The 288,358-nt window shown below is 39.9% G+C and overlaps 6 protein-coding genes and 2 non-coding genes across 21 annotated transcripts in view; 3 read left to right on the top strand and 5 right to left on the bottom strand.

The window, feature by feature from the left end:
- The window catches only part of SCG3 (secretogranin III), a 32,966-nt gene extending 10,627 nt beyond the window's left edge, over positions 1-22,339 (top strand). Inside the window, exons 8-12 of the mRNA XM_042940496.1 lie at positions 2,468-2,584; positions 4,968-5,051; positions 7,212-7,343; positions 17,000-17,080; positions 22,081-22,339. Of these exons, the coding sequence (XP_042796430.1) occupies positions 2,468-2,584; positions 4,968-5,051; positions 7,212-7,343; positions 17,000-17,080; positions 22,081-22,199 (533 nt within the window). The 3' untranslated portion in view covers positions 22,200-22,339. The remainder of the gene's footprint in view (positions 1-2,467; positions 2,585-4,967; positions 5,052-7,211; positions 7,344-16,999; positions 17,081-22,080) is intronic.
- Positions 22,340-25,672: 3,333 nt separating this feature from the next.
- On the bottom strand, positions 25,673-41,067 carry LYSMD2 (LysM domain containing 2). Of its 6 annotated transcripts, none has more exons than XM_042942016.1 (4): positions 40,783-40,858; positions 28,400-28,577; positions 27,489-27,820; positions 25,673-26,202 (listed from the first exon to the last, which is right to left on the bottom strand). In XM_042942016.1, exons 3-4 carry the CDS (start codon positions 27,818-27,820, stop codon positions 26,160-26,162), a joined length of 375 nt encoding a protein of 124 aa, XP_042797950.1. In that variant the 5' UTR covers positions 28,400-28,577; positions 40,783-40,858; the 3' UTR covers positions 25,673-26,159. The 6 variants fall into 6 exon arrangements, with proteins under 6 accessions (XP_042797950.1, XP_042797951.1, XP_042797953.1 ...); XM_042942017.1 differs by lacking the exon at positions 40,783-40,858 and adding an exon at positions 40,261-40,278; XM_042942019.1 differs by lacking the exon at positions 40,783-40,858 and adding an exon at positions 29,918-30,289.
- Positions 41,068-41,357: 290 nt separating this feature from the next.
- On the top strand, positions 41,358-107,315 carry TMOD2 (tropomodulin 2). 3 transcript variants are annotated; one of them, XM_042942011.1, is made up of 12 exons: positions 41,358-41,722; positions 58,959-59,005; positions 73,477-73,574; positions 74,569-74,763; positions 76,386-76,542; positions 81,586-81,708; positions 86,020-86,106; positions 89,309-89,439; positions 91,513-91,620; positions 98,286-98,429; positions 104,897-105,041; positions 106,997-107,315. In XM_042942011.1, the coding sequence occupies exons 4-12, from the start codon at positions 74,638-74,640 to the stop codon at positions 107,029-107,031; spliced, it is 1,056 nt and encodes a 351-aa protein (XP_042797945.1). In that variant the 5' UTR covers positions 41,358-41,722; positions 58,959-59,005; positions 73,477-73,574; positions 74,569-74,637; the 3' UTR covers positions 107,032-107,315. The 3 variants fall into 3 exon arrangements, with proteins under 3 accessions (XP_042797945.1, XP_042797944.1, XP_042797947.1); XM_042942010.1 differs by lacking the exon at positions 73,477-73,574; XM_042942013.1 differs by lacking the exons at positions 58,959-59,005; positions 73,477-73,574.
- A 16,441-nt stretch (positions 107,316-123,756) lies between these two features.
- On the top strand, positions 123,757-204,600 carry TMOD3 (tropomodulin 3). 2 transcript variants are annotated; one of them, XM_042942003.1, is made up of 10 exons: positions 123,757-123,941; positions 157,661-157,862; positions 163,924-164,080; positions 181,472-181,594; positions 183,044-183,133; positions 194,092-194,222; positions 195,855-195,962; positions 198,504-198,647; positions 199,596-199,740; positions 203,603-204,600. In XM_042942003.1, exons 2-10 carry the CDS (start codon positions 157,737-157,739, stop codon positions 203,635-203,637), a joined length of 1,059 nt encoding a protein of 352 aa, XP_042797937.1. In that variant the 5' UTR covers positions 123,757-123,941; positions 157,661-157,736; the 3' UTR covers positions 203,638-204,600. The 2 variants fall into 2 exon arrangements, with proteins under 2 accessions (XP_042797937.1, XP_042797938.1); XM_042942004.1 differs by lacking the exon at positions 123,757-123,941 and having other exon boundaries at positions 157,760-157,862; positions 163,924-164,079; positions 181,470-181,594.
- TRNAK-CUU lies at positions 153,211-153,283 on the bottom strand. The gene has a single exon. It is a non-coding gene; the product is annotated as a tRNA-Lys (tRNA).
- On the bottom strand, positions 189,533-189,639 carry LOC122223259. Its single transcript, XR_006204145.1, has one exon. It is a non-coding gene; the product is annotated as a U6 spliceosomal RNA (small nuclear RNA).
- A 5,319-nt stretch (positions 204,601-209,919) lies between the features above and the next one.
- On the bottom strand, positions 209,920-227,137 carry LOC122222032 (RNA polymerase-associated protein LEO1-like). 4 transcript variants are annotated; one of them, XM_042942006.1, is made up of 10 exons: positions 226,089-227,137; positions 225,231-225,412; positions 222,990-223,083; positions 221,653-221,798; positions 220,962-221,046; positions 219,312-219,406; positions 218,430-218,564; positions 216,413-216,551; positions 215,356-215,515; positions 209,920-210,353 (listed from the first exon to the last, which is right to left on the bottom strand). In XM_042942006.1, exons 3-9 carry the CDS (start codon positions 223,068-223,070, stop codon positions 215,357-215,359), a joined length of 840 nt encoding a protein of 279 aa, XP_042797940.1. In that variant the 5' UTR covers positions 223,071-223,083; positions 225,231-225,412; positions 226,089-227,137; the 3' UTR covers positions 209,920-210,353; position 215,356. The 4 variants fall into 4 exon arrangements, with proteins under 4 accessions (XP_042797940.1, XP_042797939.1, XP_042797941.1 ...); XM_042942005.1 differs by lacking the exon at positions 226,089-227,137 and having other exon boundaries at positions 225,231-225,579; XM_042942007.1 differs by lacking the exon at positions 226,089-227,137 and having other exon boundaries at positions 216,413-216,548; positions 225,231-225,579.
- Positions 227,138-227,338: 201 nt separating this feature from the next.
- LEO1 (LEO1 homolog, Paf1/RNA polymerase II complex component) lies at positions 227,339-267,016 on the bottom strand. 3 transcript variants are annotated; one of them, XM_042941999.1, is made up of 12 exons: positions 266,909-267,016; positions 257,281-258,036; positions 254,403-254,507; positions 251,476-251,570; positions 250,107-250,252; positions 248,998-249,082; positions 242,388-242,482; positions 241,693-241,827; positions 240,440-240,575; positions 237,813-237,999; positions 235,834-235,931; positions 227,339-227,506 (listed from the first exon to the last, which is right to left on the bottom strand). In XM_042941999.1, exons 1-12 carry the CDS (start codon positions 266,964-266,966, stop codon positions 227,402-227,404), a joined length of 2,001 nt encoding a protein of 666 aa, XP_042797933.1. In that variant the 5' UTR covers positions 266,967-267,016; the 3' UTR covers positions 227,339-227,401. The 3 variants fall into 3 exon arrangements, with proteins under 3 accessions (XP_042797933.1, XP_042797934.1, XP_042797936.1); XM_042942000.1 differs by lacking the exon at positions 266,909-267,016 and adding an exon at positions 260,134-260,162; XM_042942002.1 differs by lacking the exon at positions 266,909-267,016 and adding an exon at positions 259,643-259,681.
- Between the last annotated feature and the right edge of the window lie 21,342 nt (positions 267,017-288,358).

Here is a 288,358-nt window from a genome sequence, read left to right as displayed (position 1 = left end):
TATCTTATTGTAAATCTTTAAAAAACAAAAAAAGGCTACATTTATTTTCCTCTATTAGTGGGAACAGTGTGTATAACATAATTTATCCTTTTATTTTATTTTTTTTATTATTTTTTTATGTTTATTTATTTTTGAGAGAGACAGAGACAGAGTGTGAACAGGGGAGGGGCAGAGAAAGGGAGACACAGAATCCGAAACAGGCTCCAGAATCTGAGCTATCAGCCCAGAGCCCGACGCGGGGCCCGAACCCACAAGCCATGAGATCGTGATCTGAGCCGAAGTCGGACATTTAGCCAACAGAGCCACCCAGGTGCCCCCATAATTTGTCCTTTTAAAAACAATTCAGATTTTTGCTTTTTAGACACTTTCAGCTTCAGTCTTGAAATGACTTAAAGTAAACTAAGCATTGGACCACAGCAGACAGGGGCCCAAAACACACTTAGAAACGGATATGTTTTTTTAAAAAACTAAGTCCTTATTTTGCCTTGTTCCTTTCTCTTACCTGTACACCAAAATAAGTTAACTGAAGATTTCATTTCATCTCTAATTTTGATTAATCTTCAAGGAAGATAATAATGGGCAAATTTTCTATGGTTGTTATTGTCCAGACAGATGTTCTGCACTGCCTTCTGGTTTTTCCTCTTCCTTTTCAAAGATTCAGCCCCAGAAGGAAAATTTGTAATAAGTATTTCCCCAAGAAGTGACTTTAGAGTGTGCTTTCATTTCTGGAGAACACCCATTTGTCCTTCAATTCCAGACATTGGCCAGATGGCATCAGCCCCTCTGCTGGTGTCTGAAGGGCTTGTATATCTTGAGGGTCCATTTTGAGCCATCTTGCCCCACTGGATGGCAAATGCCCAGCTCAGAACTTTTGTCATCTTGGTGAGTCACTTCTTGTCAGTGTCAGCATGACACTGAACACCTATACAGACGTGACCTTGAGGAAATAATGTGATGGCTGAAGTTATTTACTAGTGCTTTTCCAGGATCTCTTCCCTATCTCCTTTCTCATCTTTCTTCTCTCCCAACCTTGAGGATTTCATGATATTTGAAAAAGTCCACTGTATGGAATATTTTTTTATTTGTTTTATTTATTTTATTTTGTCTTTCAGTTTCCTTGACCTCATACTTTATTTCTTTTATATTTATAGGGTTTTAATTTAAATACTTACACTAAGGTACTTGATAGTACCCATCCCTCTCACCCAAGGTCTGAACCAATGGAGAAAAAATAAAACAGCTCGAAATCCAAAATATTTCTGATACTGGTAAAGACTGGGTTGTAAGGGTTGTAGAACACAGCATAGTGTGAGAGCCAAAATGGGCTTGCTCACTCCCTATCCTCAGTCTAATTGTTGGAACAGCCAATCCTTAGGATAGTTTGATTTATAGAACAGGCACTTTTCTCAAGTCCCTGACTTCTACTGTTCCAGGGGAACAAAAAAAAAAGAAAGATTCCAAATCCCTATCAGTCAAGAAATGTAGACTAATGCCCATTGCCTACCAACTTCATCTGTGGGAAGGATGAAAAGATGGAGGGAAAGGCTAGGAGTATTTAGAAGAAATCCTTCATGGCCACTCAAAGAATAGGGAAAATGGGCTCTCCTCTAGCACCTTTCTTCAAAAATGGAAATTTTTTTTTTAATTTTAGAATTTATATATATATATGTATATATATGTATATATATGTATATACATATATATACATATATATGTAGATGTATATAATAAATATACATAGTTATATATTCTGAACAACTATGGAATGATCAGCCATTTTCTATCAAGATGCAGAACAGTATGTCAAATATGAAGAGTTCCCAAGAAACAGTTAATAGTGGTTACCTGCAGGGAGTAGGAGTTGGGGGATAGGAAGAAAATGTTATTTTCACTATTATTTACTTCTATACTGTTGGAATATTTTTAGTACATGCATATATTCTTTCAAACGAAATAAAGTCTAGAAAGCAATATATACTGCTATTAAAAAATCAACCTCACATTAAAAAAATAAAGATACATGTATATTTTTATTTTCAAATATTAAGTTTGATTAATGAAAACAGGCCATTCTGGCCCTCAAAAGCATACAGGCTGAGTAAAGAAAAATTGGTGGGTCACCAATCTTACAATTTTCTTTTTGAGTTCATATTACCTCAGGTTGCAAACTGTCTCTTTATCATCTACTCTATTAGTAAAATATTTTAGATTAAAGTAAATCTTTTTAGAAAAGTTATAATTGCCCATTTCTGAAGAAGTTCAGTACATCTATACATTATCCTATATTCCCAATTCCAACTCCCAATGTTCAAGTCTTATTATACTTTTTATAAATTAAATATATGTGGTTTCAGCTATAAATGTAGGGAGAAATATTTCAATCAGATGCTGTACTTCATAAATTGACACTGAAAGAGGAAGCTATACTCCACTAGTTTTTTAAAAATTATTTTGTCCTTTTATATAGAAAAAGAGGCAAAAGAGAAGGAAACACTGATTACGATCATGAAAACCTTGATTGACTTTGTGAAGATGATGGTAAAGTATGGCACAATATCTCCAGAAGAAGGTGTTTCCTACCTTGGTGAGAGTCCAATCTGTTTTGTTTTTACTATGATAGTTTTCACTGTCCAAAGTCAATTAGGGATTTGGCAATAACTACCTCACAAATTTTATCATTCATGCCAAAACAGTCTGAATCGTCTGAGTAACCAGAATTGCCCAGCTTGATAATGCATACAAATAAAATTAACCAGGAGTTTTCAATTCTTTATAGAAGCAGCTTGAGTATAAACATTTCATTTTGTCTTATTAACATTTTCTAATATCTCCATGGAGACCATTTTATTAAAATTTGACCTCTTTTTTTTTCAATTGTGTTTGGATAGTTAGGACTAAAAGAGTTCATTTTAGCCAGTGAGGTCTGGATTAGGCTGCAGAAGTTGTGCCTCCTGGTCCAGTTCTGCCACAGACCAGTTTTGTCCCATGGGGCAAGACACTCACCCAGCTGGGCCTCAGTTTCTACATTTGTAAAATAAAGGATGTTGTGAACTATAATGGGGCTGGTAAACTACTGCCCATGAATCAAATCTGGCCCATTGCCTATTTTTCTATAGCACACCAGCTAAGAATTACTTTTACGTTTTTAAATGGTTGAAAAAAATATAAAAAAAGAATAGTAGTTCATGACACTAGGAAACTATATAAAGGGGCACCTGGCTGGCTCAGTCAGTAGAGTGTGAGACTCTTGATCTTGGGGTTGTGTGTTCGAGCCCCACATAGGGTGTAAAGATTACTTAAACAAATACAGTATTTTTTTAATTAAAAAAAGAGAAAACTATATAAAATTCACACTTTAGTGTCCATAAATGAAGTTTTATTGGCACACAGCCACATTCCTTTGTTTCAGTGTTGTCTATGGCTGCTTTTGTGCTACAATGGCAGAGTTGAATAGTTGCAACAGAGACCATATAGCCCACAAAGCCAGAAATATTTACCATCTGGCCCTTTGGAGAAAAAGTTTGCTGACCTTTGATTCTTTGAGCTTTGTGCATAAGCTTGGATGTTCTTTGTGCATGCAGGTTGTTTTGTTTTGTTTTAAAGCCTTTGGTTTTCCTGCTTGGTCTAGTTAATCAATAAGTACCATTTATCTCTGATGTCCTTTGGGGAAGGTGACCTCACAGCCCCTTACTCTGATCTCTGATAGAAGAGGAAGATTAAACAGAAGAGAAAATCTCATAGGACAAAATAATTCAGAACTACTCTCTATGAACTCAATTTTTTTTCCACATGAAGATAGTTTTACTGTTTTTTTTCTCATTATAAAAGAACATATTCATTTAAAAAAATCAGTCAGTGCAAAATTATGTTAAAAAACAAGTAAAAAAAAGTCACTCATGATACCAGCACCCAGGTGACAGTCTATTTGTACCTGTTCAGATGTTTTTCTGTGTGTGTATGTGTGTGTATGTGCACCCATGTACCTTTGTCATTTCTTTCTTTGTTTTATCTTGTTTTAAAAAAATGGGCTCATGTTATACATAGTACTTTGTGGCCTATTTAATTCAACAGTAGATCAAAGACATTGTTTCAGATCAATCATTGCTTCATACCAATACCCTGTAACTCAGAAATTCCATACTTAAGTCATTTATCCTATGGAAATAGATTAGAAATGCCACAAGGCTTAGGTACAAGGTAGATATTTCCACTACTACTTATAGCTGTGCTTTCCAGTATGGCAGTGGGAAGGGAATTCATTGCCTCAAGTAACTGAGGAGTCCAAGGATGGGGATAGTCTGACTTTGGGTTTGTAAAGTCCACCAACAGTGTTAGGAATCTATCCTTCCCCATCTCCAAGCACTGACTTTCCATATGTTGATTCATTCTAGACAAGCTGCTCTCCTATGAAAAAAAAAAGATGGTTGGCAATCTCCATCCTCACAGTACAGCAATCCTGGCAGGAAAAGGGCTTCTTTCTCCCAGTGGTCCTAGCATTGAATCTCATTGGCCTGGCTTGTATCACATGCTCCTTTTTGAACCAATCACTCAGCCCAGGGTGGGTGTAGACCCTGAGGAACCAGGCCTGGGTTATTACTCCCCACTTGAGGCAAATATGTCGAGAATGGGAATGGTTTGCGTTCTCTAAAGGAAAACCAAGGTATAGTTACAGAAAGTGTTGAGGAGGCCCAGACCACAGGTGTCCATTAAAGGCTTCAACACTGGACATGTTCTAGCAGTGGCCACAGAGATGTGGAAGAGGCTTCTGCAATTAACTGAATAGGATGCTGAATTAAGGATCCCAAATAGTATGGAATAGTAGATTCCTAGAAATAAAATCCATATCAAAGTATCTTAATTGCAGTGTTAATATTGTGGAATTACGTTGTGATATTTCTGGTAAGGATTAAACAGTTGATATCATCCTTCAGAAAATAAAATTACATTTTTTCTCTTCCTCACTCCAGAAAACTTGGATGAAACTATTGCTCTTCAGACCAAGAACAAGCTAGAAAAAAATGTTACTGACAATAAGAGCAAACTTTTTCCAGGTATGATTTATTTAACTATTTTTCTACCTTTGAGCACAATAACCCTTTGAGTGGTAAATAATGGCTTTAATAAACATTGATAAATAATTAGAGATTTCAAAAGTTTTAAAATCTGAAATCCTACCATAGGATTAAGCAGCTATAACCTTGGCTATTTTGTGGCTAGTCTCAGCATAGAAATCTGACCCCAAGAAGCATTGAAAAGAAATGTAGGTCTTTCCTGAAGATTCTTAGGAGGTGGCTCATGGAAAAGGAGGAGGCTACATCATGAAATTTTCTACATACATGAAATTTTCCTTTCAGTATTTTTTTCTCTCCCAAGAGCACAGTTTCTCCAGACCACTATCCCTGGTCACCTGTCTACTCCACTGGCTCTCCCCTCCCAAGTCTTTTCTCTCCTCTGAGATAGTCTATGCCCCTATGTTGTGTGATTCCCCCTCTTGGTTTCTTCACTTCTGCATTTCCACCCAATACAACACAGAACCAAGCTGTGCAAAGGAGCCTGCTTTGAGGGGGGGAGGGAGGAACAAAAAATAGGAAGGATCACAAGTTCTTAAGCATGATTTTGTGTCCCTTTCACAGCAGTTATGTACATATATTTGATGGAATACTATATAGCCTTTTAAAATGATGTTTTCAAGTAGTTTTCAATAACCTGGAAACATCCTTCTGTGATGATGTTAATGACAAAAGAAAGTGACAAAATTATACTGCAACTATGGAGAAAAATTACGCATCAAAAAATATAGAGAGGGGCGCCTGGGTGGCTCAGTCGGTTGAGCGTCTGACATCAGCTCAGGTCATGATCTCACAGTTTGTGAGTTTGAGCCCCGCATCAGGCTTGCTGCTGTCAGCACAGAGCCTGTTTCAGATCTTCTGTTCCCCTCTCTCTCTTGGTCTCTCCCCCACTCACACTCTGATGCTCAAAAATAAATAAAATATTTTAAAAAATTTTTTTAATACAGAGAGATCATAGCACTAGTGGAGGTTTTCATAATGAGAGTAACTGACTCATTTCTTTTTTTCTTTTTTTTCTATAGTAATAATGTTTTTTTTTAATTTTTTTTAACGTTTATTTATTTTTAGACAGAGAGAGACAGAGCATGAATGGGGGAGGGGCAGAGAGAGAGGGAGACACAGAATCAGAAGCAGGCTACAGGCTCTGAGCCATCAGCCCAGAGCCCGACGCGGGGCTCGAACTCATCACGAACCATGAGATCGTGACCTGAGCTGAAGTCGGACGCTCAACCGACTGAGCCACCCAGGCGCCCCTATAGTAATGTTTTTACTGAAAAAAAAAAAAAAAAAACAAAAACAAAAACAAAAAAACAAAAACAAAAAAAAAACAAAGCTTTTTGTTAGACTGCTTGATGTTTCCTATTTTATTTACAACAGGGATACATTGCAATTGTTTTCAAGTGGTTAGCTACTTTAAGGTTTATGACTTTTTAAAATTCAATAGAAGATAGCCAGAAGGAAATATAGTTTTTTTCAACTCTTGTCCCCTCACTTTTTTTTTTTTTGAAGTATAATTGGTATGGAAATTAGTTATTTTTAAGTGTCAAGTGAGCAAAGATTATCCCATCTTGACAGCAAGGGTCCAACTCTCCTCTTTGCATTAGGGTGACCAGGGATAAGGGAATGTGAAGAAAGAGGCAGAAGGAAAGAAGTCCTGCGATAGCCCCAAATTCTTAGGTGCTACTCTCAGTCATAGAATGTTGTTCAAAAATACAACATCATGGAGAGGTTGAACAACAACCAAGTTATTTTACTTCGAAATGAAGACTCAAACTTACTTTGGGAACTGACATATGCCACTTCATTGCCTACCTTGATTATAGTAAGGAAAATAATCTATGTTCTAATGACACAGTAGCAGAAGGGAAAGAACACTAAACCAAAATCTGGAAAGTCGGTGCTTTGGCCCAGCTCTTTTGCTAACTCAGTGCATATCTCTCCCATTCTGGGCCTCAGTTTCCTCGTCTGTGAAATGGGGGAAGGAAGTTGGACAATCACTAGATTAGACAATCACTAAGATCCCTTTCAGCTTGAAAAATTATCCGACCTTATGCTACCCTTTCAACAAATTTATTTCTACATTACAAATTGGTTAATGGATAGGAAATAGGGTTCTAACAACAGTGCTCAATCTGATTACAGCACCATCAGAAAAGAGTCATGAAGAAACAGATAGTACTAAGGAAGAAGCAGCTAAGATGGAAAAGGAATATGGAGCCTTGAAAGATTCCACAAAAGCTGATAACCCAAGAGGAAAGACGGATGAGCCAAAAGGTACGGAATTAACAGCTCTAAGTTGGCAATGAAAGTGGGGGAAGCAAAAAATTTCACCACACAGGTTGATCAAAAATGCACACCCCACCAAATCTGCGAAATCAGCACCATCTGTAGAGAAGAGATTCAGCACATGGTATCTTTATCTGAATAGCAATCTTTTTTAATGGCCTTGAGTCTCTGAGAATGGCAAATTGGTTTTATCTTCTGATGGGCTTAACTGTCCAATGGACTTTTGTGCTTGGAGAGGAATGCTTATGACCATTGTGCATTGTTTAGTGTCTAATCTGATTTATTAACTTATTAAGCAATATTTCTTTAAACATAATTAACATTCCTCTAAATGTTACTTATTTAACAAAGTAATCAAAATTTACACATTTAACAGAGCATATTTCCCTAATCATTTACAATGATAGAAATGTGACACTCTTAAGGACCTGATTAAAAATCATAAATCCAATATATCAAATTTCCTTAAATAACCTAAATGTCTTTAAAAGCAAAAAGCACACATTAAATGAGCCCAATAATTACAAAACTTATGTTTTTATTGTTATTCTTACACATTCCTGAGGTCCAATTTTTTTCTGCCTTAGCAAGTTTATGTGATACAAAATTTACTTCTTCCCAGGATTTTAGAGAATTTACTACACCCTTAAAGAAAAAGATCCTGGGCAGGGGAAGGGGCACAGAGGGCGGAGAAAGAAAGAAAAAGAAAAAGACCTTATGAGGATGCAAGGTCTAAGTTGTTAACCCTTTGATTTCAGATCAGGATGAGGATCTGGTTGTATAGGCCAGTGGTTCAAGCCCCTTTTACTATGAAGTGTGCTAGTTATACCATGGAAAATATATCTATCTTCTGAAACTGTCTATACCCGAAGTTATGAACAGATGACTTAAACCTATTTTTATGTCATTATGATATATTGACCTCTTTGGTATAATTGGAATGTTACATATGTCTGTCCTATCAGTGTCTCATTAGCAGGGTCATCTAGAGGTTTTATTCCCTAGGAACTGAGGGAGTGGGTCCACGCTGTCTCTCGAGGGCAGGGGAGGTGTGACATTCAGCTAATTTATCATCTGAAGATACACCGTTGGGCTCTCCTTTCATTATTTATTATGTATAATCATTAGTGGCAATGAACTGATGGACTTTGCTCATTCCTTTCTGGATGCTATGAGACCACAAAAGCTGGTCATGTTCATAGTATAGCTCTTAATTTTGAAGGGACTACTTGGCCTATTTACAGGTTCCTAGTCTTTGCCGCTCATATAGATAGAAACAAGTTCACATTCATGTTTGATAATAGATCCTGTTTAATAGTATCTGTATATTAAGTTAAAAAAAACTAGCTATGTATTTAATACCTTGTAACTTACTAACAGCAAAAAATTACCAACAACTTCCCCTTTATATCACAACTACCTTTGTTGACACTTAATATCAATCTTTTCCATTTATGTAAGATGATGATGACAATGATGATGATGATGGTGGTGGTAGTGATTTTATGCTCCAATTGGTATCGCTTGGGCTGTAGGAGTTCCTCTGTCCCTCCTTTATCCTTTTAGCACTATGCCCGGTATTTTTAAAGTATCTTTGCTCTCTGGCAACAACAGGGTATTCTAGACCCACTGAATTTTCTCATCCCAAGATTAAAACAAATTCCTCTTCAAAGATTTTTAGTTACTTTTTGTAGAAAATATAGAGACCTGAAACTGAGTTATACAGGTTCAAATGAGTAGTAATGTGGGCCCAGAGAACTGCTTCTGTTCCAGTTACTGGGACTTTTTTGAGACAGAGGAAAAATATATTTTTTCTTAATATATCAAGTTCATGTTGATTTTTCCTATCTAACAAGGCTTTATATTATTGTATTTTTTTTCTCTAGTGCAGATTTCATAGACCGTCACAATTCTCTCCTACATCAACATAGCTGATGTATCAATTCTAATCGTTGGGTGTAGTAGCCTGTGTTGAGAAAGGTTATGATGTTTCCTCTGGGCTCAGGAGGAAAGAACTTGGGAATAATTAATTAATAATGTTTGTCACGGGCATAAGAAGGGGGAATTGGTAATATACATGCCATGTTAACCGACTCTTAGACCAGTCACACTGCCTTGATACTTCCCTAGGTCTACTTTGGATGAATGGTAAACTTTTTTAAATGTCTTTTAAAAAAATTATAGCAAAATACACATAACAAAAGTGGTCATACTCACCATTTTTAAGTGTATAATTTAGTGGCATTCAGTACATTCATATTATTGTGTTACTATCACTACCATCCATTTCCAGAACTCTTCTCATCTGCAAAACTGAAATTCTATACATGTCAAATAAAACTTCTGATTCCCCTCCCTCTTCAGCCCTTGGCAACCACCATTCTACATTCTGTCTCTGTGAATCTGACTATTGTAGGTACTTCATATGAGTGGAATTATATAGTATGTGTGCTTGTGTGACTAGCTTATTTCACTTAACATAATGTCCTTAATGATCATCTCTGTTGTAGCATATGTTAGAATTTCTTTCCTTTTTAGAGCTGCATAATATTCCATTGTATGTATATACATACCACATTTTGTTTATCTACCCATTTGTCTATGGATGCTTAGGTTGCTTCCACCTTGTGGCTGCCATCAGTATGGCTGTACAAATATCTCCTCAAGACCCTGCACTCAGTTTTGGGGGAATATTCCCTGAAGTGGAATTGCTATACCATATGTTAATTCTACTTTTAATTTTTTGAGGAGACACCATACTGTTTTCCATAGCAGCTGTACATTTTTACATCCCCCCCCCCCGACAAAGAGTGTGCAAGGGTTCCAATTTCTCTAAATCCTCATCAGTGCTAATGGATGTGAGGTGGAAGGTGAGTGGTAAACTTTTGATAGATAGCTAACCAAGAAAAGAGTGGTCCTGTAGCCTGAGAAAGAAAGCCAGGAACTGGGCCGCACAGAGCACTGCAGTTCAGCCCCACAGAAAACCAGCATGCCTAGGTCATCTCCTCCAGGAGTAACCCATGTGTAATGACTATATTTCCTGAAGACAGTAAGCCATCATCTAAGTCCTTTGACTGGCAGAGGCGGCATGCTCAGTGCTTAAGACAACACCTTCTATCACTATGCAAATATCCCTGGGAATGGATGCTGACAGGTATCTTTGCTTGTTTTGGGAAAACATTGTGTAAAAAAAGAAATCTGAAAGAGTTGATTCTTGGTAGTCTCCTATTCCTATGTAGGATGTGAGTGTTTAAAGGCTAATGATGAGGTTAGATTTCTTTTCTCATTAGGAATTCCATCAGTTACTAAGGGGGAGAGAAAAGAGTAAAACTCCATCCATTTAGTGTTGCTGTTTGTCATGGCCCTCCTGAAACATTAGGAAGAGGGTAGGGATTGGGGCTAAAATTAGTCCCCTCTCCATTATTTGGAGATTCAATTTATTCATACTACCCCTGACCCCTGTTACTCTGAGATAAGGAAAACTGATTTCAGTACAATTTAGAAAACACCAACCTGAGCTTAAACCAAGGGCCAACATTTCTTGAAAACAGATTGAATCCCCAAAGGGCATGTTATGACTCATACCTTTGTATTGACAATTGCTTTGCTGGCACTTTTCTCAAGGATATTTTGTTTCTGTTATAGAACCACTGAGACAACACCTATTGCCCCTGGGCAGAAAAATAAAGGCATCCATGTGGGTAAAAGCAGGACTTACTGGGTTTTCTGAGACATTTATTCAGCTATAAATACACATGTATTCTGATGGCATGCCTGGCATCATGCTCAGGAAGTAGACCTATTGAAGTAATATAAGAACAAATGCTGACCTCTGAGGACTCAAGCAAGCTTTGAAATGATTTGAGAATGTTCTTAACCCATATGTAGGCAAGCCTAACACAAGCTACATACATGCACATGTATCTCCCTTATTGATGAGTCAGGAGCATGCAGAAGAGAGAGAAAGTTGGAAGACATTACAGGGCAGAGCAAGGGATGAGGTAATGATCCAGATAAAACCACTTCAAACAATAATTATAAGCAGAACACATTGTCAGAAAAGTCTGTAAAGAATCTGTTTTGGTCTTGCAATGTGGGGCGATGGCCCCATCGAACCACAGCAAATATTTATTAATCATGCCAAGCATATGCTGGACCCTGTGAGGAATAGGAATAATAGTGGAAATGGGAATAATAATACCCTCAGTTTATCTCAGGCTTCAATTTACACAGCATGTTTCCATGCCTCTTGTTTTAGGTTTAATGTAAAAAAAAGTCCAATTTAATTACCAATAATGAAAAGTGGCACATCCACCTTTGAATATAATTGAGTTAGACTATTGAAAGTCCTGTATTCTACAGGGATTCACATTAAGAATAATCTTTTAGGGGAGCTCCTGGGTGTCTCAGTAAGTTGAGTGTCCAACTTCGGCTCAGGTCATGATCTCACAGTTCATAATATTGAGCCCCACATCAGGCTTTCTGCTCTCAGTGCAGAGCCTGCTTCAGATCCTGTGTCTCCCTCTCCCTACCCCTCCCCGGCTTGCACACGCACTCTCTCTCTTTCTTAAAAATAAATAGACATTAAAAAAAAGAATAATCTTTTGTGGTGCCTGGGTGGCTCAGTTAAGTGGCTGAATCTTGATTTCAGCTTGGGTCATGATCTTACAGTTTGTGAGATCGAGCCCCAAGTTGGGCTCCATGCTTGGGATTCTCTCTCTCTCTCTCTCTCTCTCTCTGCCTCTCCCCCACACTCACGCTCATTCTCTCTTTCTCTCTCTTTCTCTCAAAATAAATAAATAAACAAAAAAAGAATAATCTTTTAAAATACTGATTTCTAATTGGTACAGTCATTTGAATGATTCCATAATTATTCCTAAATTTAGGGGTATGCCAATGAAATCATATTTATTTTAATTTCAACCATATTTATAAAATTACCTAATTTTTCAAGTAAATTGCTCTCTGGAGACTAAAGAAAAGTACTTTAAAACTTTATTCCATGATCTAAGTATGGATCTATTTGCCAATTTGATGTTTACTCATTCACTTCTGCTCTATGAGTCACTGGAAATCTTTTTTAAAAAACCATCCAAAGGATAAGATAAGTATTAACATACTCAAAAAGTCATTCCATTGCTATCATTTGTCAAGTTTATGGCCAGATTATGGAAATAGGTGAAAAAAGTGATCTCTATGATAGCTTTCACCTAAATATTCTATTATTCCCATATCTTCCTTACAGAAACCAGAAAAGGTAGCCTATTTAATTAATAAATGGCTAACTCATGTGGATGCTGTTATTTTTAAAGCAACATAAGAGGAAACAATTTGTGCCTTTTATTCAAGCCCCAAGCCATTCTGCTAACAATGTCCAAAAATAGTAAGTACAGTCTTCCCCCTGTGAGTCAGGAAGGATGCCAGGAGCTAAGTCCAGGCACAGGAGACCTACCATCAACACAGGTTTTTTGAGGATAGCAAAGGAGTGTTTCTTCCCATATATAGAAACCATGAACCTTCTTTTTAGAATTCACCCCTAAATTATAAATAAATAAACCAAGGCTCAGAAGATGAAGTGATTCACCCATGATCCATAGCCAAAGAGTGTCAGAGCCAGGCCTTGAACCCTTGTCCCTTGACTCCTATCCAGTACTCAGTCTGAGTATTTTCTTTGGGGCATGTAAAATGTCATCAATGTACAGAAATTCTTACACTGAATGGCTCTGAGGCCCATGTTGGCATCCATGATACCATTATCACTTACTTTGTTTTATACCATTCAAAACTGTAATCATTTAATCTTTACAGAACTTTAAGCATATCAAACTTAATTTTTATAAGCACTCTTTAGAAGATCTACTATCTTTAGTATGTCCAGAATTCAATAGGTTAATTCTATTGATTTCTACAATGTTTTGTTGTTGTTGTTTTCTAATGGGGCTTTGGGGGTGGGCAGATCAGGTCAACATATCACAGTAAGGACAAATTCGTGTATAAAAAAGGGTATTTCTTTGCAGTGCTGAAAACCAGAACAGCCAGAAAAGGAGGGCTGCGTCTTGATTCTGGCCCTCTTCCCATATGCTTCAGCATATGTTTTAAAGCTTGTGCCATATTACCTCAGCCATGAGCTATTTTTCCCAAAGGAAACTGAAATATATTTGAAAAAAATAGCCCAGCTTTCCAAAGTGGACTCTCATGGGCTTTTACTGCACACTGTGTAAATAAAAGGTTTGCTTTACAGCTCCTGACAGGAGGAAATGTAAATAGGAACCAGCTGCTTCTCTCCAAGAGCAGAAGAACACCTGATTTTATTCACCTTGTTACCAATGCTCCAGTAAACTTGTGGAGATCTCAGTACTGATGGCAGTGGTTCCCAAACTTTGCGCCACATTGGAATCACCTCAGGACCATTTTTTAAAAATGATGCTCGGTCCCTGCCTCAGGATATTCTAATTTGATTCATATGAGGAGTAGCCTTGGCATCAGGATTTTTTTTAATGTTTTTAAAAGTTTATTTATTAATTTTGAGAGAGAGAGAGAGAGAGAGCAAGCATAAGCAGGGAAGGGGCAGAGAGAGGGAGAGAGAGAGAGAATCCCAAGCAGGATTTGTGCTGTCAGTGCAGAACCGAATGCAGGGCTTGATCCCAGGAACTGTGAGATCATGACCGGCATCAGGATTTTTTAATGATTCCCTAAATGATTCTCCTGTGCAGCCAAGTTTGAGAACCACTGCCTTTCTGCCCAGTTTGGTAACAACAGGCACTAAATCATTCTAGTCTAAAAGGTGAATCTCACCCAGCTACACTCAGTAGAGGCTCTGGATTCATTTTGGTTCAAGACCAGGCTCTGACCGTTACTCAGCTGTGTCCCCCTGGGCATGTCACTTAATTTCCCTGAGCCTTAGTTCCTTCATGAGTAAAATTGGAACTAATAACGCTTCTTTCATAGAGCTCTGTGAAGATTAAATAACATTACAGAAACTGTCATAATCATATGTCATGATCTACAAGATAGTTTAGTTTTTAAATAAATTGCAGTATAGTTTTCTTCAAGCTGCAGTAAACTCATTCTCTGTTATGGGTTGGTAATATCAATATAGTGGATAAAATTGCTTCTTGTGCATTTCATACTTTTAAAAATTTAATATTTTTATAGAAAATTAGTTCCTGAGCAAAAGGCAACCTAACAAGATGATGCCGAGTCCCCTTTTCCAAACTGCCTTAGGCTGGGTTCCTTCTGAATCAGACCCTGAGAGAAGGAGTTGTGGTCCAATTTAATCGGGAGATGACCACTGGGGGCATAGATACATGAGACAGGGAAAGGAGAGAAGCCCATAGAAAGTGGTTTCACTAGTGGGCTTCAGCTGTGGGCGACTGGGGCTTCCCACTGAGGATCTCTGGGAGGCTGTATGGAATGTTCCTGAGATATAAGGAATATATCATATAAGGAGTATAAGGACATAAGGATATATCATATAGGGATATAAGGAATATATAGCATATCTGGAATAAGGGAGACATGGGGTGGGGAAGCAACAATGTCTGCTACACTATGGCAAAAACCCCGTATTTATTCTTCATTCTCCTAATTCAGAATTTTTAACACGATATTTACACAGAGACTAAGCTCAGGTTATCCTTTTCTCAAATAAGCTTCCCATATTATGATGTTATCATAAATAATATTGTGGGACGAATGCTTAACATTATTTAAAGAACAAGACTATTTTCAAACATTCGTAAAAGTTTCAGAAGCCCTAATTACTTAATATGCTAATGACAAATTATCTATTTGTTAAAGCCCTATGAGACCCACTACTTTGATTTAAACACTTCAGTTGCATTCTCTAGAAATAGTCTACACTAAGATTTCTTTGTTCAAAATGCCTTTTCTAACTGAATTAATTTGAAACAGAGAACATTGTTTTTATGTTACCAAATGCAATTGACCTTCTCAACAAACAGGCAACAGACAATGAATATTCCTATATTCGTTGTACTAAAATGTTATAACATCAGCTAGGAGGACATTGGTCTTCCATGTGCTCTAACATTCTTAAAAACAAAGCACTGAAATCAAGACTTTTTTTTATACAGTTGACTGAAGTGAATAGGGGCTGAAAATTGTAGATCTCTTCTCTTGTCCACTTAACCCTTTTGCAAAAGATCTTCTCTGTGCTTCTTGGGGTCCACATAACATGGAGCCCCACTGGTGAGGCAAGAGTAGGCTTACAAGATCAGGAAGAAGGATGCTCAGGAGGTCACTTAGGTAAATGCAGTAGTGGAAATTGGAACATCAGCAAATCCTAAGGCAGTGTTATTGTTCATGGACTGTAGTCAAATGCACCCAGGTTCAACCCTGGCTCCACAACTTACTAGCCATATGACCTTCAGCATATTACTTTATCTCTCTATGTCTTGGTTTCTTCATCTGTAAAATGGGGGTGAAATGGGACTGCCTTTAAAAGGTTGTTGTGAAGAGTAAAAGAGATACTGCATTTTGGAGCACAAAGCACAGCCCTTGGCACATCATAAGAACACAGGTAACTCAACCAAAAAGTCTGGGGAATAGACTAGAGGTAACAGGGCTCAAAGGGGGCTCAGAATGGGTGGTTACCACACAGAGCTTTGGCAGCCATTGATTCTTGCAGAGCCCCTGGACTTCGAAGGCTTCCTTTCTTAGGCCACCCAGAATTCTCCAGACTACCTGGTCCCTTGGTGCAGACACTCTGGGCACTAGGGACCTCACCTGGTTTCAGAGATGGCTGATTTCCTTGAGACAGAACAAGGCTACATCAGTGTCTGTGACTGAAGATAGACTTTGCTTTCAGATAGTGCAGGTAGCAGAAGTTTGGGAAGACTAGAGTCCAAATTCTACTTCTGTTATTTCCTGTGTGGCCCCAGACAAGTCGCTTAGCCTCTCTGGGTGTTAGTTTCCTCATCTCTCAGTGGATGGTAATGCCCACCTGCAGACAACAATGTACGTGAAGGGCACACAGAGCAGGCACTTCTCTCACAACACTCAAGGCTCATGGGAGAATGTTTATATCCAGGGGAGTTTTACTAGAATGAGTTCTAAGGTTCATACCCAAACCTTGAAATGAGGCCCAGGTCATCTCTTCATCTCAGTTGTCACACGCTCCCTGCCAGATTGGGCAGAAGACTTGTATAGCAGCCTACACTAAGCCACAGATTTGGACTTCCTTAACATGACTTATTTGGTGATGGAGTCTTTTCAGGATCTGCCACTCTGATTTAATTCTTGACCTGAGAATATTCCTAACCAGTTGGAAGAACTGGAAGAACCATTCCTAACCAGAAATGATGCAGTCTAAGAACTGTTCACCTATCCAGTGAACTGAATCAAAATTCTTCTCTGCCAAGACATGAGACTGCAGTTATGTGTGTGTGAATAATGGCTCCTTGACACTTACTAGCCTGCCTGGTCCTGTGTCCTGGAATCTCATCTCTACCCTTTCTCCTCAACATCCCCCACCCAAATATGCACACTATTTTGTTACGGATACCACCTCACAAGTGCCTGATGAGTCCAGCATTTATGGTTCTGAACAAGAGTGTGGTCTTTAAAAAGAGATGCAGTGATATTTTATGAGTATTTGCTATGAGTTTTTTTCCCTTTTCCAGGGAAAACGGAAGCCTATTTGGAAGCCATCAGAAAAAATATTGAGTGGCTGAAGAAACACGACAAAAAAGGAAATAAAGAAGGTAAGGATTTAGTATGGTTGCAAACTGCCAACCTCACCCATTTGTCAGGGGTTCTTGTTAAATAAAGTTTCCCACAGTCAAACGCGGCTAAAGTCTCCTGTCAGAGTCCAAAAACACTCCAGGATACAGGAATAGAATCTCCATTTCTCTTATTTTTCAAAGCCACCTCTTGGGCAAAGGCCTTTTCTTTTACATTTTATTATGAAATGTATCAAACAAAAGTAGAGAGAATAGTATAATGAATCCCCATGTATCCACCAACCACCTTCAATAATTATCAATATTTTGCCCTTTTCTTGGAGTATGTATTTTCATAAGTTTTTTAAGTTTATTTATTTTGAGAGAGAGAAACAGCATGAGTGGCAGAGAGAGGAAAAGGGAGAATTCCAAGCAGGTTCCACACTGTCAACATGGAACCTGCTTGGAAATCCAAAGAAATCCAAGCAATTCCAAGCAATTCCAACCCCAACACGGGGCTCGAACTCACAAACTGTGAGATCATGACCTGATCTGAGATCAAGAGTCAGACGCTCAACCAACTGAGACACCCAGGGCCCCCTTGGAGTATTTTCTAAAAAGGGAATTTTTTGACCACATATTAGATGGACCCTGCAATTACAAAAGCAGTCACTCACTTAAAACACAGAACAAGACTCTTCTGTTCTGAGTACCAGAGATATGCAAATGTAAGATGCAGCCTCCCCTTGCCCTCCCTGACCCCCAAGGAGCTCCCAGCACCACTAAAGCTACCACTAAAGCCGCTCCCAGCACCACTAAAGCCTGCTCAGTGCTATCATAGACAGGTGCAGTGCTACAAAGGTGGGGGGCACATCTCCTTACAAGGATGCATAGCACTGGGAGAAAGGATTGCAGGAAAGCCTTTGTTGGAAAGCTGAGTGACAAGAGGTGGATGCAGAGGAAACACTGGGCCCAAGACATAAAAGGATGAAAGAGAGTCATGTGTTCTGGGAACTGAAGCCACCCAGTTTCCCAGGAACACTGGGTATCTGTGGGAAGGATCAGCAGCCAGAGGTGGGAGGTGGATAGCAGCCAGATCAGGAAGGTGCTTGTGTGTCCTGCAAAGGAGGTAAGTTTTAGCCAGGGGAACCTAAATTAGGACTTAATTAGGTTAAGAACTGAGAAATCTCTCTGGCAGCAGTGTGGCTATAGATCGAAGAAATAGGACCCCAGGGGATTGGACAGAGATTGAAGGCAAAGATCTGGAGCAGAAATTATGGGGCTTAAACCAAGGCAAGGCAGAGGAAATAAAGAAGGGAGAAACTTGACAGCAATGGATACAGATGAGTCCAGTATGACTCCCAGGTGTCTGGCTGAGCAGCTGCCAAAGGATGCTTTTAAAATGAGACAAGGGGTGTTTTCCAACTTGAAAGTGCATTCAAATCACCTGCAGAGCTCTTACATGTCCTGACGTCCAGGTCGCATCTCAGGACCACTACAGCAGAAACTCAAAGAAAAGGATGCAGGCATCAGTATTTTTAACCCCCTCCCCATGATTCCACTGTGTAGCTAAGTTTGAGGACCACTGATATAGAGAGCACAATGGGAGAAAGAGGTATTTTCAGTTCCTCTTTAGCCTATGGTCTTGTTAAATTCAGTGAAATGGAAATAATTATCAGCTTTTCACACATAGTTTATTTGACTCAAAATAATGTGAATTTCCAGGCTATCCGTTCCATTAAAATTCACATGAACCATATTACATCAAATCTGTCACTGATTGATGAATGAACCATTGTTTCATGTACCACTAAGGAAGAAAAGTTATAACATGCCATCAGTGACTGTAAAGACTTTTAAAAAATGGGGCACCTGGGGGGCTCAGATGGTTAAGTGTCTGACTTTGGCTCAGGTCATGATCTCACAGTTCATGAGTTTGAGCCCTGCTTCAGGCTCTGTGCTGACAACTCAGAGCCTGGAGGCTGCTTTAGATCCTGTGTCTCCCTCTCTCTCTGCCCCTTCCCTGCTCATGCTGTCTCTCTCAAAAATAAACATAAAAAAATTTTTAAAAATATACAATAAAAAATGTTTATCTTAGAATGAGTGTAATACAGAAAGTACCAAAATGCATTCTGAAACCAATGTTAATTTGATGGTCCAACAATTTAGAATACTTATGTTATTTCTTTCACTGATTAACATGAATCACACTCCCGGTCATAACCCGCAACATCCTGCAATATAATCTTCAACTTCCAGAAATGATCAACCTAGTCAAGCATGGAACCCTGGTGCTTGCATCTCCAAGGCTCTGTGAGCAAATTTCAAAATGACGGTATTGAGTTTGATGCTCCCTTCTGCCCTCAGGAAGTGAGGGTGATGTGCAGTATACCCCCCTGAAGACAGAAGCAGACAGCTTTTCCTCCATTGCCTTCATATGTGCTCTGCTTGACCTAGGTCATCTCTTAAAGCGGGTGGATCTCGTTCCTAGGGTCACACAGTGGCTGCAGCTGTGTGAGCAGGAAGTCCAGTAGCTCTGTTAGTTCTGACCTTCCTTAACCTCTGCTCATGCCCTTTGCTGGGCAGGGGTCTGGGTAACCTGCCTCTCCTTCCCAGAGCCAGGAAAGGGAGGTCCATGTGATGTGATGCTGAGAAGGATGATAAAACTTTATGCACCCTTAAAAAAAAAAAGTCTGTGCTTTTAAAAAAATGAATCACAGCCCTTTTTTCTTTTGAGCCTAACAACCTTAAAACATATTTTTAAGATTAGCAACGTGACTACTGACTTGTGTAATCTAACAGCCAGCTAGTTTTCCTACGGCGGCGCACAGTGAGAGCTGTCTTAACGATACAGTTTTTCCATTTCAAAGGAAAGCAAAATACTTTCCTGTTTGTCCATTCGAATCACCCAGACCTCTTCACATCTGCCCTTGAGCTGTCTTTCGTCCCACTAAAGACGTTGACCCTGCAGCCAACTCAGAAAAGCCAGTATTAATTTGAGCTGGTGATAATTAAGAGGCGCCTCTTTGTGCCCTATGAGACTGGAATCAGCTTGTGAGGAATCAGCACACAAATCATATGTGCAGCTTGATTCTGTTTTGTCCTGACAGGGAAAATAAAAGCCAACAACAAAACCCAAGCACTTACTGAACATTTGTTCTACACCTGTTAGTGGCTTCACGTTCATTACTTCAAGGCCACAGGGTGGTTCAGGGCAGTGACAGACAGACCTGGGTTCAGAACCTGACTCTACCATGACCCAAGCATGTGACTTCCCTCCTCTATCCCGTTTCTTCATCTCTGAAATGGGGACTAATGCTTACCTCATGGAGTTTTGCGAGCAGCGTATCAGATGATGGGTGTAAAGTGCCCCGGCTGGCAGTTATGTCTTTAATCTTCAAGGCGAAGCCCTAATGGGAGCAAATGCCTCTCTTGGTTGAGAGGAAACCGGCTTTATCTGACCCTCAGCTCATTTGATATGATAAACACCTGGCACTTATAGAGATGTTCTTTATAGTTTTCCTTCATGGGGTGCTCTGAGCTTCTGTTACCCCCTTTCTCCTTTTTTTTTTTTTTCCTTTACAAACTGACAGAAGGCGGGGCTCTCTTCTAGCAGCGGCTATAGCCAAGGTGAATGGCACTGTCCTCAAGGAACTCAGCTTCAGGCAACTCAGAATCTGGGGGGAATCTCCCCAGGTACGCTGTGATGTGGAAGACCCCCATGTCCAGCCCTGAGGGATGTGTGCCATAGATTTTGGTACCCTCCATAGGATGCATTGTACGTAGCCATTAAAAGTGGTGTTTCGGGAAAATATTGATGCTTACTGTGTAAAGTGAAAGAAGATTGTTAATAAGGTTGTGTATTATACTGTGATCTTAATTCTGTGTTTAGATATATTTGAAAAGCAAAATATACATACATATATTTTTCTTTTTTTTTTTTTGCTTATATATATAACAAAATACTAACTTTGGTTATTTATGATTAATAGAATTCAGGTTATTTAAATTTTTTGTGTTTATTTTTCATTTTTTAAAACAATGAGCATCAAGGAAGGATGTGGGTTTTAAGCTTTCAGAAAAATGCCACAGGTGTCCTCCTTACTTGAGGATCTCTTTGCTTTTGATGGGTGGTTTGATGGTTTACACGGATTTTTTGTTTAATTAGGACAGAACCACAAAGCAGTTTCTCTTTATAAAATAAAGAAGCTCTGTGCATTTTTCCTCCATGCATATAATTCAGATAGTGTGAAAATTGTCATTCTTTTTCTTTCTTTTTTTTTTTTTTTAGTATTTATTTTTGAGAGAGAGAGACAGAGCACAAGCAGGGGAGGGCAGAGAGAGAGGGAGACACAGAATCTGAAGCAGGCTTTTGGGGCTCAAACCCACAAACAGTGAGATCATGGCCTGAGCCAAAGTCGAACCCTCAACCGACCGAGCCACTCAGGTGCCCCAATGGTAATTCTTAATTTGGAAAAAAAAAAAATGGGTTGTCACATCAACAGGAACTTAACCTGTATAACAATTACAGAAAATCAAAACACTTGGTTCTATTTGTAACTCTTACTACCTGTGTGACCTTGAAGGTACTTAAGCTTTAGGATATTGTCTCCCCAAGTGTGATTCCCAAACCAGCAGCAGCAATATCTCCTGGGAGCGTATTTAAAATGCAGGATCTGGACCTCTGCCTCGGACCTACTGATACAAATCTGTAAGAGCCCCCAGGTGATTGGTATAAATATTAAGTTTTCAAAGCCATGGTCTATGGGCCTGTTCTCCCCATGCTCAAATGATGGTGATACTCCCTACCTGAACATCTTGCAGGTGCGATCATGGACAACAAATGAGACAATATACATAAACACGATCTTAAACTGTAAAGATTAAAAAAATGCCAACATCTAATATGTCTTCTGATGTGAAAGACTGCGATGGAATAGTAGTTGTGTTTTTGTATAAAACGCTTCTTAGCTCATGGCAATCACTATAAGGGGATGTCTCTTTCCTATCTCTGCTCATGACACTCTGACGATATTTTCCAGATTATGACCTTTCAAAGATGAGGGACTTCATCAACCAACAAGCTGATGCTTACGTGGAGAAGGGCATCCTTGATAAAGAAGAAGCTGATGCCATCAAGCGTATTTACAGCAGCCTGTAAAAATGGCAAAAGATTCAGGAGTCTTTAGACTGTTTCAGAAAACTTAGCTTCAAACACTTCTAATTCTGTGATTAAAGTAATTTGAGTCAAGGATTTTTAGAAAGTGATGAAAGTGCAGTAGTTAACCTTTTAGAAGTGGTCAAACATAGCTTTCTTGCCATAAAAACGATTTGAGAAGTAAAGTTGTATGTAAGCTGAGATTTTGTATATAGAATCCTTATTTCCTTATAGATTTACATTTTATAATCAGAGATATGCTGCTTTGGAAAGCCTGTAACAGACTGAATTTAAAACTGAAGCTTCTTCCCGCTGTGTCACATAGACACCCCCTGAAGAATTAGGGGGTTCTGTTTTCAAGGCATGCTGGGTATCAAAACACCTCATAGAATATGTCTGTTACAAGATGTCATTTCCATCACCAGTTCCCTTTTGGGAGTTAAAATAAATTAACATTTCCTCAAAGCCTATCTAGCATAAAGGATAGCTCTCTGCTTTTTGGCTGTTCCTGCTGGCTCTTTATCAGGCCCCACTGGTGCAGAAAGGAACCTGGAAAATGGGCATAGGAGTTGCTGGTTTCGTCAGTAATTTCCCCCGCTCTTAATATTTTCTATTAGTGAATTTTCAGACATCCAGGTTATTAATAGGGATAACTGTATGCTCCCCAAGAAGAAAAATGAGGTCATAAACACTACCAAAGCAAAGTAAAAATGTATGCCAGATCTGGGTTATCTAAGCTGAATTTAATCCAGGCCAACATTTCTCAATTGAGAGCAAGAAAGTCAGGCAGTAGAACAGAAACACAGAAAACAATCATTCCCTTCTTTGTGGACCAGAGCTGGTAAATGAACTTCCCTGAGGAAAAGGTTAATGAACTTGGGGTCCCTGCATCTCCTCTCCCTCAGCTACCATCACAAACACATCCCTGGAAACACACAGTGGCCCAAGGTCGTCCTGAAATGTTAATGGGCAATGTTCCCAAACCGAAGAATGCTTTGCAAATGCATTATTCAGCATAAAGTGATAACATATTTTTCTATATATTTCAGTTGGAAATCTGAATATGATGCTCTGTGTATTAGCTGTCCCTAATCCAGATGGCCTTCTGATACTTGTCTTGAATGCTCCTGCTTGGTGCCTACTTTTTGGTGAGGACGGAGGAACTTATAGGGAAATGTAAGAGGCTATTTTTCATGGGTAGGAAACCACTGCTGCTCCTCCCCCTCCTGAGTTGTAAAAATAAACAAAAACCAAAGCCTGACACACACAAAAACTAAACTCAGTATGTTCTAGACAAGCCAGTACTCACTGGTGAGCAGTAAGGGAGAGCTAAAAACAACCTATGCCCAAAATATCCTTGCCAAACACAATGAGTCAGAGCATTTTAATGTCATTTTTGATAACATGACTGCTACCTCACCTGTGTCCTATAGGGCTAAGTCCAAATGGGCAGTTTTACATCAGAAAAAAAAAGTCTGGCTGCAATTAAAGCATTTTATCCATTCACTTTTCTATAATTTATGCAGTATATTTTAAAATGAGACATTTACTTAGGGAATGTATTGCAGTTTTCCGACACAGTGACATTCATTAGCTCCCAGCAGTAACCAAGGCAAGCAGGGGATCATCAGCCTTGTTTTATAAATGAGGAAACTGGTTCACAAAAAGAACAAGGGCACAGCGTGTGCTCAAATTCTGATGGCCAAGAAGCAGTTAAAGCGTGGCCTCAAACCTGGTTCCTTGTGGCTCAGTCTACTCCTCCAAGGCAGTACTAAACTACTCTGGTTCAAGACAGGTCAGCTGTGGCCACAACAAATTCAGAATTTAATTTAATGAAGGAGAGAGATGTTTTGGCCAGAAAGTGCTAAGAGAGACCTTAGGCAACGATGAAATATTCAGAAAGAGTATTTCTAAGATTGTGCCCTTAATTTTAAATTTCTGCTTATATTACATCTTTTGGATAGCGTTTTCGGATTTATGTCTTTTGGATTTCTTTCAAATTTCAGTTTATGTTAAACAACATAACTTTACATTTTTTAAAATTCCTTTGCCTCCAGAGAGGCCTAGACCTTTTCTTACAGACGTGATGGTTTCCCTTCATTTTTTTTTTAAATTTTTAAAAAATATTTATTTTTGACAGAGAGAGAGAGACAGAGCATGAGCAGGGGAGGGGCAGAGAGAGAGGGAGACACAGAATCCGAAGCAGGCTCCACGCTCCGAGGCATCAGCACAGAGCCCAACGTGGGGCCCGAACTCACCAGCCATGAGATCATGACCTGAGCTGAAGTCGAACGCTCAACCGACTGAGCCACCCAGGCACCCCAATTTTTTTTTCTTCTTGTTTTCTCCTCTTCCAACTAACTCCTCATAGGTAGTAGCAAAGCATGATCAAGAGATCACCCTGGGGTGCCTCAGTGGCCCTGAGTGAGTCATTTGAGCATCTGACTCTTGATTTTGCCTCAGGTCATGGTTCGCACCCTGTGTTGGGCTCCGTGCAGACAGTGGACAGTGCAGAACCTGCTTGGGATAATCTCTCTCCCTCTCTCTTTGCCCCTCCCCCACACTCACACCCTCTCCCTCTCTCCCTCAAAATAAATAAACTTTAAAAGAAAAACATACCACCCTATATCAAAAATAATAATAGCATGAGAAAAAAAAAAAAAGAACACAAGGGATTATGTCTGTTTTGAACAAATTCCAGCCAAGGGCAGACAACTGCTGTTCCCATGCATGCACCTATACGTCACCCTCAAGGGCTGGACCTGTGCAGTTCTGCTTCTACCAGCTCTGCTGCATTGACACCTAAGGACACCTGTTTCCTGCTTAACGGAAGACCTGGAAGAGCAAGAAAGGGAAGAGAAAATGAGGGGAAAGTCCTGTTTGCCCCCCAGAAAGCAGATTCCTTTGGGGAAGTGGGGGACGGATAAATATGGGAAATTTTCGTGGAAGCTTAAGATTTATTTAACCTGATACTTGAATAAAAATTGAGACCAAAAAAACCCTTTAATTGTAAGTAATGTATTGCTTAAGTCTTACTGCTATAACCTGTACATATGATACAAATGAGGTAAATAAAAGCTTAATCCTCAACTCAAATGAGCACAGTGACTAAAAAACACTCTCCAAAGTGACTTCATGAAATCTAAACTAGAATTCACCAGTGTCTCAGAGCATGGTAGTTTTTATTTCTCCTTCTGATCATATTCTGTGTTTAAACTATACCTCAAACAAATCAGTTCAAATATTATGAAAATGCAAAGGCTACTAATACCCATAATTGATTTGCTTTTAGATTACTGAAACTTTTTAAAAAATTACTGAACTTTTTAAAAAATTCCAATTATAATAATAAAAGCAATTAAAATGGAGAAGCTGTCACCATTTCAAAAATAATTTAAAAATCAATTTTATTTCTATTTGTTGAAAAAAATTACAGACTCAAATATGAAAACATAGTTTATTTTCTCATTCAGGCTTTTGTAGTTTATTTTTACAAAATAGCAGACAAAATTTGGTTCTTTATATTAATACAGAATATGTAATACATATCGAAATATATATATATATAGCACTTAAATTATAAACACATAGCAAAATCAGCATCACTTAAACAGCAACCATATATTTCACATCATTAGGATTTTTCAGAAGATAAACACTGTTTTCAGCTTGAATATGTATATAGTCTTTGATGCTTTATGTTAACTAGTATTTACAAAAACTAGTCTAAAAACTACCATCACCCACAAAAGTGATGATCTTTAGGATACGATTTTGCTCTCATGCCATAATAAAGACTTAAAATCATAGAAAGCTGGAGGAAATAATCACGTCAGTGCAATTGCAGTAGGTGAAACTATTTGGTTGTGATTTAAGGATGTATATACTTTTGAATCTTTAGTTGTTGGTTTCTTCATGATCCAACCACCTTTTAATCCAGGTTAGATTATCGTCCCTGATCATCTAACTGTGATAGAGGGAAGCTGCATAAGGACTGTCTTCATCTCTGAAAAAAAGTGAAAATTCAGCATAAATCAGTGTTTTAAAATGATATTCGGATAACTAATACATATACTGTACTTATTATATAACTTAATATCCACTTGCCAAAGAAGTGCAGGAGTACATCAATGTATAATATTTTGCATGTCTTGGATGAAATGTAAATACTCATTAGGATAAATACTCATTAGATGCATTTTATTGGCATCTCAGTTACTGGAATAAAGAATGGTACTTGCTTTATATTTATATTTTCTATTACATTTAAACAAAATGTATTAAATTATAAAATTATTATATTCATATTTGTTTATAGTTTTTATATGCCACCTTTTTCTCCAAAGGGCTTGATGTGCCTACAACAAATACATATAATAAGATGAATTAGAAATAAAATATCAGGATTAAGGAAAGGAGAAGGATACAAATATATTACCCATATGAAATACTGTACTAGTTGAACTGAAAATCAGTTTTAGTTGCAAGCTTCCTGGTAGCCAGGGCAAAAAAAAGCAAACACAATAGCTTGTGCCATTTTTGGAATCATAAAGGAAGAAGAAAACCAATTCTATAGGAGAGAGAAAGATTTTCCCTAACAAAGAACAAAGAAAAAAGCTCACATGAAAATCACCTAGTAACAAATAATGGACAAGGTCTTTGACAAATTTATTGGGATCAGTATTTCACAAGTATTCCCTAGGGCATTGCTTCCTTTGAAGGAGTAAACTAGATGTTTCTGCTTGGCTGCCATCCAGGACTGCTAGCTGGACAGTTATGCTACTAAGGCAAAGAAACAAACTTTAAAAAAAAAAATTATTTTATTTATTTTTTTAGAGAGAAGGAGTTCAAGTGGGGGAGGGGGTGGAGGAGGGGGGGAGACACAGAGACAGAGACAGAGACAGACAGACAGATTGGTTCTTAAGCAGGCTCCACAATCAGGGTGGAGCCTGATGTGGGGCTCAATCTCACGACCCTAGGATCCTGACCTGAGCCAAAATCAAGAGTCAGACACTTAATCAACTGAGCCACCCCACCACCCCCAAACTTTTTATAACAAGTAACAGAGCTAAAAACAAGCACATTGCAATAGATAAAGCCCTATGCAGAATGCAATAGCTCTTTTTAGACCTCATATATTAAAAATGACTTTCTAGAATTAAAATACAGTTTTTAAAGCAAAAGAGAAAAAAGGAAACAGAAGCAGAGAGAAAACAAAACAAAACTCAGCAAAGCAAGGACATCGTAAGAGTAATTTATTCAGCTTCTGACATTTTACCAGCATATTTTTACCTGCTCTCTTCTTTTAGTTTCTTGGCTGCCTGTGTTGACAACTTAATCTGCAAGTCTAGTCTCTGCAGGAAATCTCTAGCTGACACTTCTTCAGGTTGTACAGGCTGAACATCAGATTCTTGAGGACTGGAAGGAGAAAGGTCTTCCCCCGCTGCTGCTGGCTCTTCTTCATGAGAAAAACTGCTATCAACAGTTTCATTTTCTGGAGAATCTATCGAGTTAAGTCCATTAAACAACAAAGGCTTCTCTGATATAACTGGGATGTTCAAAGTTTTCTTCAGAAATATACAATCATTCGTAAACAGTTTATTTGCCCTTTTAATCTGCTCCATCTAAAATATGAAAAAGGAAACAGAGTTTTATGTAAATAAATCCATTAGTAGGGTTTATTATACAAGCACCTAAAAATATCTGGGCTTGTTGTGCAATGCTTTCTCTGAATTTGAGATTCTTTTTTTTTTTTTAATGTTTTATTTACTTTTGAGAGAGAGCATGCGCGTGCAAGTGGGGGAGGGGCAGAGAGAGAGAGAGAGAGAGAGAGAGAGAGAGAGATAGAGGATCTGAAGCCAACAGTGAGATCATGACCTGAGCTCAAGTCAGACACCCAACCAACTGAGCCACCCAGGTGCCCCTGGATTTGAGACTGTTAATTTGGGTTTAGTTACCACCCCAGGTACCCCTAGTTACTTCAAGAGATGTCAGGAAATTGTTTCTCAACTTTAAAAAAGGAAAGCCTAATTTCCCCCCCCACTATTATATTCGCCCTACAAGGCAGCTTTTACCAAGCAGCCTTCAACCCCTGAAATTAAAAAATGTAGAATTTTTAGCACTTATTTTGTAAATTCCAGTCTTGTTTTAACATTTCTATTATTTGATTAAAAAAAAAAAACTAGTACTGTTATTTTACTTACAGGGTGCTTCCTATGTCTCTGGAATTGTGTTTGGTAAATATAATGGATACAGGAGCTGGTACAGGGACAAATACAATGAGAATTTGCAAGAATGGTGCAGACTGGGGTTGCAGTTGTTAAGAAAGGCCTCAAGGAGAAGGTGGAGTTCTGATTTTGATTCTTCTGACTTTAGATGGGCCTTGAAGAATGGGCAGAAGCAGTAGAGGTAAGGAAAGGAGGTGGGCAGCACTTTACATACAGTATCTCGTATTTCCTACCCCGGAGAAGGTATTTAAAGATTCACTTTACAAATAAAACAAACAAAACTCATAGAGATTATGTATCATGGAACCATCGTAAACTGGCAGATGAAGAAGCTGGCATTTAATACAGTTTCTAGAACCTCGAACTCTTTCACACCTGCGGAAGCTTCGTGCAGACCACAGAGATGGGAGCTGGGGGAGAAAGGGAGAACAGAATTTACACGGGTTGGGTAGTAATCGAGATACTATCATCTCCTTTTTGCAAAAGAAGAAAAGGACACTCCAGAGAGATAAGTGGGTGCTTCAGTCCACAATGCTGTGAGCGCAGGCAGGGCTGCACGTCTGTGGGCTCCCAGCAAACAGGAGAAATGCGTGCACTTGGCGTTCACCACACGGCATTAACAGCGTCCGGGGATGCCAGGCTCCTCCGCGCCCCACGCCATCGAATTTTCACCTCAGCTCCTTCTTGGGAGGCACAGAACCGAGACAGTTTGGTAAGATAACGAAGCACACAGGCTTAGGAATCTGACAGACCTGGTTTCAAATCCCAGCTCCTCCAACACCAAAGGTCTCAACACAAGCTTAGCTTGTTACTTCTTTCATTCAGCCTGTTTCCTGGTGTGTAAAATAGGTACCCTCTAGCCTTCACAGGGTTGTCGGGAAGATTAAATGAAAGATTATATACATGCTTGTTTAGAGGAGACAGATAGGTAGGTAAGTAGATAAAGAGACAGGATATATAAGAGAAAGAAAATATTTAGCAGCAGATGATACTACTCTCTTTTCCAATGAAGAAATTGAGATGACTGATTTGACCAAGTGCCTACAGTTCTTTAAATGTATGAGCTGGTATTTCTGTCTGACTCTGAAGTCAAGATAAAAGTGCATGACTAATGGGACCAAATTATGGGATCTTTTAATGCCAAATTGACTGTGAGTGAAAAAATTAGATTTCTATATCAAAGAGCCTGAAAAAACAATAGCCGACTAGTAAATGGACCCTCTATCTCCTGATTTCTTACTATAAGCTGAATCTACACAAATAGTACAGTGAAAGCTTTTTTTTCTTTTAAAGGTACTACATTAAAGCATCCTTTGTGTAGAGTGGGTTGGTCTTTTGTGTTCTAGTTTCTTGGTAAAGGAGAGAAGGTGAGGGTGGGAAAGAGAGGCATGAATAGGCAGGGGCATTTAGGAGACAAAATTAAAGTCTAAAAATCCTAAGTATCTCTGGTCTAGGTTAGGCTTCAATGTGAGTGATTTAAAATAATTCGAATACCTTATCCATAACAGGTTCAGGTATATCGACTCTGCCTTTAATATCCCCTTCGGGTTTTTTTTTCCTATTTATCAGCTAGCATCCACATCCTCCATCCTAGTATGTGGGCTTCCATTGGCACAGAACAACTGCCCCCTTCCCCACTCCAGGGTGAGCATATGACTCATTCTTGCCCTTTGCAGTGTCACAGTGTCCTCGCTTTCATGATAGGTCACAGTCCCATCTTGGAATGATTCAGAGATGCAAGGACACTTTTGCTGGGTCTGGGAGGGGAAAGGTCCTCCATTTTCTCTACCAGGAAGAGCAGCAATCTGTCCACTTCATGGAACCCGAAAACAAGGCCACCTTGGAGGAAAGCAATCAGACCTCTGAATCAAAGCCTAAAGCCAGAATACCCTAGGGCCTTTGTGTTCTTGAGCTAATAAATGCCATTGTTTGTTTGTTTGTTGTTGTTTTGCCTAAGCCAACTTGAGTTAGGTTTTCTGTCTCTTGTAAATGAAAGAGCCTTCACTGATACAGTGCTCTTTGAAATGCTTATTGGCAGGGGTCTACCATTTTCTGAGAATAATGAAGGAGGACAGAAATTGACAGGGAACACCAGATCTCATTGCTGAGGCAGAACTGAGAACACCAAGCATAAACTGTGAGTTCCTTAAGGACAAGCACTTTTATTTCTATAGCTTCCTTGAGGCTAACAAAGATCTTGTACAAACTAAGTGCTTAGGGTGGAAGGATAGATAGATAGATAGATAGATAGATAGATAGATGAATTAATTAAAACAGGTTAGAGGAACAGGCATAAAAGATTAACCCCAGGAGGTAACCAGAAAGGGACAGTAAGTCATCTGTTGTGTTACTCTCCCTTTAAATACACCCTCACCATCCAATCGATCCCCAACTCTTCTTGAGCCTGTTCCGAACTCCAAGAGGCTGACCTCTTAAGAACTGCATTACCTAAGCCATGTCGTTGGCATTCCAGTGGGAGTTCCAATGGAAGGCACCAGCAGAAAGACAGCACCGTGAATGACTCCAGTAGCTGCATTCCTCTATGGCAGAGTTCCTGCCAGGTAACCCCTCCCTCATCCCAGGCTCCAGCTCTCCCCGTGTGGGGTACACCACTTCTTCCCCTGGCCCTTTAAGCCTAGTGGTAATATCTTCCTGCTGTTGCTAGTCTCAGGTTGCTTCACCATCCCTTCTTGGTTCCCTCAACCCTGCTCCCATTCTATAAATGTCCCTTGACTAGGGGCGCCTGGGTGGCTCAGACGGTTAAGTGTCTGACCGGCTCAGGTCATGATCTCACGGTCTGTGAGTTCGAGCCCCGCATCGGGCTCTGTGCTGACAGCTCGGAGCCTGGAGTCTGCTTCAGATTCTATGTCTCCCTCTCTCTCTGACCCTCCCCCACTCACTCTCTCTCTCTGTCTCAAAAATAAATAAACATAAAAAAATTTTAAAAAAATAATAAAAATAAATGTCCCTTGACTAAATTCTCTTTGGCCACACCCCCTGAGCCCACTGTTTCTTGCCAGAACCCTGACCCATACATCTATCATTCAAAGCAAGACAGGCCATCACAGCCAGGCAAAGGGCCAGTGACAGGAATACAAGACAAGGTGACTGAATCAACAGCTGGGTACAGTTAAGGAGCACAGGGAGTAACAGGGTTGTCTAGGTTCTTGTGCATCATCCCACTGATTCACCCATAGAATTGCCTCTTGAATTAGTCTATAAGCTTCTGGAAGTTGGAGACTGTGCTATCTCCATCTCAGTATCATCAACAAGCATTTCAGGTATACATTCACTCTACGGTCTAGACTCTGAGATGATACACAGGATGCCAGCATCAAGGACACCAGAGAGATCCAGACACAGTTAGCATCAACGTGGGGAACAATCTAAGAACCGGCAGATTTGAGTCTGAAGGTGAAAACAGGTCAATGAGTTTAATACAGGTAGTAGTTGGAAACATGGGCTCCAGGGCCATACTTTCTGGGTTCAAACCCTGGCTTTGCCACTTTCTAATCATTAACGGTTCTGTTTTCTTTTCTGTAAAGTAGGGATAATAATAGTACCTCCCATGCAATATGATCATTATGAGGATTACACGAATCAACTCAGGTATTTAGAACAATGCATAGCCCCCAGGAAGCCCTCAAAAATAATGATAATAGTTGCTATCATATTATTAAATGTGGTTAAAAAGGAGAAAGTAACAGGCAAGGGCAGATCCTAACATGTATTCAGCAGATGAGAAGGAAGGAGGTAGGAATTTCTCACAATAAAAAATATTTCTCCTACAAAGTAAGAATACATAAAAAAATTTCATACAGACATGCCTGGATAATTAACATTATATGTTGTCAGTGCCCTGAGGTGTGTAAGCTTTATGTTTTTTTGCCCGAAGGTGATAAATTTGATCTTAACTTGTTCTCCTCTACAAGTAGTGGCTTGAACCAACTGCACAGGCTGCAAACTCTGTACCTGTAGTAAAGTTAAGGAATTAACCAGCCATGCAAAAAGCTAGGAGTGGGTGGGGAGGGGGGAGCATTCTGGGGAGAAAAAGCAGCTGCAATGCCCCAGCACAGTAAAAATGTAGTGTGGCTGAAGTGTAGGGAGTAATGAGCAAAACTCCAGGCTACATAGGACCTTGCATGCCAAGGGATAAAATTTAGGTGTTACTTTAAATGTGATGAGAAGCCACTGGAGGGTGAAGGGAGTGACACAATCTGATTACAGTTAAAGGGCACTCAGGCAGCTTTGTGGAAAATGGACTGGCAATAAAGAGGCATCAGTGGAAACAGGAAGCCTAGTCACGGAGGAAACCACAACAGCACAGACAAGAGACTAGGGATAATCCCAAACAGTGAAATGATGTTTTAGGAATGTTTTATACTTTTATCTGAACATAGATGGGTCTAATGTTCTGGGAATGTCACCTCACATAAAGCTAAGAAAAGTCATGATCCAACCCAAGGAAGAGCTGGAAAACTCTAGAGTTTTCCCAACCTGGCTCTGTTCAACATTTCCTAACACCCAAAATTTACTTTATTTATTTATTTTTCCAAGCACAGAGCAGCTCAGATGCTATCAGGTGAAAAGTTTGAAATTCCTCTGAACTTTTGTCTCCTAGGTTTAGAACTAGAAACCTTGTGTTGAAAGATCTTGTCAAAAGTTTAAGACTTTCAATATAAGGAAGAAGTCACTATAAGAGTTTTCCATGAATGAATGGACTCCCTGGAGAAATAAAGAGGAGCTTCTATTAAATCTCATCCAGGGCACACACACTTGTCAGGAGTGTTACAGAAATAAACACTGAAGCTCTGGAATATTCTAATCCTGGTAGTCCATGATTACCAGAGATAAATGATTATGTTAATAGTAAACAGTCCAGTGTATTCAAATTCTATTATGCTTAACTGCAACTGTAATAAAAAGCCATCAAGGTTTGCTGTTAAAAACATATATAGAGGGGCACCTGGGTGGCTCAGTCGGTTGAGTGTCTGACTTCGGCTCAGGTCATGATCTCACAGTTTGTGGGTTCGAGCCCCGCATCAGGCTCTGTGCTGACCGCTTGCTCAGAGCCTGGAGCCTTCTTCAGATTCTGTGTCTCCTACTCTCTCTGCCCCTCCCCCGTTCACGCTTTGTCTCACTCTGTTTCTCAAAAATAAATAAATGTAAAAAAAAAATTTAAAAAAAAAAAAAAAACCATATATAGAATAATGATAGCTGCCTCAAATTTTGGATATCACAAGGATTTGAATTGTCATACCCTTTGAAAATTGCGGTTTTCTGGCACTATCACAATGCAGATCTGGGTTGTGTTCGGAACACATAAAGCAAAGGACAGTAAATTAGGACTCTTAGAAGATATTATGATCCCTTTTCTCCACCCTCCCCAATATACAATATTTCCTCCACTCTACTGCTAGAGTTATCCTTCTTTTTTTTTTTTTATGTTTATTTATTTTTGAGACAATGAGAGAGACAGAGTGCAAGCAGCGGAGGGGTAGGCAGAAGGAGACACAGAATCTGAAGTGGGCTCCAGGCTCTGAGCTGTCAGCCCAGAGCCCGATGTGGGCCTCGAACTCACGAACCGTGAGATCATGACCTGAGCCAAAGTCGGATGCTTAACCGACTGTGCCACTCAGGCACCCCTAGAGTTATCCTTCTAAAACAAGATTGGATCATACCAGGCCTTGGGTGGATGGTGGAGAAGGAATTACCTTTGGGGAAGCCATGCTGCCTTCAATATAGAACCCAACTCCTTTGGCTTTAAAAGGAAAAAAAAAATTATTCAATTTATTTAAAAAATTTTTTATTGTCTATTTGCTTTTGAGAGAGAAAGACAGAGAGTGAGCATGAGAGGGGGAGGGACAGAGAGTGAGGGAGACACAGAACCTGAAGCAGACTCCAGGCTCCATGCTGTCAGCACAGACCCCGATGTGGGGCTTGAACTCATGAACTGTGAGCACCGAAGTTGACGCTCAACCGACTGAGCCACCCAGGCGCCCCTCAATTTATTTAAACTAAAAAAAAAAGTTCACCTATTTCTCCCACCCCTCTGTTCTCCACATTTCTTAAAACCCAATTAATGCTGAGAATAAAAAGTGTGACCTGTTCAGAGTGACAAAGAACTACCCTGTGTTTTTTGTGGGCAGATGAGTCAGGGATAGGGATAGCAATCAAATACTTTCATTTCAAAATTCTCTCCCATGCTCAGGATGGAACAGCATGACTCAATGAAATTGGTCACTAAGAAACAGATTACAGAAGAATTAAGTACAAGGTAACAAGGTGGCCACAAGATGACAACCATGGTGACATTAGGTAGAACAAGTGCTATCAATAATTTAAAAACTTCTTTAAAATGATTGCCCTGGGGCACCTGGGTAGCTCAGTCGGTTAAGCATAGGCCTTTAGCTCAGATCATGATCCCACAGTTCATGAGTTTGAGCTCCCCATGGGGCTCAGTGCTGACAGCTCAGAGCCTGGAGCCTGCTTTGGATTCTATGTCTCCCTCTCCCTCGGCCCCCCTCCCGCTCATGTTCTGTCTCTCTCTCAAAAAAAAATAAACATTTAAAAAATAATACTAATAATAATAAATAAAATAAAATGATTCCCCTGTAGGGGTGCCTGGGTGGCTCGGTCAGTTAAGCGCCTGACTTTGGCTCAGGTCATGATCTCGTTGTTCGTTTCTGTTTCTTCCTCTCCACTCCTTAAAAAAGACAAACCCTTCCAAAAACATTTCAGGATACATTCAGAACTAACATTTTTATAGCACTCTGTGGCTTAGAATATATGCATACATACATACAACTTTCATTTGATTATTATTATTTTACAGAAAAGACTTAATTAAAGAACTCTCTCCAGATCATTTTCTAGTAAGTGCTAGATTCACCCATCAGCCCACTGTCTCACACTCTTAAGTTCTAGGTGCTGGGGGCAATCAGACTCCTCCAGTGCCATGTGCTAATTAGGGGGAATAGGATTTACTTCCTTTCCACGCTATTTCAGAAGAACATAGGAGGCACCGTTTATATGAAATCCCCAGAAAAGGCCAATCTATAGATTAGAAAATATATTCGTGGTTGCCTAGGGCTAGAGAAGGAAACAGGAAGTAACGGGGATCTTTTCAGGGTGATGGCACGGTTCTAAAATTGGATTGTGGTGATGGTTGCACAACTCTGTAAATTCACTGAAAGTCCTTGAATACACTTAAAATGGGTTTATTTTGTGGTATGTAAATTATACCTCAATAAAGCTGTTTCTTAAAAAAGAATACATGAGAATCTATTAGACCTCAAACACTTCTGGTAGGGGAAGTGTTAAGAAGCGACTGGAGTTTAGCAGTTCACTGGAAGAAAGTGAGAAGACCCTGGGAATAAAACTGAACAGGAAGTGATTGAGGGCACTGAAGACAATGTGGCCTCTGGAGAGGGGAGCAGACAGGCGAGCTGCCAGGGGGAAAGCAAAGAGACAAAGAAAAAGTTTATGCAAATAATAAGTCCCCTCCCTGTCTCCTGCCCACTTTTAGTCTGTATACTGTTTTCTAGATGTTTTTCCAGGGTTTCCAAACAAAAAGCTCACAGTGGCTGGCTAGCATCAGTGAGTTTCCTCTAGATGCTTGCATCTGAGAGGAGCTAACAAGGTCACAAATGCCATAGCTAAATCTAGAACACGGGGTGAGGGAAAGGGCCTTAATGTCTCAGTAGAGATAAGCACAGCCAGGGAAATTCCAGCCCAAGCAAATTCACGTCTGAGATCTGAACTGCCCTTAATAGTTTCTCAACCCAGCCCAAGTAGTTTCAGTCTCCCAGACCACTTCCTCAAATGCGTCTTTAGTAGAGATGCTCAAATATAACCCTATGTTTAATTTGACGTAAAAACCCCCTGCTGGTGGAAGGGGAGAAAACCAGCACCATCCCAGTAGCAGCAACCTTTCCGTAGGCTGGACAGCGAGCCTCAAACCACACTTTGTAAAATAAGTCACTCAACCCCTACCCTGGCCTCCACCTTTCAGGGTCTGCTCCAGGGCCTACTGATTTCACAGTGGTCAGGCCTGTGGGTCAGGTCCATACATATGTGGAGGACCTGCCATGTGCCGGCCTCGGGCTAACACAGAATGTCCAGAGATGAGTTGGACAAGCAACATGGCTTCTCAAGTAGCTATAGGCTAGTGGAAAGCAGTAGTGGAAAAAGTCACCATGAATAAAAAGAGGAGTGCATGTATCATCTTGTAGCCCCAGCATGAGGCAAAAGGACTCAAACAAGCAAGGCTCAATAAAAACAGGTTAAAAAAAAAAAAAAGTTGGGGGCTCCTGGGTGGCTCAGTTGGTAAGGCAACTCTTGATTTCAGCTCAGGTCATGATCTCACTGTTTGTTTGTGGGATCCAGCCCTGCATCAGACTCTGTGCTGATGGCATGGGGCCTGCTTGGGATTCTGTCTCCCTCTCTCTCTGCCCTCTCCCCTGCTCTCTCCCCCTCTCAAATAAACATTAAAAAAACAGCCAAAAAATAATAAATGCCATTATTAATAATAATGACTTTAAAAGGAATGGTGGGAAGGGTCCTTAAGATATTTTCTAAGGCCATGGCAGAAGAACTGGGGTCCCTCAGGCTTCAGACGTGGCCAGATTCTTGAACATCCACATTCTTCTTTCCTATAGAGAAGCCTCCTGCATCCCTGGGCCCATCTGTAGGGCAGAGATACTCAAATAAAACAGTAAACAAGTAAGCAGAAAATATACAGCATATCAACAAATCATCTAGAACCCAACTACTTCCCACCACCTCCTTTTCTGCTGCTCTGGTCCAAGCTGCCATCCTCTCACCTGCATTTATTACAAAGCCTTCAACTGATCTGGTTTCCATGCCTTGGCACTCGCCCACTACAGCCTGTTCTCAAAGCAGCATCCAGAGTGATCCTTCTAGTGCCTAAGTCAGATCATGTCATTCTTCTACTTGAACTTCTCCAATGCTTCCCAACTCACTCAGAGAAAGAGCCAAAGTTCTTACAGTGGTCTTCAAGGTCCAAATACATGCCATTGCATTGTAAGCACCAGGTACACTACTCCTGGAACTTGCCAATTATACTTCCACCTCAGGGCCTTTGCACCACTGGCTGTTGCTGCTGCCTGGAATGTTCTTCACAGATATCTGCACCCCCCCACACACACACACACACATACAACTTGCCTCCTTCTCAGTGAGTTCTTTGTGGCTATCCCATTTTAAATTATAGCCACCCCCACTAGCCTTCATTATCTCCTTTCCCTGCTTAATTTTCCTTCATATTGTTTATCAATACCTGGCACAAAACATATTTCGTTTGCTTACTTACTGTCTCTACTGACTAAGATATAAGCTCCATGAGGGTATGGATTTCTATTTATTCGCTAATGTATCACCAAAAAGACAGAAGCTGGAAAAAAAGACAAAAAAGGAAAAGGAGATGAACAATAAATACTGTTGGGAAAACAAGGCAGGGAAGGGGAAAGCAGGTGTGAAGGAGGGCTATAATTTGACAGAAAGCAGTCAGGAAGGCTTCAGGGAGGAGACACGTAAGCAGTGAGGGAGCAAGTCGCACTGCCAAGGTCAGCTGCATAATTTGCAGGGCCCAGTGAAAAGTGAAAACGTGGGGCCCTTGTTCACAGAGTACTAAAAACTTCAAGATGGCAATAGTAAAGCATTACACCAAATGCGAGGCTCTTCTAAGCATGGGGCTCCGTGTGACTACCCAGGTCATACACCCATGAAACAAACCTTCCATGCAGTGATCAGGGACAGAGTGTTCCACATAGATGAAACAGCAAGTGCAAAGACCCCAGGAAGGACAGTGCTTTGGGAACAGGCCAAGATGCCATGCTTGTAAAACATGAAGATTGCTGTGCTCCTTCTCTGCATATTCTGATCCAGTAGGCTCAAGGTCAGTTAGGATTCTTTATTTTTAGTTTGCCCCAGGGCATTCCCTTACCCAGGCAAGTTTGAGGAACATATTTATTCCCATATCTTGGGATGTACCCTGCTGCCAGCCATCAAGCATCACTCAAGAAAACCAGTTTCTGTTTTGTTCCCCTGAAAACCAAGGGTTGACAAACAGATCTCCATCTTCACCCCTTGTCAGAGTCACTGTTCTGGTAACACGCTGGTACCTAAAATACTACTGGCTGTTACCAGTCTCTCCCTCTGAGGGACTGAATTCCTGCCTGGTTCCCAGCTGGGTGGCTGGAGAGCTGTCATCAGCAGACAGGCTTCCCTGAGAGTTCCTGCTCCTCTCAGTAACACAGAACCATGCCTGGCTATTGCCAGACAGGGGATATTAAAGTCGAATGTTTGCCTGGACTGACTCTTAATTTCCAGGTGACTGCCCTGGGTCTCTAAATCTCCAACATATCATCACCTATTCCTTTAAACAATTATTTAAATTATTCATAACCTTGGTAGTCAATATTTGAAACTTAACTCATTCAACTTCTTTCTGTTCAGTCACGGAAAGAAAAAAACCTTTCTGCCTTTTTAGCTTCCACCTAAAATCTCAACTTACAACGAGTAAATCCAACTAATATCTGTACATGTGAATTAAAGCAATAACTTCACTGTTACAGTAAGAATTATCACTTTCACTGGTTCTACACAACCAGTGGAAGAGTCTCTAAAAATTTCATCAACTATACTTCAGGGCCCAAAGGAAATGATACACATGTAATAAACCAGTGGTCCTCAATGAAGAGTGAGTTTCTTGCTGGGGAATATTTGGCAATGTCTGGATGGAGGCTGGGGGTCTTACTGGCATCTAATAGGCAGAGCTCAGAGATGCTGTTAAACATCCTACAATGCACGGCACAACCTACACAAACAAAGAATTATAAGGTCCAGAATATCAATAGTGTTGCAGTTGAGAGAGACTCTTTGAGGGTATAGATTACAGTTCCCAACTCATTATACTTAACATCTTAAAACCAAGTCTTCATGAAAGTAGTGAAGAATCTGGTTTACACTTTACCCGAAAGGGGTGATAAGGTTATGAGTAACAGGATCTATATTAAGCAAAAGCATAGATTAGAAAGCATTTGATGAAAAGTAGAGAACTGCAGTCAGCTGTTTCAGAGCTGTAAGTAACGCAAGTGCAGCTGTGTACTAATTCAAATTGCTCTCAGTGAATAAACATACTTAATATCCTTACCTTTCATCCATCTTCCCATCTGTAAACAGGTTAATTATACCTACCTCCAAGGCTCTTTAGGGAAATCAAACTGAGTAAGAACAAGATGGAACAGGACAAATGTAATATCTGGCACACAGCAGGCATTCAGCAGAAGGTAGTTGCTGATACTCCCCAACTCTGCTCTTCTCTGGCTCTGACCCAAACCAGGCTTTATTGATATACATAAGAATTGTAGTTCTATGTTCACATTTGCAAACTCCCAGGAGGACGGAAAGGGACTACCATAGCATAATAATATCAGTATATGCCTGCACAGCAAGATTCCTGGTCTCAAAATGATCTGCTAGGTAAACATATAGTTCCAACTTGAATGTGCAAAATAAATTACTCAGTCTCTGTCATTCTGTGAAGGGCCAGGAAGAGTTTCTCTTTAAGAGAAAGATACAGAGAAGATCGCCCTTCTTCCCATTGCTGTCTTAGGTGTTTCAGGAAAGAACATTGAAAACTGATACAGAACTCAGATGTAAAAAGGCCACCACATAGCTCAGAGTTAATTATAAGTAATTTTAATGAGACAATATGTTCCCTCAGGTTTCCATGTTATTCCCAGAAGTGTAATGCAATACGCCCAGGACACACACACTTATAAATTTATAATAAACACAGCTCTTCAGCTCACCTAGACCCCAGTTCTGGGCTGCTGCTTAGCGACAGGTGTCACATTCACAGTTGCCAGTGAGCCCAGGGGTGTAATTTCACTTCTAAATAAAGCAGCATAATCGATAGAACCAGAACCATCCGGGGGAGACAATCGTACCATCCCTGACATCACAGCGCTTGTTTACAGAGAAAACAAAATTCTCTGCCCCGAGTCAACACCTCAGTTCAGCTTTGAATACTGTGATCTGGCCTGAAAATCGGGTGAACTTAGCTCCCAGGTCCTCTTTGGCCTTCCTCACTGATCTGGGCGGTGTCTGGGCAGGACACCGGGAACTCGATGCACCTACCTGGGGAGGGAGCCTCGGAGGCCTGCCCTTCTGGCTACAGAACCACCTTTGGAGACCACTGCCGGGGTTCTCGGCGCGCGCTGGGAGAGAGCCTGGGGACAGATGGCTGCCTGCCCGACGCCCACTACTCCGTGTCCCGCCACGAGCCCCCGCCCGTGCCACCAGCCCCAGCCGCCGCGGCGCGCCCTGCTCACCGTGACTCCGTATTTGAGCGCGATGCCCTGTAGCGTGTCGCCGGCGCGGACCCGGTGCTCCACATGGCGCTCGATGACGCCGGCGCCCAACGGCGCCCGCACGCTGGCAGTGCTGCCGTACGAGCGGGTCTTGGTGCGGGCCAGGCTCAGCGACAGCTCGGCCTCCTCGGATTCCGAGCCTGAGCGCGAGCGCGCGGGCGGCGAAGGAGCCGAGGGCCGGGGGGCTCGGGGGCCGCCTTCCCGCAGGGACAGCGCGGGCGAGGAATCCGCCATGGGTCCTGCGGAGGCCGCCAGGTCGCGAAGCTCGCCAAGGGGGCGGTGCCTTCGCCGCTGCCGCCTCTTCCTCGGCCTCACAGGGGCTGCGGCAGGCCGTTCCGCGGGGGTGGCGGGCTGGAGGCCGCGGCGGGGAGCTGCGGTCCGGGCATGGCGGGCGCCCCCTCCTGCGCGTCCCACCTTCCCCGGGCGCACCTGCAAGCGGAAGAGCGAGACAAGCTCCCGCAGCTGCCCGGCAGACCGCCGCGGCTCCACCCTGCTCGCCGGTGCCGGGCAAGCCCTGCGGTGCCGGGAAGCGAGGCGCACTGAAGCCCGCGGCCGGGGGGGGCCGAGAGGGGCCCACCCTCAGGAGTCCTCGGCCCCGGGGGGGACCCTGCACCGAGCCCACAGAGCCTAGCGAGAGCCCTGTCCCGACCACTACAAAACACCAAAGCTTTGCTCTGCTTCCTGTATTGATTCCCCAGCACGCCAGCTTTCTCAGACCTCCAAGCTGAAGGGTACTTCCCTCCCCTCACCCGACCACCCTGATGACCTCAAAGTCCACGTCACAGAAAACATTAAGGCCACTGAACACACACAGATTCTCCAGGCCCATCTCAACATTTTGGGGGGGTCGAGGCCTTTCGGCATCATACCAGAAAGGATAGGCCTTTCAACTTTGAACCAGGTGGGTGACTTCAAACTAACCCTCCGGTTGTTTGGGTTTCACGCTTCCCTGCGCACCTGTGCCAATTTTAGTCCTGAGCTGCCAGGCACAAGTGATTAGTTACAGTCAATTCTCCTGGCTCACTAGCTGCATCCATTCTCGTGGCTCACTATTTAAAATACACTATATCTGCACCCATCTTTTTTCTTCTCAGTTCCCTCTTTAATAGGCTGCAATAATAGCTGCCCAAAGTATTATCATTAAATCCACCAATGACCTCTTGTCTGTATTCTTCATCTGAACACTCTTCAACATTCTGACTTCTAACAGTATTCTACATAGAGTGGGTATGCATTTAATCAGAGTCTGATGCCACGATTTCTGTTCTACTCTGGACAGCTCTACAAGAGGAGGTACCCTATAGGCAGGTCAGGAGACCGGAAGTTTAATTCATTGGCTGAAGTTTCTGTATGTAGCTGAGCTGGTCAGAGGCAAAGGAACTAGAGCTTAGGAGACACCACAAAGGAGAGGAGAGGAGCAAGTGGCCCTAACATCACCCTTCCACTCAAAAATTCTTCATTGGCTCCCTGTGGACAATGGCATTAACGTAACTCATACTGGCACCCAAAGTATTGTTTCCATTTTTATTATCCATGCTCTGGCCATATCCTATCTACAACTTATCCTATATACATCCTGCCAGAAAGAGCCACTTGAACTTGCCCCTTTCCTACCTTTCTGTTTACATATGCTATATGCCCCTGTAATGCCACTCTTCAAATGCTGTCCATATTTTTCAAAAATTTAAAGCCCATGCCAAATGATACATCCTCCAAGAAATCTTTTCTGATTCTTCCCATGTGTCTCCCTCCCCTACCTGTCCAATTGTTATTGTTTCTCCATTGAATCCCAAGGCAGTTTGTACCTCTTGTTTAGCATTTAACTTGTGTTTTGTGTCATGTACTATCTCCTCTACACATGCTCCAGTGAGGTGTAACTACATCTTACTCATCTTTTTAGCACCAGAAGTACCTATCTTAGAGCCTTGAATAAAGCACAAGTAGTTAAATTGAGGTGTAATAAAAAGATCCTGGAAGGTAAAATGGATTCTTTAGCAAGATTGTGCCATACATGAATTTTTGAGTAGTGTCCAGTGTGCCCATCTCAGGAACTATAAGAGAGGTGGAATGGCAGAGTTTCAATATATAACAAGGTCAGATAATACTTCAAGAAAAAGAAATAGTCCTCAAAGAATTTGTGGTCTAGTAGCAAGAGAGCATATAATGTATCTTCCACTAAGGAAAAGTTTATAAGCACTGGAAGTTTTTTTTTTTAATTGTTTTAATGTTTATTTATTTTTGAGAGAGAGAGAGAGAGAGAGAGAGAGAGAGAGAGACAGAGTACGAGCGGGGAAGGGGCAGAGAGAGAGAGGGAGACACAGAATCTAAACTGTCAGCAGAGAGCCCGATGCGGAGCTCAAACTCAAGAACCATGAGATCATGACCTAAGCAGAAGTCAGATGCTTAACTGAAAGAGCCACCCAGGTGCCCCAAGCACTGGAAGTTTTTATTTGAAGATTAATGAACTGGATTATATGAAGTGTCATTTGGAAAAAGTTAATTGATTAATTAGGGAAATACTACAAGCTGTATTTCCCTTTTGGAGATTCACAATGAACATTAGAATACTAAAGGCTCTAGAAGGCCTCCAGTGGTAAAGTAAGCTATTGGATTTGGCTTAACACTGTATTTCCCAAGCTTGTTTGACCATGGAAACCCTCCTTCTCATAAATTTAGCAGTTTGGGAAAGGCTAAATTAAAGGGGTGAAATACAGGCCTAGATAAGGAACCAGAAAGATGACCTTGACAAGTCAGAGATTACCGAAAGATAGAACAGTAGGTACGAAAATAAGGGGCAGAAAATGAGTCAAGCAGGAAAAAAGACTAAGTGATGATCTCTTAATTACTTTACAAAATGACCAAGGCCTCTGTAAAAGTGCAAGTAAACAAAAAAAGTACCCAAAAAATAGAGATTCAAAAGCCATCCCACTTCTCTCTCATAAAGGCAAATTTCTAAACTATCCCTAGTTATTTTCAATTTCACCAGCCCTAAGAAATCCTGGGTCATAAAACACCTCCAAATAAGTTATAAAATGCTCTGAAGTAAGTTCTATACAATCCTCAGAATTTTCTCCATGATTCCTTTTTGTGATCTTCACAAGAGTTTCCTGTAGATCTCAGTAATGAATCAGCTTGAATTCATACTTATTTGACATTTTATAATTAGGGTTCTTTGTGAGTTTTTTTTTTCCATAGACATTGGGACTGTTTGCAAATATTCAATCTTCCTGTAAGTTTTTTGATGATTTATCCATAATCCAAATGATAAAAGCTAATATCTACAATTTGTGGATTAGAGTGAATTTTATATATATTTATTTCTCCTTCATCAACCAGAATGTCAATATTGGTGTTCTGTGTATCTACCTACAACACAGAGCAAACTTCACAATTAATGGTGAAGTATTAGAAGCATTTCCTTTGAGGTCAAGAATAAGAAAAGGAATGCTTCTAAGAGACTCTTAAAAACTGAGAACAAACTGAGGGTTGGTGGGGGGTGGGAGGGTGGGTGATGGGTATTGAGGAGGGCACCTTTTGGGATGAGCACTGGGTGTTGTATGGAAACCAATTTGACAATAAATTTCATATATTGAAAAAAAATAAAAAATAAGTAAAACCAAAAAAAAAAAAAAAAAGAAAAGAAAAGGAATGCTTCTATTACTGTTTCTATTTAATTTTGTTCTGGAATCCCTAGTCAGTGCAGTAAGAAAAAGGAGAAAGGGAAAGGAAGACTGAAAAGAAATAAACTGTTGTTTATTGAAAATAGACAACACTAAAATGTTTACACGCAATACAAATAATGTCTACATCGGAACTATCCAAACTTCAAAGTTATAAAATAAAAGATCAATATGCAAATATCAATTGCATCAACCAATCAGAAAATATATTGTGGAAAAGATGACCTTAAATATTTAGGAATAAAGTTAAGAAAACGAGAGCCTGCTTTACCTGGAAAAACTATAAAATTCTACTGATAGATACAAAAGAAGATGCAAATAAAAGCAGAGATTTACCATGTTTATGGATGGGAAGATGCAAAATAATGAAAATATCATTTCCTTCCCAAACTAAAAATAAACTCGTTGAAATTCCAACCAAGGGGCGCCTGGGTGGCTCAGTCGGTTGAGCGTCCGACTTCTGTTCAGGTCATGATCTCACGGTTTGTGAGTTTGAGCCCTGTGTCAGGCTCTGTGCTGACAGCTTGGAGCTTGGAGCTTGGATCCTGCTTCGGATTCTGTGTCTCCCTCTCTCTCTCTCTGCCCCTACCCCACTTGCACTCTGTCTCTGTCTCTCAAAAATGGATAAACGTTAAAAAAAATTAAAAAAAAAATTCCAACCAAAATCCCTATAGGATTCTTCAAAGGACATGACAGGCCTGTCTTAAAATTCATATGGAAGATAAGAGCTAAGAAGAGAAGACGTTTCTGAAGAACTGAGGAAGAGGGACTTACCTTCACAGCCATCAAGACTTACAATGCAGCCATGAGAACTACACCATTGCGGTAGTGCTGCCAGAATAGACAAATATAACAAAGGGACAATGAAGAAAGCACAGAAACAGGCCCATCCATATCAGAGAAGTTAATCTATGACAATGAATGCTGTTGGCACAGTTAATCCTGTGGGAAAAAATCAAATTAAATATCTTCCATACCATGTATCAAAATCAGTTACAGATTGAAGATCTAATTGGAATCTTCTTTAACAAACTTTAACACTTTTAGAACAATATCTTTATAACCTTGAGATAGCAAAAGATCTCTTAAGCAGGATACCAAATTACAAACCACAAAGAATAAAAAAAGGCTGGTAAATTCTATATATCAACATTAAAATTTTCTCTGCCTTGAAAGGTACCTTAAAAGTTGAATAGATAGGTATAAAATGGAAAAATATATTTGAATACACATAACTGACAAAGTATTATTATCCAGAATATATTAAAATGACTATGAGTTATAAAAAGACAAACACTAAAAAAATTGATCAAAATTTTTCAGGAGATAAAACTCAAGTGGCCAACAAACCTAAGGAAATATAATGTTACCACTAAGCAAAGAAATTCAATTTAAAATTACAATTTCATAGGCATGAGATTAGCAAAAATTAAAGAACTGGACGGTTCTAAGTACTGGTGAAATTGTCAAACAAAAGGAAATCTCACATAGTGTTGGCAATATAAATTGGTGCAACTGCTTTAAAATGCTACGTGATAATATCTAGTAAAGTCAAAGAAGCACCTCTCTGGAGTTCTGGTTCTGGCAAGCTGGAAGGTCTCAACTAGTATGAAGTCCTCCTACTACAAATATTTTCAATTTAGATTAATTTTTCAAATAAAATTCATAACTAGGCTGGCAATTTAAAAAGGGACAGCTTTATATATCAAAACAAGAGGAATTTGAAAGCTAGAACAAGAAACAACTTGCCTAAACTAATATATGAAGACATAAAAAGTCTGAACAGTTGTTATAACCATTAAAGAAACTGGATCAGTACTAGAGTTAAAAATCTTGTTACCAAAAAAAAAAAAAAAAAAAAAAAATCAGCCTCCAGAAGATCTTGTTGGAAGATTCTATCAACCTTTCAAGGAAAACACCAGTCCAATCTTATATAAACTCTTTCAGAGAACAAAAGTAGCAGGAACAATGCCCAAATCAGTTCAGTGTATAACCACACACCCAATCCTATAACTATGACCCAAACGAGCTGAGAAAGGCATCCTACTCAGAAACATGGATCTAAGAATCTTAAGACATTGTGAAGCCAAATCAAGCAATGCTTACAAAAAATAATCCATCACGAACATGGACTTTATCCCAGAAATCCAAGGGTGCCTTAATATTAAAACATTAATAGATTAAATGACAGAATAGATGGAACTGAGGAATGAATCTAAGAAAGGATAAGACCTTTAAAAAGAAAAAAATTTTAAGTTTATTAAAATATATTAAAGAAGACTTAAATGAAAAAAAATACTATACTATGTTTATAGACAGGAAGACTCAAAATACAAATTGATCTGTATCTTCTGTGCAGCAGCAATTAATATCCCAATATAGGTTTGCAAGAAACATGACAAGCTAATTCTACAGGTGATATGGAAGAGCAAAGACCCACAGACAGCCAAGATACTTCCGAAGAATAAGCAAAGGGAAACTGCCTTACCAGCCATCAAGAATTATTATGGAGCAATATTTAGGACAGGATGTTATTCATGCTAGGAGACTAATGGATACCAATAGTGCATCCAGAAATAGAATCATAAATGTATGAGAACTTCATCTATGACACAGGTGGCAGTGTAGATCACTGGGAATGGCTATGAAATAGAAGACTTCAGGACAATTGGTCATCCCCATGCTAGATCTCCACTTCCTACCACATACAAAATTTAACTTATGATGGATTACAGACTTCAATATGAAAGATAAAACTTTTAAAACCTTCAGAAGAATATACAGAAAAATATCCTTATGATCTCAGGATAAGAAAATACTTCTTGGGGCACATGGGTGGCCCAGTGAGTTAAGCACCAACTTCATGATCTCATGGTTCATGAGTTGGAGCCCTGCTTTGGCCTCTGTGCTGACAGCTCAGAGTCTGGAGCCCGCTTCAGATTCTGTGTCTCCCTCTCTCTCTGTCCTTGCCCTGCTCGCACTCTGTCTCTGCCTCTCAAACATGAATAAACATTAAAAAAAAAGAAAATACTTATTTATCAAAACAAAAAAGCATTATTCATAAAAGATTGGTAAGCATGAGAACATTAAAATTAAGGACTTCTGCTAACAAAAAGATACCTTAAAGAAAAATTAAATTAGAAGCTAGAAGAAGATACAGATGTCCCAGGAAATGAAAACATTTGAATAAAATCTTTGAATTGTACTTTAGTATTCAAACCCTAGCTAACTCTTAATTTTTTTAATGTTTTTATTTATTTGGGGGGAGGGGGCAGAGAGAGAGAGCGGGGCAGAGGATCTGAAGCAGGTTTTGCTCTGACAGCAGTGAGCCTAATGTAGGATTCAACCTACCAACCAAGGTCATGACCTGATCCGAAGTTGGATGCTCAACCAACTGAGCCACCTTGTGCTCCAAACTCTAGCTAAGTTTTATATGAAAATCAGGAACGAAATAGATTCTGAAAATCTAGGTATTCTTCATTATTTGAACTTAGGCTATCTGAATTTAAAAAGTGCATAAATACTGATAACAAAGAATGTTTCATTTGTAACATATACAACCAACCAAAGGTTAATATCTAGAATATTTGAAAAGCTAACTCCTACATAACAAACAAAAAAACACAAATACCTCAATGGCATAACTAGAATTTTATAGAAGAAAAAAATCTTAGTGGTAAATAAACATGTGAAAAATGCTCAACCTCATTAATAATCAGAAAAATTCACCTTAAGGCCACAAAGAGTAACTATTTTATATTCATCAGATTGGCAAAAGTTTGGCAAGACCAGTTATTGGTGAAGGTAGGATTCTATGCAGTGCTAGGACAAGTACAATTGGTACAATCACCTTGAAAAGCACTCTACCATTATCTTGCAAAACTGTACATGTTCATTTCTACAAATCAGAAATTCCAAAACTAGAAACTGTATATGCCCTGTTGAAAACCTTGCACCTATACACCAGGAAACATGAGAATGTCCATTGTAGCAATGTTCAGAATAACAAAAAACAGACGAAACAATTACACATCAAAAGCAGAATAGAAAAGCAAATTGTGCTAAACTTATATAATTGCATGGTTGAACAGCTTTTTTGAGAAATAAGTCACATGCCATACAATTCATCCACTTAAAGTATGTGAGTCAATGGTTTTTTGCATATTCATATAACATTAGCTTTTTTTTAGTTGTGGTAAAATATATAAAACATAAAATTAATTACTTAAAAAATGTTTTTGATATTTATTTTTTGAGAGAGAGAGAGAGAAAAACAGAGCATGAGTGGGGTAGGGGCACAGAGAGAGGGAGACACAGAATCTGAAGCAGGCTCCAGGCTCTGAGCTGTCATGACAGCACAGCGCATAACGTGGGGCTTGAACTCATGGACCGGAAGATCATGACCTGAGCCGAAGTCAGATGCTTAACCAACTAAGACACCCAGGTACCCCTAAAACTAACTACTTTAGCCATTTTAAGAAAGATTTTAAGTAAGCTCTACACCCTGTGTGGGGGTTGAACTCATGACCCTGAGATCAAGACTCACATGCTTTACTAAGTGAGGCAGCCATATGTGCCCACTTTAACCATTTTTAAGTATACAGTTTGGTAGCATTAATTACATTCACAGTGTTGTGCAACCATCACCACTGTCTATTTCTAAAACCTTTCATCACTTCAAACAGAAACTGTAACAGCTAAGCAATAACTCCCCATTTTTGCCTTTCCCAGTCCCCAGTCACCTCTAATCTACTGTCTCTATGAATTTGCCTATTCTAGATATTTCATGTAAGTAGAAACTTAGAATATTTGTCCCTTTGTGTCTGGCTTATTTTATTTAGCATAACATCCTGAAGGCTCATCCATACTGTAATATGTATCTGAACTTCATTCAGATGAACCTAGAGGGTATTATAAGTAAAATAAGTCAGACTAAGAAAGACAAATACCATATAATTTCCCTTATATGTAGAATCTAGGAAAGAAAGAAAGAAAGAAAGAAAGAAAGAAAGAAAGAAAGAAAGAAAGAAAGAAAAAGAAAGGTAGGAAGGGAGGAAGGAGGCAAGGAAGGAAGGAAGGAAGGAAGGAAAACTCATAAATACAGAGAACAAACTGGTGGTTACTAGAAAGGTGGGCATGGGGGATGGATGAAATAGGTAAAGGGGATTAGGAGGTATAAATTTGCAGCTCTAAAGTAAACAAGTCACAGAAATGAAAACTAAAGTATAGGAAATAAAGCTAATAATACTGTATTAGGCTGTATGGTGACAGATGGTAACTACACTTACCGTGAACACTGGGTAAAGAATTGTTGAATCACTATGTTGTACACCTGAAACTAATATAACATTGTCAAATACATTTAAATAACAAAAATATTTTTAATAGAACTTCATTTCTTTTTATGGCTGAAAAATATTCCATTGTATGGATATATCACATTTTGTTTTTCCATTTATCTGTTGATGAACAATTGGGTTGTTTCCAACTTATGGCTATTGTAAATAATGCTGCAATGAACACTGATATATAAGTATCTGTTCAAGTGCTTTCTTTCAGTTTCTCTGGACAGATACTCCGGAGTGGAATTGCTGGGTCATATGATAATTCTATGTTTAGGTTTTTGAGGAACCACCTAACTGTTTTTTATAGCCCTTGTAGCATTTTACATTCCCACTGTTAACATGTGAGGGTTCCAACTTCCTCACATCTTTGCCAACAAATATTTTTTCCTCACTCTATGGCTTGCCTTTTCAATCTTTTGACAATGTCCTTCTGAGAGCAGAGGTTTTCAACTTTAATCAAGTGCAACTTACCAATTTTGTCTTTCATGGATCTACTGTTGGTGTTGTCTAAAAAGTCCTTGCCAATTTCAAAGTCACCTAGATTTTTTCCTATGTTATCTTCTAGAAGTTTCGTAGTTTTGTGTTTTGTATTTAGATCTCTCATCCATCTTGAGTTAATTTTTGTGAACAGGAAAAAGTCGGAACACTTTTGGGTGTTCAATTGGGTGTCCAATTGTTCCAGCACCATTTGTTGAAAAGACTATCCTTTTTTTTTTTTTTAATTTCTTTTAATGTTTACTTATTTTTGAGAGAGAGATACAGTGTAAGCAGGGAAGAGGGAAACAGAGGGAGACACAGAATCTGAAACTGGCTCCAGGCTTCAAGCTGTCAGCACAGAGCCCAATGTGGGGCTCGAACTCACAAGCCATGAGATCATGCCCTGAGCTGAAGTCAGACACTCAACCAACTGGGCTACCCAGGCGCACCAAGGCTATCCTTTCTTCATTAAATTTCCTTTGCTTCTTTTTCAAAGATGAGATAACCATATTTGTGTGAGTCTATTTCTGGGGTCTCTGTTCTGTTCCATTGATTCAATTGTGTTTCACCAATACCACATTATCTTGACTACAGTAGCTTTATAGTAATTCTTGAAGCTGAGTAGTGTAAGTCCTTTGACTTTGTTCTCCTTCAGTATTATATTGGCTATTCTGGATCTTCTGTCTTTCCATATAAATTTTGGATTATTTTTTTTTAAGTTTATTTATTTATTTTTAGGAGGGGAGGGGCAAAGAGAGTGGGAGAGACAGAATCCCAAGCAGGCTCTGTGCTCTGAGCACAGAGCCCAAAATGGGGCTCAATCTCACTAACCGTGAGATCATGACCTGAGCCAAAATCAAGAGTCAGATGCTTAACCAACTAAGCCATCCAGGCGCCCTTTTCCATATAAATTTTGGAATCAGTTTGTTGACATCTACAAAATAACCTGCTGGGATTTTGATTGCATTGCATTAAATCTACAGGTCAAACTGAGAAGAATGGACATCCTAACAATATTGAGTTTTTCTCTCCATGAACATGAAATATCTTGTCATTTATTTAGATCTTCTTTGATTTCTTTCATCAGAGTTTTGTTGTTTCCTCTCACATAGATATTATAAATATACCTAAGTATTTTTTCTTTCTTTGCTTTTTTGTGGGGAGGAGGGTACTAATGTAAATGGTGTTGCATTTTTAATTTCAACTTCCGATTATAGGAAAGCAATTGACTTCTGTATATTGACCTTGTATCTACAACCTTGTTATGACTTAGTAGTTCCAGGGTTAATTTGTTTGTTTTTTCGATGATTATTTGGGATTTCCTACATAAAAATTATGCATCTATAAACAAAGACAGTTTTACTTTTTCCTTCCCAATCTGTATATAACCTTCTCCCAACCCTTCTTCTCACATTGCATTAACTACGACTTCTAGTCAATGTGGAATAGAAATGGCAAGAGGAGGGACACCTCAGTGGCTCAGTCAGTTAAGCATCCAACTTTGGCTCAGGTCATGATCTTGAAGTTCTTGAGTTCGAACCCCAAGTCAGCCTCTGTGCTAACAGCTCAGAGCCTGGAGTCTGCTTCAGATTCTATGTCTCCCTCTCTCTCTGCCCCTTCCCCACTCACACACACTCTCTCTCTCTCTCTCTCTCTCTCAAAAAATAAACATAAAAAAAAAAAAGAATTGGCAAGAGGAGACAACCTTGCCTAGTTTCTGATCCTAGGGGAAAAGTATCTCACTTCTCATCATTAAGTATCATGCGATCTGTATTTTTTTTTTTTTTTTTAGCCGTTGTTTTTCATATAAAGGAAGTTCCCCTCTATTCCTAGTTTTCTGGGAGCTTTTTATCATGAATGAATGTTGAATTTTGTTCAATGCTTATTCTGTATCTATTGGTATGATTACATGATTGTTTTCTTTAGCCTGTTGATTTAACGGATTACATTAGTTTTTTTGAATGTTGAACCAGACCTGCATACCTAGAAAAAATCCCACTTGGTCATAATGGATCATTCTCCCTATACATTGTTAGATTCAATCTATTAATATTTTGTTGAAGACTTTTGCCTCTATTTTTATGAAAGATATCGGTCTGTAATTCTTTTCTTGTAATGTCTTTGGTTTTGTTATTAGGGTAATACTGGCCTAACAGAATGAATAAGGAAGTATTCTCTGTGCTTCCATTTTCTGGAAGACATACAGAGAATTGGTATCATTTCTTTCTCAAATGCTTGGTAGAATTCACAGGGAAACCATCTAGGCCATGATAAAACTAATAAAGACTATAGTAGAAATAAATGGAGACTAGAAAAACAATAGAGAAAAGGGGGAAAAAAGTTGGTTCTTTGAAAAGATCAACAAAATTGACAAATCTTTAGCTAGACTGACCAACAGAAAAAGAGAAAAGAGTCACATACTAAAATTAGGAGTACAAGAGGGGACATCACCATTGACTTTACAGAAATAAAAAAGATAATAAATACTATGAAGAATTATATGCCAATAAATTAGATAACTTAGATGAAATGGACAAATTCCTAGGAAGACATAAACTAATGAAACTGACTCAAGAAGATATACATATTCTTTTTTTTAAGGTTATTAATTTTGAGAGAGAGTGTGCATGCAAGCAGAGGAGGGGCAGAGAGAGAGTGAGAGAGGTTCTACACTCTCAGTGCACAACCCAATGTAGGGCTCAAACCCACGAAACACGAGACAATGACCTGAGCCAAAATCAAGAGCCAGACCCCCAACCAACTGAACCACCCAGGTGTCCCTACATATTCCGAATATATGTAGAAAAAGCAAAGAGACTGAATTAGTAATTTTGAAATTTCCAACAGAGAAAAGCCAAGGCCGAAAGGCTTCATGAGTTAATTCTACTTAACATTTAAAGAATTAATACCAATTCTTCACAAATACTTCCAAAAAATAAGAGGGAATACTTTCTAAGTCATTCTATAGGGCCAATATTACTCTGATACCAAAACTAATTAAAGACATCAAAAGAAAACTACAGACCAACATTTCTCATAAATATGGAGGTAAAAATTCTCTGCAAAATATTAGCAAATCAAATCCATCAACATGTAAAAAGGATTATATACCATGGCCAGATGGGATTTAACCTAAAAAAGTTCATTGAACATCTGAAATATCAATAGAATATACCATATTAATAAAACAAAGGGAAAACCCCACATGATCATCTTTATGGATACAGGAAAAAAATTTGGTGAAATCCAACACCCTTTCATGATAAAACTATCAAACAAAGTAGGAATAGGCAGAAACCTCAAACTGATAAAGGGTACTTATGAAAAGATACCATCAAGAAAGTGAAAAAAAAGAACAATCCACAGAATGGGAGAAAATATATGCAAATCACCTGTCTGATAAAAGATATATAACCAGAACATATTAAAAAAAAAACTTTTACAGATCAACAATGAGAAGACAACCCAATTAAAAAGAGACATTAAGAAAATAATCCCATTTACAACTGCATCATAAAGAATAGAATACCTAGAAATAAATTTAACCAAGGAGGTGAAAGGCCTGCACTCCGAAAACTATAACACACTGAAGGAAGAAGGTGAAGATGATACAAATAAATAGAAAGATATGTTATGCTCATGGATTGGAAGAAATAATATTTTTAAAACGTTTATACTGCCCAAAGTAATCTACAGATTTGATGTAATCTCTATCAAAATATTCATAGTATTTTGCACAGAACTAGAACAAAAAAATCCTAAAATATTTATGGAACCACAAAAGATTCCCAATAGCCAAAGCAATCTTGAGAAAGGCAAAGCTGGAGGGAGGTATCTATAATCCCAGATTTCAAACTGTACTACAAAGCTATTGTAATCAAAACAGTGCAGTATTGACACAAGAATAGACACATCGATCAATGGAATAGAATTGAAAGCCCAGAAATAAACCCATATTTATAAGGCCAACTAGTCTAGGACAAAGGAGGCAAGTACACTTGGAGAAAAAAAATCTCTTCAATAAATGGTGTTGGGAAAACCAGACAGCTACATGCAAAAGAATAAAACTGGGCCACTTTCTTACAGCATGCTCAAAAATAAACTCAAAATGGATTAAAGACCTAAATTTAAGACCTGAAACCATAAGACTCCTATAAGAAAAATAGGCAATAAACTCTCAGACATTAGCCTTAGCAATATTTTTCTGGATCCATCTCCTTAGGCAAGGCAAACAAAAGCAAAAACAAACAATTGAGACTACATCATACTAAAAAACTTTTGCACAGCAAACCATCAACAAAATGAAAACACAACTTTCTGAATGGGAGAAGATATTTGTAAATGCTATATCCAATAATGAGCTAGTATTCAAAGAACATATAGAACTTCTACAACTCAACACTAAAAAAACAATTCAATTTAAAAATGGGCAGAGGACCCAAAGAGACATTTTTCTAAAGAAGACATACAGGGGCGCCTGGGTGGCTCAGTCGGTTAAGCAGCCAACTTCGGCTCAGGTCATGATCTCGCGGTCCGTGAGTTCGAGCCCCGTGTCGGGCTCTGTGCTGACAGCTCAGGGCCTGGAGCCTGTTTCGGATTCTGTGTCTCTCTCTCTTTGACCCTCCCCCGTTCATGCTCTGTCTCTCTCTGTCTCAAAAATAAATAAACGTTAAAAAAAATAAAAAAAAAAAAAAGAAGACATATAGATGACCGACAGACACGTGGAAAGATGCTTAACATCACTAGTCATCAGGGAAAGACAAATCAAAACCACAAGGAGCACCTCACACTAGTCAGAATGGCTAGTATCAAAAAGACAAGAAAAAACAAGTGTTGCCAAGGATGTGGAGAAAAGGGAAAACTTATGCACTGTTGGTGGGAATATAAATTGGTGCAGCCTCTATGGAAAACAGTACATGGAGGTTCCTCAAAAAATTAAAAATAGAAATACCACAAAATCCAGTAATTCCACTACTAGGTATTTACTCAAAGGAAACAAAAATACTAGTTCAAAAATAATATTCACCCCTATGTTTATTGCAGCATTATCTACATGAGTCAAGATATGGAAGCAACCTAGGTATCCATCAATAGTGAATGGATAAAGGAGATGTGGTGTATATACACAATGGAATATTACTCAGCCATAAAAAGAATGAAATCTTGCCATTCACAATAACACGGGTAGACCTAGAGAGTAGTGTGACAAGTAAAATAAGTCAGAGAAAGAGAAATACTATATGATCTCACTCACATGTGAAATCTAAAACACAAAACAAACAGAAACAAACTCATAAATTCAAAGAACTGATGTTTGCCAGAGAAGAGAGGTGTCAGGGGATAGATGAAACAGGTAAAGAGAATTACAAGGTACAAGCATCTGGTTATAAAATAAGTAAGTCACAGGATGAAAGTACAACATAGGGAATATAGTCAATAATATTGTAATATCTTTGTATGGCAACAGATGATAACTAAATTTGTGGTGAACATTTCATAATGTATAGGATTGTCAAATCACTATTTTGTACACCTGGAAAAAAATGCAAAGGATTTGAATAGAAATATCTCCAAAGGAGATATAAAAATGGCCAATAAGCACATTAAAAAAATGCTTATTAGTCATTAGAGAAATGCACATCAAAATCACAATGGGCTACTACTTCACATTCACTGGAATGGCTATAATAAAAACAAAAAAGACAGACATTAGCAAGTGATGGCAAAGATATGGAGAAATTGGAACCCTCATACATTACTGGTAAAAATGTCAAATGGTTCAGCTGCTTTGGAAAACAGTTTGGCTGTTCCTCAAAATGCTAAAAATAAACTTACCACATGACCTACCAATTCTATACATACGTATATACCCAAGAGAAATGAAAACATGTCTATACAAAATGTACACAGATATGCATAGCAGCATTATCCATAATATCCAAAATGTGGAATCAACCTAAATGTCCATCAACTGACAAATAAAGAAAATGTGGCACATCCATAGAGTAGGATGTTATTTGGCCATAAAAAAAAATAAGGTACTGGTATATGTTACAACATGGATGAACCATGAAACCATTATGCTAAGTGAAAGAAGGAGTCACAAAACACCACATATCTCATTTATGTGAAAAGTCCAGAACAAGCAAATCCAGAGAAGGCAAAATAGACTAGCAGTTTCCAGGGTCTGGCATTATGGGGGGAGGGGGAATAATGTCAGCTAATGTGCATGGGGTTTTTGGGGGGATTTTGAAAATGTTCTAAAGTCAGATTGGGTGATAATTAACTCTGTGTATGTACTAAAAACCATCAAATTGTATACTTTAAAAAGGTGAATTTATCATAAATTAAATATATCTCAATGAAGCTGTTTTGAAAAATGTAGAGAGAATGGGTGCGTCACCCAGCTTCAATCATTATCAACTCATGGCCAATCTTGTTTCATCTATACCCTGATGCTGTCACCCTACTACCACTCCCACACTGGATTATTTTTAAAGTACCCAGATATTATTTCTTCTTCAAATATTCAGTATTTTTTCACTAATATCCAGTAGTATCTTTCCAAAAGATAAGGACTCTTTAAAAACAATATGGTACCATTATCACATCTAAAAAATTTAAAATATCTTAATATAATCAAATATCCTATATTCTAATGTCCCTCAGTTCTCTCATAAATGTGATGTTTTAGACAGCTGCTTTGTGCAAATCAAGATGTACCACGCATTGTATTTCATTATTTGTCTCTTATGTTTCTGTGTATCCATAAACTCTCCCTCTTTTATTTTTCTTGCAATTATTGAAGAAGTGGGTTGTCGTGTAGAGTTTCCCACATTCTGGATTTTGCTGATTGCATTCCTGTGATGCCATTTAACATGGTCACTATTATATAGTGATTCACTTCTAGATGCCTGCTGCCAGGTACACTATAAATGTGAATTAATTCATAGTGCATCAACATAGTTGCCACTCCTGCAGTGCTTACTAAGCACCATGTCCTTTGTAGCATCCTTGACACAAATTATCCTATTTAATCTGTATAACAACCTAGTGTGGTATGTATTATTGTCCCCAGTCTAGAGATAAAGAAAATGAAGCTTAGAGAGGTTTAAAAAAATTGATCACAGTCAACCAGGCAGTAAATATTTGGGTTCAAACCCAGGTCTGTCTGATGTTATAACCCATACTTCTATCCATTATGTGATAATATCCCCATCTTTTGCCTGCGGCTGTAGTTGTTGTTTGCTTTTATTAACTCTGAGAAGCAGACCTTCAGTCCATTCAAAGAATTCACTTTTACCTTTCATTTGTAACATGTAGGATGGTTTCAGCTTGAAGTAACAGAAAAATCCATCTCAAACTGACTCATCAATACGGATATTATCTCATATAACAAGAAATCTACAAGCGGGGCAGCACCAGTTCTGATTGATTTACTGGCTAAACAACAACATCACAGACCCAGGGTCATTCTGACTCTTTACTGTGCCATCATCGGTGTGCTGGCTTCCTAAAGGGCCACTTTCAGATAACACGGCCAGATGCAACAACATCAGTGGAGATGGTGGCATGTTTCCCTGTATGTCTCTGTTGAAGAGCAAGAAAATCTTTCCCAGAAGGCTTTCACAGACCTCTCCTCAGGTCTCACATACCAGAACTGGTTTGCATGTCCACCCCAACCTCTCACTGGCCAGTCAAAAGGATCTTGCCCATGATAGTTTAGGAGTGTACCTCTGAGATGGTAATAGGGTCACCTTCCCTAATAGGTAAACACACCTATACAGACTTCTGTAAAGAAGGAAGAGACGTGAATGGATGTTGAGTATCTGCTATATGTTCCTAATGAGGTATACTACATATTGCATTGTGAATAATGAAAATATTTCATTATAACTGCCACATTTTTTTACTTTGTGTCAAGTGACATTTACTGTTGATATATCAGCTTCCTCACCTACACAAAAACATTAGATAAGATTATATGTAAGGTCCCTTCCAGCTCTACCTGTTTCAATTTTACATTTGCATTTTCTAAAAAGCAAGTTGAAAGTTAAACCTACAAGATATGGTCCAAAAATGATGATGGGTTTCAGCTGATAAGTCATAGGTATGACTGACATCCATTTTTCCCTTAAAAAGTTTTAGATGTAGATATTAGATTTAAAGAACTAAACAAACTAGAACTGATCATATCTTTCCATTAAGTTTCAACATTAAAAATAGAAAGGTTCATTGTTGTACCTTTCTGCCCCATCCATTAACATCTACTAGCTTCTAGCCCTCATGGTACAGAGATTGATTAGAAGTTCTTTTTCACAACTTACTGTCTTTAATTTGGTGTCAGCATCCTCCTGGAGCTGGTGCATGGCTCTGGGACTGTCACAGAGCTCTAATATCTTTGCTTTGGCTGCCAACTATGACTTTAACTTAAGAAACCATTCCTATGCCTGCTTCCTGTCACAGTCGTCATCTGAAGTAATGCTCCATTCATTTTATCACACGCAGACGTTTTCCTTGTGGGGAACCACAAGAAACCAAAAGAGAAAGATGGTACATCACTGAGTATCTTTCATATATCGAACCTTTTCTACTGTTTCTTCCAATCTGAATAAAACTGTTTTATTATTTTCAGCTTATGCCTATCATCAACTTTCTCTGGGGAAACTGTTGGCTTGATCTGTAAGTAGTCCTGTTCTTATTTAACAGAGGCTATGACTTATGATAAATGCACAACATAAAAAAGTCAAAGATATCATGTCACATAGGATATGTGGAATAACAAATGACAAGAAAACTTGGGAACATGATTTCAGCTGATTTGGTCATGCCTCCATTTCATTTCACTCTTTCCAGATCAGATGTGTCATTCTGGTGAGGAGGCAGTCCATTAGTCCATTAGTTGATAGTGGAAATCCCACTGGTCTCTCAGTCAGTATCCCCTGTATGCCAATGTTCATCATGCTAGTTCCAAGAGCCTTAGAGAATTAACTTTGTTTTCTGATTCAGCCCACCTTCTGGAGGAAGGCATGGCCCTATTTTGAAATGTACAAAGGAAAGACAGGGCTAACCCTCTTCGGGGGCAGGGTGGAAGGAGAGAAGATAGGCTTAATGATCTACCAGGTGACCTTGAGTAAGTCATATCACTTCTCTGTGCCTCTAAGAAATCGGGGGAAAATCCTCATTCTGTATCTCACAGATTGTTGCCAAAATCAAGTAAGAACATTGAGTAGGGAAGTATTTTCACAAATGCAAAGTTGTGTTATTATTTTCAAATATGGAATTTCCTCTGTGGTTTTGTTTTTTGGTGGTTTGGTTTTGGGGTTTTTTGTTTTGGGGGGGGTTTTGGTTTTTTCTTTTTTCCACATGATAACTGCACAAGTCATGCTAGATCATGATGCTGTTTCACCTCGATTCACCCTTTGCCTATTTCAGGCAGATTACACCAGCAATGCTGCATCCATCCCTTTGGTTTATTTCCCTTCCACCACATCCCTAAGATGCAAATCTCATCATAATGTAAAATACTGCATAGCAGCCACTTACAAAACTCAACATACTTTTACAGTTGAGATAAACGCTATATACAAGAGTTGCAGTAGAAGTATGCAAAAAGCATTCAAAAAGGAGAGACAGCACATCTAAGTAGAGAAAGCTTCTGGAAGATAACCCCATTATGCCATATATTTGAGTAATTTCTGTCTTTGTCCTATGTCACCCCACCCCACCCGACTTTCATGCTTCAGAGACAAGACTGTATTTTCTCTATCTTTGTAGCGCCCGAGAACCTGGCAGACAGCACTTTTCAGTACGTTCCGGGAGGAAGTTAACGGGCTAAAAGGCTGACAATAACAAGCTGAGCGGGTTTTAACATTTACCCAGCCCAATGAGGCTCACCTGTTTTTAACTTAGTATTGTAGGTAGGACTTTCCAGGCAAGAAGTGTGCCCGGGAACCCCTGTAACCCCCAAGGAAGGGACCTTTATTACGGGTGTGTTAAGTGCCTAACAGAGGTGCTTTCGTACACGCACCTAATATGGGTTTAGTCCTCACAATACCTGTTTAGGTTTTAAGCCTATTTTACAGATGAGGTTGCCAAGACTCGATAGGCAGAGTTTCTAGTTTCACATCTAGTAAAAGCCACTGCGCCTGCATGGGCTCTCCAACAACCTAACCCCAAAACTTTAAATCAGCCTTGCTAAACCCCACCTGTCTTACCTTAAGCCGTCCCTGCAGGCATCTACCCTAGCTACTCCTCCTTCCCGGGTCCCCGCCCTAGGCCCCAGTAAAGCCTGTAAAAACTCATGCTTTCGCGTAAAGATGCTCACTCACCCAACTGCTCCTCACAGGCTTGAAAAGCCTTTGCCACCCACCCTATCCGTAGCCCCGAGCTTCTCAAAAGAGGCTGCACAGCTTTCTCCCAAGGCTTAGGTCCTCGGCGCCTGCGGAGCTGGGACGGGTTCCGGACGTAGATTCCGGGAGAGGACACCTGCAGGGGAGGACCCGGCAGGGGGTCCCGCCTCCGCGCGGCCGCGGCGCGCCGCCTCGAACTACGCTTCCCAGGCTGCTCCGCTGCCGCCGCGCGCCCCAGCGCTGCGCCCGGCCGGGAGCCGCCTGTTGATCGCCGCGCTCGCCCGGGCCACGGCGCCGCCCCTGCACGGTCGGCCCCGCTACCTCGGGGCAGACGGACTTACGGCCCGCACCGCCGGCTCCGGGATGGGCGCACGGAAGGGTGAGCGCGCTGCGGGGGTGAGAGCCGGCCGGGGCCAGGCGTGGTCTGCAGACCCCGGCCCACAGCGCGTGGGCGGCCGCGCCCTTCCCGCGGGGCTTGAGGATGCTCTGCTGCGTCCGCGCTCGGCTGGGCGGGCGCGCGGAACCCGGGCCGCTTCTAGCCTCCGCGGCCGGGCGGGTAGTGCGGGGCGGCGCGGGGCGGCGCGGGGCGGCGCGGGCCGGAGGCGCCCGCCTGGGTGTGGGTCCCACGCTCCGCACTGCGGCTCCGCAGCCTCGGCAGCCCGGCGGGCCGCTGCAGTGAGGGCGCGGTCTCCCGTCTTCGCGCTGCGGGGCTGGGTTTTTCCAAGCTGGGCTTTGTTCCCCACTTTCTTCTCTCCGGTGAACGTTAGACAAGCTCCTGGAGCGTTGTGCCTGTCACTGCATCGTTAAAGCGGGAGATGGGGAAGGGTGGATTCTAGCTGGCATCTTTTTTTAAGATCCCTGGAGCTGTCACCCGCCGGGCGTTTCAGCCTCCGAGAAAGCGGCAATCGGAGCGGCCTGATGCTGCAGGTCCTCAAGACCTTCATTTTTTTTTCCTGGTTAAAGTATTGATAGCATGTGCTCCCTGAGTCTTCCTAAATTTTCCCTGCTGATCTGCAGAAAGGAAGATTGATTTTAAAATAATAATATTAATAAAAGGCTTCTAATGGGAATTTTTACTTAAAGCATTCAAAGGTGGGAAGGTGATGCAGGCAAAATGCAAACTAGCAATGAAGGAGGCCGTGAATGCAGCGGCTTCATCTTACCCATTAAACGGCCGAATCACAAGGCACTTGGGAAGGGAATGAAAAAGAACATCGCAGGAGGTATTTTTTAATCTGGGTTCCTGTCCTAGCTGTACCATTAAGGAGCTGAGCAAGCCCCTTCACCTCTCTGAGTCTCTTTCTCCGTGTAAAATGGGGCGTTTGGGCCCATCATTTACAAACATCTGTTCTTCCTAGATGCTCCTATGAGGGAACTGAAGGGATGAGGTCGCTTCTGTTCAACACCATTACAAAAAGCCTGATTGTGACAGAACAAGTGACTTTACCCTAGTGAAGAGGAAAGATTTTTTTTCAGGGCTTAGGAATCCAATTTAAAAAAAATAATAAAACTGATTTCCTCTCTCTACTCTCTTCAGTCGAACCCAATAAATATGTATCACAGCCACTTTAATGTTTGTAAATTACTGTAAATTGGTAGGCAACTTGTGTTTCTTTGCTTTTGTTTTTAATTTGCTGAAGACGAAGTCATGAGATCTGCGGGTAAAGGGAGAAGGTCTTGCAAGGCTGGTTAAATGTGGTCAACAAGGAGGTGGGGGGGGGGGGGGAAGCCCCAGTAAGAAGTAACCAGAGAGCAAAAGCACTGAGGAAAGAGAGGACAAGGACTGATGGGTCATTGTTTGAATAATACACAACAAAGGGAATAAGAGAACCAGAAAACCAGCGCTGTGCAAACTCTTCCATAACTGATTCAGGCAAGGACTCCTCCAGGGGTTCAGAACCTTTGAGAGGTTGTTAGAGAATAGGATTATCTCACCACAAATTACCTAGAGAAACAGTGGCCATCCAATGGAAAAATGAGGTTACCACCTCAGCCTAGTGCTCAAGCACACCAGCACCTATTATGAGTCTCCTTTGGGGATGCAATAACGTCATGATTTCACCTATGCGGTGTTCCATAAAGACTGGAAAAGTGACTGTTGGGAGAACAGGGAGTATTGCAGATTACAATACTCAAGTGATGTAACAACCACTTGACATTTGTGAACTTTGGATCCTAGATCAGAAAAAAAAAAAAAAGCTATAAAAGATGACTTGGAGACAACTGGAAGAATTTTAACTTAACATGGGCTGCATATTAAATAATATTATGGAATTACTTTTCATTTTCTTAGGTGCAGTAGTGGTACTATGGTTATGTAAGACACTGTCCTTAGTTGTTTGAAGTACAGGTATCAGAGGAAATGTGCAACTTTGAGCTAATTCAAGGGCAAAAAGTGAAAAGTGTAAGGGTGAGGGAGGAAGCTCAGGAGTGTAGCAAAATGATGGCAGTGCATCTAAGAAAATGGTATCCTGGTATTTATTATACTGTTCTTTTATACTTTCTGTAAGTTTGAACTTTTTAAATTAAAAAAGTGAGAGAGATTAATAAATTTAGAAAGTCAATAAAGAGAAAGGATTGTGGGGAACTGTGCGGTTAGTGATACCTAGCCGCAGTGAATCCGTGGCTTTGAGTTTCCAAGATTAAAATCCTGTTGGAGGTGTGCGTAGGCTCAGGGGAAGTCCCCTTTTTTGGTTTTTCTTGGTTCCTATCAATCATTTATTCTGATGATACTACATCCCCTAACTCCAACCTCAAAGTATTGATAATTCCCAAACCTTTGAAATGCTAGCCCTACTCAAGAACCATCCTGAAAGCACCGTTCTTTCCTCTCTACATTCAAGATTTGTGTCCGTATAGAAGGAAGTTCCAGGGGTTGTTTTTATTTTGAGTTAGGGGAGTGTTGAGGAAAGAACAGATCCAGCCTTTTGATAGAACAGAAGTTGTTCTGTCAAATGAGAGGGTTTCCTCTCATTCCCTTTATTGGTAAATTACATACAACCAAATTGTTTCTTATAGACCATAAGTGAGTGGTTCAAAGAGGCTCATAGAAGGCATGTGCAGGAGAGACTTCCTGTCGTCCATGCAGGAAAACAGAATTAACTCTTAAGAAACAACACAATTTTATACAGAGCCTTTTGCTGCAAAGATACTTTTGCTATACCTGGAATATACATACTTCTACGTTTATGTTTTGCCCTCCTGTTCTGGCCTCAAGGCTACCCCATGTCTTTAAGTAGGTTGCCAGGTTTCCCCTATTGAAAGCTGGGTAGAGTGCTAATGAGAAGGTCAGCTCTAGGACGGTGGGTAATAGGAGCTCATGAAACAGGGTACAAGGCCAGCTGTGCCAAGCCTGGAGTTGAGTAGGGAGCAAATATGAGGCACCGGCCCTGAGAGGCCTCTCATCAGGACAGTTGAAGGCGTCTAGAGTCTAGTAAGCTGGGCTGCTGTTCAGCCAGTATGTACAGGGACAGCCATCCCTGATATTTAGAAATGACAACCATTCTGACTGGGCAGTGCTCATTCCATACCATTTGCTAATTATTTTGCATATCATATTAATAAGCAGTCACGAGTCGAGGTGCACATAGTACCTTATAAGTCATAACAAAACATTGATCAAAACCTAGCTGGAATACAGATGCCAGAGTAAGAGACAAAATAGGTCAAAGACTACATAAGCAGGCAGAAGCTGGGAGGGCATGTGAATCAAAAGACAGAAAATAGAGAACCCATAGTGTCAGTCAGGAAGTGAGAAGCCATTAATTCCTGAAGGCAAGGCAAGGGAATATGGCCAGAACCAATAGGCAGTTAAAAACTAAAAAGGCACATATACCCAAGTGCAGTGCAAGAAGTCAGGAAATACAAGCTCCTTAGAAAACAGAATCGGGCCAAAGGGATAAGGCAGCAGCAGGAAGCAGGACCTGCCAAGAGAATTACAAACCAGGTAGCAGTGTGGCAGAGAGTCTAAAACTTCCATGTTAAAGAGCTTCTGCCCCAGCCAGGAAGCTTCTTGGCTGCTGTCTGCCCGTGTGGAAACCTATCTCCTTCTTAGGCCAGGCTATACATGGTGGCTTGCTACACCTGGCAACGCTGACCTGGAACTCTTAGAAGCTGCTGCTTCTCTATATTTAACAGATCCTGACAAAGATAACAAAGGGAACAAATACCCCAAATAAAAGACTATTCCCAGACCAAGGGCAAAAGTGAAATGGCTTTGACTGAGGGCTTGCATGTGCTAGGCACCGTGCCTGCTACGCACATTATCCTATTAAGTGTCACCTCCACCTTCTGAAATAAGTACTATTCTTTGCCTGTCTTGCAGAGGAAAGAACAGAGGCTTGGAAAAGCTTCTCTTGCACACAGACCTGTAGCCATCACACCCAGGGCTGGTTGACTCCAAGGCCCTTGCTTTAAGACTTATGAACCTGGAGGGGGGTAGCTTACCGGTAGGCACATGGTCTTAAAAGGAGACTGTTTTCAAGCACAATCTGAGCTATGGGAAATTTTGTGTGACAAGTTTGGGAAGTTAACAACACGTAGTCTCAGAGACAAAGTCTTCAGTCTGGTGAGATCTGTTTCTCATTCCCCTTTCAGCTTGTTCCCTTCAATTGCCTTGTCTATTTTTTGCCTGAAATTCCTCCGCATCCTACCGCATTCTCTGTCCTTCATCCCCTGAAAGTATTTCCCAGAATATGACAGGAGCCATTTGCTTGTTAAGAAAGAAAGAAAAGAAAGAAAGAAAAAGAAGGAAAAGAGAAATAGACATGACTGGGCCATCTTCAAATAGCTAGATTTTAAAACACAAGCTATGTGGTTATTGCTTTTTTTAAAAAAAAATATTTATTTTTGAGAGAGAGACAGAGATAGAGCGTGAGTGGGCAAGGGGCAGAGAGAGGGAGACACAGAATCCGAAGCAGGCTCCAAGCTCTAAGCTGTCAGCACAGAGCCCAGACGAGGGGCGTCAACCCACAAACTGTGAGATTATGACCCAAGCTGAAGTCGGACACTTAACTGACTGAGCCACCCAGGTGCCCACAGACTATGTGTTTTGTACACATTTTTGCATTTGCCTACAGCTAGAAAGGAATTAAATATATAGGAATAACTCATGTCTTGTTGGAAGATACATTGATAGGCCGATTTTGTTCTAATTTACTGTCAGAAAATGTAGATTTGACCCTTGTGCATGTTGGTTCACTGGTTATTTTTAAACTATTATGAAATATTGAAGATTTATAATAAAGAATAGCAACTTCTCACTTCCCCACCCCTACTTGGGAGTAAATCATCACCAGTATAGTTGAAGCCTGAGTCCCCCTTCTCCAGCCCCCTCCCTGGCCCCCTCCTCTCCCAGTGCGGCGTCTGTCCTTTCTATGAGCCTTCCTAGAGATGTATACTCCAAAGTAACTTAACGGCACAGTTTTGCCCATTTAAAAACTTTTCACTGTGTTTTTGAGAGTATTTTTTTGTGTAGTCTTTTGTAAAAATTCGCCTTTGGTTTGGACGGGGTTTAATAAATCGGACTGCTTGTTTTGGCTTTGGCTCCAAGTCTTTGTGTGTAGGCAGGGCCAGAGGCTGGGCGCTTGGTGTGGTATCTGCTTTTCCTCTCATACCGCTGTTGTACAAATAAGGTAGTGGACAAAGAAGCAAAGAAAGCCACACTCCTTGTTTTCCTCCCCAGGGCTTGTGTCTTTGGGTAATAGAAGAGTGATTGGGAGACCCAGGTCATTTGTCCTTCAGCTCTAGTCCTTCCTCCGTTTTCCGTTCTCCTAACTGACTTGGTGTGCGTGCCCACCTGCACTCTGGGAAGCCTTGCTTGGCACTCGCTTCATTCCAGCGTGTACATTCGTTATGTTGTTGCACGTGGAGTGCTTGCCATGGGACAGACGCTGTGTCGGAGGGGAGGCTGAAGCAGCGCTTTGCAGACTTTCCACTGTGGCATCGCCAACGGGAGGAGTGACCAGATGTGAGCCTTTGTGGGGCCCAGGCCAGAGCTGAAGCAGGCCAGCCAGTCATGAGCCAGAGATCTGCAACTTGCCTTTTACAATTCTGTGAATCCTGCATTCTTCTCCGCAGTATACCTATGTGTTTTATTAAATGATAGTAACTAGCTTTCCCCCCAGATCTTTAAGTCAAAGTTGTGCTCCAGGAGGATGCACTATTTTTTCTCTCTTCTGGCTTTGATACCCCTTCATTAAATGCAGTGTATGCGGTTTGTTTTAAGGGTACCATTCTATTGTATTAACACGTTACTGTAGCTAATTAATTAACATCTCTTGCCCTGCCAAACTGTGAGCTTGGTTGGAGCACAGGATATCATTTGTTTTGTTCAGTGCTCTTGTCCCAGCGGTATCTGAAAAAGGTGAGCGTTCAGTACTTATTTGTTAAATGAGTATACAAACCTGAGCTTGAGAAGCCTAAGAATATAAAGAATTATGATGTTGTCCCTGTCCTCTGGGAGTTTGTGGTAAGAGTTGGAGAGAAAACCATATATGTGACAAACATGAAAAGATAATGAGAGAGCAAGGGATGAATACCAAATTGGTGACATAGTGTGAATTTAGGAAGAGGAGTGATTCCAGTGGTCTTAGGTGGTCTCAGAAAGTTCCATGGCACAGAGTAGAGGCATGCAGTGGAATGAACTCTGGACCAGTGGGTCACTTCACCTCTCTGAGCTCACTTCCTTCATTTGCATTTGTTGGATGCCTACTCTGGGTCAAGACTTGTGTTGAGAGCCAGGATTATAACACTGAACAAAACTGGTATAGTTCCCACCCTCACAGAGATTAGCAAGGAAGACAGAGGCAAAACAAGCAGTGGTAATGAAGTCAAGGAGAGCTGTGATCAAGGGTGTATGCCATGGGAGAGGGAAGTGACCCCGACCTTGTCTTGGTGTCTGAACAAGGCCTTCTGGAGAAATTGAAGCTTACATGAGGCGAGAAGATGAACAAAACAGCATTTAACTGAGAGTGGGGTGGGGTAACTAGTGCTCTGAGCAGAGGGAGCAACATAAGGCATGATCCAGGAATTGGAGGTAGTCCAGGAGGCTGGAGCCAGGAGGGGATGGGGAGTGCAGTGCAGGATGAGGCTGATGAGGATGACAGAGGCCAGACTCTGAATTTGATCCTTATCCACAAGGCAGTGGGAAGCCATTGGAGAATTTTAAGCAATAAGGCAGAGTTTTTTAAAAAGATCATTTGTATGGAGAAAGGATCAAAGGGTTAAGACTGGATGTGGCAGGGCAGACAAGTGAAATAGGTGGATTCTAACATGTTCAGGTAAGGACAGGGTTTGGTGATGGATGGGTGGGGAGAAGACAAGAAAAAGAAAGTGTCAAAGATGGCTCCCTAGTTTCTTGGCACCAACTGGAAATTCTAGAGGAGGAGAAGCTGTTTGGTAGGACAAATGATGAGAGTACTCAGAGGTGCTTGAGACAGCCAAGGAAAGATGTTGGCTTGGCAGTTGGAAATATTTGGACCTAGGCCTCAGGAACAAAGTCTAGGACAAATATATGGATTTGGGGGTCTTTAAGATATGGATTATAGTTAAAACTTTGGAGGTGTTGAGTTCCCTCAGGGAGATTCGTAGGAGAGAAGTTCTAAAACAGGACCTGAATATGCTAGTAGTTAAGATGGAGGAAAAGGAATTGCCAAAAGAGACCAAGACGGAGTGACCGGGGAAGTAGGAGAAAAACCATCTATGTTGCTGGACTGGATGCTCTTTAAGGCTTCAGGCAGCTCTGACATTCTGTGGTCCTGCAGAGCTGGGATTTGAGCCAGGTCTCAAAAGCAGAGCACATGGATAGGCCATGAGCATAGAGCAGGGCATTCCAAGGAATATTACTGTATCAGCCAAGGTTTCAACAAGAAACAGAGGACACACTCAAATGAACAGTTTGAAGAAGTTTTAATAAAGAGGCTATTTACAAAGACGCAGAGTGGGTTTAGGGAATTCAGTAAGACAGAAATCTGGCACTAGTCACAACAGGGACCCTTCACCACTCCCAGGCCTGAAGTCAGCTGGATGAGAGAGCAGCTGTGTATAGAGAGGACCTTCTGGACCAACCTCCTTGTTCCCTGCTCTCTGGTTTCTTTGTAGAGCCTCCTGTTGGCCAAACATAAACCAGAGAGCAAGAGAGCCCATTCACGCAGTAAATACATTATATTCCTGGGGCACAGAGCAAGGTGGAGAGTGGATGTGGAGGGGCAAACAAGATACTCAAACAATTATCTTGAAAAATGGAAATGTGTGGGTAAGAAAGTGTATTAGCTTCCTATTGCTGCTGTCACAAATTCAGTGGCTTAAAACAACAAGAATTTAGTATGTTACAGTTTTGGAGGTTGGAAATCCAAAACAGGTTTCGCTGGGCTAACGTCAAGGTGTCAGCAGGTCTGCACTCTTTTCTGAAAGCTCTAGAAAATAATCCATTTCCTTGCCTTTCCCAGCTCCTAGAGGGCAGTCACATTTCTTGGCTTTCACCCCCTTCCTCTCTCTTCAAAGCCAGCATCACTCTGACCCTCTGCTTCTATCATCATGTCTTCTCTGGCTCTTCTGCTTTCCTTTTCCATCTTTTAAGAGCCCCTGTGATTACATTGGGCTCACCCAGATAATCCAGGATAATCTCCCTATTTTAAGATCCTTGATTTAACCCACATGGTCCCTTTTGCCATGTAAAGTAACATATTCTTGGTCCTGAGGATTAGCATCTGGACATCTGTAGGGTGTCATTATTCTGCCTATCACAGAGAGCAAATAAGCCTTTTTGGCTGGAGTAGAGTAACTCCCTGGAGAAAGTAATGAAGACAGAAAACAGAAAGTGCATATGAAGCCAAATTATGGGAGTTTTGGATGCTAGACTGTCTGAATTTTCATTCTGTAGACAAGAGGGGGCCATTGTTAAGTCCTTGCCCAGAGAAGTGGCTTGTTAGCAGTGTGAAGAAAGATGATCTGATTGTGGTGTGCTGGTGGCTTAGAAGGAAGAACAGAAACCTTTCAAGATGTGATTAGAGTAATCCAGGCCCAAAGGACAAAGGTCCAAAACAAGAGTGATAGGAAAGCGTGGTGTGAAAAGTTCTGTTGCAGTAAGAGTCTACAGGAGATGCTAACCAAGTGGACATGAAAAGAAGGGGGAGACAGGCGCCTGGGTGGCTCAGTCAGTTAAGTGTCTGACTTTGGCTCCGGTCGTGATCTCACGGTTTGTGAGTTTGAGCCCTGTGTCGGGCTCTGTGCTGACAGCTCAGAACCTGGAGCCTGCTTCAGATTCTGTGTCTCCCCCTCTCTCTGCCCCTCCCCTCCCCTCCCTCCCTCCCTCTCTCTCTCCCTCCCTCTCTCTCGTAAATAAACATTAAAAAAAGGCGGGGAAGAATCTGAGGGTGGTCCAAGTTTTTAATGTGAATGACTGATAGATTAATGGTATGATCTAGAAAATCAGGAGAGCAAGTCAGTTTCACAGGAAGATGTGAAATTGGGAGGATAGTTGTAGAATCCTGGAATAGAAACAAATAGAATCTTATCAGCTCTAAGATACTGACTGTAAAACATCAATATTTTGTGTACCACTAAGGAAAAAAATGCTGTCAATTAAAATATGATGCATTTTCTTAAAAGTATAATTTTGGCTTTATTGAAAGAGCAGCTTTAGACTTACACATAGACTTTTTTGACATCTTTTAATTTACATATAACAAATTGCATATATTTATCTTTTAAAATTGCATATATTTAAAGTGTGCAGTTTGCTAAGTTTTAACATGCGTGCACCTGTGAAACCGTCACCACAATCAAGGTAGTGAACAAACATATGTATAGCTCAAAATTTTCCTCATACCCCTTCCGGATCCTCTCCTCTGCCCCTTGCTACCTCTCTCTCTTCCATTCCCAAGCAGCTATTAATTTAGTTTTCTGTCATATAGATTAGTTTACACTCTCTAGCATTTTAGTAAGTGGAGTCATACCATATGCATTCTTTTGGGTCTGGCTTCTTTCATTCAGCATAATTATTTTGATGTTCCTCCACGTTCTAGTGTGTTTCAGTAGTTCATTCCTTTTTACTTCTGATAGATTCCATTATGTAGATATACCATGATTTGTTTATGCATTGACCTACGAATGATCATTCAGTTTATTTACAGCTTTTGGTTTGAAATAAAGCTTCTATGAATACATTTTTTAAGTTATAGATCACCCTGGGCATAAAAAGGGAAAGTGCAAGTGAAACGAATTGGTTAGTATTCTTAAAAGTTCTTCACCTTTAGAGTTCAACCTTTGGGCCACTTTTTGATTCAGCCATTAATGTCTGGTTTTTTTCCACACAGTATCTCCTCTGTGCCATTTAGAGTAGTAATTGTTTTGGGGCGCTCAGGCAGCTAAGCAGCCTACTGCGGCTCAGGTCATGACCTCATGGTTTGTGAGTTCGATCCCCACATTGGGCTCTGAGCAGCTGTCAGTGTGGAACCTGCTTGAGATTCTCTCTTTCTTCCCCTCGCTCTCTGCCCCTCCCCCACTTATGCATTCTCTCAGGATGGATAAATAAACTTAAAAAAAAAAAAGAGTGGTAATTTTTTTTTTAATTTTTTAATGTTTATTTATTTTTGAGACAGACAGAGACAGAGCATGAACGGGGGAGGGGCAGAGAGAGAGGGAGACACAGAATCCGAAACAGGCTCCAGGCTCTGAGCCATCAGCCCAGAGCCCAGAGCCATCAGCCCAGAGCCCAGAGCCCCGTGACGCGGGGCTCGAACTCACGGACCTCGAGATCGTGACCTGAGCTGAAGTCGGACGCTTAACCGACTGAGCCACCCAGGCGCCCCAAGAGTGGTAATTTTTTAAAAAACCTATAAAAGAACTAAAAGGCATTAATGCTGGGTCCTTAACCCTGCTCTGTAATTATGTAGAGCTAGCTTAACCTGGGCCTTCCTTTGGGAGGGTTGCTAAACATGCCTGAGTCACCACCTCTCTCACTCCTTCTCCATTAGATTTAAAAAGAGTGGTGTACTATTTTTTAAAGCCCTGCGGATTTTTTTTTCCAAATCCCTGACACCCATTCTTCTAGTTTTGAAGCTGGTGCTTTTGATATTTATGCATTCGTAGGCAATGTCAAGTACATCTTGACTGCTGCTGGGCCAACAGTAATTGTAGGATCATCCATTGTAAAACACATCTCAATTTCAGAATGTTAAATGTGGAAAACTGTGTAACTTTAAGTAGGATTGTTCAACCAGTTCATTTGATGGTTAAGGCCCTGGCAGATTTAGATCTATGCCCAGTGTCACATGATAAATAAGCGGTTGCAGAGACCAGAACAAAGTGCATATGATCCAATTGTTCTCTGACTTTAGTGGGATAGTTTTTGCAGGAGGGTTTTGTTTGTTTGTTTCACTGGACTATAGCAATGGAAGCTTAAAAGAAGTCTGGCTAGGGACGTCTGGGTGGCTCAGTCGGTTAAGTGTCTGACTCTTAATTTCAGAGTCATGAGATCAAGCCCCACATTGGTCTCTGCATTGGGCGTGGAACCCGCTTAAGATTCTGTCTCTCTCCCTCTCCCTCTGCCCCTACTGGCACAGTGCCTGTGCTCTCCCGTGCTCTCTCTCTCTTTCTCTAAAAAAAAAAAAAAAAAAAAAAAAAAAAAAAAAAAAAAAAAAAAAAAAAAAAAAAAAAAAAATCTGGCTAATGAGAGAGTTATGTTGTATATGGAAAAGACACCCAAGTAGAAAACCACAAACTTGAATGTGGTGAGCAGTTGAATTAATAAGAGAGGGGAGCAACATTCTAATAGCCCTTTAGTGGCTCACTTTCACCCAGTCTCTTCCCATGCCAACCCATTCTTCATTCTTACCTTTTGAATTACTTTCTATAAAAAAACAGCACTTCTCAGATCATTCCTTTACTTTAAAAATTTGTGGTGGAGGGGTGCTTGGGTGGCTCAGTCAGTTGAGCATCCAACTCTTGATTTTGGCTCAGGTTATGATTTCATGGTCCGTGAGTTTGAGCCCTGAGTGCACCGTGCTGACAGTGCAGAGCCTGCTTGGTATTCTCTCACCCCCTCTCCTTCTGCCCCTACCCCCTCATGTTCTCTCTCTCTCTCTCAAATATAAACATTTTTTAAATAAAAAAAATAATAAAAATAAAAATGTGTGGTGGCTCCCCATCTCCGACAGAATAAAGCCCAACGTCCTTGGCAAGACTCGTAGGGAAGGCCCTGCCCAAGTGTCCCTGTCTTGCCTTTATTTCCTTCCTCTCCCCATAGCACATCAACCCTTCACCAACATACCACCTACCTTCTTATCTTTGTGCCTTTGTTTATGCTGCTCTTTTCTCTGGAATAATCCTTCCCCACCCACACCCATCTATGGTCTTTTTCTTCAGGGCTCAAATGCAACCCCTTTTTCACAGTTTCCCCTCAACTCTCCACTTCTCTTACCTGATGATTACTTCCTCTTGTGTTTTTAATTTTTTTTTTAATGTTTATTTATTTTTGAGAGAAAGAGAAAGAGAGAGTGAGCAGGGGAGGAGCAGAGAGAGATGGAGACACAGAATCCAAAGCAGGCTCTGGGCTCTGTGCTGGCATTACAGAGCCCAACATGGGGCTCCAACTCACGAGCTGCAAGATCATGACCTGAACCAAAGTCAGATGTTCAACCGACTAAGCCACCCAGGTGCCTCCCTCTTGTGTTTTTAAACCTATTTAATCCTTCTGTTATAACACTTATCAAGTGGTGTTATCTCTATGCGGGTGTCTCACTGAGCTGTGATCTTCTTGAAGGATCACATCTTGTTTATCTTTGTGTTGCTGCTTTCTAGACCCGTGCCTGACAAATGGTAGGCATACAGCAAATATTAATTGCCTTGAAAGATCTGATTGAGGTTAATACTGCCTAAGGAGAAACACAATCAGCTAAGTAAGTACCTTGCTATTTCCTAAATGCAATATTATCTTTCTAGAGGAGAGATGAAAAATCCTCTGCAGGAAAGACGGGATTGAGTAAAATTTTATTTTGAGTGAAAGTTTAGGAGTGAGGTGGTATAAAAGAATGGGTTGGAAGGAGAATGGACTAGAGGTATAACGAGATAGGGAGCATGACTAAGGAAACAAAAAGGAAATGGGACTAGGGGCTGCTGGGTGGCTCAGTCAGTTAAGCATCAGACTCTTGATTTCAGCTTAGTTCTTGATCTCAGAGTTGTGAGTTCAAGCCCATGTTGGGCTCTGCACTGGAAGTGAAGCCTACTTAAAAAAAAAAAAAAAAAGGAAATGGGACTGTGGGACTAGAAAGAGAACAGAAGATGAGGGAAGAAGAAAAGAGAAACATGGAGAGAGTATGTAGTCAGGATTTTAGAATCTTACTTAGATGAATTGCAGGGAGTTAATGAACAATGCTTTCTCACACGGACATTCCAGACTCTTTCCTGAATGAGCCCCATTTTGTATTCCTCACATCACTCTCTCCCTGAAAAGACACAAGTATGCTTCTTACAACGGCTTTACAATTCATGCATTGTTTTTCACTGTTTTCTATGGAAAGCTGGAGGAGGCAGAGTAGTGTGGTAGAAAGGCTCTCTACTCCACTGGGAACCAGGACGCCTGGCACATGCCAGCTCTGGAGCCTCGAGCAAGGCACTTAGCCACCTTTGCCTCAGAATCTTCATCTGTAAAATGGGATATTAATATCTGTCCAGGATTCCTTTCTGGACTGCTTGGAAAGATCTAAATAAGTGAAAGAATGCATATGAAAACCCTTTGTAAGCTGTCAGGTTGCTCTGCGGAGGGAGGTGATATTACCTTTTCTTTGAATTATTTGTCCAATAAAGACTCCGTTGGCAGATAGCAGAGCCCTGTCTCCTGTCAATAAGTCCAGTTCATGGAATAAAATAACAGTGTCTCTTTCTTATTTGTAGTATTCTGAAGTCCTGGGAAGCTGGTTTGTTTAAATGTTCATGACCCATGAGAAGGGCATATAAGAAACCATGGCACTCCCTTTTCAAAAAGAGCTGGAGAAATACAAGAACATCGATGAAGATGAGCTTCTTGGCAAACTCTCAGAAGAGGAACTGAAACAGTTGGAAAATGTTCTTGATGACCTAGATCCCAAGGTTAGTGACCTGGAACTGAAGCAGCATGGGTCATGATAGTATGGGATAAATGGTGTGGCTTGGTCATTAAACAATGGTAGAGAGATCCCTTAGCTCCAAATGCAAATTCTGGGTTCTTCCCCTGATTGGTTCTGGGTGATTCACTCTGACAAATTCATAAAGAACCTCAGTAGCCACATCTGTATAATACGGCAAACGTATTTCTCAAGAACCAATTTAATGTAAATAGTAAAAAATATTTCCCATTTCTTAAGAAAGCAACAGTCTGACTTAGGGAGGAAGAAAGGAAAGAGGGAAAGGGAACAAATCTTACCAAAGTTCTATTGTGAGGTCATACAGTCTACTGGGCACAGAAGCCATTGGAGTAAATTATATTATTCCCATTCAGGAGCGCCTGGGTGGCTCAGTCAGTTGAGTGTCTGACTTGATTTCGGCTCAGGTCATGATCCCACGGTCATGGGATCGAGCCCTGTGTCAGGCTCCATGCTGAGTGTGGAGCCTGCTTAGGATATTCTCTCTCTCTCTCTCTCTCTCTCTCTTTCTCATTCTCTGCCCCCTGCCCCCTCCCTTTGCCCCTCCCCCACTTGTGCATGCTTTCTCTCTCTCTCTCTCTCTCAAATAAATAAAATTTAAAAAATTAAAAATTAAAAAAATTAAAAAATTTTATTCCCATTTTATATATGAGGGGGACAAACTAGGAGAGGTAATTGATATAAGATCCCATATTAGTAAACACCAGAGGTGGTATTTAAACCAAGTCTTTATCCTCAAATACAGATCTGTTTTATATCTTATTTATAAAAACTGCATAAATAACTTGAAACCTTTGGTGATCTTACAGCAATGGATAGATTTAAGTTATTATAGCAACAATATCATGTAAATTTAAGTGGAGCTTCTAATATTTTTATCAGCTCTTGAAATGCTAAGTAGCTTGTTACAGTGTTTGTTTAGCAAACACTTTCTTCAGCCCTGATAGTGTTATCTTAAACTTAGAATCAGAGGCATCCAAAATAGTGGTTTTTACTATAAATAAAAATGTCGCTAAAAATTATTTGTATGATATTTTGATAGGCCAGACATTGGATATTTTATTTACTTTAAATTTTTTTTTTAGTTTTGAAACTTAAGGAATCCCTAAGCTTCATCAAGCAAGTATCAGCATCTACCCTATTTGTTCACGTGCTTGGATGTTTTCCTAGGAGAGAGGCTAGAGATAGGAGAGGATAGCCATGTTGGCTCCTCATTTGTCTCCATATGCCTGCCTAGGAGCACATTGGGTACAGAGCTGGCCAAACCTAAGTGTGATCTGTGAGGAAGGAGGCCACGAAGGGTGGCTGGACTTTTGCCACCACATTCTAGAAAGCAGCTGCAGAAGACTCAGAGGCTGCTCGAGCTGTTTATGTTCTGCCTGCACTCACTGGGAGCCTTCCTCTCAGCACAGGATGTTAGAGCAAGTAGGGCCTCAGAGACATGCCAGAGACCTCGGTCCTCAGTTCACGCGTACGTCTCTGCACAGGTGTCCTGCCTCCCCAGTATCAGCAGGGCTGGGGTGGGGGGCAGGTAACAGAACATCAGTAGGGCAAACACCTTCCTTCCTGCTCACACCTCTGTGTCATCAGAGCGCCCTGCTACCGGCTGGATTGCGACAGAAAGACCAGACACAGAAAGCAGCCACTGGCCCATTTGATCGTGAGCACCTCCTTATGTACCTGGAGAAGGAGGCTTTGGAACAGAAAGACAGGGAAGACTTTGTGCCCTTTACTGGAGAAAAGAAAGGTAAGGACCACAGGTACCACATCCTGGGACAGAGGGACTCCGGATACCTTGTCACAGGGGGTCCAGCAAGGGAACTGACCTGGAAGTAAGGAAGCCCAAGAACTGGATTTTTTATTGAAAGAATCATGGCTGGTCGAGACATGTCAGTGTATATTTGTCCAATCCTGTAGAATGTGCACCGCCATGAGCGAACCCTAATGTAATGTATGGACTTTGGGTGATAATGATGTCAATGTAGGTTCTTCAGTTATAACAAACGTACCACTCTGCTGCAGGATGTCGATGGGGGAGGGTTTGTAAGTGTGGGACAAGGAGTATATTGGAACTCTCTGTACTGTGCTCTATGAACCTAAAACTCCTCCAAAAAAATGATGTTTACTCAGCAAAAAAAATACTAAATAAATATCTAGGCTAAATAAATGAATACTTAGAGTGTGATGGTACTCAAGTTAGTTCTATGAAAAATATCTTCAACCCCAAAGAAAAAGCTTTGGCAGTATGAGGTAGTGTCGTGCCTCAAAGAAGGTTTATAGGCATTAGTGTGTTTCTCTTAGCCCAGTGCTTGACCAGCTGCAGATGTCCCCTCAAGGCCTTTCTACTCCATGTCTAGGATAGTGGTGGCACCAGACCCCTAACCTGAGATGCTACCGTTAGAGACCAGTGCAGTCAACCATTCCCTCAGCCAGGATTTACCAGACACCAGGTGCTGGGGCCACAGTGAATAAGACCCTACCTTGCCCTCCAGGAGCTTGTGGTCTAGTGAGAAGAGCATTGTGATCATCCTGATGAGGCTCTGAGGAGCAAAGGGATGTTCCTCCAAGACAAGGAAAACCCATCCTCCTTAGCTCTTAACCCTGGGCTCCCGTTTGGAGGAAAAATGGGTCCCAATAGCCTGTGCAGTTTCCACAGCTGCAGACAGTGACTTGGGCCCACGGATACTAATGGAATCATTGGTAACCTCATGGCAGCTACAGTCTTTTTAAAATGCAAATCAAATCATGTCACTCCCCTGCTTCAAGTCTCAAATCCTTACTGTGGTCCTCAGAGCCCTGGGAGAGCTCACCTTGCCCACCTCTCTAATCTCATTTCCCCTTCCCTTGCTAAGTCTTAGCCCCATTGTCATTGTTCATTTCCCCAAATCTGCCAAGTTCCTTTCCCATCCCAGGGTCTTCTCATGGCCCCTTCCTTCTGACCCACATTCCCATTTCTCACATTCTAAACATCTCAGCTTAAATGTCAGGTCCTTGGGCTTTCCCTGACCTTCCCTTCTTTCTGCCATGGCACTCATTTATTGCTTTCACAGCACTATCTCCGTGTTGTTCATCATTTTGTCTGTTTACTTTGGGTTTGTGTGTTTCCCACATCAGATGAGATCCCTACAGTGGGACTGTGTCTCTCTTGCATCCCAGCATAGAAACTGGCACTGGGGAGGCACTTGATAAACAGGGGTTCGAATGAATGCCATCTCAGAGCTGCTGTTCGGGGTCCTGGGGGGCAGGAGCATAGCTCCTCAGTTGGCATGAGTCAGAGCAACATCTGGCAGTCCTCTGAATTGTGCACATTTGATGCATCAGGCACCACTGATAACATCAATTTATTAAGAAAGTGAAGTTGGACAGTGACAAATTGGGCAAATAACTAAGGAATACCATATAAATATGGAGCTGTTTCTAAGGCAGTGTAGCTGCTGTTGGATCGATTTCATTGTGAAGGAACAATTACAATGTCAAATCTTCAATAAAATCCCAATTAACATCCAATATTAGGATAGTGACAGAATAATAAGAGGAAAGTTGTGGTTGCTTCTTCTCAGAGTACAGGTCTGGGGGAGCAGCAATGGTAAAGTATCTCTCAATCCAGATTAATTTCCAGGTGTTTCACATGGGAGTTAAGAGTCCAGGAGCAGTCTGAGTAGTAAATGGTAATACAGAAGGGGCACACAAATTGCATAGTGCTTAGTAGAAGGTTGAGAAGCAACACAGTTGGACAAAATGAGCAGAGAGCAAGTTTTCCAAACAGAGCAGAGGGATCAGAGCAGAGTCTGCAGCACCCCTGGAAGGACTAGCAGATGACCTGGTCCCAGCTAACCAACTGGGAGCAGTGGGAGGCAATCATGAAAGCCTCAGAAGAGGGGCTGTACAACTTCAGTTCTGAATACCGTGTGCCCTGGGCCCTGAGGTTCCTGGGCCACATTTAACTTTCTGTGATGGTTTTATTCACTTAGAACATGATATGTGATTGCCCCCCCCCTAAAAATGGATATGCAGCAGCAGTGTCCTAAATTTTGACAACTGGGGGCCACCTGTGCACCTGGTGTTTTGGGTAATCCTAAACACTACCAGGAAGGAGAAATGTAGAAGCCTATTTGACTCTGGAATCAAGATCATCTGAGCCACAAGGAAAATGCTTTGGGCTGCAGATACTATAAAAAAAAAAGTCTGGGATGAACCCCAGCATCTGAGATGTTATTGATTGATTATTTTCTTTTTCATTTTCTATCTTCTAGTCATTCTCCTTGTATTTTTCATCATTCTCCAGTGTATTTTCCTTCTTTCTGGGAAATGTGGCAGTTTATGTGATGCTGAGGCAGGAAGCAGGTTGATGGTCAATGGTAGAGACCTTGACCCCAGATTGACCACAAGCAGTGGTGTCTCTCTAGGGTGCCCAGCTCTACCTAGTCCCTGTTAACATATGCAAGCATTTGAAGATCTGGTAAACTATCAGGAAGTCTGTAGCCCCTGCAACCAGGGACATCTCTTGGAGAGGATTCATGAAGGAGAGTTACTGACTTGGGGTTTGACCTTTACCTTTCCAATGGGAGTAAGGAAGAGTGGCTAGCCATGGAGACCTAGAAACAGTGTTGGTCCCCATTGGCTGAAGCTGGAGCCAGCTGTCTGTTCTACCCAAGGGGACAGAGGAGAGGGCAATTGAAGGGTGTGTCTTTAGCGAACTCCAAAGATCAAAATGGAGGAGAACAATGTCAAAGATCATGCCAAGAAGTAAGAGCAGCTCCAAAACAGAAACCACAAATCAAAAGCTGGAAGGAATTGGAAAAAAGTGCAAGTAGGTCTGGAGTATTGCTATGGTAGATCTGGAATGTCCTGGGTTTCCCTTTATGAGTCATTGCACATGTGGGATGTGGGTGCGTTGACCTGGCTAAGTGTTAGGAGCAGGTAACATGCGATTCTCCCACTGATGTGATCGTCAGTCCAGAGGTTGAGGCTGGTGAGGTAGGGCATAGATATCGACATATTCAGAAGTAAGTCAGGGTCAAAGTAAATGGAATCTGGCTGACAGGATGAAGCAGGAGTTGGTGGCAGAGTATGTGCATATGGGAAGCACAGAGTACCTTGCTGTTCACAGACCACCATAATTCTAAAAATGTCAACCCTGATTTCTCCCTTTAAATCTGACTTCCTTTGGTATGTTCTAGAGAGGTGGCTGTGTCCCCAGGTCACTACACTAGTCCAAGTCACCCTAGATACAGCATCCTAGTAGTGAACAATATCAGTCTAGGGGGAAAAACTCTGGAAGAGCACCAGTTTGTCCCTCAGGAACCTCCAATTTGCAAGGTCCAAAGCAAGAACACAAATAGAAGTCCATGTGCCATTTTTTATATTTAAAAGCTAACCAACTGTTGGGGCGCCTGGGTGGCTCAGTTGATTAAGTGTCTGACTTCAGCTCAGGTCATGATTTTGCAGTTTGTGGGTTCGAGCCCCACATCAGGTTCTGTGCTGACAGCTCAGAGCCTGGAGCCTGCTTCAGATTCTGTGTCTCTGTCTCTGCCCTTCCCATGCTCATGCTCTGTCTGTCTCTCAATAATAAATAAACGTTAAAAATTTTTTTGAAAAAAAGCTAACAAACTATTAAAATATGTTTTATACTGTGGGGTACCTGGGTCTTTCAGTTGGTTAGGCATCCAGCTCTTGATTTCAGCACAGGTTATGATCTCACAGTTCATGAGATTGGGCTCCGCGCTGACAGTGGAGAGCCTGTTTGGGATTCTCTTTCTCCCTCTCTCTCTGCCCTTGCCTGCTTTCATGCTCTTTCTCTCTCTCTAAAATAAACAAACTTAAAAATATATATATGTTTGGGTCACCGGGTGGCCCAGTTAGTTAAGCATCTGACTACTGATTTCAGTTCAGGTCGCGATCTCATGCTTCATGGAATCGAGCCCTGTGTCAGGCTCTATGCTGATAGCACAGAGCCTGCTTGGATTTTCTCTCTCCCTGTGTCTTCCCCTCCCCTGTTCATGTATGCTCTCTTTCTCTCTCTCAAACTAAATAAATAAATAATACACACACACACACACACACACACACACACACATACATACACTCCTACAAATACACCTAGAAGGCCAGGATTCTTGGACTTCTAAAAGTTTCATGCAAGCATATGAGTCTGTCTTACGCTGCTGGGCTTCAGCACACATATTTGACACCCAGCCTACATACCCAAGCTTCATCTATACTCACCCACAAATAGCCTCCTCTTGGCCTAGAGTGACATGGGGAAAGGATTCATGCAGGCCTTGGAAGCAGGTTTAGGTGTCTTTGGGCAGAGAATTCCAGGGTTCTAGATGCGTGGAGCATGGTCTAGCAGGTGGCCTGGATTCTGGATGGTAATGTCTCTTTGACCCCATGACTCCTTCCTCGATATGGGAGGGAGGGATATAGGAGGGAGATTGCAGGAGAGGAAGACCAGAGTGGGGCCCTCTAAAGTGTGGGGCCTGTGGCAGGACCTCTCTTGTCCAGGTCTAAGGCCAATGGTGGCAATCAATGGTAGAGAGGTAAAAACTACCGTTTCCCTGTCTGTTTAAAGACTGTTGTCTCCTCACATCTTTGTGTTGCAAAACACAGGATTCCTCCTCTGACATTCCTTCCCTCTGATAGTGGATTAATGCTACTGCCATCCCAGCAATTAAGGAATCCCAGTTGGGCATGCAACTTTTAGTGGCCAGAGCTGCATTGTCTGGTCAGTCCTTTTACCCTACCCTGGTCAGCAACACACAATGGTTTTTGTTTTTCTTCTGATTTAAAGGGAGAGTCTTCATCCCCAAAGAAAAGCCCGTAGAAACTCGTAAAGAAGAAAAAGTGACCCTTGACCCAGAACTAGAAGAAGCTTTGGCCAGCGCCTCTGACACCGAACTCTATGATCTTGCAGGTTAGTCCTCAACTCTGGGAACCTTGCCTGTCTGGCTCTGTGACCTCCAGGCACTCACCGGCACCCCAGCAGCAGCCTTTGAGCTTCTCTATAACTACTGATAAGGATTGCAATACCAGGTTGTCTTCTGTTATTATGTGGCTGTAAGACTCAATGCAAGTGACTTAACCTCTCTGAGCAAACCTTACTTTGCTGTATGTGTCTCAGCTATAAAATTTAGAGTCCTATCTCAGATGTAAACTGTCCCAATAATACCTATGTTACAAAATTCAAGAGTTTGAGAAACCAAAGGGAATAAATCTAAAGGAGCACTGAGAATTTAAACAACAAAATAATAGCCCTCACTCTTTCTAAGGAGCTTTCATATTTGCATTTTATCACATTTTATCCTCATAAAATATTCATGAAGCTCTTGCCCTTCCCCACAGTCACCATTCCATTCTGATTGCCACTAAGAGGTTTGTTAGCCCCACAATGGAGCAGGAGTTATTTACCATTACATCCAGGCAGGAAGTAAAGCCAATCAGCCCGATCTCATCTTTTTCTAGTTTTCTTAACAATAGCAACAAAATAGTAAATGTTGTTATGATTTGAATTGATTACACATGCAGATAGGCAAAACACAAATAGTATAGAAGAATGGGAAGTCAAGATGGCAGTAGATTAGGGGTCAGCTAACTGCCACCTGCCTCCTGTTTTTGTAAATAAACTATTACTGGAACATAACAACAATAAAAGGCTATGTACTGAAAGTAAGTTTCTGTGGCACCTGGGTGGATCAGTCGGTTTAGCACCCGACTCTTGATTCTGGCTCATGGTCGTAATGTCACATCTCGTGGAATTGAGCCCCGCATCCTGCTGTGTGCTAACAGCACAGAGCCTGCTTGGGATTCTCTGTCTCCCTGTCTCTCTGCCCCTCCCCCAATCACTTTCTCTCTCTCTCTCTCTCTCTCTCTCTCAAAAATAAATACATAAATTGTAAAAAAAAAAAAAAAGAGAAAGTTTCTTACCCTAATTAAGCCTCCTCCCATTTCTAATATATCCTTCAAGAAAGATTCTATGCATATACCAGCATATTTGTGCATTAATGGGATGTGTTTTTTTTCCAAATGGGATGTAAATATGGATTATTAGGGTTATTAGGTCACCACAGGATAAAGGTGCTTTCAGAAACAGTCCACAAGCTTTGGCAAAAATCCTCACGTCTTTATTCCACTGAAAGACATTTGTAATAATAATTCTCCCTCCCAGGAGAACCAACCCTGCCACCTCAGCTACATTTCCATTCCTTCTGTGATAGTCATCAATATTAAGTTCACATATTTGAACCTGTCTCAGAAATCACTGCAGGAGTTAAGGCATCTGCATCATGCAGTTAAGAAGGTGCTTTGCAGTGACCTTTTTTCTTAGCCCTGTGGTTGCCTTGGAGGGATCTTGTTATGGTTACTGCTCCTCTCAAGGGTTGTCTCATGGACATGCCCAAAGGGAGAATGCATGGCTGGGCTCGAATTCCCAGGAAATGCTGAAGAAAGGAGAAAGAGAAAAACACCAACCATTTGAAAGAATCTAGATTCTGAAATTCATACAATAATAATACCAGGGGAATAATCCAGAAAGAAAACTGTGTTATTATCTCTACTCAGCCTCACTCCATCGTCAGGTGCTCCCTCAGAGCTCAGGAAGCCCACCTGGGGGTGGGTGACAGCATCTTCTCTAGGGTGGATCTTTCTGGAAGATCAAGAGCAGCCCCGTGAGTGCATGGGCTGACAGCCAGTGAGGTTAAGATAACAATGAGTATCAATGGCCTGCACATGTTATGATGGCAGGTAGACAACAGCAAGGGAGCAGCAGCTGACCACCAAGGCAGCATTTCTCAGAGCGTCTGTACCTCAGCTTGACCACCAGCTCTGCTGGTCTAGAGATTTCATCTTGTCTATGTACATAAGGGCCATCAGTTTGGGGTGGATCCACTAGCCAGATTCCCAGGAAACAGATAAAACAAAAATTGAAACTTGGCAAGGGAAGCCAAATTATAATTAGAAGTTGCTCAGTGAAGGGGCGTCTGGGTGGCTCAGTAGGTTAAGCATCCAACTTCGGTTCAGGTCATGATCTCATAGTTTGTGAGTTTGAGCCCTGCATCGGGCTTTGTGTTGACAGCTCAGAGCTTAGAGCCTGCTTCGGATTCTGTGTCAACCTCTCTCTCTGCCTCTCCCCTGCTCACACTGTCTCTTTCTCTCAAAAATAAATAAACTTAAAAAAAAAATCTAAAAAAAAAAAAAAAAAGTTGCTCAGTGCATATAGGGCCAAAGCAAGATATATTTGGATGACCTAAGTGGCCTGTGTCTATCAAATAGGGCATCTTCTGCTCAATGTCGCTCCTCTTCAGGGAAATACAAATCAAAACCACACTCAGATATCACCTCACGCCAGTCAGAGTGGCCAAAATGAACAAATCAGGAGACTATAGATGCTGGAGAGGATGTGGAGAAACAGGAACCCTCTTGCACTGTTGGTGGGAATGCAAACTGGTGCAGCCACTCTGGAAAACAGTGTGGAGGTTCCTCAAAAAATTAAAAATAGACCTACCCTATGACCCAGCAGTAGCACTGCTAGGAATTTACCCAAGGGATACAGGAGTACTGATGCATAGGGGCACTTGTACCCCAATGTTTATAGCAGCACTCTCAACAATAGCCAAATTATGGAAAGAGCCTAAATGTCCATCAACTGATGAATGGATAAAGAAATTGTGGTTTATATATACAATGGAATACTACGTGGCAATGAGAAAGAATGAAATATGGCCCTTTGTAGCAACATGGATGGAACTGGAAAGTGTTATGCTAAGTGAAATAAGCCATACAGAGAAAGACAGATACCATATGGTTTCACTCTTATATGGATCCTGAGAAACTTAACAGAAACCCATGGGGGAGGGGAAGGAAAAAAAAAAAAAGAGGTTAGAGTGGGAGAGAGCCAAAGCATAAGAGACTGTTAAAAACTGAGAACAAACTGAGGGTTGATGGGGGGTGGGAGGGAGGGGAGGGAGGGTGATGGGTATTGAGGAGGGCACCTTTTGAGATGAGCACTGGGTGTTGTATGGAAACCAATTTGACAATAAACTTCATATATTGAAAAAAAAAAGAAAAAAAAATTAAAAAAATTAAAAAAACAAATAGGGCATCTTCTCCTTAGGCAGTGCCAGAAACACAGCAACAAATTCTTATTTCTTTAACAAGAATGTGTAAAGCACTTAGAACATTGTCTGATGGATGGGAAGTCATTTAATCTTTGTAACACTTGAAGAATAATTATTATCCCTATTTTACAGATGAGGAAACTGATGTTCAGGGACATTTAGTAACTTCCCAAGTCACACAGGTAGTTTGTGATAGAACCAGGATTCTAACTCTAGGTGACTGCTCCTGATTGCCACTCTTAACTCTGGACTTGCTGGCTCTACACCTTTGCCCTTTATTGGGCTGCTGCTGGCTGCCTCCCTCCTCCTGATGTGTCGATTACGGTACAGCTGATGAGGAGCTCTGAGATGCTCCTCCACTACCTATTGACAGATGACTTGTCCTGGGATTCTTCTCCAGGTGGCCAGTCTCATCTGTACAGTTTCATCGGAAGATCGGGCAGTTGTGTTTCAGCCTGCCCAGAGCTCGTTCTCGCCCAGTGCTGTTTCTTGCGTCCTGTGCTGCCTCCTGGTGCAAGCTTCACATAATACAGGAGACTGAAAATCTCAGTATGCTTATGTGGCCTTTTATTGCTGACATCTCTTTTATTTACCACCCTAGGATGCTGTAAACTGGAGAGGAAAACTGTTGGTCCTGAGAAAGGGGTGGCTTACATTGAAAGAGGTCCATGATCTTTCTGTTATTTGCCTCTGGGAGAGTACATGCTGTAATCTATATAACGTTAGATCTTAAAATATCCTTAGACTCAGTCCCACCTTCACATTTTACAGATGAGAAAACAGAAAGGTTGAGTCTACTTAACTAGGAGGTCTAAGCAAGTTTTCAGTAATTTGGGGACATAACTGGACCATTGTCCCCAGATGCTAAATGATTCTACCTGTATAGCCCCAGAAAGACATCTGAAGATTGCTGGTGGCCTTGGAAAGAGATTTTTTTAATATATAAGCTTATTTAACACTGTATGTGTCCCACACACTATGCAAGGCTGGGGGGCTCTGGACACTTACCTTTATGATACGAAGAATTGTTCTTCAAGGAAAATTAACATTGTGGACATCCTAATGTGCCTTCCCAAACTTAATGTATATTCACTGTTAATCTTTGTTTTTAGCTGTTCTTGGAGTGCACAATTTACTCAACAATCCAAAGTTTGATGAAGAAACGGCCAGCACTAAAGGTGGCAAAGTGCCCGTGAGAAGTAAGTTGATGTGGAGTCTGTGGTGTTTGAAAATTGAGAGCTTCAGGTGGTGTTGATAAGAGGGATGCCTGTTGAATCCAGAGTTCCATCCTGTAGGCTTTGAAGGTAGATTGTGTCAACGCACTAAGGATCACTGGGCTCTGGGCATTCAAACCAGAATAGGGAAGCCAGTAATCAAAGTTTTTGCAGCATAATGGACCAATCAGTGTGTTTTGCCCAGAACATACTCTTTTGGTGGGTCTACTCACCCAAAATATAAAATTGCTGATAAAAAGGTTGCATAGTCAACATAGATTGCAGAGTTTCATGTTCCTGATGATGCTTTTTAATCAATAATAGTATTTTCAGTAAGTTCCCTTTTCTATTAGGTATCTTTGTTTTCTCAATAATGGACACAGGTCATTAGAATTTGAATTCCTACTTCCCCCTGAGAATGTGAAAGACACACTGGCATGGACTTAGCCGGCACAGAAAGTTCAAGACCACAATTCTCTGTGTCAGTATTTCCCAGAAAAGCATACAGTTTATTAGACTCTTGTATTTACTCATTCATTAGTTATCTACTGAATACCTTATGCGTCAGGAATGTTCTAGGTATGAAGATAAAAAATGGTCTCTGCCTAAAGGAACTTATCTGTCCATGGGAGGGACGGACCAACAATCAAGTAATTTTGCTACAGTGCGATCCAGGTGCTGTAAAAACTTGCAGAAGATTACAGATTTTTCTTAGGTGAAGTGTATTTTATTCTCTTTGAAGGAGACTTAGCAGGTACTTTCTAGTCTGAGCAGCATATTTACAGACCATCATTGATACTGAGCTATTTATCCAAACAATGAGCAGTATTACTTTTTTTTTTCATTTTTGCTTATTCATATAGATGAAAAATGTTTATCCTTTTTAACTTTAGTATCAAAGGGTAACATTCTGACAACATGTTTGTTTTTAAAAATCTGGCGCATAATCTTCTGGGCTTTTATGCACAGACATATCATTAACTTTTTTTAAGGCTTTTTTTTTTTTTTTAGAGTTTTAGGTACACAGCAAAACTGAGCAGAAGGCACACAGATTTCCCATATACTCCCTGTCCTCAATTCATGCATAGCTTCCTCCATTACCAACATCCCCCACCAGAGTGGTACATATGTTACACTTCATGAACCTACAGTGACACATCATTATCACCCTAAGTCTGTTGTTTACATTAGTGTTAACTCTTGGGGTTGTACATTCTATGGGTTTGGACAAATGTATAATGACATGGATCCACCATTATTATATCATGCAGCATAGTTTCATCTATGCTTTCTTCTAGGGGGTTTATTGTTTTGCATTTTACATTTAGGTGAAAAATTTTGAGTTAATTTTTGTGAAGGGTCTAAGGTCTGTGTCTAGACTCTTTTTTTATGTATTGTTTGTGTATGGTTGTCCAGTTCTAGCACCATTTACTGAAAAGACTCTTCTCCATTGCATTTTTTGCTCCTTTATTGAAAATCAGTTGACTGTATTTATGTGGATCTATTTCTGGGCTCTCTACTCTGTTATATTGATCTGTTTGTCTATTCTTTCGCCAATACCACACTCTTTTGATTACTGTAGTTTTGTAGTAAGTCAAAGTTGAGTAGCGTCAGTCCTCCAACTTTGTTCTTTTTCAGTATTGTGTTGGTTTTTCTTGGTCTTTTGCCTCTTCCTATAAACTTTAAAATCAATTTGTTGATGTATACAAAATAACTTGCTGGGATTGCATTGAATCTATACCTCAAGTTGAGAAGAACTGACATCTTGACAATATTGAGTCTCTTGCAGTTATCCCTCCATTTAGTTCTTTTTGATTTCTTTCAATAAAGTTTTGTAGTTTTCTTCATCTAGGTCTTGTAAAGATTTTTTATACGTACAAATGAAATACCTAAGTATTTCATTTTTCATTAACTTTTTTTCAAATTGTGGTTCTCTTCTTTTATCAGTACATGTCAGTTTGCCCCCTTCTTTTAATGAATAGATCACATCTTATTATGAGAGATTATGCTGTAACTTAACCATTTTCATATTGATAGACTTTGTATTTATCATATTTTGCTGTCACAAGTAATATGTCAGTGAACATCCCTGAAAAATATATTTATGTATTTGTGCTTTTTTTTTTCCCTGTAGATTAGACTCCTAGATACAGAATTACTGGGTCATAGAGTACCCACATTTTACATGTTGATAAGTAAGGCCAAATTCCTCCCAAAAAGTTTGTACCAGTTTACGTTCTCACCATCAACGTAAGAGGATGTGTTTGACTTCACAGTTGTTGCCAATTCTACATGTTATCTCTTTTTACATTTTTGTGCTAGTCAAATGGTGTTCCATTTTTTAACTTCACAATTTAATTACTTTTTATATTTTTGGTTGAGTGACAGATTCTTGTGATCATATTATTTGTTCATTTTTAATTGGATTGTCTACTAATTTGTAGGAGCCCTGTGTATATTGGGATAGTAACAGTTTGTATGTTAAATATATACTGCAAATGTTTTCTGTTAACTGCTTTTGAGAATTGTTCCATTCTGCCTTTCTGTCCCTTTCTCTTCCCATACCTTCCTCAAAATTAAATCTCCAAATGGAAATCAGAGAAGGATGAGGTATGGTCAAGAGGCCAGAAGGGGCACCTGGCTGGCTCAATTGGTAGAGCAACTCTTGATCTCAAGGTCATGAGTTTGAACCCCACATTGGGTATGGAGCCTACTTAAAAGGAATAAATAAATAATATTTAAAAAAAAGAGGCCAAAGGAATAGTATGGTTTTGGAAATGAAGAAACTTATTTCTTTTTTGAATCTCAGCTCCTGTAGCTTGATGATTATAGTCTGAAAGTGATCCATATACAGCAGCAATAACTGCTTGTGGATTTGGTGGGGCGGCGGGGCGGGGGGTAGGTTGGAGTTTACTATAGGGCCTTCTGAACTTTTGGTTCCATGTAGCATCAGCCACTGAGACTTCTTTGCATTGCAGTTGAGAAGCATCAGTGTTTGAAACTGTGACTCAGAACTGTACCATTTCCATGTTTGTTTAGTTGAGAATCATCAGCTGTACTATCACTGATATTAGAGTATTATTGGAATCGGAGCATAGGAAGGAAAGGTCGTTTTGGGGGAAGTCATCTCTGATTTTGGAAGGAGAGCCCTTACACTTTCTTTTTAAAATTAAAACTTGTGTGTTAGATGTGGTCAAAGGTGAGAAGGTCAAGCCAGTATTTGAGGAACCACCCAATCCCACCAATGTGGAACTGAGTCTGCAGCAGATGAAAGCCAATGACCCCGGCCTGCAAGATGTCAACCTCAACAACATTAAGGTATTGCGTTATGATTATTGTCAGTCACTTGATTTATCATGAGGTTAAAAAATGTAATGGAGATAACTGATTGCCAGTTTTCACACCTGTTTCCAATCCTCTGTAGTCACTGACTTTGAGGCAAGCTATCCAACTCAAAAGAAGAAATTTTTAAAAAGTGACTTCTAGAATTTTTTGCAAAGAATCACAGTATTTGTGTTAAACAAAGAATGTTGGTTATCTACTGCTGGGTAATAAAGTACTCCAAAACTTAGAGGCTTAAAACAATAAACATTTGTTAGTTCACACAGCTTTTGAGTATCAGGAATCAGGACTTAGCTGGATAGTTGTGGCTCAGGGTCTCAAGTGAGGCTGTAGTAAAACTGTCATCAAGGGCTGTCATCAGCAGAATGCTTGACTGAGGTAGAAGGGTACACTTCCAGGATGGCATACTCAGGTGGCTGTTGGCAGGAGGCCTCAGTTTCTCACCACATGGGCCTCTCCATAGGGCTGCCTGTGTGGCCTCACGTCATGACAGCCTTCTTCTCCCAGAGGGAGTGGCTGAAGAGAAAAAGAAAGAACAAGCAGGAAACCACAGTGCCTTTTATGGTCTATGCTCTGAAGTCACACATTGTCACTTCTGCCTTATTCTGTTTGGTAGTTAGTCATGTTACTCTCAAAGGGAGGGGAAGGAAGTGTGTGTATGTGTGTGTGTGAGTGAGAGAGAGATGAGAGAGAGATGGAGAGAGAACATTGCCTGGTATCTATTTTGTTACTTCATGTTGGGCCAACATCTGCCATTTAATAATAACTGACTTGTGTTGAGTATTCACTGTGAGCCTTCTCCTTTGCTAAATACTTGAAATTCATTACAGTAGTTCCATTCTATCTGCGGTTTTGTTTTCCATGGTTTGCAGTTACCGCAGTCAACCACCACAGTGCAGAAGTAGATGATCCTCCTGACAGACTGTCAGAAGGTCATTAGTAGCCTAACCCTCTATCACAGTGCTTATGTCATTCACCTCACCTCATTCCATAGGCATTTTATCATCTCACATCACAAGAAGAAGGGTGAGTATAGCTATCTTTTGAGAGAGAGGGAGGGACCACATTCATGTAACTTTTATTACAATATATTGTTACAAGTGTTGTTTTATTATTGGCTACTGTTGTCGATCTCTTACTGTGCCTAAGTTATAAATTAAACTTTATCATAGGTATGTGTGTATGTACAGGAAAAAACATATTATAAGTGTTCAGTGCTATCCGTGGTTACAGGCATACACTCAAGGTCTTGGGACATATCCCCCATGGATAAGGGGAACTTACTGTATCTCATTTAATCTGTAGTGGCACTTAAGGAGATTAAATTGCTCACAGCCATGGAGCTAGTCTGTAGTGAACCCAGGATTCATATCAACCTCTAGTCTACCCCGTATTGCCTGCCTCCCAGTGGTTGGGGCTGTGCTAAGTGCTGTGAAAGATGGAGTAAGATTCATTTTGTCTTTATTCTGAAAAACTTATATTAGGAGAAAAATACTAAATCAATAACTACAACATGATGTGGTAAGCCCCCAAAAGTTGTGGAATTGCAGATAAGGAAATTTTTTATCTTGCCTTGGAAAGCCAGTGAACAAAGGAGGTGATATTCAGCTGCCTCTTGAAAAATGAGTAGGAATTAATCAGAGAAAAGGACAGTAGAATTTCCAGGCAAAGGGAAAAGCATACATAAGAGTATGGAGGAGAGAAAGACCATGGTATATTAAAAGAATGGCACATAGATGAATCTGGCTAGAATATAGAGAATGAAAGAGAAAAGGAGTGGAGTTTGGTATGTGCATAATTTCTTGGTCAGAGTGAACAGAACAGGGAAGCCAGAATGTCATGTTGTGTTAGATTCCCTTGTTAGATACTAAGTGGTGCTGTCGGCCCAGGATGGCTTGGCTGCTGGAGGATGGGTAATGAGTATTTTAGAAGGGATGTCACACGTTTAGCCATCTAAACACATAAGGTATTTAAAAGCTGTGGGTCTTGAGTTGGGGTGGGGGAGCTACAGAATGGTCTATCAACCCTCTGTGCCTTCCCCCATTTTAGAACATTCCAATTCCAACCCTGAAGGAATTTGCAAAGGCTCTGGAAACCAACACTCACGTAAAGAAGTTCAGCCTGGCTGCAACCCGCAGCAATGACCCTGTGGCAATTGTGAGTAAAATTTCAGAAATATTACATGAAAATATTTAATTTGTTAGAAACTATTTTTTAATGTGTTCTATAAATTAACAGTTTTTAGATCTGGTAATTTTCTACACAGTTAAACACATTAGTTATAATAAGACAATAAAACAGAACCCATCTGTCAGACACTTTGAATTAACTAAAATTTTGTTAGCAGTACACTTTGAGGAGAAAGAAATAAGATTAGATTAGGCATTTAGCTACATAAATATTAGCTTTTGCTCTGTACTTAGTACAAATTTTCTGGAGCTTTTGCATCTATATTAACATAATGTCACAGTCAATGGATATTCTAAGACTCCCAAATCCTACAGGAACTGAGCATGTATAAAAGTATTAAAGTGTATTTCATTTTAATCTTTGAAATGGATTATTATGTTTCAAAAATATTTTAAACAACTAGATCTTAAAACGTTTTTTGTTAACCAGAATACGAAAAAAGTAACCAGCCAAAAGCCCTGTTCCTTCCATGCATTTTAGATAATTCAGCTAAATAAGGAAGGCCCTTGGCCTAAGTAAATACTACAACTGTTACCACCATCAATGTTATTGCTATAAATAGCTAACATTTCTTCAGCAATTAGTAAACACCAGCAGTAAGCTCTATGCATTACACACGTCAGCTCACCTAATCCTCACTATAATACTATAAGGTATGTGCCGTTATTAGTTCCCACTGTAACAAATGAGCAATCTGAGGCTCAGCAAGGTTGAATATCTTTTCCAGGGTAACACAGCCAGTAAGTGGCACCACCAGGTCCTCCCGATTCTATAGCCAGGTTGCTTTAACCATCAAGCTATGCTGTTTTTATACACAATGCCTCAACTTTCATACTTTTGCTAAAGTATATCAGTTTTGGGGAGCCCGAACATCAGCCTGTAATTCTACAGCATCTAATGCTCAGCCTTTGAGTCAAGCTAGAAAAACAAGTTTTCTTGACGTGATGATGTGATTTAAAGATTTAAAGCAACATGTCTGTTGGAAGATCTAGGATAGCATTAAAAACGGAAAGTAAAATGAAAGTAATGGCTACCTACTGCAGTGTTAGCACAGAGTAGATGTTTGGACACTTGTTAAATGGATGAATACCATGCCCTCCAACCTCTCAGCAATAGAGAATATTTCTGTGATGACCACAGCAAATATAAAATAAGCACTCATGTAAGAGGAACTAAGCTACAGAATTGATGTTTTCACCAGCAGTAATTATATCTCAATTTGTGGGTTGAAAGAAGTTTTGAATTTGAAACCTTACCATTAAAATAGTGAAATAGCAGAACTAGATCATTGGTAAAGGTGAAATCAGTTATTTAAGGACTTTTATCGGTATATGATTTTATATAATCTCTGTCGTTCAGTAGATAGGTTCTCAATAAAGCAAAATATTCCCAGTACATTTTGTATGCAAGTGACTAGGGTATGAATAAAGAAATGATTTGTCACTTCAGTGTATTACATGACAGTAAAACTGCAGGGATGGAAATAGGTTGTAGTCCACTGTCAACCCTACTAGCAAATAATGTGACTCTTCCATTCAGTCAAATAGCTAACTTGCTAAGTGGTCTAAATAAAATCCAAATATAATCATCTCTTTGATACTGTTTTTAGTGCAACAGCTATGTGTTGCAAGCATACCGTGTGACTCTGGCTCACCACACAATTGTAAGGAATAGTTGCAGTTCTTCAGGGTGTGAAAAGATAAGCCTCTCTGGCCTTATTCCTAGATGGCTTTATATTGTCCAGCCCTCACCTGGCTGCCCCCATGGCTCTCCTTTCAGTCATGCCAGAGTGGAGAAAGCTACTTTTCAACCTACTGTAGGTTGAAAATTGGTTGATTACCCCATAGGCAATAGAGATCTTCAAACTTTGATTATCCCTAGCAACCGCCTGCAAAGAATTAAAGATGGGAGCGCCTGGCTGGCTCAGTCAGTAGAGCATGCAACTCTAGATTTGGGGGTTGTGAGTTTGAGCCCACTTTGGGTCGAGAGATTACCTTAAAAAAAGAGAGAGGAAAAAAATAATGAAAGATCAGTGTTAAAGCAAAGAGTTTTAGGAGACTTCTTTGTAAGATTCAGGAACAGATTCAATGAAGTACTTGTGGGATTACTGTAAAGGTAGGCAAATTATGTGTATGTGAGATGGCATTATCCCCACTTTGCAGATGAGGCAACTGAGGCTCATAGATGTTGAGTAATTTAACTAAGACTACACATCATGTAGACAAGCCAGGAAGTGAATTTAAGTGACCTGTAATTCGGTTCAGTTCACCATGCCCCAAGTACTTACATGCAACCACATCTCTAGCAGGGAGCAGAAAAAGTCCACATACATTAAAAAATGCTCTTTTAGACAGTACTGTCCATAACAAATAAAATGAGATAGCCACAAATGTAAGCCACATGTATAAATATAAAAATTTTCTGGTAGCCACATTAAAAAAAAGAAATAGGTGGAATTCATTTTAATAATATATTTTATTTGAACCAATATATCCCAAATATGATCATTTCGAAATGTAATGTGAAAATGTAATAAGGTATTTTACATTATTTTTTTCATACTGCATCTTTGAAATCTAGTGCGTGTTTTATATTTACAGCATGTCTCAATTCAGACCAGCCGTTTTTCAAGGGCTTAATAGCCACATGTGCCTTGAGGCTACCCTTTGGATGAGGCAGGTTTGGACAATGCAGGAAATTGGATTTCCCTACAATCCTGTGAAGTACAGAAAGCAAAACCTTCTCTTTAAAAATGTATTTCTACTGTAATTATTTATATAACATTTAAGAAATCTGGTCTTTGTTTTACCGATGTTATCCCCAGCACATGTAATAGATGCTTAAATATTTGCTGGACTGAAATTAACTTGGGCCTACAGCCCAGGGTTATGTTTGGCTGGGTCTCCCTTGTTTTGTTCACTATGAGAAAAGTGTTTTCTCAAGTTTAAAAGAAATTGGCAAGGTCCTGGCTACTTGCCAGGAAGTCCTGCAACTTTTTTTATAAAGGCCTAATTGCTCCGACATTTTGTTATTCTAATAATGAGCGTAAATCCTGAAGCCTGGGGCGTCCATGAGGAAAAGCCTGATGCATTTCCTTCTGATGCTGTAATTAAAATGTGTGCGTTTAATTCTAATTAAGGACCTAGCAGGGAATAAATACACTTTAATTTACATGGTGTACAATAAGGTTAGTCCAAATCTTTGAGCTTTCTTTGCAGTTAAAGCAAGTGCTTGTCGAATACACAGGATTCTTCTAGTCTGGTGCTTCTCAGCTCAGGGTAATTTTGCTCTCCGGGGGACATTTGGCAGTGTCTGAAGATATTTTTGGTTGTCATGACTGGGAAGGGTACTATTGGCATTTAATGGGTCTCAGAAGCTGCTAAACATGCTGCAATACACAGGACAACCTCCCACAACAAAGAGTTCTCTGGCCTCAACTGTCATTGGTGCCAAGGTTGAGAAATCCTGTTCTGATCCCAAGTTAGATTCCTTCTCTTCCTTCTTCCTGTGTTTTCCACCATAAAAATAATTAAAATAATATAGAAGTTCCTTGTTCCATTCCCCAGAGCAATCGGTATTACCAATTTGTTTTTCATTCTTCTAGTTGTTGTCTTTATAACTTTAATTAAAGTGGTTGTCAACCCTGGTGAACATTAATCACCTGGAGAGCTTTTAAAAAATTTAGCAGTCCAGGCTACATACAGCCTGAGATTCCGATTTACTTCATCTGGGGTGAGGCCCAAGCATTGGTATACATTTTGAAGCTTCTAGATCATTCTAATGTACAGCCAGAGTAGAAAACCACTGATATGCACACTTTTTTGTTTTTGATCTTTTGTTTCTCCATTAGAAAAGCTGATGGCAGTTCTGTACTCTGCCTTCATCCCTTTTCCTTTTTCTGCCTCAAGTTGTAGTTATTCCATTATGTTCACACATTTCAGCTTTATGTGTGTTTTATGCCATTATATTCTATGTTTTGTTAAGAGATTGATTGCAGAAATTTAAAACTTACCACCAGTATTTACAATTACCTAAATATGTAAATATAGAAATCTCTTTCTCATGGCCCTTACAGTCTAGCGACTAATGCTGGTCTGAGTCTTGTTACTTTGTTAAGTAACTTATTTTCTCTTGCTAGAAACTTTTCTGAAATTTCACTTGTATGTGACCACTTATGAGACTTTTTACTCATTTTGCTGAGCATCCAGTGCCGCCTTTTTTTTTTTTTTTTTTTTTTTATGTTTGTTTTTGAGAGAGAGAAGAGCGCTAGAGTGAAGGAGGGGCAGAGAAAGAGGGAGAAACAGAGAATCCCAAGCAGGCTCTGCACCAGCAGTGCAGAGCCTGACGTGGGGCTCGAAATCACAGACTGTGAGATCATGGCCTGCGCTGAAATCAAGAGATGCTTAACTGACTAAGCCACCTAGGTGCCCCCAGTGGGTTCTTTCAGATAAAAATTCATAGTTCTCTTCAACTCTAGGAAATTTTTTCCTATTATTTTATAATTTCTTCCCCTCTGATGTCTTTTTTTTTTCTTTTGTCCTTCTGAAACTCCTACTAGATAAATGTTGAACTTCTGTATCTTTCCCTGTATCTTTTAACATTTCTTTCCTATTTTCTCTATCTTTGTCTTTTTACTCGACATTCTGGGGAATATCCCAGATTTATGTTCTCACTTACCAACTTGGTCTTCAGCCGTGTTCATTTTGTAATTCTGGATGTCATTTACTTGTCTTTATTTTAATGTAATATTTAAATTTTTCAACACATTTTCATGTACATATTCTTCTTTTCCCCCCATAATAGCCAGTACTTATTTTATTAATAGAGTATGTTTTCTTTCTTTTTTGGGGAGAGGGAAGAGGGACAATAATAATTAAAATGTTTATATTTGTTTCTGTTCCCTTGAAAGATCTCTGCTCCCTCTGGAGCATGCTGTGCTATTGGTTGACTTGGCTTTTCTCTTCCATGATGTTGGTTTTCCTAGTATGTCTGGCAATCACTGGTTGCCAGATTTCCGAATAGAGAATGAGGTTGTTTTGTGTAAACCAGGATCATTTCCTCCATAGTTGTGTAGATCTGTTTCATCAACAGACCTCTCCCTTAAAAGGGAGACCCTTTTGGGGCACCTGGGTGGCTCAGTCCGTTGGGGGTCTGACTTCAGCTCAGGTCATGATCTCACAGTCCATGGGTTGGAGCCCCGCGTCGGGCTCTGTGCTGACAGCTCGGAGCCTGGAGCCTGCTTCGGATTCTGTGTCTCCCTCTTTCTGCCACTCCCTTGCTCATGTTCTGTCTCTCTCTGTCTCAAAAATAAATAAAAACATTAAAAAAATTTTTTAAAGGGAGATGCTTTCTATTTCTCCATTTGTCACCATCCAACAGGCTATGTATTTTCTTTATTGATGTATCAACTGCCCTCCTACTCAAATATAAACTGTCTTTTGACAGGGATTTTTATTTCCTCTGCTGCCAGCACACTGTAGAAACCCAATAAATAGTCTTTTTTGAATAAGTGAATGAATGAATGAATGAATGAGTGCTTTTGTAAGCAGGCAGGTGAATTTTCTAGCAGCCTTCTCTTGAAGGGCATATACGGGGAGCTGACAGGTGGCCTGGGAGTCCCCCACAACTCTACAGTTAGGAGGGGCTTCACTCTGGAAGGGGTACATTGCAGTATGTTTCATCCCTGGACATGGCTGCTTCTCCTCTCTGTTTCTCCCACATGGTATCAGGTGGTAGGTCTGAAGGTGCCCTGTTTCTGTGTGGCTTCTGTCTCAGGGAAGCTATGGGGAGGGGCAATGTGCTCTCCATCTGCTCTGGTTATTCCATTTGTTCCGAAGGCAGTTCTTTGATGCAATGCCCCAGTCAGGACTTACCTCTGGCATCTCAGGCAACAACTTTTTTTGTGTTCATTTCTCCATCAATATTTCTTTTTTTTCTGTGCGTCAGCAATTTTTCAAGGGAATGGCCCTCTGTTTTGTTTGTTTGTTTCTTGTACTGTGAGAGTTCCAGTCACTCAAAGATTTTATCTTTTATGATAATGGGAAACATTGGGCACAAGGGGAACAGGCAGGTGCATGCATTTGTTGTTTTGAACTGAGAGTCTCCAGTGGGTTTGCCACTCTGAGTGGTGATTATATTCCAAAAGTTATCTTTGAGGAATTCTGATTTATAGATGACCTGAAATAATATCAGTAGTGCCCATATGCTAGTCAACAGTAAAGTTTTTTTTAAGCTATTCATAGCAAAGGGGACAAAATGAAACAATTCAGAGATCACGTCCTTTCTTTGTTTTTCCTAATGTTAAAATGCTTTTTCTCAGAGAAAAAACCGCAAAACAAAACTGACAATGATAGCAGATGGTAGTGGGATTTTTTTCAATGTCCACACCTTACAAAGTTGGTAATCCTGTGTCAGGATTTTTTGGCTTTATTTTTTGTTTTACAGGTATGTAAAATTCACAGGTCTGGTCTGAATTATTTTAAATTACTATCTTTGTTACTTGGAGGTGAAAGTTTGATTTGACTCAGTTTTTCTTTAAGTATGTAAAAAACATCTGTGTTTCATTTGGCGGTGGGGAATTCAGTAAATAAATCTTTAGCAGCATTAATGGTTATTTCTTTTTTCATAATAAGGCTTTTGCAGATATGCTGAAAGTAAACAAGACCTTGAAAAGCCTAAACATCGAATCCAATTTTATCACTGGGACTGGAATCCTGGCCCTGGTAGAAGCACTAAGAGAAAATGACACCTTGACAGAGATCAAGATCGACAACCAGGTGTGACTCACAGGGTGCATGTGAAAGGGGGGTGCTGCAGGGGACTGAGTTAAAAGCCAAAGTTCTGTGACTCGATTTGATGTTCTGGTTTTCCTGTAAGTTGTAATAGCTTCTGGCCTGTGGAGGGCGTGTGGGAGAGCATGACAATAACTAAACCATGCACAGTGAGGCAGCCTGAGACCTAAGAAGCCAGCTCTCCCCCAGCCCTAGGCTAGTCAGGCACCAGGGGAGAGAGGAGGTGGGGCCAGAGGTGTTGACAGCTGCCTTGTGCAGCCATCATCACCCATGTCCCTAGCAGGAATCTCAGCTCAGAATGTCCCAGCCCACCTGAGACTGTGGCTACAAGGAGAAAGCAGACTGGCCATGCCCAGAGACAGACTCTTTGCTGTTGGTCGAAGGCTGCCAGAGCTGGAGAAAAAGGACTCCTGCAGTCTGGGGCAGGCCACAGAGCCTGTTTAGAGGAATCCGGGTTCTAGAAGATGATCTGGCTTAGAGTAGCAGGCCACACCCACAATGTGATCACAGTCTCAGCTCTGTTGCAGTGTTTTTTAGGTTCCCGTCAGCAACCAAAGCAAGCTGCTTTTCTCCAGGACCACATCTTCCTTACCCTGAAGGCCTCTTTTCCCAGAATCAGCCTGCAGTGTTTCAAGTTGCTCTGCTGGCTTCGGCTGGCTCCTGCTGTCAGACAGCAAATCTAGGTTCTCGGCCTAATGCTTTTGCCTTGCCACTTTTGCTATGGGGAACTGTCTGCCATGGGACTCAGTGAATCTGAGGGGTCTGGATACTGTCTAGTGTGAAGAAAGGGCCCTGCGACGTCCCAGAGAGAGGGGAGAGCACAGATCCTTGTGCAATGAGTATTCTCCTGGGGGGTGATGGGAGGGGCAGTGGAGGAGTACCCCCTGCATGTCTGGAAATTCCCGATCTAAACCCTCCAACATCTGATAGAGCCCCAGGCTCTCACCCAGGACTTTTGCTTAAGTCTGGAAACCCCCACCAGGCCCCATGAACAGCTCTACTCTCCTTTTTTGCTGACAGGACACATGGGCTGCTTCAGTGCATGTCCTCTGCCCCTCACCTCCTCTCAAGGCTTGTTGCCAGGGGAGCAGGGGAACCGTGCAGAAGACAGATGTTCCTTTACTCACCCTCCCCAGACAGGGTACATCACCAAAGTAGCTTTCCCAAATGAAAGTATGCAAAGGGGATATGCATACCCAGCCATACACACTCAGGAAGCTCAATGCTGTGTATCCTGGTGTGTATCCAGAGACATGAAGGGAGTGGGGGAGTAGGAAATAAAGAAAGGGGCATCAGGGAATAAGAGGTTAGGAAAATGAGCCAGAGAGAAATATAAAGTGAAAGAAAAGAAGTGATCCTCAGGAATATTTATCAAATGAACTACTATAAGGAAGAAGTTAAGTGGGCTCTTAGTAAATTCTTTCCAGGACATCTATGAAAGAAATGGATACTTTATTCCAAAGTATATTTATCTTCTTGTATAATGTGAAACCCCACATCTGAAGTAATGTTCCAGATACTCTGTTCCTAGTTCCTTGTAAGATACCACCTAGTTAGGATTGCCAGATAGAATGTAGTTAAATTTGAATTTCAGATAAGCAACAAATAATTTTTAGTAGAAGTATGTATCATGAAATACTTGAGACATACTATCCTAAAAATATGTTTATTTTTATTTATTAAAATTATTTATTATCAATCAAAATTCAAATTTAACTAGGTGTCCTATATTTTTATTTGATAAATCTAGCAATCCTACACCTAATGAATGAAATGGAATCCTGTACGTTGAGAAAGAGCAGCTTTTTTTTTTTTTTTTAATGTTTATTCATTTTGGAGAGGGCAGGGGACAGAGGATCCAAAGCAGGCTCCACCATGATAGCAGCAACCCCAAGCCTGATAAGGGGCTCAAACCCATGAGATCATGACCTGAGCTCACATGAGATCAAACCCATGAGATTGTGACCTGAGCTGAAGTTGGTCGCTCAACCAAGTAAGCCACCAAAGCACCCAGAGCAGCTTTTATAAAGCATGTGAATACAACCCTGAAATACAAAACCTGAATTTGCTCTCTTAAATCCCCTTTATTAATTTTTTTAGATAAAGTCCTTATTTTATTTTATTTTATTTTATTTACTTTATTATTTTATTTTATTTATTTTATTTTATTTTATATGTTTTTATTTATTTTTGAGAGAGAGAGCGTGAGCCAGGGAGGGGCAGAGAGAGACTGAGACACAGAATCTGAAGCAGGCTCCAGGCTTTGAGCTGTCAGCACAGAGCCCGACGTGGGGCTCAAACCCACATACCATGAGATTATGAACTGAGCCAAAGTCAGATGCTTAACTGACTGAGCCACCCGGGTGCCCTATAAAGTTTTTTTTTTTTTTAATTATTTATTGGGGCTCCCAGGTGGCTCAGTTGTTTAAGCATCCCAACTACGGCCTAGGTCGTGATCTCACAGTTCGTGAGTTCAAGCCCCATGTTGGGATCTGTGCTGACAGCTCGGAGCCTGGAGTCTGCTTCAGATTCTGTATCTCCCTCTCTTTCTGCTCCTCCCCCGTTCACACTCAGTCTCTATCAAAAATAAATAAACATCAAAAAATTTTTTTTTCAATTATTTATTTTGAGAGAAAGAGAGAATGAGTGAGGGAGGGGCAGAGTGAGGGTTGATGGGGGGTGGGGGAGAGGGGAAAATGGGTGACAGGTATTGAGGAGGGTACTTGTTGGAATGAGCACTGGATGTTGTATGTAAGGGATGAACCATGGGAATCTACCCCAAAAACCAAGAGCACACTTTATACACTGTATGTTAGCCAATTTGACAATAAATTATATTTTAAAAAATTATTTTTTGAGAGAGAGAGAATGAGTGAGGGAGGGTCACAGTGGGAGGGAGAGAGAGAATCGCAAGAAGGCTCCACACTGTCAGCACAGAGCCCTATGCAGGCTCTGTGTGAGTGAGATCTCACAAAGTGTGAGTGAGATCATGACCTGAGCTGAAATCAAGAGTCAGATGCTTAATCGACTGAGCCACCCAGGTGCTCCACTTAAATCCCCTTTAAATTATCAACCTTCTCATCCTTCCTCAGTCATCTAGAATGGAACTATGTAATTTTTCAACCTTATTCCCCAATATGCCTCCAAAATAGCTGCTTTTTACTTGCGACAAGAAAGAGCATTGAAAAAAAAGAAAGAGGATTAAGACTTTGTAGAGCAACGAAAAATTCTTTGCTTTATTCCAAGAAAGAGGAAATTCAGAGTCAGACTTGTCTTCCATCCAAATTTTTTTTATTGACTGATAGGCTATTAGAAATAGACCTCGGTTTCTTCATCTATATAACGAAGGGTTTGAAGTAATCTGTAAGTTTCCTCAAGCAGGACCCATAGCCAAGACCAATTTAGCATCCTTGCACCAGGCAGCGGCACCCAAATGAAGGCCTGCTGAGAATCCATCACTGGGGCAGGCTGCTGTGGCTAGGCTCCAGGTGGATATGTAATGATTTAATCAGATGCCCCCTGTGAGAAGAATAATCAGTGATGCATATTAATGAAACAGATGGGTGCCTGCTAAATAAATTTGAGTAAAAAAGGTCATTTAAAAAAGACAACAGAAGAAATGTATGCTTAACTTTTATTTCTTTTTTTCTTTGTATTTAGTGACTTATAAAGGAGAAATATATACAAATTATAAGAAATTTTGGCCTCCATTTGTTACCCTGGGCTTATATAACGCAAAAGACCTCAAAACGACTCAGGCTGAGAAAGAAAGATGCCCTGTGTTACATTACTTTCTCCCCTTTTTTATATGCTCCTTCCCCAAGTAATTTTCTGAAGCTCCTACATCCTTTATATAGCCACCAGTGTGCCCATGTTGACAGGAAAGTACTGCATGTTACCCCAGCGCAGGACTCCAAAGGCTTGAGATTTGTGAGGGGCAGTAAAGGGACTTTTAGCTCGTCCCTCCCCGCCAGCCACATCCATCCACCCTTCTGCCCTTAGATAGCACCACTTGGCCCCTTCCAGGGGCATAAGGCATAGCAATGGCAGCCCCAACCTTAGCTCAGGTCTCAATACATCCCCACTGTTCTAAAACGTGTCATGAGCTAAAGTTGTTCATGGAACTGTGAGGTCAGGATCTCTTTTTTGCTGTCTGTCCCTCCCATTAGCTTAGAATGCTAATCTCTACACCGTGGATGCCCAGAGTTGTTATTGTCTGACTGGAAATACCACATTTTGTTAATTTCTTGGGGAGAGACTGGTTTGACAGGTTGCTGGATGAAGAGAAAGAAAAGGAGCAGAGTTTGATCTGAGGACTCCCTAGGACACAAAAGTTCCTCCCTAAACTTTTCTCCTTCATCTACTCAATATTTAAAATTTCCGAATCTAAAAGGTATATTTTTAAAATATAATAAAGCAATCAAAATTGCATGATACTGGCACAGAAATAGACTTGGCAGAGCAATGGATTCCAGAAACCCATCTAAGTATGCCTGAGAATTTTGCAGTAAAGTAGTATTTCAACTCAGTGAGAAAAGGATAAAGTAAAAGATAATTTGGAATAATATTACTTTGGGAATCTTAGTTCTTATACTAAAATTCATTCCAGGTGAAATGAAGATTTAGATATGAAAATATATGAAGTCATAAAACAAATGGAGAAATCAGAAGGATTTCTGATAGAAGAAATCAGAAGAGCCTTCCCAAACATGATATAAAATCTAGGAGATTGGTAAATTTAGCCATATGAAAATTAGGAAAGGTCTTTATAGTAATCAAAACGAAAGTCAAAAGACAAACTGAGCAACGTATTTTCACAACACATTTGACAAAAGGTTCATTTCCTAATATATGAGAAACTTACAAATCAATAAAGAAACAAACACAGGAACCATAAGCTGGTAAAAGAAAAAATATGCAAATGACAGAGATTGGTAGTTTCCAAAAAGAGAAATACAGATGCATAAGAAAATTAATTGTTCTGATTCATAATTTGAGAAATGCAAATTAAAGCAATTAAATAAATACAAGTAGAATATAAATCTTCACCTATTAGAGTGACAAAGATGAAAAAGATTCGTAACATGGGAATGTTGGCCAGGGTGGGGAAAACAGTAAATCTCAAACACTGTTAGTAGGAGTAAAAATTGTCATATTTTTGAGGATAAGTCATGAACATATCAAAATTTGAAACATGCTTACTCTTGCGCACAGCTCTAATTTTCCCTACAGGCACCCGTGCAGAAATGCCATAGGCTAGACTACGTGTGCGAGGGAAGTTCACTGCAGCATTGTTAGGAATAGTAGAAATGGAAAGCAATGTAAAAGTAAGTAGGACCTAGCTAAATAAGTTATTCTCCATCACCACAATGGAGTACTGGAGAGCTGTTTATAAGTATGAGAGACATGTATATTTACCCGTGAAAAGGTGTCCTTAATGTTAAATGAAAAATAAAAACACATTTCAGAACAATATGCTGGTATACTCCATTTATGTGAAAAAAAGAATAGATGTACATGTGGTTATGTAGACATACAAATGCATAGAAAATGTTTTAAAAGACTGTATGTCATATGCCAAACAGGCTTTCTCTATGGGGAATGGAAATACTGGGGGAAGGGGGCTTTTGTTTTTTATACACTTTTTGTGTGCTTTTTCTAAATAAACCTACACTTTTTACTTAAAACTTTTAATAAATATATTATGGAAAAATTAAATTTTATTTTTATTAATTGTTAAATTTTGATTAATTTTAAATTCCTATATTTACATGCCCCCATATTTTAAAAAAAGTTCTAGTTTTAATTTTTTTTTAATTCTGTATTTCAACTTAACAAACACACACTAAAAACCAAGAACCCTCTTTCCACCAAACTTAAAAAACTTGGAGATTTTTCTACAGCCCAATAACCCCTTCAGCATTTGATAATTCTCCTGGCCGTGGTTCAAACCACAATGAAGTTTCTCTGGGATCTCCCAGTGAGACTCTGCTGAGAAAGAATAGCCATCCAGCAGATGATCTTTGATTAGTTTTGGATATAGATCCCAGAATAAAAAATTCAGCAATTGGATTGATTCCTGTAAGATGGTTTCACTATTTAAAAACACTCTTTATTTAAACCACAGAAACTGGGGTAATTTGGAAACACCGAATATTAGCTTTGCTTTAATTTTACGTGCGGAATCAACTTTTCCTTCGTAAGTAATTTGCTTAGTCTTTTCAGTTTAGCATGCCAGCAGATTGGGCTGTCTGTTGGATTTTGCTTCTAGACAAGGAGCCGGTCTCAAGTGACTGCAAGGGAGAAAATCTCAAGTGACTTTATTCCTTTCAAAGTGAGACTTTACCCCTTTACTTTTTTGTCCACCAAGTAGCTATGCATCTTTCCCATGCAAGTAACTGTTTCCTTGTCCTTCTTGGTCGTCCTGTATATGTGTCCGCACCTGCAACCAGAGGCAGCAGTTGGGAACAGCTGTGGAGATGGAAATTGCCCAGATGCTCGAGGAGAATTCAAGGATCCTCAAGTTTGGATATCAGTTTACCAAGCAAGGGCCTCGAACAAGGGTGGCAGCCGCAATCACCAAGAATAATGACCTGGGTAATGCAGCCCTATTGTGTGCTGTTAGTGATTAGAAGAGCATGATGACCGTTTCTTTCTCCACTTCAGATACAATATCGTACAGACATCATTCCACTGGCCTTTGGTGTCAGCCCCTGATCAAAGGCACATTGCTACATTATCCTAGGAATTCTCATCAGCTTCATAGTGTCTCAGTTTTATAGTAGCATTCTCTCAAAAACTCTTTGTTCTTTTCTTCCAGACAACCTTTGAGTTTTGCTTGGTTTCCTTTATGTGTTTGGTTCGCCTTTACTTAGTTCTTACATGTAATCACCCTGTGTTGTTATCTGCACCAGAAGATGGATGCAGTGATGTGGAGATTCCCAGTTCACTTATGTTTGACTTCTGACTATGCTTTGCACTTGGGTTCAAATGTCTGATACTTTGGTGATTTCCATGTGAAGTAAACTAATGGAACTATGTTATAAAGGTTAAACTTAGAAGTAGCTCTTTCAGTTAGTCCCTCTTTCATTTTTCCTGCTGCCTACTCTTTGCCAAGGATCCATGCCATTTCTTCTGTTAGGATGAGAGGGGGCATATCCTGGTCAACCAGAGCACAGAAGAATGGGACAGATTGGGAAAGCTCGGTCTGGGCACGGCTCAGTCACCTGAAGCAGCATGGCAAAAGGACATCCAGGGAGCAGACAGTCACCTGACAAGCAGTCAGCCAATAGCGAAACTCAGTCCTCAGTTTGAGTTTCAGGGACAGAATGCGAGACCTTGGACAGGAGAACTGGGCCCAATATTCCACTAAGTAGAGTGCTGGCCACGGGTTGGATTCAGATGGCAGATAAGACGGAAACCAAGGGTTAGAACCAGAAGGGGCAGGTGAAGATTAGTGTCCATTTCCCTGCCCAGACATGCTTAACCAAGATGCTGAGTCCCAGCTGAGGTGTGGTGTGTGGCCTCCAGAGGCTGGCCAGGCACATGGCAGTGCTTACCCTTGGGATGTAGAAGATGGGAGCTGGCGGGGGGGCGGGGAGGGGGGGGGAGGGAGGGTGGGCAGCCCAGTAAACAGGGCTTTGGGGAGGGGTGAAGGCACCTAGGAAGGGCACATGGAGACCACAGCTGATCAACATGAGACTATAGAGAAACACGCAAAACAAGAGGCTTGATTTAAATGGAGAAGCGATTTTGAGCCCAAGAGTGGTAGCTGTAGGCAATAGCTTTTGTCTAATTTTCTGTGGACTGGGCTATTTAAAGTTGAGAGTTGGGGCAGGACCACAGCCACAGCACCTTTTTGCCAAATCCGGGAAGGTTAGAGTAACCCTCTTCCTATGCACCAGACGAGCCAGCTGGTGAAGAGGTGAGAGGGGGAAATGGCTTGCAGAAACTGGAAATGGCCAGACGAGGCAACACTTTTGATACTAAACACCCGCTTAAGGGAACCTTAATCTCTGAGTTTACCTGCCATCCGAATCACCCCTTCCTTGGAGGTGGATAATTGGGTTTTTATTTAAAACAGATTTAGAAACTTTGAACATCTGTTTGCAACTCCTCCTGGTCTTCAAGCCATAAGCAGAATTCATAGGTTGTGAATGTGTCATCCTGAGGAGTTAAAGCCAGCTGGGAATCAGGTTGCACAGAGGTCGAGATGTGCTAGAGATAAGTGACCATGGAAACCTCCAGAAGTTCACTGTTCTATGGGTCTATTCTGGACCTTCTACTCCATAGAAATTTCTAGCATCCCAGTTCCCAAATGTCAGACATAACTTGATTTAAATGTATGTTCCACAAGACTCTAGATTATTATATCATTTCCATTTATATCATTTATTGGGTAATTGAGTATTGAAACTTAAGATCACTACACCCTTACATGTGTGGGATTGCTATTCTGTGTAATGAATGTTGTTTGTCAGGAATTTAAGGACGATTCCTTCTATTTATCTTTTAAATTTTGTCTTTCTTTTTTTCCTTTATTTCTTACCTAGTTCGTAAAAAGCGAGTTGAAGGAGACCGAAGGTAAACTTCCACGAGAGGAGGCAAAGGTTCATCATGGCTGCCAATTAAAAATAAGCAAGCAAAAACTATTCTCCTTCCCCATCAGGACCATTTTATCAAAGGTTGTTCATTTCCGTTAACCACACAGCTCATAGTCTGTTGTTCTTTTTTAGCACTACTTATTTATCTTGGATTTTTTAATGTATCCAATTGTGTCATATGCTCATGGGCCCCTCTGGCAACTTGCACCAGTGGACTTAAGCAGATCTTAGTGCGTAACAGCAATGGAAAATGATTTAACCACTTTCATATTGGGTTGTCTGGCTTTCTTACATGAACTTTTTTTTTTAATCACTGAAAGGAATTTAGTATATAAGTGTATTTGTAACTGTGATTATGATAGAGGCCTATCTCTGTTTACATGCATAGCTTTGAGTTAGGCTAAATACAACAGAAGTGTTCTTCTGACCACTTAAGAAGTTAGTATTGCCAATCTTTCACTGGGTGAGAACATGTGACTGACTGAGCACAAATTCTCCCCTACCTCCAGAAAAATCACCAAACTCACATGCTCCACTGTTTGAAGAAGTGCACTAAACGCACGTGTCCTACTGTTTGAAGATCAGTGGTGTCATCTTCATAAAAGCAAGGCAGCATCGTGATACTTTAACACAGCATTAGCAAATAAGTGTGAAATATTAACCCATGAATAGTCTTCAAAGCAGACTTACAGGCAGCAAAGTTAATTAGCACACCTACCTTTATTGATGATTCAACATAAATTCGATCTTTAACATGACTCTACTAGATAACTTTTTACAAAGCTGTTTTAAACTTTTCCAGACATGATGGGAAATTTTTAAATTTTAGTAAGAGGGCGGCTTTTAACACAGTACATTCCAAAATAAAACAATAATAATTGCACCTTAGAGTTGTCTGATACAGATGATTGCATCATTTTGGCAAATTTTAGAAGCATTTATTGCTTTATCTTTAGTGTAGCAATATCACAGAATGATCTGTGAACGTTCAAGTTAATTTTACAGACATTTGTCCATATGGCATGATCCTTCCAGACATTTGCAAACATCAGGAAAAAATGTGAATTGTCACTTTTCCAGATGTTTGTCATCTCAAGGACAAAGCCTGTGAAAGTACAGCTGGGATGATTGCGTGGTTGTGTGCGTTAACTTTTCATCTAGCAGTGCAACAGTGTGATCCCAAGCGAAGGAAATGTGTGTCTATAGCCTTTGGCTCAAGTTCACGTGCCTTTGATGACACTCAGTGCCTGAGGCTGTACCTGGTGGCATTCTGACCCTGCCTTGGGCACTTCACTCTCTCTTCTCTCCTCCTTTCCTTCCAACTCTTTCTCTTTTTTTCTTCTTTTCTCTGAAATTCTGAGCCATGTAAAGGTGACATCCCTTGTGTTGGTGACACCCGGAGCTGAGGACATTGGTGACTCAGGCAGAAGATGGACCCAAGTCAGAATTTGTTTAGTAATTGAGTGTTCCTGAGTTGCTTGATAGTAAAACAAGTGTGTTTTACTATTTGGGAAAACAATGTGTGTGTTATCCTAGTTAGCTTGTAAAACACATGGAATCTAGTCAGGAGAGCTAACCTTCATAAAATTGGACATTTACCTGTCTTAGAAGTATCTGCATCCGTATCTCTAAAATCCTTTGAAACATTTCACTTTCTTGACAATATTTTACATTTTTTGAGGAAACAATGAGCAGAACGTGTTGACGCATTTGGAATCCTAAAAATCCTTTAATTAATAGCTTTTGACTATCTCTCCATAGTAAATACCATTTGATGGTTTTCAGTTTTATTTTTACTTCCCTCTTACTCACTTAGGTGTGGTATGTTGGAGCCAACTCATACAGGCTTATCAATTATTAAATTTTCAAGAATTTTGCACACTTGTTAAATATAGCCATTATTAAAAATTAAATGGCATGCACCTACAATTAGTTAAATTATTTTAAAAACCAAAGTAATACTCAAAAATACCTTTTACTGTTTTCTCTGCTCTCAAGATTATTCATATCTACTGTGTCTGTATGGCAGAAATACTGTATAATGATGTGCTTTTGTGCGTCTTTTCCCATCTCAGAAGTTCACGACTTCTTGTTGACAGTTTGAAATTGTCTGTGGTGGGAGTACTTATACTATGGAAATGAGCAAATGTTACAGATCAGATGTTTCCCACCCCTTGGTTGCTGGTTGGCAAACATTCATCAGTATGCCCAGAGTTCTTTTTCTGTATATATATGTTTCGGTTACCATGTTGCCACAGGGAAGAATCTTTCTCTTAAGCGTCTTTATCCTATCTGTTTAGATTTGTTGCAGATATATTATAAGTGCTGAATCCCTGACATGCCCTTCAAGTAAGACTTTTTCCTTTTCTCATTCTCTCTCTTTCTTGCCTTCACCGCTAAGAAATCTTGTATTCTACAGTGTTCACTGAAACTCCAAAGTGCTGTGGATCGGGGGCTAAAGCAGTTCCTGACAAGCCTTGGCAGAAAGCAATGAAAAAAAAAGTCAGAATTTGATGCTGCGGCTGTTGAGAGTATTAAAGCAAGATAGTGGGATATTACCAAAATTTAGCCCTGTTTTTAACTTGTGAAATAGTTGGGTCACATGTAATAGAGTTTATAAAATCAAATATTTATGATAAACAGTTTATCTTATCATTACCTGTGTTTTTAAAATAACTTGAAAGGTGACATTTCCATGAGTATTCACATATTAAAGATAACTATTAGAAGATAAACTTACACTTTTGGGAGCCTGTGAATCATTTCATTAGCCCAGGACTTCATTTCCCCATTTGCCCAAAATGTGTAAGTAGAAGCTTTTTCATAATCCTGAGCATGACTAATCCCTTACCATCCATCACGGTGGGGCATAATGTATATAAAATATTTTTATATGGGTGCATTTTGCCAAATACTATGTTGAGATATTTGGCAACATCTGGACAACTGATTGAAGAGAGATAATTCTCTCCGCACACCACCCCCTTTCCCTTTTTAGACTTGTACAGGCCCATGCTAGTGTCAAATCACTCATCAGGACTTGCAGGCCCCTATCACCAACACCCATCACAGCGTATGTAGAAGATAACTTTTAGCAGAGAATTTTGGAAGTCTAGAGACCATATGATTAGTCCAGCACTACATCTCCCCATGTGCCCAAAGCATGTAACGGAAGCTATTTTATCCTCATTAGCATGATTAAATCCCTTTCATCTTGGTAGGGCATAATGTAAATAAATGTGTGCATGTGTGTGTCAGTGTGTGTGGCCACCTATCTAAATATGTAACGAGGTATGTGGCTACATCTGGACCACTGATTGAAGGGAGATGCTCTCTCCCCAGCTCCATTTCCCTTGTCCGTTTTAGCATTGCTGCAGGCCCAGAGTCAATGCAAATCACTCCCTGGAGTTTGCAGCTTGGGTCACCAAACACTAAATCTCACAGCACGTATGAAAGATCACTCTTAGGAAATAAATATTAGAAGCCCGGAAATCATTTTATTGTTCCGGCACCAAAACCTGTTATATGCCTGAAGTGTGTAAGTGGAAGCACTTTTCGTCTTCATCAACATGATTAAGCCCCTTCCTTCCATCTGGGTAGGGTAAGCTGTATATAAATATTTTGTACATAAAAATCGCCTGTAAGTGGTATTTGGCTGAAGCTGGACGCCTGATTGAAGGGAGATGCTGTCTCCCAGTCCCTCTTCCCTTACCCCTCTTGGAGCTGCCGCGGGCCTAGGTTACATAATCACTATCCTGGGGGGGGGGGGGCATGTGTGGCTCACCCATCTTAGAGCACGCAGCCCATCTCCATTAAAAACTCCAAAATCATCCCAATGCCTATACTCCTCAAAACAATTTCCCTAAGGGAAGCCTGGTACACCAAACCAAAAGAATAGCTGCTTCTCTTCCAGACAGAAGCGTGGCCCCTGGCAGGGCACCAGCATTAGGGAAACCAGTGTGCTCTGAAGAACTACCATGAGAACATATCAGACACTCGAACTTGAAACCAGCGTGCTTTAAACGTAAAATAGCCCTTTAAATTTACAAAAGAGTTTGCGGATGTTTGCTTTTTTGAAGGATATGATGTACTTGGCCCTCTCCCAGGCCCTGTAAAGGAGACAGAGGAAGTATAAGAATTCTGGGTTAATATAATTTGCTAGGTGTTTCTGGGTTTGGGGGGTAGAGTGCCTTTTTGCAAAGTGGATACCACCATCTTTAGTTCAAGTATTGATAGCATCAACAGAAATGGGCAGGGGGCAGTAAGTTGGGAATACTGGGTTCTGTGGTATGTCGTTACCTCTGCTGAGTTGGATATATTTCTGGCATCAGCTTTTAAGTCATGATCCTGAAACTCCCTTCTGCTCTTCCACTGATGATGCAATAATTGCCATTTTCATGTTAATGAGCAGAGAAGGAAAAAGAAATGTCTTAGCTCCAGCTTCCAGTAGCAGGTTCCCTTCATTGCTCCTCATTTCAAATATCCATGCTACATACCAGGCCATCTGCAAAACTAAAGGCTTGGGACACATAGAAAGGAAAGGTGTGAGAGTGCTTGGCAGCATCAGGCTGTGCCCAATGGATAGAATTCATGTGATCAGGCCTTCTGGTAACAAGCTTGAGAGAGAAAAGTACCCCAAACCTCAGGACGTGTTTATTGTTTTCTTGCTCCCAACTCTAGATTAGATTGAATTTTGTTTTGTGGTTCAGAGGTTATTAAGTGGAGGGACTAAGTGAGGTGGGGAAGGAAGGTGGTAATTAAAGGTCCTAATTTGCTTAAGGGGAGAAGCAAGTTCTGCTCAACTTACCTCCTTCCCGTCTGCCCATAGCAGCAATGACAAAATACCCAGTAGGTGGATGGAGGGAGTGTTTCAAAGTTTAAACTTGTAACTTGGCTCTGGGTACTGTTCTAGGAAGGCCATCCACTCACTTACCAGAAGTAATCCCAGTTTTGTGATGCATCATTGATTTGGGAGAGGGTGAAGGGGCCTGGACTTTTCTGACATCTTCCATGGCTGTCATTTTGAGCACACTGGCTCTGCTTGTTGGTATGGTGGCAGGACACCGTACTAACAGACTTGGAGACTGACTCCTAATCCCATCACCAACACTTAGCAGGTATATGATCATGGGCAATTCATTCAATTGCCTGACAATTATAGACTATATAGGGGGAAGAGCACTGGATTTGGAGTCAAGGAACCTGGACACTTGGCTCCACACTTTCTTAGCTGGGTGACTTTGGGGCAAGCCACTTAGTCTCTCAAGCCTAAGATTCTTCAGCTATATTATAGTGGGAATAATATCTTCACTAACTACCTCACAGAGTTGTGGTGAGAATATAATCAGATAATGGGATGAAAACACTATACTGGAAAGGACGATACAAAAGCGGGAGATCATTTTCATCATCTATTCACTAATGGTTTCCACTGCCTCTTAAATGTTTTATTTTCTTCTGACCATTGAGTGTGAGGAATCACAGCATGGGTATGACGTAGGGGATTGGAATTATTTTATTTCTAACACAGAGGTGGGAGAGTTAGTTGATGGGTGGGTGGGTGTTACATACCAGTGATGTGTGTGATAGAGCATTTTCTTGGGTCGTTTTGACAGTACCCTAGGACATGGTCAGGACCCTTGCAGTGAGTCTAAGGCTGGACACAAGTAGGGGAGCAAACAGTGATTAAGAATTGAGGGGAAGGTTTGGGGCACTGCTGCCCTCCGGCCAGGCTGTCACCACAGGGGAGGCTATGACTTGAGGTGTGACAGGGGACCTAGGAAGAAAAGATTGTCTGTAAGGTTCCAGCAGCTGCGTGACAGGCTTACGCCCTGATAGTGAAGGGGAGAAAGTGTCACCTGTGAGATCAGCTCTCCCTGGCAGCAACTGCCTTGTTATCACCAGCAACCTTACCTCTAGTCAGTATTCTTGTGCTAAGAAAGATATTGAAACATGGCCGCACAGGACTTTCATAAGCACGTGGAAGCATGGACTCTCTCATCAACCTTTGTGTCTTCAGTAGCATCTAGTGAGGTGCTTTGTATATAATAGGTGCTTTATAAATGTTGCTTGAATTGAATTGTCCTCCGCCCCACAAGAATTATGCTCCATTCACCATCATGTGATGTTTCGAAAACAGTACTGATTCAGATATCAGCTGTGTGTCACTTTGGGCAAGACTTTCCATCTTTCTTCTATCTTGTCTTCATTTCATCTGTAAAATGAAGTGGGTGGATTAGATGCTCTCTAAGATCTCTTCCAGCTCCCAAAGGTTACAAGAATCTTGTGATTCTGAAGTTTCCATTGCCTCTGAACGTGTGTGAATAATGCCTCCATTGCAACTCCATCTGTCTTCAAAAGGCTTTGTCCAGAACATTCCACAGACAGTTACCTGTCCCTCTTCAGTGGTTTTTACTGTTTTCAGAATAGTTCTGGAGGAGCAGCCTTTTCTGAAAGGAGATTTTTAAATGTATAGTATTTTCTCTTCAAAATTGGTGAAGAGGAGAAGGAAATGCAAAGAATGAAACTGAGCACAGTAAACACAGCATGTCTTTCATAGGCTTTTATTTAAAGTGTGTGTGTGTGTGTGTGTGTGTGTGTGTGTGTGTGTGTGTGTTTCTGAGCACATATTGACTGGATAACAAAGAGAAGCTAATCAGAAATACACTGTGCAATTGAGAGAAGCTGGCCCACGATTTAAAATTTCCCATGGTTGATCTAAATGCAAATAGATAGGACTTGGCCATGTGGTGAAATGAGATGAATAGAAAATGTGCTTCTTATGGAAATTTTATTTTAGTACCAAACATTTCCAGTGACAATCTTTAGTTAAGAAAGAAATTATTCTGACCTAAAATTCTTATCTCTGCCATTTTGGTTTTTAAAAAACCCACTAAATTCGTGGAGTAATATTTATATTCCAATTAAACCTTTATCTTAATTTTGTTTCATCTATTCCAGGAAAACAAGCAGCATTTTTCATTGCATTTAAAAATGTAAAATAGTTGCATGCCACCAGTCTGTAATATCTTACTAGTTTGGATGCCTGTAATGTGTGACTTTATGTGTATCTGTATTATTTTAAAGAGAACAAAGGAAATAATGCTTTGTAAACTATTTAGACTTATATTGGCAACATTTATTTGGCTAAACAGTTATTGAAAAATTCATATAGTTTCACTTTTCATTTTGAAACTTTTCAATCAAAGGTAGATATTATATTCATTAAGGAATTAAAGACTAATTTGCCTTTTAAATGTGAAACTGAACATTGTGGGAAATAAGCGTGTGATAAAGCAAAATGTATGAAGTGTGAAATCCTTTCACCCTGATAATTAGTAAGAATCCAGGCTAACACAAATAGGTTGCAGCGTTTGACCCTTTGGGATTAGCCAGCCAGACCTAATGCTAAGGTAAACATGTACTGTTTTAACTCATCAAGATCTTTCTGCTTTCAAAGATATAATGTATTCATTTATGTCCAGAATGAAGCTTCCAAGTGAAAATGTACAGAACATTAGGAATTAATAAACTTTCCTTTTAAAATGAAAGTAAAGACTGATTTAATCTGGCTAATTTTTAGACATGTTCTCATATTAAATGAGTCCATTTGCAGAAAGGACTATAAAGTGTCTTTATTATGAAGAAGATAAGAAATAGATAAACAATGAGAAGTAGCCAGAGGGAGAAAGGAGAACTCATTATTAAAAGAAATATGCACACATTTGGCTAAACAGTTGAAATTTGTTAGAATAAATGGGAGCAGGAATATAGATAATCCCAATGGGTTCATTGTTTTACCTTGAATTTTTTATATTAACTTTGGGTTTAGTTTTTTTCAGCTACGCTGGGATTGATAACACAAAATACTAAAAATAACAAAGTTATACTGTAAAGGTTTGCCCTGGAAAAACAAGAAAACCCTTTTCCTGCCCTCCTTCTGAACTCTACCCTCTTTGACGCATAGAGGAAAAGTCCAAGGAGAAGCACAGAAGACCTATGTCTAATTTCTGTATATGCTGTTCCACACCTTCTCGTGCACAAGGAAGTATAGTAATTATTTTGTATAAAGGATTCCTTCATGCTGTGGGCTGTAATGAATAGGAGTTACAAGTATGCACTTTGAAGTCAGACTTGACTAGTTCAAATCTCACGTCTGTGAGTTGTGTGAATTTCTGCAAATCTCCTACCTCAGTTTCTTCACCTGTAAAATAGGAATCATAATCATGCTTGACAGTAGTAACAGTGGTACTGTTGTAGGGTTAATGTGTAAAACACTTAGGACAGTGCCTGACATATAGAAGGCACGTAGGTATTACTATGCTAAATTGTAACTTAAATAAATACCCACGGATATTAATGCCAACAAAGTGGTCCATTTTATGCTGACAATGTCAGGAATTTAAGCAGGAATACATCTTACTTTTTTGTGTGTTTCTACTGTCCATTCCTTCTGGCAAACAGGCCCTCCCTCAGCACTCCAGTAATTGAATATAAACAAGATAGAGCTGACTCAGGAGTTACTCCTGACATGCCCTCTCATTTAGCTCTGCTCTTTGTGATTTCCTTGATGTTTCAACTTGTTTGTACCTGCTTTGCTTTTTGGGTGCCTTCCTTTGCATTTGGCAGTCTGGCTTCTGAAGCAACTCCTTGACTTTTGGGTCTGTTTTGTGCTGGACTTGACTCTGTTCTAGACCTCCCTCTCTCGGTTTGATTATTCAGCCTTACCCACCCCCAGCCCCCCAAGGCTATGAGAAATGGTGCCTCATGCCTCCTCTACCCCAGTATTTACCCATATCCTAGTCCCACCAGCCAGGGGACATGACCAGATGCACACAGCCTCCCGCAAGTGTCCCCACATGTCACAGGACCTCAGTAGGAATTAGATATATGTGAGTTTGAACGAGATTGGGCTCTGTGTGGATCCCAACCAACATAAGGAGATGATATAGGAAAATTTGGCAGTTTCATGACTCAAAATATATGTGTGTGAGGGTGGAGTTCTCCAAATTGTAGACCACTGAACTTACCAAAATTTTAGAAAAATATGTCATCTGCTTTAGTGGTTTTTGAGCACTTAGAAGTGAAACAGTGGTCTATAAAATGAAGCACAGATTCATTTAGAGTAAATGATAGGAAATCATGAGAGTCCAGGGAAAAGAACACACTATATTTTTCAGCAAGACATTTGACAAAGTCTCACAACATCCTTGAGAAATGTGGGTTGCATAACAGTGCAATTAAATAGTTAAAAATGACTGGTTTAAACAATCTTTTTTGACTCTTGATGATAAATGCTGATGAGTGGAAGAATTTCAACCAGAAGGGCTTAGTAGGCACCACAGGGCTCTTTCCTTGACATGTTTTGATCAGCAGTTTAACACTAATTTGGATATAATACTGATAGAATACCCACCGAGTCTTCAACCAATGGGGCACTGGGAGGGACAAGGAATACTTTGAGAGGTTCAGAAATATCTGACAAGCCAGTATAAGCCTGTATGAAATCAAGTAAAATATAATACAAGTACCAGTATAGTTGTCTACCTTTAAGACAGAAAATATAAACTGCAAAAGATAGAATGGGAAAAATATGACTTAACTGCCATCTGTGTGGATAAAGATTTGGGGGTTTACTAAAAGCTTAACTGTGAATAAGAAGTAGAATGTCCTGCCTAAAAAGCTAAGTCTATCTTAAGTCACATTAAACAAAGAATCTTGGTATTTGGTCCCAAATCTCCTATTTGTCCTGGGCTTTGTGCCTCAACTTTTGGAATATCTACTTCAATATTATTTCCATCCTCCTTGAACTTTAGCATGGTAAGTGTTTATGCGTTTATAAGGGTTGTTCTTCTTATATCTAATCAGTCAACAGTGTCACTGATATAAACAAAATATGTATTTATATTTGCTATTATTATATGAATATTCATTTCCAGAAACAGACAGGTGTTCTAGATATAATATAGGTGAAAAATCTCTATATTATTTATTTGTTGAAATTCTATCAAAGTATAAATGTATACTAATTCATGGATAAATAAAATGTATAATAATTGCTGATTGTGAAAGGTTTATTTTATGTTCAAAACTAAGTTAAAAAATCAATTCAAAATTATTAAAAATTTATTAAGAACTTTCACGTAGGTAGGGTAGGGGCACCTGGGTGACTCGGTTGAGTGTCCAACTTCCGCTCAACTCCTAATCTCATGGTTCCTGAGTTCCAGCCTCACATCCGGCTCTCTGCTGTCAGCCTGTCAGCACAGAGCCTGCTTTGGATCCTCTGTCCCCCTGTCTCTGCCCCTCCCCTGCTTGTGCTCTCCCAAAATAAATAAATATTATTAAAAATTTTTTTAAAAAGAAATTTCAAGTAGGTAAATAAACAGAAATTAGTTGACAATAACTACAAATATAAAGAGAGAATGCATTAGCTAGATAACTTAGGAAGAACAGCATATTTTTTTTAGTCAACAAATGTTTATCAAAATTTAAATAATACAGGGGCATGTGGGTGGCTCAGTCAGTTACACGTCCAACTTCAGCTCAGGTCATGATCTCATGGTTCATGGATTGGAGCCCCGCATCAGGCTCTGTGCTGACAACTCAGAGCCTGGAGGCTGCTTCAGATTCTGTGTCTCCCTCTCTCTCTGCCCCTTCCCTGCTCATGCTCTCTCTCTCTCAAAAATAAACATTAAAAGACCTTTTTAAAAAATAATATAAGAATAAGTAGAAGTTACATCATATCATAAGTGTTCTTTGTAGAAGTGTTTGGTATAACTTGCATTTATAATTTAAAACCAGAATTTAGTTCTTATTTAATTCCTTTTAGGGCCTGGATCTTCTTTATCCTCTTAAATCAGCTGAATTTCACTCTACAGTGTCTGTAGGAGTCTAACAGCTGACAGTACTGGGAAAAAATTGTTCCTATACTACAATGTTAAACTTTACAATTTTAGAACTGACATTTTAGGTAATAATATTAAAATAATAATTTAACTTTCGGCATAAAATTTGAGATTTATTTGTGTATTCTAGAAGTTTATTCTTTGATACTGATATTTGTCAGCAACCTTGGCTTCAACTGAAAATTTCAGTTCTCAGTTCTTTGGTATTTGGCTGAAGTATGTATTCAGTGCATCCCAGTGAAGGCATAATAGGGTATGAAAATAGGAGAAACAGCAATATTAATTCCAGATGGCATTAGGGAAGTTTGAGTGATAAAGAGGCATTTGAGAGGACAATGAAACATGAGGAGGCTTCTAACAGACGGAGGTGGGTGATAGTTAAGGACATTTCAAGCTGAAGAGTTTGCTTGAATCCTTTCTATGAAATTGTATGTCCCAACCATGGTGTTTGTCTTCTCTGATTCCTACCTCCCACTTTAACCAACTCCAAGCTCCCAGAATGAAATCCTTACCTTTTACTTTCAAGTTTATTTGTAAACATATGAATATTTACATTTTAGCTTAAGATTTCTCATCTCTCCTATAAAATACATATTTAAAAAAAATACTTAAGTGTATCAAGGAAACTATTTCCTAAAGGAGCCCTTTGATAACAAGAGAATTGCTGCTGACATTGATTTGCATATGCTGATTCAGCGTGACATGCTTTATGAGTTATTCTGGCTGGAAGTTTAAAGAAAACAGTAATTAGGGCTTATACTACATTAAGTAGAGTTACAGTGTCATTTTATCAATCATGTTTACTCTGACCAAACCCTGAAAACTAATAGGAACCATATTCTGTCCTTTATTCAGATATTTTACCTAACAGTCTCAGATTTGTTCTCTGCAGTATGCTGACCTTACTGTTTTCCATTATGCAGAGTTGGATTAACTGTGGGGGAGGGGTGCCATACTGCTCCCATTTCTATTGCCTTGCACTGAATGGACCCTGTAGCAGTCCACTCTGGCTAAGTCAGTCTCCAGTGGCAAGCAAACCTAAATGTCAGTTTACTTCTTGTCACATTACATGTCAGTACCTGTGTTTGGCCGAGACACTGATCTATGTAACTTCTCATTCTACGACCCCGGCAGAAGGATCAGCCTCTGTTTGGGACATGTCATTCTCTTGGTGGAGAGAAAGAGGAAGCATGCTAATGGGAAACACCAGTGACTCTTGAAGTTTCCACTCAGAGCTGTCCTGTTGTCTCTTCCATTCACATTTCATTGGCCAAAACAAGGTCCGTCCATGTTTGTAAACTTTGGGATTACAATATGACAACATCTGTATGAAGAAAGACGGAAAAAACACGTTACTAGATCATAGCCAAGCCTGACAATGTCTACAGGGAGGCACTGCACGTCACATAGCAGTGGGTACGGCTGTTCTGTCCTTTAGAGGAGAGCAAATATTTGGCAACAATATTTCAGTCCACCACAGACCTTCAGTGGGTTTATCTTTCCACTTACTTATGTCAATCTAATTTTCAGGTTTTTCCTTTTTTTTTTTTTCCTCTTTAAGAATTGTGTCTCTCTAACTTGTAAGCTACTAATGGCAACCCATAAAGTATAGTCTTAGCTCTGCCTCCATTTCAGGATGAACTTTACTATGTCTTGTCCTATGGAGCCAACTCTCTCAAAGCTGGTGTTTATACCTGCATCACGTCACTGGCCGGCACTTAGAGGCAAACCCTCTTGTTCTGTGTCCCAAAATGAGAAGAGGAGGGGGAGGGAAGGATTCAATATTCATTTTTTTTTTTTACAAATATTTATTGAATGTCTATTGAATGTGCCGTGTCATACACTGTTGGAGATGTTAAGGATACAGGAGTAAACAGCACAAAGTCCTCCAGGAGCTCATACGAAGTATACAAGCAAGATGACATCAGGGAGTGAGAAGTGCTATGAAGACAGTAAGGAAAGGGGAGAAAGGCAAGGTAAGGTGATCAGAGGAGGCCTTTCAGAGGTGAACCTTGAGTACAACCTTCATAAAAATGAGGGCATGAGCCATGGGTATTTGGGAGGAAAAGTATCCTCCTGTGTAGTGCAAAGAAAGACCCTGAGGTGGGAATATACTTGGCAGGACGGACAAACCTCAGGGAATGGATTGTAGCAAAAGTGGAAGCAGCTAGGAAGGTTCAATTTTTCACAGTTTTATTCAATATTAGGGTATTGTTCTCAACACCTTTGGTCCCACGTGTAGTATTTAGTACACATGGGTTTAGGAGATTCATGTCTGTAAACCTTGTGGTTATAATACATTAATATTTGTCTGAAGAATGGAGCAAACCCCAGCACCAAATCACATTATTTTAGAAAAAGCAACTAAAATAGTATTTAGATATTTGTTAGGAAAACTTTAAAATGAGTAGCTAGCAGGGCACCTGGGTGGCTTGGTTGAGCCTCGACTCTTGATTTCAGCTCAGGTCATGATCTCACAGTCATGAGCTTGAGCCCCTTATTGGGCTCTGGGCTGAGCATGGAATCTGCTTACGACTCCTTCTCTCTTGGGGCACCTGGATGACTAAGTCACTTAAGCATCTGACTTCTGCTCAGGTCCTGATCTCATCACAGTCTGTGAGTTTGAGCCCCGCGTCCGGCTGTGCTGACAGCTCTAAGCCAGGAGACTGCTTCGGATTCTGTGTGTATGTGTGTGTGTGTGTGTGTGTGTGTGTGTGTGTGTGTGTGTGTCTGCCCCTTCCTTGCTCGCATTCTGTCTCCTTCTCTAAAAAATAACATTAAAAAAAAAAGATTCATTCTCTCTCCATCCCTCCCTGCTCCCCACTCATGCTCATGCTCTCTGTCTCTCAAAAATAAATAATTAAATGGAACAAATAGCTAGTTAAAAGAGAAAATACATTGAATACATTGACACCCCATATTGCAAGATCAGTAAGAGAATGTGTCATAGATTAAGTCAGTCAGACACCGAATTAAAAGCCCTTTCTGCCTTAAAAAAAGAAAAAAAAGGTAAAAGAAGCCGTATTGCAGGCGAAACTCTTTTTTGTTTTAAGTTTATTTATTTACTTTGAGAGAGAGTGCCAGAGAGCACAAGCAGGGGAGGGACAGAGAGAAGGAGAGACAGAATTTCAAGCAGGCCCCACGCCATCAGTGCAGAGCCCAACGTGGGGCCCAGCTTGGGCCGAAATCATGAACCGTGAGATCATGACCTGAGCCAAGATCAAGAGTCGGATGTTTACCCGACTGATCCGCCTAGGTGTCCCATGAGGAAAAGCCTTCTTAAAACAAACCATATCTGGCAGGAATTCCGTTTTGTCACTTTCCCCAGGAGCAATGCCCCAGAGCTGTTGCAGGAATTCTCAAGACTTGATGGCAAGTCAAAATATGTATATGTTAATTTATAATGACATATAGAACTATCAAATGGATCCAGATCAAATAAGTCACCTCATCCAGTTAGAGTACAATCTCCTTGGGCTGTTAGAGAATTTTATTCATATACCATGGACATGGTCACAGATCACCTTACTTTAAAGAAGTTGATGAGAATCACTCTTGGCCTTTTGGCTAAGATGAAGCGTAAAGAATTTGATGAGATTTAGGAGACACATAAGTCTGATCAACAATGGAAAGCATGCTAGAATTTGAGTCAGAATATCTGTGCTTCATTTCTTTCTTTTTTTTTTTCTTTTATAATTTATTGTCAAGTTAGCTAACATACACAGTGTATACAGTGTGCTCTTGGCTTCAGGAGTAGATTCCTGTGATTCATCATTTACATACAACACCCAGTGCTCATCCCAACAAGTGCCCTCCTTAATGCCCATCACCTATTTTCCCCTCCCCCCTTCCCTCACCCCATCAACCCTCAGTTTGTTCTCTGATTCTAAGAGCCTCTAATGATTTGCCTTCCTCTATGTTTGTAACTATTTTTTTCTCTTTCCCTTCCCCCATGGTCTTATGTTAAGTTTCTTAAATTCCACGAGAGTGAAAACATATGATATCTGTCTTTCTCTGACATATTTCACTTAGCATAATACCCTCCAGTTCCATCCATGTTGTTGCAAATGGCAAGATTTCATTCTTTTTCACTGCTGGGTAGTATTCCATTGTATATATGCATACTACATCTTCTTTATCCATTCATCACTTGATGGACATCTGGGCTCTTTCCATAATTTGGCTATTGTTGATATCTGTGCTTTATTTCTGGCTCTCCAATTGTTGCTTGTGTGCTCTTGTGAAAATTACTTAACTCTTCTGAGTCTTAGTTTTCTCATCTGTAGAAATGGAGTATACTCATATATTCTTCGTAGAGTTATCTTGAGGATTGGATGAAATATTAGTGCTGCTACAGTGCTTGGTGTGGATTAAGTACACAAGAAATGTATTAGTTGAATTTGAATTCTGTAGGAAGTTGCTCTCAGAAAGCTGTTATCTCCAAGAATATTTGAGAAGTCAATAAACACTAAGATGCTATAGAGAATACGATGCAATGGCCACAAGGTGTAATGTTGATGGTCCTCTAAGAATATTTGCAATTTAGGAGGGTTTTTTTTTTTTTTTTCTTAAAAACTCCAAATCATCAGTGATCTTCATTTCAGGGATTAATGTGTGCTATTGTACAAAATTCCAGGGTGTTTACCTAGGGTGCTTCCTGCTCTCAAGGGCAGAAGTAAATGACAGGAAAGGTTTAACCATTAGTTGGTTTCCACAATAGGTTTGGCTGGAATGTACCTCAAGCAGGCACTTCATCCTCTTCCTGGCTACTTTTTTTTTTTTTTACGTTTATTTTTGTTTTGAGAGAGAGACAGAGAGCAAGCAGGGAGGAGTAGAGAGAGGGAGACAGAATCCCAAGCAGGCTCCACACTATCAGTGCAGAGCCTGATGCGGGCTCAAACTCACAAACCATGAGATCATGACCTGAGCAGAAACCAAGTCAGACGCTTAACCAACTGAGCACTGAGCCAGTGCCCCTGGCTGCATTCTTGAAAGAAGGCATATCAAAACTAAGCATTACTCCTGGGAATGGTTTAGTCATGAAGAGCAGGACAGAAAAACCACCAATGAGTGACTAAGGGAATGAATGGAAGGCCATTGCCATTCTCTCTCCACAGAGCCCTGCATAAAAGACAGCCATTTCCTAACACACAGAACTGTCTTCTGAGGTATTGCTACTCTCTTCGTCTTCCCCTCCAGGCTACCCATCCGCCCCAGCACCCTCCTTTGAGCAGCACTTGCTTTTTTTCTCCCACTTCTGTTAGCTGAGCTTCACCATCTGGTGTAGAGCTTGAGGCTGATATGGGAAGATAGGTTGGAGCCAAAACTGCTTGGGAATATTGGGGCTATAGCTGCGACATCATCCCTGGTTGTATGCTTAAGGAAATTACTAGGGTCACAACGCCCTTGAGATGACATGTGCTTGGTTTATGCCCCTCTCTTCCTTCGCCTTTGTTTACTTTTCTATCAGTTTTTCATGATGAGTTTATAGGGCTCCATGTCGCGTGCTGGCATTAGCAAGCAAAGGTAAAATATAAGCCCTGCCTCATGTGCCTCTTTAGTCAAAGCAAAGTGGAACTCTATACCAAGGAGACCCTAGTTGCTGTTTATAGCTCCCAGAGGGTCAAGGGGAGATATTTCCACTAGTGAAGATTGTTGTCCCCGGCTGGACGAAGACTTGCTATCTGCAGCCACTTCCAACGTCCTGCAGATTGTAAAAACCGGGATCAGCGCTGAGCGTCGCTCTCCTCGCTCGAACTACAGCTCCCAGGATGCCCCGCGACCGGGGAGTGCGCACGCGCGTCCGTAGCGGAGGGGGAAACTGGCCGCACGGACAGAGCCGTCGGATTGGGGCAGCAGCCGGCGAGTGGATCCGGCAACTCCCAAGAAGCAGACGCAGGCGGGCCGGCGGGTGCCGGGTGCTGGAAAACGAAGGGCAGGCTTTCCCCGCGGGTCTGTGAAGGTCAGCAGCTCCAGCGGGTGCCAGTCAGGTACGCTCGGCCCGGTGCTTTCCAGGAAGTCCGTCTGCAGGCGCAGACAGGGAGTCTCACCGGCCATGGTGGCTGAGGAGGGAGAGGTTTCTGTCTTCCAGACGCCAGCCCTGGCCTCCTTACCTCCTGGTCTCTCCGGGAGCGGGGAGGGGTTGGGTGCTGTTTGGGGGGCGAACGGGCCCGGTCTGGGGCCGTGGGGCACGCTGGGCGTCGCCCGGAGGCGCGTTAACCCCCGGCTGCTGATGAATCACTCGGGGGCCCAGCCTTCTCGGGTTCGGGACCGGCCCCTTCCCCTCCCGCCGGAGCCCGCGCCTGTCGAAGCTGTGCGAGCTCGCCGTAGCTACTCGCCCCTTCCACTCCACCCAGGCGTAGCTGGGGGGACGATCCTCGTAAAAGGGTGTTCTCACCCAGACTCCTGCAAAGGCTTCTGCTAGTTGAAAGTTAGAAAGAAAGAAAAAAAACCTTAGGTTACACCCTTGGGGGGGGGGGGCGGGCACTAAAATCTGGCTGGTCTTGCATTCATCGGTTTTGATCTATCTCCTTTGCCTTAAAATAAATTCCTGGCTCCTGCGCAGCACAGCTGGATCCGGCTGTGAAGTTTGTGTGTTGATGTGTTTTGAGGACGTGACTGGGTCGTTGTATTTTTGCTTATGAGGTTGGTGTCTTTCCTCTGCAAGCCTTCAATCTAATTACAAACAAATGGGAAACAGCCATTTTTTTTTTTTTTTTTTTTTAATGTTTTAGTTAAGAATTTCATTTCCAACTTGCCGTTGGCTTCTCTTAAAACCAAAAGTTGTCTGGTAATGAACACTGCAGTAAAATTTATCCCAGGAGGTCATACTTGAACAGGAAATAAGCCTGTGGAGATTTAAGTTAGTTATGTGCAGTCTCCCTTGGGTTGTAACATTTTCATGCAGCTCATGTTTCTTTCTCTGAGAATCCTTCAGATTAATTTTTTGGCAGATTAGGTTGATTAATTAATTGGCCTGTCAAAAAAATATATCGGGCTTCGAAAAATAGTTTTGTCTAGCCTCATTTACTTTTGCTAGTCTCTTCCTCCTAGTCTTTGGCACATTTTACCCTACCACTTCTTTCAGAGTCCACAGTGCTTTTATTATAATATTTAAAATCCCCTTTCCAACTCATTTCTAGTGAAGAAACAAAAAGATAATTAAAATGTAAGATCCAGTATATTCTAAATCTTTTAGCCTGCTTGCTCTCCAACCACTCAGGATTCCTAGTTTGCTCTTTATTTTACTTTAAGTAATCTCTGCACCTCACTTGGGGCTCAAACTCACTACCCGGAGGTCAAGAATTGCATGCTGTACCTACTGAGCCAGCCAGGTGTCTGGAGTTTGCTCAACTTTAAAATGAGGTTATTGGACCAGGTGACCCCAAGATTATTCTAGCCCTAAATGTCTCTGATTTTTAGAATTCATTTATTCTCTTCATTCAGGAAGTATTGGCCACATTTGTCATTCCAAGCCCTGTGGTAGGCCTGAAGGAACAAAAATGTTTTCCTTAGGATGTTACTGTCCCAGTGCTCAATTTCTTTTTTCTTTTTTATTATTTTTATTTTAAATTTATTTATTTTTGAGAGAGAGAGTGTGAGCTGGGGAGGGGCAAAGAGAGGGGGACAGAGGATTGGAAGCTGGCTCTGTGCTGACAGCAGAGAGCCCGATGCAGCTCTGAGTCACAAACCATAAGATCATGACCTGATCTGAAGTCTGATGCCTAACCTACTGAGCCACCCAGATGCCCTCTTTTTTTTTTTTTTTTTTTTAAGATTTTTTTATGTAATCTCTACACCTAACATGGGCCCAAACTTACAACCCCAAGATAAAGAGTTGCATAATCTTCCAAATGATCCAGCCAGGCGCCCCTCAGTTTCTTTTAATCATATTTTTTGACTAATTTAAAAGTTTTGTGGTATACCCTCCAGGCCAAATTATTTTGCAATTAAAAACTTCACCTAAAGTTAAATACATACATAAAGTTAAATACGTAAATACATACATAAAGTTAAATACGTGCAGGTCACATCCCATTACAATGATTGGTTTTCACTCTATTCGGAGACTTTTCAAGTCTCAGCTACTGGTCCATTTAAATAAAGCGTAGGTTCCCTACAACAGAAAGGACTTGTAGGGTGTAGGGTGGTGCTCTCAGACTTTAATATGCATAAATGACCCGGGATCTTGTAGGTTTGAAGAGGGTCCCTGCATGTCACATAAGGAATGCTGTAGTCTCTCACACTGTATATATTTATTTATTAATGTTTTATTCTTGAAAGAGAGGGCGTGAGTGGGGGAGGGGCAGAGAGAGAGAGAGAGAGAACAGAGGACTGAAAGCGGGCTCTGCGCCCACAGCAGCAAGCCCGATGTGGGGCTTGAACTCACAAACTGTGAGATCGTGAACGGAGCCAGAGTTGGACACTCAACTGACTGAGCTACCCAGGTGCCCCTCTCACACTTTAAATATCAAGGATGGGACGTTTTTAAGGATGGGACGTTTTATGACTGGTGCTGATTACTGTGATACTAGATACATAGCAATGGCTTTTCTCAGTTCTCAAAAATTTTTAAAATAATCCTCTTCATTCTAACAGAAATAATTGCCTTCACAAGTTTTTTCTATTCTTCTTTTTTCCTCCTCTCTTGTTCTTTTCTCTTTGCTGTGTACTTTGAGCTTTTTTCCCCTCTCATCCTCATCCATCCTCAGCTGTTTTCATTCCCATTAATTCAGTATTTCACTAATTCAACAAATACGTGTTTTGCCCCATCCTGTACAGGGCGCTGTCGTAGGCTTCTGGTGAATACAGACATATAAGACCTGGGTTTTGTCTGGGAGCTTACTCTCTCTGATACTGGGCACGTGTACTTGTTTATAGTTCAGAGCACTGTATGAGCCCTGTGTAGCGAATAAAAGCCTGCAGTGGGTGTTAAGGAGAGATCTTTTACAGTTGTGGGGGTGGGGAACAAATGAAATCACCTTTTTTTCAACTCACCTCCCATCACTGTCCCTAGGCTATAGTCTCTGTACTATTTGGTTGTGTGACAAATCTACATAGAATACAGTAAGATTTTGTAAATGTATTTATTTGGATTCTGGGGTGAGCTGGCTATATGAAAATCATTTAGAGCAATATCAAGGGAGTGAGAGGCAATAAGGGACACAAATACACCTGGAAAGAGACCAAAAGAGGGAGGGGAAAAGATGAAGAAAAAGAGACCAAGGAGGACCTAGTAAAACAATAGGAGAAAATGGTTCTGTGGCTTTTCAAGTGTCAGTCCGATGTACTAATGTACTAGCTCTTGTTATTTAGGCTCTGTTATCTTTTAAAGATCAAATTAGCTGGGAAACTATTCATCAAGCTTTTCAATTGCTCTTAAATTTAAATATGTGTGGACTCTGTCTTGATTAAAATAGTTGAGGGCAATAGTTGAGCCTGTCATAATGGCTAAAGCACTGTTCTGTCAGTGACTTTCCTTGAAGACATTTGATTTACATGTCTCACTTATACTCATTTTAAAAAAAATTTAAGGGGTGTCTGGGTGGCTGAGTTGGTTGAGCATCTGAGTCATGATCTCATGGTTCATGGATTCAAGCCCCGCATCAGGCTGTGTGCTGACATCTCAGAGCCTGGAGCCTCCTTCAGATTCTGTGTCTGCCTCCCTCTCTGCCCCTCCCCTGTTCATGCTTTGTCTCTCTCTCAAAAATAAATAAAAATATTAAAATTAAAAAAAATATACATATATATAAGTATTTTATTCTTTTAAGTAATCTCTACACCCAACGTGGGTCCTGAACCCACAACCCCTGAGATCAAGAGTCGCAGGCTCCACTGCCAGCCAGCTGCCCCATTTATTCTCATTTTTATCTCAGATTCACACAACTATAAGATCTTATTGAGAGGAAAATGCTATAGAAAACAGAAAAGTCTGCTCGACGTCTAACAGTCCATTAGGTACATATTGAAATTGTGAAGAACCAAACTAGATTTGCTATTTATGAAAAATGAAACATGAACATGTATACTATATGTATCTGCCTGTATGTGTCTGTAATCCGTTGTTATTGGCAGTAATAGAGATGTGAATAATCCAGAGTGGCAAATAATTGAAAATGTATGTGTCTATTCTGTCGTATTCTAGAATTTTATTTGAAACAAAATCATTAGCTTAGCTTTTATCTTGAAGCAGAGTGCTACTTTGTATTTTTATTGAGGTATAATTAACATTCAGTAAAATGCTGAACATTTGTATGTTACGTGTCCAGTTCAAGGAGTTCTAAAGTTTTATACACTGTAACTTCAGCCAAAATAAGATAGAAAACATTTTCATCACTATAGAAAGTTTCCTCATGATCCTTTCCAGTTTCCCTCACCTACCCTCCTCCAGTGGAGGCAACCACTTTTGACTGTATTTCTGACGCCATAGATTTGTTTTGCTTAGTCTTGGACTTGACACAAATGGTGATACAATATATGCTTTTTGTATGTGTCTAGCTTCTTTAATGTAACATAATGTTTTTTTGTTTTTTTGAGAGGGGACTTGGGAGAGAGCGAGTGAATAGGGGACAGGGGAGGGGGAGAGAGAAAGAGGGATACAGAGAATCTCAAGCAGGCTCCGCACTGGCTGCACAGAGCCAGAGCCAGACATGGGGCTCCATCTCATGAACCGTAAGACCGTGACCTGAGCCAAGATCAAGCTCAACCAACTGAACCACCCAGGTGCCCCTGTAATAGAATGTTTTTGAGATTCATCTTTGTTGTGTATATCGGTGGTTGGTTCTTTTTTATTGAAGACTAGTATTCCATTGTATGAATACACCCTAATTTCTTTATCTGTTCTGTTCTTGATGGATGGTTGGGTTTTTTTTTCCAGGATTGGGTTATTAGAAATAAAGTTGTTATGAATATTTCCTTTATAAGTCTCTTATGGATAGATGTTTCCATTTCTTTTGATAAACACCTGAGAGAGGAATTACTGAGTCATAGGGTAGCTGTATGTTGAACTTTATTAAAAAACCACCACACAGTTGTCCAGGGTGGTTTGTATATGACTTCCAGTTTCTTCACATTTTTTATGTTGCCTAATTTTAATGCTGTCAGCCTTTTTTGTTTTACCACACTAGAAGCTGTAAAATGGCGCCTCAGTATGGTTTTAATTTGTATTTTTTTTGATGATTAAAAATATTGAATGCTTTACTATGTAGCAATTGGTTTTACTTCTCTTGTGAAGTATCAGTTAAAGTTTTTGCCTATTTTTTTTTTCCAATGGATGGTTCATCTTTTTTATTGCTGTTTGTAGGAGTTATTTATATATTCTAAAAATTTTTTTTAATGTTTATTTACTTTTGAGACAAAGAGAGACAGAGCATGAACAGGGGAGGGTCAGAGAGAAGGAGACACAGAATATGAAGCAGGCTTCAGGTTCCGAGCTGTCAGCACAGAGCCTGATGAGGGGCTTGAACTCATGGACCATGAGATCATGACCTGAGCTGAAGTCGGATGCTTAACTAACTGAGCCACCCAGGCGCCCCCATAGGAGTTCTTTATATATTCTGAGTATAAGCCCTTTGTTAGATATATATTTTTTACCCAGTCTGTGCCTTTTCTGTTTATTTTCTTGATGATGATGTGATAAGCAGAAATTTTTACTTTTTATAAAATTTTTACCATTTTATCAGTTTTTAATTTTATGGTTAGTGTTTTTTGTGCCTAGCTCCAGGGTTGCAGAGATATTCTCAGTTTTCTTCTAAAAGCATTCTTGTTCTAGATTTTACATCTAGGTCTGTGATCTGTCACAGATTAATTTTTGTGTCAAGATGGGAGGTAGGGGGGCGCCTGGGTGGCTTGGTCGGTTAAGCGTCCGACTTCGGCTCTGGTCATGATCTCACAGTCTGTGAGTTCGAGCCCCGCATCGGGCTCTGTGCTGACCGCTCAGAGCCTGGAGCCTGTTTCGGATTCTGTGTCTCCCTCTCTCTCTGCTCCTCCCCTGTTCATGCTCTGTCTCTCTCTGTCTCAAAAATAAAAAAATGTTAAAAAAAAAAATTAAAAAAAAAAAAAAAGATGGGAGGTAGGGGTTTAGGTTCATTTTCCCTCTGTACAGGTATCTAGTTGTTCTAGCAATGTAGGTTTAAAATTTTTTTTTTCCTTTCTCCATTAGATCAACTTGGTATCTTAACTGAAAATTAATAGAGCTACTTTGTATTTTGGTTGTGCTTTTATTTTTAGTTTCTTAAGCATGGGCCCTGTATCTTTAAACACAAAAGGAAAATACAAAAAAAAGACTTTTATGCACCTCTTTGAGACTGTAGCTACATTGAGATTGATCCAGGGCTGGTTACCATATATTTTCTGATGGAGGAACGTTAATAATGAATTTGAATTTGAAATGGCTTTCCTGCAGTTGAAGTAATGGATGCAGTGTTAGTTTCAGTATTGCTTGTACCCTATCCATAAGCCAGGCTGTTGGGGGGGGGGGGGGGGGGGGGGGGCGGAGGGGGGGCGGGGAAGGAAGGAGATTCAACCTCAGAGAGATCATCTAGGACTCTTTTAGAGCAAGCTGTAGAGACCTTAATATTTTCTTGTTTATTGATTGGTCAAAATAGATGTAAATATATATAATCCACGTGTTTTAGTTTCCATCTTTCTACTACACTACTCCAGTCCAGTCCTTCGTGACAAACAGTTCCTGAATGTGTCCTGGAATAATTTCTAAGGAGACAGGTTGGTTATTGTTTCTACCAGATTTTATTGACTGGTAACACAAAGCAGTATTATTTTTTTTATTCTTTAATGCTTATTTTTTGAGAGAGAGAGACAGAGTGCGAGTAGGGGAGGAGCAGAGAGAGGTGGAGACACAGAATCTGAAGCAAGCTCCAGGCTCTGAGCTGTCAGCACCGAGCCCCATGTGGGGCTCAAAACTCACCAGTGGTGTGATAATGACCTGAGCCGAAGTCGGACGGTTAACCGACTGAGACACCCAGGTGCCCCGAAAGCAGTATTATTATTACTTTTCTTATTTTTTATTTTTGAAAGCAGTATTATTTTTTAAAGACATCACCTCAACTATATTACTCCAGTGTAACTGTTTTAATTTTTCCTCATTTCCTTCCAGGTTTTGTTCATCCATTTACATATTTTTATATGGTTGTAATCATAGTGTATCTGTTCTTTTCTGTTCAGACATTGAGTGATAATCAGTAAACACTTTGCCACATGTGTGTCATCCTTGTTAGTAAAGACACAGCTGGAGACAGAGACTATACCAGTTGGGAAACTTAGCAGTGGGGAATCTTGAACCCAAGCTTAAGTAAAATAGAAGCAAAGTTAAGATTTTCAAAGACATGTTACCCCTCCATGGAAATATAGGACAACTCTGGTTTCCTTATTTTCTCTCTTTAATATGTTACAGCTTTATTGAAATTCACATCCCACATAAGTCACTCATTGCAAGAGTACCGGTCAGTGAATTTTAGTATATTCACAGAGTTGAGCAATCATCGCCACAATCCATTTTAGAACATTTTCATCACACCAAAAAGAAACCCCCTACCCATTAGCAGTTGCTACCTGCTTTCCCCAGTCCCCACCAAACTAGGCAACCATTAATCTGTTTTCTGTCTGTATGGATTTGCCTATTCTGGATAGTTCATAACAATGAAATCATACAGTATAGTCTTTTGTGACTGATTTCTTTTGCCTTTATACTCTTAATAATTTGAGAATATTGAAATACGGACAAGCAAGTTTCCTTCACAGATGTGCACGCTTTTTGACCTGTAAAGGTATACACTCCCTCAGGTACATATGCTCAAACACCTACATCTACTCATTAAAAAACACAAACACACCAAGACAAACATACAGACTAAGGTAACTGATAGAGATAACCCTTTCCAAATAAACAGTTTCATATCAGAACATATCTAAGCACTAATACCACTACAAGTACATCTAGGTGAACACAGTTCCTGAAGTGTGTAAGAGAAGACGGTTGAAAACGTGGCAAGCTGGGAGAAAATGAGGGCTCACACAAGACAAGAGACATGAGAATGTGATGGCAAGTTGAATTTATTTAACGTGTACAGGAGCAACAGTCTGACATTTATTTAATATGTATATAGGCATACAAGTAAGAGTCTTGGAGCTCCTTAGTCTATTGCATAGCAGTCCCTTTGAGCAGGATGTTATTAATTGTAATTATAAGGTAAAGGATTTCCATATGGAAAACTGTAACAAACAGAATATTTTGGTTCTCTGGGTGTGGTGTTACCATTTTAATGAGTCATTAAGGAATATTTCTTTGATATGCATACAGTGAAAAGAGATGAGTCCCCTCAAATGTATACATTATAAGTCTGGCATCTATTCAGGTAGCTCTTACCCTGGAGCAGGCATGGCACAATTTGAAATAATAACCCCAAGATTTATTTTTGGTCTTGGTGGGTAATTATTAACCCAAGTTAGTATTCTTAAAGAATTCTTTTGTTTCCTTGTTTGTTTCCTCTTTAATATAGCCACTGGGGTATTATACCTGCTTAGTGGGAGAGTGGGAGTAGGTGGGGGTGGGATGGCAGTGGGGCAGAATGCTTAATTAGATTAGGAAATGTCAATAAATATGTGATTATTTGACAGTCAGGCACCCATTTTCACCTCGGCAAGGCCTTGTTAGTTATCAGCACACCCTTTACACCTGCCTTTCCTTTGCCATTTTGTTTGAGCCCCCATTATTACTCCTTGTCAAACCATCTCTAACTTTCCTAAGACATCAGACTGCGTTCCCGGGTGAACTCCTGGGTATAGTTTGCTCTCCAGAGTGTAGTACTCATCCCTGCATTCAGCCCCTTAGCCTTCCCCCTGCCATATCCTCTTCTTCCCCCCCCCCCCCCCCCCCCCCCCCCCCCCGCCAAAACCTTAGCTCTGGTGTATATTTCCTTTTAAGTAGGATACCAGGGAAGGCTCTTCAAAGAAATGTTGTTTGAACTGGTCCCTGAAAGATGCGAAAGGATTTGAACATGAGAAAAGGGGAGAAAGCTATTTCAGGTGTAATGAACATTGTGATCTGAGGGTTGGAGGCAGAAAAGCATGGAACTGTACTTCTTTCACCAGAAAACAGGGTGTGTGGAGATCACTCCTTCCCCTTTACTTTTCTTCCACTCCTTTCCCTGGCTCCCTTCTCATTCCTCCCCCACCCCCAGCATGTACTTTGATCTCTTTGCTTAGTATATACTTCTCTTCTATCTAGCTAAATCTATCCTTCCCTGACCACCCACAGTGATCTCTGAACTTCCCTAGTACTAATTACCAGTCCCATTCTTTTGTCAGTTAATTTTATATTGCTCTGATTTAAAAAAAAAAAAAAAAAAAAAAAAAAGAAGCTTTGTGTGCATGTCTCATTTTCAAATAGAGTGTGTTAGTCAAGATTCTTAGGTCTCAGGGAACACAACTCACTTAAAGCTAGCCTTTCACAAGGTATGGTGGCAGGGCTGGGAGTTGTAGTGGATTGTTATTGTAAGACAACCGAGCTCCCTTATAGCTAGCTGGGTTCTCAGCTGGAACCCAGAGCAGGCCCTTGGAAAGCCCCTGTGCTCCCTCCTCTGTCTGCAGTGTACATGGATTCTCCTCAGCCTCGTTCTGTGCCTGTGCTCCATTATAGGACATTGATTTGGATTTTTATGAATACTTTGCATTACAATATTACCTATCTTTTTTTTTTTTTTTGTAAGTAATCTCTACACCCAGTGTAGGGCTCAAACTCATGACCCTGAGATTAAGGGTCTCACACTCTTCCAACTGAGCCAGCCAGGCGCCCCATAATATTACCTCTCTTGATTACTGAGTTTTTTGGCACTCTTAAATCTTGCACCTGAGGCAAGTGCTCTTCTCTGTCTCCCTAGCCCCAGTCTGTTGCATCCTCTCCTTTATGGGCTGGCTTTCTCTGCTTTCGAGGCTCGTGCTTACCCCTTAGCTTCAGCTTAAATGTGGCTTAAACTCACTATGATGCTGCTCCTAGACTGATGACATGTGATCTCTCAGTTTAGATTTTGTTTCTTAGCTTTCCATATTCCTGGTGAAGAATTGGATTTGATCTTTCCTACTTGGGCTTTCCTACTTGATCTTTCCTACTTGATCTTTCCTACTTGTACCAAATATCTGGGAGAGAGGAGGCATTGATGGTTGCTTAGGCTGTATACTAAACAGGGCCTAGGGTAAAGGTTGTCCCACACAAGGGGGCTTAGGTTTGGACATCCTCGAATGTGCTTGCTTTGGTACCTGAGATCAGAGGGAAGTGAGTATGCCTTAACTTTTTTGTACCTGCACTGCATCTAGCAGATTAACAGCTGAAAGGTGCCTGTGTCTCTTATTTAGTACCCGTTTATTGCTATGATTCTCTGACCATTTGACCATTAGGATTAACTTTGGGCATAACAGACTAATCAGAACAATATTTTTAATGTTTAAAATAAATTACTGAAATGTGTTTTATCATCATTTGGATGGTTTCTAATTTTAGAACAAATTAACTATTTTTTAAACATTTTTGAAACTTATTTTCTGCTTCAGAAAGAAAGGGAAAATAGAATGTTGATAATCAATTGAGCAAAAAGTGATAATCAGCCTTTGTTGACTGACACTGGCCCAAATAGGGTATGGTTAAATCAGTTACTCTCATCATTGATTTCAAAGCTTACTGGTCCCCCCCCCCCCCTTATTTTATTATACATTTATTATCTATTATGTTGCAGGCCCAATGATGGTCTGATAATATAAAAATAAGTGCCTGTCTTCAAAGTACTCATAGCCTGTAAAGGAAACAGATACAACATAGCTGATAATAGTATGGTGAGATAAATTTTGGTAGAAGTGGGGCAAGGTGGTGACTTAGCACCTCCGTTCTACTGTTGTCTTTGTGTATATCTATCTTTCACATTTTTTTTTTTAATTTGTGTATTGATTTTGAGAGAGAGCATGCATGCTTGAGCAGGGGAGGGGCAAAGAGAGAGGGACAGAGAGAATCCCAAGCAGGCTACATGCTCAGTTCAGAGCCCTGGCCCGATCAATCTCATGAGCAGGCTTGATCTCACAATGATGAGATCATGACCTGAGCAGAGTTAATGAATGACCTGAGCAGAAATCAAGAGTTGGATGCTTACCCGACTAAGCCACCCAGGCGCCCCTATCTCTCACTTTTTTATATTCTCTTTTTTAGTCTTTATCTCTCTCATCCTGTCTCTGCAATCAACTGTATTGTATGGATCACAGCATAGTAATATCTCATATACCTAGTATGAACTATGAAGTATTTCTTAAAAATGAACTTTGAGAATAATTAATAATGACTTTATTAGCTAACAGCAGACCCTTGCTCTATGTCAAGAACTGTTCTAAGTGATTTATATGTATCCATTTAATGAATCAATATATCAGCCTCATGAGATAGGTACTATTATTATTTTTGTTTTGCATATGAGAAAAAAGAGGGACAAAAGATAGTTGACTCTATTGTCCAAGGTTATAAACTGACATCTTTGTAGGAAGGTTGAAATATTTTTTTAATTTATTTTTTAAAAATTTGTAATGTAGAGAGAGAAAGGGAGAGAGAGAGAGCACACATGCACATGTGTGCATGCAAGTGGGGGAAAGGCAGAGAGAGAGGGAGACACAGAATCTGAAGCAGGCTCCAGGCTCTGAGCTGTCAGCACAGAGCCTGACGAGGGGCTTGAACCCAGGAACCACAAGATTATGACCTGAGCTGAAGTCGGAGGCTTAACCCACTGAACCACCCACACACCCATTAAATCTATTTTAAATGTCATTGTTTAAAAGTTTATTTATCTTGAGAGACAGTGAGTGTGATCAGGGGAGGGAGAGAGAGAATCCCAAGCAGGCCCCCTACTGTCAACATGCAGCCCAATGCAGACCTCTGTCCCATGAACCCTGAGATCATGCCCTTAGCCAAAATCAAGATTCAGAAGCTTAACTGACTAGGCCACCCAAGTGCCCCTAAGTGTCATTTTTTGTAAAAAGTATTATAAAGTTTTTTCTTTCTTTCTTTCTTTCTTTCTTTCTTTCTTTCTTTCTCTTTCTCTCTCCCCCTCCCTACCTCTCTCCCTCCTCCCTTTCTTTCTTCTTTCTTTCTTTCTTTCTTTCTTTCTTTCTTTCTTTCTTTCTTTCTTTCTTTCTTTTCTTATCATGATAAGTGTACTGTTTAATCCCCACCATCCATTTCAGCCATCCCCCCACCCACCACCCCTCTGGTAACCATCTGTTCCCACCAACATCCTAGAATTTGTATTCTCCACCTGGGAGGTTTCATTGCTGCAAATGGCAAGATTTCATTCTTTTTTATGGTTGAATAATATTCCATTGTGTATATATACCACATCTTTAACCCTTCATCTATTGATGGATACTTGGGCTGCTTCCATAGTTTGGCTATTGTAAATAATGCTGCAATAAACATAGAGGTGCATGTATCCCTTTGAATTAGTATGTTTGTATTCTTTGGGTAAATACCCAATTCCTGGATCATAAGGTAGTTCTATTTGTAACTTTTTGAAGGACCTCTGTACTGTTTTCCACCGTGGCTGTACCAGTTTGCATTCCCACCAGCATTGCACGAGGAATCCTTTTTCTTCACATCCTCTCCAACACTTGTTTCTTGTCTTTTTGATTCTAGCCATTCTGACAGGGGTGAGGTGATACCTCATTGTAGTTTTGATTTGCATTTCCCTGATGAGGAGTGATGTTGAGCATCTTTTCATGTGTCTGTTAGCCATCTGTGTGTCCTCTTTGAAGAAATGTTTGTTCATATCTTCTGCCCATTTTTATTTGGATTATTTGTTTTTTGAGTGTTGTATGAATTCTTTTTATATTTTGGGTACTAACCCTTTATCATATATATGTTTTGCAAATCTCTTCTTTCATTCTGTAGGTTGCCTTTTAGTTTTGTTGATTGTTTCCTTTGCTGTGCAGGAGCTTTTCATTTTGATAGAGTCTCAATGGTTTATTTTTACTTTTATTTCCCTTGCCTCTGGAGACATATCTAGAAAAACGTTGCTATGGCCAGTGTCAGAGAAATTACTGACTGTGCTCTCCCCAAGGACTTTTATGGTTTCAGGTCTCACATTTAGGTCTTTAGTCCATTTTGAGTTTATTTTTGTGTATGTGAAAGAAAGTCCACTTTCATTCTTTCGCATGTAGCTGTCCAGTTTTCCCAGCACCATTTGTTGATGACTATCTTAAATGGAGTCCTTCAAATTTAACCAAAATCATTTGGAGGATATAGAATTTATTTTTTAAATGTTTATTTATTTTTGAGAGGGAGAGAGAGAGTGAGCACAAGCAGGGGAGGGGCAGAAAGAGAGGGAGACACAAGATCTGAGGCAGGCTCCATGCTCCCAGCTGTCAGCACAGAGCTGGACAGGGGGCTCGAACTCATGAACTGTGAGATCATGCCTTGAGCCGAAGTCTGGGGCTTAACCTACTGAGCCACCCAGGCGCCCCATGGAAGTTAGAATTCATTGTATGCATTTGGTATTATTCTGTCCTATTGACTTGCCTTCTGAGGTTGTTGACTTTTATAGGCTGTTGGTAATTGCATTAAATAGTTTCACACTTTTGTGTTTTATAGTTTGGCCTTCCCTTTTGCGTCCACCTGTGGCTTCTTGTTGACAATTACTGTCACTTCAGTAATTTGCTTCTGTTAATGTGTAGTGTGTTGTAACATAAAAGTAAAACCATGGTAGAAAGTGTTTTATAGAGGCAGTGTGATACAGTGTAAAAAGCATGGGTGTTAGGGTCATGTTTAAATCTCACATCCACTGTTGAGAAAGAAGTTATACATCCTGGGGCAGGCTCTTTATTGTCTCAGCCTCCGTTTCTTCATTTATGAAATGGGGATAGTAATAGTTTGCAGAGTTTTTATGAGGATATGTATATGGCAAAGTACCTGGCATATAATAGGTATGCAAATGAAGTTGATTCTTTCCCCCCCCCCACTACCCCCATTACCCCCATTATATTGGAATATGGCATATGGCCTCCTCGTTAATATGAGAAACTCAGGTAAATGAAAGAAATGTGTTAAGATGTAAGATAAAGACAGTCTTATTCTCTCACTTAAAAATATTATTTTTTCAGTTGGTATGATAAGTGTTAATTTGAGAAAAATTATCCTCAACTTTCGTTTTGGGTCCTCTCAGCAACATCCTCTTCTTCCCTGCATTAAATTGTCTTTACTTCTATGTGACTCTCTCAATTTCCCTTGTTTGCTCTTAAAGGAAAACTTTCCATCAGCCCCTTTTAAAAGAACCTGTTCCAGGGCAAACCTTATGACCCTGAGGGCAGTAAACCAGGCTTCTTGGCCAATAGCAATAATTTCTAAAACTTCCCTTCTTTCATCAGTTCTGCTTTTTTCAGCTATCATCAGTCTTAAAATATTAGTTTTTCATTTCATCCCCACTCTCTTCCATTTCTCCTTTCCCAGCAACTGTTCCCACTAGTTGCATGGTCCTCATTATTTCAGTAGTTTTATGTGGTTTAGTTTTTATTATATGTATTTTTCAAAGGTTGTCTTTTTGTAGTTTTAATTATGTATAGGGAACTCTCTTATCTTAATATCATGAAAAATTTCAGTTTTTTGTACCAGAGGTTTTTTTGCCTTCTGTCTTGAAACCCCAGTAAAAACCTGTAATATTATGTGGATGCTTCACCACATACAAATACTCCAGGTCAAGTCACCAAATTTGTTTTAAACAATTTTATTGAGGCTTAATTAATATGCCATAAAATTCATCCATTTTAAGTGTACAATTCAGTAATACCAAATGACTTTTCCTATCAAAAACTCTTCAGTGCTATCTTTGGTCTAGAAGATGATAGTTGCCCTTTTCCCGTTTTGTTCCCAAGATCACTTATGTGGGATGTGTGGCTGTTGTTCCTGGTTGCCATGCGGTTACTTACAAGTATCCATCTGTTGGTTATTGCTTCGATTATTCATTCTGAATAATATAGTAACTTGTTAAGATCGAGGTTATCTACACTTGGGACTCAAGGTCAAGGTTGAGGGGGTAGTGCCATTTTGTTGAAGAATGTTTCCTTTTTGCGTATTGACTGGTGTAAGTTACTCTCAATGTTCTTCACCTGAAGATAATTATACCCTCACTCCAGGGCCTACAATCCCCTTGAATGGTTCTGTAGGCTCCATCTTCCCCTTGAGACATCAAGACACATTATGCATATTGTAGGCATGTGCCTTTTAAACCATTGTAACTGCTTTCCATGTTAGCCTGAAAATTAATTTAATTGCTGTAGCAGAGCTTAGTATGACCCTAGTCTCCTGAAATTAATTAGAGTAAAACTGGTAGTATCTTTAAGAGTCACAAGTGTGCTGTTTCTGTGAAGGTGTATGAAATGTCTTCACCATTATAGGCGTGAGACGTAGTCTAGAGGAGCGTGCATTCATATCAGTCAGGGCACCAGACACCTGGTGCAAATATTGGCAAACATTGAGGCTAAATGCCGTGCATCCTGAGCATTGTTGACCTTCAGAAAAGAGACCAAGTAGGGTTGGAAGAGCTAGGAAGTGATTTGGAGAGGGTGGACCTGAGCTAGTCTTGGAAGGGTGTGCAGAGTTTGGATAGAATGTAAAAGTGAAATTTGAGGATGGGGTAGGGAGGATTGTTGAAGAGAAGTACAGACCGTTGTGGGAAGCAAATGAGGCAAAGGGGTGTAGTGAACTTAGGAGACTTACTTGTGAGACTCTAAGGAAGCCAGCCAGATTAGAGCAGAGGATTCCTAGTAATTCTTTTTTTTTTTTTAATGTTTATTTATTTTTGAGAGAGAGAGAGAGTGGGAACAAAGGAGGGGCAGAGAGAGAGGCAGACAGAATCTGAAGCAGGCTCCAGGCTCCAAGCTGTCAGCATAGAGCCCGACTCAGGGCTCGAACCCACAAACTGTGAGATCATGACCTGAGCCGAAGTCGGATGTTCAACCGACTGAGCCACCCAGGCTCCCCAAGGATTCCTAGTAATTCTTAGTGAAAGTAGGAAGGTAGAGTTTTATCAAAACCACCTGAGAAACTGTCAAAATACAAACACCTAACAAATCAAAGATTCTAAGCAAAGGAATGAAATGTAAAAGCACTATTACAGGAAGCCTAGTCAGGTGACTGTAAGCAAGCTCATTAGAGCAGGAAAACAAGAGCTTAGAGTTAGGCAGGGAGTTTGCTTGTCCCTGGGAGAGAGGGCTTCGTAAAGCATTGTTTTTACTTCCTTTCATTATGAGGCTCCAGAAATTTCACTAGGTACTGGAATCGTTCCTGGGAAGGGGCAGGGTTCAGAAACACAAGGCTTTGAAGACCTGCGCATAACTTCAGAAAAGTTGAAGTTATTTCTCTTGATGTTTCTTTAGGGAAAAGGAAAAAACATCCTAAAACTGGCCTCAATCCCAGTTTCAGAGTTTTCAATTAGAGGGCCTTTGGTCCCAAGCTGTGAAACTTGGGGGGAATATTGGTCTCATAGATTATTAGGTTTTTTCTTAAGTAACATTCTGAAATTCTTTTAGTAGGACTTTGATGGCTAATGCTTTTTGTTGTTTTGCTTTTACACCAAAGTGGAACTTTGCATTTATTTTTATTTTTTTAAATTATTTCTATTATTGTTTTAATGTTTGTTTATTTTTGAGGGAGAGAGCGCAAGCAGGGGAGGGGCAGGGAAAGAGGGAGACACAGAATCAGAAGCAGGCTCCACAGGCTCTGAGCTGCCAGTACAGAGCCAGATGCAGGGCTCCAACTCAGGAACCATGAGATCATGACCTGAGCCACAGTCAGATGCATAACTGACTGAACCACCCAGGCACCGCTGCACTTATTTTTAAAAGTTGAATGATCTTAAACTCTTAGATCTGGAAGGATTTTAAGAGTCATTTGTTAACCCTTACAGTTACTCATTGTAAAAGAAAAGTGGATCATATTTGAGGAATGGATGTACATGAATAATGGGGTTGGTTGACCTGTCTAAAATTCCTTAGGATATCACCATCTGCAGCTAAAGCCTTTATGAAGACTGCTTCCCACACATCTCTTTCCTAAATTCCAAATATACTTTCCTAACCTATTTTCCTTACTCTAAAGTCTTTTTGGTAATATCTTCCAGTACTGTCTGCTCTTGAGTGTCTTGGTTTTAAAATTTAATTAAAATAGTGACAATAGTTAGATACTTTTGAATTTTAAAAAGTGGGAGAAGGGGGTGCCTGGATGGCTCAGTCCATTAGGCATCCGACTCTTGATTTCGGCTCAGGTCATGATCTCATAATTCGTGAGTTTGAGCCCTGCGTCAGGATCCATGCTGGTGGAACAGAGCCTGCTTGGGATTCTCTCTCTCCCTCTCTTTGCCCCTCCCATGCTTGCTCTCTCTCTCTCTCTCAAAATAAATAAATAAACTTGAAAAATTAAAAAAAAAATTTAAAAAGGGAAAATGAAATAAAGAACAAGGCAGAAATGAATACTACTCTAGTGTTTTTACTGTATTAATAAAATTTATAATTTGCAACTAAAATATTTTTGCATCTATTCCTGTGATTTATGATGTTTTGGGAATACATGTTTTCATGAAACATTTCTATTTTATTACAAGAAAATAGGAAATAAAAATTTGCTTTTTTTTGGTGACTTTTCAGGAAAACGTTTATTAGTATGGTCATTTCACTTTAACTTTTTCTCTGTTACACAACAACACTGGCCCATGTTTGACTTCATTATTTACTTTTTTCATTGTTTAATCTATCTGTTCTGGTTTTTCAAGTCCCTTTCCTGAAATATTTTACTTTGTTTTTGTGCTTATCTGGCATGATTCAGCTTTCATATATTTCCTTCCTACTTGTAACATTGTTCATCTTGGCAGTGATGAGAGCACGTTGCTATTTTTTTCCAAGGTTGAGTTCAATAGGGTTTCCTTAAGGTAATAGATTACTAGAGCTAGGAGAGACCAGAGACTATTGAGGCCTATGGTTAAACTGAACAGGCTTCATCCTCTTGCCACTTGTCCTCTGTTGGTAATGGCTGCCCAAGGACTGAGGCCGAGTCTGCGTTCCCTGGGGAAAAGGCTGTTTGATTTGCTGTGTCCGTTGTGGATGGGTCCATTTTCAGAACTGGGACCATATTTTAGTTATTCTTCATGTACCCAAGCAAATTGAGACTTGCTCATAGTCACAGAGCTCTTAAGTCCATAGATCTACAGACTTCCAGTTCAGTGCTAGGAGCTAAGTGCTAGGTGTTTTCTCCTTAAGAATTCTGGTATTCTGGATTCTTTGTTGTCGTTTTTCTTCCTTGAGTAATAATTGAATTCTATCCGCTATTTAAGTTTGTTCTAGTTTGTTATATCTTCAGGAAAGATTGAGAAATACTCATCAGACAGTCTAAAGGTAGGATTTTCCTTATGCTAGCAGAGAAAAGGGACTTGAGTTACATAGTCTACCTAAAATTGAGAATTTTCTTTTCATTTGTTTTTAAGACTGAAGGCTTTTCCATTAAAATTTTAAAACTTGCTACTGTATTCTCCCCATTCTAATCCAACAAGACCCACCTTCTCCCAAAAGGGAGAAAAGTAGAATTTTATTTCGAAAGAATGAATTTTATTTGAAGATCAGTTGTTGGTTCAAAACAAAATCTGGTCAGGAAGGATTAAAACACTAGTAGAATGAGACAGAATAGGGAGATACTTTAAGAACTTTTTATTTTAGACATTTGTCTACTGAATTGCTTGCCATTTTGACCAAGGTAGTGTGTTATTTTGCAGTTACAAATACAAATAACAGTAAACAACACAAATAACAATAGTAGCTATATACTGTATATACATTAGTACTTTTTTAATGGTCATTGATTTGGAAAATCTTCATATAAAAAATATTTTCCACATCTTGTGGGTTTATTTTGGTGATCTAGATTAGTTCTGGTAATCCCTTAGAGCACTTCCTCCCATATTTTACCAAAATCTTACATTTTTACAGTCTCTAAAATGCTGGGATAGCACTCATACAAAATATTTTGATGCCTTATTAACTGTTAATCAGCAGATGTGCAAGTATTGCCAGCAACCATCACATACATCTTCATCTAGGCACATTTTGTTGAAAATAGTTGATTTCTCCCAGGATAGTTTCCTCATTTGGAAGTATATTTTTCCATATAAACATGTTTTCAATTTAACAGCAATTTGCTTCTTAATCTTTATCGTGGCACAATTGTTGATATATAGCACTGCTAGAGGATAGAGTTATGCGTACCTGTGGTTGGAAAAAGGGAGTGAAGAAAGAGACATCCCAGTGATGGGTTCTTTTCGGTATGCCACTCAGGCGATACTCTGATGGAAGGTGGCAGGAGAGGCCAAGGGAGAATCAGATTTACTTTTGCTGTATGTCCAACTTTGCTGGTCACTACTTTTGAAAATTGAGAGAGAATAACAGTGTAACAAAAGAAAATTAAAAGTATTAAGTATGTACCTACATTTAACATTAAATCTACAATTGAGTATTACAGTTTCTGTGCCCTGTTTGTGCCATCTTTGATTCTTGTGATGTCTTAAATTGCCATTTGAGAAGCATTTATAAAGCGGGGAGAAAAACAAGTATGTAATAGACACTTAATAAATGCATACAAATATATATTTATTTAAAAATGTGGAAATTGGTAAGGTTGAAAAAGGAGAGCTTTTCAGAATGAAGGGAAAAAAGAATCTGATCTGAAGCCCAGGAAATTCAGAAGGGATGAAACTGAAGAAAGATGTTACCATTCACCTTTTGTTCACTGCATGAAATTCAGATTGCTCTCAGCATGATTCCTTTTAGACCTAGCCTCGTTTATTTTAGGGTTTTGTATATAGTTCAATGCTTACTAACTCTGTCGATTAAGAAAATTCTTGAAAGAGGAACAATGAGTCATAGTGATACTTCCCTTTGGGAGAGAAAGAAAGAAAGCCCTCAGATTGGTCTCTCCATTATATACTTGGAATGGATTCAGCATTTTGATTGATGGCTGAGCACTGTTAAGCTTCCCCTAGCTACCTCATATCATATTTGGTTCTGTCCACAGTATGACTGGTAGAAGACTCTGGGTTAACCAGCAAAGATAAAGAGCTCTGTAACCTTATTACCCTAAGAGACTTGTTCATATGATGTCATTTCTATTTTAAGATTTTTGACTTTACAACAATTTTTAGAAAAGCTCCAGCATTTCCTAGCCTATCCAGTTTATTAAATAAACAAACCAAGGAAAAGGAGAAGACTGAAAAATATTTGGTTCTGAGGAACTGAGTATGCTAAGGGTGTGGCTGTTTTGGCATTCATCAGTGGTGTGCACAGAGTGGGTTCCTCTCTGACTTGGCCTTTTATCCCTGATGCCACAACACCACCAAGAAGAATGAAAAGAGAGGAGGTAGGCTAGGACTGGGAGCTGGTTTGGCTGCTTTGAACCAGAGAAGGAAGTAGGGTACATGGGAGCCACAGAGTCTCTCAGTAATCTTATTGAAAGATTGTTTTTGGGGGCACCTGGGTGGCTCAGTCGGTTAAGCGTCCGACTTCGGCTCAGGTCACTATCTTGCGGTGTGTGAGTTCGAGCCCTGCATCGGGCTCTGTGCTGACTGCTCAGAGCCTGGAGCCTGTTTCAGATTCTGTGTCTCCCTCTCTCTCTGACCCTCCCCGTTCATGCTCTGTCTCTCTCTGTCTCAAAAATAAATAAACGTTAAAAAAAAAAAAAAAAAAGAAAGAAAGATTGTTTTTGAAGTGTTGTGAGTAACCTGTGAAGTATTTTCTTGTAATAGTCACAAATTATCTGGCTGCTTTCTACTTTTAGGATGCCCTCAGTGACCTTCCAATTAAATCTCTTCTTTTTTCTGGCCCTAACAAGTATATCTGGGATGCCTCCAGACTTCAGATTTTATTTTCTTTCTTTGTGCTTTTGGGATCTATAGATCTCATTTTAAAAAATTCGAGGTGGCATCGGTAGCAGTGGCAGGAAATATGGGGCTACTTAGCTAATCTCATATGTGGGTTGGTTCATTTCTGTGGAATTTTTACACAGAATAATCAACCACCATTTTCTTAAGTTTCTGTGTGCAAAGCAACTACCTCTCTCCAAGGTGTGTTCATCTAGGTCAACAGTAGCATCCCAAGAACGCTACAAAATTATTTAAATGTACTGTCTTTTAGCCTTCATTGTATAGAAGATATAGTGAACAGAAGGATGAATTTAGCATCCATTTTTCCCTTAAAAAAAGCCTTATTTGCTATAAAAGTAATACATATTATATACAACTAAAATAAAATGGTTTTTACTTTTTAGAAGGTAAATACTGTGTGCATAGTGCTTTGGATGCAGTGGACAGGAAGTACATGTTTGGGTTATAATTAGTGTTATCTAGAATTCATAAGCTCATAAAAGGGAAATGATCTTATGAGACTCTTAAACTCTCTTGCAGTTGAAGAGTCTGCTGCACACTGTCCCTGACAAACATTCATACTTAGCCTCTGATTTAATAATGCCAAGAAAAATAGATGACTTTCTTTACTCCAGTCTTCTCCATCAAAGAGACTGTTCCTCAAAACAGCAGAGATGAAACTCAAGTCTAATAATAAATGAGAGAGCATTTTAGATGCTTTAAATGTTAAAATCTCCAGGTGGAATTAAGTTACTTTAAAATTGTTTCCGAATTTATTCTGAAGCCAGGTTCAAACAAAAAAGAAAATGCAATGTTGATTTTATTTTATTTTTTTTTAAGTAGGCTTCACACCCAGCATGGAACCCAACATGAGGCTTGAACTCATGACCCTGAGATCAAGACCTGACCTGAGATCAAGAGTCGGATACTTAACTGACTGAGCCACCCAGGCACTCTAATTTGAGTATTTTTTTAACCAAAGCAAGTTGAAGTAGATACTTATGAATTATTGGATGATGAGCCATATCCAGTTCCAATGATTACATGGGTATATATCTAGAGGGAATATTTTGATCCTAACTACTATTATCTGCTATGTATCAACATTGAAATACTTTTATTTAAAAATAAACACATGTAAGGACTAGAAGTTTTCTTTAGCATGAAAGGATAATGAGACTATCAGTCAGTAGTCAATATCTGAACTGAGAAGACAAAGCTAAACAATACTTACTATGATGAGGGAAAACTTTGTTGGCTAGGTATAGTCTATCTGAGCCGATGAGACCAATCTTTTATTTATATAGGGTTTTCGGGAAGTGTGGAATTTCAGGCCTGGCAAACTTTTCCCAGGCCATAATGACATCATCTGTAGAGGCATGATTTGGTTGGCATTCAGGAGTGTTTACTAGAAGAGTGAGTCTCTTTCTGATTGGCTGACGTTCAGAAGTGAGAGACTGATGGTGATTGATTGGCTTACAAAGGCAAATTGTTTTTTGGTTTTGTTTTTTATGACTACTTGTTACCATGGCTAAAGAAAAATCAATCTGTTCTAGGTGGGGACTTTAATTCTCAACATCAGATACGTAGTTACTTGCACAAAGCAGGTGTATATTGAAATATTTTGAGGTATAACTTAGAGTAAAGGAAGAAAATTTTAAGTGGACAGCTTAATAAATTTTATTCATGTATATATACTTGCATATATATCACCCACTTTAAGATATAGCATTTTCATCACCTCAGAATGTTTTCCAGTGTCCCTACCTAACCTATATCCCCCAGTAGCTGTTCTGATTTCCATCCCCATCGATTAGTTTTGCCTGTTCTTGAATTTCATATACATAAAAGCACACAGTATATATTATTTCATGTCCAGTTTTTTATATTCCTTTTGACATATTACATGTGAGAGTCATTCATGTGTTTGCACATGTCCAGTACTTTATTACTGTGTAGTGTTCTGTTTGTGACTGTACCACAATTCATTTGTATACACAAATAGTAATGGACATTTGCATCATTTCTAGTTTGGGAATATTATGAATAAAGCTGCACTGAACATATTTGTACATCTTATTTTATTAACAAATACTGATGTCTCTTGGGCATATGAATTGCTATATCATTATGATTTGAGTATGTTTAGTTCTAGTAGATACTGCCAAATTGTTTTCTGAAGTGGTTGAATTGATTTGCATTCCACTAGCAATTTATGAGAGTTTCAGTTGCTTCATGTCCTTGTCAACACTTGGTATTGTCATCATTTTTATTTTAGCCATGCTGGAGGGGTGTGTGTGTGTGTATTTATTTATCTAAAAATTTTTTTTAGTGTTTATTCATTTTTCAGAGACAGAGAGACAGAGTGTGAGTGGGGAAGGCCAGAGAGAGGGAGACACAGAATCTGAAGCAGGCTCTGGGCTCTGAGCTGTCAGCACAGAGCCCACCATGGGGCTTGAACTCATGGACCATGAGATCATGACCTGAGCTGCAGTCAGACGCTTAACTGACTGAGCCACCCAGGCACTCCTATATTTATTTTTAAAAAGACAAATTCTGGGGGCACCCGGCTAGCTCAGTTGGAGGAAAATGCAACTCTTGATCTCAGGATCATGAGTTTGAGCCCCATGTTGGGTGTAGAGATTACTTAAGTAAATAAAACTTAAAAAAAAAAAAAAGGCAAATTTTGAAGAAAACAAACCTAGGCTTAGCAATTTAACATGAGAAACTTAAGAATATGGAGTTACCCATGTTAATCGAGGTTTAAGCTTCCTATTAATTCTTAGTGTAAAGAAGAAATAAACATTCTTGATTTTTTTAATTTCTTAAATAGCTTCCTAATTTAGAAAAATCTGATCTAGGAAGAATCATCCTAAAACAAAGTTACTATCGTATAGAGTTAAGTTAATTTCAATAATCTTGGATGACTCCAGGTTAATGTAAATGACTTTCATAAGTTTACTGTTAGCCTTGAAAATAATTATGTTGAGTATTTTTTAGTACTTAGCATGTGCCACAACCTGTTCTCTGTTGATGATGCAGTAGTGAACAAAAAGTCCTTGCTTGAATAGAATTTAGATTTTAGTGACAGTACAGACAATGAATCAATAAATATGTAATGTCAGGTAATGATATAAAGGGAAATATGGGGTAAGAAGAGATTGCCTAGTCCAGCATTATGGGAGCCTGTGGGGTTTGAGCAGAGGAGGGGCAGAGAGAGAGGGAGAGACACAGAATCTGAAGCAGGCTCCAGGCTCAGCTGTCAGCACAGAGCCTGATGTGGGGCTTGAACTCACGAGCCATGAAATCATGACTTGAGCTGAAATTGGACGCTTAACTGACTGAGCAGGTTATTTAGCTGTATCAAGGAAGACTGTTGTAAGCAGAAGGAGCATTAAGTGCAAAGGCCCTGAGGTAGACATGTGCCCAGTTTGTTGGACGAAGAACAAGAACATCAAGTGCTGTGAGCAAGGGATAGAATGGTTGGAGATGAGTTGGGGCTTGCAGGGAGATCATGTAGGGCCTTGTGGGCCACTTGGCTTTTATTCTGAGATGAGATACCATTAAAAGATTGGGAGCAGTAGAATTAATCTGATCCCACTAGTTATGTTCACACAAAAACCTGTACACGAATGTTCATCGACAGTTTATTTGTAATAGTAAAAAGTTGGAATCATTCTCGAAGTTTTTCAACATCCTAATGGTTACACTGAGGTATGTATATACCCTGGAATACAATGAAAGGAATGAACTACTGATACAGAAACTTGGATGAATCTCTAGAGATTTATGTTTAATGATAAACCAATTCCTAAAGATTGCATTTTATATGATTCTATGTATATAATATTTATGAAATGAAAACATTTTAGAAATAGAGGGCAGATCAGGAGTTTGCCAGGAGTTAAGAGAAGAAGGTGGGTGGTCACAAAAGGGCAACAGGAGGAATGCTTGTTTTGAAACTTTTAAGTATCTTGACTGTGGTGGTGGATATACAAACCTACAAGGTGATAAAATTATATGGACCCCCCCTCCCCCACACACACATGAGTACCAGTAAAACTGGGGAAATCAGAATAAGATCAGCAGACTGTATAAATGTCAATGTGCTCATTGTTGTATACATTAGTTGGGAAAAATGTTATCACTGAGGACAACTGGAAAAAGTGTACAAGAGATCTCTGTACTATTTTACTATTTCTTACAGCTCACCTGTGAATCTATAATTATCTCAATAAAAAACTTCGGTTAAAAAGGACAAGATCGTTCTGGCACCTTTGCAGAAGATAGACTATAGGCTGTATGGCCATTAGAGTGGGAGCATGGTTCCCAGTTAGGCTGTTGCAGTAGGCCAGGTAAGAAGTGATGACTTGAACCAGAATGGAGGCAGTGAGGATAGTATGACATAATACTTTAAAGTTAGAACCAAGAGGATTTGCTTGATGGATCAGATGTGGAATGTAAGAGTAGTCACAGTAAACACCCAAGATTTTTGGCCCAACCAACTGGAAGAATGGAGTTGTTGTTTATTAAATGGTGAAAAATACAGTAAGAGCAAGTACAGGGAAGAAAATTAGGAGTCTGTTTTGTACATTTATGTTTGAGATACTTGGTAGTCATCCAAGTAGAGCTGTTATATAGCCTGTCTGGCATTCAGGATTCAATCAGGAGGTCCAGATTGAGAATATAAATCCAAGAATTGTCAATGTGTGAAATCACCTGGGGATTGAGTATAAAGAGAGGCTGTCCAAAGAACTAAGTCCTGGGGATACTCCAACACTTAAAGATAGGAAAAATGAGGAAGAACCATCAGAGGAGAATGAGATGGCATAGCCAAAGAAGTAAAGAAATAAAGGAGGACCAAGAGAAAATAATGTCCCCAGGGCCAACTGAGGAAAGTGTTTTAAGACAAAAGGAGTGATCTATTGACAAATGCCAACAGGTCCCATAAGATGCAGGGTAAGAATTTACAATTGGATTTGACATCGTGCAGGTTACTGCTAACCAGATCAGTTTGGGTGGGGTGAATGCTGGGGACAAAAACTAGATTGGAGAAGGTTTGAGAGAATAAGAGGGAGAGGGCTAGGGACACTGAAATTTTCTTTCAAGAAGTTTTCTGTAAAGAGGAACCAAGAAATAAGGTAGTGTCTGGAAGGGGTTATGAAGTCACTTTGGGGGATATATTACAGCCTGTATGCTCATGGGCATGATCCAGGAAAGAAAGGTCACAGTTACTGGAGCAGTCATCTATAGAGAAGCAGGGATGGGATGTGGTCACAGGAGGTGAGATTGACTTTATATAAGCGTATGGACAGTTCATCTGTAGAAGCAAAAGGGAAGGTACAGTATATGGATATAGATGTAGGTAGGGTGGTAGGTGTAGCAGTGGAAGCTTAGATGTCTGCCCTCTTACAATTGTTTCTATAAATCTCAGTGAAATATTAAGATTGAGTCTTTGAGAGTGAATGATAAATATTAAAGGTTTGAGAGAAAAGAGGCAAATAGTCATGTAAGAGAGCAGGAGAGTGACTGGACTAGGGACATGCCAAGGATTGCTAGGCATGTTAGTGGTGATAAATTTTAATTTTTTTTTAACGTTTTATTTATTTTTGAGACACAGAGAGACAGAGCATGAACAGGGGAGGGTCAGAGAGAGGGAGACACAGAATCTGAAACAGGCTCCAGGCTCTGAGCTGTCAGCACAGAGCCCGACACGGGGCTCGAACTCACGGACCACGAGATCATGACCTGAGCCGAAGTCGGCCGCTTAACCAACTGAGCCACCCAGGTGCCCCAGTGGTGATAAATTTTAAATATGACCAGTCAGTATGTATGTTTTTCTCCCACTTGCTCTGCCACCCGGGTGCAGGGGAGGAGTAGGAAGAGAGTTTTAACCAGGTTTGGGGTTTTGCCAGAGGAGTTCAGAGACAGGTAGGCTCAAGGTTGTTAAAAGTTGTGGAGGGGTATAATTATTGGTAATGAGAAGGACTAGGTTACAACCATGGGGATGTCAGTCTGAGGCAGGGCAAAGACTGCACCATCAGAAGAGAGAAGGTCGAGGAACTCAGAGTCGAGGTGTTGGAAGGGTCAGCTGTGTAGATCTTAAAATCGCTGGTTGCTGGGTGCCAAATTCATGACCATCTCTTCTTTAGCAGTTTGACTCTAAGCATGGAAAATATTGGAAAGGAAAGAAGTTAGAGTAATTGTATAATGTTTTTTTAAGAATCATGACAAATTATTTGCTTCTTTCGTTTTTTAGATTTAGCTCTTTGCAGAAGATGATACCAGAAATGGTATTAACCAAAACACGTGCTTTGGTTTAGCATACAAATATGTTAAAGACCGTAGCCAACAGTTGTTTTATTTAGTAATTTGTAGTTGGCTTATTTATGTTATTTGTTCAGTTCATTGGTGGATATTCAAAAATTTGTCCAAAAATTATTCAACAGTTGTCATATTAGAGCAGTTCACAATGTGGATCTCAAAACCATCCTGAAAATACTAGCCAAGAAACTTTGTTTTAAAACCAGACTGAGAAATAGAGGTGACATAGAGCCATATTAAACTCTTCAGAAAAAAACAGGTATGGAACAAAAAATTAATACTAAGTATTAACTGAAAATAACATGGGAGTCGTTCCTAAGTACATCTCTCTCTTTTTTTTTAAAGAATAACTACTTTTAGGGTGCCTCGGTGGCTCCGTCGGTTAAGCACCGACTTTGGCTCAGGTCATGATCTTGAGGTTCGTGAGTTTGAGCCCTGCGTCGGGTTCTGTGCTGACAGCTTGGAGCCTGGAGCCTGCTTCGGATTCTGTGTCTCCCTCTCTCACTGCTCCTTACCCACTCATGCTTTGTCTCTCTCTGTCTTTCAAAAGTAAATAAACATTAAAGAATACTGTTTTTTTTTTTGTTTTGTTCATTTATTTATTTTGAGAGAGAGAGAGCACACACACAAGCTGGGGAGGAGCAGGGAAGGAGGGAGAGAGAGAATCCCAAGCAGGCTCCACACTGTCAGTGCAGAGCCTGATGCAGGGCTCCATCTCATGAACTGTGAGAGTGATCATGACCTGAGCTGAAATCAAGTCGGATGTTTAAACAACTGAGCCACCCAGGTGCTCCTCCCTTTGTATATCTTGTCCTTACCTCTGATAACGAATCTGTGAAAAGTCCTTTTAGTTTGCTTACAAAATCTGTCACACATTTATCCACTTCTCTCCATATCCACAGCTACAACCCTACAACCATTGCTTCTCACCTAAATAGTAGAGGCCTAGAGTGGGAGAGCTGCTAGGGACCTTTTGGTCCTGACTCAAAAGTCACCTTTCAGAATGGTCTTTTTTTTTTTTTTAAGTTTATTCATTTTTGAGAGAGAGAGAGAAAGAGCACAAGCATGAGAGGGCCAGAGAAAGGTGGGGGGGGGGGGGTGGGGAGAGAGAGAGAGAGAGAGAGAGAGAGAGAGAGAGAGAGAGAGAATCACAAGCAGACTTCACACTCCACGCTGAGCCTGATGCAGGGCTCGATTCCACGACCCTGGGATCATGACCTGAGCCAAAATCGAGTCACGCTTAGCCAGCTGAGCCACCCAAGCATCCCTAGAACAGTCTTTCTGAACCATTTGAAAGTAACCTTCCTGATCCTCGTCTCACCCATAGCATTGTCCTTGGTTTTTAATTTGTAGTATCTATTGTATCTGATATTATGTTGTTCCTTTGTCATTTTTTGTCTGTGTGCCACCTTCCAAGTAAATTAGAGCAAGGAACTTATCTGTCTTGTATATTGTGAATGCCTGTTGTTTGGAACAAGTCAATTCCAGGTACAGGGAGCTCAAAAGTATTTGTTGAATGAACAGTAAATGTATTGGAAAACAAATATTCATATGGGATCTTGAGAGAAAAATTTCTGATCTGGTAGGTAACCTAGTTCAGTATCCAGGGGTCCTAGAAGAAGCCACTGAGGAAAAAATGCACAGTCTTGAGCCTGGTACATCTGAAGAGTGAGGCTTGGTGCCTCCTGAGGAGGAAACTCGTTTCTTTACCCAAAAGGAAATTTAAAAAATTTTACTTCTAATTTATTTATTTTTTTAGTTTGTTTATTTTGAGAGCATGAGCAGGTGAGGGGCAAAGAGAGAAGGAGAGAGAATCCGAAGCAGACTCTGCACCATCAGCTTAGAGTCCGATGCAGGGCTCAAACCCAAAAACTGTGAGATCATGACCTGAGCCAAAATCAAGAGTTAGAAGCCTAACTGACTGAGCCACCCAGGTGCCCCCTCCCCAATTTTTAAAAAATATTTAATTAATTATTATTATTTTTTAAAGTAGGCTCCATGCCCAACGTGGGGCTTGAACTCATGACCCTGAGATCAAGAGTCACATGCTCTACCAACTGAGCCAGCCAGGCACCCCAAGAAAATCAAATTTTCAGAGCTCTGATGACTGACAATCAGATGTGTTTTGCTTTGTTTTAACTGGGGTAATTAGACTGTGGAGAACTTTGAATAACAAGCCAAAATGGGTTGACATGAGGAAAGAGAAGGTGAATAATACAGAGGCTCCATAGGATTAGCAGAAGTATCAAAGACTAATTATCAGTGCTTTTTTAATTGCAATAAGGGGAATAGAGTTAGGGAGAAGGACACTAGATATCTGGGGGGAAAAAGGGGGAACTACCAAAAATGGGAAAGAGAGCCTGATGTATGATCCAATTCAGTCAAATTTGACTTAACTACATGCACCAGGTACTACTGTCCCTGGTGATGGCAAACCAGTAAGGAGGGAGATACAGGAGAGAATGTCTGCTCTTTCAGGGTCTTATTGTGTCTAGCAAGGGAGACAAATGATGATTTCTAATATGGGGTCATTGTTGGTTTGACATGAGATAGATATCTTTAGGAGTTACTGGCCAGCCAGTCCATGTGTAAGATTTCACATGGTGATCCTCAGCTTTGCTTTTGTAGAAACCTGATTCCAGTAGGTGCCTAATATCTTAAAAAGTGACCCATGCTGGGGCGCCTGGGTGGCTCAGTCGGTTAAGCGTCCGACTTCGGCTCGGGTCATGATCTCACGGTTCGTGGGTTCGAGCCCCACATCGGGCTCTGTGCTGACAGCTCAGAGCCCGGAGCCTGTTTCAGATTCTGTGTCTCCCTCTCTCTATGCCCCTCCCCAACTCATGTTCTGTCTCCCTCTGTCTCAAAAATAAATAAACATTAAAAAAAATTTTAAAAAAAAGTGACCCATGCTAACCATGCACATACAAGAGTGGTGCATAAGCCAAAATATCAGTTTATTAATTTACAATGAGGAAAGCTATGTGAACAGCCAAGTTTTAATTAGAAGATTACTTAGCATGGAGAAGAATAAAGGGAAGTAATGGGGTGATGTAAATGTCAAGTGACATCAAGCTTTGGTTGTCTGATGCTTCTCCATACCAGGACTGTACCTGCAGTGGGAGCTAGTCACTTTGCTGGTCAGGACACCATGCCTCCCTTGTGATTAATGAACATGGCCACAATTGTTTGATGAACTGCATTTTCTTACATCTGCGTGCTTACTGCCTTCTTTAGTTATGTTACTGCCATTTTGTAGTAATTTATTCTATCTGCTTCTTTGGGAAACAATCTCTTACCATTGTATGTTGATGTTATCAGCTATACCCTTAAGTTTTGAAGATACTGAGGTATAATCTGTGGTTATAATGGAGGTATATACAAGGATAGTGGCAACATAAATAAGGAAACCATTAATACCAACAGTTAGCAAGGATGAACAACTTGAATTGTCATGCACTGAATCTTCTAGGAATATAAATTGATACAACCACTTTGAAAACAGTTTAACATTACCTAGTACAGTTGAGTATTACCATACCCTTTCCCTAGCAATTCCATTCCTAGGTTTCAATAACTTGGAGAAACTCTTGCACATGTATACCAGGAAATAGGTAACAAGATTGTTTATAGCAGAAAAATAGAAGGGGACAACTACAAGTTCAGTCAAATGTTCATTTATACAATGAAACACTCTACAAAAATGAAAATGGAAGTGCAGCTCTAAAACAGTATTCTGTGAAACAAGCAAGTCACCAAAAAATACATGCTGTATGAGTCCATTTGTATAAAATGCAAAAAAAAGAACAGATCTAAAACTGTTAAGGACATGTCATGTAAGGTAAAACCAAAGAGGAAAGCAAAAAAATGGTTAATTCTTTGGTTAATAGTGGTTAAAAGAATGGTTAATTCAAAATTCAATCCAGTCGCTACTTTTTTGGGAGAAGGAGATGCAATTGGAAAGGGGAACATGCAAGTCCTTGTAATGTTCTCTTTCTGAAGCTGGATAGTGCATTCATGGGTATTCATCCTGTCATATTGTCCACAGTGTCCGCTAGTGTCTTACTAGTAGGATGACTGTTAAACTTTTGGCCCCTACTGGAACACCTTTGAGAGTAAAGGGAGGGGATGCTCAAAATAATTAAAATAATATTTCTTTGGAAATATTTGTAACCCCCAAAATAAATTATATTAAACCACATTAAAAACTTTTTTATAATGATTGTCTAGACATTAAAAAAATAGCATAAGCTAAATAATTACTCTTGGTATGTGTTCATATACTTTTATCAGTTTCTTAACAGTTACCTGTCTCAAATACCATGTCATTGGTATTTTTATGAAGTGAGTATTTTTTTAATGTTTATTTATTTTTGAGAGAGAGAGAGAGAGAGACACAGCATGAGCAGGGGAGGGGCAGAGAGAGCGGGAAACACAGAATATGAAGCAGGCTCCAGGCTCTGAGCTGTCAGCACAGAGCCTGATGCAGGGCTCTAACTCACAAACCATGAGATCATAACCTGAGGCGAAGTTGGACGCTTAACCAACTGAGTTACCCAGGCACTCCTATGAAGGGAATATTTTTTCAAAATGTTCTTATTTTTTAATTTTTCCCCCTAAAATTGCCTGCCACCTTCAAGGTTGTATTTGTTGGTTAACATATTTGAAAATGCTTATACCTTCTATTGAATCTTCTCTGCAGAGTGTTTTTTTCTTTTTTTTTTTGAGAGAGAGAGAGAGAGTGCGTGTGTGTGTGCGTGTGCATGTGTGTGTGTGTGTGTCTCAAGCAGGTTCCATGCTGAGCGTGGAGCCCAACTTGGGGCTCAATCCCACAGCCCTGAGATCATGACCTGAATCAAATGTTCAACCAATTGAGCCACCCAGCCACCCCAGAGTGTATTACTTTTAATTGAGAAGATATATTCTCAAGATACTTTGTGAGCTTAGTATCTTAAAGTTGGAAGTATACAGTGGAGGTTTACCAAACTTAGTAATGATAACAATGATGATAATATGTTCAAAAAAAAAAAAAAAAACCACACTGAAAAAAATCCGGAATAATTGCTAAGCCAAGACAGATGAGATGCCAAGTAGAACAGGTATAAGCCAAACCTGTCTTGGGCAGTTACACAAAATGCCTGCAGTTTAACATCTGCATAAGCACATTTCTGTTAATTTGCTTGTTACTGGACCCAGGTGGCTGCTAGTCAGGGCACTAGCTGACAGACCCCTGTGGTGAATGTTCCTTTCTTCTTAAGAGATGAAAACACGTAAAAGGATCCATAAACTGTTACTGGTTTGAGAAGGAAAATATATTAGTTTAGATATTAAGTTGGAAAACCTTGGGAGAGAGGAGTAGTAAAGGGAATACATCCACACTTTGAAGTACTGAGTGTTCTGCAGCCGAGTAAAATCGAGCAAAATCTCTAAGACTAAGGATTATTTCTTGTTCACATAGGAACATTTTATGAAACAAATGATCCACATTTATGGCTAGAACTTAACAAATACTTTATTTCTACTTTGCATGTTTTGTGGAATTTATTCAAAGTATCTTTTCCTGAAAAAAAAAAAAAAAGAGGTTAGAGTGGGAGAGAGCCAAAGCATAAGAGACTCTTAAAAACTGAGAACAAACTGAGGGTTGATGGGGGGTGGGAGGGAGGGAGGGTGGGTGATGGGTATTGAGGAGGGCACCTTTTGGGATGAGCACTGGGTGTTGTATGGAAACCAATTTGACAATAAATTTCATATATTGAAAAAAAAAAAACAAAGTATCTTTTCCTATGGAACAGTTCTGTATCTGGAAAGAGGCTGCTTGTTGAGTTTTACCTCATTTGGGAAAGATTCACATGGTGAGGAAATGACAAAGGTCCTTTCCTATAATGAGACTTTGCTGACCACCTTTGCCAGTCAGTGGGTGACGTATCCCAGCATGGTTTTAAAGAAACATTTTCAGAAAGCTGTAATTTTTCCTGTAAAAACACTTTTTCAAAAAAATCTTTTGTGCCTTTTCAAAACCTATTTTTTTCCAGTGGCAAGTGGCTACTCCTCAATGGGGAGTGTATTAATATCCCCCTTTATTAATAGTGAGTCAGAAGATAATGTTCTCCTACACAATTTACAGTAAAACAAATGTGTCTTAAACATATTGTGCTTAAGCAAAGTTCTCTGGTAGCAATAATTTGAAAGTCACTGATGAGAAAATGTTTATTTTGGCACACATAATGAGTTATTTCCTCCTAAAACTAAGTTATCAGAAATTCTAAATTCTATCAAATGGTTCTTTTAATACATTTGAATAAGAGGTAAGGACACTGAATGATTCATAGACCAGGGTAATGTGTGATGGATAGAGACTATATGACACATAGAAATTACATTTCACTTAATAATAGATCTAAGTAGGTGGAGATGACTTAATATTTTTAAATGTTTGTTTCTTCTCTCCATAGCTTTAAGAAAAAGTAGAAATCACTCCTGACTGTACTGAATAGCAAAAATTAAGTGACTTTTCCTGTACTGCAAATCATGGCACTACCATTCCGGAAGGACTTAGAAAAGTACAAGGACCTGGATGAAGATGAGCTCCTTGGAAATCTATCAGAAGTAGAACTGAAACAACTGGAAACTGTTCTTGATGATCTTGACCCTGAGGTAGGTGCTAATGAAATAACTTTTCAAACCCTTTGAAACTAAGTAACTTTTTTTTTTTTTTTTTAATTTTTTTTCAATGTTTTTTATTTATTTTTGGGACAGAGAGAGACAGAGCATGAACGGGGGAGGGGCAGAGAGAGAGGGAGACACAGAATCGGAAACAGGCTCCAGGCTCCGAGCCATCAGCCCAGAGCCTGACGCGGGGCTCGAACTCACAGACCGCGAGATCGTGACCTGGCTGAAGTCGGACGCTTAACCGACTGCGCCACCCAGGCGCCCCTAAGTAACTTATTTGAGCAGTTAGCTTTTTCATGACTTTTCTCAGATACCCCTACATTTTCTCTTTATCCAAATGAATTTTTTTGCCTCTTCTTAGTTCCCTCACTTCTGCCCCCACCTCTCCACTCACATGCCAATATATCCTAAACCATTTTCACCAACACCCTTATTTTCAAACATCTGAAATTTCCTGTCCTCTACGAAATCTTTTCTCTTTGGGCAGGGAGCAATGTTTTTGGTAAAATGAAGCAGATAATTAGGTCTTTGATTTATGTCAACCTCTGTGCCTCTTCAGAGCTTCTATACTATGATGGCCCTTGTGTAGAGTGTCTCTAGAAGGTTCTTTGTGACTTTAAATCTTTTTTTTTTTTTTTTTTTTTTTTTGAGAGAGAGACAGAATGTGAATGGGGGATGGGCAGACAGAGAAGGAGACACAGCATCTGAAACAGGCTCCGGGCTCTGAGCTGTCAGCACAGAGCCCAATGCGGGGCTTGAACTTGGGAATGGAGAGATCATGACCTGAGCCAAAGTCAGACGCTTAACCAACTGAGCCACCCAGGCGCCCCGTGACCTTAAATCTAATTGTTACCATTCTAAAAGCTGCTGACCAAATTGAGTAAGTTTCTAGTCATTAGTAGAGTAGACCTAAGTAGATTCTCAGCAGTACTGCAGTCCATATGGAACAGACCTGAATATATGTATATACGTTTTAATTTGCAAAGTCGGGGGGCACCTGGGTGGCTCGGTCGGTTAAGCGTCCAACTTCGGCTCAGGTCATGATCTCACGGTCCGTGAGTTCGAGCCCCGCATCGGGCTCTGTGCTGACAGCTCAGAGCCTGTAGCCTGCTTCAGATTCTGTGTCTCCCTCTCTCTGCCCCTCCCCTGTTCATGCTCTGTCTCTGTCTCAAAAATAAATAAACGTTAAAAAAAAAAAATTTAAAAAAAAAATTGCAAAGTGGGTGTTATTTGTCTTATAAATTACACAAGGCTAAGGTAGAGTCCCTTAACACCTGAATTGTTATTCTCTGGTATGTACAGGGTGGGGGGTGGGCGGGGAGTCCTTGAGGGGAGACCCCTAAGGTTATGGCTACTTACCCTGAAGGTAAGGGTCATTTGCTAGGTTTCTTCTCTTTACTACATGCTTCTTTATGCTGAGACATTGATTTTTAGTGTCTTTTAAGAATTGAGATAGAGTTTGTTTTATAAAATTATTCTTGTTACTACAACACATTTATTTCCTGCTGGAATGTTTTTGAATTTTTATTGAAAATTCTCCTTTTTTCAGCATTACTTCAGCACTTCATTAATGTGTCTATACCGTAGATCAAAACCCTTAACTGTAATTGTTATCACAAGGAAAAGTTTGTGGTACTCATAAGTCTGGGGGTAACCGAGGATAACAGTGCTGTTTTGATCCTGTCACAGCAGTCTCTTCTACAAACAGTTCAACCTATTTAGACCTGTTTCAATCAAGTGGTTGTAGAACTGGCAGGAGCCTAAGAGCTCATCTAGTCCAGAGTTCCTTAACCTTGACACTACTGACATTTGAAGCTGGATAATTCTTTGCTATGGGGGCTGTCCTGTGCGTTAAGTTGTTCAGCATTCTGGCCTCTACTCACTACATGCCAATAGCACATTCCCCTGTTTACAAATGTACCTGGGATTTTTTTTTTTTTTTAATTAGCTCTGGTAAGATTACAGACATGGAGGAAAAAAGAGTGTATTTCTTATAGTCCTCAAGAGGGAACATGAGAAAACACCTGATTTCGTCAGGAAGCAGAAGCAGCAAGGAGCAAGTATGGCCCAGAACCATTCTTGTGGTTTCCGAGGGAAGAAATGGGTGAGATGGGATTGGCAAGTTTGAGCAAATTTAGGATTGGATAATTTGAGTAATTTCAGTGGTCTCTGGGCCACAGGAGTAGTCTCCAGTTGTCCAGTTACCTGGTCCTGGGTGATTTAGGGCAGGAGCAATAATGGTTTGCTGGGTGAGAGATAAAGGAGGTGGTTGGGATATGGGCTCCAGATTAGTTGGTTTTCATTTGGAAAGCCCACTGCTGGGTGGAGGGCCGAGGAAGTTGTTTGCTATCCTTAGGAATTAGCCAGCTCCCAAGATGGCAAAGCATCATAAAATACAGAAAATAGAAAACATGATTAATGCTTCCTCCCCTTAGTCATGACAACCAAAAATGTTTGCAGACATTGCCACTTGTCCCCTGTGGGAGCACCTTGGTTGAGAAACATTGATCTAGCACTTGCCTGTGTTTTATAGATAGAAAACAAAAGTTAGGTGACTTGATTCAGTTACTACAATTAAGGAAAGAACTGAGACTGGATCCCTCACTGCCTGATGGCTCCCTGGCAGAGTCTAGTGACCTTTCTGCTAAACTGCAGTGAGTCCCCTATTAATACTTGGACTATGCTATACATGTGAAAACTGATGGTTTCTATTTTCTTACTTGCAAAACCATGAGGCCTGCTTCGTTTATGGGGAGGTTTGAGTTCAAACCTCTGGGTGTGTTTTGCCAGTTCCTCAACCCCAGTTGAAACTCCCCCAACCTCAGATACTGTTAGTTGAGACTGGAAGAACGATGTTTATTGACAGCATGCCGCTTGTGGGTAAAGTTTTGGGCAAGAGTGCCAGTGAAAGATGAGGTATGAAAAGAGTGCAAGGGTAGTAGTGTCCACTTCTGGCAGAGAAAAGCCACTGTAACTTATAAATCTCAGAAGATAAGAGAAGGGCAGATAGAGGTTGTATATGGTTCCTTGTTACATTTTGGAGGGCTGTTTTACTTTCCATATGCTGCATTCAGTATATTTATTTGCCAACCTACTGCATTTTCTCAAAACATCTATCTCTACAAGATAGCCAGCCAGCCTAGGCAAAAGCTAATTTTTTTTTTAAATTATTTCCAAGGCTTGGAGTATATATCATTACAACAAAATTGTACTGTGAGGAAGAAACATACTTTTTAGTGGCAGTCATTTTAATGAGATCTTTACCTGGTATGAAATAATTATGATCTAGTAACTTGACTAAAGTATACTCCTAATAAAGCATGGTTGATGAGTTTATAGCCTCCAAAGCCAGTTACCTGTCACTTATTTTGTGTTCAAAAATGTATTTAAGGAGCCAGGATTCCAGCTAATGTATCATTTAAAACCTATGTTTCGGGGCACCTGGGTGGCTCAATTGGTTGAGCATCCGAGGTTGGCTCAGGTCACGATCTCACTGTGAGTTTGAGCCCTGCGTTGGCTTTGTGCAGACAGCTCAGAGCCTGGAGCCTGCTTCGGAATCTGTGTCTCCCTCTTTCTCTCTGCCCCTCTCCCACTTGTGCTGTTTGTCTGTCTGTCTGTCTGTCTTTCTCTCTCTCTCTAAAAAATAAACATTAAAAAATTACAAAAAAAACCACCAAACAACCTATGTTTCACATGATTTTGACCTGGCAGGTGGAGTAGTGCAACTCCATTACTACCCCCATGAAAGAGCAGTAGGTATTATTGATGGTGATGGGAAGTAACTTTGATTAATTTGCCTTAATGAGCATTTTTCTTTAAAAGTGTTCTCAAATCTTTATTCAGTAAATATTTGGGGAGCAACCAATAGATTCCGGTACTATGCTAGGCTTAAGGTTATAAGAGTAAGCAAAACAAATGTGGTCTTTGCCCTCATGATGCAGATTGGTAGGAGTGGGGGAGGTAGGCATTAATTAAATAATCGTACCATATTAGTATAAGAGCATATAATGGGAGGTTAAGAAAAGCCTCTTTGGGGGAATGGAGCTGCAGTCTTAAAAATGACTAGCAAAAAATGGTGGACAGAGCATTCTAGAGAAGGTCTTTGGTAGAACGAAGTGTGTGGCAGGCACAGGGAAGGAACTAGGGTTAGTGTGGCTAGAATGAGGAGGGTATGTGAGGTGAGGCTAAGGTAAGAGATAATGGAATGGGAATGAGGGATGATGTGATCCAGGGAAACCAGTCGGGAAGTTAGTATAATATTCCCTGCCAGCTTGATCATAGCTTGGACCAAAGTAATGATGTTGGAGACGGAGAGAAGTAAATAGACAAATGAGTTTTTTAGGAAGTAAAAATGGGTAGGATTCTTCATGCATAGTTCTCAATTTCCGAGTTGGTGGGTAGAAGTCTTGTTTCTTTATTATCTTCCTGTAGACAATTTTGAATTACAAAACGCATTCTTAGTGCAGGGTTAGGAACAGACCTCCTTTGTATTTCATATTTATAGATGACCTTTCTGTATAATGCATACCATTACATGAGGAGAGCACAAAGGTGAATTTTATGAAAATTATTATGGATCTCAGCAAATGGCCACAGTTGAAGTGCTGTATTTTCTAGTTATAAAATGTATATTCCCTATTATTATCTATATAAGATCTCCCTTTATAATGAAAATTATAAAATCCATGAGATTCAGCATTATGGAAGGTGTTGGCAAAAGAAGGCTGGCCCTTTTGTGTGACTTACCGGGCTGCCTTCCATTTCTAAAGCAAAGGAATATCTAGGAACAGTGAGACAAGGCAGTATCACCTCTTTGCCTTTCTTTCTTCTTTTTTATTAATTTTTTTTTTTTTTTTTTTTTTTTTTTTTTTGAGAGCAAGAGAGAGCATGAACAGGGGAGGGGTAGAGAGAGAGGGAGACACAGAAACAGAAGCTCCCTCCAGGCTCTCAGCTGTCAGCACAGAGCCCATGGTGGGGCTGGAACTCACAGACCAAGAGATCATGATCATGACCTGGGTTGAAGTCAGACACTTAACTGACTGAGCCACGTAGGCGCCCCCCCTTTTTTTTTATCAGAATTTTTTAAACGTTTATTTATTTTTGAGACAGCACAAGCAGGGTGGGGGGGGGGGGGCAGAGAGAGGGAGACACAGAATCTGAAGTAGTCTTCAGGCTCTGAGGTGTCAGCACAAAGCCCGAAGCGGGGCACGAGCTCACAAACTGCAAGATCATGACCTGAGCTGAAGTCAGAGGCTTAACTGACTGAGCTACCCGGGTGCCCCACCTCTTGCCTTTCGATGAGCAAAAGGATGGAGCTCACATTGTCTAATCGCCACTTGCTATTCCTGGACTTCGTGAAAATTCAGAGTAGGAACTACAAGAGACAACTTTAATCCATTACCTTGCACCCCTTCCCCACTCTCAGTCCCTCCATGCTCTCAAAAAGATTGTACCCACATGGAACCCCAGAGATATAGCTCTTGTTAGGAGGACATCCATGTGCCTTGGTGCGTGAGTAGCAATGGCGGTGGTTGCTGCAGTACATCCTAGTGCTGATGTACATCTATACATACAGTGAACCTTTCACATTAATGTTCTGATATCCTACTGTATGGAATGCATGTGTTTATATGAAAAAGGCTTTACCACGAAATAGAAGTCGTTATGAAGGAATATGGTGTATATATCATTTAGAATTCTTTTGTAATAGAATTATTTTCTGTATATGCTTATATGCTGAGCAGTTATTAATCATTAAGAAAACTATTTTTTATTACCATGCAGGACATTTAAAAAGTAAGGAGTGTTTCCTTCTAGTAGAACTTTCTGAAGAAAATGTTTATGTGCTTATTTTAATAATGTAAGTGAATTCTACCTAATAAAGAAAACTTTGTGTAGAACACTTTTACATTGCTGCCCTAAAATGAAACATTTAATGCCAGTATCACATTCTGGTCTATAAGTCTTTCTTAAATGGGTGATCTGTGGAAGCATATAATGTTGGCATTCTTGGTGGTCATAATGGCTGATTCATTCTCTTTGGCAGAATGCCCTTCTGCCTGCAGGGTTCCGGCAGAAGAACCAGACGTCAAAGTCCGCCACAGGGCCGTTTGATAGAGAACACCTCCTTTCATACCTGGAGAAGGAGGCATTGGAGCATAAAGACAGGGAAGACTATGTGCCCTACACTGGAGAAAAAAAAGGTAAACTTTGAAGTCATTATTTGATAGCATTTGATTTTTCTTTTTATAGGTAAGGTAGGTCTGGAGAAATAATGTTTTTAGAGATGCATCTGACACTGTTGACTTAGAAACTTGTCAAGTAATCTGGCACTTCATTTGCATTTTTCATCAACTTGGCCAGTAAGTTCCTTCTGAATGATTTCTGAGATTTTATTATACAGTGATTTTATATAACACTCTAGTGTGCTGAGGTAAAAATTTTAATTCACTAGTATATTTCAGAATGGAAATGATGTCAAAGCAGTGCTCTGTTCTAACTCCTGTCTTTAAGGAGAACTGTCATAAAATAATTCAGGCCATATTTTCAAAGACTCTTTTTAAAGGATACCCTACAGCCTTCCTTAGTAATTCATAGTTATAATTGTCAATGCTTCATAACCATTACTTTCAGGAGAGTTTCTAGTCCAGGCCCCTCCCATTGCAGAGTTTGACCTTAGGTAGCCTCAGTGGAGACTGAGTATAGCCATATATTTTAAAGTTCTATATATAACACAACATGAAGTAGATTAAGCTACTCAGCTTTCAGTGCGTGTTGGCCTGCAGAGCCAGAGTCTGCTTGCACCCTTGTTGAGGAGATCATGTGTGGAATACTGGCGAATGGTGGCAGCGGTTGCAGGATCTGCAGATTACCTCTTCCAGGCACTGTTTTTACACCTGAATCCTTAGTAATCCAGACAGAAAGAAGGTTAGAGCATAGTGCTTTCTTCTAGTTAGGCTTTAGCTTTTTATTTGGGAAGGAAGCCCTTCTCAGGAATTTGGCCACAGCTCTGTCACGTGGCTACCCCTTAGTGGCAAGGGAAACTTGAAAATTCATTTTAGCATTCTAGCCTCTGTAACAGAGGAAGGCTAGTGAATGATTTTTGAGTGGGTAATTCACGAGGTCTTCATTAAACCTTTTTAAAATTATCTATCATCCCCAACTCATTTGCTCTTTCACTAGTTTATCTAGTTCAGCCCTTTATCTCTAGTTTAGCATCATTATCTTAGCTACTTTCATTAGAGTTCTCTAGAGAAACAGAAACAGAACCAAAAGGCTCTGTGTTGGGGAGGGGGTGAGATTTATTTTAAGGTATTGGCACGTGTGATTATGGAGGCTTATTAAGTTTGAAATCTGCAGGATAGGCCGACAGCCTAGAGACCTAGGGAAGAGTTGCAGTTCAAGTCCAAGGGCAGTCTGCTAGCAGAATTCCTTCTTGCTCAGAGACGATCAGTCTTTGTTCTGTTAAGCCCTTCAGCTGATTGGATGAGGCTCACCACATATGGCTTTACTCAAAGTCCACTGATTTAAATGTCAGTCTCATTCAAAAACACCTTCACAGAAACACCCAGGATAATATTTGACCAATTATCTGGGCACCATGCCCAGCCAAATTGGCTCATAACGTTAACCATCACACTACTGTTAGAGATGGGAATGTCTTGTCCTCAAATGTTTAGGGCCAGAAAAAGGATTGAAAACCAATACATAGTTTTGAAGTATGGAGAATCACAGAGATGAACAAAAATGTCAGTTCCTTTGTGTTTATAACAGAAAAGACTACTGGTTATGCTTTCATCCAGACAGCCATACCTATAACGTCACAGTGCTTATAGCTTCAATCCCATTTATACAGGAGAGTATGACTCTATGAGAATAAACATTGGTTGATCACATTTTACTATTATGTATGTTTTAGATGGACTCAAATGGAGGTAGAAATGGAGGGAGAGATATGAGAAGAGAGATGGCAGAAAAAAATAAGGAATTTGAGGACAAAAAGAGAAAATAAGAGATGTGAAAGAGCCGTGTTTGTCCTAAATTGACCCAGGAAGCTTCCCAGTATGCTCTTGTTTCATAATCTCCAGTTGCCTAGAGAAAGATCTTGGAGGATTAGAGGGAGTAGGAAAGAAGGTAGAGAAGAATTGTGGAAAACAAGAAAATATCAGAGGGGAGAAATGATAGAGGCAAGGAATATGGGTGGCAAGGAAAAAAAAAATGTATCTTCCTTCAGCTGGAGTGTGTAATAATTCTGTTTCTTTTTATAACTTATTTATTTTTGATTTTTTTTTTATGTTTGCTTTTGAGAGAGAGAGAGAGACAGAACATGAGTGGGGAGGGGGAGAGAGAGAGAGAGACACACACCCAGAATCCGAAGCAGGCTCCAGGCTCTGAGGTGTCAGCACAGAGCCAGACACAGGCTCCAACCACAGACTGCGAGATCATGACCTGAACTGAGGCAGATGCTTAACTGACTGAGCCACCTAGGCGCCCCTATTTTATTTTTTTAAGTTTATTTATTTTATTTTGAGAGAGAGAGAGATTGTCCCAAACAGGCTTTGCGCTGTCAGCACAGAGCCGGATGTGTGACTTGAACTTACAAACCATGAGATCATGACCTGAGCGGAAACCAAGAAGAGTTGGATGCTTACCTGACTGGGCCACCCAGGTGCCCCTAAAATTGTATATTTTTTTAAAGATTTTATTATTTTTTTAATGTTTATTTATTTTGAGAGATTGAGCAAAGGAGGGGCAGAGAGAGGGAGACTGAGCAGCCAAAGCTTACAGTGCAGAGCCCTGTGTGGGGCTTTAACTCAAACCGTGAGATCATGACCTGAGCTGAAGTCTGATGCTCACCCAACTGAGCCACCCAGGCACCCCATTTTCTAACTTCTAAAAATTTTTATCTCATTTCTTAGACTTTGGCTGGGTATGAAGTAAACAGAAGTAGTTGAGTTAAAAAGCAGGTAATTTTGCATTCATAGTCAGTTTTTATAATACATTCACTATTTTTACTGCTTCTTGTAGCTTTGTCGAATACTATTTATGGGCAGCTATGATGCAATGACTAAGACTAGCATTTTTAAAAATAATGAACTTTTTCCTGAAGCATAACATGCTTACAGAAAATGCACAAATCAGAAGGATATAGCTTGGTGGATTATATAGTGAGCACTGCCATGTAGTCGCTACCCGGCTTCTTCCCACTTTTCTCTTTGTTTTCAGAGGTAACCACCATCCTAGCTTCTTTCTATCTTTGTTTCTGCACATGTGCAAGTAAGGTGGGGGAGGAGAGAGAGGGAGGGACAGAATCCAAAGGAGGCTCCATACTCAGCATGGAGCCCACCATAGGACTCAGTCTCACAACTGTGAGATCATGACCTGAGCTGAAATCAGGAGTCGGACACTTAACTGACTGAGCCACCCAGGTGCCCAACCATCCTAGCTTCTAATACAATAAATTAGTTCTGCCTGTTTTGAAATTTATGTAAAAGGCATCATACAGGCTGAATATCTGCTTTGCCTCATTCATACAGTTTTTGTGTGGACCAGATTCGTTAATGGGTATAGTGAAATCACCATAAAAATCCTTTATGGTGTAGTCATTTTATTTATTTATTTTTTTAAGTTTATTTAGGGAGAGACTGTGAGTGGGGGGAGGGGCAGAGAGAGAGAGAGAGAAAGAATATGAATCCCAAGCGGGCACCATGTTGTTAGCATGGAGCCCAATACGGGACTGCAACTCATAACACTGAGATCATAAACTGAGCTGAAATCAAGAGTTGGATGCTTAACCAGCTGAGCCACCCAGGTGCCTCTGTGGTGGTGTAGTCATTTTAAAGGATCGTAAGTGTGATGTTATTACCAAACAAGGGACTTTAATTTCTGTCATGGAGGAGTGGTCCAGGACCACAGAAATGAGGTTTGAATTTCAGGAATCCATGTGATGGGAGCAAATACTACCACCCTAGACTGGGTGGGTCAAGTCTTAGAAGCCATGTTACAGTGTCGTAGACCTGAAGAAGCACAAATTAGTCTTCAACAACTGGGAGACTTTCGTTGTAGAGCTCTACTTTGAAATACTGTAGAGCTAAAAGCCAGCTCATGTTCTCTAATCTACCCTAGGCTCTCATCCTTAAATCAGTTAGCTTTAGTTATCCTTAGTCACTAATATGCCTTCCTTTCTTTGGGTCTCATCCTCAAGATCTTGATCACTTTCTAGAAGATCCTGAGAATAATTCATCTACATCTTATTAGCATACCTTCCAACTGAGCTAAATGTGAATCGCCTTCTTAGCTCTGAACATCCCAAAGCTTTTCTTTCTTTTTAAGGTGTATGTTTTTTTAAGATTTTTAAGATGCCTCTCCTATGACTTTTTATCCTAAATACCTAGATTGAGTCCCAAATTTCTTTTTTTTTTTTTTTTTTTTTTTTACATTTTTTTTTTTATTTTTTAATATATGAAATTTACTGTCAAATTGGTTTCCATACAACACCCAGTGCTCATCCCAAAAGGTGCCCTCCTCAATACCCATCACCCACCCTGCCCTCCCTCCCACCCCCCATCAACCCTCAGTTTGTTCTCAGTTTTTAACAGTCTCTTATGCTTTGGCTCTCTCCCACTCTAACCTCTTTTTTTTTTTTTTCCCTTCCCCTCCCCCATGGGTTTCTGTTATGTTTCTCAGGATCCACATAAGAGTGAAACCATATGGTATCTGTCTTTCTCTGTATGGCTTATTTCACTTAGCATCACACTCTCCAGTTCCATCCATGTTGCTACAAAAGGCCATATTTCATTTTTTCTCATTGCCACGTAGTATTCCATTGTGTATATAAACCACAATTTCTTTATCCATTCATCAGTTGATGAGTCCCAAATTTCTTAATAGCTTATTTCATAGGAGATAGATTTTCAGATTGAGGATGCTTTTAGGCAGTAGAGGTTCTCCTGGTTCTTTATGTTAAAAAAGTTTGCAAACCTGTTAAGGCAAGTATTTTACTTTTTTGTGTACTTGGACTAGTTAGAACATGTAAAATCTGCCATTAATCTCTAAACTTAAAAAAAAAATTTTTTTTTACACTGAGATGCTATGTTGCAGAATTCAGTGTCCAATGACAGTATTAGCTGTCTTTGCCAGTGCATGTTATAGCAATGTCCCTTAGTTCCAAGTTATGTGCCAAAATCACACAGTGATCTCACATTGTAATTATTGTCAAAGATTGAAAAAGATGACCACTCATTTTTTTAAGCAAAAAATTGGGAACCACTAAAAGGATTATCCAATCATTAAAGTTGACTGCTTCTCCTATTCTGAGACTAATTAAATGATTAATTATACTTGTTCACTGAAAGACACGCCCTCTTTGTGGAGGTAAAATTACACAGAATTGGTGTGACCAAAGGGAATCAACGTAAAACTGAAAATTGGACATTTCAGGATTTTTTCTTTGGACAGAAACTGTATACTCATGCCAAATTTTGTTTTTCTAGATCATCTCAAAATGGTTTGTTTTTTGGTTTTTGTTTGTTTTTGTTTTGTGTTTTGTGTGTGTGTGTGTTTTGAGAGAGAGAGCAAGCACAGGTGGGATAGGGGCAGAGAGAGAGGGAGAGAGGGATAATCCCAAGCATGCTCCATACTGTCAGTGCAGAGCTCACTGCAGGGCTTGAATTCACAAACTGTGAGATAATGACCCGAGCCAAAATCGAGAGTCTGAGACTTAACCAACTGAGCCACCCAGGCACCCCTCAAAATGTTTTAAAAAGACATCACAGACTAAAAAGGATTCTTGAGAGTGGTTATATATAGATAAATGAGTAATTTTATTTTGTGATATGGGAAATGTTTATAATTGTACATTTTACAAATTGAAAGTGTATGCCAACGTCTGAGAAGAAGGAATTAATCCTAGATGCATTTGGGGGAACATTTTGTGTCCTACACTAGTAAATGTTCTGCTTTTAATAGTGTAGTTATTTTTTTTTTAATGTTTGTTTATTTTTGAGAGAGAGAGTATGAGTGGGGGAGGAGCAGAGAGAGAGGGAGACACAGAATCTGAAGCAGGCTCCAGGCTCTGAGCTGTCACCACAGAGCCCGATGCGAGGCTCAAACTCAGGAACCGTGAGATCATGACCTGAGCTGAAGTCCGACGCTTACCGACTGAGCCACCCGGCGCCCCAATAGTGTAGTTTTATTAATAGCAAAACGAAGGTTTTAAGCAGCTAGTAAGGGATAGCTAACAAAAGATGTATTAAGGATTGTTTTTAAGTGCATCATTACAGTAGAATTCACAGTATGCATATATGCATCTGTTAAATTCATCTAAATCTAATAAGCTCGTGCTAGGTATGATATGGTAACAAGTAATCTTGGCAAGTATTAAAGAAAATGCCTTTCTTACGAGTCTACTGTGTTCAAAATGTTGAGAAACAAAGCACCTAAGAAAATTTAAACAACATTCCAATATTCATTCCTTTTACTTAAAAACATAATATTGAAATGTTTGGAAGCTTTTTACCTCTTTTTCCTTGAAATTCTACAAAACACGTAACTGTGGTAGAGACCAAGACAAGGGTGAAGGAGAGTGTTCATCCTATTCTTTCTCATTCCTGAAAACAGTGAAAATGCAGAGTGCTGGCTATATAGCTGATTAGCATTTCCCATTATATTTTTACGTATCTTGAATATTCTGTCTCCAGGATAGATAAGGCATAGATCTTCGCCATGAATTTGGCTCCTGGAGAACTAATTTGCCCTACTCTTTAATATTTCTTACCGACTCTCATTTTGCTTTTCTTTGCCAGGAGTCTTCCTCTGCATTTCTAGTATCACCCTTCACCCTTACCTAGCCTGAGTTTTGTCCCCCAAGTGTCCCTTATTTTACACATGAACCAGAGCCATGCTGCACCTTGTATACTACATTCAGGTGCACCAGAGAATCCATTTGAGCCACTGACTCACCCAGATAGGGCTCCTCCATTCCTCACAGAGCCTCCTGTTCTCCCTGTTGGCCCTTAGGGAAGAGCCATCAATGCTTTTTGTTGTTTTTCCTTCCCCTCCCTGAGAAAGGAATGTCCTTGGGTTTTAGTGTCACAAATCCCACCTGCCCTACCTTTCCCTGCTTGTTACTAAAGGTGAATTTAACCTTATTGTTTTAAACTAAAAACTTCTTAATACACTTTCCAAGTTATTTATTCATAATTATATCAGCTTTCCAGGAAACTTAATGTAGTTACTCTTACACTAAAAGAGGCTTCCCTCACCTTGCTGCGTACATGATTTCTTTGGAGAAAAGGCAGACCTCATCCCTTTATAAACCAAAAAGATCATGATTATAACCTGCCTGAATCAACAGGCTTATGTAACTGCCAGTGGGTAATTCGTTGCCACTAATTTGAAGATAAAGATGGGCTCTTACTTTTGTATTCATGTCTTATAAATCTAAACTTCCCTTATATGCACCTATATAAAGTGGTCGTCTCCGACACTGTATAAAGTGCTCTTCCCCACCAATGAAGCTGGTATTTGAAGTGGGCTGCTTAAGTTTAGTAACACAGACTGGTGTCTCCTTTTCAGACCGATCACTGTCTTTTTGAATGATTTACTCATTATTCCTTTGGGGTCAGGAGTTAGCCAGATGGATCGTTCGTCGCTCATGTTAAGACCTCGTTTTATGGAAACTTTCCCCTGGATAACCATACCCAGGGAATGCATATTCCTTTGCCTCCAACATTTTAGTGTATAATTTACATACTATATAGAATACTGCAATTAATTGTTCCAGAATCATATACTATGCAGCTCTGTTATTAGTTTTTGTTCATTTAGGGATTGGTAAGTCCTCCTGATGAAATGACCATTTTGTCACAATGACGTGATCTTCCTTACCCCTGGTAAAGTATTCTTTACTCTGGTATTCTTTTACCCCTGGCAAAGTATTCTTTACTCTGAAATCTACATTGTCTTATATTAATATAGCCAATCTTACTTTCTTTTTGTTAGTGCTAGTATGGAATATCTTTTCTGTTGTCTCATCAGTTCTTTGTTCCCTTTTTCCTCCTTTTTCCCCCATATCTTCCATGTCTCTGCTTAACTTTTTGAATATATGGAATATAATTATAATAACAGTTTTAATGTCCTTACTTGCTAATTTTACATCTGTCATTATTAAGTCAGTTATATTGGATTATTTTTCCTAGCTTATGGATGGAATTTTCCTGCTTCTTACATTCTGGTTATTTTTTTAATTGGATTTAGACATTATGAATTTTAACTTGTTGGGTGCTGGATATTTTGGTTTCCCTGTACATATTCCTGAGTTTCTTTCTGGGACATGATTAAGTCACTTGGAAACAGTTTGATTTTAGGGACTTGTTTTTGTTTTTGTTTTTTAAATGTTTTTATTTATTTTTGAGACAGAGCATGAGCAGGGGAGGGGCAGAGAATGGGGGAGACACAGAATCTGAAGCAGGCCTCAGGCTCAAAGCTGTAAGCACAGAGTCCGACATGGGGCTTGAACCCACGGAGTGTGAGAGCATGACCTGAGCTGAAGTCGGACACTCAACCAACTGAGCCACCCAGGCGCCCCTAGGGACTTGTTTTTAAGATTTGTTGGATGAGACTGGAGCAGTATTCATTCAGTCTAGGGCTAAATTTTTCTCCACTGCAGTAACTTGTGAGCTGCTTACCCAATGCTCTATGAATGATGAGGTTTTATAGTCTGGTTGCTGGGAACACGTCTTACTCTCAGCCCTGCATGAGAACAGGCACTATTATCTGTAATTTTTTCAGGTGTTTTTTCCTTGGCCCCAAGTAGTTCCATCACACACATGTGCTGAATACTGCTCTGCTGGGTATGAAAAGGCAGCCCTCTGCAGAGCTCCGGAGCTCCAGTTCTGTGCAACTCTCTCCTCGCACAGCCACTTTGGTCTTTCTGGACCTCAGCTCTGTCTCCTCGGTTCAGAACGTTCTCCCAGCCCTGCCTGGATTCCCGCTCCCTGTGCTGCAGCTAGACACTTTCTCCAGGTAGGAAGCTGAGCAGTCACAGGGCTTCCTTTGTTTCTCATCTCTCTGGGATCGCTGCCCTTGGTTGTGTGATGATTATTAGTATCTTGAAAACTTCTTTCACATATCTTGTCCATTTTGGGGTTTCAGGCATGTGGATAAATCCTGTCTTTATTATTTCATTTTGGCCACAGATGGAAGTCTCTAGAATTCTATCTCCCCAAAATAAAGATCTCTTACTTTCCGTACAGTGTCTTTCTAGCTCATTATCTAGTATATACAAACTCACTAAACATTTGCTGAATAAATGAGCATTTATTGCAGTATTGAGTAAGTTCATGTGTCTTTGGGTGAAAATAAAAATGCCTTTCCAGGATCTGCCCTTCATTCTTGAGTTTGGTTGATTTGAAGTTTATGTGCATCTGATCAAAAGGTGGCCTAATTGCTTAGAATCCATTCTGGAACAGGTAGCTTTTAAACAAACACTAAAATTAGCTAGCTAGGGGCCTTTCACCTCTGTAGAAATGAAATAAATAGGAGCCATCTCTGTTTCTTTTTATTATACCTTTTATATACTCACCAAGGCTGGGAGCTATGACTAAGATAATTTCTTAACATTTGTGGTAGCTGTAACTTGATATCACAGCAAAAGAGAAGAGATGAGGACTAGTGAAGAAAAGTCCCGGCAATAAAATTGTTAACATGGTTAACAGTATCTCTTACTGATTGGTGACAAAAACAAGGGTCTTGGCAAGATCGTCCCTTTTTTTTTTTTTTCCCTCTTGGCACAAACATGAGTTTGGGTAAGTGCCATGCATTTAAATCACTATTACATGAATTCTTATCTTGGTTTCTTCTATTTCCTTAGCTGTCATTTGTAGTTACATAAACATTACTGAACTGTTCTAACATTAGCAACCAAGAGTCATAGCTCTGTTTTTGTTTGTTTTGTTTCATTTGGGGGTTGGGGGGGCATGTCATTTCATACTTGTCTGAGAGATGTTTTCTGACCTAGTCATTGTTTATTGTCTTATTTTGCCTCAGTATAAAGAATTGTCATTTCATTTTTTTAAAAGTTGCAGTTTTAGACTTTGTTACGTTAAATAAAGAAATTAAAGTCACTTAGATAGATAGAGTTATAAGTTAGGGCTTTTTTGACCATATTTCAAGGAGAGGAAAACCAATTAGATTAGTCCAGGGTAACTCATACTAATCTTTTCAGAACTATAATCATCCAGATTAGTGGTTATCAATTTGAATAAGTAATTATCAGAATCGCTTAGGGAACTTTCTCAGAAATACCATGCATAACCAGTTTCCAATCCCTGAAGTTTAAGAACTACTGATAAAGATACTTGGAGCTTTATGTTTTTTAATCTTATTGGGTTGTTAGTTTGTCTTGGAAAACTATCTCTATCTCTCTCTGTCTCTGTCTCTGTCTCTGTCTCTCTCACACACACATACATGCACACACATGCAAGAAATTCCAGGGGAAATAAGAATAAAGAATTAATGTGTTGGGGCACCTGGGTGGCTCAGTTGGTTGAGCGTCCAACTTCAGCTCAGGTCATGGTCTCACAGTTCATGGGTTCGAGCCCCACATCGGGCTCTGTGCTGGCAGCTCAGAATCTGGAGCCTGCTTCAGATTCTGTGTTTCCCTCTCTTTGCTCCTCCCCCACTCATGCTCTATCTCTCTCTCAAAAATAAATAAACATTAAAAAAAATTAAAAAAGAATTAATGTGTCTATTATGTTTATTATATACCAGTTCCTTTATATATATTAAATCATTTTATCAGAATGAGATGGAGAATTCTTTAAAGAAATCATCCATGATTTGAAAAAACACAAAGGAATCAAGATAACCATAATAAAGTGGAATACTAATAAGTTTAAAATTTTTTTTAAAAGCAGTATCAAATTTGTTGTGCATTTCCTTACTCTGCAAAAAACACCACCATACAAAATACCTATCATTTCACTCATCTTGCACGATTTTGGGGCGCAAACCAAACTAACCATTATAAAGATCTATTATATTTGTCAGCATCTCATGGTCATTAAGATTTTTAACTTAAGTCTAACTGATGAAAGACTAAATTAGGACACATGTTAAGAAAGGCATTTCCTGTTTTATGGGATCGAAGCAGTTTGCTAATGTATTTCTCAGAAAACAGCTGATTTTGATTAAGAAGTACAAACCTGCTGTATGATTCAGTACGTCTCAGAAAATTATCTTTTTCCTTTACGTTTTAGGGGGTGAATATAAGTTTACTCAGGCAGGCAGAAAACCTATATTTAGTACATTTTTTGAATGTCTTTATTAAGTATGCATCATAAAATTTCCCATTTGGAGTATACAGTTTAATGACCTCTGGTGTATTTGCAGAGTTGTGCAACTATCACCACAGTCTTCAGGTTAGGACATTTTCATCACCCAAAAAGAAACCATGTATGTATCCATGAGCAGTCAGTCTTCATTCCTCACTCTATTCCCAGCCCTAGGAAACCACTTATCTACTTAATTTCTCTGGTGCTTATACTACCATATCTAAAAATCCTTTGCCTAACTCGAGGTCATGGAGATTTAGTCTTACTGCTTTTTTTTTTTTTGGAAAGAGAGAGGGAGAGAGAGAGAATGAACCCACACAAGTGGGGGAGGGGGCGGGAGGGAGGGAGAGAATCTTAAGCAAGCATGACGCTCAGTGCAGAGCCCAACACGGGACTCGATCTCAACACGGGACTCGATCTCATGACTCTGAGATCATGATCTGAGCTGAAATCAAGAGTCACATGCTTAACTGACTGAGCCACCCAGGTACCCTTCTTATCACTGTTTCTATGAGTGTTAGAGTTTTAGGTCTTACATCTAGGTCTGTAATCCACTTTGAATTAATATGGTAATTAACGTATGGTAAGTATGACATAGGGGATTGACTTCATTCTTTTGCAAGTAGTTATCCAGTTCTCCCAGCATCATTTACAGTTCTTTCTCCATTGAATTGCCTTGGTACCTTTACAGACTTCAATTGACCATTAACAAAAAAGGTTTATTTCTGGACACTCAACTTCTATTCCATTGATCCAGATGTCTTTCCTTATGCACTATAACACTGTTGATCACAGTAGTTTTATATTAAGTTTTGAAATTGGGATGTGTAAGTCCTTCAGTTTTGTTCTTCTCTTTCAAGGTTACTTGGCAGTCCTAGGTCTCTTGGATTTCCATATGAATTTTAGCATCACCTTGTCATTTTCTGCAAAAAAGTCAGCTGAGATTTTGAAAGGGAGTGTTTAAGTCTATAAATTAATTTGGGGGGGATCTCCTTAGGTTTTGTACTCATAATATTAAACTTCATTTCTGCCTAGCTTATTTTGTTAAGAAGTTAAATTTATTTACTGTTACTTTTCTATAACGAGATTTTGTAAAAATGCATTAAAATACAAGTCTTACAGCGTTAATGTTAAGCTAACCCTGAAGGAATATGAAGTACTTAATTTTTATACTGTTAAAAACAATATTGTATAGACTAAATACCTCTACAACAAAAATCTCTATATACAGGGAATTTATTATAAAGAGGAGCACCAGCTGAGGTACCAAACTGTTTCAGAGCTGTATAAAATAGAAAAATTGTATATCACAGGAAAATTTCCATAAGCCCTCAAAATTTTGTTGTTTTGCTTTGTTGTTTTTTTTATGATGAGATTAATTTTGTATTTATAAGTTTGGCAAACGTTTATGGGAAAATTAGATATGAATAATGCCTCTATGGAATGTAGATGAGGATTACAAAAATAAACATTTTAGATTTTTATAATGCTTTAAATTCCATTGGTCCCTAGAATAAGACATGGGCAGCTATTTGATAGTTTGTGTAATTTTGTTTCATAAGTGAATACCATAATCTAGTGGTTCTCAACCTTGACTGCTATGCATTAAGGTCCCTAGAGAGTTTATAAAAATCCAGATGTCTCACACACCAGACCAATTAAATCAGAATCTCTGGGACTTGGACATCACAATTTTTTAAAGTTCCACAGGTGAATCCAGTGTGCAGCCAATCTTGAGAAGCCCCTCCCATAGACAGTTGAAAATGTAGTGACTAAGCTCAGGAAAAATGTAATTATCCTGAAATGGCAATTAAAGGCATGAATGGTATGCTACTTTAATTATACTATCAACCACTGAGAAAAGTGCTATGGAATTATCAGGATGTAATGATTTGGATTTGCCTTTGTCTGTGAACCAATAATAAAAGATTGTCTAATCATCAGAATTCCAAAATTTGGTACTAACACGATCAGTTATGGATGCCATTATATATTTGAGGTATTTGTTTGAGGGAAAAAGTCTACTGTTAAAAAGTTAATTTGAAAGCTACCAGTTTAGGGGCACCTGGATGGCTCAGTCAGTTAAGTGTCTGACTTCAGCTCGGGTCACCATCTTGTGGTTCACGAGTTTGAGCCCCGCATTGGGCTGTGTGCTGACCGCTCAGAGCCTGGAGCCTGTTTCGTATTCTGTGTCTCCCTCTCTCTGCCCTTTGTCTGCTTACACTCTGTCTCTAGCTCTCTCTCAAAAATAAATGTTAAAAAAATTTTTTTTTTAAGTGAAAGCCACCAGTTTATTGGAAGAGACACTCCTGTGTTCTAGTATTAACTCTGCTGTGTAAGTTATTTAAGTTAGACTTTATAAAATGAGGTGATTGAACTGGAGGTCGTCACCAAATTATTTATTCAATAGATTGTCTTGCCCGTTTTGTGCCAGGCAAGGATACAGGGATAAACAGAGAACATAAACCATGCCCCTGAAAAGCTCACAGAAGGCAGACAAATATGCAGAATGTGTCTGTGTAGCTATAGCGAAATGTTCAGGGAATCCAGGGAGCACAGAGGTGTACTTCAGCTGGTGCAATATTGGAATACAGTCTGTAGTTGCCTATTAAGTAACAATGCAAAAATCCCTTCATTCTTACTGGCACAACCTGTCTCTGAAATAGACTGAAAATGCCACCTTTGCAACTGGACATACGACCATTGCTGGTCCATGACACCAGAGGAGAAATCTGGACAATTTTCCTTATAAACGTTATAAAAAGTTTTCTTTATAAAAATTGACAATTGTGCCCTTCCTTCCCGTCCTGACCTTGTTGCTTGAGGGCTTGATACTTAGTGTTACGAAGGTTGTCTTGAGACTGATGGCCTGAGAACAAAGGCTTCTATGTTGATTAAAGCCAAAGAGAAAAATGGAAAGAGCCTAGATCCTTGATGTCAGCACTGAGCTGCTGAACCATCCCTATAGCCACCTACATGTGGAGTTACTGAGATGATAAAAATACTTATTGTTGGAACTCTTGCTGTTTAAAGTGGTCTGTAGTTCAGTATCGGCATCACCTGGGAGTTAAGTTAACTCTCATCCCATATCAGACTTGTGGGTCAGAATCTGTACTTTAAAGATCACCATGTGAGTGAGGTGCACATTAAAGCTTGAGAAGCACCAGTTTCAACCCCTTTTAATTGGGTATTCTGTCATATGCAGTTAAAAACATCTTTACTGGGGTGCCTGGGTGGCTCACTTGGTTAAGCATCTGACTCTTGATCTCAGCTCAAATCAAGATCTCACGGTTCATGAATTCAAGCCCCGAGTTGGGCTCTGCACTGATGGTGTGGAGCCTGCCTGGGATTCTGTCTTTACTTCCCTCTCTGCCCCTCCCCTGTTCTCTCTCTCTCTCTCAAAATAAACAAATAAACTTTAAAAAGGAAACAAAAAAAACATCCTTACTGATACAAATACACTATAAATTGGCCAAATACAATTTTTTAAATAAGAAAATACTTGACCAGAAAGACTTCTAAGATGTATAAAGTTGCAAGAGACTATTATTCTTACATACCAACCCAAACAAGCAGTCTAAGTGCATTATTACAGTTTTTTTTAATGTTTATTTATTTATTTTGAGAGAAAAGAACACATGCATGTATGTGAGCAGGGGAGGGGCAGAGAGAGAGAGAGAGAGAGAGAGAGAGAGAGAGAGAGAGAAAATATCAATCCCAGGCAGGCTCCATGCTATCAGCACAGAGCCCAACTCGGGGCTCAGCTCAGTCTCACGAACTGTGAGATCCTGACCTTAGCTGAAATCAAAAGTCAGACACAACTGACTGAGCCACCCAGGTGCCCCTAAGTGCATTTATTATAGTTTTTAAAAAGCTATCGGAGAGCTTGAGGACACAAAACATAAATGATTCTAGAAAGTGGCAAACCCTTTTTGAGATTGATGACCCACTTCTCTCTTTTCTGAATGAAATGTAGGGAAAAACAGAAAACTACCATAGAAAGGAGTAAGGAGAAATCAGCCTTACTTTTAACAAACTTTTAATGACTGTGTATGGATTGGATGATAGATTAGAATCCAGAGAAGCCTTAGAGCAGTGCTGTCCACTAGAACTTTCTGCCATGATGGAAATATTCAGTGTCTATGTTAACCAGTGTGGTAGCTCCATCTAACTAAATGTAGCTATCAAGTATTTGAACTGTGACTGTGGAACTGAATTTCTAATTTTAATTAATTTAAATTTAAGTAGTCACATGTGGCTAGTGGCTACCGTATTGGATAGTGCAGCACCCCCAGTTCTTTCCTGCAGGTCTTCATTTAGTGCCAGGGACACTACAAGAACAGACGCAATAAAGTAGAGCAAAGAGAAAATTCCTGAGGCATAGGTTTTCAGCTGGGAGAGACTGAGGGAGAGGCAGGAGGGGTGGGACAAATCCCTTTAAGGCCAACCCCAACTTCACAGAGTATAAAGCAGATAAGACGAGAGGGCCTGAAAGATCTGCCAAGGCCCCAAAATTAGGGGATGGGACTGGAAAACAAAGAGAGCTCCGCAGTCATCCAGAAAGCTGATGGCCTAGGCCACATATCAAGAGAAATCTCTCAAAGTTCACCATTCAAAAAGGGAAGATGCTCAGGACATCTCCAGAACCTCACCATGGTTATAATACAAGGCCTTGCTGAAGAGAAAGTCCTGATCCTATATTCAAAATGTTTGAGGCCAATGAGGAATTGAATCAAACTAAAGTTGCAACAAAGGCCAGATTTTCCTTCAGTTTCTGCCATACTTTTACACAAAAATGCTTAGCTTGTAGTCAAAGATCATAAGACACATAGCCCCATACTCAAGAAAATAACAGTCAATAGAAGACTCAGACATGATCCAGATCCTGGTGTTATCAGCTAGGGACTTTAAAAATAACTGTAACAAATGCCAAAAAATCTGAGGGACAAGGTAGACAGCACGCATGAACAAATGAGGAATTTCAGCAGACACATGGAAACTATTTTTTTAAAAAGAACCAAATGGAAATGCTAAACATAAAAAACATACAATATCAGAAATTAAGATCCTTTAGATGGGCTTAGCAGAAAATAGCTGAACAGTTTTGGCCAGAGTCCTGGGAGCAGTCTATTGTGGTGGGATTCCTTATGGGTACACTAATTGATGTGTACCTTGAAGAAGTACACAACACTCACTGATTCTAAACCCACATTCTTTTGATAGAGCACTGCATAGATCCATCAGGCCACATATTCTTTCATATTTCTCTGGTAGTTTCTTTGGCACATCTGTGAATCTATGCATAGGCCTTTTCCAGATCACTTTGTGTCCTGGGAGAGAAACTGGAGGCAATCTTAGTAACTCAGGCTCTGCCATGTGAGTACATCTTATTTGATCAGCAGTTGTGTCATTATCACTTCTCATTCTCTTCATGTTTTCAATCTTGCTTTGGACATATGGTAACAAAATACTGATTTTCACATAATAGTTTCTTATCAGGTAACCCTTGTTAGTTTCCATCGAGGCTTAGATGAACGGTGACCTAAAGTTTCACGAAACCACTTAGAACATACAGGAATTTCTTTGCAATTAGATCTTGAATTTCTGGAATCAAAATTGCCTCTGCCATCCCCTAAGTGACTGTAACAGCTTGTTGCTTAAGAATAAAAAAGTGGAGGGGTGCCTGAATGGCTCAGTCAGTTAAGCGTCTGACTCTGGGTTTTAGCTCAGGTCATGATCTCACAGTTTTTGCGTTTGAGCCCCACGCCAGGCTCTCTGCTGTCAGCACAGAACCTGCTTTGGATCTTCTGTCCCCCTGTCTCTGCCCATCCTCTGCTTGTTCTGTCTCTCTTAAATAAATAACAACTAAAAAAAATAATAATTAAAAAAAAGTGGATTTTGCAGGGTCTTTTAAATCTCTCTAAAGTTTTATAGATTCTTAAAATTTATTCCTATATTCATCTTTTAATTTGCTATTTGTTTAGTAATTCATAATTACTCCAAAAAGATCCTATTTTTAATTTCACAAATAGAATTCCTCAGGTGTGTTTTTTTTTTTCTTCATTTCAACTTGTACAGCCAAACATTGCCCTGGAAACTTATAATACATATTGAAGATGAAATGTTATTGTAATTGTTTATCTTGTTGACTTTTTCCTTCAGCTTCAATTGTACTTTTCATAATTTTTGTTAGAAGAGTAAATGGTAATAAGTTAGTTCATAGCAGTAGTATTGGAATTAACAAACTGCTTTATTTTACAGGGAAAATATTTATCCCTAAACAGAAGCCTGTACAGACTTTCCCAGAAGAAAAAGTATCTCTTGACCCAGAATTAGAAGAAGCTTTGACAAGTGCTTCTGATACAGAATTGTGTGACCTTGCAGGTATCTCCTAAAACACATTTGTGAATGAGTGTGGAGGGGAGGGGAGTACCAGCACATCCCTGTATACGTCATACAGATGCTTCCTTTGCCTAGCAAAGTGCTGTTGAATCAGTGACCACATATTTGGCTTTGTTTTGTACACTATAAATGTGACATAAAGGATTTCAGTTTTTAAAATACTGTCAGTGGTGAACTTTTTATGTTAATGGAATGTATTGTATTATTTGACATCTTTTCCCATGTTACCATATTTGAAAGTCTTTATAAAAATCTTTCATCAGCTGGTGCTCAGCTAGAAGCTGTCCTATCTAAGCATTGAAAAAGAGTCTCCAGCATCAACTGCTGTCCCATTTTATCAGAAGACCTTGAGATGAGGGGCGTCTGGCTGGCTGAGTCGGTAGAGCATGCGACTCTTGATCTTGGGATTGTGAGTTTGAACCTCACATGGAGTGTAGAGATTACTAAAAATAAATAATAAACTTTGAAGAAAAAGAGGACCCCAAGATGAATAACTGGAAAGCATTTATACTCACCACTTTCCCATCTTTTCTTAAGTATATACGGAACACTCCAAACCGCCCTGTTGTTTTCATCATTGCCAGTTTCTTATCTGGACAAGTATCTCCCCCACCAGCCTCAGCACACACCCATTTTCCTTGGTAGAAAAATATGACATATGGGGATATCTTAGCACCAACTAACCCCAAGAGCTAACATGTGTGAAAGAAGAGTGATGGTTCTTATGGAATGACCCAGGACAGGGACAAAGTGTAGTCTACAGCCAGAGCAGGTGTCTTATTCCTTGGGGTGCTCAGGACTGAGGTAAATGGTGCTTTCATCAGGGTGGAGTGGGCTGGGGGCATACTGTAGCTTCTGCCATGTTTGTGCAAAAAGGGTATCAAAACCAAAAACCAAATTTATCTCTCCTGTCATTTTTGAGGGATGCTAGTTAATCTCACAGATGAGAGTTCAACTATACTTTTGGTATTTTACCCTTAACTAAAATATGAATGTAAATTAACATGAAAGTTAACAAATGTAAAAATAACGGTTAGGTTGAAAATCTATCTTGCACTGTTCCTAAAACCTTATGCGAAGTATTAACAGCAAACACAGATCATTTCAATATTCTCTCTTAGCTACCAAATGGAGCTAAGCATAGATTAACATTTAAGATTAGTCTGGCTCCAGTTGTAGGTCTGAATTCGGAAATGTGGGAGATCTAAATTCCAAAATGAAGAGGAAAATAAAAGAGTATTAATGAGAAAGGGATTGTAGGTGATTTTTTAATCACATTGTCTCCTTTTTTGGGGGCTGCAAAATCTGTATTTTAATTGAGTAGGAAAATGTTCAGAAAACGTTAAAATCAGAAAATTTTGGTTGAAAAACCAATTCTTTATGGTTAAAACTGATGGAAATAAAAATAACTTTCTTTTTCTATATTTATAGCTATCCTTGGGATGCACAATTTGATAACGAATGCACAGTTATGTAATATAGTGGGAAGTAGTAATGGTGTCGACCAAGAACATTTCTCAGGTGAGTACATGTACTGTGTTGTGAATTTGAACCCTTTGTTAAATGTACTGTATTTTGTTATCTTCATGTATCAACTTCAGTATATACATACCAAATGTTACACATAAGTACTTGAAACCTAAGATTCCAGTTAGATGGTATTGACATAGAAGACTATTGAAAATAGAGTATTAAATATTCTTAATGTGTCAGCAAATGTAATAGGAACTACTCTCACCTCACTAAATAATACTAATGGGACGTGCCTGGGTGGTTCAGTCGGTTAAACATCAGACTTTGGCTCAGGTCATGATCTCACGGTTCGTGAGTTCAAACCCTGCATCAGACTTCATGCTGACAGCTTAGAGCCTGGAGAATGCTTTGGATTCTGTGTCTCCCTCGCTCTTTGCCTCTCTCCCACTCTATCTCTCTCTCTTAAAATAATAAACACTAGAAAAAAAAATTAAAAATAAATATATAAATAATACTAGTGGTAAACACTATGAAAGCTAATCACACTTTGGCTTTTGTTGAGATTTTATTTTCAGTGTTACTGATTTTCAAGAAAACCACAACAATGTTAACAAAGAAACTATGTTATAAAAATCAGATTCAGGAGAAACCATCTGAATCTGAAACTTTTATTTTTTTATTTTTTATTCTTTTTTTTAATGTTTATTTTTGAGAGACAGAGTGTGAGCAGGGGAGGGGCAGAGAGCGACAGGAAGTCACAGAATCCAAAGCGGGCTCTAGGCTCTGAGCTGTCAGCACAGAGCCCAACGCAGGGCTCAAACTCAACAAGCTGTGAGATCATGACCTGAGCCAAAGTCAGATGCTTAATTGACTGAGCCACCCAGGCCCCCGAATCTGAACCTTTTAATCTGTTACAGTATTAAATAGCCAAAAGCAAGGCTTTTTAAAAAATAGTTTATAGGATGTTTTAAAATGACCAAAGTAATACATATCTTTGTACCACATTTGAGCAATACCTAAGTGTATGACATAAGTAAAAGTGTCACTGTTCAGGGGCTCCTGGCTCAGTCCATTAGGCATCCGACTTTGGCTCAAGACATGATCTCACAATTCATGAGTTCGAGCCCCACATTAGACTGTGTGTTGACAGCTCAGAGCCTGGAGTCTCCTTCAGATTCTGTGTCTCCCTCTGTCTCTGCCCTCCCCCACTCACACTCTGTCTCGCTCTCGCTCTCACTCTTGCTCTCACTCTTGCTCTCTCAAAAATAAATAAACATTAAAAAAAGAAAAAGTGTCCTTGTTCATAGCCATCATGCCTTTCGCTCTCCCCACCCCTAACCTTAGTTGTTAACGGTTTGGTATATGTCTTTCTAGACTTCTACTATGTTCATACAAAGACATACACACACACACACACACACACGGTTTACATAGTCTTGTTTTTTACAAAAATGGGATCATACTGTAGATATTTCTTGGAACTTGATTTTTCTTTTTTTTTTAAGTTTATTTTTATTTTTTTAAATTTATTATTTTTTTTAATATTTATTCATTTTGGAGAGACAGAGACAGAGCATGAGTGGGGGAGGGGCAGAGAGAGTGGAGACAGAATCTGAAGCAAGCTGCAGGCTCTGACCTGTCAGCACAGAGCCTGACATGGGGCTTGAACCCATGAACCATGAGATCACAACCTGAGCCGAAGTCAGACGCTTAACCGACTGAGCCACCCAGGCGCCCCCCTCTTAACAGTTCCCCTCCTCAACCTCTCTTCCCCTTTCTTCATGGTATCCATTTCTTTAAGAAACTGGGTTGTCATGTCAAATTTTCCACATTCTCAGTTTGACTGATTGCAACCTTGTAGTATCACTTTTTTTTTTAATTTTAATCACCTGTTGCTCATCACAAGTGCAGTTCTTAATCCCCATCACCTATTTCACCCATCCCCCCCACCCACCTCTTCTCTGGTACCCTTCAGTTCTCTATAGTTGAGTCTGTTTCTTAGTTTCTCTCTCTCTTTTTCCCTTAGCTTGTTTGTTTTGTTTTTTAAATTCCACGTAGGAGTGTAATCATATAGTATTTGTCTTTGTCTTATTGACTTACTTCAGTTAGCATTATACTCTCTAGCTCCATCCAAGTCATTGCAAATGGCAAGATTTCATTCATTTTTATGGCTGAGTAATATTCCATTATATATATATATACACACACACATACATATGTATATATATATATATATATATATATATATATATATGTATATAAAAAGATGTGTGTGTATGTGTGTGTATATATATATATATACACATATGTATATAAAAAGATGTGTGTGTGTGTGTGTGTGTATATACATATATATACATACATATATATATATACATATAATGCTAACTTCAGTTAGCATTATACTCTCTAGCTCCATCCAAGTCATTGCAAATGGCAAGATTTCATTCATTTTTATGGCTGAATAATATTCCATTATATATATATATATACACACACACATACATATGTATATATATATATATATATATATATATATATATATATGTATATAAAAAGATGTGTGTGTATGTGTGTGTATATATATATATATACACACACACATACATATGTACATATATATGTATATAAAAAGATGTGTGTGTGTGTGTGTGTGTGTGTATATACATATATATACATACATATATATATATACATACAATGCTAACTTCAGTTAGCATTATACTCTCTAGCTCCATCCAAGTCATTGCAAATGGCAAGATTTCATTCATTTTTATGGCTGAATAATATTCCATTATATATATATATACACACACACATACATATGTATATATATATATATATATATATATGTATATAAAAAGATGTGTGTGTATGTGTGTGTATATATATATACACACACACATACATATGTACATATATATGTATATAAAAAGATGTGTGTGTGTGTGTGTGTATACATACACACACACACACACACACACACACATCTATCCATTCATCACTTGATGGATATTTGAGCTGCCTCTATATCTTGCCTATTGTGAATAATGCTGCTATAAATATTGAGGTACACGTATCCCTTTGAATTAGTGTTTTTGTATTCTTTGAGTAAATACCCAGTAGTGTGATTGCTGGGCCGTAGAGTAGCTCTATTTTTAACTTTTTTGAGGAAACTCCATACTGTTTTCCACTGTTGCTGCACCAGTCTGCATTCCCACCAACAAAGCAAGAGGATTCCTTTTTCTCCATATCCTCACCAACGCTTGTTGTTTCTCATGTTTTTGGTATTAGCCATTCTCACAGGTGTGAGGTGATATCTCATAGTAGTTTTGATTTGCATTTCTCTGATGATTAGTGATGATGAGCATCTTTTCATGTGTCTGTTGGCCATCTCTATGTTTTCTTTGGAAAAATGTCTTTTCATGTCTTCTGCCCATTTTTTGATTGGATTGTTTGGGTTTAGGGTATTGAGCTCTATGAGTTCTTTATATATTTTGGATACTAACCCTTCATCAGATAGGTCATTTGCAAATATCTTTTCCCATTCTATAGGTTGCCTTTTTAGTTTTGTTGATTGTTTCCTTCTCTGTGCAGGAGCTTTTTGTTTTGATATAGCCCAATAGTTTATTTTTGCTTTTGTTTCCTTTGCCTCTGGGGACCTATCTAGAAAAAGGTTGGTGTAGCCAGTGTCAGAGAAATTACTGCCAGTGCTCAATCTAGGATTTTTATGGTTTCAGTTCTCACATCTAGATCTTTAATCTGTTTTGAATTTATTTTTGCTATGTTGTAAAAAGGTGGTCCAATTTCATTCTTTTGTGTGTTTGCTGTTCAATTTTTCCAGCACCGTTTGTTGAAGGGCCTTTTTCCTGTTGGATATTCTTTCTTGCTTTGTTGAAGATTAATTGACCATATACTTAAGGGTTTATTTCTGGGTTTTCTACTGTGTTTGTTGATTTATGTGTCTATTTTTATGCCAATACATACTGTTTTGATTACTAAAGCTTTGTAATATACCTTGAAGTCTGGAATTGTGATTCCTCCAGCTTTGGTTTTCTTTTTCAAGATTGCTTTGGTTATTCTGGGTCTTTTATGGTTCCATTCATATTTTAGAATTGTTTGTTCTAGTTCTGTGAAAAATGCTCTTGGTATTTTGATAGAGATTGTATTAAAGGTGTAGATTGCTTTGGGTAGTATAGACATTTTAGCAATATTTGTTCTTCCAATCCATGAACCTGGAATGTCTTTGCCTTTCTTTGTGTTGTCTTCAGTTTCTTTCATCATTGTTTTATAGTTTTCAGAGTACAGATCTTTCACCTCTTTGGTTAGGTTTATTCCTAGGTATCTTATTATTTTGGGTACAATTGTAAATGGGATTGACATCTTAATCTCTCTGCTGTTTCCTTATTGGTGTGTAGAAATACAACCAATACGTTCATTATGTATCCTGTGACTTTACTGAATTTGTTTATCAGTTCTAGCAATTTTTTGGTGGAGTCTTTTGGGTTTTCTGTATAAAGTGTCCTGTCATCTGAAAATAGTGAAAGTTATACTTCTTCCTTGTGATTTGGTTGCCTTTTATTTCTTTTTGTTGTCTGATTGCTGTGGTTAGGACCTGCAGCACTCTGTTGAATAAAAGTGGTGAGAGTGAGGGGTGCCTGGGTGGCTCAGTTGGTTAAGCTTTCAACTCTTGGTTTTGGCTCAGGTCATGATCTCACAGTTCATGAGTTCAATCCCTGCATCTGTCTCTCTGCTGGCAGCACAGAGCCTGCCTGGCATGCTCTGTCTCCCTCTCACTGTCCCTTCCCTGCTTGCATTCTCTCTCTCTCAAAAACGAATGAACTTAAAAAAAAGAAAGGTAAAGTGATGAGAATGGACATCCTTGTCTTGTTTCTGACCTTAGTGGAAAAGCTCTCAGTTTTTTCTCATTAAAGATGTTAGCTGTGGGTTTTTCATCAATGGCCTTTGTTATGTTGAGGTATTTAAACTTACTTTGTTATGTTGAGGTATGTAAACTTACTTTGTTGAGGGTTTTTATCATGAATGGATGTTGTACTTTGTCAGATGCTTTTTCTGTGTCTGTTGAAATGAACATATGTTTCTTATCCTTTCTCTTATTGACACATCACATTGTATCACATTGATTTGTGAATATTGAACCACCCAACAACCCAGGAATAAGTTCACTTGATCATGGTGAATGATTTTTTTAGTGTATTGTAGAATTCAGTTTGCTAGTATTGTGCTGAGGATTTTTACATCTATGTCCATCAGAGATTTGAACTATAGTTCTCTTTTTTTGTGGTGTCTTTATCTGACTTGGGTATCTGGGTAATGCTGGCCTCAGAACAAATGTGGAAGTTTTCCTTTTCTATATTTTGGAATGGTTTGAAAAGGATAGGTATTAATTCTTCAAATGTTTGGTAGAATTGACATGTGAGGCCATCTGGCCCTGGACTTTTATTTCTTGGAGTTTTTTGATTACTGACTTAATTTCTTTGCTGATAATCACTGTGTTCAAATATTTCCATTTTTAACAGTTTCAGTTTTGGTAATTTATATATGTTGATGAGTTTATCCATTTCTTCTAGGTTGTCCAGTTTGTTGGCTTAAATAGTTTTTCATAATAATCTGTTATAGCTGTTTGTATTTCTGTAGTGTTTGTTATTTCTTCTCTCTCATTTGTGATTTTATTTGGGTCTTTTCTCTTTTTTTTCTTGATAATTCTGGCTAGAAGTTTATCAGGTTTTTTTTGTTTTGTTTTTGTTTTCCCCCAAGGAAGCAGTTCCTTGTTTTATTGATCTGTTGTATTGTGGGGTTTTTTTGTTTGTTTTTATATCATTTATTCTTGCTCTTATCATTATGATTTCCTTCCTTCTGCTGGTTTTAGGTTTTGTTTGTTCTTTTTCTAGCTTCTTTAGGTGTAAGGTTAGGTTATTTGAGATTTTTCTTATTTCTTGCAGTAGGCCTGTATTGCTAGACACTTCCCTCTTAGAACCAATTTTGCTGCATTGCAAAGGCTTTGAACCCTTGTATTTTCATTTTCATTTGTTTCCATGCACTTTTTAATTTCATATTTTATTTCCTGGTTGACCCATTCATTGTTTGGTAGCATGTTATTTACCTCCATGTGTCTGTGGTCTTTCCAGATTTTGTCTTGTGGTTGATTCCTAGTTTCCTAGTGTTATGGTCAGAAAAGATGCATGGTATAACTTCAGTCTTTTTTAATTTGTTGAGGCTTGTTTTGTGGCCTACTATATGATCTGTTCTGCAGAATGTTCTATGTGCACTTGAAAAGAACGTGTATTCTACTGTTTTAGGATAGAATGTTCTGAATAATCTGTCTGGTCCAGACAATCAAATCAATTGTTTTCTTTTTTTTTTTTTTTTTTTTTTTTTTATTTTTTATTTTTTTTATTTTTTTATTTTTTAATATATGAAATTTACAAAAATATGGAACGCTTCACGAATTTGCGTGTCATCCTTGCGCAGGGGCCATGCTAATCTTCTCTGTATCGTTCCAATTTTAGTATATGTGCTGCCGAAGCGAGCACAAATCAATTGTTTTCTTGATGATTTTCTGTTTAGATGATCTGTCCATTGATGTAAGTGGGGTGTTAAAGTCCCCTACTATCGTTGCATGATTACTGATTAGTTCCCTTATGTTTGTTAATAACTATTTTATGTATATGGGTGCTTCCATTTTGGGTGCATAAATATTTACAATTGTCCTATCTTGTTGGATTATTCCCTTTATTATATAGTGTCCTTCTTCGTCTCTTGTTACAGTCTTTGTTTTAAAGTCTTTTTTGTCCAATATTAGCACTGCTACTCCAGCTTTCTTTTATCATCCATTTGCATGATAGATGGTTCTCCATCCCCTCACTTTGAATCTGCAGGTGTCGTTAAATCTAGAATTATTCTCTTATAAGCAGCATATAGATGGGTCTTGTTTTTTTAATTCATGCTGTTATCCTGTGTCTTTTGATTGGAGCATTTAGTACATTTACACTCAAAGTAATTATAGGTACATATTTATTACCATTTTCTTACTTGTTTTGTGGTTGTTTCTGCAGATTTTCTCTGATCTTTTCTTTCATGGTTTGTTGGCTTTCTTTAGTGATATATTTGGATTTCTTTGTCTTTACTCTTTGCATATCTATTAGTTTGGTTTTTTTTTTATTTAGTTTATTTACTTTGCAAGACAGAGGGAGAGAAAATTCCAAGCAGGCTCCATACTGTCAATGTGGAGCCTGATGCAGAACTCAACCCACAAACCATGAGATTATGACCTGAGCTGAAATCAAGAATTGGACACTTAACAAAGTGTGCCACCCAGACACCCCAGTTTGTAGTTTATGATTTCTGGTTATCATTAAGTTTGTATATAATGTCTTCTGCATATAGCAGTTTATATTAAGCTGGTAGTGAAGTTTGAACCCATTCTTCTGTCTTCCCCATGTTTTATGTATATGGTATCGTATTTTATATCCTTTTATTTTGTGAATTCCTTGACTCGTTTTTTACAGAAATCTTCATTTTTACTGCTTCTGTGTTTCCTACCTTCATATTGTCACTTTTGGTCTTTCTTTTCCACTCAAAGAGTCCCCTTTAATATATCTTGCTGGGAAGGTTTAGTGGTCATGAACTCCTTTAAGTGTCTGGGAAACTTTATTTCTCCTATTCTTAACATTTTTTAATATATTTATTTTTGAGAGAGAGAGAGACAGCGCACAAGCTGGGAAGGGGCAGAGAGAGAGGGAGACAGAGGATCTGACATGGGCTCCACGCTGTCAGCACAGATCATAATGTGGGGCTTCAACTCACGAACCACGAGATCACCACCTGTGCCGAAATAACGGTTGGACACTTAACCAACTCAGCCACCCAGGCACCCCTCTCCTTGTATTCTGAACGATAGCCTTGCTGGATTGAGTATTCTTGGCTACAGGTTTTTCCCATTCAGCACTTTGAATATATCATGGCACTCCCTTCTGGCTTGGATAGTTTCTGCTGAAAAATTCCGATAGCCTTATCGGGTTTCTTTTGTATTGTAACTGTCTTCTTTTGTCTTGCTGTTTTTAATGGTTTTTCTTTATCACTATTTTTTTCCATTTTAATTACAATGTGTCTTGGTGTGGAAATTCTTTGGTGATTTTGTTGAGGGATCTCAGTTCCTCCTGATGTGGATATGTGTTTCCTTCCCCAGATTAGGGAAGTTTTCAGCTATCATTTTTTCAGATAAATTCTCTGCCCCTTTTTCTCTCTTCTACTTCTGGGACTCCTATAATATGAATGTTACTATGTTTGATGGAGTCACTGCATTCCCTACATCTATTTTCGTTTTGCATAAGCATAATTATTTTTTCTTTCTTTTGTTCAGTTTGATTACTCTCCATTACTTTGTCTTCTAGGTCATTAATTCATTCCTCTGCTTCTTCCATCCTGTTCTTTCCTTCAGGCCTGTCTTTCATTTCTTTTTTTGAGCCCTTTATCTCTGGTGTGTTATTCCCTTTCTCTGTGGTAATGGTCTCACTGATGTCCTCCACTCTTTTCTCAAATCCAGTGAGTATTATGGTCATTACTTTAAATTCTCCATCAGACATGTTACTTATATCTGTTTTGCTTAGATCTCTGGCCATGTTCTTGCCCTGTTCTTTCATTTGGGACAGATTCCTCTGTCTTCTCATTTTGTCTAAGTCTCTCTGCCTGTTTCTCTGTATTAGGAAAGTCAGCTGTGTGTCCTTTTCTTAAGGGTAATGGTTTTATGAAGAGGTCCATAAATGCTGCTTCTCTGGGACACAATCTGAGATGAGGCAACTAACCTCCCCACTGTATGTCCCAGGCGCTCTTCAGATTGTTGTTTCCACGCTGTATGTCCACAGGCTGTTCGCCTGTCTTCTCTCCAGCAGCCTCAATATCCTCCGAGGTCTCCCACAGCCAAGCACACTGACCTTTAAAAATCCAGGCCTTAAGCCCCACTGGTTGTAAGAACTCATGAAATTCGAGCCCACTCACCTTCCAAGCCAGTTGCTTGTGGGGACTCATTTATCCTGTGCTCCTTCCTGAGTGCTAGTCTGCCTCTCATCCTTCTCCCTGATTACAGCTCCCTCCCTACCACAGAGGCCACAAATCCATTTCTCTCCCAAACTGTGTCTTCACCCTTCCTACCTTCTTCAGTCTGCCTCTTTTCTACCTTTACTTGTGATTTGTTCTGCTAGTCTTCAGGTTGATTTCTGGGGTATTTAGGATGATCTGAGAGTTACCCAGTTGTACTTATTGGACGAGGCGAACCTAGGGTCCTCCTACTCCATCACCATCTTCCCCTTGTGGTATCATTTTACATATTTCTCTGTCTTCTATGTTTCTGAAAACTATTATTTTCTAGAGGCGTATGTGCAGCTTTTTGGTTTTTGTTTTTTGGGGCAAGAATGCTTCCTAAGTGGTCATTGAATCGTATATCAAGTCTGGTCATTCCTCTTTGGGGAATGTGCCAAAAGTCATCATTGTGTTCACATGTTAGCAGCCTGATCCATCCCTTTTTAAAAAATTTTTAAGTAGGCTCCACACCCAGTGTGGAGCCCAGCATGGGGCTTGAACTCACAGCCCTGAGATCAGGACCTGAGTTGAGATCAAGGTCGGATGCTTAACCGACTGAGCCACTCAGGTGCCTCCTGATCCATCCATTTTAAAGTCTCCCATGAGCCTTTCTTAATAGTTTCAGCATTCCATTTATTGGATCCATTACTTTATTCAGAAGTAAAGCTTTTTAAACACATATATTCTGTGGAATTAAGAAAGAAATATTTTGGTTTTATAAAGTTTAGAATTGAGATAGAACTTAATTTTCTTTATGGTAAGAAATCTTTTTTCTCCAGCCCCCTTGATCTATAGTCTTGGAGAAGATTACCTTGCTGAACTTATGTGAGAGGGAGCCCATTCTGTCCTTTTAGCAGAGCTCTGATAGGAAGCTGGTCCTTGTACTGAACCATATTCTGCCTCCTGGCAACCTACACCTGTTCTAATCCAGCCTTTCAGAACAACTTGAAATTCTCTCTTCTCCTTCTACAGGATAAATCTGAAAAAAATGTGCATACTTCCTTTTAATATATATGTCCAGTCTAGATACACCCAGATGTTTCAACTCTCCTCAGGAAAATAATTTTCAGACCATCATCTAAGTTGATCTCCTCAGGATGCTATGTGTGTATGTGTGTGGTATTTTGAAAGAAGGGAATTTATTCAGTATACTTTGTCTTAAGATGAGTTTTGCTACAAAAAGCTAGAGGAAGGCAGAAAGGAAGAACTAAGCCAGACAGTGACCTTGTCAATCTTTCTATGTCATGTGCCTCTTCGTGAATCTGATGCTGTAGGTTTTCTCCCCAGAAAATTTATCCATAAAAGTTTGCCTGTTACACGTGTTCATAGACCTTTACACACACATCAAAGTGCACTTAGATCTCATTAGAAGATTCAAGGCTTTTATGTCCTCTTTCAACTTTGCATAGTTGTATTTTGGCTATGTGTGTGGGTATAGTATACATGATGAAGGATTGGGGGATAGAAGTGAAGGAGGGCAGTAATTTGGGGGATTTCTGTCTCAGTAGCTCTTTTATATACCGTTGCTTCTCTGTCTCCCCATTCCCTGTTCCTGCTTGTCCTCCCCCTTTCCCCAGATGCAGTACTCCCCGTAAGAGAAAGAGGTCATGTATCCTTCCTTCACTTTACTCTTTTCACCGAGGCTATGTTTCTTCAAGTCTGTGATTCTTACTGCTTTTACAGTAATTACTAATTAAATCTCAGAGAAAACAATACAAGAGGATAACATTTTATTTGAGTGCTTTAAATATGTGTCAACACATAACGGATCTTTTAGAAATGGTGGGGGAGCTTTCTGGTTAGTTCTATTGAACGTGCATGTATGTGTGTGTGATCAAGTTCATATATGAATTCACTGTAATAGTATCAGCCAATAAGACACTTACTCTTTTCATTTGTTACTACAGATGTGGTGAAAGGTGAAAAGATTCTTCCAGTATTTGATGAGCCACCAAATCCAACCAATGTTGAAGAGACTTTAAAGAGAATTAAAGAAAATGATGTTCGTCTTGTTGAAGTCAATTTGAATAATATAAAGGTAGGTATGCTAAGCAACTAATAAAATTTTTAATTGCTTTGAGTCAGCTGTAGGATGAGAGTTTGGGCAGTTTTGATATAGTGTAATTCTTTCTACTTAAAGGTAAAGTTTTTGGTCCTAACAGTATGCTTAGATTCCTAGAGCTTAAGGTGTAATATTTTTCTGACTTGCTTTTTAAAGAGTAGCATGTAAACCTGTAAACCCTACAGACTGTCAGCATAAATCTCTCTGGCTCTCAAAGTAAAAAGAGTTTTTTAGTCTTTTGGGTTCTTTTTTTTTTTTTTTTTAATCAGGTTTCTTGAGGTATAATTGATATATAGTGAAACTCTCGCTATTTCATGTACAGGTCCAGTGAGTTTGACAAATGCATAAGTTGTAAGATCACCACCACCACAGATGTAGAACATGTTACTCCCCTTTGTCATCATTTTCTGCCCCCAGCTCTAGCCCCTGACAGCAACTGATATGTTTTCTTTCCCTATCATTTTGCCTTCTCCAGAATGCATTACAAGTGAAATCATATAGTATGTAGTCTTTTGAGTCTGGCTTCTTTCACTTAGCATAATGCATTTGAGATTCATCTCTGTGGTTGGATGTATCAGTTTGTTGAGCAGTATTCTGTTGTGTGGATGTGCTGCAGTTTGTTTATCCATTCACCAGTTGATAGACCTGTGGATTCTCTCTGGTTTGGGATGATTATAATAAAGCCATTAAACACATAATGAACATGCAAACATGTTTTCATTTCTCTTGAGTAGACACCTAGAAGTAGGCTTTCTGGGATCTTACTGAGTTGTTAAAAATGTAGCTCTTCCTTGGAGTAAAGGAGAAATGAGGTAGGAGGGCCTAGGGATAATTAAATTTATGAAGAGTAAATTCAAATTATCTCTAGAGTAATGGTCATTGTATAAGAGCTACATTAAGAATTCCTTTTTATTTTATTATTTTTTTAATTCCTCATTTTATGTCTTTTGAGGGCTGTGGGAGCATCTGGTAATTATAAGAAGCTAGAGAATAAGACCTTTCTGTTCCTTTAGCAGCTGTTCCTTCCTCTGAGCAAAAGAAGGAAAGCCTTGGAAAAAGCTAACATTTCTAGTTGATCACTAATTTTAATTAAAAAAAAAAAAATCCTCACATTCTAAATCAACAGTAATGGTCAAAAAATAACCAGGCTACAGGGAATTGTAGTCTTGGTACTAAAGGGAGAAATTAGTGCCTTCTAGAAGTCTATCTTTACACATTTCAGGTAGTGTAAGATTAATCTCACTTAATGCCTTGTAGCTTAAACTAAGTGACCTCTTTCTCTCTCTGTAGAAGAGCGGATCCATTTTGAATACTAAGGTGTTGACTTCCTATAATCCAAATAGTTGAGTGTAGAATAATGGAAATTTCTTTAAATGCTAGAGAAATAATGATATATACTCTGCTCTAGATCAACAGTTTGAGCAGATGTACCATAAGAGAGAAATCACATAGATATGAAGGAGGCTGTTTGTTTTCATTTGTAGACTAAATGCTATGTGTATATAATTTGAGTACATTTAACTTAAAAAAAAAAGTACAAATATATTTAATTAATAGACTGAATTTCTTGAAAACTAAAATGTAATATTTCACATACTGTCTTTCAAGAATATCCCAATTCCAACTCTAAAAGATTTTGCAAAAGCTTTGGAAACCAACACACATGTGAAATATTTCAGTCTTGCAGCCACCCGGAGCAATGACCCTGTTGCTGCTGTAAGTAAGCTACTATTGATAATATTGAAATGATGGCTATATACAAGCGTATGTTACAGAGATGGCTAAACTGATTTTATGAACATGACGTACTCTTTTTTCAGTTGATATTTAGCTATTAAGCAGTACATAATCTATTTTATGGGTTTGTTCCTGTATTTCTTTTCTTTTTTTTTAAATAATTTGATTTATTTAATTTCATTTTTTATTTTTTAAAGTTTACATCCAAATTAGTTAGCATATGGTGCAACAGTGATTTCAGGAATAGACTCCTTAGTGCCCCTTATCCATTTAGCCCATCCCCCCGTTTCACAACTCCTCCAGTGACCCTCAGTTTATTCTCCATATTTATGAGTCTCTTTTTTGTCCCCCTCCCTGTTTTTGTATTATTTTTGTTTCCCTTCCATTATGTTCATCTGTTTTGTCTCTTAAAGTCCTCATATGAGTGAAGTCATATGATTTTTGTCATTCTCTAATTTCACTTAGCATAGTACCCTCCAGTTCCATCCACGTAGTTGCAAATGGCAAGATTTCATTCTTTTTGATTGCCGGTAACACTCCAAAGAAAATGTGGTATCTTCTTTATCCATTCATCCATCGATGGACATTTGGGCTCTTTCCATACTTTGGCTATTGTTGATAGTGCTGCTATAAACATGGGGGTGCATGTGTCCCTTTGAAACAGCACACCTGTATCCCGTGGATAAATGCCTAGTAGTGCAATTGCTGGGTCGTAGGGTAGTTGTATTTTTAGTTTTTTGAGGAACCTCCATACTGTTTTCCAGAGTGGCTGCACCAGCTTGCATTCCCACCTGTATTTCTTTTCTATAATTTTTCAATTTTATTTTATTTTTTATTCTTAGAGTGTAAACAGGCAAGTGGGGGGGAGAGAGAGAGAAAGAGAGAGAATCTTAAGCAGGCTCCATGCTCAGTACAGAGCCCAACATGGTGCTCCATCCCACGACCCTGGGATCATGACCTGAGCTGAAATCAAGAGTCAGATGCTCAACCAACTAAGTCACCCAGCCGCCCCAATTTTCTATAATTTTTAAAAACGTAAATGAAGTCATGCAGTATATGCTGTTTTGCAACTTAATTTTTCACTCAACAGTATATCTTAGAGATCTTTTCATATCACTGCATAAAGTTCTAGACCTTTCTTTTGACATCTGCAGAGGATTTCATTCATGGATCTACAGTGTTGGATTTCATCAACTGCTTTCAATGTGTCTATTGAGATGATCATGTGGTTTTTGTCCTTTACTCTGTTAATCTGGTATATTATATTGATGAACTTTTGCATATTAAATCAACCTTGCATTCCTGGGTTAAGGTATGAACCTTTTTCTTCACTTGGCTTTGAGGCCATCACTCCCTTTGATTCTCCTCCCTCCTCATTGAACATCCCTTCTCTGGTCCCTATGCTGGTTGCTCCTTATCTCCCCAACGTCTAAGGATTGGAATGACCCAGGGCTCAATCCTGGGCCCTTTTCTTTTCTCTGTCTACACTCACTTTCTAGTTGATGTCACTCTGTTTCTTTGCTGTGTATTTTCTATATATGCTGCTGACTTCCAGTGTTATTATGCCCTGTTGGTGCCTCTGTCCTGAACTCCATACTCCTGTCCACCTACTTACTTAACAGCTTGCTTGGATGTCTAACAGACATCCTAAATAGTCCCAAACCGAACTCCTGACTTCCCTCCCACACATGCTCCTTTCCCACTCATTCCTGTCTCACTAAATGACAACTTCACTCTTTCATTTGCTTAAGACAGAAAGAAATGGAGTCATCCTTGACTTCCCTTTCTCACCACCTTAAATGTATATCCAGCCTTGTCTTCAAAATATTCCAGAATCCAACTACTTCTCACCCCTTTCTCAACTACCACCTTGGTCAGTCTTAGCCACCATCTTCTCTCACCTGGATTATTGCAGTAGTCTCCTCACTGAGCTGCCCACATCCATCTTTCCCATCTCAAAGCCAGCTTTTTTATGTAGTGTCAAAAGTGAAATAGATACCTGTCCCAAGTTCTGTCTGCCCCCTCTTGCCTGTTGTTTTAACTTGACTTTAAGTTCTGCTTATCTGTGAGCTTTTCTGGCCTTCTGCCTTAGGCATCCCTTCTGGTCTCTGCCGTGAAAAGCAATCCACAATTTATCCTCCTTTGGTGACACAGTAACTAACTGCAGTAGGACCTAAGTAAGAAAAGTTGTTCCAAAGAGACCTCGATGAAGTTAGTCCTACCCAGAAACTGAGAGAAACTGAGAGACACAGGGGAAAGAAGCAAGGAATAGGGTGTGAATGAACATAACAGTGTGAACAGCAGCAGAGAATATTATCAACAGTGACAAATCTAAATATTGTGACAGGGTACTTGTGAAAAGTAGATACATGTGAAGCCTGTGAGGTAGTGTGTCAAGATAAAACAACCTAATGAGAAACATCAAAGCTGTTCTGTTAATTAGTGTATTTGTTTATAGTAGGTATAATATGTGATAGACGCTGTCAATTTTTATCTTCAAATACTTTCTTTAATTTCTAGGCTTTTGCAGATATGCTGAGAGTGAACAAAAATTTGAAGAGCTTAAATATGGAGTCCAACTTTATTACAGGAGCTGGGATTCTAGCACTGATTGATGCTTTGAGAGATAATGAAATCCTGACAGAGCTCAAGATTGACAATCAGGTCAGTGTTCTACAGCGATAACTGTGGGAGCTCCAGCCCACTCTGCTGTGTAGGGGCTGGGGGTTTAGGAGGCAGGTGGCAGGAAGGCTTTGGGGCAGTCTTGTGGGAAGGTGGCGGCCTGAAAGCAGATGAAGACATTTGAAGCATCCAGAATGTTACCTTAGTATTTGTAGTATGGGTTTTGAGCATATTTATAGAGTTGTGCAGCCATCACCACTAATTCCAGAACATTTTCATCACCCCTCCCACCGGCCCCTGGCAATCACTAATTGACTTTCTGTCTCTACACATTTACCTATTTTTGACAATTCATATAAATGGAATTATATAGTATATGGTCTTTTGTGTCTACTGTCTTTCACTTAGCAAAATATTCTGCAGGTTCATCCATGTTGTAATATGTATCAGTAGTTAATCTTTATGGCTAAATAATCTGTTTGGGTTATTTCTACCTTTTGAACGTTAGGAATACTGATATGAACATTCGTATACAGATTTTTATACGAACATAGGTTTTCATTTCTCATGGACATATACCTAGGAGTGGAATTGCGAGGTCTGGTGGTAACGCTGTGTTTAACTTTCTGAGGAATGGCCATGTTGTTTTCCACAGCGACTGCACCATTTTACATTTGTGCCAGCCTGTGTGAGGTTCCCAATTTTTCCACATTCTTGCCAACATTTGTTATTGTCTTTTTGATTATAGTCATCCTGTAATAATGGGTATGAAGTGGTATCTTGTTTTGGTAATGTTCATTTTTTGATGTCTGTATGATCATATACTGAACTTTAAGATTTGTTTATCTTATTTATGTATATTGTAAGAATTGGGAAAACTTAAAAAGACCAACAGAATCAGCATGTACCTGAATATCTTAGTCTTGATTTACCTCGAAAAATATTTTGAATTAGTTTATTAATACTGTTCTTTATTTTTAATTATTCCAGAGGCAGCAGTTGGGGACAGCTGTGGAATTGGAAATCGCCAACATGCTTGAGGAAAATACAAATATCCTTAAATTTGGTTATCAGTTTACACAGCAGGGACCCCGAACCAGGGCAGCTAATGCTATAACAAAAAACAATGACTTAGGTAAGACATATGCATTTCAAATCAAATTTCTGAATTATATTATTAAGCTACTGTATTGGAGGAACATTTTTTTACTTTAAAAAAAAATGTTAACACAGATTACTTGGCCTTTGTTTTTTAAATCTGCACAAATTACTTGGCCTTTGTTTTTTAAATCTGCACAAGCCTTTTTATATTGATTGAAGTAGAGTTCAGTTTAAGTGCAGTTGTAGTGATTATTGGGTTAGTGGATCTGCTTACAAATATTTCACAGCTTTAAGTGAACGGTTTTCTACGAGAAACATAATAAATGCTACCTGTAACAAATATTTTGTTCTCTGTTACAAGCCACCTCCTGATTAAAGATTTCAACATGACAGGAAAGTTTTTTGCCCTTTTTATCAAACAGGCCTAGGCAGAAACCCAGTTTTACATGATAAAATATGGAGTAATTCTAGTTTTGATACAAGTTTTATAGTGTGTGGCACACAAGTGTTGGCTGTCCTTACCGGTCTCCCTGACACAGCCATTACCGGGCAGGTTGTCCTCTCGCAGTGCACATCAGTCAACGTCAGACGTTGCCCTTTTTTTTTCCTGGTTCCCACTGAAATACTGCTGAGGCTTGTGCTTCTGTTTGATGCAAGTGTTCTGGCCAAGGCTGAATTAAAGAATATGATGCTTATAATTTTGTTTCTACATGTTTCCAAAAATTGAACCTTTTGTGTTTGTCACTGAAAGATTTTTTAAAGAGGTACTTAGACAAGAGATAAAATAACATTTCCTAAACCGAATAGCACTTCAAAGTGAGGCAGTTCTTTTAAGCTTCAACCATATTTGAGTTTGCATTCTTTAAATGCAGAAAATGTTACAGCCTCCATCCCTCAACCCAAATTACTTTGAAGAGTATTAGTTCAAACCCTTTCTGTTCTTCAATGACTTAGTTTCCCATAGAAGATTTTAGCCTCTTGCATTTTAGGAAATTGGTGTGTTCGGTATACTGTTGATTCTCAGTGTAATTTGCAAAGTCATGCTAATTACATCAAGAATCAACAATCTACCAAAAGATGAGAGAACACATAAAAACTATTTCCTAGGCTGCTTTCAGTTGACATTATGCAGGTGAGTAGGTGCCGGGGGCCACGTGTAATAGAGATGAGGAGGTCATGTTGAAGGTGTGGTCTGACATGAAGCAGAACTGAGAGAAAGCAGACAGCTTTGTGTTGGTAGCTCTCTAGACCCCCACCTCATGCTGTTGCATTCTGATCCAAGCCAGATTTTTAGACGTGAAATGAGAATAAGGACATTCCTGGAGTGGAGGAATTGCGCGGATAAAAACCCAGATTTGGGATCAAGCGAGTTATTTATATACTGAGGACAGCTTGTAGAGTTTGAAAACTGACTCTCATTGCAGGATGCTGCCTTGAGAATAATTCTTCAATAAGTACTTGCTGTTTAAAGCTAACAGAATAAAAAAGTGATGTCAGCAGATTAAGAGGGAATGCTAGTAGAAGGCACTAAAATTACATGGGAAGAAACTTCATTTCTTTGGATTTTTTGTGGGAGGCATTTGAGAGCCATTATAGGCCACCAAATACATGATTAAAATGATACTTCAAAAAATAACTATTTACTCTTCCAGAGATAGGATATGAGGTTAGAACTTATTTGCAATTGATGGATCATAGAGTATTGAGAACCTGTATTAGTGGAGTAGGTTTTGGAAAGAAATTGCCAAAGAATTGTTAATAGGGCCAGATTTATAAGCCTCTTGTCTAGAGGCTGAGCCGAGGACCTGCTTGTAACAAGTAGATGCCAAGTGAGAAAGAAGAGTCGGAAATGGCTCTTGGACCCATCTTGCACTTTATGTGCTCCTAGCACCCGCAGCTTTTTTTTAGAGCCCTGCGTTGAGTGCTGCCCACAGATCAAGGCTGCCAGCATAAAGACATGTGCTCTGATATGCAATCTAATTATGTAGCCACCAGAAAGAGATACCAAAGAACAAAACTTGAAACATACACACAATCTCTTGGGCATATTGTTTTTCTTCATCTTGCAAATCGGGCTGTATCAGATCTTTAGTGTTGATTTTGATAATCTTTTCCTCTCATTATTTTCTGTTCATCCAAATACTCCTACCTACTCCCATCTCTCCAGCTAAGAAGTGTCCTAGCTGTAGCAGCAAAGAGATTATATGGTATATGTTGCAATATTTGATTGAACTTTGAGTCTCCTATTACTGTCCTTACACTAGCTAACCACATAATTAATTTTCTTCCTTTCTTGTTTGCTCCACTTTGTCTTAGATCTTGTTTACAACATGTATTTTTTTTTTTTTACAACATGTATTTTTTAATAACATGCATTTTATTTTATTTTACATTATTTTGAGAGAGAGCAAGCATGTGAGTGGGTGGGGGGAGGGGCAGAGAGAGAGAATCTGAAGCAGGCTCCACACTCCTCAAGGAGCCACATACGGGGCTTGATCCCATGATCCTGGGATCATGACCTGAGTCAAATTCAAGAGTCAGATGATCAACCAACTGGGTAACCCAAGAGCCCCTATAACATGCATTTTAACATCATAAATGGTCTGCCAATAACATCCAAACCCTGCTGCAATTCAAATTTTTCTTGGAAATGTTCTACTCTAAAGAGTTAATCTGATTTACCTTTCGATATTTGTTTTTCAGAGATCTATATATATGAATTAGGTTTGTATTTGAGGACTCAAGTCTCTATTTGATTTTTTCCCTTAGTATTTCAGTAAACACAGGAAACCTGCTTTTCATTAACATGAACTAAAATTAGAGCCCGGGGTGTACTTAATTATTTATAAAAATGTTAGTGGGAACTTGATACTTTTTATCTCCCGGTTTTTACTTTCTAGCTAGCACCCAGCCAGTAGCTAGACAAGCTTTTATGCACATCACTTGCATGTCTGCCTGAAGACTCTATCCTACTGTTACTGAGTACAGCGTAATGGTTTGGGGTCATCAGTCTGTGAAGAGGCTGGGAACTCCTGAGATATATGCGCCTTTCTGTACACCATCCACTGAATTAGTTGACCACTTTGGTGGCCAAAGTTTATTATGGTACCCTCATGTGACCTTATACCACATTACCAGGATCTGAGACTTTCATTACTTTGTATTTGTTGTTTTGTCAAAGCCTGGTTCATTTTGTAGGAGACCCTAGAAAGAAAATTTGGGAAATAGTAGCAAGTCATTTACCTTTAAAATGAGAAAAATGTTTGGGGCACCTTGATGGCTAGTTGGTTAAAGCATCCAACTCTTGATCTCAACTCAGGTCATGATCTCATGGTTCGTGAGTTCGAGCCCCTCATTGGGCTCTGTGCTAATGGTGCGGAGCCTGCTTGGGATTCTGTCTCTCCTTGTCTCTGCCCTTCCTCTGCTTGTGCTCTCTCTCTAAATAAATAAATAACTTAAAAAAAAATGTTTTTGGTATATTCTTTCACAAACTAAGGAGATACATTGTAATGCCTAATCAGGAGAGCATGCAAATATTTGTTGCTTTTAATACTTTCTAATCCCAGCTTCCTGAATGTCATTTCAAAATTCAACACAGTAATTTATAATTCATCGTTTTAACAGAGGTGTCAATTTTTTTAAATAACAAATGGGTGCAATGACTTAAAGGTGATTGATGACCGTGATTTTAGATTTCTGATGCTGCTGTGTAAGCACAGGGGAGCTGAGGACACGTCTTTGTTCTCATTTTGAAGCCCCTCAGTGCTTAACAAGTAAATGGACGTTACATGTCAGTACAACTATAACTGGATTCTGCAGCAACTTGTTTGTTACAAGCAAGTTAACCCTGTACAAAGTAACAGGGATTTCTAACATCCTCTCTTTTTTTTTCACAGTTCGCAAAAGACGAGTTGAAGGAGACCACCAGTAAATCCACCGAGATACAATCTTTGGGAGACTTTAAAAGGTCACCAAGGGCTCATGTTGGTGATATCAGATATAAAATTTTCCTGGATAGAAGGGAAAAGACTGGAAATCTTTTTTTTTTTTTTTTAACTACATGTATCTTTTTTCTAGTTTACATTATCAGTTTCAAATTGCAAAATCAATAGTAGGTGATATTTTGTATTTTATAACATTATTTCTTTCTGCTAAAATCAGTTTTAATTTAGCTTAAATGGTTTGTGAGGAGTCATGAGTTTAAAAATGCAATTGTAAAAAAAGTTTAGGAAATCATTTACGTAGATAGTATGAACATTTTAAGGACTGATCTTTTTTAAATCTAAAAGGGACATTACTGCCATTAGAATTGCTATTGTACCTGTTAGGTACAAGACATTCACAGCTTTCCTTATTCCATCACATGGAGCCCTGTCCTGTTTTAGAATACATGAACTTGGCAAGAGTGTGCTTTTTTGCTTCTATCAAGAAAGCAAGATACCAGAGTTTTAAAACGACTCCAAATCTGGTCATCGGCTGAGAAAAGCCGGTCTGTTGGGGAGAGAAAGGGGCCTTCTGCACATTCCTGGTCACCGCACTTGTCCACTGTGGCACCAACACCTGGACTTGTTTCAACAAAGTCATCAGCTTGGCCAGGTTAGTACTTTGTTTAAAAGGACAGTTATGGCTAAATTCACTATAGTTTTTTATTTCAATAATGTGGGCATTACTAAATTTTTGTGAAAGCTCATAGTAAAAAGCATCGAAGTAGACAAGCTGTTTTCTTCCCTGTAAAAGCATACATATAGTCAACTCTTGGTTACTTAGGATAATAAGAAAAAAGGCGGTTATTAAACACATGACATCAAAGATAACAAACATGATGGAATTTAAGTCTGAGGCACATGCCAAATAGTCACTTAAACTGATGCTTACTGTAAATTAGAAACTGGCATGTGTATAAATTGTGGCACAGTATCGTGAAAGTTTGTGTGTGCACTGCAGAATTACATCAATAACACTGAATTGGCACTCCACGAATTTTCCAACCAGTAGGGAAAACTGTTCTTCATCCATCTACTTTTATATTCCCTCTCATCATCTGGCTTTTTTGTCCATATTGTGTAAAAGGAATCTCTCACAAGAGAAGTTTCTTCGTACTGCTCACGGTATTCAAACGAGCACTTGCACGGTGTACCATGGTGGGATGTGGACCTGTTCAGGGCAGCGCCTGGAGCAGACGATGGCAGAGTTGGCCCAGCTACAGAGGGCAGGCAGGAAAAAATCTGAGTAATCCTGACCCCCAAAATTGAGGCCTGACTATCCTCTATCACTTACACGGAGTAAAGGGAAGAATCCCAGTTAAAAGTAGGGATAGATGTGTTGATTCTTTTAAAAAGAATTTTTGAAATTGAATTATAAAACGTCACTCCTTTGGCTTGGGCTGGACAGTTTACTTATTGAGCTAGGCAGCTTCTTGTGTGTGATCTGGTATTAACCCTTCTCAACAGGCAAAAGCTTCCCTCAGAAGAAGTGGGTGTCTTTGTTTTTCTGAATCAATATCCAGTGTTTTAAAGGGGCCAAAGATCGACTTTGCACTATTCCCTTTGAGTTAGAGACCACTGATTTTTTTTTTCCAAGTTAGCAAGGGTTTCTGTGTGTGTGTGTGTGTGTGTGTGTGTGTGTGTGTGTGTGTGTCCCCTTTTCATATGCAACTTTGGAAATGTACTTGACTTTAGAGACTGCACCCTTCCAGCAGGATGGGGAGTCAGCACGGAGCAGGCACCCAGGGCTTCCTTGCTTGCTTTGTCTATAAGTCAGTGAACTGATAAGTATGTTACCCCTTCTATCATCAGGTTTTTTTTTAATAGACATAAGCGAGACCCTACATAGTGTGTGTATGGTACTTACGGGTAATCTCTTTTTCACTGATTATTTACCTAAGTATGAAGAAGTTAAGTGTTTAGCTTATACCATTCCAGTTCTCAGCTGTGACAGTGCATTACATAATTGAAGAAAAGATTTCATGAATATCTTTAAAGCTGAACATTCTTCCAACTGAATACAGAAAATCTTTTCAAGAGTTGTAACTACAAGGGAGAAAACTGGTGTTTACTTTGATCTTTAAAACTCCAGCACCTCTTAACCATTTAGTAACATTCACTGTTTCTATATATAGCTCTAAAGCGTTGTAATAGATTAGGGTTCTCACATAGTCTTGATTTTTAAACCAAAGATTTTTCTAAGACCATACATTCTGTAGGCTAACCAATTTAAACTTACCTGGTTATCTAATCAAAGAATATTCTTTGCATTTTTAAATTGCTGTTTAAAGGCTTTTAATTGCCCATTTTGAAAAATTTTATATTTGAAGATCTCATTTTTCAAGTATGTCTACATGAAATTGTGTTGAAAAACATCAATATTAATACTAATGCTGATATTATTAAAGTGGACTTTGGTGCTATAAACTTGTAGCTAAAATCTAGTAGAAGTCTTAAGTATAGGTGAAATACATTCCTAAAGGTGCCTGTCATTTAAAAGACCAAATATACATTTTGTGTATAAAAAACTCACAGAAAAAAAAAAAAAAAAAGAAAAAAAAAAAAAAAACTCACAGATTGTTAGAGATTTCAAGGAGAATTATCTTGGACATTAAATTGCAAATTCTTGTTATTTGAATGAAGTAACCCACATACTTGCTTTGTGCAATAGATGCACTCTGGAAAAGTTACATGTAAATAGAACTTTGTAAATGGTTTTTCCAGTGACAGTATCTGATGTATCTTCATTTAAAAAGGGGATTCCACAGTATAATAAAAATTATAAAAGAAAAATTGTTTTCATAAAATGTTAGTCATGTTCTGTTGTACATTATATTTAATCCTTGCCATTAAAATAAGATGAAAAGAGGGGCACGTGGGTGGCTCAGTCAGTTAAGCGTCCGACTTCAGCTCAGGTCATGATCTCACGGTTCGTGAGTTCAAGCCCCGTGTCAGCTCTGTGCTGACAGCTCAGAGCCTGGAGCCTGCTTCGGATTCTTTGTCTCCTTCTCTCTCTGCCCCTCTCTTGCTTGCTGTTGCTCGCTCTCTCTGTCTCTCTCTCTCAAAAATAAAAACACTAAAAAAAAAAAAATAAGATGAAAAGATTCACAAGGTTTCATAAAATCTTCTCTATTTTTGGCTCTGTGTTCCCAGGGCATGCAGGTCTCACTTTCCCCTTGGAGTCAGGAGCCATAGCACCTCCCACACATCTGAGGACTGTGCTTTCTCTGGAATCACAGTAGCTTCCACCTCTGCAGGTTTAGTCCTGTGCTCGTGCTCCTCCATGACAGTGCCACTTCACTTAAAAAAATTTTTTTCTAGTATTACTGAGATATGATTAACATATAACTTCGTATTACTTTCAGATACACAACATGATTTATGTATATATTGCAAAATATGTACCCCAAGTTTAATTAACATCCGTCACCTCATATCGTTTTAACGAAATTATTTTTCCTTGTGATGTGAACTATTAAGATCTAGTCTCTTAGCAACTTTGAGATACGCAGTACAGCACTGTCACCTGCAGGCACCATGCTGCACATTCCATCCTCCAGACCTACTCATCTTATAACTGGGAGTTTGTAGCTTTCACCACCTTCACCCATCCTCCACCTCCTACCCCCACGCCCTGGCAACCACCAGGCGATTGTTTCTCTGAGTTCAGTTTTTTTAGATAGTCCTATAAATGAGATCATATAGTATTTTCTCTGCCTTAGTTAGCATAATGCCCTTAATACTATTCAAAAGCGAAGTGGCTGCAACTAAAGACCTGGCACCCACGAGAACCAAACATGTGGACGTACCGGAACAACTGTTGCTCTCAAAGCTGTGAGCTCTTGGGTCTAACCATCTTTAGAAGCGCCTTCCATCAGCTCTCGCTGAGCATTCATGTTTTTCGGTCATTCTCACCACAAGACTTACTTACCAAAGAAACTTCACTATTTTTAAACTGAGAAGATGTATTGATAAGCAACGATTTTTATATTCTTATATCATTTTAATTTGGTCTTATATTCTTCTGCATTATAATTCCACTTAAGTCTGATACTCCAATATTACTGATATTAAATATACTGATAAATATTACAAAATATTATTAAACTTGGCTAATAGTCAAGTTTCTTTTGAAAACTGTACTGAAGGCATTTAGAACTTAGACTTCATACTGAAATAATTTCAATAAAGTTTATCAAATATTCTATACACTTGGACTGTGTGAAAAAAATCCCTTCAGTTCCTATGTCCTAAAGTTCATTTCTTACATGCCTTTTCAGAAACAAGCTTATTATTTTCCCAGTTATTCTATCCCACTCTATTATATTAAACCATAAACTGTCAATACTTGACCATTTCTAACCATAAAAATAGTAATTTCATGTGCTTGAAATACCATCAGTTCTCAGTCTGGTCTGTCCATAAAAGTGAATTGAGTTGACAAATGTGAAGAAACAGGGTCCTATGATACATCACATTTTGGACCTGATGGGAGCCAATTCTAATAAACTACAGATTATTTTTACAGCAAAGACCTTAATTACCAGTCACCCAAATCTACCAAGCAAAAGAGGAAATCAATGAAATGTGTTGTAAAGGGTTTGAGGAATCTTTTAGGGGTAAGTGGCAAATTAACATTTTCAGAGCTCTGGAACCTTTGCGAACGAGCACGGTCCCCTTACATCTTTAATATTGGCTGGCCTTGGGAGAATGGCCTTTGGGCTCATTTTCTCCTGCAGGAGGTCTTGCTGCCTGTCCTCTCGGCTAGGTAAGGAGGCTCGGGCACTTGCCCTGGCAGGTGACTCAGCTCCCGTGAGTCTGAGTGGCCATGGAGAGACAGTGCCCTTAGGCCTAGCGCAGTGGCCTCTGCTCTTTTAGGGACCAAATAGTGAGGGCGGCCGACCACTCATGGGTCCAAAATCACCAAACATCTTTTGTCCTTCAAATGTGAAGCTTTCCTTTATATCTGCAAGGATTGAGGGCCTAGAGATCCCAGCCCTGGGCCTGTTTGCAGACTTAGCAGAGCCTTGGGGCCAACCCTTGCGAGAAGTAGCTGGCCTTAGGATTAAACCGTGCTGGTGCTTAGTGTTCTGAATGAGTCTCTAATATGTTTTTTAAAATACATCCAATTAGTATCAACTTGTGGAGTTAGAGAAATAAAAACTATGTAAATCATGAAGGATTTACATGGTCAAGTCCAAATCCCACTGAGTTGAGGAGACGGACTTTAGAAAGTCAAGTAACTTGCCCAAGATAAGACCTTTGGCTTGTTCATTCAGTAAATACTTATCAGGTACCCATTATATTCCACCTGGTGTGCCAGTCACAAAGCCAGGAGTCAAATCTAGTATTTTGTTTCCCACTGCTCTTTTCTCTAAATTTTATGGTAACGGTTTATCTCAGGTATTTTGGGTGTCTTTCTCCAGAAGGCCACTAATGTATCTGCTTAACCTCGTGATTGTTCCATATAAAAGCTCATGACCCTTCTCTCAAAAATGCTTATTTTTTTACTTGGGAGGAAAAAGCTTTGGATAGAGGTCTCAAAGTTCTTTCGACCCCACCTTTCAGGTCCAAAATGGAAATAAGAGTACCCACCTTTCACGTTGTTCTGAGGACTAGAACTGGTAGGACCAGTTCAGCACTAGGCAAAGCACCCAGTGTCCAATGAGCCCTCCGATGCTGTACCTGCTCTGACAAGATCCAGGGCGAGGTGGTCAGTGGCGGTGCCATGCCGGTGGAGATGACAAAGCACAGAAGAGGCCTGAACACAGCTAGGCAGGACAGGAGGACATATGGGAAGATGCGATACCTGACCCGAACCTAAGCCCACCTCTGGGCCCAACCAGGAGGATGAGGTGGGGCAGAGCAGCTGAAATGCACAAAAACCTAAGACCCAGAGCAAACAGTTACCAAAACAAGTTTCTTCCTTGGGAAAAATGGATCTTCTAAAGTCACAGGCTTGCTTTTGAACATTTTTTATTCACAACTAGGATTATGCAAAAGCAACTCGATTTATCATTTCAATCAAAACAAGTCATTTAATCATTGCTTTAAAACTGTTGATGGGGCACCTGGGTGGCTCAGTGAAGCCAGTCTGACCTCAGCTTGTTGTGATTTTGTGGTTCATGAGTTTGAGCTCCCCGTTAGGCTCTGTGCGGACAGCTTGGAGCCTGGAGCCTGCTTCCTGCTTCGGAGTCTGTGTCTCCCTCTCTCTCTGCCCCTCCCTTGCTCATGCTCTGTCTCTCCCAAAAATAAACCTTAAAAAATTTATTAAAAAACTGTGGAAAATAATATGCAGCTGACAATGTTGGGGTTAGGGGTGCCCAAACCCTGCACAGTCGAAAATCCAAATACAACTTTTGACCCCCAGAAACTTAACTACTAATAGCCTACTCTTTACCAGAAGCCTTATTGATAACAATACATATCTTGCATGTTTAATGTATTATATACTATGCTCATAATAAAGTAAGCTAAAGAAAATGCTATTAAGAAAGCTACAAGGAAGAGAAAATACATTATATCAAAAAACCGTGTGTAAATGGACCAGCGCAGTTCAGATCTGTGTTCAAGGGTCAACTGTACACAATGAGCACACACTTCATACTTGAGTCATGTTCTTCCTCTTTAACCTCTGCTCTTCTTTTTCTGGAGGGCTCACCTCCTAAACAGATACGAGATAAGATGTAAAATTCAGTATCAAACATTTCCAGAAATTTTGTCCAAAGTAGTTCTCAGGTATCGTCAACAAAATACTAGCAAACTGGATTCAGCAAACTGAATCCAACAATACATTTAAAAAATAGGGACACCTGGGTGGCTCGGTCGGTTAAGCATCTGACTTCAGCTCAGATCATGATCTCGCAGTCTGTGAGTTCGAGCCCACGTTGGGCTCTGTGCTGACAGCTCAGAGTCCAGAGCTTGCTTTGGATTCTGTGTCTCCCTTTCTCTCTGTCCTTCCCCAGCTCACATTCGGTCTCTCAAAAATAAACAAACATTGGAGCGCCTGGGTGGCTCAGTCGGTTAAATGCCTGACTTAAATGCCTGACTTCAGCTCAGGTCCCCAAATCAGTCTCTGTGCTAATAGCTCAGAGCCTGGAGCCTGCTTCACATTCTGTGTCTCCCTCTCTCTCTGTTCCTCCCCTGCGCGCACTCTGTCTCTCTCTCTCTCTCAAAAATAAAGATTAAAATAAATATTTTTAAAAATTTTAATAAAAATAAAAAATAAAATCATTCACTAAACCATGACCAAGTGGGATTTATTCCTGGGTTGCAAGGGTGGTATGCTGCAGTATTTGCAATTTAATATAGCACATCAATAAGAAAAGGATAAGAATCATATGATCATTTCAATAGATGCAGAAAAAGCATCTGACAAAGTACAACATCCATATTCATGGTAAAAGCCTTCAGTAAAATGGGTTTAGAGGGAACATACCTCAACATAATAAAGGCCATCTATGAAAAACCTACAGCTAACATCATCCTTAATGGGGAAAAACTGAGCGCCTTTCCTCTAAGGTCAGGAAGAAGACAAAGATGTCCACTCTCACCACTTTTATTTAACACAGTACTCTAAGTCCTAGCCATAGTAATTAGACAACATAAATAAAAGGCAACCAAATCAGGAAAAGGTGAATGTTTCACTATTTGCAGATGACACAAAATTGTATATAGAAAACCCAAGGGACGTCTGGGTGGCTTTGTCATTTGATCGTCCAACTTCGGCTCAGGTCATGATCTCACAGATTGTGAGTCTGAGCCCCGCAACGGGCTCACTGCTGTCAGCGGAGAGCCCGCTTTGGATCCTCTGTCCCCCTCTTTTGCTGCCCCTCCCCAATTTACACTCTCTCTCAAAACTAAATAAACATTACAAAACCTGAAAGACTCCACCAAAAAATTACTAGAACTGATACGTGAGTTCAGCAATGTCACAGGATACAAAGTTAATGTACAGAAATCTGTTGCGTTTCTAAACAGCAATAATGAAGCAGGAGAAAGATTAAAACAACCCCATTTACAATTGTACTCAAAATAATGGGATACCTAAGAATAAACCTGACCAAAGAGGTGAATGACCTGTACTCTAAAAACTATAAAACACAGATGAAAGAGAACACAAAGGGAAAGACATTTCATGCTCATATACTGGAAGAAGAAATACTGTTAAAATGTCTATACCACCCAAAGCAATCTAAATCTTTAATGCAATCTCTATCAAAATACCAACAGCATTTTTCACAGAACCAGAACAATCGTAAAAGTGTATGGAGCCACAAAGGACCCAGAAGCCAAAGCAATCTTGAAAAAGAAAAACAAATCTGGAGGTATCATAATTCCAGACTTCAAGTTATATAGCTGTAGTAATCAAAACAGTATGTACTGGCACAAAAATAGACACACAGATCAAAAGAACAGAATAGAAAACCCAGAGATAAACCCCTAAGTATACGGTCACTTAATCTTCAACAAGGCAGGAAAAAATACCCAGTGGAAAAAAGTCTCTTCAAAAAATGGTGTTGGGAAAACTGAATAGCCACATGCAAAAGAATGAAATTGGACCACCTTCTCACACCATACACAAAAGTGAATTCAAAACGGATTAAAGACCTAAATATGAGACCTGAAACCATAAAAATCCTGGAAGACAGCACAGGCAGTAATTTCTCTGACATCCACCCCAGCAACTTTTTTCTAGATAGGTCCTCTGAGGCCAGAGAAACAACAGTAAAAATAAACTATTGGGACTACATCAAAATAAAAGCTGCACAATGAAGGAAACAACAAAACAAAAAGGCAAACTACAGAATGGGAGATGATATTTGCAAATAACACATCTGATAAAGAGTATCCAAAATATATAAAGAATTTATAAAATTCAATACCAAAAAACCCAAAAAATCCAATTAAAAATGGGCAGAGGACATGAACAGACTTTTCTCCAAAGGAGACCTACAGATGGCCAACAGACATGAAAAGATACTCATCATCATTAATCATCAGGGAAATGCAAATCAAAAGGACTATGAGATATCACCTCATACCTGTAGAATGACTAAAATCAGAAACATAAAAAACAAGTTCTGGCAAGGATGTGGACAAAAAGGAACCCTCTTGCACTGTGAATGGGATTGCAAACTGGTGCAGCCACTGTGGAAAACAATACAGAGGTTCCTCAAAAAGTTAAGAACAGAATTACCCTATGATCCAGCAATTGCACTACTGGGTATTTACCCAAAGAATACAAAAACAGTAATTCAAAGGGATACATGCACCCTGATGTTTATAGCAGTATTACATACAATAGCCAAGATAGGGAAGCAGCCCCCCAAGTGTCCATCGCTAGAAGAATGGATAAAGAATATGTGGTATATACAATGGAATATTATTCAGCATAAAAATGAATGAAATCTTGCCATTTGCAATGTCATGGACAGAGCTAGAGAGTATAATGCTAAGTGAAACAAATCAGAGAGAGATAAACACCATATTTCACTCATGTAAAACTTAAGAAACAAATGAACAAAGAGGGCGGGGGAAAGAAACCAAGAAACAGATTCTTAACTCTAGAGAACAAACTGAGGGGAGGTGGGAGGTAGGTGATGGGGATTAAGGAGGGCACTCACTGTGATGAGGACTGGGTGTCACACGAAGTGTCGAATCACTATATTGTACATCTGAAACTAACGTAACACTATGTTAACTAACTGGAATTAAAATAAAAATTTCCCAAAAAAGTAGTCTTGAGCTGATGGGGGAGCCAGTCCTTCATATTAGAAGGTGACCGCCCAGCAGCGACCCATCTCCACAGACACTGTCTCCAGCTGGTCAGGCCATACGAACCCCGGGCTGCCCCCGGGCAGTGGTCAGGGCAGGAGGGACACTCCCTCCTCACTCTGTACTGACATTCCAATCATACTACTTGAAATATGTTTTCCTGCTTCCTCAACATTTCACTTTCCCTATCTAAAAGTATTTTAAAGCCTATGGATTTTTAAAAATGACTGCTTGCATTTTATGTGCTTTCTCAGTATGCTTTTAAAGTTTTAAATCTATTTTTTACATGAAAAACAAATGCTTCCCTTGGACAGGTGACCAGCGCTTAACTGACATGCTCAACATTTGTGTTACTGAAATGTTTACTCCCACCTGTGATTCCAGACCCGGAGTGAAGCATGTTAAGTGTTCAGAAAACAGTGAATTAATTAATATGGCATATGGGCAGGGGCACCTGGCTGGCTCAGTCGGTTAAGCATCCGACTTCAGCTCAGGTCATGATCTCGCAGTTCATGAGTTTAAGGCCCACACTGGGCTTTGTGCTGACAGCTCAGAGCCTGGAGCCTGCTTCAGATTCTGTGTCTCCCTCGCTTTCTGCCCCTCCCCCATTCACGTTCTGTCTCTCCTTCAAAAATAAACATTAAAAAAAAATTTTTTTTAATATGGCATATGGGCAATAATTCCCATTTTGCCCTTATATATTTACTTGGTAAATATGATTCCCTTGTATATTTAAGACTGAAAATTTATTTGTACTTATAAGTAGAAACGGAAATAATTAAAGGGAAAATATTTTAATAACATGGAAATGGAATAATCCTCAACTACTCATACACCCAAACAATAAGAACGCCCAGTTACCATGATGAACATGATGGACGTCTTGCTCTACCACACAGAGCTATCGGTCCCTCTCCCATTGAGTGTGGTGGCGACTCAGGGCCCCACACATTTCCTCACAGGCCTTTCTATCTACCTAGAACGCCTGCCTGGTCGGTGTATACACAAGCTAACACTTTCTTCACCACCAGTGAGGGATCTTCTTCTCTGAGCAGTCTTCCGACATGCACCTGATCACAGGGGTCAGACCCTCCTGTGGGTCACTCCTGGTCCTGTCACTATATTAATCTCCCAGAGTCTCAGTGAAGTATACAAACATCTGTCTGTGCCCCAGGGCTGTGAGCAAATTTTTAGTCCAGGAGTTGGCTCCTGGGTTCAGGACAAACCCCCTTAGAATTGAACAAATTTGGTTCTATCTCATCACTGGTGACCTTCCTTGCTCTCAGTAATCTTTGAGCCTTTTCTTCTTCTGATCCCCATCACTGTCTGAAAAATAGATTCTAGCTCATTCCTCTGAAAGCAAAAGAACTCGAACTCCAGACGTGGGAATGAATTTCAAAGATGAAGACCTGTTTATTCCTGAGCTTTTCTTCTGAATATTGTTGCTTCCCACTTACATTTTCCCTTGAAGAGCCAACATTTTTAAAGTTTTGATGAGAAAAAGTGTATATAACTTGCAGACATGCTGAAATGACAGATATGAGAGGTTTTTTTCTCAGATTCATCACTTTTAAACACCCAAAAGGTTTTATGATCACATCAAAAAACTACAACGTTTAAATAAAGGGTCAATTATACGAGCAGCAAACTCTTTATTACACATTTTCCCTCCATAAGAACAAGAATTATTTAATTGATTTTTTTATTTTGGGGGTGCCTTACCTTCCTAGCTAAGCTTTTCTGTGGGAAAGTGACCCTAACAAACACAAAATAAAAACAAAAGGCCTTTGTACCGTTTTCCTAAGTAAGTAACAGCAGGAGAGAGAGTAAAAGGCCATCAGTCTCTGTGGCCCTCAGATGAGGAAATGTTACCTCCATGCCCAGCTTACCTCAAAGGTCCCCTTGGTTATGGTTTTTCACAGCTTTGATGCCTTCCTCTTCCTCATGGACACTATTGGGGTCCTGGTAGGGGACACCCAGCCCCTCCTGGTTCTGCCCCTCCCACAGATGGACTGTCTGCTGAGTAGAAGCCCTCAAACGTTCCTTTTTCTGTAAAGAAGCAAATCAACCATTTAACTTAAAAATATGAACTACCTCTGTGCTCACTTGAACCTACGTTTACTACAATTCTTGTCTTTAGAATATAGTTGTCTCCATTCCACACCTGTTACCACACACAGCGATCACTCTCTTTAGTTCTAAGGCGTGAAGGTAACACAAGGTGAAGAGGCCAAGGGCTCTCTCGCACCAGCGGCCGATCAGAACTGGCACAGGCACGGCCCTGGGAGCTGCAGTGTCCCCTTGTGCTGCCCGTCAGTCAGAGTCTGGAGAGCAGCAACCAGCCTGAAGAACCTCATCCTTGCCCAGTGGACGCCTGAGGGTGGCCGTTTCTGTTAATCCCTGAGACAGACAACCCAACTTGCTCAGGCTCCATCAAAGTACAATGGTGCTCAGATATTCCTGTCAGGGCCCCTCACCCCAGAGAGCTCCCCGTCGCTCCTGATGACAGGATGGGGAGGTGCTGGCAGGGGAGGGTCCCTGAGCCCCAAAGTAGAACTTTCACACCCTTCACACCCTTCTCTGCCTGGCTATCCACACACTGGTGTTCACAAGACAGAGCCTAGTTGAGTGAGTCAGGAATGTCCTTTTGACCTTCCCAGCACTTCATATCTCACAAAGTTTTATGATACCTGTCATAAAACCTGTCAGATTTCTCCCTGAAATCTCATGAACCGGAGAGAGAACACCTGAGTGTCTGATTTGCTACATCTCACCAGAAGCTACTGATATTACTAGGGTTAACCACACACTTAGGTTTAAGTTGGCTCCCTGATAACTATAAGAAATAAAATGGTTGTGGCAATACAAAATTGTGAATTAATATTCTGGAGAGTAAGCCTGTAATACCCCCCAAAAAAATCCCAGCATAGAGCTTAGCAAACGTACCTTAATCATTTCAGTGCGCTGGCACTCAGGATCACAACCAGCCATTGGTAAGATTCTAATCTTCTGCGTCCTTGAGCATCTATTAGCAAGCAGCAGGGTCATCTTTCTATGTGTGACACTGTCTGTAGAGTGAGGTCTGCTGGGAGATGGACAAGAATGCCCCACTGTTGACTAAGAACATCACAGGTGATCAAACCGAGAGCACAAACAGCTGTGACGATGACCCCTTCCCCTTTAGCAGATGAAGGACACTGGGCCTCGGATCCTGGCACTCTGAGGCTTCCTCCTTCTCTTGTTCCTTCCTCTGTCCCTTCTCTGGGGGGGATGCTGAGGGGCTGAAGCACCAAGTGGAGAAAAAAGGAGAGCAGGCGGCAGGGTCAAGGGCTTTTACAAAGAAATCCCTGATGACAAGCAGAAAGAGAAGGGATGTGAAATCTCAGGTCTGTGAGGGTGGTGCAGAGGCCACAAGTCCTGACTCAAGAACTAAAAGTCTCTTTATCTGAAATACAATTAGAAGGAAGGGCAAGGCAAGGAGGCCTCACGATAGCCCAGAGGACAGGAACAGCTGGTGCAGAAAACATTCCTGGCTCAAGGGAGGCAGATTGGTGGTGCATCAGAAAGAAAGAATGATCCTTAGGAGAGTCTCTGAGGTTGTCGAGAGATGGGACATAAAGAGTGTGGAACACGGGGCACAACGGGGAAAAAAGCACGCTGCAGAATTGTTTGTCTTTTACACCACTGGAGAAAAGCTCATTAAGAGGTTGGATCCGAACAACGTTTATTATGCCAGGTCTCCACACTGCATGCCATCTAATGTATCATTTGACTTAACTGACACACCATTCTGTGAAGTAGATATTATCTCCAATTTACAGATAAGGACACTAAAAATTAGTGAGATTGAGACTCTTCTTCAAGCTTGCACAGAAGTCAGACACTGTTAATGTCTAAACCTCAGTGCTGTTAATCTTTAAAACAGAGCAACAGATTTGAGTATAATTTACATATCATAAAAGTCACTCATTTTAATACACAAGTAAATAACTTTTTAGAAAGTTAATACACAAGTAAATAAACAAGTAAATACACAAGTAAATAAACTTTTTAGAAAAAAATTGTTAATGTTTATTTTTGAGAGAGCAAGCGCGCGCGCAAGAGAGAAAGAGAGAGAGAGAGACAGCGCGAGCGAGCAGGGGAGGGGCAGAGAGAGAGGGGGAGACAGAATTTGAAGCAGGCTCCAGCCTCTAAGCTGAGCCCAATGGGGGATGGGGCGGGGCGCTGGAAGCCATGAACCCCGAACCCCGAGATCATGACCTGAGCCGAAGTCGGTGCTTAACCAACTGAGGCACCCAGGCACCGCGTAAACGACTTTTTAAATTACAACTGGTGTAACCATTACAACAATCTGATTTTAGGACATTTCCGTGACCCCAAGAAAGAAACCCTGGGCGCACTGTTCATCTGTTAAGTGCCCCACTTCAAGGAGAGCTGCAAGACGGACAACAGCGCTGTAACCTTCAGAGGCAAGATGCGCGAAGGAGCGAAGGAGGAAAAGCGCCCAACAAGGCAGCCGCAGCACAGGGGTGCAGCGCCTATCCTCTTGGGGTCAGGCCGCAGCCTGTCCAGCCCCTCCCCCGCCTCTGCCGCATGCACACGCCAATGACACGCTCACTATCGGCCCGCCTCCCAGCTGTGTTCCTCTCACGGGAAAGGGCACTGACCCGCGGAGCTGCGTAGACCAGTCCTCTAAGCCTCCTACCGGGTGCACTGACCAAGGTGAATTCATTTACTGGTCTCCCGGCTTACATACTGGTCTCGTGGTGATTTCGATAGCATGAACTGGCTCCCTGAGAAACAGCAACTTGTAGCAAAAGTGAAAAAACAGCATGGGAACCGAGCACGTCCCCTGGTGAGCTGCACCCCGAAATTATGTCAGGGCTGAGTCAGGCCTTCTGCACGGCCTCTTGGCCTGGCTGCTCTTTAACAGCCAGTACCAACACGTCAGTATGAAGGTTACCTGAAGGTGAGCTTGGCTTTGAAGACGGCTTGTCCCTGTAGACCTGTGTCTTCTCGAACGAACAGGTGGTTGTAATTGCCCTGCAGGGGGGCCTTGTAGATATCAAACACTTCATTGCCCAGATGCAGGGAAAGGCTGGAAAGGAGACACCGGTCAGTGCTGGGGTGGACATGTAATGAATCCTACAATTCCCATTCTCCCCTATAGGCTTTACTTAAAATGCTGTGCAACTGTGCACTGAACTCGTGAGAAAAACAGAGATGCCGTAAATAACTCATGCCCTTTTATTTTTTTTTAATTTTTTTTAATGTTTTTATTTATTTTTGAGACAGAGAGAGTCAGAGCATGAGCAGGGGAGGGGCAGAGAGAGAGGGAGACACAGAATCTGAAGCAGGCTCCAGGCTCTGCACTGTCAGCACAGAGCCCAACGCGGGGCTTGAACTCACGGACTATGAGATCATGACCTGAGCCAAAGCCGGATGCGTAACCGACTGAGCCACCCAGGCGCCCCAACTTATGCCCTTTTAAAGCAAAAGGTGGTAAAACTCCTTCTCCTTCCCATTTGAGACATAATAGTTTTGTCACTTTCCCAATCTCTGCCATTTCATTAGTGAAACAGAAACATTTTTTCCAAAATACCAATTTATACTGTCCAGTAGCACCTGGCGCATGGGAACGAGCATTGGGCGCTCACTCGGATAAGGCAGATACCATGAATCTGATCACATCTTGGTCCCATTTCTAAAGTGTCCTCCCAAAGGCCTAGATTTTGTTAATTCTTTAGTGACAGAGGACCCCAAAGTAAGGTCCCACATGGAGAACTCCACGCCTCCCAGGCCTCCCTCCGGGTCTGTCAATGCTCTTCAGGCGTTATGGGCTCACCTTCCATCTGACCACTTGACTATCCGAGTATTGCTTTCTTTAATTTCATTTCCTTCCTCATCCCGGCGTTTCCTCCATCTTATAGTATTTTCCACCTGGTTCAAAATACAAGGGCATTACAAAACGAGTGTAACTAAACTGCATGTTCTTCATTTCCTCAAGTGACTTATAATCATGTGCCAAGAATTCATATGTAGTGATAAAAGAAGCTTCCAAAATAGCTGATGAAGAAACACTGAAACACTCCTACTACGAATACCTAGAGATATTGGTTAAACTAACCATTTTGTTTAAATCTTTCCTAAGCTTGGGGCTCCCAGGTGGCTCAGTTGGTTAAGAGTCAGACTTCAGCTCAGGTCATGGTCTTGTGGTTTGTGGGTTCAAGCCCCATGTTGGGCTCTGTGCATTCAAGCTCAGAGCCTGGAGTCGGCTTCAGATTCTGTGTCTCCCTCTCTCTCTGCCCTCCCCTGCTTGTGCTCTCTCTCTCTCTCAAAAATAAAAATAAAAATAAAAAAATTTGTTAATCTTTCCTAAGCTCTAGTTTATAACAGTGGAGGTAAAAGCCAAGGACAATGCAGGATGGAGGTATTACCAGACACACCAAAAGTTCAAAGAAAGGATGAGGCTTTGGGTCTACATGAGATGGGCAGTTAACATAGAGATCTCTGCCTACTGTTAAGTCCACTTGAAGGGCTATGAACCCAGTGAAGGGAGGACTAGTAAGCCTGGCCTAGTAAGACAAGGAAGCTCTGGGCATTATGTTAAAAAAAAAAAAAGTAAATAAAAGAATATACACTTAAGATACTCTTAACAATTAAAACAATTAAGACTTGTGCTTTGCCCTGTTTGTTTTTTGTTTTTTTGGGTTTTTTTAGTTCAAATTTGTCCTACCCATATAGTAGGGAACCCCAAATCATGAAGGTAGTGTAAAAATTGGTTCTGCCTCCGGCAATAGCTCGTGACGCCCTGTGTGAGCAGTAGAGTGTACAGCCATCCCAGGCCTTCTCAAGAGGAAACATCTCAAGACAAGGCATCTCTTTGTACATAGTCTGAATTTCCAGAAAGAGCCTGAGAGATTTCTATTGTGGGAAGTCTACTGTAACATGTAGAGGCAGTTCCATATACCTATGTTTATACGAAATGAAGTAACTAGGGGCGCCTAGGTGGCTCAGTCAGTTGAGCATCCAACTTCAGCTCAGGTCATGATCTCACAGCTCGTGAGTTCGAGCCCCGCATCGGGCTCTGTGCTGACAGCTCAGAGCCTGGAGCCTGCTTCAGATTCTGTGCTTCCCCCTCTCTCTCTGCCCCAACCCACTTGCATTCTGTCTCTGTCTGTCTCAAAAATAAATAAACATTTTTAAAAAATGAACTAACAATTTTCAAGAATTTTTATCCTTACTTCCATTGAAAAATTACAACTGCAAAAAAAAAAAAAAAGGTTAGAAAAGTGACAATTACAGGGACTATGAGGCTATGTAACTTCCCCCCTAAAAACATTCTGAAGAGACATTTCAGACCTTGGTCTGAACAGTTGTTTGTTGACTGAAGAGTAAACATAAAACATCATTTCATAATCTCAAGTCTCAAATCATTATCTCTGTTTTATGAAAAACTTAAAAAAAAAAAAAGGGAACAAGTACAGAATGGTACCTTCAATTTTAACATGGTTCTATCTTCCTCATCAAGCACTTTCACACCTTCAAATTCATCTTCATAATACTGAGGATCAAAAGGTCTAAAAATGGTTTTTTAATCTCAGGTTAGCCATATCTAGTAATGAATATTGTTAATGCTGTAAAATAATAATAATCTTTACAACATGCCCCAAGGTGTTTTTAAAAAGTCACAGTAGACAAGTCACTTCATGTAAAACTTCAAGCAAGTATGCAAATTAGTGTACTTTCTTGAAATTTGATTTTAACACATCTGAAATAAAATCCAAATGTGACTAATAATTCGAAGTCTTATTTGAAGAATTACATTTTCTGAAATATAAATAACATATGGTCCATCTTTCACCATTTTTAAAGGAAAGTATCATGTTTAATTGCATAAGAGCTTACACTCACGAGGCTTCATGAAAAATACCCAATACTATGTTGTTGTTCAAGATCATGGTCTTTTCTAGTCACAGTGGCTTTCGCACTGAACATTTATGATTTCTCTAGCAAACTTTCTCAACCTCATTTTTCAGCTTTACACTAGTGAAAAACACCTGCATCATCCTTTCAGATGAGGAATGTCTAATCTTTATGATTAGCCAACTCATAAGAAAAAACATTTATATTCCACTTATTTTTATTTAATATCTTGAAAAAAAAACTTTAATCAGTCCTCTTACTTGGATTCTATGCTGAGAAATCTGGGTAGTTTAACAAAGTACAATTCATTCCCCAAATCAGAGTTGACATTGGGGATTTCTATTTCTATTCTGCCTTCAGAAATCGGCTCTTCCTCCTGTTGGTCCTGAGGCACTCCATGTTCTTCCTAAGAGAAGAATCAGAATGTGATAGCTTGAAGTGAAATCAGAAATGCTCTAGCTGAGGGCACCTGGATGGCTCAGTTGGTTAAGCATCCAATTTCAGCTCAGGTCATGATCTCATGGTGTGTGAGTTCAAGCCCCGTGTTGGGTTCTGTGCTGACAGCTCAGAGCCTGAAGCCTGCTTTGGATTCTGTCTCCCTCTCTCTCTGCCCCTCCCCCTCTTGTGCGTGTGCACATGTGCGTGCATGCTCTCTCTCTCTCTGTCTCTCTCAAAAATAAATGTTAAAAGAATTTTATAAAAAAAATAGAAATGCTCCGGCTCTCCCATACTAGGCAGATGCAGGTGTGACAGGAAGTAAATTCAGGCACCACTTTAGGAATAAAGTAGTCAGTAACCCCTCCAGTCTCTCCCTAAAATTTCATCCTCTCCGCCAACAATACCACCATGGGAAACAAGACCTGTAAGCCTGCATTACCAGAAAAAAATACTTATTTTGTTGGCATATCTAGTTTGCATAAGACATTAAACAAAAGAACTGTGAAACTGTACAACCCCTCAGTACTAAGTAACTATTAAAATCAGAGAAGAGGGCACCTGGGTGGCTTATAAGCATCTGACTTTGGCTCAAGTCATGATCTCACGGTTTGTGAGTTCAAGTCCCACTGCAGGTGAGTTCGTGCCCAGCTTCTCTCTTCCTCTCTCTGCCCCTCATGGGATTCTCTCTCTCCTTCTCTCTCTCAAAAAGAAAGAAAGAAAGAAAGAAAGAAAGAAAGAAAGAAAGAAAGAAAGAAAGAAAGAAAGAAAGAAAGAAAGAAAGAAAGAAAAAAAGAAAGAAAGAAAGAAAGAAAGAAAGAAAGAAAGAAAGAAAGAAAGAAAGAAAATCAGAGAAGTCAAATAGCACATGCTTTTTGGCACAGGTTTGGGTTCAGAAAAACTTAAGCCAAAGGTTTTCAAATTATGAGTTTTCAGAGTTTAGCCCCTAAAGTTTAGCATCAACCTCTTCTGAGCAGTTCCTTCGGTGCCTTCTAATATCCACAAATTCCCAACACAGCTGAGAAAGTCACCCATTTATCAGATGTTTCAGACTGCTACTCAATTATCAACGTCCTCTCCCCATAGGAGTCAGACCCATCAGGCTTTGAAGCTTGTTTAACTTTGAACACTGGGACCTGTTGAGGTTACTGAGTGTACTTACATGAGGCTGCCCTGGAATGGATTGTTCATTGTCCCCATCGCTGTCTGAAGAAATGTCACCTATGTCTCCAAACAGATCCATGGTCCTACTATAACTTTCAGTGTTGGGAGAAAATGTACAGCATTAATTTCTCTGACTGAAGTTTTTCACACGCTCTTACCCCATCACTTTGACGTTTTCCCAAGATTCATAAACCAAATCTCCTCTCCACTCAACCAACCTCAGACTGGCTCCCTGAGCCTAGCCCTCAGGAGCCCGTCAAGTGTCTCTGGATAGGGAAGGTGGCCAAGTTGGTTGGTGGAAGGCAAAGCTGCTATGACAGCCAGCTTTCAAGATACTTTCTGGTGGTTCCTGCCTCTGGTATTCCTGCCCTTGCATAGTCTCCTCCAACACGTACCATGGCTGGTCTATCCGATCGATAGAATACAACCTCACTTCCAAGGCTAGGGCACGACATTGTGGCTTTTCTGCCTTGCTCTTTCTCTCCTGCTCTAGGTCACCCACTCTAGAGGAAGCCAGCTGCCATGAAGACACTCAAGCTGCTACGGAGAGGCTCACGTGGCAACAAACTGAGGCCTCCTGCCAACAGCACAAGAGTGAACCATGTTGGAAACAGATCCTTCAGTTCCAGGCAAGCCTTTAGATAGTGTGTTCTCGGCCAATGTCTTGATTGCAACCTCATCACAGACCCTGAGCCACAACGACCCTGCTAAACCAATCATGACCCTCAGAAATGGTGAAATATTAAATGTTTATTATTTTAATCTGGCCTTCTCAGGGGATAGAATTGGAGAAGGTGAGGCATGATATGCAGGTAACACAAGGTATGTCTAATCCAACACTCATCTCCCTAAGCCTTTGGATTCCCTCCACATAATGCCAGGGAAGCTTTATTGCAAGTAGGTCACCAGTGAGTTTGTTTTAGTTAAGCAACCAGCTACAGAGCGGTGTCTCACTATGTGCTATATGCGCTAACGCATCAAATCCAGAGTACCTAAGTGTACCCAAACCAGTTTGGCCCATGCTAGTGTTATAGTCTGTCCTTCATCTCACATTCTTAGAATATACTTCCACACATATTCCCTAGGCTTCTCCCTGTATCAGCAAAATCTTGCCGTTCTTTTGGGAAGCTAGTTCTTCCTCATTTGGGAGTTCGTGCTTTCTTCATCAGAGTCTGAGGAGGTCGTAGCGCTGGGTCTGCTGGTAACAAGTGGGTCAGACAGCATGCAAAGGGTGAGCCTTGAGGAGAATACAAACTGCCCCAGGTGACATTATTACAACATTTTCAAGCAAGGAAAGATCAGTTTCTTCAGACCTAGGGAAGCAAACTTCTCAAAAGCAAGGGAGTTCTCAGAGTGACGAGGAAATCGAGCTTTTCAGCTTCATCTAAACAGACACCCCGCTCCTAGTTTCTTTCTCTATCCAATGTCCTTTCACATGAGAGATATCAAGAAGCTGTGGATTCAATTAATGTTTTAATTCTGCAATTGCACAATTAAATGTTGTCTAACATCCTGCTACCTCGGCCTTCTGATTATGAGATAGAAGATTCTTTCAGGGCTGTAATGAACTCACTGGTTCTCTGACCATGACCTGAGCTGAATATTTAAAGACCTAAGCTTGTAATTTTCTTCTGTAAGTCCTCCAGAGCACTCAGAAGCATCCATGCCACACCACAGCCCAAATAATCATCACTACTGCCTAACAAAGTGTAGCAGCCATTAAAGCCCTCAAACATAGGAGATTATCTGATTCATCATGCCACCACATCATGGATTACCAGCAATCCCATTGCCTGTCGGTGAGAAGCTCAGACCTGCATTTAAACCCAAACTAACCTACCAATCGCTTCTTTGAGGATTTGTTTCCTGGACTACCCAGTCAGGTCCAAGTGGGGCAAGAGAAAACATACCAGTTATCTATACAGAATTTTTTAAAAATTGTACTGGGGCGCCTGGGTGGTTCAGTCGGTTGAGCGTCCAACTTCAGCTCAGGTCATGATCTCACAGTTCATGAGTTCGGGCCCCGCATCGGGCTCTGTGCTAACAGCTCAGAGCTGGAGACTGCTTCAGATTGTGCCCTCATCTCTCTCTGCCTCTCCCCTGCTTGTTGTCTTCCTCAAAAATAAACATTAAAAAAATTTTTTTAAATTGTACTTAGGTTAGCACTTTTGGAAATGAGGGAACAAAGAGGTGAAATTATTAAACTTAAAAACTTACAGTATGGAGCTGAAACTCATACCTGAGGAAGAAAAGTGTCCAGCTGGCACTAATGCCTCTGGGAGGGGCAGGTACAATAAAGCTGGCTCTCCAAGTGTTGGTAAAGCTGCAAATTGGACAGAGCTGCTGTGGGAAGGAACTGCTTCTGCTGAGACTGAAGTGTTTGTGGGCCTCTTAGGAAAGCTGCAACTTGACAGGAAGCCTCTAGAAAATTCCATAAACAAACAGGAAGGAGCAATCTCTTATTTGTTATCCAGTCTTCCAGTCTCCCTCCAGCGCCCCCTAACAGGGGGCAACTGGCAAAGATGAAATGTGATTACAGAAACTTGGTCCCAGCATCACTAAGCTTGCAAGATAAGAGCATAATAACGGACCCACATGCCTACTAGTTTAAAAAAAAAAAAAAAAAGTAGGGGCGCCTGAGTGGCTCAGTCCATTGAGTGTCTGACACTTGGTTTTGGCTCAGGTTGTGATCTTTCGGTTCATGCAATTAAGCCCCATGTTGGGCTCTGTGCTGACGGCTTGGATCCTGCCTGGGATTCTCTTCCCCTCTTTCTGCCCCTCCCCTGCTCACTTGTTCTCCCAAATAAGTACCTTAAAAAAAAAACCCAGGCATACAAGTTTCAACTTGATAAGACAAGAAACAGCACTAGACTGAAGGTTTTGGTGTTAGGAAAGTGGCACAATGGTGATTTAGGACCTTCTCTTTCAATGTCACTTTTCTATGGTCCGATTTCGGGATAAGCCTCCCACAGCCACCACGCCCAGATTGTACCAACAGCACGAGAAGTAGGGTGGAATCCATTCATAAGTGAAAGATCAGTGTATGTAGAAGAACACCACAGAAAAGACATATGTGCGTGCTAAATTTAAAACATACCTGCAAATTCCTTGCCATTCCATCGACTCAAATTTCCCTCTGATTAGTGACTCACTTGTAATGAACAGAATGTGTTGGACTTCAATGTGACTTTCCATTCTAGCCACAAAACCTAAAAAAGGTAATACAGCTTGTCCCTGGTTCCCTCTCTTGGGTGCTTGTCTTTGGATCCCAAGCATCATGCTGTGACAAACGAGGGCCAGGACAGGGATGCAACAAGTGACACATTCACCGTGGGTGAAAAAAGGGTGCCAGAATCTCAGTCATCAAGTTAAACTGCAGCACAATGTTTTTAAAACTCCATGTGAAAAACCCATGAAAATATTAAAATTTTAAGTAAAGCGAGGATCCATCCAGCTCTGTACTTGTGCAACTCGTTTCACTTGCCTTACCTTAATTCCAGTCATCAGATGCTGTTTACAAAAATGACATCTTGTTCATCATGGATTTTGCCTTAGTTCCAATTTTTTTAAATGTTGTATCACGATATTATTTATTTTGATTACTATAGTGGGCTGAACAGGGATTCCCCCCGCCCAATCCCCACAAAGTTCATATCTACCCAGAACTTCCCAATGTGAGTTTATGTGGCAATAGGGTCTTTGCAGATATAGTTAGTTAAGACGAAGTTCACTGACTTGGGGTTGGTCCTAAACCCACTGACTGGTATCCTTATAAGGAGAGGAAGACCTGGACACATACAGAGACACAGAGCAAACACAAGGGGAAATGTGCCATGTGAAGACCAAGGAAAGACTGGAGTTACACTGCCAAATGCCAGGGACTGCCAGGAGCCCCCAGAAGCTGGGACAAAGGAAGGAAGATTCTTCCCTAGAGCCTTTAGATGAAGGCTGGCCCTGTCAATATTTTGACTTAGGATTTCTAGGCTTCAGAACTGTAAAAGAACACATTTTTGCAGTTTTAAGCTACCCAGTTTGTGGTACTGTGTTAGAGAAGCCCGCAAACTCGAACAATCACAGAGTCTCTTTCCGTGCCTTTAAAACTCTGCACCCCATAAGCATGCCTCACTTGCCTCACCTGGCCCTGAACAGGACGCTTCTTCATGAGGGGGTGGAGAAGAAAAGAGCAGCAGGAGTTCACTGAAACCTCAGGCCTCATGTGAAGCTTATACAAAAATAAACTCACTTTCAGAAAAGTAGATTTCCTGAGCAGAGACTGGCTTTAAAAATTTTTTTTTATTACAATTAAAATTACACAAAAGCAAATCAATTCATTTCAATCAAAATAACTCATGTTTACATCATATTTAATAAACTGTACAAAAAATACATAAAATGTTTTCACATTTTTCCTCAATCATCATCTTCTTCCTCTTCATCACTGATCACGTACTTCTTATGCTTTTTATTTGCTTTATCATCATCTTCTGCTTTTCTCTTTCCAGAAGGTTCCCCTTCCTACACAAAGAAAATTTTTAAAAATCTAGTAGTCAATAGAGAATATTTACAAGGTTTGTCAAAAGTAGCTCTGAACTGAATGATCCTCTGAAAACACAAAACAAAACAATTTTTAGAATAAGAACACTCACCAGATGCATAAAGCCAGTGGTGAAGGTCATGGCCAGTTTTCAAATCTACTAAGTACTAGAAGCATTCAAAAATGACAACTAACCGGCGTTAATTACAAAGTAACTATAAAATAACCCAACTTCAGGGCTGTAAGGAAGAGCTAAGCAATTATCACCAATCTCTTGGAAGGAAGGCCTTGTACATGGAGAAGGGCATGCAGAAAACTGGAAACTAGGTTTGCCCTGGAAAGGATCAAGGCTCTCCCAAAGAAGTCTGCCTGTATAGCCACTTGTCCTGTTGTATATTTTTACAATGATCTGGTGATTAAACTTTTCTCTGCTTCCTCAGCAGTTCACCTCTTCATTACCTAAAATTCAGTATTTTAATGACCATCAATTTTGTAAACTAATGATTTGTTTTGCATATACTAAAAACTCACATCATAAAGGTTTTTTAAAAATATTTGAATTAAAAGCTTATTACACAAGTTTGCATTACTTAAAATCATGTACAATGCTGGGACACCTGGGTGGCTCAGTAGGTTAAGTGTTCGACTCTGGATTTCGGCTCAGGTCAGGATCTCACGGTTTGTGGGATCGAGCCTTGCGTTGGGCTCTGTGCCGACAGTGAAAAACCTGCTTGGGATTCTCTCTCTCCCTCTCTCTCTGTCCCTCCCTCGAGTGCACTCTCTCTCCCTCTTTCTGCCCCTACCCTGCTTGCATGTGCTCTCTCAAAATAAATAAACTTAAAAAAAGTAAATTAAAAAAAAAAATTTAAAAATCACATATGATGTTCTAATAGAAACAATTCACGAAGTTATCTAAAAACAATTTTTACAGATAGAATTCAAATATATCAATAGCTAAATTATCCAGAATATGACACTCCAGAATTGCTTAACTAGCTTCCTCAAAGATGAAACAGAGTGAATATTCTGAGGCTGAGGTTGCGAAAGGCCAGTGAATGGTAAACACGTGGGACTCTGCCACACTGAACCGAGCTACAGAAAACCGCTGCGCCATGTATACACGCAACAAATGACAAAACTACTCTTGTCACACTGAAACGAGGTTTGCTGCCACAGCTATAAGTGCAAGTCCATACAGACACAACAGGCTGCCCATGGTTTTGAAGGAGCTGTCTTCGAACAATTTATCTTTAAGACTAATTACGATTACTAAGTGTTTTTAAGGCTTATTTTTTTCACACTAATAAACCAGCTCTCAGAGTTTAACCAAAAACATACCTAAGAATATACATAAATAAGAGTGTCTTACAGACTTCAACTGTATTACTAAGCTGTAATCAAGGAAGTATGGTACTGGCACAAGAACAGACACTCAGATCAATGGAACAGAATAGAGAACCCAGAAATGGACCCACAAACATAGGGCCAACTCATCTTTGACAAAATAGGAAAGACTATTCAACGGAATAAAGACAGTCTCTTCAGCAAGTGGTGCTGGGAAAACTGGACAGTGACATGCAGAAGAATGAACCTGGACCACTTTCTTACACCATACACAAAAATAAACTCAAAATGGATGAAAGTCCTAAATGTAAGATAGGAAGCCATCAAAATCCTTGAGGAGGAAAGCAGGCAAAACCTCTTTGACCTTGGCCACAGCAACTTCTTACTCAACACGTCTTCAGACGCAAGAGAAACAAAAGCAAAAGTGAACTATTGAGACTTCATCAAAATAAAAAGCTTCTGCACAGCAAAGGAAACACTCAGCAAAACAAAAAGGCAACCGACAGAATGGGAGAAGATATTCGCAAACGACCTATCAGATAAAGGGTTAATATCCAAAATCAATAAAGAACTTATCAAACTCAACACCCAAAAAACAAATAACCCAGTGAAGAAATGGGCAAAAGACATGAATAGATACTTCTCCAAGGAAGACATCCAGATGGCCAACCGACACGCACACACAAAAATGCTCAATATCACTCATCATCCAGGAAATATAAATCAAAACCACAACGAGATACCACCTCACACCTGTCTGAACGGCTAACATTAACAACTCAGGCAACAACAGATGTTGGCGAGGATGCAGAGAAAGAGGATCTCTTTTGCATTGTTGATGGGAATGCAAGCTGGTGCAGCCACTCTGGAAAACAGTATGGAGGTTCCTCAAAAAATTAAAAATAGAACTACTCTATGACCCAACAACTGCACTACTAGGTATTTATCAAAGGGACACAGGTGTGCTGTTTCGAAGAGAAACATGCACCCCAATGTTTATAGCAACACTATCAACAATAGCCAAAGTATGGAAAGAGCCCAAATGTCCATAGATCGATGAATGGATAAAGAAGATGTGGTGTGTGTGTGTGTATATGTGTGTGTGTGTGTGTGTGTGTGTGTGTGTGTGTACACATACATACACACACACACACACACACACACACAATGGAGTATTACCCGGCAATCCAAAAGAATGAAATCTTGCCATTTGCAACTATGTGGATGGAACTAGAGGGTATTATGCTAAGTGAAATTAGTCAGAGAAAGACAAGTATCATATGACTTCACTCATATGAGGACTTTAAGATACAAAACAGATAAACATAAAGGAAGGGAAGCAAAAATAATATAAAAACAGGGAGGGGGACAAAAACATAAGAGACTCTTAAATATGGAGAACAAACAGGGTTACTGGGAGGGGGGGATGGGCTAAATGGGTAAGAGGCATTAAGGAATCTACTCCTGAAATCATTGTTGCACTATATGCTAACTTGGATGTAAATTAAAAAAATAAATTAAATTAAAATTAAAAAAAAAAAAAGTGTCTGAAAGTATGAGACCAACACCAAGAATGTCAAAGGCTTCTGGGAAAATGTACTCCTAATCCCAATCACAGGAAATCCTACAAAAGAGAGGCAGCTGGGGCTATGCTGTTCCAAGTCACCTAGGGTCCCATAGACAGAGGGCAAGGGCCTCTAACAGGAAAGGCAGGGATGCCAATGTGGAGAATGAAGGTTCCATGAGAGAAGCAGGGAGAGGAACCAGACCACTGGGTACCATACTCTAATCCTTCTCAGCAGGTCACCTGCTCCATCTGAAGAGAAGGCTAAGAACAGGCTGTGATCCTTTCTCTTCCACTGTCTTTGTGTTTCTTTCCACTTGGGTTTGTCCCTTTTCCACAGGTTCTCCTCTTACCCATTTTTCTACCTTTCAAGTTATTTAGGTTTTCTCAAGTTGTAACCACTTCCAAAAATAAGGGAGGGGAAAAAGCTATTTTTCTCTTTTTTTGTAACTCTGACCCTGTTGGGGAAGGAAACTAATGTTTCCTATTCAAATACTACATGTCACTGTGCTATCCACTTTCGTATGTTATGGTCTTGCAACAACCGTGCAAGCAGCAAATATAAATCCCATGCAGAGATGAGGGAACAAATGCAGAAACATGAGATGACTTGTTCAAGGCCGTGGAAGTGGCCAAGATTCTATAGTCCAGTTCATTCCAATCCAGACTCATGCCCTCTCCCCCATATCCTCTGCTGATAAAGGCAGTTCCCTGCGAACTTAGAATCTGCAGATCCCCCTGCATTTCAAAGACACACCCAGGCTCATGGCATCGGGATGGGGTTTGGTGCGCAAACAGGGAGAGGGACCTAGAGCACGTGTGAGCCTTACTCCTCTCCCCGACTGTAATCCACAGCCAGAACTTGAGCTGGGGTAGTGAGGACAAAGTGGCCAGGGGATGGGAGGTCCAGGCAGAGGAAATAATTTGTTGTCACAAAAGGGGAAGGGAGGGATATAGGAAGACACCTAACAGAGAGTATGTGGACGAGGTAGAGGGCAGTTCCTATAACAGCCAGCCAGGAGGCATTCACAAGAGGCATTTTTAAGTCAGGCAGTTACAGGTTTTTCCAGCCTAAAAGAAGGCTATTTCATGGATCACATTTAATAATCTCATTTTTGAGAATACTAGAAATAAACAGAAGTTCCATGGCAATTCTCAATTTTCGTTCACAGTTTCTGCTTGCCAGGAAATAAAACAGCATCTGCTTAGATGAGGATTCCCGTTTGCCAACAATGCAACACACTGGAAAAGCATCATTAAGATCCTCTATCTAGAGGTGCCTGGGTAGCTCAGTCAGTTAAGCATCCAACTTCGGCTCAGGTCATGATCTCACAGGTCATGAGTTCGAGCCCTGCATCAGGCTATGTGCTGACAGCTAGGAGTCTGGAGCCTGCTTCGGATTCTGTGTCTCCCTCTCTCTCTGCCCCTCCCCCACCTTGTGCTGTCTCTCAAGAATAAACAAACATTAAAAAAGTAATAACATAAAAAAATAAAAGAAAAACCTGGCATTCTCAATTTTCACAAGGTTATATGTAATTGAATTCTTTGAAGAATGAACAGGATTTTGGAGGAAAAAAAATAACCTAGACCCAAGTAGTATGAGAAAGCTGCTTTCACAGAATGATCCCATCACATAATATCTGTCATTATTAAAAAATAAATGGAAAAATTAATTAACTGATTCTAAGAAAATTCATAACATGAAGTCAGAATTAGTACTTTCAGGTAATCTAAAAAGACCTAGTTCCAAGAGTATAGGTTAAAGTGATCCCAGGTAGCTGATACTCAATGCACCTGGAAGAGGCAAATCTAAATCATCTTTGTAGGAACCCATCAATCTAGGACCCAAAATTCCCATCGAGCTGAGCTAAGTAAATCAATCATTTAATCACAGAATACGTGAGAGAAGTCAGTCATCAAGAAATAGAGCCAGAAAATAGGCAATAAAATTACACACAAAAGATTTCAGACACTGGAATTATCAGACATAAAAGACTACATACAGCTTTAAAACATTTTAAGACATAAAAAGGAGAAATTGGAAATACGAGTTGGGGAAGGAGTTTTTACAACAGTCAATTTGAGAAAGACACTAAACTTCTACAGATGAAAACTAAAACAACTAAATTAAAACCTCAGTGACAGAGATTAACAACTTGAGATGTAGTGAACTAGAAGGCAGCTCTGAAGAGATGCCCCAGAGTGCAGAGACGAAGACACGGGAAACATGAAAGATGGTTTGAGGGTTGTGGAGGACACAGGAGTAACATGCATTTAATTTAATTTAAATGCATTTAATTTAATTTAAACAATGCATTTAATCAGGGTTTCAGAAAGAAAGGACAGCAAGAAAAGTACAGAAGAATTGATGACTGAGAAATTTTCAGTACTGATGATGAATTCACATTCAGAACAAATCCCAATCAGAAAAATAAAAGGAGGGGCCCCTGGGTGGTCCAGTCAATTCAGCATCCAACTCTCAATTTTGGCTCAGGTCATGATCTCACAGTTAGTGAAGTTGAACCAGCAGTTGGGTCCATGCTGTCAACAGAGCCTGCTTGGGATTCTCTCTCTCTCTGCCTCTGCCCTTCTCTCTCTCTCTCAAAATAAATACACTTTAAAAAAAAAAAAAAAGGAAAAAGAAAAAGTAAAAACCAAATAGATACCTCAGTACAATTCAAAAACACCAATGATAAAGATCTAAAAAGGCTCAGCTAAAAGAAGTCCTGGGGATGGAATGTACAGCATGGTGACTCTACTTAACAATGCAGTATTATATATTTGAGAGTTGCTAAAAGCACAGACCTTAAAAGTTCTCATCACAAGAACAAAAATTTGTTAACTATGTGTGGTAATGAATGTTAACTAAACTTACTGTGGTGAACATTTTGCAATACATACGTATACTGATTGAATCACTATATTGTACAATACCTAAAACTAATGTTACATGTCACTTATATCTCAAAAAAAGACTTAAAATTTTCAGCACCTGTACTCTTACAATTTGAAAAGGTTACTGCTAAAAGTATGAATTAAGAGGGGCGCCTGGGTGGCTCAGTCGGTTAAGCCTCCGACTTCAGCTCAGGTCACGATCTCACGGTCCGTGAGTTCGAGCCCCGCATTGGGCTCTGGGCTGATGGCTCAGAGCCTGGAGCCTGCTTCCGATTCTGTGTCTCCCTCTCTCTCTGCCCCTCCCCCGTTCATGCTCTGTCTCTCTCTGTCTCAAAAATAAATAAACGTTAAAAAAAAAATTTTAAAAAAAAAGTATGAATTAAGATATTTTAAAATTACTTTGGAATAATTATTATTTCAATAGAAATTTAATTTATTGAACTATTCAATACTATTCAAATAGTACTTCATCTAAAGAAAAAGAAAAGAGGTTTTCCTGCCATAAGAACTGTTTCCATTAATTAAAAAAAATGTATAGCCAACTAATCTTTGACAAAGCAAAAGAGAATACCCAATGGAATAAAGACAGTCTCTTCAGCGTGTGGTGCTGAGAAAACTGGACAGCGACATGCAGAAAAATAAACCTAAACCACTTTCTTTTTTTTTTTTTAATTTTTAAAAATATTTATTTATTTTTGACAGAGAGAGAGAGAGAGAGAGACAGAGCATGAGCAGGGGAGGGAGAGAGATGGAGACACAGAATCTGAAGCAGGCTCCAGGCTCCGAGCTGTCAGCACAGAGCCCAATGTGGGGCTTCAACTCACAGGCCGCGAGATCATGACCTGAGCTGAAATTGGATGCTCAACTGACTGAGCCACCCAGGCGCCCCTACCTAAACTACCTTCTTACACCATACACAAAAGTAAACTCAAAATGGGTGAAAGACCTAAATGTAGGACAGGAAGCCATCAAAATCCTTGAGAAGAAAACAGGCAAAAACCTCTTTGACCTTGGCCACAGCAACTTCTTACTCAACACGTCTTCAGACGCAAGAGAAACAAAAGCAAAAGTGAACTATTGAGACCTCATCAAAACAAAAAGCTTCTGCACAGCAAAGGAAACACTCAGCAAAACAAAAAGGTAACTGACAGAATGGGAGAAGATATTCGCAAATGACATATCAGATAAAGGGTTAATATCCAAAATTGATAAAGAACTTGTCAAACTCAACACCCAAAGCACAAATAATCCAGTGAAGAAACGGGCAAAAGACATGAATAGACACTTCTTCAAAGATGATAGCCAGATGGCCAACCAACACATGAAAAAATGCTCAACATCACTCATCATCAGGGAAATACAAACCAAAACCACAATGAGATACCACCTCACACCTGTCTGAATGGCTAACATTAACAACTCAGGCAACAACAGATGTTGGCGAGGATGCAGAGAAAGAAGATCTCTTTTGCACTGCTGGTGGGAATGCAAACTGGTGCAGCCACTCTGGAAAACAGTATGGAGGTTCCTCAAAAAATTAAAAATAGAACTACTCTATGACCCAACAACTGCACTACTAAGTATTTATCCAAGGGATACAGGTGTGCTGTTTCGAAGGGACACATGCACCCCCATGTTTATAGCAGCACTATCAACAATAGCCAAAGTATGGAAAGAGCCCAAATGCCCATCGATGGATGAATGGATAAAGAAGATGTGGTATATATATACAATGGAGTATTACTCGGCAATCACGAAGAAGGAAATCTTGCTATCTGCAGCTACATGGATGGAACTAGAAGATATTATGCTAAGTGAAATTAGAGAAAAACAAATATCATATGACTTCACTCATATGAGGACTTTAAGATACAAAACAGATGAACATAAGGAAAGGGAAGCAAAAATAATATAAAAACAGGGAAGGGACAAAACATGAGACTCTTAAATATGGAGAACAAACAGAGGGTTACTGGAGGGGTTGTGGGAGGGGGGATGGGCTAAATGGGTAAGAGGAATTAAGGAATCTACTCCTGAAATCATTGTTGCACTATATGCTAACTAACTTGGATGTAAATTAAAAAATTAAAATTTTTAAAAATGTATTGAAAATAGACAAAAGAAAGAAGAGATAAATAAACCTTCTGATCTACCCACACTGAATGATATCTAGTTTCTAGTCAAGCCTTGCCATCTCAGGGCCCCGCACACTTTCTCACAGGCCTTTTCATCCACCTAAAATGCCCGCCTGGCTGATGTGCCCCACAAGCTAACACTTTCTTCAACATCAGCGAGGGGTCTTCCTCTCTGAGCAACCTTCCAACACGCACCTGATCACAGGGCTCAGACCCTCTGGGTCACTCCTGGTCCTGTCACTACATTTATTTCTCAGTGAAGTGTACAGACACATCTGTCTGTGTTTCTGGGCTGTGAGTTCTTCTTCATTCCAGTAGTGGACTCAAGCATACAGGGTAACACCCTACAATTGAACAAATTTGGTTTTACCTCATCACTGGTCAGTTTTTTTGCTTTGAGTAATCTTTGAGCCTTGTCTTCTTCTGATCCCTCATCACTGTCTGATGAATAGATTCTGGCTCGTTCCTCTGAAAGCAAAGGAATGATTTGTGAGTGATTTTTAGACAGTGATTTGTTCATTTCTGAATTCTTCTGATGAATATCTTTCATTCCTTCTGTATATTTTTGCAAGAAACAAATCATTAAAATTTTTTGGATTTAAAAATAAATGTAAGATTTAATATGTTGAAATGAAGCACTTACCCTCTCATAATACAAGAATGGCCACTATTAAATATTAAAAAAGCTGTGTGTGGGGCGCCTGGGTGGCTCGGTCGGTTGAGCGTCTGACTTCGGCTCAGGTCATGATCTCACGGTCCGTGAGTTCAAGCCCCGCGTCGGGCTCTGTGCTGACTGCTCAGAGCCTGGAGCCTGTTTCAGATTCTGTGTCTCCCTCTCTCTCTGCCCCTCCCCTGTTCACGCTCTGTCTCTCTCTGTCTCAAAAATAAACGTTAAAAAAAAAATTTAAAAAAAAATAAAAAAATAAAAAAAATAAAAAAGCTGTGTGCAAGGTCACTAAAGACACAAACACTATTATTCTTCCAGAATAACCTATGGACGCCTGAGTCATTCTTTCCTGGGAGATAACTAAAAATTCCAAAATAAGCTTTGAAAATCAAATCAAGGGATGGACTCCCGGTCCTGAGAAGACCATTTGTTGCCAGATGGCCGTTTCAAAGGGAGATGGAGAGGAGTAACAGTCTGTGCTAATGCCCCAGCCCAGGTGAACCTCAGGATGGAATCAAGAACAGCTGACTTTAGACCAACCCCCTTGTCTGAGAACCCAGAGCCTGAACTGAACTGAATGCTAATGAACTTGTCAGGTAGGTTTTCAATCTCTCGTGAACCAAAAGCATCCTCGATTTTTTTGTTTTTATTTAGTATTCATGTGGTTTATTTCTGTAACTAATCTTTTTTTGTGGGAAATTAGCACTAACAAAAAAATCGCCTCTGTACTGTAGTCCCAAAATAATAGGTAGGAAAGAAGGATGAAATAGCTCACCAGAACAAATGCAGTCACTGCAAGGAAAGGAAAAAGGTGTTTTATAGGATGACAGAGGGGAAATTTTAGTGCTCTTAAAATCTGTCACTTAATAAGGACAAAACTAGGATGCATGGTCACCCACGGTGTATCTTACATTGTACAGTGGTTCCCAAAGCTCTCTCAGGCTGACCTAGGGGGGATTAGGGTCTCATTTTACAGAAAGGGAACACGATATTCAGAGATATGAAGTCATTTGCCTAAAGCTGACGACTAGTAAGAATAACAACAATGGTTTTAGGTTTCATTTCTTTAGTACTTGAATGTGCCAGGTGCTGGGCAAAGTACTGTATATGTATTACATCATTCAATTCTCAAAGCCTCCTATTGTAAATACTATTATTAATAGGTTGGCTTTTTCCTAATGAGGTTAATAGAAGGTAGGTATTGTAACTTTTGAGAAGTCATCAATCCAACAGAAGAGTGGCAGAAGCGAGACTAGAGCCGGCTCAGGTCGGGAACCCAGGACAAGTCTTCTACCTCGGGTTCAGTCTGCTTTCCAGCAGCTTGCCTTGCCGCGGGCTGTGAGGAAATCCCTGGATGCAGTACTGGGACTGAGACAGATGCCTCAGAAGTCAGATGAGCCTGGTTCAAGAACCGTCCACTTACTAACTATGCATCTTTGGGCAAGTTACTCGACCTCTCAAGGTTTCTGTTCCTTCAGTAAGAATGAGGCAGCAGTTCCCACCCCTTCAGGTTCACCTGGAAGAATTCTGCAATGTCTAGTTCAGTAACTCTTGAAATGTATCACTCATTCCACGGATTCCTTAAAGATGAAATGTCCAGTGACTGGGCATTCAGAGTAGGCCAAATGCAAAGATAAGTTCCTGAACCCTGAAACTATGAAATTTAACTTCTGCACACTCACCTCGAATGCCCCCTTTATATCGGTTTTTAATGGCAGCCAAGCTGATGGACTCCTCGCCTTCCTCCTCCTCGTCATATCGATCAGGTTCTAGGTAACTAGCACTCAGTCCCCGCTGGTGCTGCTTCTCTCTCATTCGGCGCTGCTGAGACTCCCTACGAATAGAAGCCCTCAAACGTTCTTCTTCTTTCTGTAAAGAAGCAAATAAAATAGTGAACTTTGAAAAATGAACTAGTTTACTGCCCACCTGAAACTACTTTTACTCTAAAGAATATGTGAATGCCCAGCCCAGGATAACACCTAGTTGTCTCCATTCTACACCTGTTACCACACAGCGATCACTCCCTTTAGTTCTAAGGCGTGAAGGTAACACAGGGTGAAGAGGCTGAGGGCTCTCTCGCACCAGCGGCCGATCAGAACTGGCACAGGCACGGCCCTGGGAGCTGCAGCGTCCCCTTGTGCTGCCCGTCAGTCAGAGTCTGGAGAGCAGCAACCAGCCTGAAGAACCTCATCCTTGCCCAGTGGACGCCTGAGGGCGGCCGTTTCTGTTAATCCCTGAGACAGACAACCCAACTTGCTCAGGCTCCATCAAAGTACAACGGTGCTCAGATATTCCTGTCAGGGCCCCTCACCCCAGAGAGCTCCCCGTCGCTCCTGATGACAGGATGGGGAGGTACTGGCAGGGGAGGGTCCCTGAGCCCCAAAGTAGAACTTTCACACCCTTCACACCCTTCTCTGCCTGGCGATCCACACACTGGTGTTCACAAGACAGAGACACAATATGAGAGATTATGGCATTTCTTTGAATTTCTAATTTAATTGCTCTATGTTACTGCATACAACTATACGTTGGTAAACATTCTATGCAGCAAATTTTTCATTAAGGTTGTACTATTGTATTCAGTATAACAGCGACTAAGAACCAACCAGTTCATTCCTTGTGCATTTTCATGGAAACTGGGGAAGTGGAAGACGGTTAGGGGGGGATCTTGTAAGGTAATCCAGAGGGCTCTTCCAATCATGCTGAGACTAGAGTCTGAAGGTTCCTCCAGCTGCGTTGGCTTGAGCAGAAAAGGTGGGGTAGTGGCGCAAGAAGTCAGGCCCCAAAGCCAGTGTATCTACACCCCATTAGGTTAGGCACTGCTATGAATCTGGCTTAGTTAACCAGCCTCCTTGAACAAAATATAAGGGGCCCAGGGCCAGATCATCAGCAGAGTCTGACAGGAGTCTGATAATGAGATCGGTAAGAAAGGCCCTGAGGCAACCAGAGTGTCTTAGCCTCACTGTGCCCTGGTGCACCAAGGAACAAAACCACACGAAGCAGGAAGGGCAATGGGAGAGATCTAGCAGATATCAGAGAAGATAGAGAGGAGAAAGCATGAAACTATACTGCTGCATTCGGCTTCTTAAAGCAAGTGCTGCACAAAAGGCCACAGGGGTTGATACAAGCATTATACTCCCATCATTTACAAACAATGCCCCAGAATTGACTTTGTAGCTAATTGGATTTGAAAACCTAGTAGGTAGAACATTATAAACGGACCTTAAAAACCACCAGCTATTCTGCTTGATTCTCCTTGAGGCATATTCCCACTTAAACTTCTGGTCTATTATTATTCTATTTTAGACTACATCTCTGGCATTTCCACTAACTTTTGACATCGATTCACTAAATAATCTTTGAAATTATATGCAAAAGTTCAGATCCTTTCAGTGATCAGTTTGTTACTAAACCCTGAGGACCTGGTCAGAGAAAACCCAAACCCTCGTGTCTGTTTTATGACCATCACCACATCACTCTTGTTTGCCAAATGCTTAGGAAAGTGATCCAGCTTCCTGTTCATGTCAGCTGGAAAGAAAAAAAAGGTACTCAAAGAAGAGATGAGAAACAAAGTTTTGGGAAATACTATTCTTAATATATAGCTATACCTCATTTTATTGCACTTTGAAGGTTTACGGCAACCCTGTGCTGAGCAAGTCTATAGGCATAATTTTTCTTACGGCATTTATTTGCTCACCTTGTGTTTCTGTGTCACATTTTGGTAATTCTTGCAATATTTCAAACTTTTTCATTATTATATTTGTTATGGTGATCTCTGATGAGTGGTTATGACTTGCTAAAAAGTTTAGATGATGGTTTGCATATTTTAGCAAAAAATATGTTTAAGTTAAGGTATCTACATATTTTTGGAGGTATAATGCTATTGAACATTTAATAGACTACAGTATGATATAAAAAGATTTCAAAAAGGTGGGGGCGACTGGGTAACTCAGTTAAGCATCCGACTTCAGCTCAGGTCATGATCTCACAGTTCGTGAGTTCAAGCCCCGCATCAGGCTCTGTGCTGTCAGCTCAGAGCCTGGAGCCTGCTTTGGATTCTGTGTCTCCCTCTATCTCTGCCCCTCCCCTGCTCATGCTCTGTCTCTGTCTCGCTCTCAAAAATAAATAAACATGAAAAAATTGTTTTCAAATAGACTACAATATGATGTAAACATAATTTTTACATGCACTAGGAAACAAAAAAAAACGATTTGATTTGCTTTATTGCAGAGGTCTGGAACCAAACCCGCAATCTCTCTGAGGTATGCCTGTACCCAAAATCCCAGGATAGAGCTTAGCAAAAAAGTACCTTAATCATTTCAGTGCGCTGGCACTCAGGATCACGACCAGCCATTGGTAAGATTCTAATCTTCTGTGTCTTTGAACATCTGTCCGCAAGTGACAGGGTCATCTTCCTATGTGTGGCGCTGTCTGTAGAGTGAGGTCTGCAAGAAATGAACAAAAATGCCTGTTTACCAAATACATTTGTGAGCCAGTCACATCAACATCACAAAAACAACAGACCAGAGACCATTCTTATCCTCTAGGGAAAAATAGGCAGGGACACTAAACTGCACACGCCAGGTGAGAGGATTCCAAAATTTCTCCATTCTGTGGCTCACTGAAACCTTCTTATCTCAAAAGAAAGTAAGAAACAAAAGCTGGAGTAAAAAAGCCTTGACACGGCATTATCACCCTCCAGAATCCGTAAATACAAAAACTCAAGGAGATTTGCTGAGCACAGTGTTTTGTGTTTTACAAGTTATATGATTTCACTGTCACAGCTACTCTATGAAAATGATTTTATGTATTAGGAAATTGAGGCAGAGAAGTTGAGAAAATTGCACAAGGTTGCATATGCGGAAATGGAACTGAAATATAGGTCTGATTCTGAAGACTAGACTTTTGACAATTGCAGTTTTCAAAAAGCTAAGTCACAATCAAGATTATTGTGTCCTCTCTAAAGATAAACATTACCCAAGGAGGATGACTTGCTTAGAATCAAGAAAAGAAAAATGCGAACATTTCACCGTAGTGCCTACACAGTCTAAAGAAGGGGAATGCTCTCACCAGCTGACCTGAGTACTCTGGGCTGCATGGGGGACATACCCCCAGAGTGGTCTGGACACAGCAGACTAAAGAACAGGACCCCAGCCTTGACGCCCAACTCGTTGCCTTTCCTCTGACCACATGCACACTACCAACCTCCAGTTATCAGTTAGTCTTCCAGATCAATTTTATTGGGGGGGAAAGAAAAAAAAAAGACACTGACCAGCAAGTATTCTAGACCCCCTGGAAGCTATAGTAACCACTGGAATAAATTAACATTCTGATTTACATAAGAGTCTCCTGTAAGTTCGATTAGCATGACTTGGTTCCCTGTGAAAGAGCAACTTTTAGTGTACCTGACAAAATAGCGTTTGAATCTTCAGAGCTGAGACCCAGACCTTGGTCTTTGGTGAACTATACAGAAGGTTATATTCAATCAGGAGTCAAGTAATTTGGACAATATCTATATTCACTGCTTTTACCGTAATAAATATTGTAGTTGATAATAGTTACCTGAATGTGAGTTTGGTTTTAAAAACAGCTTGTCCCTGTAGACCAGTACCTTGTCTTATAAAAAGATGGTTGTGATCTCCCTGCAGTGGAGCTTTGTAAACATCAAACACTTCGTTGCCTAAATGCAGAGACATGCTGAAAAGAAGAAACACTTCATATATTAAAGTCATAAAGCTTTCATTCTACGATTTTATTTTACTTAAAATGTGATACAACTGCTACTTTCAGAAGGAAAGAGTAAAGAAGCCAGGATGATGTGAAAAACAACCTACAAAGAAGCAAAACATGTTGTTTTCATGTTTACCAACGAAGTACGTTCCAAAGGAAAACATACTATGACTTTTATTCAGCCTTTAAACATACTATGACATTTACTCAGCCTCTACTACTTTCCCAGTGGAAGGTAGCTTTTCTGACACATCATCTTATTCTGAGCAGCATGCAATGGGGAGGGGAGCTGGTCTAACATTTCCAAACAACCATACTATAGCCAGCAAGGATGATCACATCTTTGGCCTACTTTTAATGTGTTTCACCAGCCCTCTCGACCTTCAACTACCTATTTATTTCCTCAGGATTTCTGTGCAATGCCAAGGCTTAGCAATGGAAATTCTTTAATACGAGGTATCCAAAAAATAAAGTTTTATTCTAAAGTTTGATCCCTCCTAGTCGCATTCTAGGTGTTTTGGACTCACCTTCCATCTGACCACTTGACTATCCGAGCATTGCTTTCTTTAATTTCATTTCCTTCCTCATCCCGGCGTGTCCTCCATCTTATAGTATTTTCTACCTGTTTTAAAACACAAGTGCCTTAGAGTACTGTACTTTCTGCTTCCTTTCTCCTCAAGAGACACAGAATTGTAGAATAAGCATACACACGTAGTGACAGAAAAACAGACAACATTGAAACCCTTTTGTTTTAATCACCTAGAGATGCTGGAAACGTTATCAACAGGAAAAACAATTAGCTTAAGTGAATTTCTCAACTCCTAGAGCTGGAATCACAAAGGGGACTGAATGCCAGAGCATTTGAGCTAATGCTAAGTCTGTCATAACCCTGGATGTGTTAAGATACAATAAGAGCTATCGGGACAAGAGATAAAGACTTGAGGCCACAGAAGGTAGCAATTTAGACCTGAAGCTTCCTCTATAAAGCAGGTTCTTTCACACAGCTAAAAAACCAAATAAATATGGGACCAAAAACCTAGGGAAATAGAGAAGCTCCCTAAATATGGGTAAGGAAAAAGCAGCACCCTGGAAAGATTAAAACCCTAGTTTTTGAGCAGGTTTAGAGTCTAACATTATCTTAATTGCATGTAGGGGAAATGGCAGGCAGATGTGGAAAATATTCAAGAGCTTCCTAAAATGAAAACCACTGCTACTGAAATTAAACTCAATGGGACTACCAGGAAATCATAGCACATTAAATGCATGTAGTTTATCACTGCTGCATCCTGGAAAGCCACTGAAACGAGAGTGAAAAAATTTAAAAACATATACTCACAAAGATAAAGAGAATATGAATCAAGATGGCAACAAAAAGAAGTCAGTATTTTGAAAACTGATCTAAGCCCATGCTTCCCTATGCCTATTCCCCCACCATCAACCTGAAAAGCAGCTGCTCCCATTCCCACTTAGACTTTCTGGATGTCCACTGTTAGCTGTGACTGTCTTTGCAACACGGTCCTAATGGTTCCCTTCCAGTTTTTCCACTTTCCTTTTTATTCTTCTCTATATAAACAACTATGGGGGGTGCCTGGCTGGCTCAATGGGAAGAGCAAGCGACCCTTGATCTTGGGGCCATGAGTTCGAGCCCCAGGTTGGTGTAGAGATTACTAAAAAAATAAACCTGGGGCGCCTGGGTGGCTCAATCGGTTGGGCGTCTGACTTCGGCTCAGGTTATGATCTTGCAGCTTGTGAGTTTGAGCCCTGCATCAGGCTCTATGGGATAGCCCAGAGCCCAGATCCTGCTTCTAATTGTGTTTCCCTCTCTCTCTGCCCCTCCCCGACTCATGCTCTCTCTCTCCTTCAAAAATAAATAAACATTAAAAAATAAATAAACTTAAAACAACTACCAAGCGGGCTGATGAAAGAACTCAATATTCATGAATGAAATACAATGACATATCTGAGATTGTTTAAAAGTCTGGGTAAGGTGGGGTAAGGAATACAGATGAAACAAAATTGTCCAACCACTGAGTGATGGTTACATCAGAGTTCATTATACAGTTCTCATTATATTTGTAATGTGTTTAAAATTTTCCTTAATAAAGACATAAAAACAAAACAATCTATCCCTATTCCTACCCTCCCTCTCAAACAAAAAAACATACACACATATATGGGCCATTATTAACTGAGAAGCCATTGTGAAAAATGTTTTCTATTATACAAGGTGATTCAAATTAGAATGAAGCTATGATAGAATACACTGCTAGGTCCCACCCTATCAGGATGAAAAACACAGTAAAATACCTTTAAAGATGGATGACCTCATAGAAATATATAAACCATACCTGGTTCCTTACTCTTTATTTTAAGGTTATTTTTTTTTTAGTAATCTCTATACCCAACACGGGGCTCAAAGCCACAACCCCAAAATCAAGAGTCACACACTCTTCCGAGTAAGCCAGTCAGACACCCCACCCCAATTCCTGTTCTTTGAAGAATTACACCACCAACCAACTCTTTAAAAATGTTCAGGCTAGTTTCCAGAACATCACTCAAGAAACAAAGGGTCCAACTTTCTTAAACCATGCACAAAAATAAATTCAAAATGAATGAAACACCTAAACGTGAGACAGGAAACCATAGAAATCCTAGAGGAGAACAAAGGCAACAACCTCTTTGATCTCAGCTGTAGCAACTTCTTATTAAGACAGTCACTGGAGGCAAGGGAAACAAAAGCAAAAATGAACTATTGGAACTTCATCAAGATAAAAAGCTTCTGCACAGCAAAGGAAGCAGTCAATAAAACTAAAAAAGCACCCATGGAATGGGAGATGATATCTGCCAATGATGTATCAAATAAAGGGTTAGTATCCAAAATCTATAAAGAACTTATCAAACACCCAAGAAACAAATAACCCAGTGAAGAAATGGTCAGAAGACATGAATAGACATTTTTCCAAAAACGACATCCAGATGGCTAACAGACACACGAAAAGATGTTCAACATCACTCATCATGAGGGAAATACAAATCAAAACCACAATGAGATACCACCTCACATCTGTAAGAATGGCTAAAATTAACAACACAAGAAACAACAGGTGTTGGCAAGGATGTGGAGAACAGGGAACCCTTTTGCACTGTTGGTAGGAATTCAAACTGGTATTGCCACTCTGGAGAACAGTATGGAGGCTCCTCAAAAAATTAAAAATAGGGGCATCTGGGTGGCTCAGTTGGTTAAGCATCTGACTTTGGCTCAGGTCATGATCTCACAGTTCCTGAGTTCAAGCCCCTTCCTGGGCTTTCTGCTGTCAGCATGGAGCCCACTTTGGATCCTCTGTCTCCCTCTCTCTGCCCATCCCCCACTCACACATGCTCTATCTCTCAAAAATAAACAGAAAAAAAAATTTTTTAAAAGCTAACAATAGAAGCACGCTATGATCCAGCAATTTGCACTACTAGGTATTTACCCAAAAGATACAAAATTACAGAGTCAAAGGGATACATGCATCCTGATCTTTTTAGCAGCATTATCTGATCTTTATAGCAGCATTATCAACAATAGCCAAACTATGGAAAGAGTCCAAATGTCCATCAACTGATGAATAAAGATGTGGCATATATATATACACACACACACACACACACATATATATATGTCTATATATATATATATATATATATATGTGTGTATATCTACAATGGAATATACTCAGCCATCAAAAAGAATGAAATACTGGCACTTGCAATGATGTGGATGAAGTTAGAGCGTATTATGCTAAGTGAAGTCAGACAAAGACAAATACCATATTTCTCTGACATGTGAAATTTAATAAACAAAAAAGAGGAAAGAGGAAAGAGAGAGAGGGAAAAAAACACAAAAGATTCTTTTTTTTTTTCTGGGTTTCATGACCTCTTTATTTCAACAGCAGTCAAAATAGGTAAGAGACTTTTAAAAAGAGAACAAAATAATCACCAAAACTAAAAGGTAACCGACAGAATGGGAGAAGATATTTGCAAATCACATATCAGATAAAGGTTTAGTATTCAAAATCTATAAAGAACTTGTCAAACTCAACACCCAAAAAACAAATTAATCCAGGGAAGAAATGGGCAAAAGACATGAACAGACACTTCTCCAAAGATGACAGCCAGACAGCCAACCGACACATGAAAAAATGCTCAACATCACTCATCATCAGGGAAATACAAATCAAAACCACAATGAGGTACCACCTCATACCTGTCAGAATGGGAAAAATTAACAACTCAGGAAACAACAAAGGTTGGCAAGGATGCAGAGAAAGGGGAACACTTTTGTACTGTTGGTGGGAATGCAAACTGGTGCAGCCACTCTGGAAAACAGTACGAGGATCCTCAAAAAATTTAAAATAGAACTACTTTACGACCCAGTAATTGCTCTACTAAGGATTTATCCAAAGGATAAAAAAAATGCTGATTTGAAGGGGCACATACACCCGAATGTTTACAGCAGCACAACGAACAACAACCAAATTATGGAAAGAGCCCAAATGGCCACAGACTGATGAATGGATACAGGAGATGTGGTGTACCCACACGCACGCGCGCGCGCACGCGCGCACACACACACACACACACACACACACACACAAATGGAATATTACTTGGCAATCAAAAAGAATGAAATCTTCCCATTTGCAACATGGATGAAACTAGAGTGTATTATGCTAAGTGGAATAAGAGATAAATATCATATGATTTCTTTTAATATTTAGATATGAGTCTTACCCTTTTTTTTTTAATTTTTATTTTTTTTTTGAGAGAGAGAGGGAGAGAGAGAGAGCACGAGAGAGGGAGGGGCAGAGACAGAGGGAGACACAGAATCTGAAGCAGGCTCCAGACTCTGAGCTATCAGCACAGAGCCAAATGTGGGGTTTGAACCCACAAACTGCAAGATCATGACCTGAACTGAAGTCCGCCGCTTAACTGACTAAGCCACCCAGGTGCCCCAAATATGATATGACTTCACTCATATGTGGAATTTAAGAAACAAAACAGATGAACACAGGGGAAGGGAAGGAAAAATAAGATAAAAAGAGGGAGGGAGGCGAACTATAAGAGACTCTTAAATAGAACTAAGGGTTGCTGGAGGAGTACTGGGTGGGGGGACAGGCTAAATGGGTGATGGGCATTAACGAGGGCACTTGGCACTTGTTGATATGAGTACTGGGTATTATATGTAATGATCAATCACTATATTCTATTCCTTAAATTATTATACTATATGCTAAATTGGATTTAAAGAGAATTTAAATAAATAAATAAGACAGCGAACAAACTGAGGGTTGATGGTGGGAGGGGGGTGACGGATGGGCTAGATGGATGATGGAGGGCACTTGTGATGAGCACTGGGTGTTATTTGTAAATGATGAATCACTGAATTCTACTCCTAAAACCAATATTGCACTATATGTTAACTAACTGAAATTTGAATAAATATTTGAAAAAATAATGCAGCAAAAAAGAAAGCATCCAGGGTTATTTTCCATCACACACCATTAAAAAATAGTTACACACCAACCTTTTGTACTCTAAGCCTCAAAGTTTTAGAGTAAAACACTCATTTATAATCTTTGATGCCTATACTGGAGTCTGACACTCTATGGCCTGAAAATAGATATATTGGTATTTGCTGTACCCTAATAGAAGGGGAAATGCAAAAAATCAATAAGGAGTTAATAACAAACTACCACATTAATTTATATAAATGATGAGAAATAATGAAAAGTGGTAAAATAATGTTAGAGGCACTAAAACAAGCATGAAAAATTCATAGTCCTAACCTTATATCAATAGATACACAATCTCAAAGGAAAAATATTAACAGATGAGCTAATGGGGGAAGGGAAGAGGCAAGAAAAAGGACAGCAAAGTAAGTAAATAAATAACAGTCTAAAAACTATACCTATTAATTGTGCGACCCGGAGCAAGTTATTGGTGTCTATTTCCATTTTCTCATTTGATTTATATTTCCATTAAGAGGAAGGAATAAAAAAATAAAAAAATAAAAAAAAAAAAGGACTGGTAAAATTTCACTGAAAAGCTCTGGAAGTCAATGCATTTTGGATAGAAATAACTTGTATAAGGTTCTTTAGATGCTTGTAGATTTATCACACTTGAAGAGATGGAATTATTGTAAAAATTCAGCCCCTGAATTTTAAGAATGCCGGACTGCCACTTACCATTCAAACAGCATATGCAATATCCACTGAAAAATGAGGTATTTACATAGGCAATCTTTTGGATTTATGAATTGAAAAAGGATAGCTCCAGTGACAGTACTGTAAGTTCAACTGCTTTTTTTTTTTTTTTTTTTTTTTTTTTAATGTTTATTTTTATTTTTGAGAGAGACAGAGACAGAATGTGAATGGGTTAGGGGCAGAGAGAGAGGGAGACACAGAACCCGAAGCAGGCTCCAGGCTGTCAGCACAAGGCCCGACGTGGGGCTCGAACCCACGAGCTGTGAGATCATGACCTGAGCTGAAGTCGGACGCTCAACCGACTGAGCCACCCAGGCGCCCCAGTTCAACTGCTTCTAATTCTTTGGTACAATTCAACTTTAAAGGATCTGCTTAAACTACACCCTCCTTGATTAAAGATTAGAGGCCCTCCGTGGAGAGACAAAGTATATCAAAGAGAAACATTAATAGGAACGTAGCATAATAAAAATCTCTCCTAGTAGTCAAAAGGGTAACCAGAAGGTATTAGTAATAAATTCTTTTTGTATATGATTTATTTATCCATAGATCAAAGAGCCTGAAGGACATCCTCCTGCAGGAAGTTGCTAGAACTTAACCCACAGTACATATGGAGGTAGTCATTCTAACCACCAAACCACAATGCTACTTACTTTGAAGGAAAAAGCTAATTAATTTAAGCATCAAAAACATACAAGAGTGAAAACAATGATGGAAAAGTGCCACCTTTACAGAGAAAAAGCTATATATTTCCTTCCTAAAAATATTCTGAAAAGACAATTTGTTTATGAAAAGAAAAACATAAATTATTCTGAAAAGCTCAAGTCTCAAGTGAATATCCCCAGGTTTTACTTTAGAAAAGGAAAAACTAAATGAGTAAAACATGGAAAAGTACCTTTAATTTTAACCTGGTTCGACCTTCTTCGTCTAGCATTTCCTCATCTTCAAATTCATCTTCGTAATACTGAGGATCAAAAGGTCTATAAATTGTTTTTAAAATAAAGTTATTAATTATATTTTATAAGGAACATTACAGCTATCTAATAACATCTCTATTAACATACTCCATTATACTAAAAATCATAATATAATGAAAAATCATAATGGTCAAATAAATATCTTCATGTTCAATTTCAAGGAAGTATTCAAATTACTGCCCCTTCTTGAAATTTGGTGCTAATACATACTGCTTGAAAAGCAAGGCTAAATATTCAAAATATTCTTTACTTTTATATGTCTTCCAAAGAACAGGGCATACCTGCTCTAGCTTTCTACATCATTTTACTAGGGAAAAAAAAATGAACCAAGCTTATATGTTACTTAGTGAATAATATCCATCAACACTGTTTAACTGTCCCAAACCATTAGTTTTTCTACACCCACAATGGCAGCTAAAGTGGACACGTTTAGTATCTCTAGCACATTCCACCACTCCCAATTTCAGCTTTTTCAGGGCTGCACTAGTTGAAAAACACCCAAAGGCTTGCAATCTCTATTAATTCATAAGAATGTATCAACTGCTAAAAACAATTACAAACATTAAAAGTCTCCTTTAACATCAGTCCATACTTTTTCTATCACCAGATATGCTTACTTTTTCAGAGACACATGATTGATATTCCATTTTGTGATTAGCCAACTAATGTAAAATCAGAAAAATATCAACATTCCACATATTTCTATCCAACATCTAGGAACGCCTTTTTTCTTGCTTTCTTTTCTTTTTTTTTTTTTAAGAAACGCTTTTAGGGGTGCCTGGGTGGCTCAGTCGGTTGAGCGTCCGACTTCAGCTCAGGTCATGATCTCACGGTCCGTGAGTTCAAGCCCCGCGTCGGGCTCTGGGCTGATGGCCCAGAGCCTGGGGCCTGCTTCCGATTTTCTGTGTCTCCCTCTCTCTCTGCCCCTCCCCCGTTCATGCTCTGTCTCTCTCTGTCTCAAAAATAAATAAACGTTAAAAATTTTTTTTTTTTTTTAAAAAGAAACACTTTTAACTGATCCCCTTACCTGGGCTCTACACTGAGAAAGTTGGGCAGTTTAACAAAATACAAGTCATTTCCTAAATCAGTGTTTACTTTGGGTATTTCTACTTCTATTCTGGTCTCAGGAATTGGCTCCTCCTCCTGTTGATCCTGAGGCAATCCATTTTCATCCTAGTAAAAGAAACAGAATTTTAGAGCTTGATAGAACCTTAGAAATGGTCTAGTCTAGCTCAACTTCCACACTTTAATGACTTAGGTAGACAAGAAGGATATTGGGGCTCTGGAGCTAAAACAGCCCTCAGTCCCCATCCCGACCCATCCAGCCCCCACCAAAAACCACAAGGGAAACAAGATCAGTTCAGAAGCATCAATGTAAGAAAAGATGTCTTAAAAAAAAAAAAACAAAAAAAAACCCTTTTGTGACAAATCTGTCTTCCACATATTCACCAACAAGAGTCACTCTTTCAATTAAAATGAGAGAAGATTATCAACAGTACACACTTCTTGGCATGAACAAGAAAGACATTTAAGTCAGTTTTTCCAGGGGTGCCTGGGTGGCTCAGTCGGTTAAGCGTCCGACTTCGGCTCAGGTCATGATCTCACGGTCTGTGAGTTCGAGCCCCGCGTCGGGCTCTGTGCTCAGAGCCTGGAGCCTGCTTCAGATTCTGTGTCTCCCTCTCTCTCTAACCCTCCCCTGTTCATGCTCTGTCTCTGTCTCAAAAATAAATAAACATTAAAAAAAATTTAAAAAAATAAATCAGTTTTTCCAGTCACAGATCGCTGCAGTCTCCTCTCTTACAGCATGGCACCAACCTCATGCCAGGCACGCACTTACTTTTTCTTTATATCCAGTTTCCCCCAGTGGTAACACTTTGTAAAAACTATATAGCAACCAGATTGACCTTGATATAATCAATACAGAACATTTCCATCATTACAAAGATTCATATCACCTTTTTATAGCTACATCCACTTTGTCCTTACCCTCATCCCTTCTAAATCTCAGGCAACCACTAAGCTCTTCTCCATTTCTGTAAGTTTGTCATTTCAAGAATACTATGTAAGTGGAATCATAGAGTGCGTAACTTTTTGGGGTTGGCTTTTTCTCACACTGCATACCCTGGACTTTCATCCAAGTTCTTGTGTGTATCAATACTTCAACCTTTTCATTGCTGAATGGCATTCCCGTAGATGAATGTACCAGGGTGGTTACTCCTACTCTCCTTTATAAACATGTGTTCCCTACATAACTAAGAAAGTCATCTGTTCATTGTACTTTTATATTGCAAAAGAGTTAGCAACTTCCTCTTCTTGGCATAAAAGAGATCCTTAATCTCTGAAACATTTACTTAGCCTTCAATAAGGGCACAGTTCACCCTGGCAATTTTACTTACAACAGGCTGTCCTGGAGTAGGTGGTTTATCTTCACCATCACTTCCTGAAGATATATCATCTGCACCTCCAAACAGATCCATGGTTCCACTGTTATCTGTAATATAGAGGGAAAATTCACAGTATTAATATACATTACAAAAGTTCTTCAAAGTTATCCCTTCCACATATTCCCAAGGTTTCTGGACCAGGCACCAGGAAACTACACAAACACAACTCTGAACCTGGCTCTCAAAGATGTGACCAGAGTACCTATGGAGGGGGAAGGGGGCAAATTCAGGGAAAGGCAAGGCTGTAGAGGAAACATTTATTTTCCCTTCATTTTCTGCAACCTGTTCTTCCATTTTCCTTTATTCTCCAGGAGCCCAAATGTCCTCCTACAGTCTAGATACTCACATTTGGGGCTCAAGCTCTCAATACAGGCCTATTCTCTACACAGTCCCTCAAGTTTTAAAAATGCAGGCCCCTGTCTATCCAGGCCCCTCTCATCAGAGGCAGAACTTCAGCTAAGTTTGGTAAAACAACAACAATGATCTGTAATAAGCCAATAAACAAAAGGTAGAGGAGGGGGTGAAAGAAAGATAGGAGGGTGGTCAGAAAGTAGACTGCTTGAAACTGAGATTATAGAGCAGTTACAATCATTGGCAATGATATAGTCTACAATAAAACCATGAGAGAGAGCTACTGAGACAAAGGGGAGAAAAAAATCCCTGAAAAAAAGGAGAGGCAACACACTAGAATGGCCCCAATCCAGAACATTGACAACACTAAATGCTGGCAAAAATGTGGAGCAACAGGAACTCTCAATCATTGTTCACAGGAATGCAAATGCGACAGCTACTTTAGAAGACAGCCTGGCAGTTTCTTAGAAAGCTAAACAAACTCTCACCATATGCTCTAACAATCATGCTCCTTGGTATTTACCCAAAGGAGTTGCAAACTTATGTCCACACTAAAACCTGCAAACAAATGTTTACAGCAGCTTTATTCATATTTGCCAAAACTTGGAAGTAACCAAGATGTCCTTCAGTAGGTGAATGGATAAACTGGTACATCCAAAGGAATATTACTCAGTCCTAAAAAAAAAAAAAGTAAGCGGTCAAGCCATAAAAGACATGGAGGAAATGCACATTACTAAGTAAAAGAAGCCAATCAGAAAAGGCTACGTTCTATATAACTCCAATTATATGACATTCTGGAAAAGGCAAAACTATGGAATCAATAAAAAGATCAGCAATTGCCAGACATTAGGTGCAAGGAGAGATGAATAGGTAGAACATGAGGGGTTTTAGGACAGTGAAACTAACTCCTCGATATGATACCATAATGATGGATACAGGTCACTCACATTTGTCCAAACACACAAAATGTACAACACCAAGAGTGAACTAGAGTGAACCGTAATATAAACTATGGGCTTTGGATAATGACGTATCAGTGTAGGTTCACCAATTGTAATACATGTACTGCTCTGGTGGGGGATGCTGATAATGAGGTAGATTATGCATGTGTGAGGGCAGGAGGTATGTGGGAAATCTCTGTATCTTCCCCCAATTCCAGAGTGAACCCTAAACTGCTCTAAAACACAAACAACTCTAAAAAAATAAAGCCATAATAATTAAAATTAAAAAAAAAAAAAAAAAAAAAAAAAGGAGAGGCAAGGAAGGTCCAGGTTCTGCCAAGTTCATCTGTATGATAAAATCAAAATGAAAATACCACCCAACTCATGTCCCTTCTGATTCATTTTCTTCCTAGTTCTTAACACCATCTGACATACTGTATGTTTAATTTACTTCGTGTCATTATCAGTCTCCCTAACCTACCCTGACCCTACCAGAATGTTGATCATTGCTACATTCCCAGCACTCAGAACAGTACTAGTACACAGATTCCCAATAAACAACTGAGCTAAATAAAAGAATGAATATATCGAATTCTGATACCAACCCTCTAAGACAGCTAGCATCATCTCCCTTTTACAGATCAGAAAACTGAAGGGTAGTAAATAACCGATTTGACCAAACTTCATACAGCTGAAAAGTGGAGCCACAGAGATTCTAACTTGGATCATCTGATTCCAAAGTCCAGGCACATAACCACTAGCTACAGATCCAAAGATCTTTAAGTAAATCCCACAACTTCCTGTTCTGCCAGCTCTCTCCTTTTCTCTCTAGTTGACCCTCTATTTGCTTTACTTATAGTGTTACTTACAATAATTTATATAAGCTATTTAACATTAATGCCTAATTACCATTAACACAATGGTTGTGTGTAATGAAACTATCAAATTTATGTTTGTGGAAACTTTTACACTAACATCTGTATTGTACAGCAATCTGCCATTTGAAACAGTCACCCATAGAGATGAACAGGCAGATCTTTTATCCTTTTAACAAACCTACCTTACCTAATCCTGGGTTTTTATGACTTCTTCATCTAACCCATAGCTTTAAAGAATCAAGTCCTTCTTGTGTTATTAACCTACTAAGGAATTAAGAACAAGTTGTCCTGAAACTATCAGTAGTCAAACTAAAGAAATGGACATTGCCTCCTCAATCAAAGCCTCAGCCTCCTAACAACAGATTTATCTAACTATAAATGAAGAAGCAGAGGGGTGGGGCTGGCTCTATCAGTAGAGCATGCGATGCTTGATCTCAGGGTCATGTGTTCAAGCCCCACGCTGGGCATAGAGCTTAGGTTAAAAAAAAAAAAGAAGAAAAAAGCAGCAACAGGTTCTTCTCCAACTGATTAAGCATAAATGATTTCTCATATCTGTACAACTTCCCTGTGTACACTAAGTGTATCCACACTCTTTTCCCATGGATCTTGCAGTCTGGGGTAAATGTCCAGAGTCAACAGTGCACTACAGTTAAATGAAGAAAGAGACAGAAATATATATATATATATGTAAAAGAAGTAACTGGAATACCTTTTGGTACCTCAGTGTCACTATCTGCTTCTGAATCAGAGGCAATTGCATTCTTGCGTTTCATCCGTAAAACTTCATCTTCACTGTCACTGCCCCTTGCAGATTCTGTAAGGGTAGAATTAGAAGTTCTGCATAATCACAGTCATATCTTAACTTTGAATTCTGTGCTTTAAAAGCAACACTGGGGGGGGCGCCTGGGTGGCGCAGTCGGTTAAGCGTCCGACTTCAGCCAGGTCACGATCTCACGGTCTGTGAGTTCGAGCCCCGCGTCAGGCTCTGGGCTGATGGCTCAGAGCCTGGAGCCTGTTTCCGATTCTGTGTCTCCCTCTCTCTCTGTCCCTCCCCCATTCATGCTCTGTCTCTCTCTGTCCCAAAAATAAATAAACGTTGAAAAAAAAAAAAAAAAATTTTAAAAGCAACACTGGGGATAAACAAACTGTGGTGTACCCATACAATGGAAAAGTACTCAGTAATAAATAAGAATGAACTACTGATACATGTAACAATTTAGATAAATCTCAAATGCATCATGCTAGGTTAAAGAAGTCTAAATTAAAGAAAAAAGGCTACATACTACATCTGATTCCATTTTACTAATGACATTCTCCCAAAGACAAAAGTGCAGTGAGAAAACAGATCAGTAATTGTCAGGGGACAGTGGTGGAGAAAGGATGTGACTACAAAAGGGACAGAATGAGGGAGTTTCTTAGGTTAACAGAACTGTTCTGCGTCCTGACTGTGGGATGGTTACACAAAGATATTTATGTGTTAACATTACTAGAACTGTACATACACATACAAACTGTAGTTAATTTAAAAATAAAATTAGGGGCGCCTGGGTGGCGCAGTCGGTTAAGCGTCCGACTTCAGCCAGGTCACGATCTCGCGGTCCGTGAGTTCGAGCCCCGCGTCAGGCTCTGGGCTGATGGCTCGGAGCCTGGAGCCTGTTTCCGATTCTGTGTCTCCCTCTCTCTCTGCCCCTCCCCCGTTCATGCTCTGTCTCTCTCTGTCCCAAAAATAAATAAAAAAAAAAAAAAAAAAACGTTGATAAAAATAAAATTAATTCAAGGAACATTATTTTCTATAAGCAGAAAAACCTGATAGAATGAAAAAAGTGGTACTGAAACTTATGACCAAATTTATATAGGACTCATTACAAAAAAAGAAAAACAGAGGTAAAAACATTGCAATCAATGGAAGAGACAAATACAGTTGAACATGGAGGTTAGGGACACTGGGCCCCCCCCCGCCCCCCCCCCCCACACACACACACACAACACACAGTCAAAAATCCACAAATAATGTCTGACTCCCCCAAAACAACTACTGACACCCTATTGTTGACTGGAAGCCTTCCTGACAACATAAACAGTTAACACACATTTGGTATGTTACTCTGTATTCTTACAACAAAGCTAGAAAAAAGAAAATATTAAGAAAATCATAAAATACATTTATAATAACGTACTATATTTAATGAAAAACTTGCATATAAGTAGACCCACAGAGTTCAAACCCATGTTGTTCAAGAGTCAACTGTATGTCACTATCTCTGGATGGTACAACTATTTCCCTAATTGCCAACTTCAAGAAAACCACGTCGATCTAGGTTAAGAGTTAAGCAGAATAACCAGCTATAAGATTCCCCACCATAACCCTAGCCTTAGGTTAGTCTGCTATTATTGGGGAAGTAATGCATGAACTTTAATGATTCTGCTACCAGTACAAATAACTCTACCCAAAACTAGTTATTGAATACTTATTGCAGTCCTGTAGTCTAGATAGACCTTTATCTATCTCTCGAAATTCTTTGGCCTCCTCCTAAATAATGCCAAAATGTGGTCTTGAATGCCATCCTGTGAATATGTATTAGAGGATTAAAGGCCCTCTCCCCCATATCTAAGCTAAGATGACAGGATCAATATGTGAGTATAATCAATCACCTATGGAAATGAAACAATCTAGGTATTACTTAAGAATTCTAACCTAACCAAGGTGACTTTTACAATGCAAAGAAACAAGATCTCCAAATTTCAATATTCTATATGAAGAATGTGTTAACTTGAGAAGAACAGTGTACATAACTATTATAGAAGGGAGTCAGTAGCCAAAGTTAGGCTATGTGTTTCCTGCAGCTTTAAGAAATAAGTATTCTAACCCAAGCACATCTCTCTAGAGGATGCATGTGTCAAGCTACTAAAGCTCACTGAGATCATCCAGCCACGTTTTCATCTTCTGGATGTTATACTCCCCAGGCAACCTCCTGATATTACCATTTGGTATCCAATGTCGATTTTCCCCAACAGCAAGTATACAATGACAAGAGAGAAATAACTGATCCTCTCAAAATCAATAATTTTGCAATTCAATGCTTATAAATTAGTTTCTTATACTATCAGTATAAGTGACTAGTTTGAATGAACTCCTTGGAGCCTAATTACCTCTGGATGATCAAATTTTGGATCTCAAAAACCTTGAGCTGGAGTATGAGATTTACAAGTCAGTACAACTACCCTATGGAGATTTTCAATGGCATTGCTTTTTTTCCCCAGGCAAATCTATTCTCACCTGAGGCATGCTTCTCAGTTACCCACAGAAATGGAACCAACTCCATTCATTACCTAGCTACTAAAGCACCATATATCTTTCCTGAAGACTGTCCTCTTTTTTTCTTGATCTATCATCAATTAACAAATGATGGTAGATAAAAATAAATGGATTATTAGGGGGAAAAATTTAAAGCAAAACGTACACTTAGAAAGGGTTGAAATGGAGGAACAGAAGAGAAAAACAGGTACTAAAGGTGGGCATGGATACTGTACCACTGCTGTATATGGACGCTTCTACTAAACCATTTTGGTTCTCATAAATGCATTACCTGATTTCTGGTCCTGTTCCTCTTCATCATCTGAATGCCTGTGTTCTTCATCTGAGGCCTGTGGCCTTTCATCATCAGAATTTTGCATTTTCTCCTCATCAGACATCTGTGGCCGTTCTTCATCATCAGAATTCTGTTTCTCGTCATCATTATCAGAAGCTGCTGGCCGTTCATCATCAGAATTAGCCTTCTCCTCTTCTGACAGTTGTCTCTCATCATCTGAAAGCTGAGGCCTGTCCTCATCATCTGTGTTTTGCATTTTCTCATCATCATCAGAATTCTGCAGCTTATCTTCATCAGATCCTTGTGCCCTCTCTTCATCATCGGAATTTTGTATCTTTTCTTCATCATCTGACTGGTCGCTTTTATCTTCTCTGTCCCATTTTTCATCATCTGAATGTGCTTTTTCAGAACCTTCTGCTTCTGAATGATGGCTCCCTCCATCTGATCTATGACCTTCATCTTCATCATCATTATGAGCTTCTGATCCACTGTGCTGATCTACATCTGAGGGGTCATTGTCTTCATGGTCAGAACGCTCAGAAGCTTCTGACCTATTGTCTGATCTTTCAGAGTGATTATCACTCCCACTGTGATGTGAAGCTCCCTCATCCTCACTGTCATCTCCAAACAGTTCCTTATTACTTGGCTTTCCTGAATCACCTCTTTCATCTTGCTCACTTTCACTTCCAGAGGCATTACTGCCAGAAGCAACATTCTCTTGATCAGAATCCGAGTCTGATCCAGAATCCGAATCTATGAGATCATATAAACACAGAATGATGTCAGTGAAAAAGGCAAGGTAAAGAGCACCAAAAGTCAATCCCAACATAAAAGGAATGAGAAAACATGTCAAAAACCATCAGAATCAATTTTCTCTCTACTCAGGAAACTAACCAAAAGCTGCAGCAACCAGGGGAATTCTTAACAAAAAAAACCAGGTGAACTCCAATAAAACTTTGTGATGTTTTAATTTATCCTGTTCCTCCACTCCAACCCCAACTCCCCAGCTCAATAATGCCTTAAAAATAGCCCAAATTTCTGGTACATGGACCACTACTAGAGGGAGCAGAAGGGACCTCATTCACAAAGAATCATGGTTGTTAGTTTTGATCTGCCTGGTGGATCACTGGACTGGCTCAAAGGGCTGACTTTATCTCACTTAGAAGTCTCTCAAAGGCAGCTACCTAGGAATGTTTACCAAAAACATTTACAGGCAAATGTATTAGTTGCCACTGCCTGGGATAATGGATAGTAGTTGTGGCAAGTAATTAACTAGGAAGCTTTGGGGCAAGTAATTAAGAGGAAAGGCTGGAGAATTACATCATTCAGAGAGTAAGGGCTTTTACAAGCTCTCACATATTCCTAGAGATCTGGAAGGCCACATACTTGCCCAGGGTTGTGCACATGCCCAGGAAAGAATTTAGAGGGTACTAAGCTCTCACTTCCAGTTGACCTTCAGGTTCTGTGCTTAAAGCAAAAGATGAAGGCAAAAACAGGTTGTAAACTGCCGGGTTGAGAGTTGAAAGCCTGCCCAACACAGAGACCCAACTGCAAAGACTGGGAGGTTTTTTTTTGTTTTGTCTTATTTTGTTTTTTTTTGTTGTTGTTGTTGTTTTGTTTTTGGTTCTAGGCATTTAAGGATATCTCTGTCTAATCACAAGCTGACCACTATGTTAAAGGGCAGAGATTTTAGTGGCCACACACAACAAAGATTGTGGGCTTTACTAAACTAGTTCAAAAGAATCACTAAACAATAACTACTGCAACAAACAGCAACAACAAATCCTGAGGAAGGGAGAGAATTTGATTTCCTGAGTTACCACATTATAATACTCAAAATGACAAGTTATCAACAAAAAAACTATAAAGAAATACAAAGAACCAAGGAAGTATGACCCATATGTATGAAAAAAGGCTAGAAACTATCCCAGAAGAAGCCCAGACAATGAAAATGATGTTTTACCAAATAGAAAATATCAATAAAGAGATTTTTTTTAAAACATATTATTTAAAAAGAGCCAAAAAGAAATTCTGGAGTTGAAAAATACAATAAATGAAGTGAAAATTCATTAGGGAGCTAAAGAACAGATGTAAGCAGGAAGTAGGCAGAATCAGTAAACTTTAGAAGTCAATGAAGATTAAGTGAGGAACAGAAGAGAAAAAAATTAAGAAAAATAAAATCTAAAAGATTTGTGGGATACCATCAAGTGTACCAACATATACATAATGGGAGTCCCAGAAGAAGAAAGGGCAGAAAGATTATTTGAAGAAATAATGGTCAAACACATCCCAAATGTGATCAAAGACATTCAAGAAACTTAGTGAATGCCAAATAGGATAAAATTAAAGAGATCCACACCTACACACGGCATTATCAAACAGTTAAAGACAAAGGCAAAAAAAAAAAAAAAAAGAATGCTGAAAGCAGCAAGAGAAGCAATTTGTTCCACACAAGGAATTCTCGATAACAATGATTTCTTGTCAGAAACCATGGAAACGAGAAGGCAGTGGGTTAACATATCCAAAACACTGGAACAAAGACTGTCAACCAAGAATTATATTCCCAGCAAAACTAGACTTCAGAATGAAAGCGTGACAGAAGTGACAGAAGAAAAAAATACAGAAATCAGACTTCTTCAAAAAGAAAAACTTCTATACAAAAGACATTATCAAGAAACTGAAAAAACAACAAAAAGAATAGGACAAAATATTTGCAAACCATGTATCTGCTAAGTGTCTAGTACCCAGACATCCAGATACATAAACAATGTTTACTACTCAACAAAAAGACTACACAATTAAAAAGTGGACAAAGGACGTGAAATGACATTTGTCCAAAGTCATACATACCAATGGCCAATGAGCACATGAGAAGTCTATTCCACATCATTAGCCATTAGGAAATGCAAATTGAATTCACAATGAGATATCACTTGACACCAACAGAGATGGCTACATTAAAAAAAAAGAAAAATGTACAATAAGTGTTACTGAGGATGTGAAAAAAAAAATGAAACCCTCGAACATTGCTGGTAGTAATGTAAAATGGTCTGGTCCTTCTGGAAAATGGTGTAATTCCTCAAAAGTTAAACACAGAATTACCATATGACTCGGCAATTCCACCCCTATGTATACACTCAAAAGAATTGAAAACAGGCATTCAAATACTTGTACACAAATGTTCATAGCAGGGGCACCTGGGTGGCTCAGTCAATAAGTGCCTGACTTCAGGTCAGGTCATGATCACATGGTTTGTGAGTTTGAGTGCCGCATCATCCGGCCCTGCACCAACAGCTGAGCCTAGAGCCTGCTTTGGCTCTTCTGCCCCCTCTCCCTATCCCTCCCCAACTTGTGCACTTGCTCGCTCCTTCTCAAAAATAAATAAATAAACTTAAATACAGTTCATAGCAGCACTACTCAAACAGCCAAAAGATGGAAACATTGTAAATGTGCTAAATACCCAATTGCTCACTTTGAAACCATTAATTTTAGAGGCACCTGGCTGGTTCAGTCAGTTAAGCATCTGACTTAGGTTCGGGTCATGGTCTAACAGTTCATGAGTTCGAGCCCCACATCAAACTCTTTGGATCCTCTGTACCCCTCTGTCTCTCTGCCCCTCCCCCACCTGCACTCTCCCTCTGTCTCTCAAAATAAATAAACTTTAAAAAAAATTTAAAAAATGGTTAATTTTATATGAATTTCACATCAATAAAAAACAAACTGGCAAAACTGAGACATTCCCAGACAAAAACAGAGTTTACTGCTAGTAGGCCTGCCTCCTAAACGAAGCCTGTCCAGCTTAAATGAAATGACAGCAGTTTGAATCCACGTGAGGAAATAAAGAATAAGGAAACTAAATAGGTAATTATAAAAGTTAACATCAATGTATTTCTAGGAACTCCTTTCTTGATTAAATTTCAAACACAGTAACATAAAACAGTAATTATAAAACCACATCACTGGGAAGTCAATGTATAAAGATGTAATTTGTGACAATAACAACAAAGGCAAGAGAGGATGAACTATGTAGAAAAAAATGTTCCTGTACTGCTAAAATTAAGTTGATATTAATCCAAACTAGATTATTATAATTCAAGATGTTAACTGTAATCACCAGAGTAACCGCTAAGAAAAAAACTAAAAACTATACAGAAAATAAACAAGAAGGAATAGTACCCTAAAAGAAAATCAGTCTTAAAAAAAATAGACTGGGCGCCTGGGCGGCTCAGTCAGGTAAGCCTCCAATCTTGATTTTGGCTCAGGTCATGGTCTCACAGTTTCTGGGACTGAGCCCCACATCAGGCTCTACACTGATGGCGTGGAGCCTGCTTTGGATCCTCTGTCTCCCTCTCTCTGCCCCTCCCTCCCCTCTCAAAATAAATAAATAAAAACTTTAAAAAAGGGGGGGGGAGAGCAATATACAAATTGAGGAACAAAAAAAGGTATGACATATAGAAAACAAATAGCAAAATGGCAAAAGTGCTTCCTTATCAATAATTATTTTAAACAGAAATGATTAACTTCTCCAATGAAAAGGCAGGAATTGGCAAAATGAATTTCTATTTAATTTTTTACTTTTTTGCAAATTATCTGCAAGAGTCTCACTTTATTATTTTTTTTAATATGAAATTTATTATCAAATTGGTTTCTATACAACACCCAGTGCTCATCCCAACAGGTGCCCTCCTCAATGCCCATCACCCACTTTCCCCTCCCTCCCACCCACCGCCCCATCAACCCTCAGTTTATTCTCAGTTTTTAAGAGTCTCTTATGGTTTGCCTCCTTCCCTCTCTGTAACTTTTCCCCCTCCCCCTCCCCCACGGTCTTCTGTTAAGTTTCTCAGGATCCACATAAGAGTGAAAACATATGGTATCTGTCTTTCTCTGTATGACTTATTTCACTTAGCATAACACTCTCCAGTTCCATCCACGTTGCTACAAAAGGCCGTATTTCATTCTTTCTCATTGACAAGTAGTATTCCATCGTATATATAAACCACATCTTCTTTATCCATTCATCAGTTGATGGACATTTAGGCTCTTTCCATAATTCAGCTATGGTTGAAAGTGCTGCTATAAACATTGGGGTACAAGTGCCCCTATGCATCGGCAACCGCATACCCAAATAGGTTGAAAGTGAAAGGATGGAAAAAGACACTCCATGTAAATAGTAACGAAAAGAGAGCTATAGTGGTTATACTAATATTAAACAAAATAAATCTTAAGACAAAATTGTTACAAGATAAAAAAGGACATTATGAAATAAAAGGGCCCATCTGACATGAAGATATAATAGTTGTAAACATATATGCACCTAAAAACAAAAACTGACAGAACTGAAGGGAGAAATAGTCCAAAAATAACAGTTGGAAACTTCAATAGTCCACTTACAATAACAGCCAGAACTAGGCAGAAGATCAATGAGGAAACAGAGAACTTAAATAATACTATAAACCAACCACACATATAGACATCAATAGAACACTCCACTACCATCATTCTTTCCAAGTGCACACTGAACATTTTCCAGGTTAGAGCATATGTTACGATCCAAAACAAATTTCAGTACATTTAAGAAGGTTGGAAACATGTGAAGTATCTTTACTGACAACAATGGAATGAAAATGAATTCAGTAACAGAGGCAAATCTCGAAAATTCACAAGTGGATATTAAACAATGCACTCAATCACGGGCTCAAAGAAGAAATCACAAAGCAAATTACAAGTATTTTCCGATGAATGAAAATGAAAATACAGGATGCCAAAAGGTAAGGGATGTAGAGAAAGCAGTGCTGAAAGGGAAATCTGTAGCTGTAAACACCTACATTAAAAAAAGAGAAATCTCGGGGCATCTGGGTGGCTCAAACATCCAATTTGGGCTCAGGTCATGATCTCGCAGTTCATGAGTTTGAGCCCCACACTGGGTTCTGTGCTGACAGCTCAGAGCTTGGAGCCTGCTTCAGATTCTGTGTCTCCCTCTCTCTCTCTCTGTCCCTCCCCTGCTCATACTCTGTCTCTCTCTCTCTCTCAGAAATAAACATTTTTTAAAAAATTAAAAAAAAAAAAAAAAGAGAAATCTCAGGGGAGCCTGGCTGGCTCAGTAGGTAGAGTGTCTGAATCTTGATCTCAAAGTCATGAGTTCAAGCCCCATGATGGGCATAGAGCTTACTGGGGAAAAAATAAATAAATCCAACAGGGGCACCTGGGTGGCTCATTTAGTTGAGCGTCCGACTTTGGCTCAGGTCATGATCTCACAGTTTGTGAGTTTGAGCCCCACATTGGGCTCTGTGCTGACAGCTCAGAACCTGGAGCCTGCTGCGGATTCTGTGTCTCCCTTTCTCTCTACCCCTTCCCCGCTCACACTCTATCTCTGTCTCAAAAATAAATAAATATTAAAAAAAATTAAAAAAAAACAAAACAAAACCAACAAACACCCAGGACCAGAAGATGGCTTCACTCATGAATCCTATCAAATGTTTAAAGAATTAATGCTTATTCTTCTCAAACTCTTTGAAGCAAAGGGAACAGTTCCTAATCCATTCTATGAGGCCAGCATTATCCTGATACCAAAACCAAAGATGTCATGAATAAAGAAAACTACAGACCAATAAGCCTTATGAATACAAATGCAAAAATACTAAACAAAATACTAGCAAACTGAACCCAACAGCATATTAAAAGGATATGACAAAGTGGGAGCTATCCTAGGAATAAATGGTGGTTCAAGATTATTGTGACCATATTAACCAATTAAAGCAAAGTAAGCATTTTTTTTTTTTTTTTTTTTTTAATTTTAGAGAGAAAGAAGGAGCAAGCCCAAGCAGGGGAAAGACCGGCAGAAGGAGAGAAGGGGAGAGAGCGGGGGAGAGAGCGGGAGAGAGAGGGAGGGGAAGGGAGGGGAAGGGAGGGGAAGGGAGGGGAAGGGAGGGGAAAGGGGGGGAGGGGGAGAGAGGGGGGGAGAGAGGGGGGAGAGAGGGAGGGAGGGGGGGGAGAGGGGGAGAGAGAGAGAGAGAGAGAGAGAGAGAGAGAGAGAATATCTTAAGCAGGCTCAGCACAGAGCCCAACATAGGGCTTAATCCCACAACCCTGGGATCATGACCTGAGCAGAAATCAAGAGTCAGATGCTCAACCAACTAAGCCACCCAGGCACCCCAAGAAAAGTGAGCATTTTTAAAAAATGTTTGTTTATTTTTGAGAGAGAGCACAGGCGAGGGAGAGGCAGAAAGGCAGAGAGACAGAGAGAAGGAGACGGAGAATCCAAAGCAGGCTCCAGGCCCTGAGCTGTGAGCACAGAGCCCTATGTGGGGCTAGAACCAACACACCATGAGATCATGACCTAAGCCAAAGTCAGATGCTTAACCAACTGAGCCACCCAGGTGCCCCCAAAAGTGAGCATTTTAATTGATGGAGAAAAGACATTTGACAAAATCCAACACCCTTTCATGATAAAACTACTCAACAAACTAGGGATAAAAGGGAATTTTCTCAACCTGAAAAAGGGCATCTACAAAAACCCACAGCTAATATATGTAATTGTGATGGCACGGATGCTTTCTCCCTAAGATCAAGAACAAGACTAGCATATCCATTCTCACCACTTGGATACAACATTGTACAGAAAGTTGTAGCTGCGGCAATTAGGCAAGAAAAAGAAATAAAAACATCCAAATTGCAAAAGAGGTAAAACTATCCCTATTTGCACATGACAAGATCTCTTATGTAGAAAATCCTAAAGAATGCACGCACAAAAAACCAATTACAGCTAGTACAGTCAGCAAGGTTGCAAGATAGAGGATACACATACAAAAATCAGTTATATTTCTATACACTAGCAATGAACAATTCAAAAATGAAATTAAGATAACAACTTCACCTGAGATAGTATTCAAAAGACTAGAATACTTAGGAGTAAATTGAACTCAGGAGGTGCAAGATTTTTACAATTAAAGCTACAAAACACTGTTGAAAGAAATAAGACACCTGACGCAATTATACATAAAAGAAATATGTTGAGCCTAGGTAGAGATTTTACTCATTGTTACAGCAAGATATTTGTCAGGTGTAGTTATTTTCCACAACTGTCTTACTAATGAAATATGCTAGGCTTAACAGGAATTGCCCTGTCACATCCATACTACCTTCAAGACCAAAAGCAATCTTCAAGGACAGATTTGTAAGTCAATCCTACAGCGTCCTATTATCTAACCGTAACATGGAAGAAAGCAGCAACAGACTCACACAAAATTAAAACACGAAGCCCAGAAAAGCAACCATCTCCACACATCACTTCTCCATACACTGGGTTAGCAACAGGAAAGCAATGCAGGGTACATCTTACTAAACTATTGTTTCTTTCTATCCAACTACTTATCAAATATGTATTAAGCATTCACATAAGCCTACGGGCGGGGAGACAACCTTTTCATCATTCTGTCCCTGACACCCACCGAAGTAGCTAGAACATAATAGGGGATCAATAAATACTTATTGAATGAATGAACAACTTCATGACAGTGAGTCATGGGAAAGTTCACATAGAACTGTGCCTTGAAAGGTAAATGGGATACAGACAAGTAAAAATAAGGGGGAAAAGAAAACACCAGCAAAGGTAATGGAACAAGAGTTAGTATACAGGACTCTGTATTTCCAGACTCATCCCAACTGGAACCTCCTGAATACCCATCTCAGTGGAGCCGTCACACTAGATTTCCACCTGGTGCTCACTTCACTACACTCTAAAAAATATAAATAAACTGGAGTTAGAGAAAAAAAGAACCACAACAATAATGCATTTTGCTAAGGAAAAAAAGCAGATAACGTTACTTTGAGCCTGGGGGCTTTCAAGAATTCTGAACTTGGTCTTGGGGCCCTTGTCACTTCAAATAACTCCTATTCATATTTCAAACTCAAACATCCACAGTCCTTGTGCCAGAAGTACTTCCATGCACCACTAATCATTCATTTAATCAACAAGTCCTTTCTCCTCTCCAAACACAGATCCCATATGCTCTCCATCTAATACCATAGACTCAAGAAATTCCAGTTTCTGCACACGTTCTCACAAGACACATCGTCTCCGGTGCATAACGCCTATGTAAAGCCCTACCCCTGTATCCTGCCAGTACTCCTCACCCAGACATCTCAAACTCCGCATCACGCCACTCTGATTTCAATCAAGAGGGCTTTCTGAGCCCCTCTGCAAATTCGTCCATCTCATACCCATATTCCCGAGCACCTACTATCCATTCATTCACAAACAGATCTTACTCTGCGCTCACTTGTGCAAAACAGGACAGAGCAGGACCCCCAGGTTCTTACCCGGGCCGCGCAGGCTCTCCTGCGCCGCCACCTCTGCCCCGCGTCTTCACCCCACCGGCTCCCAAGCACCGCATGGTCCAAGGACACCAAGAACCCCGAGCCTCACACTCCGTGTTCGTCTCTCCGATTCCCGCCCAGGGAGGCTGGTACCGCCAGGAGTGCAGGGGGCGCTGAGGCAGGCGTGGAGGAAGCGCCACCACTGGTCCGTAGCGCCTCAGGGTTCGCAGACCCGGAACCGTACCGCCTTCGGGCTCCTTCAGCAGAAGCCCCTACACGCACCGCTCCCCTGAAGCCCAACCGACCCCACCTTTACGCTCAGCATCGCTATCAGCGTCGCTCCCGAAGAGATCCTCCATATCCGCCATTGACCCACACGTCCGCCACTGCCTCGGCTGGGGGCGCCTCCGCGGCTGTCTTTACGGCAAGGAACCAACGAAACGCGACAGTGTCGCAAAGATTCACTGAAAGCCTCCTTTCCTTCTGTGACCTGGTATTTGCCTGCTCATTGACTCTACCAGGTCCACTGTGAGCATAAGTCCCGCCCTTTAGTCGATATCCGTTCCTATTTGCGAGCACTCTCACCGAGGGTGGGGCGTCTCCCGTCTGGGTGTCCGCGGCGTGGGCGGTTCTTGAGTCGCTGGGCGGAAGGGCCTAGACCGAGTTAAACCTGCCACGAATCAGGCCTGAAGTCCTTTGTTTCAAATTGACGAGCGGTTCCCAAATTGTTGAGAACTCCATAGAGCATTTCGTGTAGGTTATATCTGTTGCTATTTAACGTATTAGTAATTAAAGCAATTGAATTCAAATATTAAATTTAAATTCAAAATGTGTAAATAACAAACAGGTTAACATAAATAGTATTTTAAAATTTTAAATGACTAATCTTTTCAAAACCAAAAAATTGGAAGAGTGGAATTGTTTTACAGTTTTGAAAAGATCTTTAATGTCTGGCTTAGAAGACAGCTTAATTCTCATACCTGCTTCTACATTCAGTCTACTGAGAAATGTTTCGGTTGAAGGCATGTGAAGAAAATCTAGCCTCATACAGACAGGACCTCTCAGACCCCTTGAAAGGGTCTTCTTCAGACCGCTTTTTGACAACTACAGTTTCAGAGCAGTGTATCTCAAACAAATTTTACATCCTAACCCACTATACACTTACTGTATAAAATGAAATATTTCACAAAACAATACTTCTTTACCACTAAGATGCTGCCTGAGATTTCCTACTCTCCTTTATTCTATTTCAGCTTTTGTTTTGTTTTGGTTTTAATGCCAGCAAGCAGTGAACCCACTAAATTGCTTTCATGATTTACTAGTGGATTACAGCATGCAACTGGAAAAACACTATTCAGAGGGTTCCACTGTGTTCGTTTTGCGGACAAAATGTTTTATTTTGGTAGGAAATGTGGCTATAATTGTACATTATAAAATCAGACAGTAAGAATTTTCATAATAGGTTACTGCTAGGTAAACCCTCTTGCTTCACTGAAGCTTAAAGAAAGAACTGACTTGAATATGTTACAGACTAGGTCTTCTTTTAGAAAGCTTATATTTTGGTTTTTTAAAAAAATGTACATCTTGTGCTAAATTATTACCTGATTTAGTTCAGATAAGGGTTTTGTCTCATATAAGGGTTTTGATCTTGGACAAGCAATATGGATTTTTAATTTGGAGATTATATGTTTTTGTTGCAGATAAGAGTGCCTGACAGGGTTCAAATGGATATGGTATCAATTCTAGAGCTGTTGTGTTTAAAATGGAAAGTGTAAGACTAGGTAGACGGAATCACTTTATAAGTATTCGATTTGTGATTCATTTTCATTCAGAGTACTATCTTTGAAAAGTGCACTTATTCAGTCTTGAATTACAGCGCCTATATTTGTGACTAATAGACTTTGTGTTGATTTCATTTGAATAAAAATGCAAAACAAATTACTTCTGGTTTTTTACTTTTTTTGTTTTTGTTCTACTTTATACTGATCATTGTTCTATTCATTGCCTTTCCTCATACAAAATACAATACAGTCAACTAGATTTCAGCCAAATCAATCACAATCATTGATGTACTGCTTGCCTGAGGTTACACCCAGGTCACTTTCATTGATATTTAGAGTATTTAAGATCATCTTTTCACTTCAGAGAAGTTCGTCCTATTGGGTTTGTGTTTTCAAAACATTTTTTTTTTTTTTTACTTTATTTAGTTATTTTGAGAGAGAGAGCATGCTCACATGTGTGGGGGAGGGGCAGAGAGAGGGAGAGAGAGAATCCTAAGCAGGCTCTGCAGTGTCAGTGTGAGCCTGACATGGGGCTCAAACCCATGAACCATGAGATCATTACCTGAGCCGAAATCAAGAGTCAGATGCTTAACCAACTGAACCACCCAGGTGTCCCTGTGTTTCATTCATTTAATTTTGAGTGTTAAGATTATTTCTTGATTTGCTCACAGGGATGGGGAATTTTATCTATCAAATGTGTGATTAAATAAAACAACTACAGAGCAGCTTTACCTTGTTACCAAATTTTTGAGAGGTTGTCTCTTTTTCCCCATTTTCTGCCTTCATAAGGTGAAGATAGATCCTCAGAATTGTGACCTTTGATACACCCACAATATCTCCAGAGAGGTTCAACTAGACTGATTATATAACACAGCACAATTACTGTATTATTACAAGTATTTTTACAAAATAACAAGAATACCTTTAAGATTTTTAAACTCTATGTTCACATCAACTTGAAACAGTATAAGAGAAAGAGAGGGAGAGAAGCCTAGGAGCACAAGCAGCAGTGAGGGAGGGGCAGAGGGAGAGGAAGAAAGAATCTTTTTTTTTTTTTTTTAATGTTTTATTATTTTTGAGAGAGCAAGAGCTAGAGGCAGAGAGAGGGAGACAGAGGATCCCAAGCCGGCTTCGCACCGACAGCCGAGAGCCCAGTGTGGGGCTCAAACTCACGAACCTGAGTCGAAGTCAGTTAACCAACAGCCACCCAGGTGCCCCCTCTTTTTGTAATGTTCATTTAGTTAGTTTGAGAGAGAGAGAGAGCAAGCAGGGGAGAGGCAGAGAGAGGGAGACAGAAAATCCCATCATGGGCTCAATCCCATGAACTATGAAATCATGACCTGAGTCAGAGGCTTAACTGACTGAGCCACCCAGATGCGTTATGGGGAGAGAGAATCTTAAGCAGTCTTCATGCCCAGCACGCAGCCAGAGAGGGGCTTGATCTTAGAGTCTGGAAGCTTAACCAACTGAGCCACCCAGGTGCCCCAGAGCTAACCTTTAAAAGGAACAGGCTGGTGGGGCACCTGAGTGGCTCAGTCCATTAAGCGTCCGACTTGGGCTCAGACCATGATCTCATGGTTTGTGAGTTCAAGCCCGGTGTCAGGCTCTGTGCTGAGCGCTCAGAGCCTGGAGCCTGCTTCAGATTCTGTGTCTCCCTTTCTCTCTCTGCCCCTGTCTCACTCATGCTCTGTCTCTCTCTCAAGAATAAATAAACATTAGAAATAAATAAAATAAAAAGAACCATTTGGTGTGAACTAGAGAGGAAGAGAGAAGTCCTGCAGTTTCTGTCCCTAGCCATAAGTCAACAATGGGGCAGCTCATTTCTTGGAAGCTATGGAGCACTCACTCATAGTCTGCCTTTATTAGATTCTTTGCTGAATTGGATCTCTGCAATGGGTGGTATAGGGATATAAAAATAATAGCAAACATGGTTTATGCAACGTGTGTGTGTGTGTATACACGAGTTTGAGGGAAAATAGTGTAAAACATCTGAAGAATTTAAGTTTCAGAATTATAAACTATATACAGGTCCTGAAGAATGGAAAGCCAGAAAATGACCAACATGAATGGCAGTCTGTCAGGAAAGGTTTCTTAGTACTATGTTCTGAATGTCTGTGTCCCCTCAAAATTCATACTGAAATCCCAATGCCAAAGTAATGATACTAGAAGGCGGGAAGTTGGGAAGTGATTAGGTCATGAGGGTGGAGCCCACACGAATAGAATTCAAATTCTTATAAAAGAGACATTACAGAACTCCCTAGCCCTTTCCAACATGGGAGGACACAGCAAGAAAGTCCTGGCTGTGAACCAGGAGGAAGGAAGAGGACCCTTACCAGAATGCTGTCATCCTGGCACTTTGATCTTAGGCCCCCCAACCTCCAGAACAGTAAGAAACAAATTATGTATATATAGTTATATATGTGTATACAGTTATGTATGAGCTGCCTAGTCTATGGTATTTTATCAAAGCTGTCCAAGTAGACTAAGACAGGTTGATTCAAGCTAGACTATTGAAGTAATGGGAGGGAACCCATTTTTCGAAACAAAATTGAGCAGAACGTAAAATTCAACAAAGCAAAACTTATGTTATTTTACTTAAATCTATTCCCTGATTCACACGAAGTTTCAGAACACTATGGATAAAGAGAACATTTTAAAAGCTTCTAGAGAGAGAGAAATCAGCTGACATAGAAAGGATCTGGAATTGGGGCACCTAAGTGGCTCAGTCATTTGAGAGTCTGACTCTTGATTTTGGCTCAGTTCTGATCCCAGGGTTGTGGGATTGAGCCATTCATTGGGCTCTGAAGTGAACGCGGCGCCTGCTTAAGATTCTCTCTCTTCCCCCTCAGCCCGCCTCCTCTCCCCTACTCACATTCTCTCCATCTCTCTCTCAAATTAAAAAAAAAAAATTAAATTAAATAAAAACTTTAAAAGATCTGGAATTAACAATGGATTTATCAACAACAATTCTGAAAGTTAGAAAATAAAATCCTTAAGGAAAATGGTTCATTCTAGAATTCTGTATCCAAACAACCTATCATTAAGTACAAGGAAAGAATAATAATATTCTGTGTAAGCCAGAATCTATATAAGGAGCCCTAAGGCTGCCATACCATGAAGATGCCCAAACTAGACACACAGACCAAATGGAGAGGTCCTCAACTACATAAAAAGAGATATCTGAAAAGAGAGAGAGAGAAATATCTAACCAGCCTTCAGCTGCTGTAGACCTCCTGTGGTTCCAGCTCCATCTGAAGACAAGCTCAGTCAGAGACCCCAGGTCACAAATGCCCAGCTGAGACTTTTTGAAATTCTTATCTCACAGAATCCAGAAAACAATGAGTGGGTGTTGTGGCAGAATGCCACAAGTTTTGAGGTAGTTTGTTATATAGCAATAGAAATTGGAAGAGTTACTAAAGTACTTGACAGTCTATGAATTGTGACCCACCAAAATGAAGAACTAAACCAAGGAAGAGAACAGCTTTAGAGGAAAAGGAACCCCAAGATTGGAAAGACGCAAAAGGACTCCCTATGATCCTAGAAGGCTGCTGGTCCAGAATGGAGCAAGAGCACAGAAGGCTCCCAGAGAGAGAAGTCTGAGAAGGACGCACAGCTAATGGAATACCTGCTGCAGTCACTCATCCAATAGGGATTTAAGTGCCTTCTCCAAGCCAGAAACTATTGTGGGCACGGGAGATACAACAGAACACAAAATAGACCAAGCATCTGTTCTCAGAAACTTGCATTTTGGTGGAAGATGAGACACAATAAAATAATACACTAATAAATTTATAAATATATACACTTAGTTTTGTATATTCATATCTAATGTGTTTGAATATTTTGAATGGGTATTTTCCTGTAATTAGAGTATAAAAAAAATTGTACCTGACACATTAAAACTAAGCAAACAGAGGAGAGCCAGGGTATCTCAGTCAGTTAAGCGTCTGACTTCAGTTCAGGTCGTGATCTCACAGTTCGTGGGTTTGAGCCCTGTGTTGCGCTCTGTGCTGATGGCTCAGAGCCTGGAGCCTGCTTCAGATTCTGTGTCTCCTTCTCTCTCTGGCCCTCCCCTTCTTGCACTCTGTCTGTCTGTCTCTCTCTCTCAAAAATAAATAAACACTTAAATTAAAAAAAAAAAAACTAAGCAAACAGAAAACCAAGGAAATTATTACCTCCAAGGAAATAGGAAATGTAGCCCTCCAAAGGCTACAGAATGCTATGTGGCTCAGCTGGTAATAATAAGAGATAACACATAATACCTACACCTGCTAGGAGCTGTTGTGAGTGCTTTTTATATGGATCCATTGTCCTTTATCCAAAACTCTTGGAGCCACATATGTTTCAAGATTCGGATATTTTCCCAGATTTTAGAAAGGGAATACAGCACATATATATTTATTCCTCAACACATCTAATTAGGTCTGAAGACTATCCCAAATCAAAATTAAATTTCTATGGCAAAATGTACAAAAATCCAAACTAAGAGTGATAAAACTTTAAATAGCTTTAGGTCAGTTCCCGGCAGCATTTGCTACCAAATGTTATGTACTTTTTATTTTAGAGCTTTTGGATTTCAGAATTGTGGCTAAGGGCTTCTGGGCCAGAACTAACTTATTCTTTCCTAATATATTCCTATATTATACATAAGGAACCTGAAGGAAACACAGAGAACCTAAGTGGTTTTTCCCTAGGTTACACAGCTAATAAGACTTGCTTGGTCATAATTATGTAAACACTGAGTATTTTAAGTGTAGTAGTACTATTTGACTTTTAAAATGTCTCACACAGTCATAATTTTAGTGAGGAATAGTTTACCATTTGATATGGAAAGATCCAAGACACATGAGTTCCGGGGGAAAAACATTCTGAATATGGTGTATATAAAGCTACCATCACATTTGAAATGTGTGTGTGTACCATATAAATGGATACACTGTCTCTGGAAGACTGCAACAAAAGCTGGAAACCAAGAAAAGGAGCTAGGGGACTGGAGGAGGGAAGAGAAGAAAAACCTCACTCACTGTGTACTTCCTGACCCATTTGAGTTTTATACCCAGTGACTGTGTTCAAAATTCAATTAAATTTAATAGTAAGAAGATAGACACCAAAACGTCAATACTGCTTCGTTAACTCAGGATGCTCAGGTTTTTATTTTACAGCAGTCCCCTCCTCTCCTTGGTTTCACTTCCCAAGGTTTCAGGTACCCACAGTCAAGTCACCGCATCCAAAAGTAAATGATCTCCCTCCTAACGCATCCTCCAAAGGTAACGAGTAGCCCAACACTAAGTCACAGTGCCTACATCCTTTACCTCACTTCATCTCACCATGAAGGCATTTTATCATCTCACAGCATGGCAACAGGAAGAATGAGTACAGCACAGTAAGATACTTGAGAGAGAGGCCATATGCACATAACTTTTATTACACTACATTGCTATAATGGTTCTATTAGTTATTTCTTTTGTATTAACATTGTTTATTGTTGTCAGAAGAGTGGGACTTGTTTTAGAATCTATACGCACACACAAAATTCTATATTAATTAACATGACAGATCAGAAACCAAAACAGCAAAATGAGTAAACAAGCTAAAGATTACAAATAGTCATCCTGCAGGAAAAAACTGTCATAAATAATAAAAAAGCACGAAACAAAACTTCATATTTGAATTCTACAGTTACTAATAATGCTAGCTATTAGTTATTTTGTTCATCTCTTACTGTGGCTAATTTCTATGTTAAACTTTATCATCGATATATGTACAGGAAAAAAACATAGTGTATATATATTTATATATAGCATACTTATATATATATATACATATATATATATACATATATATATGTATATATATATATAGCATTCACTGGGAGGCAGATAAGGGGACTAGTGTATTTTATTCTTTTCTATGTTTTCCAAGTCTCCTACAATAAACATGCATTAGTTTTAGAATAATTGGGGAAAATTTTTCTTTAGGGAGTACATTCTTTATTCAACTATGTTTTTTTTACTACGTTGGCATCTAGAATCCTATGACTATAGAAGTCTTCAGATTCTGAAGAATAAGTAAATCTTGGGTTCTTAGACTAATAAATTTTTTTTATGCTTATTTATTTTTGAGACAGAGAGAGAGACAGAGTGTGAGCAGGGGAGGGGAAGAGAGAGAGGGAGACACAGATTCCCAAGCAGGCTCCAGGCTCCGAGCCGTCAGCACAGAGCCGACCCAGGGCTCAATTGGGTTCTTAGACTAATAAATGACAGTTGTTATTGTCATAATCCACGGTGGGCCTGAAGTAATTTTTTTTTTAAATGTTTATTTTTGAGACATAGAGTAGGTGCATGCACGAGCAGGGGAGGGGCAGAGAGAAAGTGAGGCAGAGGATCCCAAGGGGCTCTGCGCTGACAGAAGAGAGTCGGAAAGGGACTAGAACCCACGAACCCCAAGAACATGACCTGGGCTGAAGGCAGATGCTTAAACGACTGAGCCACCCAGGTGCCCCTCAAGTAACTTTTTAATAGAAGCTCTGTTTACTCAGTTGGAGTGATAGAAGTTATTTGAGGAGCAACTTTGGTTCACATCATGATCTCACAGTTTACTGCATCAAGCCCTAGATGCCCTACCACAATTAGTGAGATAGAGCCCCAAATCCGGTTCAGTGCTGACAGTGTGAAGCTTGTTTGGGATTCTCTCTCCCTCTGTCTCTGCCCCTCCCCCACTCACATGTTTTTTTTTTTTCTCTCTCTCTGTCGCTCAAAATAAAATAAATAAATAAATTTATTTATAAAAGTTTTTTAATGTAAACCTAATTACCTCATGGGAGAGTTTTCAGGCTGTCAAGAAAAAGACAGAAATCTACATCTCATAATAAAATTTAAGCTGCTTTCCAAAATGATAGAAAACCCTTTTCTCAAATCTCTTTCCTTTCACCATCTTTATTTTTTTTCCTCTCGCTGTCTTTAAACTAACTTACTTTAGATCCAAGTGCCAACTGCAAAACACTAGTTGATAATTGTTCCCTATGCAAATGAGAGTTTGGACAGCAAACATGGGCTTGGAAAATGTCTCAGTACACTTCCTATGAAAAGTTGCACTTAAGTTGAGAAAAAAAAAATAAAAGAAGTAATGAGTCAGGTAAAGAACCATTTCTTAGCACTGAAGCAAAGGTTGTCCTTTTGAAACTTATCCTCTTGAATCTAGGGTTAGGTTTAGAGAGTGGCTTCCTTGAATAGGTAGGATTTAGGTTTCTCTCTGAAGCCTGAGGGTTACCAGGGAGCTATGTCCTTAAAAGACCTACCCAGCCAGCACAGGACGTCGGTGTAGTAGACACTAAAAGAGCCGGAACATCAACCACCCAGGGAAGGAATTAGAAGGAACAAAGAAAGGGGAGGCCGCAGAAAGGGGAGGCGGGGCGCTGTGCTTGTGGGTGTTAATGGAGGAAGCTAAGTAAAGTGAAACGTAGCAAGGATACCAAAGGAACAAAATGGGAAGTATGAGGCAGGAGAAAAAAGAAGGAAAAATAGATGAAAGAGACAAAGGGAAAGGAGAAAAAACAACAACACATTTTTATAAAAGAACATAATAAAATAGTACTAAGGTGGGGGAATATTGAGACAAAAGTGGGAACGCCCTCCCAACGTTAGAACCAAAGAGACAGACAAAAAAGTTAGATTTACAAACTGCCCTGCCAACCGATATTTTTACAAATATTTTTACAAAGGAAGCAGTAAAACAAATTCGGCTCAAACCCAAAGCAAAACTGAAAAATGTCACTTTACAGTAAAGCTACTCTAATAAAATCTCTTCACTAGATTTCCTTATTCAGTTGGTTGTTTTAGAATCATCAGCATAAGTGCAGCGATATCATCTCCCTGTAAGGGTGGCAACTCCTGGCTCTGGCGCTCAACATATTTTATCTTATCCACAGAGGGATTGCCACAAAGAGATTGCTACAGTGTGTTTCACGCTTGCAATTGCAAAAAAAAAAAAAAAAAAAAAGCATTCCCGTATTAAAACCCTTAGTGGTAATATGGCAAAAGGCCACAAGATGGTGATGGTATACCCTGCAGAGACCTCATTCATCAGCAAAACCAGCAGCACACGCGCACACCCCCACCCCCATCAGTTTTTCCTTAGCAAAAAAATTGACTTGGGGAGTGAGGGTGGTGTGAAGGAGAGAAGAGGTTTGAAAAACACTAACTTTAGATAATAATAAAAACACTTCCTTTAACAAAACTTAGAAGAAACCATTTGGTTTCTCTTGTTTTCTCTTAAGACTGACTGGTAAACACCAAGAAAATGGTTTTTTTGTACCTGATTATTATGTATCTATTGTTAAAGTCATACATTTGAATTAAGTAGCAAATTTTAATTTATTTCTTAGGCTCCATAAGATGAAATTTTCTTAGAGTCCAGGAAAGATTTTATCTCCTTGACTGAAGTTTATTTCCTTACTCATTGAGGAAATGACAGGCAGGGTTAATCCTGTAAATGGGTGTGACATTTTAGGTTAATAGTGATTCATACTGATATATGGATACCTTTCATTTCCAGTACATAAACACACATGTATATACTTTCTATCTGACATTTTACACAGAAACAAAATTTGGAAGGAGAAATAGGATAGAATCCTGGGTCTAAAATACCAAAGAAGAAACTAAAGGGAAAATAATGTAAAGGTTATTCAAGAGCCACGAGATATTGTTTCCAAAAACAATAGTAGTCATTAGAAGTATTCTTTTCTAGATGCTCAACGTCGCTCCTCATCAGGGAAATACAAATCAAAAACACACTCAGATATCACCTCATGCCAGTCAGAGTGGCCAAAATGAACAAATCAGGAGACTATAGATGCTGGAGAGGATGTGGAGAAACGGGAACCCTCTTGCACTGTTGGTGGGAATGCAAATTGGTGCAGCCACTCTGGAAAACAGTGTGGAGGTTCCTCAAGAAATTAAAAATAGACCTACCCTATGACCCAGCAATAGCACTGCTAGGAATTTACCCAAGGGATACAGGAGTACTGATGCATAGGGGCACTTGTACCCCAATGTTTATAGCAGCACTCTCAACAATAGCCAAATTATGGAAAGAGCTTAAATGTCCATCAACTGATGAATGGATAAAGAAATTGTGGTTTATATACACAAAGGAGTACTACGTGGCAATGAGAAAGAATGAAATATGGCCCTTTGTTGAAACATGGATGGAACTGGAGAGTGTTATGCTAAGTGAAATAAGCCATACAGAGAAAGACAGATACCATATGGTTTCACTCTTAGGTGGATCTGAGAAACTTAACAGAAACCCATGGGGGAGGGGAAGGAAAAAAAAAAAAGAGGTTAGAGTGGGAGAGAGCCAAAACATAAGAGACTCTTAAAAACTGAGAACAAACTGAGGGTTGATGGGGGGTGGGAGGGAGGGGAGGGTGGGTGATAGGTATTGAGGAGGGCAACTTTTGGGATGAGCACTGGGTATTGTATGGAAACCAATTTGACAATAAACTTCATATATTGAAAAAAAAAAAAAAAAAAGAAGTATTCTTTTCTGGGGCACCTGGGTGGCTCAGTCAGTTAAGCGGCAGACTTCGGCTCAAGTCCTGATCTCATGGTTCATGGGCCTGAGCCCTGTGTCGGGCTCTCTGCTGTCCGCACAGAGCCTGCTTTGGATGCTCTGTCCCCCTTTCTTTCTGCCCCTCCCCTGCTCGTTCTCTATCTCAAAATAATTAAATAAACTTTAAAAAAAGTATTCATTTCTATTTAGCATCAAGTAAATTCTTAAACACCACTTTAAATTCCAAATACTGACCTGAATCTGATAATGTCAAAATGACAAAGTGACAAAATGTCATAAAAATTTCTTACCTTTGACTCTGTAATTCCGTATCAAAGACTTTATCTTGAGAAAATAAGAGATTCACATGAAGATGTACAAGGGTATTTATTATAGCATTGTTCATAGAAATGAGAAATATTGGGAACATCATAGTAGGGAATGGATCAAACAAGTTATCAGACATCCATAAACTGAAATCCTATGCAATCACTTAAATTATATGTATCAGTGCATATACTGGTGAAGGTAGTAGAAAAATAAGACAGCCTCTTGAAAGGGCAATTTGGTATCGTCCATTTAAATTGTAAATGGGTATACTCCTTGATTCAACATTTCCATGTCTAGGTATTTATCGTGAGAAAATAATTTGATGGATATGCAAATATATGTGGACAAAATGTTCACTGAAAGTTTGTTTATAATAGTCAGAAATTGTAACCACTCAAAACACCCATCAGTGGAGGATTGTTCAAATAAATTATAATGCAGTCATACAGTGAAATACTAAGTAGCACAGATTAGGTACATGAATATGTATTGAAGAGAGGAACATTATATATTATTAGATTGCCAAAGCTGGTTAGAAAATGGGATGTTTTTTACAGTGTGGGGGTTCCCCCCAAATTAAAAATAGAACTAGTATAGGATCCAGCATTTCCATTTGTGGGTATATATCCAAAGGAAATGAAATCACTATCTCAAAGGGATATTTGCCCCCCCCCCCATATACACTGCAGCAGAATTTATAATAGCCAAGACATGGAAAAAACCCTGTGTCCCTCAGCAGATGAATGGATATAGAAAGTGTGGTAAATACACAGTGGAATATTATTCAGCCATAAAAAGAAGGGAATTTTGCCATGCCCAACATGGATGAAACTTAAGAATATTATACAAAGTTGAAATAAGTCATACAGAGAAAGACAAATACTGTATGATCTTCCTTATATGTGGAATCTTAAAAAAAAAAAAAAACGAGCTCATAGAAAAAAAAAAAAAAAACGAGCTTATGGCTGCCAGGGTCTGGGGGCAGGGGTAGTAAAAGAGACAGAATGGGTGAAGGGGGTCAAAAGGTACAAACTTCCAGTTATAAGATGAGTAAGTCCTAGGGATGTAATGTACAGCACGGTAACTACAGTTAAAAATATTGAATTGTAGGGGCATCTGACTGGTTCAGTTGGTAGAGCATGAGACTCTTAATCTTGGGATTGTGAGTTCAATCCCCAAGTTGGGTGCAGAGATTACTTAAAATAAAATCTTTGAAAAATATATTGAATTGTATATTTTAAAGTTGCTAAGAGAATAAATGTTAAGTATTCTCACCACACACACACACACACACACACACACACACACACATTGTAACTATTTGAGATGATGTATAACTAACCTTATTATGGTAATCATCTATGTTTATGTAAACAAATATTTAAATATACACTAAATGTCTAGGAAGGTACACACAGTGATGTAGTGGTAAAAGTTTAACATCCAGCACTCCAGGACAAAAAGCCTTGATAACTGATGTTTGCCAACTTCCATGGCGTAAATATTCCTGCCATGACTGACTTCAAGCTATAGTTATGGAACATGGATTTGGGAAAGAAGCTCAATGAGCCAAGCATGAGTATGTTCCACCAGATCTCTATACTTCTGGGACGTGACATTATGAGAAGGTGTTCATATTCCACCTCACATACGGCTGTGTTTGTTTCCAGTTTTCATAATGAAATTGTATCACTGTTGCAACCACCACCACCACCACCAAAATGCCAATTTGGGAAACAAAGGTTTTTAAAAGAATATTGAAATACATGGGAAAATGCTTATGACACACTGTCAGGTAAAAACTGCATGTCACAAAGCAGTATCTAGTATTATCTCAATTTCATATATATGTGTGTGTGTATATATGTGTATATATTTATATACATATTCATATACATTCATATGTATATATATACATACACATACACATATATATTCCTTTACACAGGAAAATGTCTGAAAGGAAATAAGCCAAAAACCACACAGTGGTTATAAGTGGAATGATGGAATTCTGGGTAATTTTATTTTTTGTTTTACTTTTCAATTTTTTCCATGTTGCCATAATTATGTAATGCTTTCATAATCAGAAAAGACATCAATGTATATAAAATACTTAGCCCTGCCATCACTGCTTAGAAAGCAATTTCTTCCCTTTAGGATTGCTATTACTACAATCAGAGAGCATGGCTATCTTCAAATGTGGATAAGTGGAATCTTTTTTTTTTTTCCCTCTCTCAAAGGTAAAAAGGAGAAATTAGTTTTTATTTATGTGGCCCAAGATCTTGAAATACATACATATATTTCCTGACCCTCACTAGAAAAATTTCCAATCCCTTACTTTATCAGTTATTGCCAAAGACCCTACCCTGATTTACCCGGATTATTTTAACAACCTTTAGCTACTCTTTCTTTGTTTCCATTTCTCCCCTCAGTACAGTACATACTGTAATTAGGACAGATTAGGGAGATCTACATGAGTGTTGCCAAAAGGTTAATCATCTTAAAATATGATTTTCCTTTTTATTTTGTTCAAAAATTTTTAATGGCAGGTTGCAAAAGAATATTTATAGCATGATCCCATTTTGGCAATAATTATATAAACCTATTACTATATGTGCAGAAAAAAATCTGGGAGAATATATACCAACTTGTTAGCAAAGCTTTTCTCTGGGAGTACTGGAATTACAAGGGAATCTTACATTCAAATTTTTATGTCTATGAAATGTTTTAAGAGAAGCCTAGATTACTTTCCTAATGCAAAAAGAAAGAAAATGAGGAGAGAATTTGTTACTGAATTCCCAGTGTCCAGGGGATTAAATCTAAAGTCTTCTCCTTTTGTACAAGGGCCTACTTTCACAATCTACCTATGCAGTAAAACCCACCTAATCTACTCCAGCTCCTCACTGAAGATTACTCACTTTTCTGAATTTCTCCAGTACTTCCTGACTTTGGCATTTATCTTTGCATTTTACCACACATTGGGTCATAATATTTTACAAACTGCTCCTATTTAATTCATAGATACTTAAGGATGGAGTTTGTGTTTATTCTTTATGCTCCCCACCCTCCAAGTCTTTAAGTATTAGTTTCTGGTGGGCACAAACTTGGTGTCTTAAAACAACAGAAATTTATTCTTTCCAATTTCTGGAGGCCAGAGGTTCATCAATTTCACTGGGTTAAATAAAGGTGACAGCAGGACTGTGCTCCCTCTGGAGACTATAAAGACAATGGGTTTCTTACCTCTTTGAGTTTCCAGTGGCTGGCAACACTCCTTGCCTTGTGATCCCATCACTCCAATCTCTGCCTCCATGGTCACATTACCTTCTCTTTTCTGTATGTCAAATCTCCCTCTGTCTTCCTATTCAAAGGATACATGAAATTGTATGTAGGGTCCACCCTGATTATCTAGAATAATCTCTTCATCTCACAATCTTTAATCACACCTACAAAGTCCTTGTTTGCCATATAAGGTAACATTCACACAATCTAGGGATTAGGGCATAGATGTCTTTCTGGGGCACCATGATTCAGCCTACCACAGGTATCTGTCAGCAAGAGTTCTATTAGTATACAGGAGATCGCCTCATGGACCCCAACCCTTCTTTCTTCACCAAGTTTTTGCCATTTCGTGGCATGATGTAGAAAGAGGAGCTTAAAATTTTTCAAGCTGCCTCTAAAATCTTGGTGCCATATCTATCAGACCAGTAGGGATGAACACGAGATCTAAAACCAGGAGGATCAAGCATGAGGAGAAAAACACCGAAAGTTCATATTTTGACTATTTAACATAGTGAGATCTGTAGTGATAGCCTAGGGAAGAAAGCACCCTAAGAGTAATTCGGTGAAATGATTCATTGCAGATATATAGTGTGCCATTAACACACACACAAGAATGCAAAAGAGTTAGAAGACACCTCTGAGTCAAAGTGTTTACAAGCTAAGGATTGCCCTTGCAATAAACAGTTAAATGGAGAAAAAAAAAAATGGGACAGAGTAGATTTTTGATAATGCCCTACTTTGGAACAGATTATGAGAATCCAGGCTAAGACCAACACAAAAGAAGCAGGTCGGTCTTCTACTGTAGTTACATAATTCCTATGGGGAGTGAGGAATTGGGGCCATCTCTCTGCAGGTGAAAATATAATTTTATTCACTATGCAAAGTAAATGCATATGTTCTAGAGACAATGTCAGTATTTAATAACTTCAAAACTTAGAGTGCTATTTGGGCAGGATAAAAATACAGGTGTCCGTAGGCAAATATGAATTTGCTTTGAGAGTAGATTTTATCTCTTGATATACTAATGCAACCTATTGCATCATGTTGGAAAAAAAGATGAACAGCTTCATTTTCTTGTCCTTTGGATGATAAAAGTAAACATCTTTCTCTTCTGTAAGGTGGAAAATTTAGGTCTCATGCCAGAAAGGGCTACTAGGAAGTTTAATTGTTTTGAAGACTGTACTATGCAAAGAAAAGATAATATAAAATATACAAACCCTTATTAGGTTTCAATTAAACATATGTAGAGCTTCTACTCCATGCAAGGCCTCCATGGGGTAAAGATACGAAAAATTAATGGTACCTGTATCTAAGGAGCTAGCTTCTGGTCTCCTAAGAATGATAATTAGAATATGTCAGAAAAGGGGAGCCTGGGTGGCTCAGTTGGTTAAGTGTCCAACTTAAACTCGGGTCATGATCTCACAGTTCGTGAGTTCGAGCCCTGCATCAGGATCACTGCTGTCAGCCTGTCAGCACAGAGCCGGCTTCGGATCCTCTGTCCCTCTCTCTGTGCCCTTCCCCCCGCTTGCTTTCCTCCCAAAAATAAATAAATATTTTTCAAAAAAGAACATGTCGGAAAAGGATACACATCACAGATGCATACAGAGCTCTGTGGAGGTCCCGGATTGAGGATAGTGCCAAAGGCTTTGGTGGGAGGTAGTGTGTGAAGTGTACCTTGCAGGATGTAGGGTTTTGACTTTGGAGAAGCAATGAGACGATGGACCAGGTGGGAGCCCCAGCATGAATAAAAACACAGGTAGGACAGCTTGGAACACATTTGAAGAGAGGTAAATAATCCATTCTTATGGGGATCTGGGGTATATGTAGCTTTAGGACATTTGAAATGCCTTCCTATGAGAAAAAGTATAGCACAAAGTTAAACCAACTGAGGTTCCATTTAAATCAACCTAGCAAGCTTAATGGAGTACTGCTAGGAAGAGGAAAAAGGAAATCAGGGAAAAGTAGAAAGTATTGAAGCAAGATGCCCTTACCCCCAAATATAAATGCCCGTAACTGTATATTATCCTGAAAACCCCACTGAAAAGAATGGTGAGAGAGGAGGACTTTCAGTTATGTATTGGCCTGTGTGAACCGTAATATTTCTGGTAGATGGTAGGTACCATAGATAAGGAATGCACTGAGCAGGCAGCTTTGGCTTTCCTGACAAATATAAATTTAACAGACATGACGGCAGAAATAGATCTAGCCAAAAACTAAAATGGAAGTGAATCTCAGAAAAATTATTTTATTAAAAGTTAACCAAAAGATGACTGAGGGGCCCCGGAGTGGCTCAGTTGGTCAAGCCTCTGACTCTATTTCCCCTCAGGTCATGATCTCACGGTCCTGAGATGGAGCCCTGAGTCAGGCTCTGCTGAGCATGGAGCCTGCTTGGGATTCATTCTCTCTCTCCCTCAAAATAAATAAATAAACTTAAAAAAAAAAAAAAAAGATGAACTAATGTTTTGTTGCTTCTTCCTCCATTTTCCCACTCTCTTTCTTCTTCTTCCTCCATAAAACAATTCAAAAGTCATTACACGGGCCAAGCAGGGTGGATGTCTTTGGTAGGGGTGTGGAGTCATGGTAGTCAAGAGGTGTAAGTAGGGCATCTGGGTAAGAGGGCAGCCTGGTACAAGTGTCAGAACCCAGGAGGGGTGAGAAGGGCATCTGTGAAGGGAGTGACCTAGTGGGATGAGAAGGGTGTTCCCATAAGGAGGGGGGACATCAGAGTATGTCATGAGCAGAGTAGGAATGGAGTCCCTGCAGAGGGGCAGCCTGGTGCCAGATGTTGGAGTTCAGTGGCAGTAAGATAGTACAAGGGAAGGGGAGTGGAAGAGAGGAGGCCTAGTGTGGGTGCAGAGATCCAGCTGGGTGAAAGGGCATCCATGAAGGAAGGCCACCTGGCACAGGTGTCAGAGTCAGATCAGGGTGAGGAAATCCTGATGGTCCATCTTGGGGCATTGGAGCCCAAGCAAGATGTGGTGGGTATCTGGGTGGAGCAGTAGCCTGGTGCAGGGTGAAGAGCATGTCCACACTAGGGAAAGGAGCAATCACAGGAGGTTGCTTATGTGCAGAGGGATTAATTAAATAAGTAATCATATTCAGGATAATGAGAGTCAGGTTTCTTACTGGTAGAGACAGTAGTTAAATATATGAAATGTGAAAAACTAGAATGAATTAGTTGGTGTTAAATTGGAACTGGAGGTATCATTGTGAACTCATGATTTTGAATATGTATAGGTATATACATACAGATGCAAATGTGTTTATAGAAATGTGTATATGTTTATATACATGTGTATTTATGTACATCCAGTCATGTATTTCAGATAGACCCTAGTTCTGTCCATTGAAAGGGCTTGAGAACAGTGATACCTCAATAGCAATGAGCACACCTAATGTTGAGATCTTAGTTTCTAAATGCCCTTAGTTTCACCAAAGGGAACCAGAGCTCCATGAAGAAATGGCTGATTCTAGGACTGGGGCAGAGAAAGTACAAAATAAGCTTGGACTATCTTGTGCAGCAAGCAAGGAAGTGCAAAAAGAATAATGGAGGTATGTCAAAAGGATAAAGAAGCAAACCAGAAAGGGCTCCCACTGGCCAAATATGTAACAGTCTCAGTGTCAAAATAATAACCATAATGGATTATAAGTCACTGAATAAAATAAGGATTCCATAACCAATATGGATATATATAAGAGAATATATAGGAAATTTAATGAAGAATGGGATGTTTTTATAGCCTTAAAATACTTCCCCGCAAAATAGTAAATTATAATGTGGAAAAGGGTGGCTTTACAGTGGATAAGCCTGGCAGACATCACCTTAATCAAGTCCACATCATCAGTGATGGGACAAATTAGAGTCATGTGCCAACCTACAGGATGCAATGACAAGAACATGGCATCACTGCTCTACTAGTTCTGCCAATGATGCTTAACCTGAATGTAATCTTGAAAAACAGTTGACAAACCCAAATTGAGGGATATTCTTTAAAAAAAAAAAAAAAGGCCTGTAATCTTACAGAGTGTCAAGGTCATGAAAGCAAAGATGAGGAAGCTATTCAAGATTGAAGAAGATTAAAGAGACAACTAAATAAAATGCATAATTTCTGGACAAGATCCTTTTCCTCTAAGGACATTATTGGGACCACTGACGACATTTGAACCGATGTTCATACATCAATGTTAAATTCCTGATTTTGATAGTTCTACTGGGGCGATCTAGATGAAAGTTCTCATTAGTAAGAAACACATTTGAGATGACAAGGCATTTTCACAGTTTAGGCTTTGCAGGAAGAAGACTCTGAGTCAGACTTTAGTGTCCAGGATGTTTATTAGGGAGTGCCTTTGGTATTGACACCTGTGGAAGGGTGTCAGGCTTAGAAACAGGCTTAGACAGAAGGAAAAAGCAAGCTGCGTATAAGGAAGGCCCAGCGGCCTTAACTAACCCCACGAGGAGCTCTGGAGCTGAAATGGCCCTTCATTACTGTCCCAAACCAGGCTGAAAGGGCTGGGCTTTAAACCCAGACCTGGATCAAGAATTGGCTATGGCCTAGCCCCAAAGGGCCTGAGCTTTGATAAAGCAACTGTCTGCAGCAGCAGGAGCTGGGAACTGAAGGCTGCCTGCTGACAGTCCTCCAGGGAGCCGGGACAAGAAGTCTTGCAAAGAGAAATCTCAGGGGCTCATCTCCATGTTCATTCCCTGTACTGCTCTTGGATCCACTTCATCTTTGTTGAAGAGTAGCTTCTCCAGGTTTCTGATGAGCCTCTCCTCCTGGGGAGACTTAGAAGAGGAAGGTTTGTAGGACAAGCTATAGCCCTGCTGTAGCTGGTCTCAGGGCTCTCACTGAAACTTACAGCCTCCCTCCTTGACCATCCTTTCTAAATCCCTCTCACTCTCAGCTAGCACTTCTCTTAGTCTTAGTGGCTTACCTGGGGGCATGATCTAGATTCTCATCCCAGGGAGGTCTGAGTTCCTAACTGCCATGTCCTTGCTGCATTATTCATTTACCTATGTAACTGTGCAAGGGACTAACAGGAAGCATTCAGATACATGGTCTCAATGCTAAAATAATTTTTCCTACCCTTACTGTATAACAGCAACCTTACCTAACTCCTTCTGATGATCAGGGTTAATACCCCTGCCAAGATTGTTCCTCTACTTACAGCCCAATTATTCCTGAATAGTAGGAACCCAAAGTGCCCAGGCAGCAGTTTTAGCTAGTAAATCAAAGTGACTCTTGCTGTACCATTTGGTAGAAATATTTTCCTTTTAGGAACCAGGTCCTCTGAACCTGCAGAATACAGAATAGCAGGAACAGGAAGCATAAATTCCCCACGGGGCCATTGGGAGTGATGATAAGCAAGACCACTCCTAATTCCATATTTTGTCTCATAGACCCATGTATTTTTCCTGCTGGGGTTACAGCACCACAAAAGATCTTTTATTCAATAGGTTTAATGTATCCTGGAAGATGGCACTCATAGCATTTCAACCAAGCTAATACTTCAGCTGTGCCTTCAGCAAGGCTTTCCGATGCTCTACAAGGCTGGAAGCTTTGGAGTGCTAAAATAAGTGATAACAACCAGTAGATAACATTGTCATGAGTTCACTCTCACACCTTTTGTGCCGTAAGTTGGGTTCCTAGATCTGATACAATGTTATGGGAGGTCCTCTGCTGGTGCATCAAAGATTGTGTAAGCCCAGGGCAAAGCCTGAAGATAAGACATTTAAACCCTTACCCAGAATATGTCTTCATCCTAGCAGGATGAACTACTGGCCCTTTCAAGGTGGAAAGGTCCCAAAGTAGTCAACTTGCCACCAATTGCTTAGTTGGTCTCCTTGAAGATTGGTGCTCTATCAGGAAGTCAGCATTGATCTCTTGTTGTCAAGTTAGACATTTAGCAGTGCCAATAGCTAGATGAGCCCTGAGAAGTGGGAACCCATGCTATCGGGCCAAGAATAGCCTCAGTCTCTGCCACCATGGCCACTTCATTCACGTATCCATTGTGCCAGCAACAGTGTGGTCAGTAACAGAGGCAAAATCAACTGGCTGAGTCCTTCTATACATGAGGGATTTATATCTGCCCATCTGCCACTTAGCTTTCTTTTCTATATGCCATGTCTTTTTTATTCCTTCATTCTTATATTATTGCCTTCTATTGTGCTAAAAAGATGTTTTCCAATGTACCATTTTAATTCTCTCATCATTTCCTATTTAGTACATATGTATATTTTGAGTTATTTTCTTGGTGGTTCCTTGGGGTATTACAATTAACATCTTTATACGAATTTAATTTCAACAGTATATAAAAACTTTGCTCCCAAATATTCCATTCCCTTCATCCTCTGTTTTCTTTTGCTTATACAGAAGGAGTAGTACCCTTATTGGCTGCCCATCTATTTTCTAGCAAGTGACACCATGTTTTATTAACTATCTCCATAACTCTCTGTAGGTCAGGTGCTCATGGTTGCCACTTTGATCTTGCCACTCATTATCCTAATTGCATCCACATGATTTCTGACAGTCGCGTGATGTCACCTGGCTCAATCATTTCTGGGTTATATGATCTCCCTTGCTAATGAGGAGATCAGTTTTGTAACAGCTTCCCCTACCATAAGTCCAGCCTTCAAAAGCAAGCCACCACTAGACTTCACAGTGATTCTAGTGCTGTTTACCAACACATTCTTCTTTGCTTTGGTAGACACTGTATTCTCCAGGTCCTCCTGTGGAACAGTCATCTGGTGGGTTTTCTGATCTTACATAATGTGGCCACACCAGCACTCCTACTTCCCTGAACCCTTTTTAAAAAAT

This window comes from Panthera leo, chromosome B3 (assembly GCF_018350215.1).
Source record: "Panthera leo isolate Ple1 chromosome B3, P.leo_Ple1_pat1.1, whole genome shotgun sequence".
Lineage (NCBI taxonomy): Eukaryota > Metazoa > Chordata > Mammalia > Carnivora > Felidae > Panthera > Panthera leo.
Note: the sequence above shows the minus strand (reverse complement) of the source record. Positions and strands in the feature narration are given on the sequence as shown.

What these genes read in the sequence shown, in the direction of transcription:
- LYSMD2 (XM_042942014.1), bottom strand. Translation starts at nt 41,055, where the DNA reads ATGGCGGATTCCTCGCCCGCGCTGTCCCTGCGGGAAGGCGGCCCCCGA. An exon ending in CGCTCAAATACGGAGTCACG is followed by an intron (nt 27,821 to 40,782) that starts GTGAGCAGGGCG and finishes TTCATATTTTAG; the next exon opens with ATGGAGCAGATTAAAAGGGC. An exon ending in AAACTAAAAGAAGAGAGCAG is followed by an intron (nt 26,203 to 27,488) that starts GTAAAAATATGC and finishes ACTTTTTTTCAG; the next exon opens with AGATGAAGACAGTCCTTATG.
- TMOD2 (XM_042942013.1), top strand. Translation starts at nt 74,638, where the DNA reads ATGGCACTCCCTTTTCAAAAAGAGCTGGAGAAATACAAGAACATCGAT. An exon ending in GCAATGACCCTGTGGCAATT is followed by an intron (nt 91,621 to 98,285) that starts GTGAGTAAAATT and finishes TTTCATAATAAG; the next exon opens with GCTTTTGCAGATATGCTGAA. An exon ending in AGATCAAGATCGACAACCAG is followed by an intron (nt 98,430 to 104,896) that starts GTGTGACTCACA and finishes ACCTGCAACCAG; the next exon opens with AGGCAGCAGTTGGGAACAGC.
- TMOD3 (XM_042942003.1), top strand. Translation starts at nt 157,737, where the DNA reads ATGGCACTACCATTCCGGAAGGACTTAGAAAAGTACAAGGACCTGGAT. An exon ending in AGAATTGTGTGACCTTGCAG is followed by an intron (nt 181,595 to 183,043) that starts GTATCTCCTAAA and finishes CTATATTTATAG; the next exon opens with CTATCCTTGGGATGCACAAT. An exon ending in GCAATGACCCTGTTGCTGCT is followed by an intron (nt 195,963 to 198,503) that starts GTAAGTAAGCTA and finishes TTTAATTTCTAG; the next exon opens with GCTTTTGCAGATATGCTGAG.
- LOC122222032 (XM_042942006.1), bottom strand. Translation starts at nt 223,070, where the DNA reads ATGGATCTGTTTGGAGACATAGGTGACATTTCTTCAGACAGCGATGGG. An exon ending in TTTCTCAGCATAGAATCCAA is followed by an intron (nt 221,047 to 221,652) that starts GTAAGAGGACTG and finishes AACCATTTTTAG; the next exon opens with ACCTTTTGATCCTCAGTATT. An exon ending in GTCAAGTGGTCAGATGGAAG is followed by an intron (nt 218,565 to 219,311) that starts GTGAGCCCATAA and finishes TCTCCTTTCCAG; the next exon opens with CCTTTCCCTGCATCTGGGCA.
- LEO1 (XM_042941999.1), bottom strand. Translation starts at nt 266,966, where the DNA reads ATGGCGGATATGGAGGATCTCTTCGGGAGCGACGCTGATAGCGATGCT. An exon ending in TAGCGATGCTGAGCGTAAAG is followed by an intron (nt 258,037 to 266,908) that starts GTGGGGTCGGTT and finishes ATGATCTCATAG; the next exon opens with ATTCGGATTCTGGATCAGAC. An exon ending in AAAACCAAACTCACATTCAG is followed by an intron (nt 240,576 to 241,692) that starts GTAACTATTATC and finishes CATTTCTTGCAG; the next exon opens with ACCTCACTCTACAGACAGCG.